The 248,671-nt window shown below is 36.4% G+C and overlaps 52 protein-coding genes and 2 pseudogenes across 72 annotated transcripts; 24 read left to right on the forward strand and 30 right to left on the reverse strand.

Moving 5' to 3' along the window:
- Positions 1–4,663: 4,663 nt before the first annotated feature.
- LOC18023274 (protein NETWORKED 1A) lies at positions 4,664–11,341 on the forward strand. Of its 5 annotated transcripts, none has more exons than XM_024159742.1 (5): positions 4,664–4,744; positions 5,376–5,435; positions 5,552–5,814; positions 5,904–9,931; positions 10,085–11,341. In XM_024159742.1, exons 3-5 carry the CDS (start codon positions 5,715–5,717, stop codon positions 11,150–11,152), a joined length of 5,196 nt encoding a protein of 1,731 aa, XP_024015510.1. In that variant the 5' UTR covers positions 4,664–4,744; positions 5,376–5,435; positions 5,552–5,714; the 3' UTR covers positions 11,153–11,341. The 5 variants fall into 5 exon arrangements, with proteins under 5 accessions (XP_024015510.1, XP_024015514.1, XP_024015513.1 ...); XM_024159746.1 differs by having other exon boundaries at positions 10,013–10,146; XM_024159745.1 differs by having other exon boundaries at positions 10,004–10,131.
- A 24-nt stretch (positions 11,342–11,365) lies between these two features.
- LOC18023275 (CRC domain-containing protein TSO1) lies at positions 11,366–14,719 on the reverse strand. The gene is made up of 10 exons (XM_006406066.2): positions 14,540–14,719; positions 14,057–14,217; positions 13,413–13,959; positions 12,903–13,303; positions 12,746–12,820; positions 12,476–12,656; positions 12,303–12,398; positions 12,145–12,211; positions 11,910–12,066; positions 11,366–11,833 (listed from the first exon to the last, which is right to left on the reverse strand). The coding sequence occupies exons 1-10, from the start codon at positions 14,603–14,605 to the stop codon at positions 11,482–11,484; spliced, it is 2,103 nt and encodes a 700-aa protein (XP_006406129.1). The 5' UTR covers positions 14,606–14,719; the 3' UTR covers positions 11,366–11,481.
- Positions 14,720–15,670: 951 nt separating this feature from the next.
- Positions 15,671–19,087, reverse strand: LOC18023276 (protein tesmin/TSO1-like CXC 3). Its single transcript, XM_024159437.1, has 9 exons — positions 18,824–19,087; positions 18,228–18,385; positions 17,730–18,138; positions 17,295–17,635; positions 17,131–17,208; positions 16,765–17,041; positions 16,594–16,660; positions 16,388–16,502; positions 15,671–16,296 (listed from the first exon to the last, which is right to left on the reverse strand). The coding sequence occupies exons 1-9, from the start codon at positions 18,884–18,886 to the stop codon at positions 15,951–15,953; spliced, it is 1,854 nt and encodes a 617-aa protein (XP_024015205.1). The 5' UTR covers positions 18,887–19,087; the 3' UTR covers positions 15,671–15,950.
- Positions 19,088–28,101: 9,014 nt separating this feature from the next.
- Positions 28,102–31,381, forward strand: LOC18023277 (serine/threonine-protein kinase STY13). Its single transcript, XM_006406069.2, has 6 exons — positions 28,102–29,305; positions 29,396–29,517; positions 29,600–29,799; positions 29,893–30,067; positions 30,158–30,292; positions 30,963–31,381. The coding sequence occupies exons 1-6, from the start codon at positions 29,008–29,010 to the stop codon at positions 31,167–31,169; spliced, it is 1,137 nt and encodes a 378-aa protein (XP_006406132.1). The 5' UTR covers positions 28,102–29,007; the 3' UTR covers positions 31,170–31,381.
- Positions 31,382–32,371: 990 nt separating this feature from the next.
- On the forward strand, positions 32,372–35,368 carry LOC18023278 (homocysteine S-methyltransferase 3). Its single transcript, XM_006406070.2, has 7 exons — positions 32,372–32,730; positions 33,476–33,532; positions 33,637–33,863; positions 34,011–34,140; positions 34,426–34,629; positions 34,718–34,789; positions 34,876–35,368. The coding sequence occupies exons 1-7, from the start codon at positions 32,548–32,550 to the stop codon at positions 35,047–35,049; spliced, it is 1,047 nt and encodes a 348-aa protein (XP_006406133.1). The 5' UTR covers positions 32,372–32,547; the 3' UTR covers positions 35,050–35,368.
- A 465-nt stretch (positions 35,369–35,833) lies between these two features.
- On the forward strand, positions 35,834–36,973 carry LOC18023279 (F-box protein At3g22700). Its single transcript, XM_024159182.1, is given in 1 exon segment — positions 35,834–36,973. A coding segment is annotated over 1 exon segment (1,137 nt). The 5' UTR covers positions 35,834–35,836.
- A 4,850-nt stretch (positions 36,974–41,823) lies between these two features.
- Positions 41,824–42,796, forward strand: LOC18023280 (annotated as a pseudogene).
- Positions 42,797–43,676: 880 nt separating this feature from the next.
- On the forward strand, positions 43,677–46,216 carry LOC18023281 (pentatricopeptide repeat-containing protein At3g22690). Its single transcript, XM_006406073.2, has one exon. The coding sequence runs from the start codon at positions 43,688–43,690 to the stop codon at positions 46,196–46,198; it is 2,511 nt and encodes an 836-aa protein (XP_006406136.1). The 5' UTR covers positions 43,677–43,687; the 3' UTR covers positions 46,199–46,216.
- Positions 46,134–46,994, reverse strand: LOC18023282 (protein RDM1). The gene is made up of 2 exons (XM_006406074.2): positions 46,814–46,994; positions 46,134–46,719 (listed from the first exon to the last, which is right to left on the reverse strand). The coding sequence occupies exons 1-2, from the start codon at positions 46,911–46,913 to the stop codon at positions 46,340–46,342; spliced, it is 480 nt and encodes a 159-aa protein (XP_006406137.1). The 5' UTR covers positions 46,914–46,994; the 3' UTR covers positions 46,134–46,339.
- A 249-nt stretch (positions 46,995–47,243) lies between these two features.
- LOC18023283 (pentatricopeptide repeat-containing protein At3g22670, mitochondrial) lies at positions 47,244–49,097 on the forward strand. The gene has a single exon (XM_006406075.2). It carries the CDS (start codon positions 47,259–47,261, stop codon positions 48,936–48,938), a length of 1,680 nt encoding a protein of 559 aa, XP_006406138.1. The 5' UTR covers positions 47,244–47,258; the 3' UTR covers positions 48,939–49,097.
- A 240-nt stretch (positions 49,098–49,337) lies between these two features.
- Positions 49,338–50,944, forward strand: LOC18023284 (probable rRNA-processing protein EBP2 homolog). The gene is made up of 2 exons (XM_006406076.2): positions 49,338–49,446; positions 49,798–50,944. The coding sequence occupies exon 2, from the start codon at positions 49,798–49,800 to the stop codon at positions 50,680–50,682; it is 885 nt and encodes a 294-aa protein (XP_006406139.1). The 5' UTR covers positions 49,338–49,446; the 3' UTR covers positions 50,683–50,944.
- Positions 50,945–55,478: 4,534 nt separating this feature from the next.
- Positions 55,479–57,936, forward strand: LOC112088859 (putative F-box protein At4g10190). The gene is given in 5 exon segments (XM_024159183.1): positions 55,479–55,780; positions 55,834–56,355; positions 56,690–57,568; positions 57,570–57,795; positions 57,916–57,936. Coding segments are annotated over 5 exon segments (1,950 nt in total).
- A 257-nt stretch (positions 57,937–58,193) lies between these two features.
- Positions 58,194–59,345, reverse strand: LOC18023285 (putative F-box protein At3g22650). The gene has a single exon (XM_006406077.1). The coding sequence runs from the start codon at positions 59,343–59,345 to the stop codon at positions 58,194–58,196; it is 1,152 nt and encodes a 383-aa protein (XP_006406140.1).
- A 1,254-nt stretch (positions 59,346–60,599) lies between these two features.
- Positions 60,600–62,404, forward strand: LOC18023286 (vicilin-like seed storage protein At3g22640). The gene is made up of 5 exons (XM_024159184.1): positions 60,600–61,002; positions 61,130–61,143; positions 61,246–61,563; positions 61,655–61,988; positions 62,077–62,404. Exons 1-5 carry the CDS (start codon positions 60,618–60,620, stop codon positions 62,265–62,267), a joined length of 1,242 nt encoding a protein of 413 aa, XP_024014952.1. The 5' UTR covers positions 60,600–60,617; the 3' UTR covers positions 62,268–62,404.
- A 1,811-nt stretch (positions 62,405–64,215) lies between these two features.
- LOC18023287 (vicilin-like seed storage protein At3g22640) lies at positions 64,216–66,799 on the forward strand. The gene is made up of 6 exons (XM_006406079.2): positions 64,216–64,632; positions 64,722–64,897; positions 65,059–65,139; positions 65,591–65,896; positions 65,985–66,321; positions 66,416–66,799. Exons 1-6 carry the CDS (start codon positions 64,236–64,238, stop codon positions 66,604–66,606), a joined length of 1,488 nt encoding a protein of 495 aa, XP_006406142.1. The 5' UTR covers positions 64,216–64,235; the 3' UTR covers positions 66,607–66,799.
- Positions 66,800–68,108: 1,309 nt separating this feature from the next.
- LOC18023288 (proteasome subunit beta type-2-A) lies at positions 68,109–70,079 on the forward strand. Its single transcript, XM_006406080.2, has 3 exons — positions 68,109–68,435; positions 68,527–68,650; positions 69,600–70,079. Exons 1-3 carry the CDS (start codon positions 68,278–68,280, stop codon positions 69,930–69,932), a joined length of 615 nt encoding a protein of 204 aa, XP_006406143.1. The 5' UTR covers positions 68,109–68,277; the 3' UTR covers positions 69,933–70,079.
- Positions 70,080–70,112: 33 nt separating this feature from the next.
- On the reverse strand, positions 70,113–71,052 carry LOC18023289 (non-specific lipid-transfer protein-like protein At2g13820). The gene is made up of 3 exons (XM_006406081.2): positions 70,662–71,052; positions 70,545–70,571; positions 70,113–70,460 (listed from the first exon to the last, which is right to left on the reverse strand). Exons 1-3 carry the CDS (start codon positions 70,993–70,995, stop codon positions 70,210–70,212), a joined length of 612 nt encoding a protein of 203 aa, XP_006406144.1. The 5' UTR covers positions 70,996–71,052; the 3' UTR covers positions 70,113–70,209.
- Positions 71,053–72,265: 1,213 nt separating this feature from the next.
- LOC18023290 (non-specific lipid transfer protein GPI-anchored 2) lies at positions 72,266–73,171 on the forward strand. The gene is made up of 3 exons (XM_006406082.2): positions 72,266–72,652; positions 72,737–72,787; positions 72,884–73,171. Exons 1-3 carry the CDS (start codon positions 72,328–72,330, stop codon positions 73,012–73,014), a joined length of 507 nt encoding a protein of 168 aa, XP_006406145.1. The 5' UTR covers positions 72,266–72,327; the 3' UTR covers positions 73,015–73,171.
- A 529-nt stretch (positions 73,172–73,700) lies between these two features.
- On the reverse strand, positions 73,701–75,449 carry LOC18023291 (protein CDC73 homolog). The gene is made up of 3 exons (XM_006406083.2): positions 74,312–75,449; positions 74,038–74,120; positions 73,701–73,949 (listed from the first exon to the last, which is right to left on the reverse strand). Exons 1-3 carry the CDS (start codon positions 75,378–75,380, stop codon positions 73,857–73,859), a joined length of 1,245 nt encoding a protein of 414 aa, XP_006406146.1. The 5' UTR covers positions 75,381–75,449; the 3' UTR covers positions 73,701–73,856.
- Positions 75,450–75,517: 68 nt separating this feature from the next.
- On the forward strand, positions 75,518–76,202 carry LOC18023292 (uncharacterized N-acetyltransferase p20). The gene has a single exon (XM_006406084.2). The coding sequence runs from the start codon at positions 75,664–75,666 to the stop codon at positions 76,180–76,182; it is 519 nt and encodes a 172-aa protein (XP_006406147.1). The 5' UTR covers positions 75,518–75,663; the 3' UTR covers positions 76,183–76,202.
- Positions 76,203–81,352: 5,150 nt separating this feature from the next.
- On the forward strand, positions 81,353–83,284 carry LOC18023293 (protein MARD1). Of its 2 annotated transcripts, XM_006406086.2 has the most exons (4): positions 81,353–81,736; positions 81,892–81,962; positions 82,051–82,790; positions 82,946–83,284. In XM_006406086.2, the coding sequence occupies exons 3-4, from the start codon at positions 82,057–82,059 to the stop codon at positions 83,013–83,015; spliced, it is 804 nt and encodes a 267-aa protein (XP_006406149.1). In that variant the 5' UTR covers positions 81,353–81,736; positions 81,892–81,962; positions 82,051–82,056; the 3' UTR covers positions 83,016–83,284. The 2 variants fall into 2 exon arrangements, with proteins under 2 accessions (XP_006406149.1, XP_006406148.1); XM_006406085.2 differs by having other exon boundaries at positions 81,354–81,962.
- A 946-nt stretch (positions 83,285–84,230) lies between these two features.
- Positions 84,231–85,358, reverse strand: LOC18023294 (putative F-box protein At4g10190). Its single transcript, XM_024159185.1, has 2 exons — positions 84,604–85,358; positions 84,231–84,507 (listed from the first exon to the last, which is right to left on the reverse strand). The coding sequence occupies exons 1-2, from the start codon at positions 85,356–85,358 to the stop codon at positions 84,231–84,233; spliced, it is 1,032 nt and encodes a 343-aa protein (XP_024014953.1).
- An 8,876-nt stretch (positions 85,359–94,234) lies between these two features.
- LOC18023178 lies at positions 94,235–94,781 on the forward strand. Its single transcript, XM_006406088.2, has one exon. It carries the CDS (start codon positions 94,328–94,330, stop codon positions 94,652–94,654), a length of 327 nt encoding a protein of 108 aa, XP_006406151.1. The 5' UTR covers positions 94,235–94,327; the 3' UTR covers positions 94,655–94,781.
- A 3,168-nt stretch (positions 94,782–97,949) lies between these two features.
- Positions 97,950–99,066, forward strand: LOC18023179. The gene has a single exon (XM_006406089.2). It carries the CDS (start codon positions 98,180–98,182, stop codon positions 98,819–98,821), a length of 642 nt encoding a protein of 213 aa, XP_006406152.1. The 5' UTR covers positions 97,950–98,179; the 3' UTR covers positions 98,822–99,066.
- Positions 99,067–99,357: 291 nt separating this feature from the next.
- Positions 99,358–102,520, reverse strand: LOC18023180. The gene is made up of 4 exons (XM_006406091.2): positions 102,422–102,520; positions 102,224–102,308; positions 101,083–101,627; positions 99,358–100,821 (listed from the first exon to the last, which is right to left on the reverse strand). Exons 2-4 carry the CDS (start codon positions 102,283–102,285, stop codon positions 99,620–99,622), a joined length of 1,809 nt encoding a protein of 602 aa, XP_006406154.1. The 5' UTR covers positions 102,286–102,308; positions 102,422–102,520; the 3' UTR covers positions 99,358–99,619.
- An 845-nt stretch (positions 102,521–103,365) lies between these two features.
- LOC18023181 (pre-rRNA-processing protein TSR2 homolog) lies at positions 103,366–103,962 on the reverse strand. The gene is made up of 3 exons (XM_006406093.2): positions 103,731–103,962; positions 103,546–103,634; positions 103,366–103,458 (listed from the first exon to the last, which is right to left on the reverse strand). The coding sequence occupies exons 1-3, from the start codon at positions 103,960–103,962 to the stop codon at positions 103,402–103,404; spliced, it is 378 nt and encodes a 125-aa protein (XP_006406156.1). The 3' UTR covers positions 103,366–103,401.
- Positions 103,963–104,563: 601 nt separating this feature from the next.
- Positions 104,564–105,684, forward strand: LOC18023182 (late embryogenesis abundant protein 31). Its single transcript, XM_006406094.2, has 3 exons — positions 104,564–104,913; positions 104,988–105,293; positions 105,384–105,684. The coding sequence occupies exons 1-3, from the start codon at positions 104,596–104,598 to the stop codon at positions 105,546–105,548; spliced, it is 789 nt and encodes a 262-aa protein (XP_006406157.1). The 5' UTR covers positions 104,564–104,595; the 3' UTR covers positions 105,549–105,684.
- Positions 105,662–107,153, reverse strand: LOC18023183 (probable prefoldin subunit 2). 2 transcript variants are annotated; one of them, XM_024159386.1, is made up of 2 exons: positions 107,031–107,153; positions 105,662–106,277 (listed from the first exon to the last, which is right to left on the reverse strand). In XM_024159386.1, the coding sequence occupies exon 2, from the start codon at positions 106,270–106,272 to the stop codon at positions 105,826–105,828; it is 447 nt and encodes a 148-aa protein (XP_024015154.1). In that variant the 5' UTR covers positions 106,273–106,277; positions 107,031–107,153; the 3' UTR covers positions 105,662–105,825. The 2 variants fall into 2 exon arrangements, with proteins under 2 accessions (XP_024015154.1, XP_006406158.1); XM_006406095.2 differs by having other exon boundaries at positions 105,662–106,282; positions 107,031–107,146.
- A 178-nt stretch (positions 107,154–107,331) lies between these two features.
- LOC18023184 (pentatricopeptide repeat-containing protein At3g22470, mitochondrial) lies at positions 107,332–109,307 on the forward strand. Of its 2 annotated transcripts, XM_024159385.1 has the most exons (2): positions 107,486–107,899; positions 107,991–109,307. In XM_024159385.1, exon 2 carries the CDS (start codon positions 107,992–107,994, stop codon positions 109,192–109,194), a length of 1,203 nt encoding a protein of 400 aa, XP_024015153.1. In that variant the 5' UTR covers positions 107,486–107,899; position 107,991; the 3' UTR covers positions 109,195–109,307. The 2 variants fall into 2 exon arrangements, with proteins under 2 accessions (XP_006406159.2, XP_024015153.1); XM_006406096.2 differs by having other exon boundaries at positions 107,332–109,307.
- Positions 109,308–109,967: 660 nt separating this feature from the next.
- LOC18023185 (putative F-box only protein 9) lies at positions 109,968–111,065 on the reverse strand. The gene has a single exon (XM_006406097.1). It carries the CDS (start codon positions 111,063–111,065, stop codon positions 109,968–109,970), a length of 1,098 nt encoding a protein of 365 aa, XP_006406160.1.
- Positions 111,066–116,964: 5,899 nt separating this feature from the next.
- LOC18023187 lies at positions 116,965–118,150 on the reverse strand. The gene is made up of 2 exons (XM_006406099.2): positions 118,094–118,150; positions 116,965–118,002 (listed from the first exon to the last, which is right to left on the reverse strand). The coding sequence occupies exon 2, from the start codon at positions 117,980–117,982 to the stop codon at positions 117,038–117,040; it is 945 nt and encodes a 314-aa protein (XP_006406162.1). The 5' UTR covers positions 117,983–118,002; positions 118,094–118,150; the 3' UTR covers positions 116,965–117,037.
- A 196-nt stretch (positions 118,151–118,346) lies between these two features.
- On the reverse strand, positions 118,347–120,719 carry LOC18023188 (FRIGIDA-like protein 4a). The gene is given in 4 exon segments (XM_006406100.2): positions 118,347–118,936; positions 118,939–119,140; positions 119,226–119,401; positions 119,646–120,719. Coding segments are annotated over 4 exon segments (1,602 nt in total). The 5' UTR covers positions 120,562–120,719; the 3' UTR covers positions 118,347–118,628.
- A 2,423-nt stretch (positions 120,720–123,142) lies between these two features.
- Positions 123,143–127,437, reverse strand: LOC18023189. Of its 2 annotated transcripts, none has more exons than XM_006406102.2 (3): positions 126,311–127,437; positions 124,414–124,721; positions 123,143–123,640 (listed from the first exon to the last, which is right to left on the reverse strand). In XM_006406102.2, exons 1-3 carry the CDS (start codon positions 127,291–127,293, stop codon positions 123,285–123,287), a joined length of 1,647 nt encoding a protein of 548 aa, XP_006406165.1. In that variant the 5' UTR covers positions 127,294–127,437; the 3' UTR covers positions 123,143–123,284. The 2 variants fall into 2 exon arrangements, with proteins under 2 accessions (XP_006406165.1, XP_006406164.1); XM_006406101.2 differs by having other exon boundaries at positions 126,320–127,435.
- Positions 127,438–127,521: 84 nt separating this feature from the next.
- Positions 127,522–129,732, reverse strand: LOC18023190 (imidazoleglycerol-phosphate dehydratase 1, chloroplastic). The gene is made up of 8 exons (XM_006406103.2): positions 129,391–129,732; positions 129,165–129,286; positions 128,868–128,972; positions 128,671–128,763; positions 128,483–128,557; positions 128,332–128,394; positions 128,134–128,243; positions 127,522–127,861 (listed from the first exon to the last, which is right to left on the reverse strand). The coding sequence occupies exons 1-8, from the start codon at positions 129,620–129,622 to the stop codon at positions 127,834–127,836; spliced, it is 828 nt and encodes a 275-aa protein (XP_006406166.1). The 5' UTR covers positions 129,623–129,732; the 3' UTR covers positions 127,522–127,833.
- A 5,389-nt stretch (positions 129,733–135,121) lies between these two features.
- LOC18023191 (serine/threonine-protein kinase WNK2) lies at positions 135,122–137,962 on the reverse strand. The gene is made up of 7 exons (XM_006406104.2): positions 137,790–137,962; positions 137,655–137,692; positions 137,236–137,463; positions 136,874–137,094; positions 136,600–136,757; positions 136,140–136,509; positions 135,122–136,035 (listed from the first exon to the last, which is right to left on the reverse strand). The coding sequence occupies exons 1-7, from the start codon at positions 137,862–137,864 to the stop codon at positions 135,278–135,280; spliced, it is 1,848 nt and encodes a 615-aa protein (XP_006406167.1). The 5' UTR covers positions 137,865–137,962; the 3' UTR covers positions 135,122–135,277.
- Positions 137,963–143,027: 5,065 nt separating this feature from the next.
- On the reverse strand, positions 143,028–143,292 carry LOC112089026. The gene is given in 2 exon segments (XM_024159990.1): positions 143,028–143,171; positions 143,174–143,292. Coding segments are annotated over 2 exon segments (210 nt in total). The 5' UTR covers positions 143,261–143,292; the 3' UTR covers positions 143,028–143,048.
- Positions 143,293–148,612: 5,320 nt separating this feature from the next.
- LOC18023192 lies at positions 148,613–151,368 on the forward strand. The gene is made up of 7 exons (XM_006406105.2): positions 148,613–148,849; positions 148,949–149,066; positions 149,179–149,267; positions 149,353–149,399; positions 149,476–149,567; positions 150,407–150,540; positions 150,638–151,368. The coding sequence occupies exons 1-7, from the start codon at positions 148,775–148,777 to the stop codon at positions 151,289–151,291; spliced, it is 1,209 nt and encodes a 402-aa protein (XP_006406168.1). The 5' UTR covers positions 148,613–148,774; the 3' UTR covers positions 151,292–151,368.
- Positions 151,369–152,614: 1,246 nt separating this feature from the next.
- Positions 152,615–157,291, reverse strand: LOC18023193 (linoleate 9S-lipoxygenase 5). Its single transcript, XM_006406106.2, has 9 exons — positions 156,909–157,291; positions 156,264–156,562; positions 155,220–155,463; positions 154,806–155,144; positions 154,634–154,719; positions 154,428–154,535; positions 154,015–154,319; positions 153,661–153,924; positions 152,615–153,558 (listed from the first exon to the last, which is right to left on the reverse strand). The coding sequence occupies exons 1-9, from the start codon at positions 157,159–157,161 to the stop codon at positions 152,790–152,792; spliced, it is 2,667 nt and encodes an 888-aa protein (XP_006406169.1). The 5' UTR covers positions 157,162–157,291; the 3' UTR covers positions 152,615–152,789.
- A 9,253-nt stretch (positions 157,292–166,544) lies between these two features.
- Positions 166,545–168,614, forward strand: LOC18023194 (glutamyl-tRNA reductase-binding protein, chloroplastic). The gene is made up of 5 exons (XM_006406107.2): positions 166,545–166,966; positions 167,106–167,186; positions 167,664–167,768; positions 167,863–168,012; positions 168,180–168,614. The coding sequence occupies exons 1-5, from the start codon at positions 166,583–166,585 to the stop codon at positions 168,426–168,428; spliced, it is 969 nt and encodes a 322-aa protein (XP_006406170.1). The 5' UTR covers positions 166,545–166,582; the 3' UTR covers positions 168,429–168,614.
- Positions 168,615–168,639: 25 nt separating this feature from the next.
- On the reverse strand, positions 168,640–170,108 carry LOC112089017. Its single transcript, XM_024159869.1, has 2 exons — positions 170,087–170,108; positions 168,640–169,689 (listed from the first exon to the last, which is right to left on the reverse strand). Exon 2 carries the CDS (start codon positions 169,526–169,528, stop codon positions 168,677–168,679), a length of 852 nt encoding a protein of 283 aa, XP_024015637.1. The 5' UTR covers positions 169,529–169,689; positions 170,087–170,108; the 3' UTR covers positions 168,640–168,676.
- Positions 170,109–174,794: 4,686 nt separating this feature from the next.
- On the reverse strand, positions 174,795–175,394 carry LOC112088860 (uncharacterized protein At4g04775-like). The gene is made up of 2 exons (XM_024159192.1): positions 175,209–175,394; positions 174,795–175,115 (listed from the first exon to the last, which is right to left on the reverse strand). The coding sequence occupies exons 1-2, from the start codon at positions 175,392–175,394 to the stop codon at positions 174,795–174,797; spliced, it is 507 nt and encodes a 168-aa protein (XP_024014960.1).
- A 1,232-nt stretch (positions 175,395–176,626) lies between these two features.
- LOC112088861 lies at positions 176,627–177,597 on the reverse strand. The gene is made up of 2 exons (XM_024159194.1): positions 177,566–177,597; positions 176,627–177,455 (listed from the first exon to the last, which is right to left on the reverse strand). Exons 1-2 carry the CDS (start codon positions 177,595–177,597, stop codon positions 176,627–176,629), a joined length of 861 nt encoding a protein of 286 aa, XP_024014962.1.
- Positions 177,598–180,324: 2,727 nt separating this feature from the next.
- LOC18023196 lies at positions 180,325–181,466 on the forward strand (annotated as a pseudogene).
- A 6,305-nt stretch (positions 181,467–187,771) lies between these two features.
- LOC18023197 (protein TIME FOR COFFEE) lies at positions 187,772–194,198 on the reverse strand. 6 transcript variants are annotated; one of them, XM_024159189.1, is made up of 13 exons: positions 193,939–194,198; positions 193,327–193,857; positions 193,030–193,226; positions 192,621–192,921; positions 192,174–192,525; positions 192,053–192,089; positions 191,863–191,955; positions 191,472–191,694; positions 191,314–191,380; positions 191,155–191,221; positions 190,739–191,068; positions 188,175–190,623; positions 187,772–188,087 (listed from the first exon to the last, which is right to left on the reverse strand). In XM_024159189.1, the coding sequence occupies exons 1-13, from the start codon at positions 194,036–194,038 to the stop codon at positions 188,008–188,010; spliced, it is 4,827 nt and encodes a 1,608-aa protein (XP_024014957.1). In that variant the 5' UTR covers positions 194,039–194,198; the 3' UTR covers positions 187,772–188,007. The 6 variants fall into 6 exon arrangements, with proteins under 6 accessions (XP_024014957.1, XP_024014956.1, XP_024014955.1 ...); XM_024159188.1 differs by having other exon boundaries at positions 191,472–191,697; XM_024159187.1 differs by having other exon boundaries at positions 192,053–192,092.
- A 5,067-nt stretch (positions 194,199–199,265) lies between these two features.
- Positions 199,266–201,349, reverse strand: LOC18023198 (ubiquinol oxidase 1a, mitochondrial). Its single transcript, XM_006406116.2, has 4 exons — positions 200,813–201,349; positions 200,586–200,714; positions 199,763–200,251; positions 199,266–199,681 (listed from the first exon to the last, which is right to left on the reverse strand). Exons 1-4 carry the CDS (start codon positions 201,206–201,208, stop codon positions 199,622–199,624), a joined length of 1,074 nt encoding a protein of 357 aa, XP_006406179.1. The 5' UTR covers positions 201,209–201,349; the 3' UTR covers positions 199,266–199,621.
- Positions 201,350–202,425: 1,076 nt separating this feature from the next.
- LOC18023643 (ubiquinol oxidase 1b, mitochondrial) lies at positions 202,426–212,782 on the reverse strand. 3 transcript variants are annotated; one of them, XM_024159331.1, is made up of 8 exons: positions 212,595–212,782; positions 210,696–210,697; positions 209,362–209,578; positions 209,210–209,248; positions 203,741–203,830; positions 203,216–203,236; positions 202,578–203,066; positions 202,426–202,485 (listed from the first exon to the last, which is right to left on the reverse strand). In XM_024159331.1, exons 1-8 carry the CDS (start codon positions 212,700–212,702, stop codon positions 202,426–202,428), a joined length of 1,026 nt encoding a protein of 341 aa, XP_024015099.1. In that variant the 5' UTR covers positions 212,703–212,782. The 3 variants fall into 3 exon arrangements, with proteins under 3 accessions (XP_024015099.1, XP_006406180.2, XP_006406182.1); XM_006406119.2 differs by lacking the exons at positions 202,426–202,485; positions 202,578–203,066; positions 203,216–203,236; ... (1 more) ...; positions 209,210–209,248; positions 209,362–209,578 and adding exons at positions 209,936–210,574; positions 210,926–211,150; positions 211,295–211,393; positions 211,544–211,955; positions 212,068–212,195 and having other exon boundaries at positions 210,675–210,836; positions 212,277–212,779; XM_006406117.2 differs by lacking the exons at positions 210,696–210,697; positions 212,595–212,782 and having other exon boundaries at positions 209,362–209,774.
- A 197-nt stretch (positions 212,783–212,979) lies between these two features.
- LOC18023644 (DNA-directed RNA polymerases II and IV subunit 5A) lies at positions 212,980–214,522 on the forward strand. Its single transcript, XM_006406120.2, has 5 exons — positions 212,980–213,120; positions 213,342–213,560; positions 213,819–213,998; positions 214,083–214,196; positions 214,283–214,522. The coding sequence occupies exons 2-5, from the start codon at positions 213,360–213,362 to the stop codon at positions 214,406–214,408; spliced, it is 621 nt and encodes a 206-aa protein (XP_006406183.1). The 5' UTR covers positions 212,980–213,120; positions 213,342–213,359; the 3' UTR covers positions 214,409–214,522.
- Positions 214,523–214,659: 137 nt separating this feature from the next.
- Positions 214,660–217,468, reverse strand: LOC18023645 (DEAD-box ATP-dependent RNA helicase 9, mitochondrial). Its single transcript, XM_006406121.2, has 7 exons — positions 216,945–217,468; positions 216,705–216,832; positions 216,203–216,614; positions 215,994–216,092; positions 215,692–215,916; positions 215,442–215,603; positions 214,660–215,358 (listed from the first exon to the last, which is right to left on the reverse strand). The coding sequence occupies exons 1-7, from the start codon at positions 217,392–217,394 to the stop codon at positions 214,948–214,950; spliced, it is 1,887 nt and encodes a 628-aa protein (XP_006406184.1). The 5' UTR covers positions 217,395–217,468; the 3' UTR covers positions 214,660–214,947.
- A 305-nt stretch (positions 217,469–217,773) lies between these two features.
- Positions 217,774–219,039, reverse strand: LOC18023646 (40S ribosomal protein S10, mitochondrial). Of its 2 annotated transcripts, none has more exons than XM_024159573.1 (2): positions 218,552–219,039; positions 217,774–218,431 (listed from the first exon to the last, which is right to left on the reverse strand). In XM_024159573.1, exons 1-2 carry the CDS (start codon positions 218,939–218,941, stop codon positions 218,054–218,056), a joined length of 768 nt encoding a protein of 255 aa, XP_024015341.1. In that variant the 5' UTR covers positions 218,942–219,039; the 3' UTR covers positions 217,774–218,053. The 2 variants fall into 2 exon arrangements, with proteins under 2 accessions (XP_024015341.1, XP_006406185.1); XM_006406122.2 differs by having other exon boundaries at positions 217,774–218,434; positions 218,552–219,034.
- A 154-nt stretch (positions 219,040–219,193) lies between these two features.
- On the reverse strand, positions 219,194–223,438 carry LOC18023647 (endoplasmic reticulum-Golgi intermediate compartment protein 3). Its single transcript, XM_006406124.2, has 12 exons — positions 223,342–223,438; positions 222,734–222,874; positions 222,550–222,640; positions 221,929–222,004; positions 221,755–221,822; positions 221,400–221,490; positions 220,857–220,966; positions 220,677–220,760; positions 220,183–220,329; positions 219,891–219,999; positions 219,671–219,790; positions 219,194–219,587 (listed from the first exon to the last, which is right to left on the reverse strand). Exons 2-12 carry the CDS (start codon positions 222,808–222,810, stop codon positions 219,511–219,513), a joined length of 1,050 nt encoding a protein of 349 aa, XP_006406187.2. The 5' UTR covers positions 222,811–222,874; positions 223,342–223,438; the 3' UTR covers positions 219,194–219,510.
- A 3,690-nt stretch (positions 223,439–227,128) lies between these two features.
- On the forward strand, positions 227,129–227,834 carry LOC18023648 (protein JAZ13). The gene is made up of 3 exons (XM_006406125.2): positions 227,129–227,235; positions 227,332–227,419; positions 227,532–227,834. The coding sequence occupies exons 1-3, from the start codon at positions 227,162–227,164 to the stop codon at positions 227,745–227,747; spliced, it is 378 nt and encodes a 125-aa protein (XP_006406188.1). The 5' UTR covers positions 227,129–227,161; the 3' UTR covers positions 227,748–227,834.
- A 689-nt stretch (positions 227,835–228,523) lies between these two features.
- LOC18023649 (protein PAT1 homolog 1) lies at positions 228,524–232,736 on the reverse strand. Its single transcript, XM_006406126.2, has 5 exons — positions 232,307–232,736; positions 231,650–231,804; positions 231,492–231,548; positions 231,207–231,285; positions 228,524–230,847 (listed from the first exon to the last, which is right to left on the reverse strand). The coding sequence occupies exons 1-5, from the start codon at positions 232,356–232,358 to the stop codon at positions 228,836–228,838; spliced, it is 2,355 nt and encodes a 784-aa protein (XP_006406189.1). The 5' UTR covers positions 232,359–232,736; the 3' UTR covers positions 228,524–228,835.
- Positions 232,737–233,528: 792 nt separating this feature from the next.
- Positions 233,529–236,296, reverse strand: LOC18023650 (OTU domain-containing protein DDB_G0284757). Of its 5 annotated transcripts, none has more exons than XM_006406129.2 (10): positions 236,055–236,296; positions 235,404–235,647; positions 235,240–235,313; positions 234,987–235,041; positions 234,830–234,904; positions 234,432–234,505; positions 234,285–234,333; positions 234,003–234,087; positions 233,863–233,919; positions 233,529–233,725 (listed from the first exon to the last, which is right to left on the reverse strand). In XM_006406129.2, exons 2-10 carry the CDS (start codon positions 235,617–235,619, stop codon positions 233,682–233,684), a joined length of 729 nt encoding a protein of 242 aa, XP_006406192.1. In that variant the 5' UTR covers positions 235,620–235,647; positions 236,055–236,296; the 3' UTR covers positions 233,529–233,681. The 5 variants fall into 5 exon arrangements, 4 of the variants coding, with proteins under 4 accessions (XP_006406192.1, XP_006406190.1, XP_024014824.1 ...); XM_006406127.2 differs by having other exon boundaries at positions 233,533–233,740; XM_024159056.1 differs by having other exon boundaries at positions 233,533–233,740; positions 235,404–235,670.
- Positions 236,297–238,021: 1,725 nt separating this feature from the next.
- Positions 238,022–240,900, reverse strand: LOC18023651 (UDP-glycosyltransferase 82A1). The gene is made up of 3 exons (XM_006406130.2): positions 240,401–240,900; positions 238,641–239,278; positions 238,022–238,479 (listed from the first exon to the last, which is right to left on the reverse strand). Exons 1-3 carry the CDS (start codon positions 240,867–240,869, stop codon positions 238,225–238,227), a joined length of 1,362 nt encoding a protein of 453 aa, XP_006406193.1. The 5' UTR covers positions 240,870–240,900; the 3' UTR covers positions 238,022–238,224.
- Positions 240,901–248,671: the final 7,771 nt, after the last annotated feature.

Genomic DNA, 248,671 nt, shown 5'->3' on the forward strand with positions numbered 1-248,671 from the left:
AAGGAACATCACCTTTTTATTTTTTCAGGTGACTCCTTTTTCTTTTTTCCTTTTGTTTTTGGAGATCTTCATGACCCCTTAGTTATCCCTTTTGTGATTTTGAAGATATTGCTACTGATGTTCGTTGGTGGGCTTGTAATGTGCGTGCAAAAGAAAATCCGATTTTAGAGAGTTAGGTTAATGGGGTAGGTTTGGTCCACAAGTGAAGATAGAAGAAAACCCTACAATGTATTTTAAATTTTAGAACATCTTTTATGAATGGAAAAAGAATGATTGATCTTCAACTGAATTTCGTATATGTGATTTTTTTTTGGATTGTTAATCCCTATATGTGTATATGGATCTATACAAATTCTACTAGCTATTGTAATTTTCATTTTCACAGATGATACATCATACATGTAATGTAATTTTTGTTTTCAACCATTTATCTAAAGGATTTTTTTTTTTCACTAATTCTACGTATTTAGAACACACGACGACGATATATTTATCATGCATCAAGTGTGTGGATTGGCTTCTAAGAATGAATGGCATGGCATGGCATTAGTCTTAGTGTCTTACTAAAATGGCATGTTTAGCATTTTGTGGTCATAAAACAATGATCTATCATTATTTTAAGCATACGACGATTTATTTGTATTTTAGATATTATAGTTCAGCAATGTTGTTGAAAATGAAAATTCTGGCTTTGTTATTAAGAAGAAGAAGCAATATAAAAAAATTTTAAATCCTTATATAATTTTGCAAATAATTTTCCGAAACTCAGTATGTTTACTTATGCTAAACAATATCATGCGTCCCCGAGGTCATTTGATAACAAAAAAAAAACATCATGTTAAAATTATTTAGGAAAATTATTCAATTTAATCTTACAATGTATATATGCATTAGTGTATATGCCTTTGTTGTATTTTCTGGTTCATGTATGAGACCAGTGAAAATAATTTCTTAAGAAACTGTTTTGCATCATTGATTAGCGCACATATAAACGCAGCAAAACATGATGGACCGTTATCATTACGCGATGGAAGTTCACGTTGTAGTTGTAGTTAAAGTAATCGAAAAATTAGATAAACCTTTGCTTATTTGATAGGTTACTCCTTCGCTAATTGACTAATACATATGATTAATTAAGAAAGGATCAAAAGCTCATAATACACGTGAACAACACGTACTATATAGAGTTCTTCAACGTGTCTCTTTTTATAAAGGGGCGTGATTTTAATTATTAATTACTTATAAACATAGTACGTTATATATATTTGATTTAGATAAAGAGATATTATACATTCAAAAGGACCATCGACATGTTAATATATATAGAGATGTCGGTTTGAATTCTTCTAATTTATTTTAACAAAAAAATTCCTCTAATTTATTTCTTGTATGCATTAATTTTAGTTATGATATTTGAGAACACATGTCATAATGGGTCACAAGCTTGTGGAATGATGATAAAGTAAAAGTAAGTAACAGAAGAAATAAAAAAGGAATAGCCAATAATATTTTAGTAGAAATTTTTTTCATAAATCCATTTGGGTTTTTGGACTAAATAGTAAATCAAATATTTGGGAAACTTTACTAATCAATTTGAGATTTACCCTGACCCATAATCTCTGTAAACTTGTCCCGTTCTAGTAATAATGACGTGTGAAATAAATCTAGGAATCTATCTTAGAGCATTTTTAACGCGGTATTTAGAGGGTATTTAACAGAAACTTATTAATTTTTTAATGATGCTTCGTTTCTTATTTGGCAAAGACGTCTTCTAATTGGGGAAGTTTTTACGCGTTTTTTGCCACACGTGTCATATGTTCATTTGTTTTCAAAGTTGGAGAGAATTTTTTTTTTGCTAAAGCATTTCATTTTCCCCGGATTGTTTTCATTTCTATACTCTTCTCTCATTTCTCCGTCGGATCGGGGTTCTCAGACGGGGGCATCAGGGTTCGAATATTTGTCTGCGAAAGAGAAGGCGAAAGAGATAAGCTCTTAAACCCTAATCTCCTCTCTTTATTGGTTATATTTTTGTTTGGTAATCCGGGGTTATCGCGTTCTGTGTATACCGTTATCGAAGATTGTGTGTAAAACCCTAATCTCGTTCTGTGTGAGACGCAATCAGAAAGAAACACTTTTTTGGGGAATTACCTTCACTCGACGCAGCTTATGTCGATGCAGCTTATTTCGATCTGTGATATTATTTCTGGGGAAATTACCTTCACTCGACGCAGCTTATGTCTTTCAATGTTGAATTGAATGGGTCTAATTGTTGAATTTTTGCGAGCAAGCTTTAGTTGCCTTTCATTGAACAGATTACGTTGTTCTGCGAGCAAGCTTTAGCTATATTTCAGTGTTCACCAAATGTTTTGTTGAGTTAGTTACAGTGTAATGCCAATTAGCAACACCAACAGTTCATCTTCCATGTTTGTTATTGTAATGATAATGACTCTTAGTAACCGGTGTTTGTAGGTTTATGGAGCTTCATGGTTTGTGATCTTATTCATTATACTCATTATGAAGGTATGAATCTTTTATTTGCATTTGGTTTTCTTAGAACATTCTAAACACTGTGTTGATTTCTTCTGTGTAACGATCATTACAGGGTTTGGGCATGTAAGCCTCTGATCCAACCGCTTGGGATATGGTCATCTGTTAGAACGCTAGCTAGCAGCTAAGTTTCACAAATCTTACACCTAACGCATATGCAGATTTTCTTTTCCAGGCTGCTGTTCCAAAGGTCAGGTCCCAAACTTGTTCTTCTGCCTATGTTATAACTTATAAGCCTTGCGCTTCATAGTTTATACCTCACGCTTCATGTTTTAGTGAAATTGTTACTTATTAAATCATAACATGGACCTTTTTTGGATAAAGAGTTGTATCTGTCTTAGGTTTTTGTAATAAATATGCTTTGTTTGATCAGATATAAAACAAGGATCAGAGATTCAGTAATGATCTGCTTTAAAACGTTTGTTGACGATATACATAAGATGATTGGGAGTCTTTTTATCGACATTTTTAGGTCTTTTCATGTCGTTTTCTTGATATACATTTGAGACCACAGCTGTTGTTTTACATTTTTACTCCACAAATATTTGACATAGTGTAATGCCTCTCCTATATATATATATATATATATAGATAGATAGTATACCAATGGAAAATGCAATAAACTAACGTTTCAGCAAAGCTTTTTCTTTACATATTTCTTCTCCCCTTCTCCTACATTCAAATGTCGTTTCATCTTTGACACAACAACAATCGTTTTAGTATATCATATTCTCTCCTTATCCTTCTCCTTTAGTTTACTTAACAACAGCGAAAGAATATCCAATATATGGCTTCTTCTTCAAATTACTCCTTTGATGGATATAATGAAGAAATTTTAGATCAACAATTTCAGAATATGTTCATTGAATTTGAGCATTGAGCATTTATGGATAACAATTGAGCATTTATGGATAACAATTGAGCATTGAGCTTTTTTAATACTAACTTATTTCTTAATTTTGTAATAAATTTTTGTTAACAATTAAGTATTTATGTTAAATTGTATGTTTAGTTTGTTGAAATTTAAATGCATATTTGGGAAAGCTTTAATCAAATAATTTTTATTTATAATCAAATCTTTTATTTTACTTTGTAAAAAACATTTTTTTTTTAGAAGTCATATAGATCTCTTCCATTGCACAGCCCAAAAAGAAGTCTCTAAAATCAGTTTCTAATTTCACTTTTTGCTCAAAAACTATTAAAATATAGGTTTAGAGACTCATATGGGTCTCTCCCATTGAGATTGCTCTTATACCTTCCTAAAAACAAACTTTTTTAAACGAAGATTCTATGTTTAGGTAAACAACTTAAATGAATAACTTTAGGTAAAATTCTATGTTTAAAAAGTGTTAGGCATTAGATGAGCGGTCGAGGTTCACTTAGACAAAAAATCAAAAATTAATTTTAAATATTAATTTTAATTACTTTTTAATTTTAATTATTTTTAAATTAATTTTCTTATATTTACATATATAAACTAAAATTTGTATAAACATATGCATAATGATAGACATAGAACACATATTGGTGTGTTGAGGACCCAAATTGTCATTTCATTCATGCTTCATATCTAACTGTTAACCTAGGTAAATGTCACCTAATATTTGTACAAATTACCAGGCACAAACTAATCTGTTTTTATGAGTCAGTACTCATTAGAGGAAACAAAAGCAAAAAAAATCCGAATCTGTATATTAAAAAAAAAAATCATATGTAGATTAGTTATTCTAAACTTTGAAATTTGAATTAAAAAACAACAATAACAATCTTTTGACACAATCTACGATGATTAAGATCAAGAAATGATTTTAAAAACTATAAAAATTCAAAAATATACGAGTTTTACGAGGGATAGCTAACAACAACCGTATCATTTTTTCCTTTAATTGCATTGATTACACCAAATTATAAAAACTTCCACCTGTTGAAGTCAGTTTCTGACCCTAATTAATTCTCGTTAACATATTACTCAATAAATATATTCAACGTTCCATTTTCCAAAATAAAAGGCAATAAAGCAAAAAGAAGAAATTACTGTGTGCGTCAAATCATTCTCATCTTTTATTTTTGTCGCACAAAGACTTCCAAATCTGAAAGAAACATAATTGTAGAGAGAGAGAGAAAAAGAACTGTTTTTGAGTGTGAAATAGAGAAGACAATGGGATGACTTTCACCATTATTTCGCTGCTCTTGCTTGGTATGTTCTTCATATTGATCTCTCTGGTTTGGTTTTACATTGCTCTCATGAGAAATCTTTCTTCTTCCTATCAATTTTTTTTTTGGTTTTCTGACACTTCACTTGCAAAGATACTCGAGTTTTCTTCGTTGTTTGCTCTCATCTTCGATTTGTACATTTGGATCCAATCTACTCGATAGTCATTTCGTTTCTGGCTCTGGTTTCTCTTGAATAAAAAAATCCATTTCTAAAGGTTATGTAAGTACTCATTTCTACCTTCTGGTAATTTGATCTGAAAAAAGTTGACAAGTTTATAACTTTTTTGTTGGTGACTCCTTCGGTGAGACATTCTTGTTAAATCTGAAGTTTTCAGCTTCTGACAAACATTTTGTTTGGAGAGTTTTTTCTCTAATCCTAACTTTTGTTTTTACTTTAAAAAAACTAGTTTTTCCCCCTTTTGATTTCTCAGGGTTTACTTGGATTGATATTTGTGTGCTTCGTTTATAACTACATTGTTATTATTAAGTAATCTCTTGATTTATTACTGGACTAAACACTCTCAGTAGAGAGTTTCTTTGTCTCTGTTGTGTTGGAAAGTAATTTTGGTCTGCTTTTAGTCTGAAGATTTCTCTTCCTTTTTTTCTTTTTCCAGGAGGATTCAGCTTTTCTCGTTCATAGGACCAGGAAAAGTTAGAGATCCAGCAATCCACAGGTTTGTTTTGGTTCTGCTAATTATTCAACAGCATTTGTTCTAATGATTCCTTTATATTGAGTAGATAATATTGCTTTAAGTCTAAACAATTTTGATATAGTGTGGCATTGTTTCAGTTTTGTAGTTGAAGTGACACTGAAAGATCAACGAACTCTTCAAGTTTGAAGAATAATTAGTAGAAGTTAAGCTTGGCTGATTCTGGCTTGGAATCCTTACCTCGGACTTGACCACCCTTGGGTGAAGTCTAGACCACTCTTTGTGCTTCTTGCAGCCGGTGTGATGGCTACCGTGTTGCACTCCGAGTCGAGGCGCCTATACTCCTGGTGGTGGGATAGTCACATTCCCAAAAACTCTAAATGGATTCAGCAGAATCTTGCAGGTACCTCTCTTTAAGCAAAGGTGCTGTGTTCCCTTCTATAGTTTTATGGTTAATTTAACAGGAAAAACGAATTGTATGTTATGATGCAGATATGGATTCCAAAGTCAAGGCCATGATTAAACTCATTGAAGAAGATGCAGACTCATTTGCGAGAAGGGCAGAGATGTACTACAAGAAACGTCCTGAGCTGATGAAACTCGTGGAAGAATTCTACAGAGCTTATCGTGCGTTAGCAGAGAGGTACGATCATGCGACTGTGGAGCTTCGTCACGCGCATAAAACCATGGCTGAAGCCTTTCCTAACCAAGTGCCTTTCGACATGGTTGAGGATTCTGCTTCTTCGTCTTGCTCTGAGCCACGCACGCCTGAGAAAATGCCACCAGGAAACCAGCGATTTTACGACTCAGAAGACCTGCTAAAGGACAGTGCCACGAGTAAAAGAGGGTTAAGTCAGCTGAATGAGTGCGTTGGCAGTTTTGATTCAGAAGTTGAAAGCTTAAAGAGAACATTGGTTGAGCTTGGTGCTGAGAAGGAGGCATTGAATCTTCAGTATCAGCTGAGCTTGAACAAATTATCCACACTAGAGAAAGACCTTAAAGATGCTCAAGAGGATGCTAAAGGGCTTGATGAACGTGCTAGCAAAGCTGAGATTGAGAGTAAGATACTTGCAGAAGCCTTAGCAAAGCTTGAAGCCGAGAGGGATGCTGCGCTTCTTCGGTATAATCAATCCGTTGAGAAGATAGTGGATCTGGAGGAATCATTTGCTCATGCACAAGAGGGTATTAAGGGGCTAACCAATCGAGCAATTGAAGCAGAGGCAGAAGCGGAGAGTCTCAAGCAAGAGCAAAGTAGATTGCATACTGAGAAAGAGGCTGGCTTAGCTCAATACAAGCGGTGCCTTGAGATGATATCTACTCTAGAGAAGAAGATTAGAGAGGCGGAGGAGAATGCTCAAATGTTTAGTAATCAGTCTGCAAAAGCCGAAGATGAAATTAGAGCATTGAGACATGAACTTCTGAAGGTAAATGAAGTGAAGGAAGGATTGAGTCTTCGGTACCAGCAGTGTTTGGAAACGATATCTAAGCTAGAGAGAGAAGTTTTTCATGCTCAAGCAAATGTCAAAAGACTGAGTAGTGAAGTTCTGTCTGGAGCTGCGAAATTGAAGACTGTAGAGGACCAGTGTACTCTTTTGGAGAGCTCAAATGAAACGTTAAAGTTAGAAGCAGGTGGTCTAACGCAAAAAGTATCAGCTAAGGATCAAGAACTTTTCAAGAAGCAAAACGAGATTGAGAAGTTTCAAGCTTTAATCCAAGATGAGCACTCTCGATTTTTAGAAATCGAAAACAGCCTTAGAAGCTTGCAACGTTTGCATTCTCAGTCCCAAGAGGAACAAAAAATTCTCACTTCTGAGCTTCAAAGCAGGGTTGACATGTTGAGGGACCTGGAGACTCTTAATCATAAATTGGAAGGCGAGATCAGCTTAGTTAAAGAAGAAAACCGAAACTTAAGCAAATTAAGTGACTCTTCGACGATCTCTCTAGAGACTCAAAAATGCGAGATTTCTAGCTTGAAGGAGGTGAAAGGAAATCTTGAGGAAGAAGTTGCTAGACACATTAACCAAAGCAGTGCTCTTCAAGAAGAGATCCGGAGTCTGAAGGATGAAATCGACAGCTTGAATAAGAGGTATCAAACAATAATGGAGCAAGTGAAACTCGCGGGATTGGATCCCGAGTCCCTTGCCTGCGCTGTGAGGAAATTACAAGACGAGAACTCAAAGCTGACTGAGTTGTGCAATCACCAAAGAGATGATAAAGATGCTCTTACTGAGAAGCTGCGTGAAATGGATAACATTCTAAGGAAGAATGTTGGTCTAGAGAAATTGCTTCTGGAATCAAACACCAAACTAGATGGTTCTAGGGAGAAGACAAGGGATCTGCAAGAAAGATGCGAATCTTTACGAGGAGAGAAATCTGAGTTTATATCTGAGAGAGCTAACCTTCTTTCTCAGTTGCAAATCATGACTGAGAATATGCAGAAGCTCTTGGAAAAGAACTCGTTGTTGGAGACATCCCTTTCTGGTGCCAACATTGAGCTTCAAGGTGTAAGGGAGAAATCAAAATGCTTTGAAGAGTTCTTCCAGTTGCTCAAAAACGATAAGGCCGAGCTTACAAAGGAAAGAGAATCTCTCATCTCTCAATTAGATAGAGTCAAGGAGAAGCTAGGAATTTCGGAGAAGAAATTCACTGAATTGGAAGGAAAATATGCTGATTTACAAAAGGATAAACAGTTCAAAAATCTTCAAGTGGAAGAGTTAAGAGTCTCACTTGCCACTGAGAAGCAAGAGCGTGCTAGTTACGAAAGATCGACTGACACCAGATTGACGGATCTTCAGAGTAACGTGAGCTTTCTTCGAGAAGAGTGTCGCTCAAGGAAAAAGGAGTTTGAGGAAGAGCTTGACAGAGCTGTAAATGCGCAAGTAGAGATCTTCATCTTGCAAAAGTTTATAGAAGACTTGGAGCAGAAGAACTTTTCTCTCCTAGTTGAGTGCCAAAATTACGCCGAGGCATCAACGTTTTCAGAGAAACTCATTTCGGAGCTGGAAAGCGAGAATCTTGAGCAGCAGATGGAAACAGAGTTCTTGTTGCATGAGATTGATAACTGCAGGGGTGCAATCTATCAAGTGTTTAAAGCACTTCAACCCGAAGCAGATTGTAAGACAGCTGATCCTAAGATTACAAAAGAGAGAGTTCAAGTTTCACGCATCTTGGGTGAAATTAATGAACTAAAACGTTCACTTTCCGGAGCTGAATATGAGAAGCAACGACTTGTAATTGAGAACTCTGTGCTCTTATCTCTACTTGGACAATTTCAAGCAGACGGCATGAAGGTGGATTCAGAGAAAAGAAATGCAGAGAAAGATCTGGAGACGATAATACATCGCTATGGAATGCTGAAAAAGGACAGGCTCGAGCTATTGGAAATGAACCAGCAGTTGAAATCAGAACTGGTCGACAAAGAGCAGCGGGAGCTAGAGCTTAGAGCTGAACTACAAACTGAACGTTTTAAGTTTGAAAGTTTGCATGAGTCATTCATGGCTTTGCATCAAGATTACTCAAATGCTCTCAACAAAAACAAATCTTTGGACCTGAAATTCTCAGAACTGAAAGGTGAATTGTGTGTATTTGAGGAAGAAAACGATACAATTCTTCAGGAAGCTGTTGCCTTGAGCAACATGTCTGTTGTTTACCAGTCCTTTGGTTCTGAGAAGGTTGAGCAGGCTGAAGCTTTTGCTGAAAATCTGGCTAGTTTACAAGATATTAATAGGGGCTTGAAGCAGAGGGTTGAGACACTTGAGGAGAAGTTAAAAGGGAAAGAGGCCGATAGTCAAGAGCTTAACAGCAAGCTAGAAAAATTACAAGAAAGCCTCGAAGAAACCAATGAGCTGAGTGATCTCTTAGAACATCAAATTTCAGATAAAGAGGAGATCTTGAGACAGAAGGCGATGGAGCTCCAAGAAGCCGAAGAGATGCTCAAGGCTACACACAATGCAAATGCGGAACTGTGCGAAGCAGTTGAAGAGCTGAGGAAAGACTGTAAAGAATCAAGGCAATTGAGGGGAAATTTAGAGGTGCGAATTTCTGAATTGTTTGACCTTAGTGGGAGACAGGATGAAGATATAAAAAAGCTTAGCAATTTGAAGGAGAATTTGGAGTCGGAGGTAGAGTTGCTACACAAAGAAATCCAAGAACAGCGAGTTCGAGAGGAGTTCCTGAGTTCGGAGCTGCAGGAGAAAAGCAATGAGTTTGGACTTTGGGATGCGGAAGCAACATCTTTCTACTTTGATCTACAGATCTCAGCTGTCCGTGAAGTCCTGCTTGAGAACAAAGTTAAGGAACTCACCGGAGTTTGTGAAAATCTCAAAGATGAAGCTGCCACTAAGACAAAAGAGATAAAGCAGATAGAAGAAACAGTTCGATTCTTGGAATATGAAGTGACTGAGCTGAAGACTCAATTGTCTGCCTATGATCCTGTTGTAGAATCTCTTGCAAAAGATGTAAAATCCCTTGAGAAAAATGCGTTTTTGTTGATGAAACTCCCGGCGCCAGCTGATAGAGAGGTAAACTTATTCTTGTTCCTTCTATTTTACATGTTACTTCAAGTTATTGACCAATTTTGCTAACCTTATTAGTGGTCCCAGTGGGTGAAACCTGTGCCTTTTGCGATTGTGCTTCTTCATTCCTCATGAATTAAACTCTTCCAATTTCCTCAGGGCGTCCAGAATGATGAGCATCCAGAAGCAGTAGTCTCTCAAGAACCTGTAGGACATAGCAGTATCAACCAAGACAATGGAATAGTGCTTTTGCAGGACATGAAAACAAGAATTAAAATTATCCAGCAAGCAGTCGTTGAGGAAAAGAAGAGGCTTGGAAAGCAGAGAAGACGAAGCTCGTCGCACAGAAGCAGAGACCGCAGGCTCTTTGAAGAGATTGAACTTGAGGACAAATTCTCTGGTGAAATCAGACAGCCTAGATCACCTGCAGTGACTGAGGTGAGAACCAGTTCACTGATGAAAGACATTCCCCTTGATCATGTTGCAGACTCTCCTTTCTATGGAAGAAGCCGGAGAACTAGTCATGGCTCCAATGACCAAATGCTCGAGTTGTGGGAAGAATCTGCTGAACCAGAATCAAGCATCAAGTCTCTGATAAACAATAAAACTTCAAAGAAGCCTATCATTCCCCGTCTTCATCGCAGAAGCAGGAACCCCTCTATTGAATCGCAGTCTGAGAAAGTGGTTGGAGTTGTTGACAAGGTAGAGTTATCTAGAATCATTGAGGACAATACAAAGATACTGGAGAGACTTTTGTCTGATTCCCGAAGATTGGCAAGCCTTAGAATCAGCCTAAGAGATCTGAAAAGCAAGCTGGAGATGATCGAGAAACAAAGCAAGTTCACTAACCCCGATTTTGCTAAGGTGAGGAAACAGCTGAAAGAAATCGAAGAAGCCATCTTTCAGCTTACAAATACAAACGAGATTCTCTCCAAGGAAATTGAGGAGACAGGAGACGCCAGAGATATCTACAGAAAGGTGGTTATGGAGAAGTCAAGAATTGGATCAGAGAAGATAGAGCAGATGCAGCAAGAAATGCAGAACATTGAGCGAACAGTGCTGAAGCTTGAAGATGGGGCAGCAAAAAGTAAAGGAAAGACAAAGTTCTCTGAGAGTAGGACAGTGCTACTCTTGAGAGACATCATTCACAAGGGTGGGAAAAGGACAGCAAGAAAGAAGAAAAACCGTTTCTGCGGCTGCATGAGATCTTCAGCTAAGGAAGAGTAGGGTGGGATAATAACGTAACAGCATCTAGTTTACTTTCTATTTTTTTCTCTTTCTGGAGGTATTTTTTTACTCGCAGGTTTAGTTTCGAAAGAGATTTCCATCTTTGTCAGACCGATGTCTTACTCTCCGTTGTATGTTATTTTAATGAAAATTCAGATGACCAAAAAACAAAAAAAGTACTTTGTGGCATGGTTTCTGAAATATTAGAGCATATTTAGTAACCAAAATGTGGATCCTTATAACGTAACAGCATCTGGAATTACATCATCTGAAACCTTACAAAGATACAAATAATTGGTTTTCTTAGCTTAACCAGAATGGCTTTTATTTCACTGATTTGGGTTAAGAGAAGGAAAAGCTGGAATAGACCGTAATATCAGCTTCCGGCCATTACTTCTCTTCCCTAGGATTGAGCCAGATTCCGAGGAGCCAATCTGAGGAGGAGAGACTCTCTTGCTGTTGGGAGAGATGGCCTTGATGGTAGTTATAGGGGAACTAGTGAGAATCTCAGGCATAGTCTCTGTTTTGTCTTCGATGACGGTTTCAAGAGGCTTCTTCTCATTCCGTGGCTGCGTTAAGTCATTGTCTGGTTTTCTTAAAGAGGAAGAACCAGCCCCAAGGAAAAACTGTGTCGGAGGCAGCCTATTCTTAGACAAAAATGGCTGATGAACCACCAAATGTCTGCCAAAAACATAAGTAACAGATAATCAGAAGCTAAGCTTGTTTGCATATTGTTTACAAATTTTGATATAAGTACCTGTACGTCGGCAACGGTGTCGAAGGTTGATCAGACCTTGGGTTCTGCTCCTCGACTTCTTTCGACAAGTCCGAATTGTGTTGGATTTTAGCCGTTCTTTTCTCATATGTCTGGCGATCCTCCTCTTGTTTGCTCTCCATGATAGCAAGTAAAGAATCTGAGTTTGTAATCATGTCAAATCACAAGACTTTGGGATAATAAATTGTAATGGAGAATCTGAGCTAAAAGAGCTAACCTTCTTTTCTGCCGAATGCATTCTTACATCCTTCACATCTACAGTTTATGGAACAGCCGACTCCACCCTATAAGATCATCAAAAACAGAGTATCTGAATAAGACCATCGAAGATAACATACACAGATGAATATGCGAGTATAATGATGAAAGAAAAACCTGATAGCATTCACAGTATTTCTTCAGACAGTTTGATTTCTTGCAGTTGCAGCCTCGTTTGTGTCGCGCTGAAGCTGGAGTTTTACTTGCATCATCCTGTACAAGATTGCACGTTCAGAGAGAGAGAGAGAGAGAGACATAGAGAGAGAGACAGAGAGAGAGAGAGCTCTTACACTAGCATCCATGATGGAATCAGAGTTTCTGATGACTTTAGGAGCAAATGCAAGCGGATTTCGGGATTCAATCTGTTTGCGAGTAGCTAAGACAGTATCTTCATGGATAGGTTTGTTGAAGCAATCTATACATGAACATGGCTCAATGCAATAAACTCCAGCAGCAAAGCATTCACAGTAACTGCAGAGATAAAAGAGACTCAAACGAAAGTCTAACTACTTCAAGCCAATTTCAAATTTTGAACATGCAAAGATTAAAGAGGAGCTTACAGCTTCAAACACTTCGACTTTTTGCAGTTGCATCGCTTACACGACTCGCCCTCTCCAGCTTGTTCAGACATACGCCTGCACATTTTTTTTGCCAACAGATAAGAAAGAAGAACAATACACAAATCAGTTATGGAGCTTTTCGTAGGGAAAAACTTGCCTCTTTTTCTTAAGGCTGCTCGGATTCAACTGTTCGAACAAAACCAAAGCGTTGGGAGCTTCTTCTAGAGCTTGACCTTCCCCAGGCTCACTTTCTGCTTGGTCCAAAGTTTCTAGCACGGTGTCTTGGGAGTGAATCGGAGTGGTAGAGCCTGTTAAACTCATTTGAATCTCTTCAGATGTTGAATACTCATGCATGACGTTGATCTTACGGTCCCTTAAGGACATTGCTATGGCGTTTAGATGAAGACCAATACCGGGTACAACACATTTCGAGGAAGATTCCGCCTTATTTTCACACACAGTTTGCTGATCATCAGCTATATCCTTCTTCCGCTTCCCAGGCACCTCAAAGTCTAGACAGCGTCTTCTCATGCTACCACGATGCAAGTGAGAGACAGACTACCACAAACAAACACAACAATTAATCAAGAGCCTAAAAGATAAACTAATATGCACAGTCATGAGGGCAAAAAACAAGTTCACTTTAAAAATGCATTCCTGAATTCACCTCGTTGGGAAGCACAGCCAAAGGCTCGTTATCATCGCTGGATCCATTGACTGGAATATCTTTGGAGATATCTTGCTCTTTCGTAGACTTGACACCAGCGCAGAAACGTCTTTCTGAGCTAGATATTTTATCAACGAGGCATCTAAAAGCCTCTGAATCATTCGGAGATCGAAACACCAACAGTTCACTTGCATCTGCCATCAAACGTCCACAACCAGGAGTGTTATCCTCTTCCCGAGCATCAACCACCTTCTGGAGACTCATTTTGACATCCTCAGAAGATGAAGCATTGTCTCCCCGAGGAGTATCAGATGGATCTACCAGTACTTCCTCGACAACATCACCGGCGCAAGGAGAATCACCTCGATCAGGAGTTTGGCTGTCGGACTTCAGGACTTGTGGCAGCTCACAAGACGCTTCAATGGAAGCTTTTTCTTCTTCGTTTTCTTCTTCTTCCAAAGTAGCATCTTTGTTTAGATCTACATCAGCTGATGCTACAACTTCTTCTTTCGAATCCAAGGCCTTTGAACGATCAGCAGAGTAATGACTGCAACGAGAAAAAAACACCAATTACACAAAACCATTCTCTGTAGAAACAACAATATTCAGGGGAAAATGTTTGTAGAAAGAAACATTCTATTTACCATCTGAAGAATCTGGATTCTCGGTGGAAACTGGCGTGAGGAGAGGTGAAAACAGGAGGAGGAGATGTGAAACTGAGAGAGCTAAACGTCTGAGCAGTGGAGATGGATTTGACCGGCTCAATGGGAGAGAGATTGTTAATATAGTTGAACACTGGAGAATCCTACATTACACAATTACAATTAAAACTCACTACTTTCAAATCAAAGCTAAAACATAAAGGAGACAGATTTGCAGACCACAACAACAAATAAATGTTTGTCAAAAAGACAAAAACTCTAAACGAGTAAATTTGGTCAGTTCACACAGAGCTTGAAAATGAAATTGACCTCGTCGACAAAAACCCAACAATAAATGGGGAAAAACCCTGAAGCGAAAACCTAATTAGCTCGGTGGAAATTAAGGAGCTAAACCCAGAAAACATCTTAGACGAAGAAAGGAGTGACCTTTGAGGTAAATAAGAGATGGGTGGTGAAGAAAAAAACCTCAAATTTGGATTTTGGAGTTGGGGTTTCCATCTGAGAGGAAGACTTCTTCTGGGGATTGTCCATTTTACCAGGAGAATCACAACTACATTGCCTCTATGCAGACAAGTGATTTAGGGTTGATGGATTTTCGAACCAAAAAAAAAAATTTGTCCGCGCTGGTGCGAAACAGTGCGAAGACCACACACACAGTGGAAAAAGGAAAGGTAAAAGATTAAAAGTCCAAATCATATATTCTCACATCAGTCCACTAAACGACAGCATTCTTTTATATTGACTTGGATCTATACACCTCAGGCCCAACCCTTGCACCATTTTTTTTTTTGTTGATATTGTTGTTTAATTAGAGGAACCCTTAATTACACCAATTTTTGTTTTGTTTTGTAGATTGTTTTTTTCTTTTTAAAAAAACTTTTTTCAAAAAATGCAAAAAATACTTTTAGGTGGAATAAGAAAGAAAAATATGTGTTATAATGATAATAATATTAAAATAATTACAAAAACGGTTACATTTTAAACGTTAAATTTTAATCAAAAATAAAAAAAAATTCCAAATTTTGGATTACAAATAAACAGTATAGAGAGCGAGTAAGAGCATCTCCATCAACTATTTTCAAAAGGTATCTCAGATTCTCAATATTAAAATAATTAAAATGTTGGAAAAAGAATTAAGAATCGAGTTTGTTTTCAAATTTTTTGAGATATTCATAAAAATCCCTCTTAATATTTGTATCTGTTTATTGGTTTATTTAAAATTAAATGAAATTATATAAATAATTTTGATATAATATTAATATCTTAATTGTTAAGATAGCCAAATAAAGTTTTAAACTATTTGAGATGCTCTAAATCAAGACAACCTGCGCATTCTGTTCACCTGATAAAAATATTTTTAAGCTTTTGTCAAGACAGCCTAATTCTTCAAAATTTCAGTTTCTAAATATTATTGTTGTGGTCCTTGTGGATTTAGGACATTATAACAAATATAATTTAAATAGAGGAAAGAGTATGATACATATTATAAAACCAAAATACGAAGCGAGTTTTCTATTATGAATACATAAACCGTATAAAATTGATTAAATCCTAAACAGACGTTATTTTAACCGGTAGAGATTAGATTGACGCCTACTTAATGCTTTAAAGCTTTCTTATTACACTAACTTGTGGACAAACGCTAGTTGTTTTGTAAAAAAACATTAGACAAATTTATGTCAGTTAAAAGCTTTTACCATCCACATCTTGACTATGATAAATGACTAAACTTTTTTTATTACACAACCATTCGCAAAACAAACGCAACTATGCTACTACTAAACTAATAAAAACGTATGTTTTGCGTATGCTGTTGTGTAAGTTAAACTACCAACTAGAAGTTGACTTCATCACAGTTCAAAGATTCAAAGAATTTTTAGTGGTGTGGAGTGAGAGAAGGAAAAGTTGGAATTGACAGTAACAGCTTCCTTCCACTATTTCTTCTCCATGGACTCGACTCTGATGAATCGAGATGAGACACAGAAACCCTTTTGCTGTTGGGAGATACGGCATTTATATTTGTAGTTATTGGAGACTGGATTAGATTCTCAGTATCCTCTGCTCTCTCCTCTGTGATTGTCTCAATCCTTGAATGAGACAACAAACTCATGTCTTGCTTCCAGAAAGATTGGTACTTGTATAAGGAAGCTCCATGAAAATGTTGAGACTGTTGAGTAAGCAGAACGTTGTTGGATGAGATGGGAAGTTGAGCCAATGGTTGCCTAAATTAGAATAAAAAAAGGTTAAAGCAAAATCAGGAGCTTTCTTGATTGGTTTACCACACATTGATTTGTTTGAGAGATTGTTTCTTACCTTAATGGCATTGGTGTTGAAGGTGGAATTGGAACAGAATTGAACAACTCGGCGTGATGTTGTGGTTTCGCTGTTTCGTCATCATGTTCAATATCCATGGCGACAAATGAAGACCCTGCAGAGATTGTAAGTTTTGTAACAATGTCAAATCTAAAGACCTTGAGATATACATTAGAGGTTATGAAAGATGGAACAAAAAGACTAACCATCTTTTCTGCCAAATGCATTCTTACATCCTTCACATCTACAGTTTATGGAACAACCGACTCCGCTCTATAGGATCCTCAGAGAGACCAAATGTATCAAAATCAATCAAAAAGAAGAGAATCTTTACACAGATGTGTCATGGAGTTCAATGATAATGTTAGAAAACAAACCTGATAGCATTCACAGTATTTCTTCAGACAGTTTGATTTCTTGCAGTTACAGCCTCGTTTGTGTCTCGCTGAAGCTGGAGTTTTGGTCGCATCATCACCAACTTCCATGATGGAATCAGAGTTTCTGATGACTTTAGGAGCAAATGCAAGCGGATTTCTTGATTCAATCTGTTTGCGAGTAGCTAAGACAGTGTCTTCATGGATTGGTTTGTTGAAGCAATCTATACATGAACATGGCTCAATGCAATAAACTCCAGCAGCAAAGCATTCACAGTAACTGCAGAGAGAAACATCAAAACAGACTCAACACGAGCTACTTTTAAGCAAGCCAAAAGATTAAAGAGGATTTGAGGTATAAAAGTTTACAGCTTCAAACACTTGGATTTCTTGCAGTTGCACCGTTTACAAGATGACTCGCCATCTCCTGCTTGTTCAGACTTGCGCCTGCGAGTTTTCATGCCAACAGATTGTTAAGATATGACATAAGATTCACCATTGATCTATTTAAGCAAGTTTCAAGATTAACTTACCTTTTCTTCTTTGGGCTGCTTTGATTCAATTCTACTAAAGCTGAAGACTTTTGAACCTCTTCTATACCTTGAGCTGTTGCATCTTCCCGGGTTTCATTTTCTCTAACAATGTCGTGTGAGTGAAAAACTGGAGTAGTAGAACTTTGCAAACCGACTTTTATGTTTCCAGAAAACGAGTACTCATTAGCAACATTGCTATCCTTGGAGGACATTGCAATGGCGTTTAGATGAAGACCAATGTTACGTACTACACATCTCGATGAAGATTCGCCTGACGTTTGCTTATTCTTCCCAGGAATCTCAAAGTCTAGGCAGCGTCTTCTCACACCACGATGCAGAGCCTATCACACACACACACAAGGAGAGAATCATTTCAGAGACAATGATCAATCAAGAACCAAAACTAAGTAATAATATTCACAAAACTTTACTTACATCTGAGGACTCAGGTTCATTGCTATTCGAAACAGGTTCCAATGTAAGCTTTTTACCACCACTTAAACGTGTTTCCGAGTTTGATTGTCTCTGCAAGAAGCATCTATAAGCCTCTGAATCATTCGGTGAGCCATAAATCAAAAGTTCGGAATCCGAAAACAGAGAACCCCAATCTGGAGTTTTGCTTTTCGGCTTAACATTGTGGTCACACATCTTCTGCAGATCCATTTCACCATCTTTACAAGAACCATCATTGACAACTTTAGGAGTAGTAGCAGTAATACAGTCATTCTTGATGATTTGTGTGCTCGGTTCGATTTCGATTGAAGCTTCTTCTACTTCTACTTCTTCTCCAATGGAAGCAAGTTCTGCGTTAGAAGCAGATTCATCTTTGGAAGAGTTATTATGACTGCAAACGAAAAACATTCCAATTAAAGAAGAAATTTATCTTTGACACGAAATTTAAGGAAGAGAAAAAAGAGGAGACTTTGATTTAACCTTTTGAAACGAGATCCTTTGTGAGAAGCCGCGTGAGGAGAAGTGAAAACAGAAGGAGGAGATGAGAAACTGAGAGAGCCAAAAGTTTGAGCAATTGGTATGGATTTGACAGGTTTGATTGGTGACAAACTGTTTATGAAGTTGAACACTGGAGAATTCTGCATTCGACCAAAACTTTGTTGTCAAAAACACAAAACTTTTTGATCTCAAAACCCCAAAATTCAACTCAATTCTACGAAATCGGTTAGAGATAGAAAGTACAAATTTTTGTAAACGGTTAAGTCCCATCAAACCCTTAAAAATCGTAAAATGAAAACCGTATTACCATTGTTGAACCTCTCGAATTCCAAAAAGACACAAATCCAAAATGGGAAAGTTGAGGTTTTTTATTTCCCGTTAAGTGGGAATTGAATCGATCTCTAGAAACTGAATCTTTGACTGGAACTTAACCAATTTGAAGATGGTATTGCATAGATTCCGTAATAAACACAAAAAAAAACATACACTTTTCTCTAATGCATCACAGAATCAGAAACAGAGGAACAACGAAACAAAACAAAAAGCAGGAAACTTTAACGGAGTTGAAGATAAAAAACCTCGACTTTGAGTTTAGAAATTGGAGTCCCGATCTGGGTTACAGTTTTTGGCGGCGTATCCATTTTCTAACACTCAATCTCAATCAGATCAATATGTGTATCTCTTCGATTCTCTCACCGCTCTCTCTCTCTCTATCTCTCTGTCTCCTTAGGGTTGAAGAAGAAGAAGGAGGAGATTCAAAGAGAGAGAGAGGCGGGAAGATGAGGATTCTCTCGCGAGGATAGTCCAAACCAAATCCAACAGAGGCCAACCACAACAACAAAAGTCGCTAATTTGACCCCAACACTTGTCTCTCTTTCTCTTTCTATATGTGTCTTCTATATATAAACACCTCTACGTGTATGTATCCCTCTCTCTGTCTCTATTCAATTACTCGAGAGAATTCACTTTGTCTGTAAAACCTACGTTATGAATATCGTAATCGATTAATTACTTTTTAGTAAAGTAACGGACATCACCTTGATCTTTGCTTGATTTTTCTTTTTCTTTCTTTGTTTTTGAGAAGAAAAAAAAAAAGAGAGAGAATAAACTAAGCATAACTGCAAGTAATAACTACAGTTCACTTCCTTCGCTGCTTCTATTTTGTTTGCATACAAAAAGATGAAAGGAAAAAAAATATTCCTCTTCTTTCTTTAATTCGTTCGTTTTCTGTTTATAAATGTGGTCTACTGACTCCGTTGACTACTTGTCACCGTTGATATACCAATTTTTTCTTCTTCTTTTCTCTTTTTAATACCTTTTTTTTTTAATAAAAATCTTCTAAATAAGAGGTTGATAAATTAACTTTGACCGTATCAACAGTAATTTGTTAAGATACCTAACCGAATTTATTACAAAATAAGAGGTTGATAAATTAACTTTGTCACTTTTATGTTTTTAAAAAAATTTCCAAAAGAAATCATGTAACGATGTTAACGTCTCCGTTTTTTGTGTGAACAATCAACATCTTAAGTGATTATCTCAAGTGATGAAATTAAATGTATCGAAGAAATCAATGATTTGAGGTCAATAATGGATGAAAAAACAAAGAGAATATATTATGATCTCGTAAAAATACATAATCAACTGGAATCCATGTACTACAATTAAAAAAATGGTACTACTATGCTAGTATAGAATTAATAGTATTTTGAACAGATTGGAAAGGAACACGTTACAAATTACAACTTACAATGCTTTTTAACCTGGAGATTTGTAATCAGTAAAAGATATTGCCGCTAAATCTGCTAATCACGAGAAAGCACTTATGAGTAATCATGACACTTAAATTGAAATTAATTGGTCAATTATTTGGAGTAATAGTGATAATCATGTACTATGATTTAGTAGTAATTTCTTATGTAACGTTCGGAGAATATCATACTTTTAAGCGGCATGGAATAATAATAATACAACAATCTCTACCGTTTTTTAACATATAATTTCTCTCTTATTCATTTTTGTAGGGGTTTTATAATCGATTAGTGTCGATCCAAACCCATAAATTCCAACAGAAGTCCCAAGAGTATACGTGTTTTCACTTGGTGACTTGCATTTTAGCTCAAACAATTCTAATGTCATATATATATATATATATTAAATAAATTTGCTGTCGAATATGATCTGGCAATGTGTTTCGCATAGTAAATTAATATTTCGTTCATCTTTTTAATGGAAATCTAAAAGTAAAAAAAAAAAAAAAATAATATTTCGAAGCTAGGTTAAATATGAATAGAAATGGAATTTTATTCAAAATGGAGTAATAATTATTAATGTTCTTGTGTATCGACATTATCAAAGCATTCAGCTATTGTTATACATAAATAAAATAAAATAATTAAGTCATTCAGAAAATACAGTGAAAATCAGAAAATACACAAATTCTATTTATTTCTCTATGAAAAATAACTAAAAATGAACTAATATCAAAGCAAAATATCCCACTACAAAGAAAATATTCATTTAAGTACCCTATTATATTTATCTCTCTCTCATCAATATACTATTAAAAAAAGCATTTTTGTGTTTAGATTTATTTAATTTTTTATTATTTTGTTTTTGGACAACTTGTCAAATATATTTGAAATTTTTCTTTAAAAATAATTTCAAAAAAATTCAAATTTTAATTCAGTTAATTTAGATTTTCTTAAATATAGGTTAGATTAATTCTTAAAATTACAAAAATTATTTTTTATTATCTTTATAAAAATAAGAAATAGAATATTAATATATATTATATTTGAATATTCAAATTTAAATAAAATTCTCATAATGATAAAATGATAAATGATATATTATTATATACTTTTCATAATCAATTTTATCTTTAAAAATAATTTCAAAAAAATGAAATTTAAATTTAATTAGTTTAAATTTTCTTAGATATAAGTTAGTTTAGATATTTAGATTTTTAAAATTAAATTTTTATATTATATGTAATATGAATGAATTGGGTAGAATTATGTTTTTATATTTATGATTCTTTTCAATTTAATCGAATAGATGGGTTAAAATTATTGTTTATATTCTAATTAAATTATCAAAAAAAAATAAAAAAAAATTTATCTTAACATAAAAATAAATTTGTGTTATTTTTTAAAAATATTATATTTGTAAAAAAACATAAATTATATTATAAAATTAGTTTAAAAATATAAATTTTCTGTGCGTCTTTACAGAGTAGAATCTAGTTCAATTTTATCACATATTTCGTTTATTCCTTTTGTATTTGGAATTTTAGCATTTGGAGCCATTATATTTATATGTTTTTTTCGAATGGCATTCAAATTATATTTATTCAGTAAACTTTGCAGCTAATAATTTCAACGTACAAGTATATATGTTGTAAGTTGTAACTAACAACTTGCAACTAAATTATTTCGCGTACGTCTACGAGTAAAGTAAGAGTAGTTGAAATCTTAAAGCATGTCACATTCAGTAATAACTATACACATGATGAATCGTGAATACAGTTATTACACACCTATTGTGAACTGTGAACGAGTGCGTACATGATAAAATATTTTGTTTTCCATATGATGTTTTAGCTATTTTCTGAAAAAAATATACTAGCTATTTACTTCTCCTAGCCAAAAAATGTCTTACCCGTGACGCCATAAAGCGAATGGTCCAAATGTTCGCTGCAGGGGGTTCCATTCGTTGGTAATACGTTAACGTGATATATCGAAAGGGAAAATGTGAAAGACAATTGATTTTTTTTTTCCATTTATATCCCAAAACCGATCATCAGAGAGAAAAACGATATACAAAAGTGATCGGTTTCTATTAGTGAGTCTTTTTTTTTTTTTTTTTTTTGTCAACCAAGACATATATTCTAATGATAATTTGTATCAGTATCCGCTGCTTCTTTAACAAAGAAAAAACTTAAGTATCCATACATTTCATCAGCTTGTTGATAACAAAATAAAAAGAACAAATATTTCCAAGTATAGTTCTTATTAGTGTTCTTCAGTATTTTTGTAAATATAAATTGTAGATCTATTTTTTTTTCAAATAATACACTTTTGACTGTATACTACCTGTATTCCACTACAAATTAATTTTATTTATTTTAAATCTGATTGTTCTAATCTGTTAAAATTGAGGTTACAATTTTCATATATGCTCCACTGTGTGCTTGTTAATTAGTTTTTTAACCACATATTAAATCAAAAATAAAATTATTAGCCCATTCTATTAGGTTAGAATATTGAAATTAATTATGTATTTCCTGGATTGGCACTAAAAGAGTTTTAAAGAAGAAATTAATTAATGGTTGACAAGAACAAATTAAGATGTAACCGACTGTTGTTTTACATATATAAACTGATTACTTGTAAAGATCATAAATAATTTTCAGCTGCAACTTAACTACAAGCAGTCGATTTATTATAAGTTTAATTATAACCAAAAACAGATGTATTCACACAAAACCAAAAGAACAAAAGTTATTTTAACCCCAAAAAGCCAACATATTAAAGTATATAATAGTATATAGTTTCCGAGAATTGATATGGATATAACCAAAAGCACTTCTTCTGGCAAAAGGTGCCCCCATGCGAAAATCATAATGTCGACCATTCTACATTCATGCTGCTGCCCCTGCTTCTCAGTCACGTGCCACATGACACATCACGTGACATAAAAATCATAAAATTATGCATCTTTCATGATATAGGCCACAACATTAATTATGATTTAATTTTGTTACTTGTGTATCTATTTTTGTCAGTCTTTTAATATATTTTCAAGTATACAGTAGTACTAAATCAGGTCTAGTTAAGGAATTGGGATATTGAAAAGTTGTTCCACGAACTGTTTGTGCATGTCAGGTTGTTTATTAACGGAATATTCATAAATTAATTGAGAAAATAACTGTTAAATATATTTAATCAGTTAAGTAAAGATCCTCTTGCTTACTACAAATGGTCACAAGAAAAGCCAACGTACCAAAGTCATCGTTTAGCCTTTGCTTTTGTACCATCGAATCTCCATCCCTTTTGTTATCTGTCATCCATTTTTACATATAATTCATTTATGTCCAAGCTTTATTTATTTTAAAAATTAAGATGTTATAATCCAATGTACGATTCAATCACATCTATTTTCACGCAATATTTACATCTCAATAATCCACTGTTGTTTTTCTAATATAAATCAAGTCTAACTTAGTCTTGATGTAAATGTGTAGTGATCAAATTCACGACGTCGAGATCATTCCACCTACAATGTGCAACTCACCAAATCTGCAAGACTACAATGCTACAGTGCATAGCGGTGTGTGTTAATGTTGTTGCGTCACTAACCTAATATAAACAAACATAATACTTAACCCAAGAAAACACAAAAACACACTAACTACATATATTTGAAAAATATGTTTCTACGATATTTTCCCATAATATTTTCTATATATATCACTGATGTTCGAATCTAAGCGTTTTGTAGGATGTCAACAACGAATATTTCAAGAAGAAAGTGCACAATTCAGAACAAACGTTTAAAACAAATTTTCTATTAAATAAAGGAAACTCAGAACAAACGTTGTTTGGATTTTCAAAACGAATTTGCGCTCTTGTTGTTTGGCTTTTCTTGCACCATAGTAATCGGACTTTGGACAAGTATGAAACGACAAATGCATTTCTTTCATCTTCTTGTATATATGTTATTCTTTGTCCATATCTCTTCACATTTATATGCTGTTTTTTCTTTTTATATGTTTCATTTAAGTTATTAATTATTATTGACTATTCTGATTGACCTTGAACTTTGCAACTCTCCCTCCTGTCTGCTTTTCTTTATTAAGCTAAGTAAACAGTAAACAAATGAAATGGAGGTCTAACATCTTTTGACTTATGTACTTATCAAGTATACTTAACAACTAAAGCTTTAGTTTCATCTTTACCTATTTTTCATATCATGGTTTCTCGTATCTTTTTCTCCTGCAAGTCGCGGCACGCCATTATATAATATTGTTTTCTTTGTATCTAAGCTTTAGCATTAGAATCTGAGCTTAAAACCTTTAACAACAAAAACTGAGCTTTGTGAATAATTATCTAATACACGAGTAACACCGAAAAATATTATAACATTGTCAAATGTAATCCAGAAAATTCAAACGTACCTAAATATTATTATCCAATTTCAAACTAGTTGACTTGTATTATCTTGGATAAAATTGAACATTATCAAATTTTCCAGATAAAATACCACTCATTTTCCACAATGTAAAAAAGAAGAACATGCATGGATGATATTTATGTTCTTTTACTACATATTTTTGAATACCCATTTATTATGTTACATTGCTAAGCAAATTCTGGAAGGTACAAGAGAAAAAAAATGATCTAATTCTGAGTTATTAACAGTTGGTTTTAAAATTACTAAAGTAGTATATTGACAAAAAAAACAAAAATTACTAAAGTAATTACCTAAATTTAAAGGATACAGTTTTTTTTTATAGAGAAAAGGATGGAGTTTTGATATTCTACAATAAGGTAGGCCCATTTCATAATTTGGGCTTTGAATGAAAGTTACATGGGGTAACACAAAGTTGGGAATCAAAATTTATGGGCCTCTAGATTCTCAACGTCCAAACTCAGACATCAAACCAGCTTAATTAGTATAAAGTACTTATGGACAGTGGACACACATGTCTGATGTGTATTAACACAGATAAACCATCATCACATTATGTTTTTATCGTGTATCCAATTGTATTTCATAATGAAATGCTCAAAAGTCAAAACCAAATTTATCTTTTCATATGTAATACTTTTTCAGAAAAGTTTCGCAGTCCATTATGTTTCATGTGCAAGATGGTTAACAGCGTCTCAAATTATTGATGAGCTAGGCCTATTTTTACTTTGAGACCAAATCAATTTTTCGATAAGTATTCCATCAAATTCTTTTATATTCCAAGATATGGAAGAAATAATTCTTTAAGTTGTAAATTCATGTACCTGATCAGTACATCCGACATAACTATATTAATTATTGGTGATCATCATCGTGATTGCGAATAAACATTTGAAAAGAGAATCCATTGAGTGTTATTGTTGTTTTAAATTGAAATCTTATCTGTAAAGCACAATAAAATGGAAGAGACGACAAAGTCGTAAATTCGTAAATAGATACAGAAGGATGTCAACCTTATCTCTTCGCTTTCACGACAAAAACACAACGAATTTTAGATGGTACCTAACCTTGTACGTATCGTACTATTTTACTTCTTCTTTATACATTCTTTTCATTATTCTTTATTAAAAGTATCATGCAAGAGGCAAATACGTACATACGTAATGGTTCAATCACGCTTTCTACAAATGTTAATGACATGGTTTTTGTTAGTTATATAGTTCTACGGATTTACTCAAAACTACTTGATATATATTTTTTTTTTGGAATTTTTTTTTACTTGTCAAAGAAACTGAACAATATTAATTATTTCAGCGTCTTGCAAGGTAAGAAACTCATATATGTTTTCCTTCAGCCCATTAGATAATAAATTAATAACAACAAAAAATGTATAGGATAGTAATGAAAAATACATCAATTGCGACTTAAAAAAATAAAAATAAGGAAAATACATCAAATGCGCTGTATCACTGGGGGAGTCATGACCAGTCACACAGACAATGGGATAGACCATGTTGACGAAAATAAATTAAATTTTTTTTTTTGAATTCACTATATATATATATATTAAACTAGAGAAACTAATGCCTAATGGTTTCAGGAAAAAATGAAAGATAGTAATATGTAGTAAGTACAGTACCACAGCATTACTTTTGTAACACGTGTATTATATTCAGTTTCGAATCTAAGAATCCTAAAAACCTGAAAACATTCGGTTCGGTACGGCGAAAGTACATCGACACAGGTTATACAGTCTCACTGGCTAACTCTAACATTCTGGTCTTTATTATTTAAATAGTTTTTTTTTCACATGTAAAATTAGAAGAGAAGATCCATTGTTTTTGGTTCTCTTGATTAGATTCTGTTTAGAAGTCAATTTCCTTTCATTAGATCCCCTCAAATATTTAACTGGATTCCATATAAATCAAAATATAAAACATGTAGTAATGTGTTTTTTAAATTGGTTTACCAATTATAGGTGCACATTTAGAGAAAAAAAATACGATCGTTCAAAAGCTTTTAATTTTGTGGTTGTAATTGTATATACAGATGTCAAAATTAGGAAGTATATATTAAACAAAAAAAAAATTGTGACACCACAGTGCCCATACTAATCAATTTAAATGCCATAGTCTATAATTTAAAGTATATATATTTTTTTAATATTTTTCAAAATAAAAAATAATACAAAAATAAGAAAAAATAAATTAAAAATTTATAAAATAATTCAACTCCATAAATAGTTTTTAAAAATACAAAAATCACAATAAAACTAATATTTTATTGTTGAAATATGATCTTTTTGTATTTTTTTCCTACAAAACTGTTTATTAAATTTACATAATCGAGTTTTTTAACAATAATTGTCTCAATAGATAACAAGCTAGTCCATTTAATTGTTTTTGGTATATCGCAAATAATTATTTATCAGATTTAACTTCGAAAAACTTCTTTCAGCAATAGCAACCGATACCAGAACTGTCAATAATATGCGATATGAAACTTTTGTGTTTTGATAACAATCCTCCATTTGTTTCAAAAAATCAAACATTTCATTAAGCTTCCCAACTTTATTTGGTATTAATTTTCGGAGAATTTTCAATTCCATAAACAGACCATCACCAACAATGTATGCATACCATTCGTTAAGGAAATCTTCAAGTTTGCAAACCTATTTTTTTTTAAATATAATTTGTTACTATTAATCAATATTTTTTTAGAGAAAAGTCCATAAACATTACAAAAAAACTTTCAAATATTATTATTTTATAAGAAATTTTTTAAATTTTGTTTATTTATATATACTCTTTATATATAAAAATTAATCAAAATATACCCATATAAATTGGATGCCCTAATCTATCGTCTACCTTACCTATGCTCTGAGCCGACCCTACACCAAATTGTTGTTGTAATTTCTAAATTTTGTTTTATACAAAGAATACAGCTTACAAATATTAATAATGTAGATAGAACATTAAAATGTTGTCAAAAAAGATAGAACATTAAAAAATGAGGATTGCAAATCTAATTTTGAGACTTACCTACTGTATTAAATATAAAACGATGTAAAATAGTTGTCTTTTCTCTTCAAAAAAAAATTGTTGTCTTTTTCAGTTAAAAATAGCTATTAAAACGTTGTATATGACACTCAATATTCTGTACTTTATCACAAAGGATTTTAAATTTTTATTCTAGTGGAAATGGCTCACTCCGTATGAACCGTTCAAAATTTCATTTAGAAAAAACAAAGAGATTTGTTATCTTTTTGAAAAAGAGTTTTAAAAAGGTTTTGTTTAACGAATATCTTAGCAAGACTGATAATTAATATAAGATATATATTTCTTCCGAAGGAAGTTTTTTTTTTCATTTCATATTTTAATAACATATAGTATACCTTCCACTACCGGACTTAATTGGACTAAAAAAATTAATAGAATGCCATTTTTTATTTCCTACGGCTTTTATAATTTCCCGTTATAAAAAAACGAATACTAGAAATATATATATATATATGTATATATTTCCATAAAGTTGTCTTGTATATTTTCCAAGGAAAGGTATATTTTTGGCCTTATGGGGACAATTTCTTTCTCTCAGTAGAAACAAATTAGCAAAAATACGTATCCTTAAAACCAGCTTGAATCAAATCAAAGCCCATTCTTTCCTTCCGTCTTTTACTCTCCTCCTCTCCTTCATCGTTTCCGCAACCCAATTTTTTCTCTTCTCATCTCTTTCTTAGATTCCTTTTTTTTTTCTTTCTCAGATCTCTTCTTCTTCAGAACGATCCTCTGTTTCTTTTTCTTTTTTGGTTCCTCTCTCTCTGGGGTTGTTTTTTTTCGGAGGAAGAATCTCCTTTAAATTTTCCTTCTTCTACTGATCTCGTCGAATTTTTCAGATTTTTATTTATATTATGCATGGTCTAGTGGATGATGATTGATAACGTCTGATTTCTGGAATTTAGTGACGTTTCTGGGTATTATGATATTGTAGAAAATTTTGTGTTTTTTTTATTTTGTTTTTAATAATTTGGGTCAATGATAATAGTAGCCGGCGAGTCGGTTTCTTAGGGTTTACTTTTTCTAATTGTCTTTGTTGAATTATTGGATTTTTCTATTTTGGTAATCGATTTTCTCTGCATTTTTGATTTTTAATTGGAATTTCAACGCTATTATTGCAGAGAATTTCAGCTTGAGGAATTTGTTATTGGTGGAAAAAAACTAGAATTTTTTTTTCTATAAATATATTCATGTCATATTAGAATCGAATCTGGATGTCAGAAGAACGTGTGCATAAACTTGGGGTTGGTGTAATAGTTTAAACCAATTCTTACAACAACAAAAATTCAGGTTCTCTGCACAATTTTTTTTTTAACCTCCTTTTATCCCAAATTTACATATTTGCTATAAAAAAAAAACAATTTGATAATGATGAAAATTTTGATTAGTTCTGAAAATTTTTGAGTCTAATCTCGTTTGGTGATTTGTTTCTGCTAATTCTGATTGAAATTAGGGTTCTTTTCGTTGTGTGTGAGATTTGTTATAGAAGAAAGAAAACGAAAAAAAAAATGGAAAAAACAAATGAGACAAAAGCTTCACCGGAAAACAACCTCAGAAGCAGAGGAGCTGTTGGTAACAACAGCAAGAAAGACATGATTTTTCGAGCTGATAAAATCGATTTGAAGAGTTTAGACATTCAGCTTGAGAAACATCTGAGTAGGGTTTGGTCAAGAAGCATTGAGAAGAATCCAAAGCCAAAGGAAGAATGGGAAATCGAATTAGCTAAATTGGAGATGAGGAATGTCATTGCTCGTGGTGCTTATGGTATTGTCTACAAAGGCATCTATGATGGTCAAGATGTTGCAGGTCCAAAAACAACAACAAAAAAAAACTCATTTCTCTTTATGCTTCAGGTGTTCTTCTGTTTAAATTTGGTTTGGTTTTGAGTAATGGCAGTGAAGGTTCTTGATTGGGGAGAAGATGGCTACGCCACAGCAGCTGAGACATCAGCTCTTCGTGCTTCATTTCGACAAGAAGTTGCGGTTTGGCACAAACTTGACCATCCTAATGTCACAAAGGTTTAAACTTTTTTAAATCGTTATTAGTGATCTCTCTTTGGTGTATGTATATATGTGTATGAATCTCTGTGAATAAAAACAGTTTGTTGGAGCATCAATGGGAACAACGAATCTGAAGATACCTTCATCAGCTGAGACACAGAACTCGTTGCCTCAACGAGCTTGTTGTGTTGTTGTGGAGTATCTTCCTGGTGGTACTCTTAAGCAGTATTTGTTCCGTAACAGGCGAAAGAAACTCGCTTTTAAAGTCGTTGTTCAACTCGCTCTTGATCTCTCTCGAGGGTAATTTACAAAAAACAGAACACTTTTTTTCATTCTATATGAATCGTCAAGAATGCAAGATTTGTGATACACAATCATGATGATCTTATGCAGGCTAAGTTATTTGCATTCAGAGAGAATTGTTCATCGAGATGTGAAAACAGAGAACATGCTTTTGGATTATCAGAGGAATCTAAAGATTGCTGATTTTGGGGTAGCTAGAGTTGAAGCTCAGAATCCAAAGGACATGACTGGAGAAACTGGTACTCTTGGTTACATGGCTCCAGAGGTAACAAGAAACAGAAACTACATTTTTTTTCTTATAAAAGAAATGCGTCTTTGGGTTTCAAAATCTGATTTTAAGTTAACTCTGATTTAGGTTCTTGATGGTAAGCCATACAACAGAAGATGCGATGTTTACAGCTTTGGGATATGCTTGTGGGAGATTTACTGTTGTGATATGCCTTATCCTGATCTCAGCTTTGCTGATGTTTCTTCAGCCGTTGTTCGTCAGGTTAGTGGAACTTAATATATGAATCTTGATTCTTCTGAAACTTGCAAGACTTTTAAACATGTTTTTCTCCTGGCTTTCAAAATTCAATTGGGGGTGGATAACCAGAAATTGTTATTTGGTTTGGTTCCCTTTCCATTTGATGTAATCTTGGTTTAATTCGGTTTATTTTGGTTTGACTCGTTTTTTAGTTGGAAAATAACTGTTTATGGTATAATTTTTCTCAGAACGTTAACCGTTATGGACTAATTTTTCTCAGAACGTTAACTGTTATGGTATAATTTTTCTCAGAACGTTAACTGTTATGGACTTATGGTATAGTATTTCTCAGAACGTTAACTGTTATGGTATAATTTTTCTCAGAACGTTAAAATATAAATCTAAAATGATTTCTTGGATATCAGCTATCACATCTATTTTGTAAAGTACTGTATATAGCTATATAAAAAAAATCTGAATAGATGTTGGTTTATTTGATTCGATTTATTTTGGTTACACTAAAACCGTTATTTTCGGGTTTAAATAAAACAGAGCTAATGGGTTCATTATAACAGATTTTGGTTCAAATTCTTGTTTCAGTTAAGTCCTGTTCTAGTTTGGCTTGGTTATTAGTCAATGAGAATATGAGATTAATGTTTCTGTTTATTTTTTTGAACCGAATATAAACAAACAGAACCTGAGACCGGAGATACCGAGATGTTGTCCGACATCATTATCGAGCATAATGAAGAAATGTTGGGAAGCGAATCCGGAGAAACGACCGGAAATGGAGGAAGTTGTGAAGATGCTTGAAGGAGTCGACACCTCCAAAGGCGGCGGAATGATCCCGGAAGATCAGAGATCTGGCTGTTTCTGCTTTGTCTCCGGCCGTGGTCCCTGAATTTACTATTCTACCCCCTCTCGACCCATCTTTTCCTTTCTGCTTCTTCTTCTTATACCTTTCCACATTGAATTTTGGAGCAATGCTCTGTTTTTTTCTTCTTTATTCTGTCGAGATCAAAAAAAGATTTTTCATTACTATAAAAGAATATATTATTATTTTATATATGTCATTGTGAATTTGTGAATATGAATATTGGCGTTTTGCTTCAATATACAGCAGAAATATCAAATAGCAAAAAAAATATTGTTATAAGACGTGATCACTTTTCTTAGCTCCAATGTAGTACATCCGATTAATAAAAGGTTGATGCTTTAATTATTTGTTTTTTTTTATTTGTCGAAGAATCATCATTTAGCAAGATATCACAAACTTAGGAAAAAAATCAAGAAAACATCAAACGTTTTGTAAAACAACAAAAAATAGTTAAGCTCTTGTGTTAAATGGACGAAACTAGAGTTTTGTAGAAGATCAATTCTGCAGAAGGTAGCTAGGCCAAGGCCAGTTCATCACATTTTAGTTATTTATTGTAATTCTTTATAATAATCGAGAGAAATCTTAGACCCAAAAACAGATTACACTAGTTGCCCATATAGTCATATATATTTGTTAAAATTTAAGTTTTTTTTAATCACTTAAAACATTCACAATGGCCAACCATGATTTAGGCAGGATGATTCGAATCCTGATCTCAACTAAAAAAGTGAATCCCACCCACTAGATTACGAATTACGATGAATTAGTTTGAAGTTTTGCGTATTATTTTCATTATGACAAAGAATGTATTGTCCATTGCATGTTGGTTCACGGAAAGCTCCATACATTTACGCAATATATTTTAACAGCGAAATGAGTTTAATTACATTTCTACGCAATATAAAGTCAGAGTGGAAGGAAAAGAATTATAACATAAATATTTGTAAAACTATATATAAAAAAACATATAACGTGGATGGCCATCAAGAAAAGAAGAGAAAAACGTATAACGTGGTGCATGATTGGGTGGGTGATTTCCCACACGGCAGGCAAAGGAGTCTGTTTGCTGTCTGATCCAAAGTTTGCTGATAAATATCCACTTTCTTTTTGTTTACACAAATTATCCACTTTTAGTTAAAATTATTTTAATGTCTATTCAAAGATATTTCACTCGTTTTCCTCATTAGAAAAACTCATAAGTCGGTCCACAACCATATACCAACATTACCAAATGGGTTTATTTGTAATTTTCACATTTCCCATAACTTCGGCCTATAAAGCTCATGCGTCTTAGGATCAATCAATTCCAATCTAATATAATCTTCTATATATCTACCTAGTTCGTCTAGATCCAGTTTGTTCTTAATATATATTGAAAATTTATAGATAGAGAGGCATATATATGGGATCATTAGTGAAAGAGGAAACTTCGCCATCGTTGATGACGGAGTTTTTGGAGAAGTGCGGCGGTTATGCGGTGGTGGATGGAGGCTTTGCCACGGAGCTAGAACGCCATGGGGCAGACATCAATGATCCACTTTGGAGCGCCAAGTGTCTCATTACTTCTCCACACCTCGTCACAAAGGTCACACACACACATATATATACAGTCTATGTGGAATTGACTTACTCTTCTTAATTAAGATGCTTAGTCGTCAAAATGATGTTTACTTCTTGTAGGAATTTTTTTTTGTCATCTATATATTAACGATCCTAAATGTTTATTCCTATATAGTATTTACATCAAAATAACTAAAGTTCAACAAAGAAAAAAATTGAATAGAGATGCGGATAAATGTTTATTCCTACTACGGAAAATTAAAAGATAAATAAAAAAGCTCTACTAATATTTAGGTCTTGTGTCCTTCTCTTTTAATTTCTTTTAGATTGTTTTTTTTTTTTTGGTTTGTAGCAAATTCAAAAGAACGTTAATGAGATTTTGGCTTCATATCCTTTTTCTTTTTCCTTTCTAGAAAACAGACTACATAGAATCATATCAAATTATTATTTTTTTTTTCCAAATTTTTGTGAGATTTATATTATTGATCTCATTTAAAACTGCTTTTATTTATCTTTTATCCAAAGCTAATAATTCTTGTATGTTAAATCATTTTGAATTATATGAAAGATTAATTAAAGATATGTATTGGTATAAGTAACGTGTCTTTTCATCTCATTCCAACTATTGGCCGTCATCCCACGCCTTTTACTAGATTGGGACTCGATTTTTTCTCGTAACATACAGTTTGCAATCACTATATTTATTACCATAGCCCAAAAACGTCAGAAATTATTTTTCTGTATATAATATTAGTCCCGTGTATGTATAGGTGCACTTGGATTACCTAGAGTCTGGAGCAAACATCATCATAACCGCATCATACCAGGTAACTTGGCCTTTAATTAATTTCTAACAAAACATAATACTGTAATATTAAGTATGTGTGAACATTGAAAATCTAAGTTAAAAACAAATCAACCTCCTTTACAGGCGACGGTCCAAGGGTTTGTGGCTAAGGGTTTATCGGTGGGAGAAGCAGAGAGTTTGCTGAGGAGGAGCGTAGAAATAACGTGTGAGGCACGTGAGATTTTCTACAACAGATGTACCAAGGGTTCTTGGGATTTCGACCACGCCGGAAAAGATTCCCGGCGACCAGTTCTTGTCGCAGCTTCCGTTGGTAGCTATGGAGCTTATCTCGCCGATGGCTCTGAATACAGGTTATTTTTGTTTTATTTTTGTTATATTTAGGTATTATATTTTAAAAATTAAGTTTTAAATGGTCAAATCCAAAATAACTTAGTTACCCAAAAAAAAGTCTTGGCCATAGAAAACTAAATTTCATCCCTCTCATTATGGTTCTGAAGCGGAATATATGAGGATTCTGTGAGCAAAGAGACGTTGAAGGACTTCCATAGAAGAAGAGTACAAATCCTAACAAAATCTGGAGCCGATCTAATCGCATTCGAGACCATTCCAAATAAGCTCGAAGCGGAGGTATATATAGTTTTTCCTTAACTTTGACTATTTTCGTGATTCCTAATTAGGGTATTGGAATCCTCGTACTTATTAGCCAATAAAAACGCTTAAAATTTCAAAAGTATTTTGCACAGGCTTTGGAGATTGGTTTAAGTTTCACTGTTTCAGTCCACGATCACCGGTTTTAGTCTTGTGGCTGCGTTTTCGCGTCGTGATCATAGTTTATGTGCATAGTTACGTACTACTCGTCTAAATTTATTTTTAATAATATCAATGATATACGCTTTGGCATATATATAATAGGCTTATGCGGATCTTCTTGAGGAGAAAGACATTGACATTCCAGCATGGTTCTCGTTCACATCAAAGGACGGAGTCACTGTGCCACATGGAGAGTCAATTATAGAATGTGCGAAAGTGGCAGATTCTTGCAAGCATGTGGTGGCCATAGGAATCAATTGTACTTCACCAAGATACATTCACGATTTGATTATCTCTTTACGCAAGGTAATACACATACATATTAAAAAAATGATGGAATAAGGGTTTCTTGATTGTGCCTTGCGGCTGAAGAAACTGGCTTTTTTCTTTCCAGGTGACTCGCAAACCGATCGTTATCTACCCAAATAGTGGGGAAGTCTACGACGGTCTAAACAAGAAATGGATTGTGAGTGTTTCCATGTGTCAAACTACCTGATAATATATAGCAACTTACATATCTGATTTCTTATGGGAATTTTGTTGTTTATGCAGAAATCAGAGGGAGAAACGGAGGAGGATTTTGTGTCGTATGTGAGTAGATGGAGAGATGAAGGAGCATCGTTGTTTGGAGGATGTTGCCGGACTACTCCAAACACCATCAGAGCCATTGCTAATGTTCTCTCCTGTGACTCTCCGGCACCATCCAAACTCAAGTTCCGACAGTAGACTTGTCAACGATGAGTTTTCTACACTTGTGGTGTCAGGTTGGAGTTGGACATGTAGATTAACGCAGGTGTTATAATTGTGCAATCATATATACGTAACTTATGGTGTTTAATCTGTTTTTTTTTTTTCCTTTTGGTTATATATATAGCCTTTAAAAAAATGGTAGCTACGTTAGAGACAAGTGTGTGTATGGTCTCATGATGGGAGTATAAGTGATGTATTGATGTTGATGTGGAAGAAACATATTTCTACAAACGTGCTGTAAAAAAAAACGATTAGCGGATAGATTGTGTTTTATTGAAATGAATGGTATTAAACTTCTACTTGTCTTGTGTGTATATATGGGCAATGCTTGATGTATGCAGAACTCGATATTTGCGTTTAAGAGGAAATCAGTAACTCCTGAGCTGTAAAATAATACAATCAAGTGATATAGAGTTGTTTTGACATAGCACATGTCTAGAAAACAAAATTGATTTTATACATCTGCTGCTTCTTTTCCTTTTCAAAAATTAATTTGGAAAGAAATAGAGGAAAAAATATATATGAATAAATAGAATCCACAAAAAAAACAGTAAATGAAGGGAAAATCGTTTTTTTTTGTTTTTGTTTTTCTTTTTGGTCGAAAAAAATTGTTTCTTTTAATTATTTATATAAAAGATACGATTGATTCAGGAAACGTCAAAAACTCAAAACCCTTTTTTTTTACTCAGAGACAGAGAGTCCCATCGAGCCGTTTCTCTTCTTCCTAGGGAGACCAGATATCACAAAGAGAGAAATAACGAAGATGTCGGATCTTCCGTCTGATTTGGTAGAGGAAATACTTTGTAGGGTTCCCACAACATCTCTGAAACGATTAAGATCTACATGCAAACGATGGAATGTTCTTTTCTAAGAGCCAGGATTCTCAGAGAAGCACTTTCGTAAAGCTCCAAAGCAGTCTAGTGTTCTCATGTTGAAGGCATACAAGCTTTGTCCAATAAGCGTCGATCTCAACGTTGTTCCACCATCTGTAGAGTTTAAAGATGCACTTGACCTAAAGTTTTCCCATTCTAATTCAGGACAAGTAGATATAGCTCACGTTTTTCACTGCGACGGTTTATTGTTATGCATCACCGAGGATAATAAACCCGTGGTTTGGAATCCGTGTTTAGGGGAAAGCAGGTGGATCCAACACGAAATTGGTTACGATAGATACTGTGAGTTTGCTCTAGGATACGACAACAACCAATCTTGCCGCAGCTACAAAATCTTGATGTTTTGGAACAGTTTGTACTGGGAAAATTGTCAAACAAACAAGCCAGTTGGTAGATTTGAAATCTATGAGCTTAGCTCTAATTCATGGAGAATTGTCAATCCTCGCAGCTGCCCTAGAATAGGCATAAGATACCGAGGCGTGACTCTAAAGGGAAATACTTACTGGATTTCTAAAGATGATAATGAAGATAACTACTTACTCACTTTTGATTTTACAGGTGAGAGATTTAAACGTCTTTGTCTTCCGACAATTCAGAATCGTGGTTCTTATATGGCTTTATCTTCTGTTAGAGAAGAAGAACTCTCAGTGTTATGTTTAAACAGCATTGATTCACATGAGTTGGAGATGTGGGTGACTAAGAAAATTGATACTGAAGCAGAGTTTTCATGGAGCAAATCTTTTGTAGTGGATTTAAGAATTCCTCGCGATAATTCGTTGTTTGCGTTCACGAGTCTTTTAATTGACGAGGAGAAGAAAGTGGCATTGTCTTGTAATTCATTATTTGGGTACGGCAGGAACGTGGTATATACTATTGGAGAAGACAATGAATACTACACCGAAATCCGTGTTATGCTACATAACAACCATATTGATAGATCGTGGAAGCCATTCATTTTCAATTATGTTCCAAGTTTGGTTCAAATCCCGACCAAGGTAGAGACATAATTTATGTGGTGGTAATCTCTTGCAGCTCCTTGTTTGTGTTTTGGGATAGACAATGTCCTTTTGATTATTTATAACTGAACTGATCTAATATATTTTTTAGTTCTTTTTTTTTTGTTACAACACCTGTTACTTTATGATTCCTTTCTTCTTTGCATTATATATTACATTCAAATTTTTGATTAAAACAACAACCAGTTTGTTACATTCCGAAGTAACATATGTGCCTACGTGTTTTGGCAAGGCGGGGATCTTGCCAAAGATGCTGTTGATTTGTTATTCCAGATGACGATGTAATACCCAATTCGAGTGTTCAACCTTTTCCTCATATGTATATATAATAAGACTTACTTATCAAATTGGACAAATCAAGTTTTAAGTGCTCGAATCCAAGAAAAAAAACTACAAAAGTCTTGGCCTGTTGAAGAAAGATACAGTCACAACATTTGATTATTTCCTTTAGTAAGGTAGTTAGCAGACATGTATAAACAATGATGGTAAAATGGCCTTTTTGTCATATGTATTGTGCCTTGCAGCTGAAGTAACTTGCTTTTTTTTTTTCTTTCTATGCGACTCCCAACCCGATAATTGTCTACCCATGGCGAGGAAGTCTACGACGGTCTAAACAAGAAATATATTGTGATTGTTTCTGTGTCAAACCTGATAACTATATAACAAATTCTATAAATCTGGTTTAAACCTGATAACTATATAACCAGATTTTAACACGAAATTGGTTACGACGTTGTCAGTTTGCTCTAGGATACGACAATAACCAATCTTGCCGCAGCTACAAAATCTTAATGTTTTAGGAGTGTTACCAAGAATTTGAAATCTATGAGTTTAGCTCTAATTCATGGATAGTTGTTATTGCTCCCAACTGCTTCAGAATAAGCAATAGTTATCCTGGCGTGACTTTGAAGGGAAATACTTATTGGATATCTTCTGATGGTAACAAAGACAGCGACTACTTACTCAGTTTTGATTTTACAAGAGAAAGATTTAGACGTCTATATATGTCTTCCAACATTTCAGAATCGTTGTTTTTATATGGCTCTGTCAGTTGTTAAAGAATAGCTACTCTTTGTGTTATGTCTTAAAAGCAGCATTGATTCATCAGAGTTGGAGATGTGGGTGATTAAGAAAATTGTGACTGAAGCAGAGTTTTCATGATAGATCCCTTTTATGCTACATTACAACCCTAATGATAGATCGTGGAAGCCATTCAGTTTCAATTATGTTCCAAGTTTGGTTCAGATCGATAAAAATAAGTAATTTCTTGCAGCTCCTCGTTTTTTTTTTGTTGACTATCGTTTTGATTATTTTTGATTGAACTGAACTATTATTTTTTTAGTTTTTTGGTACATCACCTGGTACTTTATGATTTCTTTCTTCTTTGAATTACATTACATTCGAAGTAACATATATGCGCCTATGTGATTTCTTGGACCATCATGATCTCCGGTTACGAAAGGATCTTGCCAAAGATGCTGTTGATTTGTTTTTCCAGATGATGAGAAACGACGTTGTAATACCCAATTCGAGTGTTCAACCTTTTTGTTCTTCATAATAAGACCATAGGAATCAATTGTACTCCACCAAGATACATTCACGATTTGATCATCTCCTTGCGCAAGGTAATATACATACATATACACAATGATGCAACTAGGGTTTCTTCCCTTGACTGTGCCTTGCGGCTGAAGAAACTGGCTTTTTTTTCTTTCTAGGTGACTCGCAAACCGATCGTTGTCTTGTCTTAGTTGTCTACCCAAATAGTGAGGAAGTCTACGACGGTTAAACAAGAAATGGATTGTGAGTGTTTTCATGTGTCAAACTACCTGATAATATATAGCAAATTACATATCTGATTTCTTATATATGAGAATTTTTTATTTATGCAGAAATCAGAGGGAGAATCAGAGGAGGATTGTGTGTCGTATGTGAGTAGATGGAGAGATGAATGAGCATCGTTATGTTGTCGGGCTACTCCAAACACCATCAGAGCCATTGCTAATGTTCTCTCCTGCGACTCTCCGGCACCATCCAAACTCAAATTCTGACAGTAGACTTGTCAACGATGAGTTTTTTACACATGTCAGGTTGGAGTTTGACATATAGATTAACGCAAGTGTAACTGTGTAATCATATATACGTAACTTATGGTTGTTTAATCTGTTTTTTTTTCTCTTTTTCTTTTGGTTATATAACTTTTAAAAAATGGTAGCTACGTTAGAGACAAGTGTGTGTATCGTCTCATGATCATGGGAGTGTAAGTGATGGTTTGATGTTGATGTGTGTTAGGATTTGGCCTCTCAAAGGTTCTAGCTTTGAGTTGTCTTTGACGTGAAAACACCAGCCACAACGTAAAACAGAGCAAGAAACAAAACGAAGAAGATATAAGAACATAGCAGAAAAGAAAAGGGAGCACACACAACATTTAACGAGTTCACGCCCATAAACTCGGGTCGCTACATCTCGCCGGGATTTCTTCCCGGAATCCACTAGATGATAGAGTGTACAAAGAGATCCCCAAACCCCAAAAGCCCTCTTACAAAGGTTTCTCTCAGTTCTCACTCTTTCACTCTATATCCCAAGAACACTCACCAAGTTTACACTTTTAGTGATGTTCTCTCTCTCGATCTTTCTACATTGTGTTGTGCTATCTCTCTCAATTGTTTGACCGGCTCTATATATATACACGAATAGACCTCATGTTCTTTTTGAATCTTCCACCAAATTCCCTTGTCTTGGCTAGTAGCAATTAATGCTCGTCCTTATCTTGTAGTTTCATAGGAGACAAGACTACTTTTCCTTTTGCTTTATCAGACCTGCATCAACGGTTACTTCCTTGTGGTCCTGCAATTCTTTGGTCACGTGATTCTTGTATATTGAGCTCACAACTTCTTCTCCAAGTCTTTCTCTTTTGTATTTTGTCTTGATCTTCATAGCTAATTCCAACAAATCTCCACCTAGCAATGAGAGATCAAACAAATACCAACCACGAAATAGAAGAGCTTGAGATAGACATGATCATCTAGTTTTGTGGATTCCAATCCCGGTTCCTGAGTATGATTACTCAGACTTGCTCAATCCATACTGCATTTAACTTATGTTCCATGCCCTTCAGCTTTCAATGTTCACACTGCTGAACCTGAGCCACCAAAGCTTCTTGAGATCACCAGAGTTGTGAAAACCAGCTTCAATACCGACTTGTATTGAGCTCAACTCTCCACTGATCAATCCATGAGGCTTTCAAATCTTGAATGCCTGAAATAACTGCTCAGAAAAACACATTAACCAGTTTAAATTTCCATTAAACCAATTAACCACATCAGAACTCTCCATAAGCTCCACCGTTTTTATAAATTCTCCAAAAAAAGCTTTGTTTGCCTTTGTTTCTCTGCAACCTGATTCCCTCACTGGCCCTTTTTTTTTTTTGATTCTACTCATGTGCTTTAAGTCTTGAATCAAAATTCCTTGAGATTTATGTGCAGCAAACTCTGAATCATACATGTTTCAAACCTGAAACAATCCCTGATTCTTCTCTCTGCTTGAAACATACTAGCCTTGAGCACTTCTTGTACCGCCGTTATCTCTAACAGAACACGCCATCCAACTACCCTCAATGTTGAACAGACTTTCGACACAAGCTTGGTCCAAACACTGTGTTGAAACAAACCTGTTTGCAAAACACATTCTTCTTGAATCAAATACAAAGAACAAAGGCATTTTATCCTCCAATAAGAAGCCCTTTGGATCTCCTTGGAAACAACCCCAACAGCCTGTTTAGAAATACTGCATAATCTGAGATTGCCTTCACGTCAGCCTGTATGAACCAACAGCACTGAAACATCATCATTGTCAAAACCGTTCTGTTTAAACAGAACACCAGCCAGCAGACTTTAAGCACTACCAGCACCTTAAAACTTGTCTTATATCAACATAAACTTGTGATAATCCTGAGACGATCATGTACGGCTACTTCCACACCAAATATAGAACCTGCGATACCTCCTTTAGTCATAAGAAATGCCCTGTAATACTTCAACCAATATACAAGACTCCACCAAATGACTTGAATTCAGCTTCTGAAACATGTCTCACATCCACAACCATGGGAAACGCCTGAGACACCAATGTATAGCCCTTAGCACTTCACTCTAGAACCCTTGAAGTCACTATCTCGCTATACATATATACCCTGTATAGATGCTTTATCAGACCTGCATCAACGGTTACTTCCTTGTGGTCCTGCAATTCTTTGGTCACGTGATTCTTGTATATTGAGCTCACAACTTCTTCAGTCTTTCTCTTTTGTATTTTGTCTTGATCTTCATAACTAATTCCAACAATGTGGAAGAAACATATTTCTATAAACGTGCTGTAAAAAAAAAAAAGATGTAAAGCTGATAGATTGTGTTTTATTGAAATAAATGGAATAAACTTTGTCTTGTGTGTATGGGCAATGCTTGATGTGTAGTACTGGAAGTTTTGCGTTTAAGAAGAAATCAGTTACTGGAGCTGTAAAATAAATATAAAATTAAGTGATTTTTTTAGAGTTGTTTTGACATAGCACATTTTTTTTCCTTTTCAAAAAGTAATTTGGAAAGAAAAAGGAGGAAAAAAATATTTCCACAGAGGAAAAGGAAAGAGTAATTAACACAGATGAAGGGTAAAATCGTTTCTTTTGTTTTTTTTGGTCAGAAAAAAAAATTGTTTCTTTTTGTTTATCTATATATAAAAGACAGAAATGGTTCAGGTCAAAAATTCAAAACCCTAAACTCTACATAGAAGAGATCCATTTATCTTCTTCCTAAGGAGACCAGATCACAAAGAGAGAAATAATGAAGATGACATATGATCTTCCAAATCTTCCGGTGGATTTGGAAGAGGAAATACTCTCTAAGGTTCCGGCCACATCTCTGAACCGATTAAGAGCTACTTGCAAACGATGGAACACTCTATTCAATAAGCCAGGGTCCTCCGAGAAGCACTTTCGTAAATCTCCAAAGCAGCCTCGTGTTCTCATGTTGAAGGCATGTAGGATTTCTCCAATCAGCGTCGATCTCAACGTTGTTCCTCCATCTGTAGAGTTTGAAGATGCACTTAGCCTGAAGGATTCCCATTCTAATTCAGAGAAAGTGGATATAGCTCAAGTTTTTCACTGCGACGGTTTGTTGTTATGCATCACCAAAAACGAGAATAAACCCGTAATTTGGAATCCGTGTTTAGAGGAAAGCAGGTGGATCAAACACAAAAATGGTTACAATAGAAACTGTGAGTTTGCTCTAGGATACGCAAACAACCAATCTTGCCACAGCTACAAAATCTTAATGTTTTGGGAGTGTCGCCAAAGAAACAAGCAAGTTGGTGAATTTGAAATCTATGAGGTTAACTCTAATTCATGGAGAGTTGTTATTGCTCCCATCTGCCTCAGATTAGGCATAAGATATAGTGGCGTGAATTTGAAGGGAAATACTTACTGGATTTCTATAGATGGTAACAAAGCCAACTACTTACTCAGTTTTGATTTTACAAGAGAGCTTTACACGTCTACATCTTCCGACATCTTGTTATCATTATATGGCTCTATCAGTTGTTAGAGAAGAACAACTCTCAGTCTTATCTAAGGGATTTGATTCACCAGTGGTGGAGATGTGGGTGACCAAGAACATTGATCCCGAAGCTGAGTTGTCATGGAGAAAATCCTTTGCAGTGGACGTGTGCATCAATACGAGTTTTTATGTTCTCACGAGTCTTATAATCCACGAGGACAAGAAAGTGGCATTGTGTTGTAATGCTATAGGAATGTGGCCGGCATGAAAATAGACTACACAGTATTCTTTATTGGAGAGGATGATGAATATTACACAGAAACCAGCTGTTATCGAGAATCCACAAACAAAGTAGGTTTTGTTTGGCCATTTATGTTCAATTATGTTCCAAGTTTGGTTCATATATCCAATAAGGTAGAGGCAAAGGAAAAGAGTGAAAAGTGAAAACTAGTCAATAAAAATAAGCAAGTAGTTGGTTTCTTGCAGCTCTCCTTTCTTTTCTCTCTTTTTTTTTAATTCGTATTTATTTTGTAGATAAAGAGTCGTTTGAATAATTTAATGATTTGATCTTTTATGATTCCTTTCTTCTTAGTGTGTTTATAGTTTTGATTTTGTTTTAAACCCAAAAAACTTTAATAAAAAAATTTGATCCGATGATGATGTAAAACCTAAGAAGCTTTGATTATTCAAGTGGTACAGTGGATTCCTCAAAGGAGAATCTAAAGGAAACTAAAACGCAGAGAATGCTGCATGAACTGTTTCAAGGGCTTTATTAACTACAACAAGGTTAAATTTGTTGTGCATTTAACAGAATACAACAAGACTCATCTTGAAACCTGGTGTCTTCTCAGGAAACTTATCTCAAGGAATCTATAAGATGAATGTTCTTGGTATGTTCTTGTATTCTTATACCTGCAGGAAATTCAATCATTCGGAGGTGATTTGCAGATTTCGAACAAGATAGTGTTGAAGTATACTGTGATTCAAGAAGAAAAATTAGTTTGTTTAAGATCATGGTATATTCACCATGATTTCCGAAGTATGATAATTGAGGTTTTACTAAGGTTTTACCACTTACCCTGAGAAACTTTGATATAAAGTGGCAAACTTTTAAATTTGACGAGTGCTGGAATTAGTAAATTGCGAAGTGAGCTCAACAATGGCGATGTTGGGGAGTGTTCTTCTTCCCTCTCCAATGGTGTTAGCAAGCGAGGGTATCAAAAAAGTCACGACGACATCCTCATCTCCGATTAGGCCGTTAAAGAATTGCAAAACCGTGGATCAACTCAAGATGTTCCACCGTTCGCTCGCGAAGCAAGGCCTTGAGAACGATGTCTCCTCTATAACCAAGCTTGTTGCTCGAAGCTGCGAATTGGGTACTCGTGAAAGCTTGAGCTTTGCCAGAGAGTTGTTTGATTCGAAAGGAAATGGCGAATCTTATGGATCTCGTTTCATGTACAACTCTCTGATTCGTGGGTATGCATCTTCCGGGTTATGCGAAGAAGCTTTATCGCTCTTTCTTCGAATGATGGTCGACGGAATCTCTCCGGACAAGTACACGTTCCCGTTTGGATTGAGCGCGTGTGCGAAAAGCAGAGCGAATCGCGACGGGATTCAGATTCATGGGTTGATCGTTAAGATGGATTACGCCAAGGATATGTTCGTGCAGAACTCGCTGCTTCATTTCTATGCAGAGTGTGGAGAGCTTGACCTTGCACGGAAGGTGTTCGACGAAATGCCTCAGAGAAATGTGGTTTCTTGGACCAGCATGATTTGCGGCTACGCAAGGCGGGATCTTGCTAAAGACGCTGTTGATTTGTTTTTCGAGATGATCAGAAGCGAGGATGTTAGGCCTAATTCGTTCACAATGGTGTGCGTGGTATCGGCTTGCGCGAAGCTGGAGGATCTTGAAACGGGTGAGAAAGTTTATGCTTTTATCCGAGATTCTGGTATTGAAGTCAACGATCTTATGGTTAGTGCTCTGGTCGATATGTACATGAAATGCAGCGCAATTGATACAGCAAAACAGCTTTTTGAGCAATACGGTGCTAGAAACTTGGATTTGTGCAACGCGATGGCGTCTAACTACGTACGCAAAGGGTTAACGAAGGAGGCTCTAGGTGTCTTGAATCTAATGATGGAGTCTGGTGTTAGACCTGATCGGATATCGATGTTGAGTGCAATCTCTTCTTGTTCACAGATGAGGAACATTTTGTGGGGAAAGAGCTGTCACGGATTTGTACTGAGGAATGGGTTTCAGAATTGGGACAACATATGCAATGCCCTGATTGATATGTACATGAAGTGTAACAGGCAAGATACTGCATTTAAGATCTTTGATCGGATGTCGAACAAGACAGTGGTCACGTGGAACTCGATAGTCGCTGGCTATGTAGATAATGGTGAGGTGGAAGCAGCTTGGGAAACATTCAAAATCATGCCAGAGAAAAACATTGTTTCTTGGAACACGATCATCGGCGCACTGGTGCAAGAAAGCATGTTCGAGGAAGCGATTGAAGTTTTCAGGTCTATGCAAAGCCAAGAGGGTGTCAATGCAGATGGAGTGACAATGATGAGTATTGCATCTGCTTGTGGGCACTTGGGAGCTCTTGATCTCGCGAAGTGGATGTATTACTACATTGAGAAGAACGGAATTGAGCTTGATGTCAGACTCGGTACAACCTTGGTAGATATGTTTTCCAGGTGTGGGGATCCTGACAGCGCAATGTCGATCTTCGATAGTTTGACAAACAGAGATGTCTCGGCTTGGACAGCGGCTATAAGAGCAATGGCTATGTCAGGAAACGCTAAGCGAGCAATAGAGCTATTCAATGAGATGATTGAACAAGGGTTGCAACCAGATGGAGTAGTCTTTGTTGGAGCATTGACAGCTTGCAGTCATGGAGGATTGGTCCAACAAGGTAAGGAGATCTTCAATTCGATGGAGAAAGTTCACGGAGTTTCTCCACAAGATGTGCACTATGGATGCATGGTTGATCTGCTTGGTCGAGCAGGATTGCTAGAGGAAGCTCTGCAACTCATAAAGTCCATGCCTATGGAGCCAAACGATGTGATTTGGAATTCTCTTTTATCTGCTTGTCGTGGTCAGGGAAATGTGGAGATGGCTGCTTATGCAGCTGAGAGGATACAAGTCTTGGCTCCAGAGAGAACTGGGAGTTATGTTCTTCTGTCAAATGTCTACGCATCAGCTGGAAGATGGAACGATGTAGCAAAAGTGAGGCTAAGTATGAAGGAGAAAGGTTTACGTAAACCGCCAGGAACTAGTCTAGTAGAGATCCGAGGTAAGACCCATGAGTTCACATCAGGAGATGAGTCACACCCTGAAATGCCGAGAATAGAAGCAATGCTCGATGAGATTAGCCACTTAGGCCACGTACCTGATCTTGGTAATGTTCTGATGGACGTAGATGATCAAGAAAAGAGATTTATGCTTAGCCGGCACAGCGAGAAACTTGCAATGGCCTTTGGGCTCATCAGCTCAAAGAAAGGCACAACGATACGAATAGTCAAGAACCTGAGAGTATGCTCTGATTGTCATTCATTTGCAAAGTTAGCATCCAAAGTGTACAACCGAGAAATCGTTCTAAGAGACAATAACCGGTTTCATTTCATAAGTCAAGGAAAGTGTTCTTGCAATGACTTCTGGTGATTACATAAGTAAATAAGATGAAGCATTTCATTTCAATGTCTATAGTTAACTAACATAGAGACTTATATATAAACATCAATCCTTGAAAGGATGATTCCGAGAAAAACTAGATTCCAAAAAAAGGTGTTCAAGAAACTTGTTCTATGTTCGAGATGGCGGCTCAGGAATGATTGAGTCGATAAACGAGTGATACATAGGATCAGATCCCCAAAGACGAGCAATTTGATGATGAGAAGAAGTGAGTCTATGGATTTCTTCAACGAGCCAGATTGTAGCTTCAGCTTTCGAAGGATGAATGATTGAATCCAAACACTGGTCTTCAGAATCAGAGCCGATTCTTGATTGATCCCAACGTTGTAAGAGAACGTTCGTGAGGTAATGTAAAGGCTGACCATAAAGCTCTTTGATTGAGTTGCTTAATCCAACCCAGCTCCTGAACGGAATCACCGAACCGCGATTTGTCGGGATCGGAAGTCGCTTCATGTAATCTTGATACATCTCTGCTCTCATCAGCAATGAATCTGATGCAAAAAGAAAAAAAATCGAAACTTTATTCTTTGAGGTCGAAAATGGTATAAAAGGAAAGAAACAAGGGACGATTTTTAATCACATTACCTTCATCTTCGACGACTCTGTGAGATCTATCGACCGGTGAAAAGGCATCGCTGATCTCAGCTTCAGAAGAACCGGAATCATCTGGTGGTAGCGGATTCATCGTCACTACACTTTGGTCCTTGATTTGCCGTTAAATTCTTGACGGCAAAAATTAAAATGTACGACGGCTCCAGGAGGCCACCAAAATTAGGGTTTTTACTATTTAAGGGAAGAAGATGATGAGGATGGCTTGACACGTGTCAGTTAAAACGTCACTTTTCCGTTGTGTGAGCTAACCAAAAATCTAAAAAAGTGAAAATTGAACAAAATTAAACCCGCCCGAAATTGAACCTGGATCCGTATCCATTAACGACCCGACCCGGCGCAAAGCAGCAAGCTTTAGGTATTGTGCCTACTTTCAAACTTCATCGGAAAGACGAGTCAAATCGGAGACGAAATCTAAAAAATGCTCACGAAGTTCCGAATTAGTAAGCTTGGTTCGTATACTTTGCGTCGGAGAATCTACGAACGGCGATTTCTGGTGACGAACAATGCTTTCTCTGACGCTGAAGAGTCGCCGGTTGTTGCCGCTGAGTCGCCGGAGCTTCCGTCTTGGATCAAAGACTTTCTATCAAACAAGCCTTCTTCTGCAAATTCGTCCCTTGACGATGAAGATTTCGTTATCCCTTCTTTGGCGGGTTGGGTCGAGAGCCAGAAGTTTAGCCGTGAAGGAGTCTCAACGGGAAATGTCGCGAAGAAACCAGTGGAAGATATCGATAAAGTCTGCGAATTTCTGAATAAGAAGGACGCGTCTCACGGAGATATCGTCAACGAGTTGATTGGCTGCGATGTGGTGGTATCAGAGAGTCTGGTTCTACAAGTTCTGAGAAGGTTTAGCAATGGATGGAATCAAGCTTACGGGTTTTTCGTTTGGGCAAAATCACAAACAGGTTATAGGCATTCATCTCAGGCTTACAACGCAATGGTTGATGTGTTGGGGAAAAGCAGGAACTTCGAATTGATGTGGAGATTAGTCGATGAGATGAAGTGTGAATCACCCGAGCTTGTCACGCTCGATACAATGAGCAAGGTCATGAGGAGATTGGCGAAATCAGGAAAATACAGCGAAGCTGTTGATGCTTTCTTAGAAATGGAGAAGAGTTATGGTGTGAGAACAGATACTAATGCTATGAACAGTTTGATGGATGCACTTGTGAAGGAGAACAGTATAGAGCATGCTCATGAAGTTTTCCTGAAGCTTTTCGATTCGATCAAGCCGGATGCTAGGACATTCAACATTTTGATTCATGGGTTTTGTAAAGCTCGAAGATTTGATGATGCCAGGACGATGATGGATTTGATGAAGGTTGCTGAGTTTGCTCCTGATGTTGTGACTTACACAAGCTTTGTGGAGGCTTATTGTAGAGAAGGAGATTTCAGGAGAGTTGATGAGATCTTGAAAGAAATGAGAGAGAATGGGAGGAAACCTAATGTGGTGACTTACACGATTGTGATGCATTCTTTGGGGAAATCTAGACAAGTAGCTGAAGCTTTAGGAGTATATGAGAAGATGAAAGAAGACGGGTGTGTTCCTGATGCTAAGTTTTATAGCTCGTTGATACATATTCTGTCTAAGACGGGTAGGTTTAAGGACGCAGCTGAGATATTTGAGGACATGACGAATCAAGGAGTGGCTCGCGATGTTTTGGTCTACAATACAATGATTTCCGCTGCGGTTCATCACTCGCGAGATGAGATGGCTCTGCGTTTGCTTAAACGGATGGAAGAGGAATCGTGCAGTCCAAACGTTGAGACTTATGCTCCGTTGCTGAAGATGTGTTGCCAGAAGAAGAAGATGAAGCTGCTTGGGGTTCTGTTGCATCACATGGTGAAAAACGATGTTAGTATCGATGTGGCGACTTACATTCTTCTCATTAGAGGGTTGTGTATGAGCGGGAAGGTTGAAGAAGCTTGCTTGTTCTTTGAGGAGGCGGTGCATAAAGGAATGGTTCCTAGAGATAGCACTTGCAAATTGTTGGTGGAGGAGCTTGAGAAGAAAGGTATGGCAGAGGCAAAACTCAAGATTCAGAGTTTGGTTCAATTCAAAGCGATGCCCAAGTCACAAAGTCAGTTACGTGTTTCGTAGAGTTTGGAGTCCTCATGGCTCTCAAAGTTTTGTATCTGTGGAACGATAATCACTATACTAGTATACTCTGTTCGATCTCAAAGCAGGTTCTAACCTTTTTACTATAATGAAAATGAAATCACATGGTTTTGTAGTGCTTGATGAATCAAACAAATGTATGAGAAGTTTTGAATAATGTTCCAAGATGGAACCTTTACATTCTTTGACCATGTTGCCACCTACCAAAATTTTTGTAAAATTTCATGAACGAGACCCACACAAAAAAAAAGACTTGTATTTATACTTTTATACCGTATTTTATACTATTCAGTATTCACCGTATTTTATACATATATACCCGTATTTGAATAAATTATAAAATTGAAGTTTAGAATAAAGCAGGGAAGGGCTACGAAGCCAAAACCCTTTCCTCAACTTCTTCTCGCGCCGTCGTAAAATTTTTTTTTTTATCTTCGTCTCTCTAAAACCCTTCTCAAGCAATCTTCTTCCTGTGGATTCATCGTTAACCGTAAGTTTACTTCTAATTCCTTCGAAGCTTTGTGTCAATCTCAGAGTATATCTTCTTAGAGATTCTCAACTAAAATTGATTGATAAACCCTAAATTTATTTCTGATTCTACTGTAAAAAGTCCTTACCTTTGAGTCGAAAACAAAAAGTCCTTACCTTTGTTAGTGGAGCTATAACCCTAAGTCCTTAGATTGAGAATTCGTACTTTATCTTGAGAACCCATTTACGGAGACGACGCGTCGGTGACATAGGAACCCTAGTTTTTGTCTACCAGATGCTTAGGAGTCTTTACTATTTGGAGTGACTTATATTTTAATTCCTGTCTCGATATTGAAACCTGATTTTGAAGCAGATGTCATATGAAGATGATTTTGTGGAAGATGATGAGATGAATATGAGTGATGAGGAAGGAGCATCTGACTCTGAAGCAGAATCTCTTTCAGATTCCGATTCAGAGAACGAGATCACTGAGAAACTGGCTGAGCCCACGAAGACAGCTGTATACAACAGAGATGGATTGGCTGATAAACTTCAAGACATTAGCTGGCCAGAAGACGTTGATTGGACTCATAAGCTCACCGTCGAGATCGAGCAGGGACAAGCTGTTGATGTAAACGACGACCTCGCGAGGGAGATGGCTTTCTACACTCAAGCCCTGGAAGGGACGAAGCAGGCTTTTCAGAAGCTACAGGAAGAAGGATTGCCTTTCCTCAGGCCATCTGATTACTATGCGGAGATGGTGAAATCAGACACACACATGGAGAAAGTGAAGTCTAAGCTTCTGTACGAGAAGAAACAGATGGAGGAGTCTGAAGAGAGGAGGAAAGCTAGGGATAACAAGAAGATGGCCAAGGAAGTACAGTCTCAGAAGATGAAGGAGAGGCAGAAGCAGAAGAAGGATGATATTGAGTCTGTGAAGAAGTGGAGGAAACAGAGACAACAGAGCGGGTTTAGTGAGAAAGGTGCGGGTGAGATGGATCTTGAGTTTGGGAACGGGAAGAGTTTTCAGAGAGGAGGAGGTAAGAAAAGACCTGGTGTGTCTCCTGGTGATCGATCAGGAGGTAAAGGAAAGCCCACTTCGAGGATGAACAATAAGAAGAGGGAGTTTAGGGATTCCAAGTTTGGTCATGGTGGAAGGAAAGGGTTGAGCAAGCAGAACACTGCAGAGACGACGAATGATTTCAAAGGTGGGTTTCGTGGAGGAAAAGCTGCTGGAAACAAGAGACAGAAGAGATGAAAGAAAGGTTTGATCGTCGAAACCTATCTATAAACTATTTTTGTCATCTTGGATTATGTTTTGAGAGAATGTTTTTTTGTGTTTTTGTTTTGTAAAACCCTCTGGTTAAGGGTTTTAGGACCAGTATTCCTTAGTTACAATGTTGTGCCAATGATTTCTTGAATTAACAAAGTCTTATATGTTTTGAAGAACTTAGCTTCCAAGAAGTTTGGTCTTGGGATCAACCTCTTAAATTTATCATTGAACAATAAGAAGAATTCAAGTAGCATACAACTCTGCTTGTTGAAGGTTTTAAAGGTCACTCAAGACGTCTCTTTCTTAGAACTATCCTTCTTCCCGTTTCTCTCATTCACAGAGCATGAGAGATTCTGTTTTGGAGTTCGGTAACAAAGCAGCTTCCAATTCTCTTTTCATGTTATTTTTTGTGCAAAACATGAGTCCTTTTGGGCAAAGCCAAATGCCGGTTTGCAAACCCCCGGGCTGATATCGGAGGCAGCTTCCTTATTCAAACCTGGTGAGCAATCTGCGTTCATATCTTAGTGTATTATCTTATCCAAACATCCTGGATTGGAATATGAGAAGAGTGAAGACACCAGATGATTTTTCAGGAGAACTTGGAAGAGAAAGTAATCAATCTCTTTCAGTGTCGTTCGTCAAGGTAATGCAGCAAGGGCATTGGCATTTATTGAGTTTACATCGTGATGAGGATCTTGGAGTTTCATCGTAAGGATAACAACCAAATATGAAAATCGCATTAGAACGAATATGAGGAAAGAAAATACTAATATTAATGATATTGTGTTAACGAATAAAGCTTTTTAGATGGAAGCATCTTTGTTTAATCGTCCCTTAAAAACATTATTTATGCAATTGGTTGTATTTTGATGCTATACTATATACTTTCTGTGGACTGAAATCCAAATTTTAAAACCAACATTATTATCGAATAGGAACGAGAAAAGCATATAATAAGATTTTTATTGAGATTAGTCTGAAAATGATATGAACAAACATATGTTTTTTATTTACAAAGTGTAGAGATTATATAATCATTTTTTACGGCGATTATATAGTATTTGCGATATTTTTCCTATTGCTCGGGTGTATTCTCTTATTTCTTTCAAAAGCCCTATGGCTATGTATATTGAGATCTTCAGAAGATTTCTAAAAACAGTTATGATGAAGATGAGTTCAATTTTCTTGAACAGGAAAAATAGAGTTATGATGAGGAAGACAAGAAACATGTTGAATAAGCTTGATTTCCTAAAAGGTTTAGGAAAGAGTTTAGGAAAAGAAAGTTTCTATCTAAGAGTTATCTAGAAAGTTCTTAAGAGTTATCTAAGAATGCTAAGTGTTTATCCATTAGGATTAGGATTGTGTTTATCTCCTCTCTATATAAGAGATACTAAAGCTGTGGTAATCCTTAAGAGTTTAGTGAGAGAGATTAAGAAGCTTTAGTTTTGAGTTATTTTCTAAAGCTAATAAAGAAGTTGCTTTATTATTTCTTGATCTAAGTTCTAAATTCTATATTTGGTATCAGAGCAAAATAAATTTCTTCAAACTACCGATCAAAACAAAGTATGGGAGATCTTGTTGCAGCATCAGACACGAACCGATTTAAGGACGGAGGTACTGCTTCCATACAATACCCGATGCTGACTACTACGAACTATACCATCTGGGCTATGAGAATTAAGGTCGCTCTTAAAGTTCATAAGGTCTGGGAAGTTATCGATCCCGGCTCAAACAACGAAGAGAAGAATGACCTAGCTCGAGCTCTCTTGTTTCAATCTATACCGGAGACACTAATTCTTCGACTTGGAGAACTCGATACTGCCAAAGCCGTCTGGGAAGCAATCAAGACAAGACATGTCGGGGCTGACAGGGTCAAAGAAGCTCGCTTACAGACATTAATGGCCGAATTCGACAAATTAAAGATGAAGGAAACTGATACAATTGACGAATTCTCTGGAAAACTCTCGGAGATTTCTACCAAATCGATGGCCTTAGGAGAAAACATCGAAGAGTCAAAGATTGTAAAGAAATTTCTTAAAAGTTTACCAAGGAAGAAATACATACATATTGTCGCATCTCTGGAACAAGTTCTCGATCTTAACACAACCACTTTTGAAGATATTGTGGGAAGATTAAAGGCATATGAAGAAAGAACCTGCGAAGAAGAAGAATCACAGAATGAACAGGGCAAGCTTATGTATGCGAATACGGATACACAGAACCCACAACAGAATTCGCAAAACTCCCAAAACTACCAAGGAACTCAAGGAGGAGGAAGAGGAAGAGGAGGAGGACGTTTTGGTCGAGGAAGAGGACGAGGAAGGTCCGGTAATCAGCAGAGAGATATATCCAAAGTTGTCTGTTACTGCTGTGATAAGACAGGGCACTACGCGTCGGTCTGCCCTGATCGACTACTCAAACTTCAAGAAACAGAGGAAACAGAAGATGACGACTCACAAGAAGCAGAGAAACTCATGATGCACGAAGTCATCTTTCTTAATGAAGGAAAGGTGAAACCAGAGAAACTCGATATATGCTCAGACAATATTTGGTACCTGGACAATGGGGCCAGCAACCATATGACAGGAAACAAAAACTGCTTTGTCAAAATAGATAAAACGGTCACAGGAAAAGTCAGATTCGGCGACGATTCGCGCATCGACATAAGAGGCAAAGGATCGATTTGTTTCTTAACCAAGACTGGTGAAAGAAAACTCTTAACCAATGTCTATTTCATACCAGAATTGAAAAGCAATATCCTAAGTCTCGGTCAGGCAACAGAACACGGGTGTGAAGTAAGGATGAAGGAAGATTATTTGACTTTATACGACAAAGAGGGTCAGCTTTTGGTGAAAGCAAAGCGATCAAGGAACCGACTATATAAAGTCAAATTAGAGGTCGATATCACTCGGTGTTTACAGCTCAGAACAGCAAGTGATTGCAAGTGGCACTCACGTCTCGGACATATCAGCACCGATACCATAAAACTGATGGCGAAAAAGGAGATGGTTACCGGCATTACTAGCCTCGAAACCGGAAAGGAGACTTGTGCCTCATGCTTATTCGGAAAGCAAGTGCGACGAGCCTTTCCTCAAACAACCGCATATCGAGCTACAAAACCATTGGAATTGATACACGGAGATCTCTGTGGTCCCATCACACCCCCCACTGCGGCACGAAACAGATACATATTCGTACTAATTGACGACCACTCACGATATATGTGGACTATTCTGCTGAAGGAGAAAGGGGATGCGTTTGAAAAATTCAAAGGTTTCAAGGCTGTTGTCGAGCAAGAGACAGGAGAAAGCATCAAGACATTCCAAACTGATAGAGGCGGCGAGTTCGTATCTCAGGAATTCCAGGATTTTTGCAAAGAAACAGGCATCAACATGCATCTAACAGCTCCATACACACCCCAGCAAAACGGTGTGGTTGAAAGAAGAAATAGAACTTTAATGGAGATGACCAGAAGCATTTTAAAACACATGGAGGTACCAAACTACCTGTGGGGAGAAGCTGTTAGACATTCCACATATCTGATTAACAGAGTCGCAACACGAGCATTGGAAAACCAGGTTCTGTACGAAGTACTAAAGGGAAGAAAACCAAATATTGAACACGTACGAATATTCGGATGTGTAGCCTATGCGAAGATAGAAACTTCACATCTAAAGAAGCTTGACGACAGATCAAGAATGCTTGTTCACTTAGGTACAAAACCTGGAACTAAAGCATATCGACTTCTAGATCCAACAAATCGAAGAATTGTGGTGAGCAGGGATGTTTTTTTTGCTGAAGATAAAATCTGGAAGTGGGATCAGACAAGGAGAGAGAACGAAATTGGACCAGGAATGTTTTCCCTCAGAATCGGTGAATTTGGTAATCACGGCATTAGAGAGGAAGTGTCTAGTAACAAAACAGGGGAAAACAGAGGAGGGGACGAAAGAAGCGAAGAGGAAGAAATCGAAGAAACAAATGATTCCCCGTATACCGAAACTGAAAACGATGAAGAGAATCAACCTCAAGAACCTCTCAGAAAATCGAGTAGGCAAGTCAAAAGACCAGGATACTTAGATGATTTCGTGTGCTTAGCCGAGATTGATGTTGAGCATCTTCTCCTTGTCATTAATGAAGAACCATGGGACTATACAGAAGCGGTCAAAACTAAGGCATGGAGGAAGGCTTGTGAGGACGAGATATCATCTATAGTAAAGAACAAAACCTGGAGTCTTGTTGACCTGCCCAAAGGAGCTAAAGCAATCGGACTCAAGTGGGTGTTTAAGCTGAAAAGGAATTCTGATGGCAGCATAAATAAACACAAAGCGAGATTGGTGGCAAAAGGATATGTACAGAGACATGGGATCGATTTCGACGAAGTGTTCGCACCTGTAGCCCGCATCGAAACCGTAAGACTCATCATCTCGATATCGGCTTCCAATGGATGGGAAATCCACCATCTCGATGTCAAAACCGCATTCCTTCATGGAGAATTGAAGGAAGAGGTCTTCGTCACTTAGCCAGAAGGATTTGTTTCAAAAGGAAGCGAGAACAAAGTGTACAAACTACACAAAGCACTTTATGGACTAAGACAAGCCCCAAGAGCTTGGAACAATAAGCTCAACAAGATACTTCGAGAGTTAAACTTCTCCAAATGTTCTAAAGAACCATCGCTATATCGAAAAGAAGACAAAGAGGGATTACTACTTGTAGCCGTGTATGTGGACGATCTACTTGTTATAGGATCCTGTCAGAAACAAATACTTGAATTCAAGAAAGGGATGTCTACAAAGTTTGAGATGAGCGATCTCGGCAAACTCAGTTACTACCTTGGAATCGAAGTGTTACAGCATGAGAAAGGCATCATGATAAAACAGGAGAGATATGCGTTGAAAATCTTAGAAGAGGCTAAGATGCTCGACTGCAACGCTGCGTTAACACCGATGGATCCTGGAGCAAACTTATCCAAATCACAAGAAGAGAAGGGCATTAATGAGACAGAATATAGGAGAAATATCGGATGCCTCCGTTACCTTCTACATTCTCGGCCAGACCTTTCTTATAGCGTTGGTATCTTAAGCAGGTATATGCAGGAACCTAAGGAGTCTCATGGAACAGCATTAAACGTGTTTTAAGGTACCTAAAGGGAACACTGGCTCATGGTCTTGCGTTTAAAAGAGGAATGAAGTCAGGTCTGGTGGGCTACAGCGACAGCAGCCACAACGTAGACTTAGACGACGGGAGAAGCACAGCAGGACATATATTTTACCTCAATGAATGTCCAATAACTTGGAGCTCACATAAGCAAGAAACCGTTGCTCTTTCTTCTTGCGAGGCAGAATTTATGGCAGCTACCGAGGCTGCTAAACAGGCGATTTGGTTACAAGATTTGCTTGAAGAAGTTGCAGTAACAAAGAGTGAAAAGGTGACCATACGGATAGACAACAAATCTGCAATAGCCCTTACAAAAAATCCAGTCTTCCATGGAAGGAGTAAGCACATCCATCGAAGATATCACTTTATACGGGAATGCATAGAGAATGAGCAAGTCGAGGTGGAACATGTTCCTGGAACGGAACAGAAAGCAGATGTTCTAACTAAAGCACTTGGAAGAATCAAATTCAAGGAAATGAGAGATCTCTTAGGAGTTCAAGACTTGTCAAAAGTGGAGTTCAAGCTTAAGGGGGAGAATGTTGAATAAGCTTGATTTCCTAAAAGGTTTAGGAAAGAGTTTAGGAAAAGAAAGTTTCTATCTAGGAGTTATCTAGAAAGTTCTTAGGAGTTATCTAAGAATGCTAAGTGTTTATCCATTAGGATTAGGATTGTGTTTATCTCCTCTCTATATAAGAGATACCAAAGCTGTGGTAATCCTTAAGAGTTTAGTGAGAGAGATTAAGAAGCTTTAGTTTTGAGTTATTTTCTAAAGCTAATAAAGAAGTTGCTTTATTATTTTTTGATCTAAGTTCTAAATTCTATAAAACACACAACTCAGAAAAAGGAGTAAGAAGAAGAAGAAGAGAAACACGGTATATCTTCCGGGGGATTTGCTAGTGGAGATACTCTCTAGGGTTCCGACGACTTCTTTGGCAAGATTACGATTAATATCTAAAGGATGGAACGCTCTTATCAAAGATGGAAAATTTGTTAAGAAGTCTCTTGTTATCATGTTGGTTGAATTTAGGGTTTATTTAGTGAGCGTTGATCTCCATGGAATCCACAACAACGTTGCTCCATCTGTAAAGGTTACAAGTCAATTTAGTTTAAAAGATCCACTTTCTAATTCGTCAGAAGAAGTGGATGTATGCAGAATCTTTCACTGCGGCGGCTTATTGCTATGTAGCACAGAGGACAAAAGACTGGTGGTTTGGAATCCATGTTCAGGTGAAACCAAGTGGATAAAACCTAGAAAACAGTACAAGAAATTCGATTTCTATGCTCTAGGTAAATCCTCTTGCAACAAGTACAAAATCTTGAGGGTGGATCAGTTTGGTTATCTGAACCCATGCTTTCTTGAATACGAAGTCTATGACTTTACCTCTAGTTCGTGGAGGCGTGTTGGTGAGACTAGAGACTGGTTCATACCACGGTTTAGGGGTCTTGGCGTGACAGTGAATGGAAATACTTACTGGCTTGCTTATACTCAACACAGGCCAATAGAAGATTTCTTACTTTGTTTTGATTTTTCAGAAGAGAGGTTTGGGAATGTGTCTTTGCCGGGTGATCATCTTTCTTATTATGTATTTGCTTTATCAGTGAGTAGAGAAGATCTACAACTTTGTCTGTTGGCTACTCGGAGCAGGCATGTATTCGATATCGATGTATGGAAGGCCACTAATATTCAGAGTACCCGAGCCGCTTCATGGAGTAAGTTACCCCTTGCGTTTTTGCTTTTGTAATGGGATGAATTTCTTGGTTGACCAGGAAAACAAAGTTATAGTGTGTCGCGGTTTACATGGGGTCTCTAAAGACTTTTTGAACATTATGGGAGAGGATAAATGCATCAAAGTGGATCAACACAATGTAGGATCTAAATGCTCACTTCTTGTTAGTTATATTCCAACTTTGGTTCAATTCCAACAAGGTTCAAATCCAATTAAGGTACGTGCAAGGAAAGCGCCAAGCACGAGATTTGTAATTGTCACACTAGTTTTTGCATTATCTATCCAATTCTTGATATGTTGATAAGATGTATGTCTTGCTACTTATATCCTTTGCAAGTGGAATGTTTTTGGCAAATGAGAATGTATAACATTCTTCATATCATAAAAAATACTTCCAGTGTTTGAGAATGATATAAAGACAAGTGTGTCACCTTAGCTTCTTTTTTTTTTTTGTTTCATGAGTATATGGTTATAGATTTGTGTTGCATAGTGAGACACCTAGACTTCAGGATGAACGTGATACATATACAAATAGAAGAAGAAAAAACAACAATACAAAGCTTATAGAACATACAAAATATCCTGAAACAAGACAACAAGCAACCCTCACAAGTTTTATTCTGGAACCGGAACAAGACTTGGAACGTATACAAAGCCGCAGATAAAAGGCTTACCATCACTACGCAAATCACAACGTCCTCCCTCAAATTTTTTAATAACAATCCCATCTTTACTAATCTCGTAAACACTTACGCGAACATAATCATCTGCTTCATCTTTCATCACTTTTTCGCACCATACCATGATACTACCGTTCTTGTCAATAAAGTAACTTGGATGAGCCAAATCTTGATCGGTATGTAATGCCGGGAGATCAGGATTAACCACGTTCAAGTATTTGGTCCACGAGACAACCTCATCGTTTAGTTTGTTTGTGATCCAAACTTCAATCTTCGTTGTTTCTCCACGTTGATGTAACAAAGAAAGACTATCTCCTCCAAAACTCGATAAAGCTGCTGTATCCAAGACACCGCATTCGAATGGGAGATTGCATACGAGTTTGAATGTTTCTGTCGAGAAATCAAAGCTTTGGATGAAAATTTCGGGTTTCTTGATCCAATGTGCAACCCAATACATGTTTCCTTTCACAGACACACCTTTGCAAGGTGGATCTATACACCAATCCAAAGTAGCATCATTATCAAGAACTCTCCAAGAATCAGATTTTAAATCATATATCTGAATCACTGGCTCACAAGAACCGATCATTTCTCTCTCATCGTCTTCAAGCTCTCCTTCGAAAATCCGTAAGATTTTGTATCCATCACGAGATACATTGTCGTATCCTATACCGTAGAAATCATTGGTCAAGTAAAAATCCATAGGTTTGATCCATTTGATTCCATTCAAGAACGGATTCCAAAATGCGAGTTTGGAGTCTCTTGATCGTGTGTCATTGCATCTACACAACAATAATCCATCGCAATGACCAACGGTCGAAATCTCAGATATATTGTGAAACTCGTCTGGTATTGGTGAAGATGAGCGAGCTCCTCTCACTGGATCGATTATTTGAACCGTTTGATCGATTCTTATGAATCTTTCTTGAACAAGATCCAAGTATTTGTAAATGAATCTTTTGTCTTTCAAAAGATCGTGCCATTGTTTGCACGTTAACTTGAATTGTGTCAGATATTCGATTGGAATCCTACAGAATATTTCTTCTATTATATCAATAGGAAGCAATGAACGCTCTGAAGAAGCCATGCAAATAAGAAAAAAAAGATTGTGACTAAAAAAAAAACGTAGTCTCGCTTCTGATTCTACTTAATGGATTGATAACAAACAATTAAACCTTACCTCTAGTTTTGTTGTTTTTCATTAAATTATGTGACGTGAGGATGCCTCGAAAATGGCTTTTCCGTATATAGCATTTTCAAGAAATCGAGAAATTGTTTCCCCTTTCTTTTCTCGAGTTTGAGGTTTATATTGAAGAATGAATAATACATATTTGGGTAAAAATTATAAACTCAGGGAAAATTAGATTTCAATCTGTAAATATTTATAGAATTCGACAGATTTAAGATTAAATTATATAACTGTTTTTGATCTATTCTCTCCTACAAATCCTCTGTTCTGAGTCTTCTGACTAGTGACCAAAATCCCCTGTTTTAGAGAAGTCGTTATAAACTTATAATGGCCAAGGTAGCTAATTACCAAACCGCCCTCAATGTAACCAACAGTATAGCAATATACCTAGTAGCCAATTTGCCATGTCGTGTGCCTAACCATCGATTTGTTCGCCTGGCAGAAAGGAATGTAAATCATAATGCTATACCTGCACGTGATGCTTGAAATAAACCACGAGACGTGGAAGAAATAAATAAAAATGCAAGTGTCTTAGTCATGCCATTCGAAGTGTAACAAAACCTGGTGATGAGACACGTAACATAGGAGAAAACAAGATCCACTTTTGGTACTTATCTTCCGTACCAATGTCCACCACAAGTGTGATCCATATCTTCTATGTTTGTATTCTTAGTAACATTGAATTGTATTATATTAACTTGTGGACACATTTTTATCATACTAAAAAACAAAACTTGTGGATACTGGATACATAATAGTTAGAAGCAAAATGTGAATTCAATTTGATATCTTAAATGTTAAAACATATATGTTTCGGACCATCCAAACCAAGTCTAGAAGATTCGTTTAAATTAAACTACACAAGAACGAAATCCATTTAGGTACCTATTTGAGGTTTTTTTTTTTTGTATAAAGAGTATCTAGAAATGTTTTAGGTATCTCTATACTAATTAACTTCTTGCATCGCTTTACAAACTTCTAAATTTATCGAGTGTTTTCTCCATTTTTTTGTGTGTGTTTGGATAAACGTTTGATTGTGCCCAATCATGATCTTGGTGTGGTGTATAGGAACACTCGTCACCATGCATGTCAATCTCTCTTTTCCTATATAAACTAAAACCATCCATCATATTTTCATCAAAAATAAAAACATCAGCATACAACAAAAAGATGGCGATGACAAACAAATTAACAATAACACTTCTCCTTCTAATCTCCATAGCCTTTTTCCACTGCTTGGCCTTCCATTTGGAGTTCGAAGAGTTCGAGCCACGGCAACAGCAAGAGGAACAAGAAGGTCCTGGTGGCAGCTCCGGAAGAGGATGGGAAGAAGAGGAGACGAACAATCCGTACCACTTCAAGGAGAGGAGTTTCAAGAGCTGGTTTCGGTCAAAGGAAGTAGGTTTTATGAAAATGTTACCTAAGTTCACTAAACGCTCATCCACTCTCTTCCGTGGAATCGAAAACCACCGGTTCATGTTCATGGAGATGGAGCCTAACACTTTTCTTGTGCCTCACCATTTGGATGCCGATTTCGTCCTTATAGTCCTACAAGGTTAATCCATTTTCTTTCTCTTTCTTTCTTGCAACACTTGTGTTCTTTAGATATATGGTAATTGGTAAGGTTCGAATTCGAGTTTTAATATTTAAGTTGTTTTTTCCGGCAGGATATATTTAAGTAGTTAAATACTTAACAGTCAAAGAATTGCGGGAAATTTTTGAATACTTCTAATAATCCGGACAAGAAGAGATGGAATCTTGTGATAACCAAGTTTTATATTATTGAATCTATATATAGATACCGGAAGAATTGGTAGGAAGTTTGATTAGGGGATCACAACAAATGGGACAAGGGCTTATACGAAGAGTTTCTCCCGAACAAATCAAGGAACTTGCGGAACACGCTACCTCTCCTTCGAACAAACACAAAGAAAAAGGCAAGGGCAAGGGCAAGGGAAAAGACAAAGACACGAGTACGATGTGGAACCCTTTCAATCTCCTTACACAAGATCCAATCTACTCCAATGACTTTGGCCATTTCCACGAAGCACATCCTAAGAAATTTAGTCAACTTCAAGACCTTGATATCGCCGTCTCTTGGGTTAACATGACACAGGTCCAACAATGAAAAAAACCATTTAATTCCTATATATGGTTTTGACTGATCAATTTACTAATCATAAAACCGGATTGTGTCAAATATGCAGGGATCTGTGTTCCTTCCTCAGTTTAACTCAAAGGCAACCTTTGTAACGTTCGTGGAGAATGGTTGTGCCCGATATGAGATGGCTAGTCCTTACACATTCCAAGGAGAGCAACAACAACAGCAACAAAAACCGTGGTTTGAACAAGGAGAAGAACAAGAACAAGAAGAAGAAGAAATGAGTGGACAAGTACACAAGTTTGTGTCACGCGTGTGCAAAGGCGAAGTTTTTATCATTCCGGCAGGTCATCCAACAGCTGTACTCGCACAAGATCAAAACTTTGTCGCGGTTGGTTTTGGTATTCATGCGTTCAACAGCAAAAGAACGTTTCTTGCAGGTAAAGAAAATGGGTTTTAATCGATGGTTTCTAAGCAACTCTTCTCTTTTTGAGCTGTCTCTCACTATCAAATGTGATTGGGTTTTAGGGCAAGAGAATATGCTGAAAAACCTCGACAAGGTGGCGACGAAATTGAGCTTTGGTGTGGGAAGTAAAATGGCGGAGAAACTGTTCACGAGCCAAAACTATTCCTACTTTGCACCTACGGATCGTAGCCATCAGTTTCCAGAGAAACGCAAGCCATCGTTCCAATCAATCTTCAACATAGCCGGTTTTTGAGAATGCATCTACAGTTTTAAGAAAGAAAGAAGAAACAAAAGGTTTAAACTAAGGGACTAATGTGAATGTCTTGAAGATGTAATAATACGGTGATGTTCTGAAACTTCAGATACATTATAGCATATAGCAAATAGCCAATTTGCCATGTTTTGTTTTTTTTTGTTTTCCTTTAAATCTATTGCATTCAGTTTCCTCGACATCACTTTATTGGGATATCATTTGGAGCATACAAATAATTTGATTACAATGCCAATATAGTAAGATAGGCAAGGAGGATTAAACAAGTTACAAGAGAGCATATAGCAAAATCAAACACGTGTGAGCAGCAAAAGAGTAACCGATGTTAAGGTGGGTAAAGTGAGCATCCCAAATCGCTGAAGCATAAGGGCAATCGAAAAAGAGGTGATCCTTGCATTCGTCAGAGGCATTACCTAGGAGACATCTGAGGGGACATTAATTCCCCAACTCAAAAGTCTGTCTCTAGTAACCAATCTGTTCCTCGCAACAATCCACAACAAGAAAGCATGTTTGGGAATTCTTTGAGAAAACCAAACAGATTTGAACCAATTGACGGAAGGATTTGGAGGGTGCAAAGAATTCCAGGTCATCGAGGTGGAGAACAGACCAGGAGAAGCAGAGGAGCTATTCCTCCAAAGAAAGGAGTCTTCAACATCAGAGTGAACATCTGGTGGCTCCATAGTGATACATTGACTTAAGAGAGAGACATAATTGGGTTTCTTCCTCGAGGGAGGATCCACACACCATTAGCCACTACTTGAGAACAGAGGCCATGCGGAAAATACCTGAGATCTGAGGACCATTAGTACCAGTGAGATCAATTAAAGGACCCAGACCCGTTCAGTTATCATGCCAGAACAACGCCGTCGATCTGCATTCAAGATTGCAAACTAGAAAAGGTCAAGCTACAGATCTGAGCTTAAGTAGACTGTCTCCAAATCCAACTTCCTTCCTCCATTTGAGATTTCAGAGTCCCAGAAAAGACGACCGCGAACCAGATTACTCTTAACCCAAGAAACCCAAAGAGAATCAACTTTGGTGAAAAGTAGCCAGATGAGCTTGAACCCAAAGACTTTATTCTAAGAGACCAGTCTGCGCAACCTAAGCCCTCCTTCATTTTTGGGAGTACACACCGAAGTCCATGAAACTTTGGCTCTATTAGTAGAATTGGGCTAATGGAGCCAATGTTGTGGTTAACCATCGATTTGTTCGCCTGACAGAAAAGAATGTAAATCGTAAAGCTGTACCACGTGATGCTTGAAATAAACCACGAGACGTGGAAGAAATAAATCAAAATGCAAGTGTCTTAGTCATGCCATTCGAAGTGTAACAAAACCTGGTGATAAGACACGTAACATAGGAGAAAACAAGATCCACTTTTGGTACTTATCTTCCGTACCAATGTCCACCACAAGTGTAATCCATATCTTCTATGTTTGTATTCTTAGTAACATTGAATTATATTATATTAACTTGTGGACACATTTTTACCTTACAAAAAAAACAAAACTTGTGGATACATAATATAGTTAGAAGCAAATTGTGAATTTAATTTGATTAATATCGTAAATGTTAAAAAATAAAAACATACATGTTTCGGACCATCCAAACTAAGTCTAGAAGATTCGTTTAAATTAAATTACACAAGAAAAAAAATCAATTTAAGTACCTATTTGGGTTTCTTTTTTGTATAAAGGGTATTTAGAAATGTTTTAGGTATCTCTATACCAATTAACTTCTTGCATCGCTCTACAAACTTCAAGAATTATCGAATGTTTTCTACATTTTTTGTATATGTTTTGGATAAATGTTTGAATGTGCCCAATCATGGTCTTGGTGTGGTGTATAGGAACACTCGTCACCATGCATGTCAATCTCTCTTTCCTATATAACCTAAAACCATCAATCATTTTCCTCAGTACTAAACACATCAGCATACAACAACAAAAAATGGCGATGACAAACAAATTAACCATAACACTTGTCCTTCTAATCTCCATAGCTTTTTTCCACTGCTTAGCCTTCCGTTTGGAGTTCGAAGAATTCGAGCCACGGCAACAGCAAGAGGAACAAGAAGGTCCTGGTGCCGGTCATGGTGGCAGCTCTGGCAGAGGATGGGAAGAAGAGGCGACGAACAATCCGTACCACTTCAAGGAGAGGAGTTTCAAGAGCTGGTTTCAGTCAAAGGAAGTAGGTTATATGAAAATGTTACCTAAGTTCACTAAACGCTCATCCACTCTCTTCCGTGGAATCGAAAACCACCGGTTCATGTTCATGGAGATGGAGCCTAACACTTTTCTTGTGCCTCACCATGTGGATGCCGATTTCGTCTTTATAGTCCTACAAGGTTAATCCATTTTCTTTTCTTTTTTTCTTTCTTGCAACACTTGTGTTCCTTAGATAGTTATTACATTAGCTTACACTTCAAAATCATAGGGAAGGGAATGATTGGTTTCGTGACGGACAAGACAAAGGAATCGTTTGAAATAAAGAAAGGTGATGTGGTGAGAGTCCCTTCAGGCGTCACACACTTTTTCACAAACACTAACGAGACTGTTCCTCTCCGCCTAGCCAAGATCGCCGTCCCAGTCAACACTCCTGGCCACTTCCAGGTCCTTCACTTAAAATCTTTTTTTTTTTTTTTTCTGACTTTATCTTATGGTCTTTTCCCGAGAAGGGTAATATTTTTTTTTTAATCTTTTTCACATGTTTATCACTTCAATTAATGTTAATTTGCTATTTATTAACGTCGTTTGACCTTGATTTGTCCCAGGCTAACTTCCCTAGTCGATCCAAATTTCAGCAATCCTACTTCAGTGGGTTTAGCAATGATGTACTCTCTGCCAGTTTCAACGTATGCTTCCTAACTTTCTTCTTTCAATGTTAAATCATATTATTTATATATATAGATATTTATTTATATATATGTATATATATATATATGTTGAGATTTTAGCAAAATAATATAAAAACTTTAGAAAATATGTATTTAGACGAATATCGATTTTTTGGATTTTTTTATTTATATTCCTAAAGCGGTGTCTTATAAAATCATAGCAATCTATATCAGATTTTAAGTCACTTTATTTATAAACAACAACAATATAGTATATGCTAGTGTTTTTTTTTTTAAATTTCTCACTAGATTAGGATATGTATGATAAGGGTAGAATTCGAGCTTGAATATTTTCTTAGTTAAATTCAAAGAAATTCCGGGGAAACTTTGAATACTTCTAATAATCCGTACGAGAGAAGAGATGGAATATTGTGATAACCAAGTTTTATATTAATGAATCTATATATAGATACCGGAAGAATTGGTAGGAAGTTTGATTAGGGGATCACAACAAATGGGACAAGGGATTATACGAAGAGTTTCTCCCGAACAAATCAAGGAACTTACAGAACACGCTACCTCTCCTTCAAACAAACACAAAGAGAAAGGCAAAGGCAAAGAAAAAGACACGAGCACGATGTGGAACCCTTTCAATATCTTTAAGGAAGATCCAATTTACTCCAACGACTTTGGCCATTTACACGAAGCACATCCTAAGAAGTTTAGTCAACTCCAAGACCTTGATATCTCCGTTTCTTGGATCAACATGACACAGGTTTAACAATGGAAAAACCCCTTAATTATTCCTATGGTTTGATTTGATCAATTGCTAATTCTGTAAACCGGATTGTGTAAATATACAGGGATCTTTGTTCCTTCCTCACTACAACTCTAAGACAACCTTTGTAGTGTTCGTGGAGAATGGTTGCGCCCGATTCGAGATGGCTAGTCCATATACATTCCAAGGAGAGCAACAACAACAGCAAAAACCGTGGTTTGAACAAGAACAAGGAGAAGAACAAGAACAAGAAGAAGAAGAAATGAGTGGACAAGTACACAAGTTTGTGTCACGCGTGTGCAAAGGCGAAGTTTTTATCATTCCGGCAGGTCATCCATTCGCTGTTCTCGCACAAGATCAAAACTATGTCGCGGTAGGTTTTGGTATCAATGCGTTCAACAGCAAAAGAACGTTCCTTGCAGGTAAAGAAAAAATGGGTTTTAATTGATAGTTAGTTTTCTAAGAAAATGGGTCTCTCTCACTCCTGGAATGTGATTGTGTGTGGTTGGGTTTTAGGGCAAGAGAATATGCTGAACAACCTCGACAAGGTGGCGACGAGGCTGAGCTTTGGTGTGGGAAGTAAAATGGCGGAGAAGTTGTTCACGAGCCAAAACTATTCCTACTTTGCTCCTACGGATCGTAGCCGTCAGTTTCCAGAGAAACGCAAGCCATCGTTCCAATCAATCTTCAACATAGCCGGTTTTTGAGAATGCATCTACACTCTTTAAGAAAGAAAGAAGAAACAAAAGGTTTTAATCAATGTGAATGTCTTGAAGATGTAATAATACGGTGACGTTCTGTAACTTCTTCTGTTTACCGAGTTTCTTGAGTTTGTACATCGTTGTAACTTGTAACGGATTTCCTCTGTTTTATAAATAATAAAACCTCCGTCTTTGGTTATTGTGGTAATGTGGACTTTTGTGAAAAAAAAAAAAAAAACAGGTTAGGTCTATATGTGTGAATTTTGAATTCTTAATTCAAGAGTCTGTCAAAAATAATCATACTATATACACAATATGACTAATTTGGAGATAGTTTTTATCAGTAATCATACTATACAGTATGACTAGTTTGGAGATAGTTTTGTCAGTAATATAACAACTTTGCAATCTTGAAACATGGGGGTCTTTAAAGGGTTCTTACCAATTAAAATAAAGAAATAGAATAAAAAGCAAAAGAGAGAGTTAACTCTTCTTTAAAAATTTCATTGTATGAAGGTTCTACATATGTCACTTTATATTGGGTAGTGTTTAATTTTAAAACTAAATTTTAATTATTAAGTAGTTTTTAATTTTAAAACTAAAATTTAATTATATAAATATATTATATTAAAATATTAATATTTATTTGTTTAAATATCTAAAATGAATTCGAAACGATTCGAGACGTTCTAAAATCAGCTCCAACACTGGGTAATATGGGGTTCATCGAGGGGTTTATTGGGCATTTTTGGCTTTTAAAAAAGAATAAAAGCCCAAAATTGAAAATAGTGGTGCTTTGTGATGGACCTGAAGCAGCGGTTTAGGAAGGGGTAAATTGGCCACATGTTTTGTTTTTATTGGTTGAAACAGAAAAGAAAGAGAAAGTAAAGTTTAGGAGTATCATGTTTTTTTTTCTGGAAAACTCATTTGCTCGTTCTCTTTTTTTTTTTACGACCAAAGATCTCTCCTTGGGCGATTCAGTTCGTTTTCGCGATTCTGGCGACCAAAGATCTCTCTTTTCTCTTGGGTATATATATATAATAATGATGAGGTTCCTTTCTTTCTTCTTCGATTGATTTTTTTTCTGTGCTTTCTCATCGTTTTCTCTGTTTCTTCTCCTGATTTTTTTGTTTTCAATTGATTTTGGTGTTTTTTTGTGTTTCTGTTTTAAGGATTTTTTTGGTCGAAGGGTTCATCAGCTTAAGAGGTTCAGAGTTGGGAGGGGGAAAAATTAAGGGAGTCTACACTATTCACAAATCAAAGAAATATTCATTAAAAACTCCAAAGAACCCCATGCGGTTTAGCGTTGGAGTTGCTCTAACAAGTTAAAGAAATTAAAGAAATAACCATAGAACAAAAAAGAAACTGAAAATCTAAAATGATATCGCTGGGCCTTATCACGAAGCCCATTTTAGACAAGAGTTCTTCTTTCAAGATGATATGACTATAGTACCCCTGGCGATCTCGTTGAATTACTCAATTAGCTTTCTTCCACGAGTAAAAAAGCCAACACACACGCGCACAAAGAAGGCTTGTTGGCCAAGACGCTTTTAATTTCTCAAGTCACTCAACTTCGATCCGATTCTTTCTCTGACGCCGGAGAAAAAAGCAAATAGGAATCGACGAGAGAGGAATCGGAGTCTGAGGTAAATAGATCTGAAAGCAGAGAGCGGAAAGATGGAGTGCGTATTTGGTCTAGTCGGTAATGGATTCGCCATCGTTGCGGCGGATACATCGGCGGTTCACAGTATCCTTCTCCACAAAAACAATGAGGACAAGATCATGGTCCTTGACCCCCACAAGCTTGTCGCTGCAAGCGGCGAGCCAGGAGACCGGTAATTTCTTCTTCCCGTTACTCATTTTTCTGTGTGTGTCTCTCTACATGTGTAATTCCAGAAGAATTTAAATCGAATTGGGGCTTGATAGGGTTCAGTTCACGGAATACGTTCAGAAGAATGTGTCGTTGTACAAGTTCCGTAATGGAATCCCTTTGACTACCGCCGCCGCCGCGAACTTCACTCGCGGAGAGCTAGCCACAGCTTTGAGGAAGGTGAGCTCTTCTTCTAGCTCTGCTATTAGGGTTTTTTATTTGGGGATTTTCTTTGTTTTTCCTATTTCTGTTTTTCTTTTAGCTGACAATTTGGATTATTTGGTTGAGGTCATGATTTTAGTGTGCCTAAGGCAGGTTTCTCTTGGGGGTTTATTGTCTTCTTTTGATTCATTTTAAATCGAGATCGTTTGATTGAAGAGTTTTGTGTATTGAATTGAAGTTTTTTCTCTGCATTACTGTGGTTTTGATAATGTTAAGGCTGCTAATAGCCAATGCGTCTCTCAGGTTTTGCTTACTTTTCTATGTGGCAATGTTAAGTATTGTTGTGATTCAAGTAGTTTTGAGATGAGAGTATGAGTTTGAATTTTTTTAGTTTTAAGTTGGTCTTATTAGGGCATCAATATAGTTAGGAGATCTGATTTGAGAAGATGCCTGTGTTTCCATTGTTGGGATTGTACTGTGACTATCCCAAACTTCTAGGAATTTACTATCCCGTTCTGTTCTTGAATGTCATATAAAGCATGGTAGATGGTCCTTTATAGCCAAATGATCACTTCAAGAGTTGCAGAAGTTTCCTTATCGTCTAAAAATAATGATGCATCCTTTTTTTGTGTGGAGAAGATGGAAACTCAGGTTGACACCGATAGTTTATTTTGTCCAAGCTTCTTTGTGTTAGACTTTACTCGACTTAGATGAATGTACTGTCTTTCAAGGCTTCTTTGGTTTATATGACTTTGATTATGTAATATGTAATACTCTATGCTAATTTAATCATTTTCACATTGAGATCCGCAAGCATTATACAGTCTTGAGGGCCTATACATGATAATAAACTCATATGTTTTTTTCTCTGGGTTTCCATGTTCCTGTTTTGGTTTGGCCTCTTATCATTGATGTCAACAAATTTGAGATAAGTCATTGCTTATACTGTTCTGCTCTGTTTGATCAGAATCCGTATTCAGTGAATATCCTGATGGCTGGCTACGACAATGAGAGCGGCGCATCCCTTTACTACATCGACTACATCGCAACCCTTCACAAAGTTGACAAGGGAGCTTTCGGTTACGGCTCCTACTTCTCCCTCTCCACGATGGACAGGCACTACCGCAGCGACATGTCCGTAGAAGAAGCCATTGAACTGGTCGACAAATGCATACTTGAGATCCGGTCAAGACTTGTTGTCGCGCCACCGAACTTTGTGATCAAGATTGTTGACAAAGACGGAGCTCGCACTTACGCTCAGCGCCAGTCCGTACAGGACGTCACAACTGCTGCTGTTTGAGTTTAGGGTTTGTGTTTGGTTCCAGAAGTTTAACGTTAACTCAGCTTTTGTGACGTTTGCTTTTATTTGGAGTTTGTGTTCTTGACAATTTTCTTAGTTTGAGCAATGAGCATCAAGCAGATGGTATATTACTTCAGACAATGCAAAGTAAGTCTCACTCAAAACAATGACAATTCCACAAAGCAAATGGCCAAACAAATGGTTCTTTCTTTCTATATAAATCGAAAATGCATAAATCAAATAACACGAGGAATACAAAGGAAGGTGAACAATGAGATCAATAGAATTTGAGGGCTACGAGGGTGACACCAAAGAAGAGAAGAGATGGTGAGAGAGCGTAGGAGGATGAAGGAGTGACAGAAGATGGACTGGTGCTTCCTCCGTCGTCAGCCGTAGGAGCTGCACCGGTTGGTGTAAAAGGTCGAGTTGCATCAGACTGTGGTGTCTGAGCTGCCGGAGTCGGCTCTGGAACAATTGGAGTCGTCGCTGGACCTGGAGACATCGCTGGTCCAAATGCACCAGCTGGTCCTGCTCATCCCAAAAAAAAATCATTTTACAAACAAACAAGATTTGTGATCAAATGAGATGATTATGATGTGATTATTTGCTTACCAGGAGCAGCAGCTGGAGAAATATTAGCTGTTGAAAACAAACACAAAAACATCAAAACACAAAGTAGATATAAATTGATAATGTAATGTAAATATATAGGGGAGAAATGTTATTTGCCTTTGCATTGAAGAGGGACTCTAGGCATGTTACAAGCACGAGGAAGAGAAACGGCGGTTGTGCGGTTAATCGGAATATTAAAAGGAACAGTTCCGGTGACAATAAGACAAAGACATCCCATTCCTCCGGTAGTCAAAGACCTAAGCGAGTTACAACAATCAGACGACGGTGAAGTTCCGTTGCTTGTGCTGTTTGTTAAGAAACCCATACAAGGACCAACGGTGGTCATCATAGTCGGAGTACATTGGCTTAGCGGCGGTTGTTGGCTGCGAACCGGAAAAGCTAGCACCGCGATTAAGGCCACCACGAACGTTATAACCGGAATCTTCGACATTGTTGATCGATTTAAGCTTTTTGTTTGTTGTTCAAAGTGTGTTGTGTGTGTTTTTGTGATGAGAATGAAGAATTTGTGTGGGAATGGTTTTATAGGTAGGCAAAAAATGGAGGGAAGAAAGAAAATTGTGTATAGGTCAACTACTATAACTAATTATGTTCTCTTTTTTCGTTAATTTGTTCGTTGGTGGTAGTGAGCTAGCCAATGGGATTCGTACACGTGTATAGAGGAGTGTGGTAGATAGCTGTCTAATTCGTCTCGGATTGTGTATTAGATGAACCACTCTTCCACGGTTGTTCTGTTTTGGTGATTAAACAAAGAGATACGATTTTAACTTGAAGCCCATTATTACTATCTTGCATGTTGGGTTAAGACAAAATGTTCAGCTTACAAATGTTAAGCACATATACAAATGTTCTCAACAATGGCAAAAGCTTACAAATGTTAGCTTAACATATTCTCACTGGTACAATAACATATCAGGTATAGGAGAAAGTATAACTTTCTTCTTTTTCTAATTATTAAAAGTAAAAAATATACCCAAATTTCAAAAATTTCCAAAAGTTTTTGTAGATGACCTGAAATACATGATCTTCATTAGTAATAATACTTCATGTAGTGATTTAAAATACCTAAACTCTTCAAAAATCCGACTCTGTTTTGAACATTTACCAGCTAATTACCCATCCCTATATTTCCGATATAACCACTTGTCATTCATGCATGGATACTTATTTTTTTTAATTGTCTCTAAGTCTCTAGGGTAGATAATTGAACTTTTCTTTATTTTGAAAAACACGGAAAGCATATGACTAAAATGACTAACCATTGAATCAAACTTTGATACTTATTCAATTATCTAGAACGTCAAATGACTTGTAAAAGACGATGTCCTAACTCAGATTTTTCGACACCTATTAAGCCAAGTCAAGAAACGGGTCAATCTCAAAAAAAGAAAAGAATAAAGAATACAAAACAATAATATCATATAGTAATTAGCAAAACTCCGAAAACCTTTAATCAAATAATCAGGAAGTAGTTCAACAACCAACCCTAGGCCGTCACATAGACCACCGACCCTAAATCAGTCCTGTTCACAACACAGCACTTCGTGTCCGAACAGTTCAAAAGACACAATACTTAAACAGAAGCTGTTAAAAAAGTAGGAAAAAGTTGGCCACCCAAATTAAGCCACCTTCCTTTTGTCGTCATTTTAAACTCCCTCTGTTCCTTATTTATATCCCTCGTTTATATTCTCATAACTCCACAAATCCAATCAAACAACACAAACACAAACTCAAAGAAAATCTTTCAAACACATCGCAAGAAAACATGAAAATGGGAATGGGTTTAGTGTTGCTTACAGTTTTCATGACTGTGATGTCTTCTACAAGGGTCTCTGCTCAATCTTCGAGTTGCACAACCGCGTTGATCAGCATGTCACCGTGTCTCAACTACATAACCGGAAACTCTACCTCTCCTTCTCAGCAATGCTGTAGACAGTTGGCTAATGTAGTCCAGTCTTCTCCTGAATGTTTGTGTCAAGTCCTCAACGGTGGAGGCTCTCAGCTTGGGATCAATGTTAACCAAACACAGGCTCTTGAATTGCCAAAGGCCTGTAATGTTCAGACTCCTCCTGTCAGTCGCTGTAACAACGGTAAGAATCTTCAAAACAATCTGTTAATTTATGAAGACTGTTCCAACCCAAAAATCTTGTGAAACTAAGTATTACAATTTGCAGGTGGTGGTGGCTCTACTGCTGACTCTCCTGCAGATTCACCAAACTCTTCAGGTAAGTGACTTTAAACAGATGTGAGGAGGAAGAAACACCAATCTCAATATATTCTTTTGTTTATCTAATGCATTCCATGTTGGAAATTTATTTTAGGACCAGGAAATGGATCCAAAACCGTACCAGTAGGAGAAGGAGAAGGACCATCGTCTGATGGAAGCTCTATCAAATTCTCTTTTCCTCTTCTTGCCTTCCTTTCCACGGCTTCCTACATCGCACTCTTTTAGAAATACTGATTTTCTTTATCCATGTTTCTCCTGAAACCGATGAATCTCTTGTTTCCACTCAGATTGCATTCTTTATTGTTCTCTATTTATTTACATTTCGATGTGATTTTGTGTGATGTATTTTTATGCTCTATGAATCCTTACCTTTTATAATAAACATTATTTTCCAAAACACAAATTGAAAAACAGAACATTTGCTCTCTCAATAAAGTATCGCTTTAGATGGTAGCAAGTTCAAAACTCAAGAGCCAGAGATAGTAGATAGGAAAAGATATCCCAAAGGAACGAAGAACTTGTTTAAACTTAAAGCTAAACGGAAGTTTAGAAATTTCCTCACCACAGTTAGAGCTGAAAGAACTTAATTAAAAATTACTAGTCTTCTTGAAACATCATCTGTAGAACTTTTTCAACCTGTAACAGCAACAAGATGAGAAGAAGATGACCACGAGGCTTCTGTTTCTCCACATAGTACGCCCATTTACAATTCTTTGTAAACGTATGCCATATTTAATAACAATAAAGTTTCCAAGTCTCTGAATGTTGTGAATGCTTTGAAAAGTTTATGCATTGCAGGGGCTCTGCCATTCGCTAAGCATTGAATGTTTGTAAATGAATGAAGAAGATGCAAATCTTAGCAATAAGTTCATCTTCATTCAAAACAACCAAGAGCCGTGAAGCAAAGCTAATGAACAATTTATAACTTCTTATTAAAAAGGAAAACAACCATATTGCACAACAACCAAGTTCACTATGTTATCTTGCTAATGTTACAGAAAGTATAAAGGTTATCATAAAAAGAAGGAAAGTTGATACATAAAATAATTTTCTACAACTATTAGATACTAAGAATGTGACCGAGATCGCACAAACTCCTCCAGTTTTTCCCAGACTTCTAATGCAGCAGCCCGGTCTTGATGCCGCTTGTTCTTACTAATCTGAGAAGTTCAGAACACACAACAGAAGTTCATAGATTCAGTAATCTTAACATAACAGCAGATCAAAGAAATGTGTTAGATTTCTCACCGAGATGATCTTTACATTCCACTGCTTCACCGTCTTGGCTGATTCAATACTATCATCTTCAAACCGCAAAAAGAACCCAATGACTGCAAACAATAGGGACAAAAAAAAAAATACAAATTTCAGCTCCAACTACAAAACCAAACCAAACGAGATAAAACCCAAGTACTGTAGCAGATTCTTCAACTCATTCAAATTCTAATCACAAGTAGACCAAAAGATTTGAAGAATCATTTTTGCTTCTCTATAACAAAAAAAAGGAACCATTTTTGCTTACTCTTATTGAATATCTCAACATGGTCCTTGAAAGGCCAATCCTTGAACTGCCAATCCTTCCCCAATACAAAAACCGCAACAACACGGTCCCAATCATCAGGCTTCAAAGCAGATGGCTTGTCCCTAACTTCATAAGCAGTCACAACTCTCTCTCTGTCTCTACTAAACTTCTTCTGAACCGTAATACAATCTGGCTTTAGCCCTTTCATCTGCTTCGCCTTAACATCATTCGGTATATAAACTCCATCTTCCAAAAACTCCTTGACATTGTATATAGTGATCAGTGTTTGAAACGCACTCGGCACAAGAATTATCGGCACGCCTTCTCCAATCTTCCCTGCCTTAAAATGAAGCTTAGATTTAGGGTTTGCGTCATACCCAGAATCATCTCCGCCTCCACTAAACCCTACAATGCCTCTCTCTTCTGCACCCATTAACCTACTCTTTGCAACCAATCCGTCTTTCCTCTGATGAGACTCAATCCTCTGTCTCTCCTCTTCCCTCTTCGTCGAATTCACCAACACGCTGTAGAAATCCCTGTTCTTGCACTGAAGAATCGCGTCTCGGCTCTTCAATGGCCTCTCGTTGGATCGAATCAGCATAATGTAGTCAACATCCTCGCCGGATTTACCGAAATCCTCGACCTCCATGTCATCGATCGCGCTTTCTCTGGAAACAAACGTGGAGTTATCCTGGTCGGGCCGATACTCTTCGTTCTGCTTCTGGCTCTGCGCGTTCTGCTGCTGGAGCAAGAGGAAATCAATCGAATCGGAAGAAGCTACTCTTCCGGTGAGGTAATCGAGGAGAGGTTTCCGATCCGGTAAAGTCACCGCCGGAACAGCGTTTTTGACGGTGGATTGCATATACTCTCCGGGTTTCAGGTGCTGATTCTTCACATAGTGAACTAACGCCTCCAGAGTGTAGAGAGTTCCACCTTTCGACCTGTAAGCCGTCTCCGTCGCGCACGGGAACGAATACTCCGACCCGAATCGGTAATTAGCTCCGACCCGCTCGATTTTATCCAGGTCTCCCCTCGTCGTGAAATTCTTCAGCACCGATAACGGATCCATAGTTTCAGAGAGAGAGATTCTGATTTCGATCTTAGGGTTTATGCCAGAAACTCACACAGATTGTAAAAGAAGAAGAAGAGAGTAAGAGAGGAGAGTGAAACAAAAATGGGTAAATTTGTAATTTTAAATAAGTTGCAAGGATCTGAATCCGACAAGAAAGGCCCAAACAACTAATGGGCCTTATAAGCCGAATAGAATCATCTCTTTTAAATTTTCTGGTATATATCAAATTCATACAAGATTATATTGGTTATTACAAAACAGTTTAGGACATTTTGGAACCATGGAGGAATCACCAAAAATCTTCCTCCGGCCGTTTAATCTCTCAGACGCCGGAGATGTTCTTAAATGGGCCGGTGACGATGACGTCACGCGTTACCTACGTTGGGACTCCATTAAAACCGTGGAAGAAGCCCAACAACACATACTCCAAAAGGCCATACCACATCCATGGCGCCGTTCCATCTCTCTCCTCGACGACGGTCGTTCTATAGGTTGCGTCTCCGTCAGGCCCGATTCCGGCGATGGTATGTGCCGGGCCAACCTCGGATACGCCGTCGCAAAAGAGTTTTGGGGCCGGGGGATAGCCACGGCGGCCGTGAGGATGGCCGTGGAAGAAGCTTTGGAGGTTTTTCCGACGGTGGTGAGGATACAAGCGGTGGTGGAAGTGGAGAACAAAGCGTCTCAGAAGGTTTTGGAGAAAGCTGGGTTTCAGAAAGAGGGTTTGCTAAAAAAGTATGGTCTTTGCAAAGGAGTGGTTAGAGACATGTTTTTGTATAGTTTTGTTAAGGATGATTGTTGATTCTAATATAATATTAAGGGATAAATGGGGTGGTAATTTAATAATTATCGGTTGATATTTACCGAAATGATACAAAAGCAAAATGTTTGGTTTGCAAAGAAAAAGATGTTTACGGCAACGAGTGATGGTGTATTTTGTCTCCATGTTCTTATCATGTCATAAGTTGTTTTAAGTCGTGCCATCTGAATTATGATGTATAGTGACTTTTCCTCCGTGAAAAGACTGAAGAAACTATGGTTTTGTCCATAATTCACCACATAATATATTAAGTTAAATTTTTACGGTAGCTAGTACCAATCAATCAAAGCCAATTAATGTGTATACAAAGAATAATAATATAGATCGAGTTCTATTTATGCCGAGCAATAACACATTTTTTGTCAATATGCATAATTTTAGAAAAGGGATTATTATGACACATAAAAATCTAGTTTGAATTGTTCGTATACAATAAGAATTCTAGCATATTGTCATCGGATGTGTTAATATGTTGTTTCAAGTTTCAACCAATATATCTTAACAGTGTAACTGACCAAAAAATTATTTTTACAGTTCTAAGTTTTTTTTTATTTAAAGTTCTAAGTTTTTTGTTTCCTTGGATCTACAAAAATACGTCACTGGCATGGTGGCATCTATTACAGAATAGAAGATATTCGGCATTTTACATTAATTTCGGATGGATTTTATAGTTTTACATCTAGAACGTCATAGTCGCTCCATATGTTTGATTAAATTTTTAAGAGGAACTGCAAAAGCAACAAAAAAAAAAGAGTGAAAGTCTTTGAGGAGTATCAAGGAGCACGCATGCGTCTTGAACAGAAGTCATGCATAGTGTCGTCAAACTGATATGTTTTACATTTCTTGTCCTATCAATCTTAAATGTGTCAACTTCATATTCAACTACTTTCATATATAGTTATTAATATATACAAATTTCGTCTGCCTATACCATCCTTAAACTTTTGCATGAACTCAAATTGTTTTTGACATGTCCCGATGTGTGCTTGCTAAACAATTGTTGACACTAGTTTTAAATTAAGCAGCTATCAACCGGTGGTAGTTTTCATAGTTTTAGCCCTTTAGGATATTAATATTTGTATACTTACTCTTGTTTTGTTTAATTTTAATAATTTTACTCATGATTATTAAAGCTGTAAGTCAATTCTAACGATACCAGAATTTTGTTTCCTACTCCAACCAACTTTTACTCTTAAACAAGAGCAACTTGCAAATAATATGTACAAGAATCCGTTCTTTTTTATATCAATATTGCATGAAGTAGGATTCAATAATATAATTGGAAATGGTAGAATGGTAGCCAATAGTTTTATGTTTTTCTTTCAGATTTTCTGTCCGATTATATATTAGTCGATTTCCTTGATTCCTGCTTGTCATTTCAAAACAAATTCCCATGTTGATTTGAATAAAATATAAGGAGACATCAGAACACCGATACTGAATTGCTGATAGACACATGCAAACACATCACAACTAAATTTGTGTTACAAACACACTTGTTTTAGTTTGAATTTTACCAACCAACAACTTTCAATTTTCAATAACATTGCCTATTGGCGTAATTTCATACATCAACTAGGGTGGGCACGGAGCGGATATTGATTTTAGGGATATTCGTGATCCGTTCCGCTCCGTCCGGATAATCATGTTTCCGATCTGTATTCGCTCCGTAATTATCCAGATATCCATTTTCCGGATATCCGCCAAAAATCTGAATATTTACCGGATATTCGATCCGCTCCACAAAAATATTTAAATAATAATATATATAAAATAAATATTAAAAAATTCAAAATTTAGTTAAAAATAACAATATTTTCTTTTAAAAAAATATTTTTTCTTAACTTTTTAAGTTTTAATATTTATAATAATCAAATTTATAAACAAAAACTTACAAAAGTTACATTTATATATAATAATTATACATTTTATATGATTTATTATATATTTATATATACATATATATTTATACCGGAGCGGAGCGGATATCCGTCTTAATTTTTTTTAATATTTGTGATTTGTTTCGTTTTTAACGGATATTAAATTTTAATATTTACTTTGCTCCATAAAATTATGGATATCCGGATTTTTCGAATCGAATCGAGACGAATAACGGAGCGAAGCAAATATAACGGATATTTTGCCAAACCCTAACATCAACAAATGAGAGTAATATAATCTACGAGCAATTCCAAAAACTTAATTGCAAATTGTATTCGTCGTGTGGTCACGCCTCTTCTATAACCATTATTACCTCTCTTATTGTTATTTTTAAAAAAAAACTTATTTTACTTTGTGTGTTACTTAAAAGATAGATGATGCGACAGGAAGCAGTGAATGCTGATGTGAGCTTATGTGGTCCCTCCCCATTTAGTCCACGTGGAGGCAACTCTTAGTGCTTTCAGAGGGTTATTGTTGGGGACCCACCGATAATTCTTAAAAGAGTGGGCTCCTTTTTACTGACAGCAACAGAAAGATTTAGATTCTGATCTCACGGACGGTCACGATGATATGATGGATTGTGTTTCACGAGCCATGACACGACTCATGATGCTTCATTAGTTCTCTACTGTGACTTCACACTATTTTTGTCAAATTGATGATTATCAAGCTTTGCAAAAAAAAAAAAAAAAAAACACTGCTTAAAGCCATTCATGATTTCTTGTCCCTGAATTTTGATTGGTAATTCAATTATTTTATTAATTTTTTTCCATTAAGTTATATAATGGAGAACATAACATGTATACAAGTAGCAGTAATCAATTTATCAAAAAAAAAAAGTTATCAAATCCGTAAAGATAATGGAAACATTTAGGCAGATGCGGGCCATGCGGCAATGTTTTTACTTGATAATTTTTTTTAAGTTGTTGTCATCTCTAATTACATGGTTTCAAAAAAAGTTGATGGAATCACTAAACGTGTTCAAGAAATTAGATTACAGATATGATTGGAAACATAAGGACGTTAGAAGTTGTTCTTCAAAAAAAAAACATAAGGTAATTAGAAGCTTAAGAGATGACTAAAGTGTTTAAGAAAAATGAATTGGTTAGAATGAAGCGTTAATTAGATAATTAAAAAAAATACTACAATGGAACAAAACGTGAAAACGGCAAAAAAAAATAAAACGGTAAAAGGGACAAAACGGTTGAAAAATGCGGCTAAAAGATGAAACGTAAAAACAAGCACCTATTTCACATAAGATAATGGAGGCCTGTCAGCGTTTATAAACGGGTAGTTGTAATTTTATGATTTTCATAATATTTTATATTGAAAATGTATATATCTTTTTTAAGTTACGTTTCTCGAAAGTGAGCTAGATATATAAAATATAAATATAGATATCCATGCAGTATATATGTAAAGGTAGATAATTTGTCCATTTAATATATAGCAAGTGTGTGGTAAACTGAATTATTTATTATCAGTGTGTGCAATCTCCACCCAAAGAGACTAGCCAGCGATGAAAGCAAAAGAGATCAGTTAAGATTGTGAAATATATTCGTACGTATGATCGTATCTCATTCCATTCCGATGCGGAGTAACCAAGTCCACCCACACTCCCATGCTCCTAACAATATTATCATCATCACAAAAACGTACCATAAATCATTACACACCAGAAAAAATATCGTGATCATAGACTATTTTCATAGAGAGAAGCAAAAGTTCTCTTAATCATCGTCTCAATTTGTCTCCCGTTGAGAAAACTACTTGAGTGTTTCCGTATATGAGTTACTTAGCTCACTATTTCTGGTTACAGTTTGGAATTTAATCTTGCTAAAATTTCGTAAATCTACTTAGATTATAAAGATCATATTTTATATTAATGAAAACTACTGAAATACATTGTAGAAAGAAAATTGGTTTTAAAGTCAAATAAAGGTTTGAATTGATCATCACAATGAGAAATTGTGAAAAGAACCGATCGAGGTATGCAATGGAATGGTACAATCAATATAAGTGAAAAAAACTTGGTTTAAATGAAATCCCGCATCATAATGGAATTCCCTTGATTATGGTCTTCAAAATTGAGAAATTGTGGAAAAACTTCAACATAAATCGTCATTACGCATACTTTTAAGTTTGGTAAAACCTAGAAGTAACTAATCAAATTCCAAGTTTGTTTCACTTAATTTAAAGATTCCATCACATTCCATTATGCATTTTTGTATGAAAAAATTATACTATATGCATTGGGTTGGATAGACCCTTTCCATCCCAATCACGTTCTAGAATTCTCGTCTTATAAGGATATGCATTTTTAGTCTTTACAAGGTTTGTTAAATCTCATTTGGAAAGGGGAGGACACAAAGTTCTGATTTACCATCTAGATAACATTATTAAATTGAATTAGCAGATAGTCATGAGTTTCATGATTGATAAGAAAATTGTAAGATAAACCCATCTCAAATGCCTTAAAACGAAATAGAACTTTCTTGTAATTTCTGATTCTTTTTCATTTTATTTTAATTAAATTTCGGGAGATGTTGACATGATTTTAGTAGCAAAAATTGTTGTTCCTAAGGTTTAAAAAAAAAAAAAAAAATTGTTGTTCCTATCGCATCCCTGATTTTATATGAAAATGAAATAGACACTTTTTTTCTTTTTTGTTAAAATTTATTTCAACATTTCCGATTCTGAAAAACGTCAACCTGAATTTCTTTTTTTTCTGTTCCACTTTTTATTAGCCTATCAGTTATAGACAATTACCTAGCTAATCAACAAATAATATGAAAGACGTAAAGTATTAACTTATCATTATGTTATATAATCGCTTGAACGATTTGTAAGTCGTAAGTCGTAACACGTACGATATGCAACACGAGAATTTTCGACTTCTTTTTATTAAATTTTTAAAGTTCCTTTCTCTACAATAAACAGAAAAGAATATGGAAAGAAAACTAAAAGAAAAATCCAAAAGAAAATGAAAAAAGAAAATCATAAAGACGAGAGGGTCAGTAGAAAACGACGTGAGTGGTTCCTTGGCACACCGAAAAGCAAAATCAAAATATATAAATAAAAAGAATAAAAGACAAATAAATAAAAATAAAATAATTTTAAACAAATGAAACGAATTTTGGAAGTTCCACTGCTGAAGTTTAAGCTTTGAGTGGTTTTTTTTATAAGTTTCTTCACCCACTGATTTCCATTGTACCTGATCTCATTCTCTTCCTCTCTCTCTACCTATTATATATTCGTATACAGAGACTTAATTATACAAATTAAAGACATATATATGAATATACTAGTAAGTGGGTGAGTGTCTGTGTGTCTTTACTCTTTAGTGCTCTGTTTTCTGCTATGCAACTTCATGGCGATTTTTGAGGGTTTTTAAGATATGGAAGAGAATCAGTGGGGCTGTTTCAGGTCATCGAAACTATAACCCACTAACCCCCAAAACATTAAAAAGCAAAAGCAAACAAAAACAAACGGATCCATTTCTCTCTTTTATTTTCATTTTTCAATTTCCTGTTTTTGTTTGTTACTTCTTTCTCCATTCTCTAGCAGAACGTTTTATGTTACATTGAGGAAGAAGGTGCGAGAAAGTCGGGAGTAAAAAAATCTCCTTTTTATTTTTCGTTTTAAAAGTAAAGCTCTCGTCTTTTCAGTTACTTTCATTTCTTTTCTGATTTGTTTGGTTTTGCTCTACTTTTCTCTTTGTGGACACTTCAATTTTCTCAAATCATGGAGGCAACAGAATTGCATCAATCTTATTCTCTTTGAAAAGTTTTCACAATCCTGAAACTTTTCTGATCGTTGAGGTTAGTTCATCAGAATATATTTTCACTTTCTAATTCCCAATTTTGCGATTTGAGTTTAAAAGTTGTGATTTTTTGCGTAATTGAGCAGTGAATTATGCTGAAGAAGAGATCGAGAAGCAAGCAAGCTTTAATGGCGGATACGAACCAGAAACAGAGCAAACCGACGCCGTTTCCACGGCTATTCACAGCTTTCAGTAGCTTCAAAAGCTTCACCGATAACGACGCCGTCGCGAGCCCAACCTCGATTCTCGACACAAAACCTTTCTCTGTTTTGAAAAACCCTTTCGGATCCGATAACCCGAAAACTCACGAACCCGAGACCCGGCTCAAGCCCGAGCCCAAAAGAATCGGACTCGCCATTGTCGATTCTCTCGTCCAAGAAGAAAATCAAGAACCCGGATTCTCCAGACCAAGATCCGGGACAATTCTATTCGGGTCACAGCTTCGGATCCGGGTTCCGGACTCTCCACGTTCCTCATCGGATTTTGGGATCAAAACGAGGAATTCTCCGATTTCCCCTTCGCCGGAAGAGACGATGAAAATGGTTTCCGGGTCGGGTCTTGGGTCGCCCCGAATCTTCACGGGCTATTTCTCGACCAGCGATATGGAGTTATCGGAGGAGTACACGTGCGTGACGTGTCACGGACCCAACCCGAGAACGATCCATATATTCGATAACTGTATCGTTGAGAGCCAACCCGGCGTCGTTTTCTTCCGGAGCTCCGACCCGGTAAACGAATCGGATTATTTGCCACCCGAAAGCTTTCTCAGCACCTGTTGTAACTGTAAGAAGAATCTTGGACCTCGTGATGACATTTTCATGTACAGGTAATTAATATTTAAACTTCGATTATTAGATAATAACGAATTTAAACTATATGATGTACTTGTAAATGAATTTTGAATCGCTAATTAACTAGTATGATATTTGGAAATGAATTTTGAATCGCTAATTAACAATTTTGTGGTGACTAAATTTGCAGGGGAGATAGAGCCTTTTGTAGCAGCGAATGCAGGTCTTTGGAGATGATGTCGGAAGAAAATGACATTTAATGAAGAGAAATAAGCTTATTGGGATTTAAAAAAAAATTATGATAATGACTAAAATAAATAAGAAATTGTAGTACTAAGTAAATGAGAATGTTAGAAATCATTTTTGTTTAGTTGCTTTTTTGCTCGGGGCAGAGTTGGTATCTGTGTCTATGTGTATTTTGTGGCTAAATGCATAAATCATATACATGATCATCTTTTGCTTTAATCGTTACTTTGAATCTGTAATAATAGAGAACGCAATAATTAATGTAGCAACCGTTTCAAAAAAATGAATAATTAATTAATGCAGCAATTCCATTTACGATGTTCAAGACAGAAATGTAAACATCTCTCCTTAGAACTATGTAAAGATCTTTTTAAGCTCAACACAAATATTTGATCATTGTTGTGGCAAATACATAGCTCACGAAACGTTAGATCATCTCTTCCAAATATAGAACTACAGATTCATTTGTAGCTGTTTGTACGTATGAGTTTTTTACTGTTTCCTTTGTTGACAAACGACAAAATATCTATTTTTACTTCAATTGTTAGGGTTGATAATATACTAGAAATCAAAATTCATGTTAAAAACAATAAAAAAATGTGCTAATTGATTTTCTTGTCTTTCACAGTGTCTGCTTTTCTGATAATTAGATATCATCATCTAGTCTAAAAAATTCTATGTCTCACTCACTATGCAACAGCTAAGTTACGCGTACGTGCTCAAGTATATAAAATGCTTCATTCAGATTTTTAATCTTCTTCTGTGAGCCCTAGATCCTTAATAACCGATCCCAAACGCTGATATATATATATATATATATATAAAACTTTGGCTTTAGATGGGACATGACCCATATGTCTCACTTCGCAACACAACGCTATGACCATATCAAACAAATGACAAAGCTCAACTTAAGAAAGAAAAAAAAAAGCTCAGGTGACACATTCATTCCTCCAAGACTTTAGCTCGTTCACAAACATCGTGTACTCACTGATCTTGGTGTTCACATAAACGAAACCGTAAGTATATTGGTATGGCCAAGAATTTAATATAGTCTCGTTTGACAAAACCAGCATTGTTCGACATAACCAGAGGGAGGACGTGCATTATAAACTATATAAAAGTAGCAAAACTTGGATAGATAAATGCATAAGCTAGCTAGTGTGACAATTACAAGTCACGTGATTGATGCTTTCCCTGCGCCTGCCCCCAAAGAACCTTGTTGAATTTCAAAGTTGGAACATATAGCTATCGAGAAGTGTGCATTGAGATCCTGCATCATGATGATCCAGTTGTATGTATTTATCATCTTCCACAATGTGTAAGAAGCTGTTTGAGTTCCCATGTCTACCAGGACAGAACAAAAGTTTATTCTCCTGGTCGACCAAGAAATTCATCCCATTACATACCGTAAAGAACTGGCGGCGATGGGCTCGTTCCACAGTTAAGAACTTGCTCCATGACATGGCTCCGGTACTCTCAATCTTAGTTGCCATCCATACATCTATATTGCATTCGTATACACGAGTAGCAAACAGACAAAGCTGTTGCTCTTCTTTAGTCACTGATAAAGCAAAAACAGTATCAGAAGTATGATCAACTGGAAGAGACACAATTCCAAATCTCTCTGTTGAAAAATCAAAACTCAGTATGATTTCCTTAATCCACTCTGCGGGGTCTCCACCATAACTATAAGCAAGCCAGTAAGTCTTTCCATTCACAGACATGCCATGCCTCTTTAACCCTGGAATGGACCAGTCTCTAGTCTTACCAACAGATCTCCACGAGTTAGAGGTAAAGTCATAGATTTCGTACTTAACTAGGCATGGTTCCAAACCATGTCCATATTGATCCACCCTCAAGATTTTGCACTTGTCGCAGGAGGATTTACCAAGAGAATAGTTATCGAATTTCCCGTAAGAAGATTTGGGTTTGATCATCCACCTGGTTTCACCTGAACATGGATTCCAAAACACCAGTCTATTGTCTTTGGTGGTGCATAGCAATAAACCCTCGCAGTGAAAGACGTTACATATATCGACTTCTTTGGAGGAATCAGAAATAGGGTCTTTGAGGGTTAATTGTCTTGTTACCTTCACAACGTTGTTGTGGGTTGCATGGATATCAACGCTCGCTAGATAAACCCTATAGCCAATCAACATAATCACAGACTTCTTAGCAAGTCTTGTATCATTTTTGATTAGATCGTTCCATCTTTTCGATGTAGATCGGAATCGTGCCAGAGATGCCTCCGGAACCTTAGAGAATATCTCTACTACCAAATCCTCAGGAATATATAATACTGTGTTTCTCTTCTTATTTCTTTTCATCACTGATCTTCTCCTCCTCTTCCTCATCTTTAAGCAAGATTTAATTCAGATAACTTGGCTTTCAAAGAAACTAGGGTTTATGAGTAATTAGGAAACAAGGGAGATGAGACCGTGCCGAAACCTTGCGTATAGGTTACGGCTCAGATATAAACCTTTTGTAACATAGCCGCTGTCTCTGTGAGTGACTCACCGATTCACATGCTTCTATATTGTGGGCTTCTTCGTCCTAGATTCAGCTGGAAGTTGGGCTTGTGAGCCTGCGATAATATTAGGAGAGTTACTACGAGTTAAAAAGTTTTCTGATTCGTAATTTGGTCTTTTGATAAGAAACAGAGTTTTGCTACATGTCGTCTTTTAAAGTTTGTAATTGCAAATTGAAACTTACACTAAGACAGACTTTTTTAGAAGAGATAATGTTGTGGGGGATAGGGGAACCAGAGAAACAGAATACAACTGCGAGATGAAAGCACACAAAAGATGTGTTGAAAATTTTGAACTTATCTACATAAACTTGTGCTTTTAGTTTACAATTATACAAATTCAGCATCAACATAGAAGATAGATACATCAATTGTTTTGTGTAATGGGATAAGTTGAGATCAAAGAATATAAACTTTAAAAAAAATTGTTGTGACTTTGGGAATTACCAAAAGGGAGATTAATTTAATGCGTTTGTTAATAATGTTCAATAGTGTATAAATTAGTGTATATTATTGATGGCACGGATCAAATTGGCTGCGTGGTTCACTAACAACTTTGATAGCTCACCACTTTTTTTTGGGTTTTATGTATCAGTCATCGTTATCCTAACTTGGAACATTAACTCTCTCTTTTTGAATTTTATTTTGATTGATATGAAATATTATATGTTGTTTGGATTCCATTAATGATGAATTATATTAATCTACTTCTATTTTATTAATTATATAAAGTATAGTAGTTTGTTATCGGTTTAAACTTTTGGTGTAAAATTTAGCATTAAAACCAAAAACAATTAAAACCAGTTACACAATAAAAAATAGCACTTGATACTTGAATGTTAAGAATTCAAGACTTCTTGTTACAAAAAAAAAAAAAAAAAAGTTCTCAAGACTTGAGAAGACTCTGCCACTCATAACAGTAGGACCCATTAGTCTCACAAAATCCAACTTGAGTAGTCAGCATATGGTCCTACCTGTGGCACTTTGATTGGTTAATACACGTGGGGTCCAGACTCTATTTAATTTAATTTATTTTATCTTGGGTTTAGAAGTTGTAACTTGTAACGATTACTGTGTAAGTCAAAGTTTTCTATACGATATAGGTTATTAACTCGGAATCTCGGATAGATATTAAATACAAAACAAAAAAAGACGGATATAAATCGCCTGATTTGGTAGTTATTTGATTAAAGCTTCTCTTTCTACGATTTCTATCATTTTATGGTTAAAGTCTCCAAAACACAAGGCTTGAACAATTCATACATCTAACTTTGTCAAGTGTTTTAGGTGAAGCTGTTTTTGTTGTTTCAATTTTCCTCATTCAGCCACTGTATATAATGTATATATATAACATATTACTTTCAAAATAGAATTACAGTTATGTTTGCATATGAACAAATAACGTTGAATACATGATCAATCCTAATCCAACATCGCTAATTTTAAGTGCAATCTTGCATAATTTTTTGAATGGACACCATATTTTTTAAATATATATCGAATATAATATAAAGAATAAAACTCCAGGGTTTACGCACATAGACATACACACAAAGACAAACCCACATGCATACACGTACACGTGAATTTAATTTTTGGTTATTACTTGACATGCGATTTAATTAATCTTCTACTTCATATAAGAACAAATTAAAGCTACTTTAATCAGAGAAAATGAACATTAGCTCAATTAGTAAGGCTACTATACTCCGCTAATTTTTGTCAAAATCCAATCAAAGCGTCATTGTATTTATCAAATCACATGCATGACTGAACAGTTTGATGTTAATCATTTCTACACAATTATTCAACCTAACTGAAACATATAACTCGTGGAGGAGAATAGTAAGCGATGTTCGTTTTGTATCGTATTTTCCTTTTATTGTAATAGAAAATACTGGTTAATTTCAAATTCTTCTGCCTCTCAGTCAATGAGTATTGAGATATACTTTTAATTAATCATGCATGAAAAAATTTATAATAGGAGCATTCAGTCTATTCATTCCTGATTAATCATATATATATATATATATTATATTGACATTGTTATATAGAATCTATCAATGCATAAAATATTGTAAACACTACAAGAAAACATGCTATATTTCTACGAAAATTCTTACGAAAACATTTGGTAAAAATATTTTTAACCAATTTCTTACGCAATTATGACAAAAAATAAAAGTGATAAAAAATAGGTAAGAAATTTTTTACGAAAATAAATTATCAAAAAGTGGTAGGATATATCCACCCAATAACCTACCAAATTTATATTCGTAGAAAATACGGTCAAAATTTGGTAGGAAAATGGTATGACCTAATGACGCTGGTGAAAATTTCATAGGAAATTGTTCTACGGATTTTCTACGAAATATTGTTTGTTGCAAAAACGTAGGAATTCTGTAGGAAAATATGTCTTTTGGTTTGTTCCACATCGAAAAGCTAAGATAATTTAGATAAAGAAACTGTACTATAAATAGAGCAAAATTAAAAATTTCTACTGATTTCCTATGAAATATTGTTTGTAGAAAAATTGTAGAAATTTTGTAAAAAAATATGTCTTTTGGTTTGTCCCACATCGACAATCTAACATAATTTACTTGAAGAAGCTGCACTATAAATGACAGTCTTCACCTTCTCTTTCTTTCTGATTAATAATACTTAATTAAGTTATAGATTTATAGTAATTAATGAATTTATTTTGTTTTATATATATTTTATTAATCAAATTTATAATTATATTTTAATTTAAATTAAATTTCTGATATTAATTTTATTTTGATTTTACAAAATCATTATTATTTTATTGGTAATAAATTGGTAAAAAATATTAGTAAAAAATTCGTAGGAAATATGTAGTTAATATTTCGTAAAAAATTGGAAAGAACATAAATCAAGAAAAAATGGTAATAATTTGATAGGAAATTGTCTACCAACATTTTCGTAGGAAATTTTTCTACTAACATTTTCGTAGAAATTTTTTTATCATTTTTCTACCTTTTACAATTTTCGACGGCCGATTTCTTTTCAAAAAATTTTGTAGGAATTTGGTAAGAAAATGTTGTTTCCTACGATTTTCCAACGATATTTTTTGTAGGTTTTTGGCATGTTTTTTTGTAGTGTAAAATCAATTTCCTGTTTAAATTTTCAGGTCGCGTAATACATTTATCTGCTATATATAATAATATAACCCTTGTAATTAAAATATCGTTTAGTATTAAGTTATTAACTAATATAAAATTATCCTTCTAATTGCATTGAAAAACGTAATTCATTTTTTTTTATACAGAACAATATATTTTCATTAGATGGCTTTCTCTCTCAATAACTAAGAGCACTTCCATTGATGAAAGATCTATGAAAATTATCTCAAAGAAAATACTAATATTTTTAATATAATTTAATTTGTAGATTTCTCAAAAGATCTCAATTGCAAATCCTTTATATTTTAAAACTAAGACTCGTTCTTTTTCTATAAAAATGTGAGATTCCATTGAGATACCATGGATGGAAGTGCTTCAACGTGTTGGTTTTGAATAAAAATGCTAAACACTGGTTGGCTGGTATATCAAATTTTTTTTTTCCCGTAGCTTTTATGGTTTCGATGAGTACTGAGGAATAATGAGTGAGAGCCATGGGCTGACCTTGCATGTGCGTGTGGTGATGGAAAACAAAATAGTATATATGTTACTATACCATTTTCATAAAGAGATCCCACAATTATATTATTATCATTTTGTGACACACATGAGTGAGACATGTGATGAATGGGTAGGACAAGCATTCCCACTTCGTTGCAATGGGAGCGAGGTTAAACCCAACAAACATGAATTGGACATATAAAACTTGTTCTTGTATCCACCAATCATTTTTTCTACTTATACCGTTTTTTGTTTTTATGTCTCAAGATTTTTTTTAGTCACACGCAAAAATAACTTATATGAGTTTATAATTCCCCCTAGCAGTTCTTTGTTGATCTTTTTCTATTTTAAATATTTTGTTGGATTTACTAAATAGGCATCCCCACATGCAAATAGGTATGGCCCCTTACTACAACGTCGTTGGTCTCATATGCACACATGACACATGGCAAATTGGCAACTATTGCTGACTCTTGTTTCATTCACAAGGCGTATTATTGGTTGTGATTCATGGTATCATCATTTTCATATTTTACATTTTTCTTGTAATTGTATAAAGTGGAGAATATATAGTATACTGTATATCTAATCCATAACAAATTCGGTATGAATTATATCAACCTACGTTCACTTCTGATAGTTGTGTATAGATATATCTAATCTCGAACTTATACTTCGATCCCTTTCCGTTATGTTTTCCTTCTCTTTGTTTTGAGAATATATTAGCTACACTGTTTGGTTATCTTCTATTAAATATATCAATAACGTTTGAATTTTGATCTAGTAAATCATCAAATTTGGGCGAGGAGAAAATTGATGGACCTACTGAGCCGCACCTAAATTCGATTTTCTACAAGAAAATGGCATGTAACCTCCTATTGAGAACTGATTTTGACTTTTGTTTGATGTAATTATTAATATGACTTTACTAGACCATCATTTCCTATATTGGCCAAAGCTATCATCATTTGCAACATTTTCATTTCCTTTTTCTTCAATAATTGAGATTTCGTTTATTTTAGGAAAATATTTGTAAAAAACACAACTAGGCAAGAGGCAGGCTAGGCTATCAACTATATAGTGGATGAGAATTATTACGTGACTCACGTTGAGTGGTTGATTGAATGCGTCGAGTTTGAATTAGGTTTAATTAGTCCAATAAACACTAATGATATTCCTAATTATGAACTCAATGAAAAACTGGGGCCATTTGGGAAAGAAAAAAAATAGAGAATCTTATGGCAGATACTTTAAATCCAACCAAGTTGATTCCTGTTGCCACCACAACCAATCCCATTATAGATTGCTTTGATTATCTATCCAACTCTTCTCATTATGAAATTATTATATGCATTTGACTGACTTATTCTATTCTTTTTTTATCTGTGACTTATTATTATTATTCGACTACAACTTGTTTTATAGTTTACACCACTATAGTATATAATATATATACGTCTATGGCGAGCATATTCAAAAGCCGGATATACCCACACTTTAATTTAACTTCTTACGTACATCTTAACGAAGAAGTAATATATGTAAAGCAGAAGTAAAACAATGAATCAACAAATGTTAAAAAAAAAAATGAACCAACTTTTTATTGAGACAATTTTGGATAATTCTTGAGACCTTAGCTAGCTATTATAAACAAAATTGTAAATCAATATTCTTATAATTTTTACGCGTGTGTATTAAGACTAGGCCGATATTATTAGGTAAACTGAAACTAAATCAGTAACAGAATTCTTGGAAATAAATCGAAACTAAACCCATACGAGCATGGCTACAAATATGTAAGATATATTCATCCTCAATTCCTCATAATACCATTGGTGGCATACTTTTCTTCAAGTGATGTAAGACCACATCATTGACAAAAAGGAAAAAAAAAGGAAAAATAAAAAGCGAAAAGTCCAAGCATGGGGAAAAAAATGATTATATGGTGCAACATGCATGTGCAAAATCTTATCTTATAAAATTTCTAATTTTCCGCTCAAGAATCATTTGCGTTAAAACCTTACATTAATATTAGGGATTGAGTCGCCGTAATAAAAAAAACTAAAAAAGGGGATTGAGTTGCTATGCAAAAAAAAAAAAGGGGATTGAGTCGCCATGCAAATTTATAACGTACAAGTTTGTGCATGCAAAAGAAAGTCTATCACCGATTTTTGACTAATAAAACGCATTTGATTTGTTGAAAAAACACACACACACACACTCACGCATTTTATTTTGTTTTGTTCTTTTATCATCGTGTTTCATTATAAGGTGTTTACAGGATTACAAATTAAATGAAGATTTATACGGTTATACCCTGAACTGAAACCAGACTTTCATCTTCATCATCTTATCTGAAGAGTAGAGACATAACGGTTTGAACGCAAATCTTTGATGGAAGAGGTTCTGCGTGTACTATACTCAACTTGTTTACTTTTTTTTCTGGGACTGTAGCATGAACATGTCTAGTAAAACGATGTCCCATTTGGGAAGCAAAAGAGAAATAAAGTATTTTATTAAAAAAAAAAAATCATGTTTAGTAACAGAGACTGGTGAAATATTTTCTTTTATTTACATGTGTTTATCCGAGCAAAGCTAACAAAATTTTAGATCGGGAACAAGTCTCTTCACAACAATTGCCTTATCTTGTATTACCCTCTGTTTCATTTTAATGAATATTTACATGCTTAGCAACAAAAAAAAAAAAAATTGCCTTAACAACAAGAAGATTCCTTATGGAAGGTTAATTTTTGATTCGAAATATGTTAAACCTGGTTCCGGAGGTTAAGGGTCAAAGGCACAGAACTTCTACAATTTTTTTTATTTTTTTATTTATTAACCAATTGGTTCAGGATCAGTCAAACGAGCTAAGGCTTCCATCATATGCTTAATGCTTCAAAGGAGATTCGGCTTTCAAAACTCATAATTTATGCTATATGGTTGTTCAACATATGCAAGTGGTTTACCAAAAAAAAAAGACACACATATATATATGCAAGTGTTGTTGTAATGAACTTTTACTTCATTTTCTAATGTTGGCTCTGTAATCAAACAAGGGTGCGTTCTGAAGAAATAAAATTAACCATAACAAAAAAAAAAAAGTAATGTACGATGATTTGGCAAATATAGACTAAATTTATGGCTGAGACTCTAAATGATAATCACAAGCGAAGTCTAGTAACTGTCGAGGAGAGAAGACATGACAAATAGGGTAACTGAAATTAACTAACCCTACATTGCATTTAATTTCTCTTTTTCTTTTTCTATATTTAGTCTATTTTATAGATTTATTTATTACAACAAAAACTGTATATAACTGCCCACAGAGTTTATGCCTCGAGAGTAAGACACTGAATAAATTTTCTATTCTTCATATTTTATTGATACCACGACAAAACTTAACTGCAGACCATCTTCTGTATTTTTTTCCAACTATCATATAGTCTAGTTTAAAATGATGAATTATCTAACCCCAAAGATATTATAAACTAGGTTCGTACTTTTTAGGCCTTGAATAATGATAGATTCGGAAAAGTGTGAGGAAAATAGGCAGATTAAATTTATCTAATTTTCTTTGATATATATAGTAATGATACTACTACATTATTAGCTTTTAGCAGCACTTCTTTTTTTTGTGTGTGTGTGGCTAGAATACTCATAGACCTTAATTATTGTTCATTGACGAGTGTGTTTGGCTCTTCAACTCGATTATCTTTTAAAAGTTAGAAGAATAACTTCAATTAAAATATGTATTTTAAAGACTAATTAAACTTAGATTACGAAGCAACCCTCTATTTCATATAATTTCTTTCTTGAGTAATAGACGATGAGACAAAGGTAAGTAATGCATCTATGCTAATTTTCATGTATTGTGTTGTTTATCTACAAATAGACAAATGTATAAGATTCATATATGTATGTGGATATAACAATTTTGGGGGAGATTGAGAGAAGTGTGGTATAATTGGGTAGGTGAGGGACCCTTCTAAACCCAACCACCTTTGTCTCTATTTCTACCTTCCCATAATCCCATGTCCCTTAGAACATGGAGCAAATTATGGCAACTCCTCTCTACCCTCCCTCTTATTTTACTCTGAATTCTTTCTAATCTTCCTTATATTTATAATTTTTTTGGTAATGACTACTTTTAGTTTTAACCAAAAATAATACTCATTAACAAAGAAAAATATAAAATATAAAAATACAGTTTATTAAAAAGTATATAAAATTTTAGTACTGAAGGACTTAATTATTACAGAACTGATCAAAACATGGATGTTCAAACATAAATGTTTCTTTCTATTTTTTATTTATAAATATAGAATGAATATTTTCTTAAAGGAATTATGATTCGTTAGTAAGTGTCTCTAATTTAATTTTAACCAATAATTTGAATTAAAAGAGAAAAAACATTATATTTAATTTTTGTGTTGAAACTTCAAAGTATCAAACATACTTTTTCGTAACAGAAACAAGATCTAAACCCTAGAAAAATAGAAAATGATTGTTAGAATAAAAAGTAAATTGTCGTTTCTGTTTTAAAACAATGTAGCATTAGAGTAGATTAATCTGCCAAACCAAATAAGATGTTACAAACACAATTCTACCAAACACGAAATATTTTTATTTTTCTGGTCTGCCACAGTAGCAATCTATATTTTTATTAAGAGAGAAATAAAACGCTGGTCGGCTACTTTGAACTCTTGAACAAAAAGAAAACGCCCATAGATTTGTCAAATAGCTTATCCTCTAATGTCAAAACATGGCTATGTAATTGGTTACTGAACCCACGATTAATTTCTCTGACAAGAACGGTGGCAAATAAGAAATCTACAGAGAGATTCAATGATTCATAAAGTTTTTAAGACTATATCAATACATATGCATTAACTAATAAAAATCCAATGTAACCGAAAGACTACTATTACTATATTTGCCCAATTATAGACAGCGCTCTAGTATATTAAAATAGTATATTATTGATTGTTGAAAGTGTTTGAGAGCCGGCCAAAAAATGCAACATATAAAGCAATTAACTTTGGTGCTTTCAATAGACACAACACAAAACCCATTTTCCATCAACAAAAAAAATTGTTGTTTTTTTTTGTTATATTGAAGCTATACACTTTTTTATTTTATTTTTTGGTAGTGGAATATGGAGATTGAATCTGTGAGATGTGAGTGTTGTGGTTTAATGGAAGATTGCACACAAGACTACATTAGTGAGGTCAAGTCTAACTTCGACAACAAATGGCTTTGTGGTCTCTGCTCCGAGGCCGTGAGGGACGAAGTGAGTCGCCGGAAGATGACGACCGTTGATGAAGCTGTTAGAGCACACGTGTCGTTTTGTGGAAAGTTTAAAGATAATCCGGCGGTTCTTGTTGCCGACGGTATGAGGCAGATGTTACGGAGGAGATCCGGCGACTTGACTTCCTCTGCGTCCAAGAAATTCGGCAGATCTAACTCCACCAAGCTATATTAATCATCTCTTTTTTTCTTGCTAATTAATTAAATGTATAATATTTGATGCTTTTGTGTTTTGTATTATGTTTTGTTTAATGTCATAAATGATGGTTAGTAATGCTAAAACTAATCAATTGATTATATATACAGACTTATCAATTTATTTCATCTATAGTTTGATCTCTATAAACAATGATTAACTCTTTTAAGCTATTACCATAATGCGTTATCTTGAATGCATTGCAAATATAACTTTTTTTTTAAGGTTCTCTTTAACTAATGTATTGAGCTCAACATTTTCGTGAGAATGCAGAAGTTTTGTTTTTGGTTACTAAGAAGTTCCGAGTCTAAGGTTCATAATCACTCGCACACATTTTCACTTCACTTTGGTCATATTGTACCATCTAAAAGACCATATTTGACAGTAACTGCAAAAAGACAAAAGAGTTTTAACTAGAACTATAATGATAATTGTAACGTCGATTGTTACTAAAAATCAATTCCGGTTTATTTAAATTAAACCATCATTCTTAATTAATCCCAATTCTAATCTCTTTTTAATCTCTTTTTAACTTTCTGCAAGCCCATTAATCTAATCTATTAAGCCCAGTCTAGATTAATCTTACCTAATATAAATACCTCTGATCCTTCATCAATTTCTAAAACCTTAGTCTCTTCATCTTCTCTCTTTTTCGTCACTTTTTCTCTTAAACCGCCGTTCACTTCTGAGACGATTTCCCGGCGATCCGTGAAGCTCCACGCGACGTATAACATATCAAATCGAAGCCCCGGAGGTAAGCTTTCTAATGAGACCGGTTTCGCCCTGATCCGGGATTGTACACGAGAGTTATCGTGAACCGCGTATCGGGTGTCCAGATCTGTTCTCTCTCTCTTCCTCTTTCTCATCTTGCCCTAATCTCTTCTTTCTCTCCTCTCAGTCGAGCCTCTCCCTCTCCATTGCAAGATGTGTGCGCCTCTAACTCCTCCTCCTCTTGAAACCGAATCCAGTGATGGTGGATCTCCACTTCGTCATCCTTCTCCTATGCCATCACCTCCTTCTATTGCTCGCCCTTCTGTGCCAAGGTGAGGACCCTGTGCTTCACCCTCTCTTTCATTCCTGTTCATAGTAGTTAGTCTTCTCTTAGGTTAAGTACTAGATCTGTGTGCTAGGGTTAGATTACTAGAACCTGGTTCCTTGTTGATTGACTGTTGATGATTGCTGGTTGTTGGAGGAACCTTGATGACTAAACCTGAACTTGGAACTAATCTATGAAACCCTAAAATATGGATTGATTGTGTGTGATCTGGATTACCTTGTTTGAGATAGTTTAGATTGTGTGATATAGAACTGTTAGGTCCCCGACCCCTTTCTGTGGTGATTGGGCGGTGTTTCTTGTTGGGCTAGTGGCTGGATTGGGCTAGTCCAACGGTGAGCGGGAGGTACGCCGATCCTCCCGGAGCCTGTATGGCTGGAGGCCTGTCTGTGTGACCGCCTTGTGACCCTTTCTGTGTGATTGGGGGTGTGTCCCTTTCTGTAGTGATTGAGGACGACTGAGTGACTTTTACTTGTTGAGATCCCTTTCTGTGGTGAATGGGTGACCCCTTTCTGTGGTGATTGGGTGGGCAGAGTGACACAGTTGATAAGACGGTGATGCTCTCCTCAATGGGATAAGGTTACTTTGTTACTTGGTAGTTGCTTGTAGGGTTACCCTTGTTTGCTAGCTTGACTTAGGATTAGTCTATCTGCTGTGTCCATGATTGTTAGATGGTGTTGTGGGCCTCCTTAAGGTCCATCCTCGCTGAGTAATCCCAATTACTCACCCCTCCTCTTTCCTTGTTTTCATTTTCAGGTAGATCAGTTCTGTCTATATTGTTGATTGCTATCTGGGCGTTTTCGATCCTGGCAGACGTGAGGCTCACCAACTGGACCAAACCAGGCGTCTGACCGAATGCGGTTAGATGGCCAACTTAACATGTCCTATTTCTCCGGTTTTCTTAGGAAGTTTGGGATAGGAATGTTACAATAATATTATGCTTAATAATGGTCGACATTTTTAACCTCTGGATCATTATATACCACGTAATAACATCTCTTGTGGTCATTAGTCTCTCCACAAACGGATTAGATAGAGCTACGTGGTTAACCGCAACGCTGTGAATTTCCGAACTTCCGCTAACGTCGGAGAGAGAGGAGGAGGTTGCTGGGCCTGCCGGCGCCGGAATGGGCTCGGAACTCAAACCATCTCGAGTAAATATAATCTTGACGGATTAACTAACTTTTAGCTGGGCTGATAATGGGCTTTGTCCTCAACTGAACTAATGTCTGTTATAAATAATCACAATTGCTACTGAACTCATCAATTAGAAACCCAAGAACTCTGCCTAAATAGAACACTTCAAATGATCGATTCACCAAGATTTAGAAATCATAAATCGAATAATGGCACAATTTGACCCCCTAAAAGAAAAAGTGATTTTGCTTAGATTTACAAATTAATCAGAATGCACAATCCAGTCCAATAAAAACTCTCCAAATTTATAACCAAGTATTTGAGAAATTGGGTGGGATAAAACCAAAACCAAATTTATGTGGCCAAACAGAGAATCGAATGGGTACAACAATACATGAAAAGAAAAGAGAATCACTTTGGTTCACAAAAAGCAAAAATTATTCTTTCAAATCTTCTTCTCATTAGGAAAGACCAAATAAGTTTTGATGCGTGTCATTTCCCCCAAATTATTGCTACCAAACATTTTTAGTGTCTCTATCTTCCGTACGTCTGCATTACATTAGATTCACCATATTAATTTGCTAATTCACGTTCTACTCTCTAACTTAGAAATTTTGCACGGCCCTTATTGAAGTAGAATGGAACACATTCTTTTTTTTTTGTCAACTACTGAAACACATTCGTGGGGTAATTTTTTTCAATAGGAAGCATTTATTTACTTGAAGGGAATAAAATTACCATTAATTTAACAGATATTTATAAATAACCGATGTTTTGTAATCACTTGTACTAAATTAACTATAAACCTTCAAATAACATCTGATTAACTACACTTCTATATTTTTGAAACAAATTAGAATGAATGACTCAAGGAATACAACTTTCGTAGTCATAAGCCTTACTTTTTTTGTCATAAGCCTTGCTAATAAAAGGTTACGTGCTACTCGTTTAAAAAATGAACCGCATCATGTTAATAAAACGCTGAAGATAATGAAAATGACGAAGCTAAAATACGAATAAAAGAGGGGGTATTTCGGTAAAATTCAGTAATGCCCTTATCTCATTCTCGATCCTCTTTCTTGCTGCCGCCTTCGCACCCATTCATAAAAACAAACAAAAAAAAGGGAAGACGCAATCTTTTCTTGTCTCTTCCATTCTTCAAATCTTACAGGTTCCTCTTTCTCTTCTTTTATTCTCTCTAAAACTCTTTTACTCTGTTCAATTCAATCTCAAAAATTCGATCTTTTTATAAAATAATCCAGATTCCGATTATAAAAACGAACATTTCTTCATAAAGCCTGCTGATTTTGTTTATGGTTGTGATTCCCTTAAACCGATCGGTAATCTCGTATCTTCTATTCTTGAATTTGATCCAATCGTTCTTTATCACTCTAACGATCGAGAAACCCGACCCGGAACCAGCCATGAGAGTCCACCCAATCCCCAGAGGTCTTAACAACAACACCTTGATCCATCACCACCATCGTCGTCATCATAACCCGACCCGAGAACCCGGAAAGAATCTCCGTCGTTTGCCACACATCTTCAACCGCGTTCTTGAGCTTCCATTGAGGTCCGAAGCCGACGTGGCGGTGGAGGAAAAACCCGATTTTTTCAGGTTCGTGGCGGAGACGGACGGTCTCTGCGGCGGAGGCGGAGGAGGAGAAATGAGGGCTTACATGGTGGAGATTTATCCGGGTATTACCAAAATCGTTGTGAGGACAAATGAGTCTACGTCTTTGGGTTTGTCTTTGGACGAGTTAGAGCTTGACGTGTGGCGTTTTAGGCTCCCGGAATCGACTAGGCCTGAGCTTGTTACGGTGGATTGTGTTGATGGAGCTTTGATTGTGACGGTGCCTAAGTTGGTTTCAGAGGAAGAGGAAGAAGATGATGATGATGGTGGTGGAGGTTTTGGACAAGGTATGGGTAGTGGGAGGCTAGTTCTTGTTCAGTGAAGTAATGTTGGTTTGGAAAAATACAATTTGTGTAATGATGTTTTTTTTTTAAGTATGAACATTGCTTTCTTCAGTTATGATTCAAAGAGGAAAGAACGAATCTCTAATCTTCCTCGTTGATGTTGTAGCCTTCTTCCCTTTTGTTGTTGGCAACTTTTAGAAGTAAATAAAAGAAAGGTTGAGACTTTGATCTCACAGTTTGTAAAATCCAGAATGTATATGTTTGAGAAAACGGTACAAGTGTTCTTGAATACAAAGCAGCTAAGCTGAGTCTAATCATAAACCAAACCATAACCAAAAGAATCTAGTACACACTTTCAGGGACAATACCTCAGACCAAACTTTTCTTTCTTTCAAAGAATACTTCCAATGAATTTCCAACAATGTGGCTTTTCAAAGAAATGTGCATCATTATTCTGTTACTTTGTTGTGTATCCACAATGTAACCTCCAGCTAAAGAGAAGCTCAATATTGTAGACTTTGGAAACTTATAGTCAGGGCAGATATTAGTGAAAGCAGAACTGAGAGAGACTTGATGAAACGTTTTATGTTATTGTTACAGAAATGCAGAACATCAATACATTAAACCGGACTTAACTGAGACCTCAAACCAACTCAATAACGAAACAGAGGTCACCAAACAGAGCAGGACAGGAGAAGAAGTTGTCTAAGTCTTTATCGACTAACAGAAAGTTTCCACAAAAGAGGTTTCAAGAGCCTGCAACATATTAAACCCAAAAAAAAAACGCTACTGGCTAAAGGTCAGATAATTATAAATATTACACGACAAGGCCAGATTTAGAGGAAGAAGCCTTTGAGAGGAGTGAATTTAGAGAGGATCTCTGCTTCACGCTTAAGAGCATTATCTTTCTTACATTCCCATTCTGGCTTCTTCGAGTTAGCTGATTGAACTTCCTGTACCACTTTAGGGATCGAGTTCGCCACCATTTTCTGACCGTAGCTCAGATCAACCTTCTCTTTCTCCTTGTTCCCGATGTACTTCTTCAACTCAGTCCTTCTAGCTTGAAGCTGTGCGATCTGGTCATCGATCCGGCGGATTTCCTCAGAGTTCTCGTCTACTTCCATCTGGATGCTCCCTAGCTTGTGCTTCAGATCGCTGTATTCGTATTTGAGAGATGCTACTTTAGCCTTGTTAAGCTCCAGCGCAGAGAAGAACCTATCTGCTTCTTCAATCACACTTTTGTTCTCCTGGAACACTTCGCTGAACGTTGGAATCTCTTCAATAAGCTTCAGCCTCACAATCTCTTCAGCGGAAAGGTTTGGATCTTTCCTCAGTTTTGTTGCTAACGCTGCTATCTCTGCAGCCTCCTGGGAGACGAACAGAGCAGGGAAATCCTTCTCCAGAAGAGATGAAATCTTCATCCGAGCTTCAGCCCATTCGTACTCTCTCATTGGAGAGCTTGCACTCACAAGCACAGACGAGTCTCCCCCACCATCTTCTGGAGCCTGATGAAGAAGGTTCTCAAGAGAGTTCAGGTAGCTGTCAAACTCCACCGGGTCGACATCGACAGGCGAGTGCGAGACGGCAAGGACACCGTTCATGGGAGAGACATAGATATGAGGAATCGAAACATCTTCGTCTTCAAAGTTAACTCTGCGTTTCTTTTTCCTGCCACTAGTGTTTGGTGCAGTAGCAGGTTCACCCTCCTCCTCGTTAAGGAAGTTCAAGTCCACAGCACCACCGCTCTGCTGGTTTGAAGAGCGTCTTGCAGATTGCCGAGATGACTTGGGTCTGGTCGAGGATTGTGGTCCAATGGCAGGAGTTGTGGCTCCTTTCTTCTTCTTGTTGCTGTTACCTCGGGGAGTTGCTTTGGTTTTCTCTACAACAGGTTCATATGTCTGTGTCTGCATTGGTTTTCTCTGCCGCTGGCTGTATCGGGAGTTTCCTTCTTTTTTCACATCCTGAGTATTCTCACCATTAAGGCTAGCCTCGGCCTGTACTTCTTTTGGTGTCTCCTCAAAAAGAGAAGCAGCATCAACTACAAAAGAAAACGAAAACATGTTTAGATTGGATCATTTAAACTACTTAACTTACTAGAAAATCAACCCTGCAAAAACACAAATCTATAAACATCAGCAAATATAGTTTTAACTAGCTGTGCCTAAACCAAACACCAGAGTCACAAAAAGCATGACCTTTATTTGCTATTTCATATCAAGAAGAACAATGTCTGTAAAAAACAAGAAAAGGAACAATGTCTGTAAATCTTTAACCTCTTTCAAAGCTAAATATATCTTACCTTTGTTTGCAGGCTGGAATAAAGCTGGAATCTTCCAGCTAAACGATGCAAAGAATGCATCAACATCCATGTCTGGGAAAGTCGACTGGACATAGCGAGTAAGAGTGTTTTTGCTGGCGAAAGACTTTGGAGCATTCTTTTGCTGAAGCCTTTGAGGGAGAATCAGAAACCTATCCTGATGAAACCCAAGAGCAGTCACTCTCCTACCGACTCTCCAAGTCCAAACATCACCGGGGCTTGGCCAATCAACAGGAGCATAGGGCAGACCTTGACCAGTTGAAACAGGAGGAATCCCTGGAAGTTGGTTGAGATCGGTTTCCCCATGAGTGAACGAGCTGTTGTCTACGCTTCTCTTTCCATTTTCATTAGCTTGAATGGGCTCTGGATTTTCAATGGCCTCTTCCCTGTTGAAACCATTGTCCCAGAAGTCGTCCTTCTCTTGCTGAGTGGTGTGGAGTGGGTCTGAGTCATTTTCTCGATATGTTGAGAGCGGTACAGGTTCAGTATCTTGGTAAGTACTGATTGGAACTGGTTCGGTTTCAAACCTGCATGTAAATTAGCAGTTTAGCACTAGAGGAGCTGAAGAGAAGTATGGTAAAACAACAAACCAAACAAAATCTACATTTAGGCCTCAATACCACAAATCATTTCCCTTCTCAATAAATCCAATAAACATGTAGACAAATTGATATACAGCTAATTATAACCGTGAAAAAAACATACTCAGAAACGTATGAGTATATAGTAAATCGACCACAGACCCACACAACCCTAAAAGCACAGCCTCTCTTGTAGCAGCAATTAGTACAAAAAGTAAGAACACTAACATTTGCTCACTCCCCACACACATGTCTTTTCACACTAAGCGAAAAGACAAACACAATTGAGCTCGTCTACTTTAATCTCAAGAATTGTTAGTTCTTAGGTCAGAATTTTGAAAGATGTTTGCTTCACATTACAATCGAATTCAGACAGAGGTAAACTGGTCTCAGTTTGTCACATAATTCAATATTATAAATCTAATTTTGTTCAAGGAATCAGAGCAAAGATTCACATACAGGATAACCCAAAAACAAGATCAAAGCAGAACACAAAGTAATGTTTTTCAGAGTTATAACAGTGTTATTAAGAATACAATTACCCAGGAAGAGTTTGACCAATCTCTTGCTGCATATCTTCCGGAGAATAAAACGGAGCAGACATGCCACTCAAAACCCTAATTTTTCCTGCAGAGGAGAAACACCAACCAAGGAAAGCAAAATTCAGAAATTAAATTCAATGGTTAAAATATGAAAAGATATGAACTTTGTCAGATTCAGAAGCAGAACGAGCGGATTACAAAAGGCAGATCTAAAGCTTTTCAATCTCTCTTCTCCCCTTTTCCTCTGATTTTATTATTTTTAACTCTCTGGAGATGTGGTTAGTCTTCAAGCTTAAGTGCAACGAATAAACGAAATGACCATTAAACCCTTGTAGTGGGTCTGTTCATTTTTAAGGAAATGAAACTTTTTCTTTTTCTTTCAATGTAATAATATTGGGACTGGTCAATTTTTCAACTTTTTAACCGATTTACCGTAGTCTCTCTGACTCAGATCTCACGCGAATCAGTCTTTCAGTTTGTACCATTTGTAATGCAATGACAAAACTCTTTTTTTTTTTTTTTTTCTTGGTCGAAAAAAAGAGACGAAATAGTAAACGAAAGTTAGAGATTCTTTCAAAACTTTACAGCTTTATAGAAAGAATAAACAGAAACCATTTCTTACTGGCTATGGATCAGTACGAATGTGTGAGTGGTTGATCAGTAAGAAGTACATGAATATGCCATTTCTTTGAAAGGAAAAAAAAAAAGATACCATACCATAAGTAACATCCAAAATTCAAGACTCCTATTGTTTTTTTCCAAAATAAACCAAAGAAAAAAGATTTAAAAGTTGATTTAGACTTTAAAATTGAAAATAATTGTAGTCAAGACATCTTCAGTCGCTACATTTTAAATAATCAAATTGCCACAAAAAAAAACCTTTAAGCAAAAATCATGATGGAGTATCTGACCGTATAATATGAAAAACTACATATATTTTTTGGTCAACTATGAAAATTACATTAATATGCGAAACTGTTCATCAGTCATCACAATTACAATTACAGATGCTTACATCAAATAAACATAATTTTGTAACACATCTTGTTGTCCGCCAAATTTTCATATTTCTCTGCATCTTATAACTATAGTTCATAACTTCTAATGGACGATCAAATTGTCCACGAAAAATGATCTAGACCGTTCAAGCTAATTTCGCTTCCTTGTACATCCTGTGCTTAATGACTCCCACGCAAATAATGTTCTTCATGGAGGATCATCAATTGTTCAGCTACCTAACCAACCACACGATGATCAAAGTTTAATTTACAAGTAAACCGTTACGTCTTAAGTATAATCAAAAATGGAATAATAGTAAGCACCTCTTCAATGCTGCCATCTTCGATCTCTGTGTTAAAAGAAAGAAGCAAGCTTTCATGTAGAAAACTCTCAATCTCTTCAACCGTAATCACTGCTCAGATCATATATCATTGATAATCAACATCTCTAGATTTTATTTTTCTTAAGGTTATTCGAAAGGTTGGAAAATCAAAATAAAATGTCGAACCGTTTGATTGAGAGAAGAGATGTAAAAGATGGTTAGCAAGCTCATGAGATTTTTTGAGAGAATCATGACCTCCCCACTGATTCTTCACGGCCATCTGAAGCCCACCCCACCGCGAAAGAAGCTCTCCGATGTCTCTCCGGAGATTAGAGTCGTCGACCATAGGATGCACGTGCTTGTGTTGCCACGTGGAGGAGATCACGTGTGCGTTGGACGTTTTCCCACCGGTTCCCATTTCTTTGGCCGGTAAAAAAAGGAGGGAAAGAGAAAAGTTTCGATCTTTCCGGCCGCAGACAACGGTTCTTCCGCCTTGTAACTCCGTTAAAGAAAACGGAGAACAAAAAAGCTGGAAGATTTTTGCCTATGGGGAACACAGAGAGAATAAAAGAAACTTGCAGCGAAAGTTATTTTTCTTATGTATCCTCTGTTTTCCTAAAATGGAAAAAAAAAAAACAAAGGAGACAGATCCGAAGAGTTAGGGGAAGTTTATGAGTTTGCCAGACCGACAAATATGTGTTCTTTGACTTCAGACATATCATCGATGACTTCTGTTCCAACCTTTTTCTTCTTGTTATGCTGTTCTGTAATTATAAACGTGTCCAATGTTATACGATACACTTGGTGATATGGGGGAATATTAAAAAAATCACAAATCCTATCTCAATCTCGGTCTCTCTGATTCATTTATGCTTTATCTTCATGCTCTTTAATCTTTGAAAACAAGACACGTGTGTCATAGACACGTCACTGACAAGTGTCAAACTCTCATAAAGTTGGTCCTACTTCGTGTACCTCTCTTTATACTCAAATCTCTCTCTAGGAGTTGTTGTAAACCAGTAAACGCAAAACAGAACATATTAACAAAGACATGAGCCAACAAGAGCAACCAAGTAGGCCACAAGAGCCGGTCAAATACGGAGATGTTTTCCAAGTCTCCGGCGAACTCGCCGATAAGACCATAGCTCCTGAGGATGCTAGCATGATGCAAGCCGCGGAGACACGTGTCTTCGGACACACTCAAAAAGGCGGTGTAGCCGCGGTCATGCAGTCTGCGGCCACCGCTAACAAACAAGGTGGCTTCGTCCACTCAGGTGACACAACCGACCTTGCCGCCGAAAAAAGCGTCACGGTGGCACAAACTGACGTCCCTGGTGCACGTGTCACAACGGAATTCGTCGGCGGACAGGTCACACAATTCGTTCCCAAAACAATTTTTTTTATGATCATGTCTTTGTAAACGGTGAAGATTGTTTATTGTAGGTCGTTGGACAATACATTGAGCCAAAGCCTGTGACGGCTGTGGCGGCCATGGACGCAGAAGCGTTAGGATTGAATTTGCAAAGTGCGATAACGATTGGTGAAGCATTGGAAGCAGCTGTGCAAACCGCTGGAAACAAACCGGTGGATCAGAGCGACGCAGCAGCGATTCAAGCGGCCGAGGTTAGAGCTTCAGGCACCAACGTCATTGCTCCTGGTGGTATCGCCGCTTCAGCTCAATCCGCAGCGAATCACAACGCTACTATTGATCGTGACGAGGATAAAATCAAGCTCGTTGATGTTTTGGCGGTTGAAACACCAATTTCAAAAACATTAGTTTTCAAGTGACTGATAGTTTGTTTAAACAGTGTCTGAAATGTGTTTTGAACCTGATTTTAGGGTGCGACGGGGAAGTTACCGGCGGATAAAGTCGTGACAAGGCAGGACGCGGAGGGAGTGTTGAGCGCTGAGCGGAGGAACAACCTCAGCTTGTCTATTCACCCAGGTGGTGTAGCGGCTTCTGTTATCGCCGCCGCTAATCTTAACGAGAAATCGGAAATATGACTAATACGGCGAGACTAAGACGAACTTGTAATGTAAAAATAAGTATAGTTTCTGTTTCTCTTTTGGTCTTGTTGTTCAAAAAAGTTTAAAGTTTAAGCCTTTCTTTAGCTCTGAGTACTTCAAGAATGATAGTTCATACTCCATAGATCTATCAAATGGAAAATCTCTCCAGTCTACTGATTTTGCAACATTCAAAAACATTTTAGAGTTTTCCAGAAAAAAAGATCACAATAACCAAAAAAAAAAGAGATGCAACACTTGTAAAATAAGAAGAGTTTTACTGGCTTGAACTGGCAGCTCCAACAAGAACACCTTGAGCATTACCTTCCTTTTTGTTACCCTCTTCCTTGGAATCTTCCTGTTTCCTTAGCCTGATCTTATACTTGGCTTCGAACTCTGTAAGATCTTTCTTTTTCTTCTCCAACGTCTCGTACAGCTTCTTCACGACCTCTTCGAGCCCTTCCTTGTTGCGTAGGACAGCTGGGAGTACCTCTCTGATGGTTCTCTCCACGAGAACGCCTCCTATCATGCGAAAGCATTTCCTTGATTGGTCGAGAGGCTGAATGGCGTTGATGACCAGAGAGTGTTCGCTCACTTGCATCTCGAGCTCGGTTATGTTGGAGTAGACTTGGCTTAGCTCTGATCTCATTGCTTCATACATGTTTAGAACAGCTTGCTCATTCGGCGGCTCTCTTATGCCACCGGTTCCAGGTTTGCTCGCCATTGCTTCTGTCCTAAAATGGTTGGGTCCAGGGAATCAGGAATTGCATAGTAATATCACAAGTTGAAGAATATTCAGCAGAGAACAAATCATTCGAAACACAGATGTAAGAACTCAACCAAAACTAAGAGAAACATTTGAAATAGAAAGAATGTTGTTACAAAACATTTTCAAGCACATAGGAAATAGTAAGAACGACCAAAACAACGGAAAAACAGTAGTACCCCGAAACTATATCAACAAGGATGATCCATATCCAATTCAATACTCTTTTTCAGAAGTTTCTAAATGCATAAAGCTTTATTAAATCACCATCTTTCATCCAATTAAATACAAGAAAAATCCTGTCATCTGTGGATCCATTAGCAAACTTACATCAACTCAAAAATTCCTTAAAATGGATCAAAATACATCTGCAATCCAACCAAAACTATGGCTCAGAGCTTTAAACACAGAAAAAATTTCAACGATGACATTTGTGCAAACTATTCGACTGCACAGAGCACCCAAAATTAGGGTTTCGATGTAACTGACATCAATTCAACAACAACGATTCACTGACTAGGCTCGGTTCCCTCGACTAATCTATTAAATCTACAAAACAGAACCGGGAACATCGAAGAAGCTTGGTTGAGATCGAAGAAGCTTCACTGGAACATTCCAAAATTCCAGAACTAGATTCTATTTTACTTATTTTATCTTCGACATCGACACAAAAACTTTTCGCCACTTGAAAGAAAAAACAGAAATAAAAAACTTACTTTTACAAACGAAACCGCACGAGGGAAGATCTAAGAAGCTTTAGTTAGGAAGGAAGCGATCTAGACGAAGATTGAGTCTGCGAGAACGAGAGAGAGAGCGAGAACGCGGCGTAGAGAGTGAGGAAGAAGAAGCCAGGGTTGGGTTTACAACATAAATTGAACCGGTTTCATGAAAACAAAAAAATTAAACCGGTTTAGATACATGAATATCGAACCGGGTTTTCTTTCTTCTCTTCCCCAAAGCACAAATCTTCCATTTTCGTACCCTAAGAAAGGGAACGATTCATCCTCTGAAGAAGAAATGAGATTGATGATACAAAGATGGATTCCTCTTCGTGTTATTAAGAAAGGTACTCTGAGATTACTGTATCTATGCGAACGACACTACTCTGCTTTACGCGATGGGAAAGCTTCTTATAGAGTGAGATTGAGGAGTGAGATTATTGATATAAAAGCTAATGATGCTTTAGATCTCTTCCAATCCATGATTCGATCTCGTCCTTTACCTTCTCTAATCGAATTCAGTAAACTGTTTGGCGCCATAGCTAGAACAAAACAGTATGACCTCGTGTTAGCTCTCTGCAGCCAAATGGAATCGAAAGGGATTCTCCATAACATCTACACACTCAACATCATGATCAACTGCTTTTGTCGGAAGACTAAACTTGGTTCTGCGTTTTCGGTTCTTGGGAAAGCTCTGAAACTTGGGCATGAGCCTAACACGATCACGTTTTCGACTCTGATCAACGGGTTCTGTCTCCAAGGTAGAGTTTCCGAAGCTGTGTCGCTTGTTGATCGAATGGTGGCAATGAAACATAGTCCGAATCTCATAACACTCAACACACTGATCAATGGACTTTGTCTCAAAGGTAAAGTATCCGAAGCAATGGATTTAATCGATCGAATGTTTGAGAAACGATGTAAACCTACTGCAGTTACTTATGGACCGATTTTGAACAGAATGTGTAAGTCAGGGAACACTGGATTGGCCTTGGATTTGCTAGGGAAGATGGAGAAAAGAAATGTCAAGGCCGGTGTTGTTCAGTATAGTATCGTCATCGATGGTCTTTGCAAAGACAAGAACTTTGACGATGCACTCAAACTTTTCAATGAGATGGAGAGGAAAGGGATCAAAGCAGATGTTATCACTTATAACTCTCTCGTAGGAGGACTTTGTAACGACGGTAGGTGGAGTGATGGTGCGCAGATGTTGAAGGATATGGTTAGAAAGAACATCACCCCAAACATCATCACGTTCAGTGCTTTGATTGATGTTTTTGTGAAAGAAGGGAAGCTTACAGAGGCTAAAGAGATGTACAATGAGATGATCACAAGAGGTATAGAGCCTGATACCATTACTTATAATTCCTTGATAGATGGGTTTTGCAAAGAGAATCGTTTAGATGAGGCGAATCATATGCTGGATTTGATGGTTAGCAAGGGTTGTGATCCTGATATTGTTACTTATAGCATACTAATAAATAGCTACTGTAAGGCTAAGCGGGTTGATGATGGTATGAAACTTTTCCGTGAGATTTCTAGGAAGGGACTTGTTGCAGATACAGTCACTTACAACACTCTTGTCCAAGGGTTTTGTCACTCGGGAAATGTTAAAGCTGCACAAGAACTCTTCCAGGAAATGGTATCTCGTGGCGTGCCACCCAGTGTTATAACCTACGGTATATTATTGGATGGATTGTGTAACTATGGGAAACTAGAAAAAGCATTGGAAGTATTTGAATTAATGCAGAAGAGTAAGATCACTCTTGGTATTTGTATTTATAACATCATCATTCACGGGATGTGCAATGCTAGTAAGGTCGATGATGCTTGGGGTTTATTCTGCAGTCTCCCTCTCAAAGAAGTGAAACCTGATGGCATAACATACAATGTGATGATTGGGGGACTATGCAAGAAAGGCTCGCTGTCTGAAGCGGACATGTTGTTTAGGAAAATGAAGGAGGATGGGCTTGCTCCAGATCATTGTACATACAATATACTCATCAGGGCACATCTCGGAGGTAGTTGCATAATCTCTTCAGTTGAAATCATCGAAGAAATGAAGAGGTGTAAGCTCTCCGCAGATACTTCCACCATGAGGATGGTTATGGATATGTTATCAGATGGTAGATTGGACAAAAGCTTTTTGGATATGCTTTCTTGAATTTCTGGTTAGTGCTTCTTGATCCGGTTGTTCATTTTGATACAAATTGTCAGTTGCATCGAAATGATATGAATGTTCTTGTGTTGCTATGACTATTTTTGTACATGAAATAAGATCCATACGATTCACCATTTTCCACTGAAGTAATCAAACACCTCTGGCAAAGCTCATCAAGTTTTCACTGAGTACCCAATACATAGCTTGGGGCCACAAGCTTAGTTATTATAACAGAGACATTTATCAAGTTCGTCAATGATTTTGCAATTCTTCAACGACATACTCGGAGATGATGACGCGTTGGCTTTGAGACGCTCGCTCTGGTCGTGAAGAAACAGCCTCGCCATTGTTGGAATGCTTACATATTCAGTATCGTCTGATATAAAGTTTGACACTTAATAAATAAGCTCAGACCAAACCAAACCAAAACTATACAGCAGAAAGAAGGAAGGAATCCATAAAGTATGAGGTGATTTGATGTACCAACAAAATATTATTCAAACGATAATGTCTTGAAATACAGAAACAACGAAGAAATAAAAATTAAGAATCAATGTAAGTTTTCCAAGTGATACAACTTGGTAGAGTATGAGAGATATAGGACTTTAGCTAACTTTCAAGAAACAATTTTTAACTTAAAGAGAGAGAGAGAGGGAAGAGTGAGGTAAGAACTAACTCACACTTAAACTTATAAATTTATTTTATTTGGCCTCAAAGATGGTCAGCGTTTCTGAAACTATTAGGGCAGCATGTGATGAGGCTACAAGTGTTTTTCTTTATTGGATTTGAACCAAATTTGGAACATAGTTGAAAATAAATGGCCTCCAATAGAGTCCACTAGGCAAGAACCGTATTTCTTTTTCATAAAGGACTTTTGCGTATTCATCGTCCTCTCCAAGAGTGAATACCACGGTCCTTCTGATCGCAAAACTTGAACTACAACATAAGGCGACTTTCTTCTCCTCGTCGATTAAAAAACTTATCATGAAAACAGAAGACAACACATTACGGGGAGTATTGCGTAAGTCCACTGCAAAGGATTTGCTCCATGAAAACTCTGCTTCAGTATCAATTTTCTTGGTCACCCAAATCTCCAACTCATATGAACCAATGCTCTCAATTAACACCGAGAGTTCTTCTTGTCTAACAACTGATAGAGCCATATAATAATCACGCGATGTCGAAAGATGTAGACGTCTAAATATCTCTCTTGTAAAATCAAAACTGAGTAAGTAGTCACTGTCTTTGTCACCATCATAAAAAAGCCAGTAAGTACTTCCCTTCAAAGTCACGCCACGATACTTTTTGCATATTCTGAGGCAGTTGGGAGCATTAACAACTCTCCATGAATTAGAGTTAAATTCATAGATTTCTGGCCCGGCAACTACTAGGTCGTCTGTTTGGTAAAACCTCAAGACTCTGTAGCTGCGGCAAGATTGGTTGTTTGCGTATCCTAGAGCAAACTCACAGTTTCTATCGTAGCCATTTTCGTGTTTGATCCACCTGCTTTCCCCTAAACACGGATTCCAAATCACAGGTTTATTATCGATCTTGGTTATGCATAACAACAAACCGTCGCAATGAAAAACTTGAGCTATATCCACTTGTCCTGAATTAGAATGGGCATTCTTTAGGCTTAGTGCATCTTTAAACCCTATAGATGGAGGAACAACGTTGAGATCGACACTCATTGGACAAAGCCTATAATATTCCTTAAACATGAGAACGTGAGACTGCTTTGGAGCTTTACAAAGGTGCTTCTCGGAGAATCGTAGAGCGTTCCATCGTTTGCATGTAGATCTTAATCGTTTCAGAGATGTGGTTGGAACCCTAGAGAGTATTTCCTCTTCCAAATCCACAGGAAGATCTGACATTCTTTTTTAGTTTAACTGAGATCTGAACATGATTTCTCTCAACCACTCGTTGGAGCTCTATAGGTAGATATTAGGGCTTTTGAGTTTAGGGTTTTTGAGTTTTTCTTGTTTACCCCTGAAGCAAGTTTAGTTTATATACACCTTCTTATGTACTCTTTCCTTTTCCTCTATGGATTCTGTTTATTATTTTTTACTTTAGTTTTGTTTTAATTCTCCTTTTTTTTTCCAATGTACTTTTTTAAAAAGGAAAAAAAAAGCAACTTCATTCGTTCTGGTTTCGAAAACTGCTCCTTTGATCTGGAAAACGTAGAAATCGAACTCTTCTGCATCATGGTCACATTATCCTCTGTCATTTTTGAGATGGACCACAGTATACTTAAACAAACTGGGTTTTTCTTCTTGAATCATAGTATATATACTTCAACACTATCTTATTAAAATTTGCAAACAACTTTCTAACTGATTGTATACCGGTATACGTACGTCAATGGTTTTGCAGTTCTTTAACGAGTTACTCGGAGATGACGATGTGGCGTGCTTTGTAAATAAGCTCAAACTAAACAAAAACTATACAACACGAAGAAGAATGAAATCCATAAAGTATTAATTTAAACGACATTGTCTTGAAAAACATAAAACAACGAAAAAAAAAAAGAGCTGGAAAAAATCACTTGCTTATTTTGAGTTGATTTTGTTTTTGCTTATTTTGATTGGATTTTGTTTTTTCTTCTAAAGGATATTCTATCAAAATGCATGAAACAAAACTACAAGCTATCACTTTTCCAAATCATACAGTTTGGTAGAGTATGATCAGAGATAGAGGTTTAAGTTTACACTTTAGCTAAACTTGAAGAAACAATTTTTAAGTTAAAGAGCAGTGAGGTAAGAACTAACTCACTAAAACCTAAAAATCTATTTGGCTACGACCACCTCGGCCTCTTCCACCACCGTTCCCGCGTCCTCGAGATGTAGTCCAAAGCACGTCTTGAACTATAGTCCTCCATCTGCTCATTTGTGAAGATGAATCTTCAAAGATGGTCGCCGTTTCTGAAACTATCGGAGCAGCCTGTGGTGAGGATACAACTACTTTTGGTTGGATATGAACCAAACTTGGAACATAATTGAAAATAAATGGCCACCACCATTCTTCATAACCCCCCAATAACCATGGTTCTTTTTCATCACCTCCACCACTGATGAACCAGTGCTCCTAATTAACACCGAGAGTTCTTCTTCTCTAACAGCTGATAGAGCCATATGGTCACCACTATAAGGAACTTGAGATAGACACATACGTACAAATCTTTCTCTTGTAAAATCAAAACTGAGTAAGTAGTTATCATATTTGTTATTATCTTTAGAAATCCAGTAAGTGTTTCCCTTGAAAGTCACGCCACGATATCTTATGCATATTGTGAAGCAGTTGGGAGCGTTAACAACTCTCCATGAGTTAGAGCTAAACTCGTAGATATCACATACACCAACTTGCTTGTTTGGTTGAAAACGTTTCCAGTACAAACTGTCCCAAAACATCAAGATTTTGTAGCTGCGGCAAGATTTGTTGTTTTCATATCCTAGAGCAAACTCACAGTGTCTCTCGTAAACTATATACCTGGTTATCTGGTTTGTTCATCCTCAGTTGCATCGAAATGAAAGTTCTTGTGTGGCTATGATTGTTTTGTACATGAAACAAGATCCATACGATTCACCATTTTCCAGTGAAGTAATCAAACACCTCTCTCTGGCAAAGCTCATCAAGTTTTCACTGAGTACATAAATACGCAGCTTGGGGCCACAAGCTTGGTTATTATAACAGAGACAACGTTATCAAGGCCTTGCTACGCGAGCCAACGATGAAGTATCCTGAGTTCGTCAATGGTGACGATGTGGTGGCTTTGTGACGCTCGCTCTGGTCGTGAAGAAACGGCCTCGGCCATTGTTGGACTTCACTTAGATATTGCTTACTGATTCAGTATCGTCAGATATAAAGTTTGTCACTTTATAAATAAGCTCAGACCAAACCAAACTAAACCAAAACTATACAGCAAAAGAAGAAAGGAATCCATAAAGTATGAGGTGATTTGATGTACCAACAAAATATTATTCAAACGATAATGTCTTGAACTACAGAAACAACGAAGAAATAAAAATTAAGAAGCAATGTAAGTTTTCCAAGTGATACAACTTGGTAGAGTATGAGAGATATAGGACTTTCGCTAACTTTGAAGAAACAATTTTTAACTTAAAGAGAGAGGGAAGAGTGAGGTAAGAATAACTAACTCACACTTAAACTTATAAATTTATATGGCCACGACCACCTCGGCCTCAAAGATGGTCGACGTTTCTGAAACTATTGGAGCAGCTTGTAAATGAGGCTACAAGTGTTTTTCTTTATTGAATTTGAACCAAACTTGGAACATAGTTGAAAATAAATGGCCTCCAATATAGTCCACTAGGCAAGAACCATATTTTTTTGTTCATAAAGGACTTTTGCGTATTCATCGTCCTCTCCAAGAGTGAATACCACGGTCCAACTTGAATTACAACACAAGGTCATTTTCTTCTCCTCGTCGATTAAAAGACGGGGAGTACTGCGCAAGTCCACTGCAAAGGATTTGCTCCAAGAAAACTCTGCTTCAATATCAATTTTCTTGGTCACCCACATCTCCAACTCATATGAACTAATGCTCCCAGTTAACACCAAGAGTTCTTCTTCTCTAACAACTGATAGAGCCATATAATAATGATAACGAGATGTCGGAAGATGTAGACGTCTAAATATCTTTTTTGTAAAATCAAAACTGAGTAAATAGTTGTCTTTGTCACCATCATAAGAAAGCCAGTAAGTGTTTCCCTTCAAAGTCACGCCACGATAATTTATGCATATTTTGAGGCAGTTGGGATTGGGACCGTTAACAACTCTCCATGAATAGAGCGTTCCATCGTTTGCAAGTAGTTCTAAATCGATTCAGAGATGTGGCCGGAACCCTAAATAGTATTTCCTCTTCCAAATCCGACGGAAGATCCGACAACTTCATTGTTTTTCTCAACGACTCGATGGGGCTCTCTAGGTATAAATTAGGGTTTTTCATGCTTACCCCTGAACCAATCTTATGTTATATATAAAGGAAACGATTTACCCTTACTCTTTCATATGGATAATTTTACATACTTCAATTTTTTTTTCTCTTTCCAATTTACTACTGTTTACTTTTTTACAAAGGAAAATAAGCAACTTCTCTTTTGATCTTGAACCGTTGAAATCCAACTCTACTACCTGAGAAGATGGAAAATCGATTATGTTTTCTTGAACTATCAAATCATGTAAAAATCATCCTAGACTGGATCCTTACTTCTTCTCAGACTAGGAACACTTTTTGAGAAGCTCCAATGCTGCTTGAAAATTTGCTCACTGGTACATTTGATTAAGAGTTCAGCTTGATGATAAAGCTGTTCCACTCTTTAAAACCTCGATTACCATACTTCTTCTCATTTGTCCTTTTTGAGATGAACCATGGTGAGAAACCATGATCTTAAACAAACTGGTTTTTCTTCTTGAATAACATTATACTTTCAACCCTAATCCCCACTAGTAGTTGTCTAAAAATGCAGTTAGAAAAGCTTGGTTAAAGGCTTAAAGCAGAAACATCGTTATCAAGGCCTTGCTTCGTGAGAGAAAGATGAACTAATGAAGTTTTTTGGAATTTTATGAAGTTTGTTTTTTCAATTGGTCGCACAAGATTCAGGCAAATAGAACAAAATCTCAAAACCAGAAACTATTTAGAAATGGATTGTACAGAAGTAAACTATTCTTGGGTTCACACAAAATAACAATAATTTATTTGCATCACCAAGACCAAAGGGGAAAAGAAAGGTCATCGTCTCAAAGAGAGGCAAACTTGTCAAGACATAGTTGAAAGCAAAGTCTTGGTTTGGAAGAAAAGAGAAACGGTCTCTCGAACTCGAAGTCAAGATGGCTAGAAAGATGAAAAACAAAATATCAAAATTGTTGGTATAGAGTTCCCACTCGAAGACTTAAGCTTGATACTGATTCACCACACAACTGATCTAAGAATGCTGCAAAAAACAGATTGAATGTAGAAGATAGAGATGATGAAGAGAAGAAATAAAGCCCTTTGTTACAGCCTTTGTCTCTCACCGTCAGCGGCAAGAACAAGCTCTGTTTTCCCCTGTTTTCTCTCCTCACTCCTCCGTTTATAGGAAAAGACTTGTGCTCCTGAAACTTGCTCACAAAGCATCCTTGAGAAGCTCCAATGCTACTTGAAGCTTTCTCACTGGTAACACCTTAGTAAAGACCTCAGCTTGAAGATTAAAGCTGTTCAACTCTTTTACAACTTAATCAGACCAAGAAACTTCATCTTATAGTTTCCTTTAGATTCTCCTTTTAAGGAATCCATTGAACCACTTGAATAATTCTCAATATCAAGCTCACACTTAAGTGTCTTATTCGAAAATTTTCGGAAACCTACAACTCCTTTTTGAATGAACTTACCAACAGCTTTACTTGGCTTTCTTTCTTCTTGACCTCATCTTTATCAGTGAGCTATATCTCTTTAACCGTGAATCTTTGAACTAACAAAAAAATAGTTCTCTTTATAATTTAGTTTGAGATCACTGATTTTTTTAATATCATTAAATGAATAACCTTGTTACTTTATAATCAAAGGTTATCAGGTTCACATCATCATCGGAACAATTTTTATTTGTTGTAGTTGATTTAACACAAACTCAAACAAAGCAAAAACTATAAAACACAAAGAAGAAAGGAATCATAAAGCTCCAATCATTAAAATTATTTAAACCACCTTGTCTACAAAACAAAAACCAAGAAAAAAAAAAGGAAAAGAAGAGCTGCAAGAAAACCACTTGCTTAATGGATTTTAACCAAACTTGGAACATAATTGAAAATAAATGGGCAACGAGAACGTGGCTCGTTCGTAGATTTTTGATCAGAGGTTTGTGTGTAATATTTACCATCCTCTCCAATAACGTATACTCTGTATCAATATACTCCGTAGCCATAATAAACCATAGAACACAAGACCACTTTCTTCTCCTCGTCGGTTGAGAGACTCGCGGAAACAGAATAACAATCTTCTTGCAAGTCCACTGCAAAGGATTTGCTCCATGAAAACTCTGCTTCAGTATGAATTTTCTTGGTCACCCACATCTCCAATGTACCATTGCTCGTAATAAACAATGAGAGTTCTTCCCTAACAACTAATAGAATCAAATAATAACCTTCCTTCTGAAATGTCGGAAGACGTAGACTTCTAAATCTCTCTCTGGTGAAATCAAAGCTGAGTAAGAAGATATCATTCTCTCTTAATCTCAAGAAAAACCTATCCTCGTTAACAAAAGAATTAAAATGGGAACACTTTAGGTCAAGTGCACCTTTCAACACTACAGATGGTGGAACAACGTTGAGATGGATGCTCATTGGACAAAGCCTATTTGCGTTCAACATGAGAACACGAGACTGCTTTGGAGGTTCACGAAGGTGCTTGTTGGTGAATCTTCCGTCTTTGAATAGAGCGTTCCATCGTTTGCATGTAGATCGTAATCGTTTGAGAGATGTGGCCGGAACCCTAGACAGTATTTCCTCTATCAAACCCGCCGGAAGATCATATGTCATCATTTGTTTTTCTCTTTGTGATCTCAGATCTCCCAAGGACGAAGAGAGCGACTCCATGGAGCTCTCTTAAGTTATTAGGGTTTTGATTCTTCTTTTTGAGTGTGTCTTTTTTTCACGTTTGCACTAAACCAATCTTTGTCTTAAATATATAGTAGACAAACAATTTGATTTACTTTAGTTTGGTTTGATTAAGTTTGGTTTGACTGAACCTGCAAAATTTAAGTTCTTTTCAAACAACAATTGTCTAAATGAATTTTTTAAAGAAAAGCAACATGCTTCTGTCTTGGAAAAATAGCAAATACTTAACCTCTAGCCTCTAGGCCATTGTTAGGTAATTAGGCGTCTTCTTCTTGAGTTTCCTCTGCTTAAGCTTCACTTTAACATTAACACCATTATCAATGATAGCTTGAAGCACAACCTGAAGCTTACCTTCCACTTTATCTCCTTTCCTAGGAGTGTATATAACGTCATGTATATCATCCTCCAAACTTCTTTGAGCAAGAACCGTCCCAACCGCAGCGCAAGCCACTGCGTTCCTAGTCGAACCGAGATCGAACTTCATGTCTTTTGATATGGAATGAGCCACAGAGACAACCTTACTAGTCACCCTATGAATCACACATGCTCGAACCGAGGCCTTTGAGATGTAAATGTCTAAGCAAAACGGGTAGTGATAAGGAGCCGTGAGCTGGTTAAACGTAAGCGTCCTTTCTCTCTTCTTCACAGCTGCATCAAGATTATCCAATTCACCAGTGAAAGCGTTAATCTTTGGCTCGTCTCTCTTCTTGTATTCCTCACGGACTTGTTTATCACTCTTTGCTGTTTCTTTCTTGTTCTTCGTCTTTGTCTCTTCTTGGTTCTGCTTTTGCCTCTGGTGATTGTTCTTGCGGTGGAAATCGTAGTTGTATTCCTCGAACTCTTTTGACCCTCGATCAAGCTTGTAGAAAAGATCACCGCGAATTCTCATGTTATCGATCTCATCATTATCAAGATCAGGATCGATTGTTTCTCCTCCTTGCCTCGTAAAGGAAGAATCTTTTGCAGTGTCTTGTTGGAATTCTCTCCAGGCTTGGGATATAGATGATGAGACACTCCATGCGTCATCATCAACAGTCTCTATAGCAAAACCGGTCGAACCAACTGTATCTTTTCCAGTTTCACTGCTGGAAAACCTCGAGGACAAACAATGTGATGCTAGTCGAAATCGGGAGGTGAAATCCGGAAAACGGAGACAACTTCTTCTCAGAACCGTCAAAGACATTGAAGGGATAGAGAAGAATTCTGAATGTAGGTGAAAACAAACAGGTAAGGTTTCACAGAGACAAATCGTCGAACATCTTCTGTGCAAATGTTGGTAAAGAGAAAATCTCACCACTTGTTTTGTTATGCGTCTTGTATCGTAATAGAGCCTTAAACTTAAAAAGACTGTTGGGTCTTGATGCTCTGTAAAAAGAGAGATATCAACTTGTTTGATCAGATTCAAAGCAGATAACTTTCCAGAACAGAAACAGTGCTGTATCGATCTGTATGATCAGAGACGGATCTGAGTAAAGAAAGGTAGACGAAGAGACGATAAAGATTGGAGAATTTTGTGACAAAAGAGAAATTTTGTCTTTTTAATTAACAGAAAGATAAGTTGTTGACTGAATATTAGACATTACAAAAGAAACAGAGACGAGGAAAAGAAGTGAGTTTTTAAATATGTAACTAAATAAACACACAACAAGAGAACAAGCTAAACTTACTACTACTAAGAGTGAAAGAGAAATGTTAAGGCTCCGAAAATATTACAGACAAAACGACGACGTAGAGAGACACAAGATGCAGAGAGAGAGGCGTTGTCACAGTAGTATCAGTGGTTTTGTTGGGTTACCATCTTCCTTCTTGATTGAGTCATACTGTCTAATTCAGTAGTAAGCTTGCTGATGGTGAGGGTGTTGATGGTGGTGCTGATAATGCGGGTGGTAAACCGGAGGAGCCGGAGCAGGAACCGGACCGTTGCAATAACCGTTGTAAGCTGGATAACCGATAGGAGAGCCTTGGTACGAGCCAGGGATAAGCTCAGGCGAGTAAGGATAAGGCGGGCTCCTGTTGCTGTAAACAGTTGTAGGTGGAGATGGGTAAGCTGCTGGTGAAGCGTACTGAGGAGAGTGAGACGGTGATCTGATGAACGGGAAAGAAGAGACGTATGCGTTTGTGATACGTCCGGCTTTGCTGGTGGCATTGGACCGTTGTAGCTGGCTCGGGTTCTCTTGTTGGCCGGTACAGCTGCTGGTTTTCTCTTCTCAGTTTTGGTCTTCTCTAGCTGATCCAACCGCTTCTTGAGGTTCTCCGGAGGGAAGTCTTCCTCGAGTTTGTACTCTTCTATGCATTTCAAGACCGCTCTTAGCGCTGATTGCTCCTTGCGGGCCACGAGATGCTTAGGAAGAAAACAAGTCAAGGCGTTTAGTTTAGACACTGTTAACACAAGTATGTTTGGGTTGCAACATGAATGAGTTAGATACCGTAGCTCGGCCAGTATTGCTGGAGTCTTCCATGATAGAAGCTGCTGTCTTCTTTGCGTCTCTTAGATAGGCTTTGAGTAAAGGAACAGGAGGGAACTTATCCACAAGACCAACTTCATAAGTAAAATGAACTGCATCAAGCTGTTGTCCTCTGGTGATTAACTCCTCAATCATGTCTGTGGAAAGCATAACAACAACTCGAGCCATCATTCATAAGCTCAGATATATTCTTAAAAGGCTTAAACTTTACACAACCTATGGTCAATTCTAATCTGGTAATGAAAGAGCATTCTTTATCAGTACCATCCACAGGGGAAGCCAAATTCAATGGGAGAGAGTCTCAATGTCCAATGGAACTAAGCTAAACATTAACCATGGCAAGATCATAAGAAAAGGGAAAAGTACGAGTTTAGTGCTTACCAGGCATTTGATCACCTAAACCAACTGAAACAGCAAGCTTTGGCATCTGTTTGCGCCACGCGGATCCAACGACAAGCTTTCTGTACAGAGCAAGATCTTCTCTTTTAACAATCCCAAACGTCACAAGATGTTGCAGAAACGTGTGCACATCAGGAGTCTTCACGTTCTCTATCCTTCCTCTCTCCTCCAAACTCGCCTTCCACGTCTCTGCGATCTCTTTAGCCTTCTCCTTGACGCTCGGAGTAACAAGCAGCCTCGATTTCCCGATCACTGGATCGACCATTACAGGTGCTAAACTCTCCAGAATCACCACACAAGCCCATCCGAAATCGTTGGTCACTTTCTCCCCTGATGCTCTTTTATCCACCGGAAAAACCTCAGATATCGCCTCGAGCACTAACATCGCCGGATCCACACAATCCACAAGCGCTGCCGGAATCTGTGACCGGAGATTCTCAAGTTCCTTTTTCCTCGCCGTCACGAAGTCCCAGAATCCTCTAGCGTCCATCTTCAAACAAAGTGATTTCAGCGCGGAGAGAAGCCCTTCGTCATCGTCGACCTCGCCGGAGGAGTCATCTACATTAGAACCACAATCTCTAGCTTTCTCAAGCGATTCCAGAGCAGCTCTGGCTCGTTCCCCGACTTTTCCAGCGACGATCTCGACGCTGTGATCGATTGTAACCTCCCTGCGCTTGAGCGACTCAAGCGAGGTCTGCGTCTGGTTATCTAAGGTCTCAATCATCTGTTTAAGCGCCTCAGATTTCTTCATCAGATTCTGCTCCAGCGAAGTGAAGTGATCGGAGAGCTCCTTCCAGAGAAGAGTGCAGCTCGTCATCAACGACGTCTGTCTCTGAAACTCCTCGAAACTCGGCTGAGTTAACTCGGTCAACTCGCCTGGATCGGGGACCGACCCCATCGTCGGCGTAAAACGGAAGCTAACGAGCTCAAACTCAGCCGATTCGATAACAGCGAGTTAGCGAGAGAGAGAGAAATAAATAAAACAATCTCGAAACAGTAGAGAGAAGGTAACGAAAGTGTTTTTGGAGTGAAAAATTGCAGAAAACCTAGAAATGGCAAAAAGTTTAGGGACGAAGATAAGAGAGACAAGAACAGTGACGTGGACAAGTCAAAAGAGCGACACGTCTCGGTGGAGTCTGATTAAAGGCGCGATAAATGAGTGCCCTTCTAGATTGCGCCAGGAGATGCGCAGGTTAACAACACTGTGCTTGCTATCGTGAACGGGAAGATGCGTATGATAACAGTGTTGGGTGGTGACGTGGGATAAGGGCGTGTTTGGGATGGTGGCAATAAGTATACTAAGCTTTGCTTTATCGCATACCGAAGTTAGATCGCTTAAAGAACAAAAAAAAAAGGTGAAAGAGATAAGTGGGCCAGGCCCACTGACCACCACATGCGTTGAGTCGGAAACCAGTGAAGCATTTGCCGGTTAAAATATAAATATAAAATTGATAAAACTATAAAGTAAAGGAAAAAAAAATGTTGGCCTAATTAATACTACTATTAATTAGGAAAACACATGTGTATGTATGAAGATCTTTTTAAAGGCTGTAAATGAATCAGTCACGCGTGACAATATTTGGACCGAATTTTTGTGTGTTCTAAAAACGTGATTATTAAGCAAGCCACAAAGAGACTCATTACACATTTACACTTAATATTTTATTAGTTTTGCTAATCTTCGTACTATGTTTTAATAATATATTGTGGTATCAAACAGAAGCATAAGATAACAACAATTTTGAATTTTGAATTATTAAAGCTATTACGTTTTGTTTTTTCCATCATTAGAATTGACATATCCTACAAACTTTTTTCTGTGGATATGTACAAAATGTAAAACGAGACAATGACATATAACCCATTATTGAAACATCCTTACTCTTTTCGTCTTATTGGTAATATATAACTCATTTTTCATTATAAAAGTAATTAGAGAGAGAGAGAGAGAGAGAGAAAACAAAATAAGAATGAGACGAATTATGGAATTGTCGACTAACAATTATCTAATTAAACGGGTCCGCAATGGACGGCTACAAATTAACCGCCGTTTACTGTTTACGCTTTACAGAAAAGGTAAGGGGAGAAATTTGAATGTGGTTAGGGAGATATCGAATCCAAAAGGGATAATGATCTATAATTCATGCACTGATTTGACATTAGTCTAGCTAGTCTTATAGTAAATTATTAAGACATTGCACAATAGTCTTTTTCATATATGTTTTTGTTAATATTGATTATATGCATTTAACCCTTATCAACTACAAAAAGTACTTTGTCCTATATATAATATCGTACATTTCAAAATTCAATCCTCATTGTTATGATGGTAGTTGGTGGCCACACTATGATCCTATGCATGTTAATAACAATTATTACATGCAAGTATGCAACCTTATCATACCAAATAAAAAGTATGCAATCTTAAATTAAATCAATCAAATGGTTGAAGAATGTATATGAATTTTGATAATAATAATGAATACATATCTTACTTCTTTGTCAATCTATATGACACAGATTAAGAAAATTAAACACTCATCTCATATACAAGGCAAAAATGTAAAATTTGTGGTAGATGTTAGAGATGTCATTCTAATTACGAGTGATGATGTAATCGGTCAACAAAATGTAAATTCTAATCCAGAACTGAGTCGTGTTTGATTAAAGAAACCCGACTTTTTAAAAAGCCGGAGTTGATAAAACTCCTTAGAGAAAAGGTTAGGTAAGCCAGAGAGAACCAAATATCAGATGAAGTTATTAACACACAAAAGTAGAATGAAAATCAATAAACCCTTTATACCTAACATGTCATTTAAACGAGTTGAATAGAGTAAGAATCATTAATCCCTTTATACCTAACATGTTAATTAAACAGAGTCGTAAATAGATATAGAGAAACAAATTTTATATAGTGGTTGCCAAAAGCCCCCACAAGATACAATGCTTCGTATCTGAAACTTAGTTTTATCCAAATTCATTAAAATCAAACAATAAGAAGTTACTCCCTTGCTAGACATTGTCACCAATCTATGGTACCAAAAAATATAAAGCAGACAACACTGACCCAATGTCCTACATATCAAATACATATACTAAAGGCACTAAGATAACACTGTTCCGTTCCATACTCCACATTTGATAGGTGATTCTTATCTTTTCTTTCTCCATTTAAGCAAAATAAAAACGTATACAACCATAGGACATGAAAACTTCTAGGTAATGTGAGTGAGTAAGAGAGAGATAAGAACCAGTTACTTTTATTAGCTGGCTAAAGCCTAAAAACAACATGAAGATATGAGAAAAAGGGAAAGAAGAAAGAAAATAAAAGCATCAAAAGCACCAAGCACTATATCACAATGTCTTTCCAACTTCCAAGGATGTTTTGTTAAACAAAAGCTTGTATATATCAGCCCACTGGGGTTTGACGATATTACTAGTCTATATGCAACGTGATCACTGAATCAAGGAGATCAAGGAAACCAAGAAATTCATCCATCTAAAAAAACAACAAACTTTGCTTTCTCCTTTCGAGTTTTTGGGCTTATAACTAAGAATCCAGATTCAATAGGTAATAAATACCTTTAAAGTAAAGTGTACCTTTTGTGGGAGAACTATAATTTACTTTGATCCTGGGAGTTCTCTAAGGCTCTCGATTGTGGTTTTCTTCTTTGTTTCCATATCGACTTTATCCAAGTCTGCTATGGTCGCAAGATAACCATAAAGGACTCTCTTTTTCTCACCCGTCCTAGCATCAACCTCGACAAGACTATGGTTTTTCTCATCATCTTTGCCTGGAGTGAATGGTGGTAATCCGAACCAACTCTTACGTCCACGGTTCATCTTCTCAAAGTATTCGGCCATTCTCATAGCTTGCCTGAGCCCTGAATCGTCTCCTGCAAATCTGAAGAGGGTAATTCCCAAATGACCGTCTCTTCCATACAGTGACTTTGATTTCCCACCGGTGAGTTTTAGTTCTGTAAATACAGATAGACATCAAAACGAAGGAAGGCAATATGTTTCATCGAATAGGCCAATAACTAGATACTAGTATGTGCACACAATTCATTAGCTTATTCACATTGCACACTTTGGAACCTACTGTGACACAGCAGAAGTTCTGAAACTGGAAGCATTCCTAAAGAAAAGGGCAGGGAAAATGGTAACCCAACAAAGTTCTGTTGAAGAAGCTTGTATACTTCTTAGACCACCATTTACTAGATTCTGATATTGGGAGGAAGTGAAAGAAAATTCACACCAGAGTTGGACATTATTCTACGGCAAGTAATAACATTTTCCAATTCATAGAACCACAGAGAAACATAGGAGAGAAATGGGCAGGGATCTAAGGAAAGTGAAGGATGTACCTGAGAAGGAATGTCAAATGATACTAAAATTTTGTTAGGTGCATGACTCTTACTTAAGAAAACCTATCCGGGAATCCTTCTAGTGTTGTCAAAACACAGAGAGGGATTTGGATCTTCTGAAAGATCAAGGAAATGATTATTGTGGCACAGAGTTAGGATAACAAAGAGATGCCACATCATTAAGACTACGGCAGTCATCTCTAAGGCTCTGAATCTAAGTCTAATTGAGGGAGATAAACTACTTTTACGTAAAATAAGGGGGGAAAAAAGTGAAGAGAATCCTAAGGTGCGGATTAACCAATGCAAGATTCATGAACTTTGCCAGATGGTGCTGCTCCGGTATGTAAACGCAAGAAATAGGAATGAAAGGCCGCATGTTATACCTCTGATTCTGTTATCCATTCTTTTGCTTCCAAGACCTTCCATGCGCCCATCTTTACCCTTCCCTGTACTGGTATTGTGAACAATTATATGAGGTGGCCAAATAATCAACTGGTCTTGATTGATTGCTGCCACTTCGGCTGGTAGATTCTGGTATGCCTTTGAATTATCAGGAGCCTTTGAGAAATTCCATCCCATTAAAACACAGAGAGCTTTGTGAAGGCCTAAGTGATGCACGCGTGAGCTGGCATCATCATAATAGTATGTATGCATAACCAAACCATGTGTATCCTGGACGTCTTTAGGAGACCTGTGTTTTAGCATAAGTCGAATTGGAAACACTCATTCAGATTCACCGCAAAAAGTACAGTAGTCTGAGGTTTAAAACTCAGAAAAATCAGAACCATGCAGTTAATACCCTTCAATGTGGAATAAGATAATAATAAACGTAAGCTACAAACTAGGGTCATAATTGATGCTAGGAAAACATATAACATAGGAATAACACATAAACCTCCGCGCAATTATGAGGAGTACATTATAACATAGTAGAAGGTTGAAGAACGTTAAGGTTACAATTAAAGGATTTAGAGAACTTTACAGTAAGCTTTTACATCCAAAGAAGCGTATTCAGTTAAAACGAAAGAGCATTCAAAATAGGTGATTTGCTACTAAAAAGTCTACTAATCTAGCACCCTTGACACTGATTGGAATGACCATCTAAGCGACCATTCATTCATCATTTCAAACTAATTGACAACCTCCATCTAGTTATCAAGCTAGAAAAAAATTAGATGGAAGTGTGTACAATTACAAAGAAATGTTGAAACTTATGTTAAGAATATGAACTCGGTCAACTTGAGATGCTGGATTCATGGAGAAATCTCCAAGAATCACAAGCAAGGGCAATAAGGAAGAGTAAAAAATGCCCAGCAGACGCTGAATACCAGATACATGGAGCAAAGACTTTGTTATGTGACCATGAGTAAGCAAATTAAAACGCAACTGAAAATTGCTCAACTCAGATTCCAAGTTGGCTTACTACTGATAAAAGGACGCTGATTTAAGGGTCATTACCACTAATAAGAAAGAACTGTATCATGATTACAAAAACTCAAAAGCAACTATATATCTGATTTCAAAATATAAATAATCCTGAGTAGAAAAAACAGTAATGCGGGTGACCAATAAAAAAAATAGCATAGACATCAGCACCCTTTTAAACAGCTGCAAAAAAAGTACCATTATACTGTACTATGTATTAAAAAATAAGGCTCCAAAAGGCGAGGACTAATAACTTGAGTCGATAAATATCCAAAAAAAAATGAATATGAACAAAGATTAAAACAAATGAGATGCAACATTAGTTCCAGAAAAAAGAATCAACTAGAACAAAATAGAATTTAAGCCTAGTGCCTACAGGCTGCAGTAAGAAAACCCGCAACCTTTTTCTGCTTTAAAGCGAGTAAAAGAGCAGTAGGTACAAAGAAGATGAGAACTAAGTTAAGCAGTCAAAGTAAAATAGCTAACTTAAATCATCTACGAGGCTTTTCGGTAGGGAATGAACCCAAAATCAACGTGTTGTTAAATACATCTTAAACAAGGAACAAGATTGGGAAGCAAACAACGATAAGCTAATGTACACATTTTGCTAACATCACAACTACTAATGCATGTCAAGATAAGTGCAATATCGTGAACAAATTAACATACTAAACAAACAGAAGTAACAAAAGTATTCCAGGTTTTTAGTGTTCTCTCTTACTTTCTTCATGTTCATTTAGCCATCTAAGACACAGTTGACCAATTAAAGCAACCATCAAGAACAAGGTAATAAGAGTCTCCAACACAAGAAAACCGCACCTAATCAAAAAACAAAGACAGGAAACAGATTGAAACCTATCAAACCTGCCGCAGACGAGACACTGAAGCGGCCCTGTACTCCCGTTCTCCAAGTAGTTCTTCTTCTCTGAAGGGTCCTCATAAATCCGCTTAACATAACCCAAAAAAGATTTCTTTAGCGCAACCTGATCAACCTGGAGATAGTTAAGCGCCTGACCTCCATTCTCATGTCTACTTGACCCTATCCGCATATGCTTAGCTGCTCTGGCATCTTCTCCAACATCCCTCGTGAACGGACTACTCGTCCTCGCCATTAGTGATTGATCATTAGGATTCCCATAATGCATAAACTGATGTCTTTGTCTCAGCATTTCACCTCTTTCGTCCCTCTCCCTCCTGTCAATTTCTTCTTCACCTGGAAATTTCCGTTTCATCGACCCCTCCGGCCGATCCCATAGCTGCCGCTGATCTCTGAACTCTTCCGGATGAAAAGGAGGGAATCGGCTAAATTCCGGTCCCATAAATCTATTAGCAGCCGGATCAGCAAGTCGGCTTTGGGAAGGAGGAAAATCACGGTAATTAGGCGGAAGCGCGAAGTAGGATCGGACACTGCCGTCAACGAGAACGATGGTACGCCGCTCCAGCATGTGGAACCCATAAGTCGGCGCAGGAGGAGCACCGAGCGCCGCCGACGAATCTGGGAAAGCAAATTGCGACGCGGGGAAAGCGGAGCCAGGAGCGGGACGTGAAGATGGTCCTGCTGGATTTGGGTGATTCGGATAGGATTGGCTCGGCGTCGGAGCTAGCTTAGGAGAAGGATTCGGCTTCGGAAGTTTATTATCGGCGACTTTCTGGCCACCAGTCATCGGCTTGTTACTGTTATTGTTGTTGTTGATGTTATTTTTGCTGCTTCCGCCATCGTTGTTGCTCGATGCCCAACGAGATTTACGGTCATGCGAAGAAGACGCAGCAGCAGCGGTGGGAGTGGAGGATGCCGGAGGCTTGTTCGTCGACGACTTGGCGTTGTTGCCTCCGACCATCCTTAATGGCCGTGAAGAGGTTTCGATCTTCGTAATTCAACGATTCGCTTAGGATGAAATCTGATCTTCGATGGAAGAATCGTAAAGCTAAAGGTTTCAAAAATTCGAGGATTTATTTAGGGTTGTGTTTCTGTGAATTTCTGAAACCGTGATTGGCTCAATCATTAGAGCGCGAGGAAGACGGAACTATCCTTTAGAGTCACGAAACGGCGTCGTTATATCAATAGGAAAAAAAAACGTTGTCGTTTAAATAAAAACAGTACATTGACTTTTCTCTACCAAATTACAGAGTCCCCTTCAAGTTGCAGCTAAGTTTCTGAGTTGATACATGATTTTCAAACGCAGAGATACAAAACGCTCTTCATTGACAGATGGATCCATCGACTATCCAAAATGTGTGATCTTCACTCTATTCACTTTTTGCTCTTCACGCTTCTGCAAACGAACAGAGTCAATATCCAACAGGACATTTGGCAACATAAGCTAGTTGATGATGGCTCGTGAACGAGTGAATCCGTGAGCTGTCTTGCTGCTCAGCTCTCAGGACCGTGACAAGACTCCTTTTGAACTGCAAAATCGACGCAAAACAATCACACTTCAAATGCGTTTTCTTATAATAATACATTATTCACATCAAACAATAATCTCTCAGCAAGACAACAAAGATGCATCCACAGGATCCACAAAGTGTATATGCTTTTAAACTGAAATATGAATTGATAACTCGTCTTCTATTGACATAAAAATATTTTCTCATTTTCTGTGGTAGAATCATATTCTAAATAATTATTATCCTTTGCTTAGTCTATGTCTAAAAATGTGGAGGAGGATAAGTCAAACCTTGGTATCGACCCTCCACGGCGAGGATCATTCTCTGTTGCTTGTCGTAGAGCCCTGGCAAAGGCCTTGAAGGTCGCCTCTATTATGTGATGAGAGTTTTCACCAGCAAGCTATTGTAACAAAAGATTGTCAAGAGAATGTTGCCAAGCAGATTGTAGAAATTTTCTTTTTGGTTTCAGAAGATTGAGATCACAATACCTGCCGGATGTGAAGTGTCATACCGGAAGTATTCACCAACGACTGGAAAAAGTGCTCCACCAACTACAATTAGCAGAAGTACGATGATTAGCACATAAACAACGAATAGCACATATAAACTAAAAAGAGGAAAACTCGAGGAAAGAAGAACCTGAGTGTCGTAAGTTCCAACTCTCTGGGTTGGAATCTCCAAGTTGTAACCAAGATATGGTCTACCAGACAAGTCCTGCATGCAATAGGTTTTTGTTTCATTATAAGCAGTAAGCAAATTTGGGGAACTATACAGTAATGAGAGAAAAAAACACAGATTCAACCAAAAGTTTCACACTTTTTTTTTACCAGGGAAACATGTATAAGCGCTTCATCTAGAGGAGCTGTGAAGTCACCAAACCGGTTAATCCCTTTACGCTCACCAAGGGCCTTTAACAGAGCCTAGAGAAGAAACAAATACCCAGAGATTACTTTACAGCACAGCTTCCCTAGGAGAAAACAACATACCATTTGCTCAAAGGCGTAAGACGGTAAGTAACACTTACTGTTCCAATGGCAAGAGCTATATCTTCATTCGTGTGATGGTCATCGATGTGAACATCACCAGTAGCTCTTACGTGCACATCAAACAAGCCATGTGAAGCAAGTTGCTAACCAAGGAAAGACAAGAAAATGAAACACAAACATTACTCAACATTTCTAATAATGAATCGAACAAGTTCCTTTCATTGAAACGGCCGTGCTAAGCTATCTTTCAAGGGGATTTTATATCAGAAAAAGCAGAAAGTTTAACAAATCAAAACCGCAATAAATCCAAGGAAAAACGGGCAAAAAACACGTACATCTAACATATGGTCAAGGAAAGGAATTCCAGTAGAACTATCAGCAACTCCATTGCCATCCAAATTTATCTTCACTGACACATTCGTCTCCTTTGTTACTCTCTTCACTTCTCCAATTCGAGCTAAAGAGACGATTTTGAGTGAGAAAAAACAAAACTTGACCAATAGGAGTATCAATGAAGAAACGAGCTTTTCATCTCAAGCCATATCTAGTCCCGAAACTGACCTGATTCGATAGAGGAATTAGAAGAATTAACCCGAGAAACATTCTCGCTGGGAGCAGAAGCGCAGGAGAGAGATTTGCGAGGCTGAGATTGAGATTCCATCCGCAAAAACCGGGGGAGCGAAGAAGAAACGATCGACGTTCTCCGAGGAAGCAGACCCATAAACCCGATATTGGGTTTCACAAGCTGAGCGGAGGATTGACCAAACATGGCGGACGCAGAAGACAGCTCCATTTATCGGCAGCGGAAGGAAGAAGAAGGAGAAGGAAGACCCACAGGGAAAACCGAACAAGAGAGAGCAGACAACTGTGTGTATGCTAAACGACGACGCTTCCGCTCTCCTTGAGCCAAATCAGAAGAAAATCAGAGTCTATATTAATTAATGGAACCGGTACATTAGAACCGATAATTCGTGTGGCGCGTAGAACAGCACAATTACAAAAACTTATAAAACAATTGAAACCAATTCGGTTTAACAACTGAAAAAAAAAAGTTGAAAACTTTGTATAACCCAATCCAGAAGTTAAACCAGACTAACTAGGTGAATATCCACACATATTTGCAGATTTTTTTCTTCAACTATTTTAAATTTATATTTTTTTTTTCTTTGAATAACCAATGCTATTGGAGATAGTTTCTCAACATGTATTATTATTCCAAACAGTATATTTAATGCTGCCTAAAGTAAAAAATTTCAACTCTTTAATAAGAATTTCAGGGTGTTTTGCTCCAATGGTAAAATCTCAAATCCACTCTTAAAAAAACTTATAAATTACATTATAGTTTTCAATACAAATAATAATTAAAAACAATGATAAAAATTTCATATATACATAGAAAATATACATTAAACAAATATTACATGAAATACTAAGTAAAAGATTTAAAAATACATATAAATAATCTCATAGTAGATAATAGAGTTTTAATTATTAATCAGTATCCGCTCTGATTGGATATCCAATCCGGTAAATTCTGAAACAAATATCGGTGTAGTTTGGATACACATGATAATAGAAAATTTTGAAAACAAATATCCAATATCCTTTTGTTAAGTGTTTACTTATTTTTGATAATATTTATTTATTTTTTAAAATTAACTTTATAAACTTTTTGAATGATTTTTAATTGCTATTTTTTATCTTTTGCTATGATGATTATATATTTTAGTTATTTGTGGTATTTTTTTAGAATCTATATATTTATTTGTATAGTGATTTGCTTACGTGTCGTGCTCACAGCGAGTTTCACCGTTTTTTTGCTTACGTGTCAGCTCCACAATCAGTTTCGGCCGCAAAAAGATCGTTTAGCCCTATTTTCCAATGACGTGTTATTTTTTTATTTTGTTTTTTATCTGATGACGTGTCCAAAAAAAAACTTAAAACAAACCGGTCTAAATTATTATGGTTAATGATTAATTTCGTACTCAATCAAACCGCTTTTAAAATTAGTTTAATTAGAGAAAAAAACCCAAAAACGTTTTTTTAAAAAAATTAGAAATTTACCATTTAATGTCTTCGAAATAAACAAGAAATCTAACTTAAAATAAACTTGTCTAAATTATTATGGTTTAATGCATAATTCTGTAGTCAATCAAACCGTTTTTAAAATTTTATAAACCGAAATTTAGAAACAATATTAACAAAAACGTTTTAAAAAAAAACACAACAAAACGTTTAAAAAACACAAAAAATGGAATATATATCTCTTAGTAATTACCATTTTTTTGTTTCCAAAATTTAGAAAAAATCTAATAAAAATGTTTTAAAAAAAACAAAAAATGAAATCTATTTAAAAAATAATAGAATGTCATTTAAAAAAAACTAAAATTTAACAAAAAATCTAACAAAAAAGTTAATATATATATATATATATAGTTCTAACTAATAGAATGTCGTTTAAAAAAAATCATCTCTAACTAATGGAATATCGCTAATGTTTATAGGGTTTTCGATTTCTTATGATTTAGTATAAATATCAACTAATTTCTCTAATTGTCCCACAACTTTTTAAATTGTCTAATCTCTTCTTTCTTCTTCATTTTTACTAAAAACTCATGGAGTCATCAGGTAAACATGTACTAATGTTTTTCTAAACAAGTATTAACATATACTATAACCTATATAAATAATGTACATATCGTTCTATTTTTGTAGCTGTTAACAATCACTTTTCAAATTTAATAAAACAGAAAATTTAATAAAATATTAAAATGTAAAGAAATCTAACAAATAAAATAAATGAATCCAAACTAATATTAATTTTTTAAACATATACTATATAACCTTATATAAGTCATATACATATCGTTCTATTTTTGTAGTTGTTAACAACCATTTTTCAAATTTAATAAAACGGAAAATTTAATAAAATATTAAAATGTAAGGAAATTTAATAAATAGAACAAATAAATCCAAACTAATATTAAATTTTTAAACAATCAAATTGATAAATATATTAATCCGCGCAAGGCGGGGGAATATTCACTAGTTTTCAAAAATTTAAGATGTTTTTTTAAATCAACAAAACTGGATATCAGAATTCGATATCCGTAAATATTCAGAGTTTATAAAATTACTTATTAGCGTTTATAAAATCTTTTATAAAAATTTATAAGATTACATATAAAAATTTAAAAAATTACATATAATTGTATATATGAGAACCACTCTTAAGATTATAAAAAAAAGAAACTTATTCATGACTGAGGCACTCTTTTTACCACATTATTAATATTATAATAAAAATTTGAAATTTTGTACACTTTATGTCTTCATTTAATTTCATTTTCATGTTTATTGTTGTGTAACTTTAAATTTGTGTTTAAGTTTTTCAATGTAATGTTATTTTTATGTGAAATTAATTTTGAATACTGTATAATATTTGTTCTATATTAATAATTTAATTTTAATTTTAGTCAATTTAGAATTTTAGATGATATAGTTGATAGATAATTATATATATATGAAATATTTGGTTATATAGACTAAAAAGAAAGTAGAAAAAAAATAATAAAACTATTTTTATGAAGTACAAAACTACAAGGATTAAAAAGATATGAAAAAATGTGTTTTTGAAGTTTTGAATAGTAAAACCTCAAATTTCAGATGTCACTATACAAAACTCCAAATTTAAGGGTATATAAAACTACAAGATTGTTTAAGATATTTATAAGAATAAATATAAAGGTTTATGGGATTAGTTATTTATAAGATTACTTATAAGCGTTTATAACATTTTATTTATAAGATGCACCAAAACACTAATTTGATCAATTCATCTCCAACCATGCACCAAAACACCAAATTTGGTGTTGATTCTTCTCCATTAATGCACCAAATCTAACATCAAAATTTTTTTTATTTGGTGTTTTGTGAATAGTGTTGCAAAAAATTTGGTGTAACACTATTCGCAACACCAAACATTAAAATATATTTTTTTTATTTTCTCATATAATTATATTATTATTTATTAGTTAATTAAATTATATTGGTTTAGGAGTGTAGGATCCATTCTTGTAATTTATATTTGCACAAAATATCGTTATTAATATATAAATAGATTAAGATTAAAAATACATAGTAAAGTTTAATTAAATATGTCAACATAAAATTACTGAATTAAAATAAATAAAAAACATTAAAAAAAAACAAAATACAACAAGATAATTTTAAAGACATAATATAACCTTAAACAATATTCTAATAGTCTGGATTACTATTTCCGCTAAGATAATAATAGCATGGGTACAATCTTGTAGGTCACTTGGTGATATGTGGTCTTCTCTTTGATTTTGTTCTCTTGGATATGGTGTCTCCTTAAATTTGTTCTCTTTGAATTGGATCTCCTTGATATTGGAATTCTCAATATTGAGATTCACGATATTGGCTTCGAGAACTTTCTCCATGCTCTCTATATTGGTTAGATGGCAGTCCTCTACTCAGAATTTCCGCTCTTTGACTTTTAATATGTGCACGCTCATTGAATTTCTGCTCTTTGATGTTCAAAATAATTATTATCTTATAATGGTTTAGAAGATTAATTATAAGGGTTTATAAAAATAATATGTGTATATATGTATATATCACTGATTCCAGCTTCTTTACTTATATTTTTAATATCTTTTATAGATTTATTACTTGTTATATTATTTTTCTTTTCTGTTTTGTATTTTCTATATTTTTATAATTTGTTATCTTTTCAATTGTTTGTTGATTGTTGTTTTTGGTATTGTGGTTTTTTTCTTTTTATTTTCTATTCTTTAGGTACTTGAAACTTGCTTAACCTATTGTTTCCATTTTTATCTCATATTTTTTTTTATTTTTTTGCATTGAGAATAAATTACATTTATTAGTTCGAAAATGAAGAATAAATCACAAAAAATTAAATGGTAAGATGAACTTAAAATCTGAAAATTTTTTTTATTCATATGTTTATGATGTTTTAAATTAAATTAAAATTTAATTTACGTTATACTTATAATATTTTAAATTAAAAATTAAATTTGATTTAAGCTATGCTCATGATTTAATGTTTGTAACATGTTAAAGTTAAATTAAATAGTTTATAGAAATTAATCATTGGGACAGATTTTAATTAGAGTTTACTTATATTTTAAATTTTTAAGTTCAACTTTCTATATCTCTTATCATTTCTTTTATATTTTTTTTTGATGATTCTAGCTATATAATAATCTTTTCTATTTTTTTTACTATTTTTATTGAAATCTCGATGAAACTATCATTTTTTCACTTTTTGCAATTTACTATTTTCATGTTTTGTTATCACATATTTTTCATTGATTATATCTATGTTATTCATGCTTCCATAAAATTTATATTTATTTGGTACTTTATTTTTTTTATGTCATGTTTTTTTTTTAATTTTGATAATTTATTATTTTTTAATTATTTTTGAATGTACTTTTGTGTCTAGTGATTTTCTAGCTCATATGTTTTTTTTTTTAAAAAAGAATATGTTCTTCAGTTTTTATAAATATTTTTAAGCTATTATTTTTATTGTTAGTTTTATTACTTATTTTTTGTGAATATAAATTATTTTTGTTAGTTTAAAAATGATAAGTATATCACATGGTAAAAAAATATTATTTTTTATTTATACATATATGACGTTTAAATTAAATTTGAATTTAATTTATATTAGTTTTATAATTTATTTTTTTACCATGATAAAAATAGATTAAATGGTTGTTTATATATATATAATATTTTAAAAATGCGTTAATAATAAGAATAAATGTTAATTTTTTGTTAGCTTTTAAATGTTGAGTTGTAGAGAGCCTTTTTTTATTTTTTATATATTAGATTAGATTGATATCCTGCAGTTTGTAGACACCTATTTCTTTACAAAGTTTGGTGGATCTCCATAGATCCTAAACCCACATAATTAGTTTTTAGCTTTGATACAGTTTATAATTGTCACAATCTAAATTTAGTTTCTGGTTAATCAGGTAACAAGTCGACTGAAGTTAGAGCACCTCCATCAGAGGTTTATGGCACAAAAACATATAAATTTGAATTAAAAAATAAATAAAAAATGGCTCAAAAGTTAACAACCGATTGTTAGCTAACATACCCAAGTGTAGAGTTGTTAGGCGACGTGGTCACTTCTGATTGGCCAGATTTTATTTTATTTTAATTTTTTTTATTTAAATCAAAACTCTAATTTAAAAAAAAAACATTCTTAAAATATTCTTAACAACCCAAATGAGGAGTTTAGTGCTGGAGATGCTCTTATATAACAAAAGTTAACAATGTTGCAAGTTTAATTGTTGACCAAATAAAGAAGAAAAAGTTTTTTATCTTTCTAAAGAAAATTTTTAAAATGCTGCAAAGTAAAAATAACTATATAATTAGACATTTACAAATTTCATATATCAACGGCGTCGACGGGAAGCGAGATCGCCCTACAAAGAAGAGGCGGCGAAGCTGAAGTTCCGATCTCAAATCTCTCCCCAAACGCCGTCGTAACAGAGATCTCCGTCGGTTTCTCAAAGATCGTTTGATCTCTAACTCTCGTAAGCTGAATCCTATGCCTTGCCTTAAGCCATCTCAACTCTCTCCTGATCTCATTCTCCGACCACCATTCACCTTTCACCTTCCTCCTCCTCCTCGGATTCAAACTCAAACTCACCTGTTCTTCTCCGTCGTCAGAACGAGAATCTCTCAGACCCCAAATATCCGCGTAATGAATCCCATTACCACCTTCTCCAGAGACAACAACATCGCCTCCGTGTTGCTCTTGTCCTTCCACTTGGTAACTAATCTCCTCGAACCTACCGTGAACTGAAGAACAGCTCCTGTCTTCAGAACAATCGAACTGATGATGAGATTTGTCTCCGGAGATTTCACTGTTCGATGATACAGTCTCTTGTATGTAACCATTCGAAGCACAATCCCCACAGAATCCTCCATTGTTGTTATTGTTGTTCACGTTTGAGTCACTTTCTGTAACGTTGTGATCAATTTTCCAATCAGGGACCAATGCAGCAATCTCCGCATCGATCATCTCTGCGATTTTCGTTACATCTTGATTCGTTATGTCGAGCTCAGAGACCATCTCAGAGGCTACACTCCACGCTGTATCGATCGCGGTTTCAAACGGGAAGTAAATGTTCCTTATCCGTCCTGTATACACATCAAAGTCGAAAGCTTTCTCTGTTTTGATCTTGGAACTATCAAAAAGAATGAAACTTTTTTTCTCGAAACAGAGGAATAGTAGAAGAATTTACCTTCTGCATCAGAGATTCTGAGCCTCAAGAATATCCCATCATTGCCGCTTCTCTTCCCTTTGATCGAAATGTCGACATGGTCTAACTCTTCATCACCAGCATCTTTAGCGAAAAGATCGATCTCGCATATCTGTGGCTCAAACTGATCATGAGGGTCAATCAGAGGTTGTCTAAGGAACACACCAGTTTCATCATAACCATTGTAGTAATCAGTTGGTCTCATATCAAATCCATCGACATCAACTTCCAAGAAAGGGTCTTGTAGAAGCTCCAAAGCCGTGAGCCTACACGTTACAGTAGCTAAACACTTCCCAACAAACTCTCGAACCTCAGGGTCCTTCACTAAGTAGAAAGCTTCAGGCTTTTTCCCCTGAGAATGTTCAAAAAATCAAAGACATGACTTTCAAGTTTGGCTTCAAAACAGCATACAAATGTCGATATACAAAGATCTCATTTTTACCGAGGTAACTTTCTTGTAGATTTGTGCAGGGTGAGTACACTCGCTATAAGGATAATCAAATGTGACGATCTCCAACACACACATTCCAAAAGCATACACATCAACCAACTCGTTGTATTCCTCATCATACACTTCTGGAGCCATGAACTCAGGGGTCCCTTTAAACACACAAAACATAAGGAGGTAGGTCCACAAAGTGTTTCAAGACATTCATTATTAAGCCAAATAAAGTTTAAAAAGTTTCAAAATTTAATCATGTGAAGCGTTGAATTACCAACACAACGAACTGCATGTGATTTGCGAAGAATCGCAGCGAGTCCAAGGTCCCCGATCTTGACTTCACCTTGGTTTCCATTGATGAAGATGTTGTCACATTTGAGATCTCTATGGATTATTGGAGGAGAACAGCTATGAAGATAGATAAGCCCTTTCAGAATCTGTTTACACCATTGCTTCACTGCTTTAATATTCACTCTTCTATGTCTCAACCTGTACCTACAAAGTTACAAAATCAAAAAAGTCAAAAAAAAAAAAAAAACTGAACTTTGAAGTACACATTTCAGATTTTGGATAAAGAACTAACAAAGACATAATTTTTGAGGGAAAAGAGTAAAGGGAGGAGAGAGGATTGCTTACTGTCTGAGAGTACCGGAGGTGAAGAGCTCAGTGACAAAATTGATTGCCAAATTGTTAGTATCAACCCAAGAAGTGTAGAATTTCATAATGTTTTGATGATTCAAGGTCTTAAGCAGATGAATCTCTCTGAAGAATTTCTCCAGTTCCTCAGGGTTCCTCGTGAAATTCCGAAGCTTTACTTGGTTCCATGCCACTTCTATCCCTTCGTACTCATCAAACGCTCTGTACCTGAAAATTGTTTTTAGCCAAAACCGAAGAACAGTGTTTCAGTAACCAAATCGTCCGTTAAATATATTATTAATTAGACAATAAAAAAAATGATTTGTTTTCTAAGTTGTGACTTTACAAGAGAACGTTTTCGGACGAAAAGAAAAAGTGTATTCGAAAGAAAGACAAAGAGAGAAGATGAATGTGATTACACTGTCTTCGAAGCACCTTTGCCAAGTATTTCATCGTACTGCCCAAACCAAACCAAATCAAAAACAAACAAAAAATCTTAAAAATCGAATCTTTACTATCAAAGGACGAACATTTTAAATTCATAAGAATCATACTCTTCCATATCTTCCAGAAGGATCAATTTCAACAAACTCAGAGCAATCTTCTACGAAGCTTTCTTCTCCGTTCATGGCTCTCTCTCTTCTTTTTTTTGTTCTTTCTTCTGCAACTTAATTTGGTTTTTTTTTTCTGGGTAATATCTATTCTTTGAACGAGAGAGATATTGGAATTTGTGGAGAAGGTAGAAGACGAAAAAGATTAAATTTTTAAAGGAGAATATAAGGAAACAAGTGGTTTTTTCTTTAGATGCCCACCTAGTGACAATAGCAGAGACAACAGATTAGGCTTCTCACCCAATCACCCTTTTACCAACACCATGTGTCGGGTTTAGATTTTACAAAACCGGTTTCAATTTTCGGTTTAACCAACCTATAAGTACTAAAATCGTACTGTTTTAGAATTAGATGAAAACGGCATTCAACTAACATTAGTACGCAACCATACAAAAATCGTCAACTCCAAATATTCGGACCAATTTTGTTTTTTCTTGGTTAACTAATATTTGTGGAATTTAAAGGCTTGTTTGACAAATTGACAATGGACAGATTTATACAGCTTGTGGAGGTGTGAACAAAGAATTTTAGACCACATACATTGATACATAAGCATTTGCGTTTTCATAAAGCTGGTGACTGGTTGGATAAGCTAAATTCCAAGAACCGGGTTATTGCAAAAGTAAAGAACCGGTACAGAGATAACCGAAGGAAATGCCAAAACCAACAACAACAAAATCGTTGGTTTATCGACACTTGGGTTTGTGTAAAGGTTTTTGTCGTATAGTGAAGCAAGTTCATGTCACGGGTTTGTGAGAAAGGGAAAGAGAAGCACATGGGAGTAAGTCACGGCAACACAGAGAAGTGAGTCTCTTTTTTGGTGATGGTGTTGTTGTTAAGACATTAACACACATTTGGACCAATTATAATCCATACTTTTTGTATTATCTTTAATTTACACATTCACGTAAAAATTATCTTTTTCTATGTGTTAAGGTTAATATGAAAACGAATACCAACAGATAACACGTAGTGTCAATCAAGAAAGATATAAACATTTTCTTTAGCTGAGAAAAAGACAAGAAACATTGCGAGTTTTAAAATTTGTAATCATTTAAGATATGAAAACCAGATGGATTAAAAGCTTACCAAGTATATATACATATGAATTATTAATTGTTGCTTGTACATTGTTTTAGGTTTTAAGACGACGATGTCGTAGTCTTCATAATTATTGATAGTTGAATTGTCTTTTATATATTTGTTAATATACCAGTTGTAGTCAAGATTAGGTACGGGTACATCTCTAGCGGAGAAAACACATGTATACTAGTAAGTCAAGTAAAATGTTATATAGACAGATTCTGGACGATTTCCACCTAATAAGACGCGTGATTTTTTTTTTTTTTTGCATAAAAAAATTTCGTTGTTCTTATATCTCTGTTGGGATCATTGCATTTTTGAAGGCTAAGACAAATGGTGTTCTCTTGTTGAACATCTTTGGTATTTCTTGATTGGACAAACCGAAATATCATTGTCTGTTACGAGTAATAAGCCAACGTTGCGGATACTTGTTTCTCCACAAGAAGTGTAAGAGTATTATTCTCTCGGTTTTGGCTGTAAGACTTTCCCTCCACCATTTTTGATGATGTACTCAGTGTCCACTAACACGAAAGGATAATTGCCTTCTTGTTGCATGGCCTTGCCAACAATGTCAGGTCACCATTTTAGGCCTATTCATTTTGGAAATTGGAATGGGAATCGCAAGAAAGAAATAACAACAGATAATTCAGATATTAAAAAATGTTACTGAAAGTATTTATTGATATTAAAAAAAAAAAACTAAAATGAAAATTTGGGTAACAGAATTGGTTCGAGAAATTCGGATAGTTTACCTCTTAAACTTTCAATACTTCGAATCAACTTTGAGACAAGTATTTAGATAGTTAGAGAAATTTTGAATTAATTTTTGATATTTTTATTCTTTTTTGAAGTTTTAATTTTTTAAAAATAATAATTGGGGAATCTCATCTTATTTCCGTTTCCATTCTGTATCTACTTGAATAAAATAAATAGTCTCCAAAAGAAAATTATTTGAACAGGATCATAAATGGGATGGAAAATTTAGAATGTGTGTGGGTCGGGATGAGAACACATTGCGAAATGGACAGGCCTACTCCATTTTATGAAGGTACACTTCAAACTGATTTGATTTCACCTTTTCGAGTGGCACGAGATGTCAGCAAAAGCGTTGGCATATATCGCATTGTTGTACGAAGTATAATGCATATCTGAGCTGAGTGAATGGATTTTTTAAAAATATATATATATATCAGAAACTATGTGAAATTAATATATGGTTAAGCATTGTATATTTTGGAAGTTTTTTATGTTTCGGGATATATGGTTAATTCTCGATTTTGAGGTCGACTAACATCTAAATAATTTTATAATTTCCAAGAATTGTAACTTGACGGTTTAAGACATGGTTAACGCTATAGTTACTGGTTTTGAAATTTATTAAATTTTTTTTTAGAATTTGTTGGCTATCGCTTGTAAACTAAAGTTTAGAAATGTTTAACTACGGACATTAGGACTCTAATTGATTATTTGTGGCTGGCGATAGAATAACTAGGACAAAATCAACTATCAAGGGCTAGGATTAAGCATGCATGGGAGTGGATTAGGTGCCTAATTGTATGTTAGTGTTATTGTTAGTCAATTGTTAATGCACTTAGAACCTAAGTTAAACCAAAACACACACCTTTCTTGTTCTCCTCATTACCGTAAACTCCCTTCTCTCTCTGAACTCGGGTATACTTACTCTCCTCCTTGTCTCTTCTTGTCGAAATAACCTTCAACAATTTGCACCGTGCGCAGTCGCCTTATAACTCATGTAGATGAATTCATGACTCTCTGATCATATGGGAGGAAGAAGATGGGGCCAAGAACTCTCGGACTTTCTTTGAAGTTTACCAAAAATCGCCATTTCCATTTTTTTTGTTTTGAATAAAATCCAGCTGAATTAAGGTACTGTCGGCGGCGTAGCTATGCAAATCTTAACTGTAAATTAGCGCATCATCCCCAACACCGACTAATTATGGAGGTCCGGAAAGACTATATGAATATCCTAGTGGTCAAATATATTAAATATTATAATTCTGCTTCCATGGAAAGTTGATCTCTGGCCTAGATCAATAGGGCAATTCTCACCAAAGAAGGGAATCACTCCACTCCTACCATTTAGTTGCTATTTCCAATTTACTATCAAATAAAATTTATTAATGAAGTCATCTTCTTAAGTTCCTCTCCCCTTCTAGATAATTAATCTGAAGTTGTTAACATGCATGCATAGAGATCTGATTTTAGGTGAAAAATGGTTTGATGCTCTCAGAATCTTCAAATCCTTCGGTCTACGGCCAGTCAACTCCGTTGACTATTTTCAAGTGAGTCTTCGATCAACCAAACTCCCGTGATTACAAGTTCCTAACTATAATGTTTGTAGTGCTTCATCTTTTAGCTTTCCGTCAAATGTTTACTATTTACCATTAAATATTAATTCATTTTTTTTTATATTGCATTAGTTTTTTTTTAAATTTCTTAAATAAGTCTGGAAGAAAATTGTTTTTATGGGTGTGTATAAATGAATTTTTGGTCATCAACAATATTGTATATAATATATTTCAAACAGATTTTTTTTTAGACAAACTCTGAATAAAAAAGAAGAAAATATCTACAATAGTGTGTTAGGAAAAAAAAGACCTATCTGATTTTCTAAATTGTTTTAGAAAAGAATAGGGATTGAACCTAAGTTGTTGACTATCTAAATTAAGAACAACCAACTTTTACCGACAATGATAATATAAAAAAAAAGTGAAAATTTCAAACTGTTTATAGTTCTAAACTTTTTTGTAGATGTCGAAACATATCTATTTCCTATTTTATAACTGCATATTCATTTCATATTGAATTTAAAAAGTTTATCTTTATTTTTCTATGGACTCATATCTTCTCGCATTTTCCTTTTTGAAGATCTAGCCAGATCTTGGTCTACATTTAGGAAGAAGATCAACTAGCTGTCGACAGTTTAATCGACTTAATTTTACTTTCTATATATAAAAGAGGTTTTCTAATTGTAGATATTAATTAGGAAATTTTTTAAAACACGTTTTAGAGAAGATAAATAATATTTAAAATGTTCCACTGGCAACTTAAATTTCAATCTCTTCTAACGACTATCTTGGTGTTACTGTTATACTACCTTTTTTTTTGTCGGCAACGCACCTCAATATAATATTGACTGTACTGTTATAACTTTGGGAACTTTCTTTTATTCAATGACAGTTCTTATTTAGAAACCATTCATTATAAAGAAACAAATTTTCACTTGCTGAGGCTTTATTTTGTACATTATGTTTTCAAATTTCCATAACATGTTTGGTATTATTTTTTTCAAAGTTTTTGTAGAATCGCATTATGTTAACTAATCCTCATCGATCTAAAATACATGGAAACCTGAAATCTGCCAACCAAAGCATGCCCGTTTATATATAGTGCTCACCATAAGTAAGTCTCACTTAAATTTAATCGTTATTGTCACATAATTAGTTACATAGACATATTCAATTTTTATCTCTTATATAAAACAATCTCTCTTCAGTCGATTTTTTTCCGTTGCGTTGTTTTTAATAAAAGATAAAAACTGATCTTAGCTCAAACCGTAGAAACATTTTGGTCTTTAGAATGAATGTTTTGATGTAATCCACACCTTGGACATTTAATGCGGCGGCCTTGTACCAGAAGATTTGTCTGATTTCATTTGGTTATACACTAAACAAACAAAACAAAATCGAATGTCGAAATCATCCCATTCTTTTTTTTTGGGTCCTAGTTCAGCTGATGAATAAATGACTAAGAATCGCAAAATGTTTGCCAACAAAAAAAAAACACAAAATGTAATCAAATACAATTTTCCAAATTCCAACTAACATCAAACCCAACCCAACCGACACAAGCCAAGACAATTCACCTTCTATTCACTCTCCTTTCCCCATCAACCTTTATCTTTTTATGTCTACCAATTATAGTAAACATATGGTACATCCTTACTTGCTTTTTTGCTACGCAGACATATCATATATATCATATTTTCATATACACATTCATGTTCATATCTAATTATTTTTCCTAATAATGCAATCTACATACCGATATTTACGTATATACGAATTTTATGGGAAAGAAAAGCTCAGTGTATTCATATTATCTATGTACAAGTGAGAAGAGAACATATATATGAATCATGTCCTTAACAAGTTTCTTCTTCGTTTCTGTCCTTGGGCATGAACATTTGATATTGAACCCTCCGAACCAAAAAGAGAGTAATGCAACAATAATGAAATGGAGTTTTTACTGTTTTTGTTGCAAAGTGTGTGGATGAGACTCCACGAGTATAGACCACAAAACATGCACATCTTCGTATGGACATGACTTCACGTCCTCGTATAATATGTATATTCCTCTTCCTGCGCATTTTCAATTTATTCTAATTAACATAATGAAAAGTGCACTCACACAGATATAGAAATATGATCATATTCCAAACAAAACTCATTTTCATAGTAAAGATCATATGACTCATAAAACCAAGAAAAAAAAAGGAAAACTATATGATACAGTCGGTCATCATATATATAGACACATGCATATAGATGTGGATATATACATAATGCTGGAAAACAGATATAGAATGTGTAGAGAGAGAGAGATATATAGAGAGAGAGCATACTCTTCTTTTGAGCAGAATTGACGCGAAACCATAGCTTTTTCAAGGGAGAGAAGAAGGAATTGAGCCACCCCATTTCTCTCATACAGTGCCTGAGGCTCTTGCAAATATGACAAATTAATTACACTATCTTTATATAGAGATATAAATAGATATATGTATATAGAAACATATATGGACCCAAATCAAGAAACCAACCAATCACAGTGCTCCACCTTGGATAATGAAGAATGAAGGTAGCCACATCAACGTGTTTGATATGTTCCTTTTTTAAGTATGGCCCAAGCCACCATCTCCATCTTTCTTTCCTTTCTTTTTTTTCTTTTTTCTTTTTCTTTTTATTTCACCATACAAGGTTTATTATTATTAAATAAGTTTTCACAATACTTTTAACCGTGACACATGGATCCCATCTTGATAAAATGTAGTAGTTTATTAGATTTCCGTCTCATGAGTTTTGATCAAGTATAACGCAATATCGAGGAAGAATGATGAAACTGTGACTTAATGTTTTATTGTGATGGGGTCTCTCTTGGTATTAGGTGTTTGTCAAACATCTTTCTCTCTCTATCTTTTCTGAAGCTCACTTGTGCCTCAAACAATTCCATTTCACCTATCATATTTTCTCTTCACACTTCTTCTTATTTACAAGATTATTATGTACCTAGAAATTAACTTGATTGATATGCAAGTACTCTCGTTAGTAATTGTGTTAACTTGCATATATGTTGTTCAAGACATGGAAACTTGTTGTATTTGATGTGTGGTTGCCTATATATTTAAATGTAGCTAACTGATAACTTTTTTTGTAACGTTGTAGTTACTAAAAAATCACATATTTATATTCATCTAGGTACGACTTTAACTCTACTGGTGTACTAACAGAACTTTCTATATAGAAAGCGCGCTTCAAAATTACAAGTTCGAGTTTCGATGGTGAAAAAAAAAAGAAAGACTAAATTAATCTGTTTTAGTATCTACTAAATTGTCTGTCTTTTTTTCTGCACTTATCGTGTTTTAAGTTTGATGATTTTCGAAAAGATTTTAAAATTAATGATTTTTAGGACATATTAAATTCGTAAATAATGGTCAATGAAGCTATAATATAATCAAATGTTATTAATCTAATTTAATATGGTCTTAGACCCCACAAAAGAAGTGCGTGGGGCCAATCTCAGTAAACTATAAAATTGTAGATTCATGTTAAAGATACACCAATATGGACCAAACATCTAAAGATGATTTCACTTAGGATTTGATATAAAAAAAGAAGAAAGAGTAAATATGGAAACAAATGACAAAATGTGGAGAGACAGCTATTGTAATCTTAGGGTGCCTTAGAAGTCGTCGATTTCCTTTTCCTTTCCTTCTTTCTAAATCAATCTCACCAATACCACCATTTCTAATATATACACACATACATACACGAATATAGGTTATTTACTTGTACTATTTTTATACAAATTTTTTTTTTAAGGAATGGGTGCATTTGAGTAAACAGCTAAAAAGAAAGATGCATTTAAATTTCTTCTCCTTTTGAACGAGTGACTGTAATTAAACAACTAGATTTGGCAAGATAAAGTCTGTGTCTAACAATAACACGCTTTTTACGTAATCATTCGTTTCAGTATTCTTCCTCTTCTTAATTTTAATTTAGGGGGTCACTTGATCTAGAATAATTTGATGTGTTTAGAAGACTAATACGTGCCTTGTTGGTTTTTTAACATTGCGAGAGACTTTGGAAGATTTAATATATGCTTTTTTGTTGACTAGTTGTATTCTACCTTAAATTTTCATCAAAATTACTTTGAATGTATTAGAAATCTCATTACAAACTAGTTTAAATCCTAAAGTGTAACATGTGTTTTATAGTTGTATTAATGTACTCTGTGTTATATGTACGATGAGATATCCGACAATCAGGCCCATTAAAGGCCTAACTAAGTATTGGTAACTGCGAGGTATTGGTAAACTGATGTCTTGTACCAACCAGTTGGGCTGCCTGAGCTTTTATAGAATCGGACTATACCTTTACCTTTCATTAACCCACCGGATTAAGTCGTAAAATTATAAAGTACTCATAAGTTTGCAACTAAATAATGTGAAACTAAGCGATTCATCCAAATCCGTTAATTTTTGTGAAAACGTAATTTATATGTATAATTTTAATATGATATTTTTTTAATTACTTAGGTAAATTCAGCATACGGACCTTTGGAACGGAATTATTTCCAGTGAAAATCATATTAAGTAGAAAGTGGATTTACATATTGAAACCAATTATTACAAAATCGCTAATTCTGAATGTTATTTTAATATTTCTGATTTACTTTCTTCCAAACAAATTTTTAAATTTTATGATTTTTTTTGCTTTTAAATTTGCAATTATCCAAATTTACAATTAGATTTATGGATAACTTGTCACCTTACCAAAAAAAATGAGAAAACAACAACATTTTGGCAATTATATTTTAATTTTTTTTATTTTCTTTTTCCGGGATTAAATACAACACTTTAAACTATCAAAATTATATGTAAATTCAGAAAATGAGTTTTTTTTTCTAAACTGTCATTTCAGATTGTATATTGAAATAGTAAAACCCATCAACAAATAGTGTTTCTATTTTTCCATAAAGTTTCTCACCTTGATGAGTTCTTAAAACGAACCAGCCACCCAAATTCTCCTTAATGATTAAGCATCATAATTTCATAATCACTTTGCCTTATCCCCACCACTTCCTCATTGTATATGGAATAGTGAGGACCATCGATGCAATGAAATTAGATATTTAGATTTCAAATTTTGAAAAGTGGGTAAAATTACAATATTATTAAATAGACTTTGTAAAATGTAATTTCCAAATATATATGCAGTGGAGTTTTATGTCGAATCTCAATTTCTAACGAATTTTGAGTTTTAAAAATTAAAACTCATAGCAAGTATTATAAAGTATAAATGGATATATCCTAACAATAAAAGTCGGTAATTTATCTATCAACATGTATAATGACTTGAGAATAGTCAGTCACTCATTTTTATTCTAAGTGCTAATTTACTAGAGACTTTTCACAGGTACTATAAACTCAAATTTCGGATATTAAAGTTGCACTGACAATTATTATTATGTTTTGCTAGAAGCCTATAACTCACAAAATTAATATTCTGCTAGATACTCACTCATATACTGGAGAAGACAAGGAATATTAAATATTTTTTGTTCAGAAGCTAAACTAAAGCTATCAATCTTATATAGTCGCGTCTTTGATCATTATAACTAATCTAGCTGTTGAAGAACTACATTTATTTTATTTGTCACATTCTTTAACGATTTTCTTATGCATTCCCTGTGACATTTGTAGTTAATACAGGATAGATCATCAATTAACTTTTTGACTTTATTTGTCGGTATGTGGACATTAGACATAGAGCATTTTAAACGAGCACGTGAACTCGCTTTTGTGTGATCTTTGCTTACACGTGGATTTTCCTGGATATTTCTGCAACTTTTTTTACCACTAAACCACATAACATACGAGCAAGTCGCCGCCGTGACGACAACGGTCTCTTTCTTCAAGAATATTTATTCATAAATCATAATATTGTCTTTGGGATTTGACCCATTAAAACTAGAGTTTAACGTAAATAAGGATTAAAAAACTAAACAACCTAGTTAAATCAACAATAAGGTTTTTAAACGCAACTGTTGTTATACAAATAAGATAATAAATTAAGAAGTTGCTTGTTTGAACAGGGAAAGAGAATAATGGTTCAGTAATTGATATGCAAACATGTGTTTTATTCTCTGTGATCACGAGTGTTTCTGTTCTTTTAAACCCCAAAAGTAATTAACACCTTTTTTTGAAAATCAATCTGATTAATTGTTGGTATAGAAGAAGAACAAAATGTCTTTAGTTTTATTGATTATTTTACGGACTATATAACTGCAACTATACACTGCACCTAGGTTCGAAATTTGAAGTAAGGTAGAAACAATAGTAACAATTAGTCACATCAACTATTTCAATAAAAATATCAAAATAAATAAAGGGGATTCTAGATTTTCAATTGATGTTTAGTTTACGCCTTCACGGTGCTGAATTTGTTTGTTCGAGTTTCATTATATTTTTAGGTAGTTTTTAATATTTATCGACGAAGAAATAATCAAAGGAAGAGTGTATGGTGTTTCATATTTGTATGGAGTAGTTACATCTTGTCACTTCAAATTATCTAATTAATTTTACTTAATCGGAAACACTTTTATTAACAAAATCATAATTGAAAATATATCTCTACACATTGTTAAAAAAAAAAACTGAAAAAAAAGAAGGTCTCTACACGATGTTAAAACACGCTAACCTTGAAGCGGAAAAAACAATTGGAACTGGTTATGCTGTTCTTAACAACTTACAAAAAAAAATAACGGTCCATTTTTAGAATATTGAACATAGTTCTTATTGCGGCAAAATAAAATTTACTGGCTCACGTTACCATCGATTATTGTAAGTACGTGAGCTAGGTAATATAGACGTTGACTATATATGAACTAGGTGTTACATACATACGAATAAAAACCAAGATGAGTATATCTACAAGTCCCATCCCTATATCGAGCCATCGAGGAGACTAATTCATGTAACTTATAACTCGATTAAATTGGTTAGTAGTACTCAGCTTGCTGCAAGAGCAATTAACATTGCGAGTGACTTCGAAAGATTAACTTATTATCTTTTACCATTCATAAACAAACATTTGACTCGCCGAGCAATTAATTAATGAATCACTTTTTTTTTGGTTTAAGAATCAAGAAGTTAAAAAGGTTAATTTATACAAGCGGTGCCATTTAACGGCGTTAGGCACCGTCACTGGCGGCCAACGGTTTTTAACATCAACGTCCCAGAAAACGACATAACGGCGTCATCAGCCAATAACTCCTCCGACAAATGTAAGTTTTTGGCAGAAACCGTTTTCATAACACATTAACACTCTCTCTGTTTTTCTCTCTAGACTCCATATTAGTTAATAGTAAGAGAGAGAGAGAGAGAGAAAGACACAAAGGTTTTCTGCTCCAAGAAAGAAACTTGCGGTACACACACATAAACAATCATTGTCAGCTTCTTCTTTCTCTCCCAAAAAATCCAATCTTTTTTGTTTTTCTTCATCAAATCCTCTGTTCACAAAAAAAAAAAAAAATAGAACTAAGAGATGGGCAAAAAAGATGAGAATATCGAAGCTGTTCTTCATTTGCTCAGGAAACAATCTCCACTCACTCTTAAACAAGTATTCATCAAATTAATATACCTGCATGTTTTTTTTATTGTATATCCATATGAATAAAGCTTCGATCTTTATATGAGATTTTTTTCTTCTCATGAGCAGGAGAAGTTCTGTAACAGAGACTGCGTGGAGAGGTTCTTGAAAGGGAAAGGAGAAAATGTGAAAAAAGCTGCGAAGCAACTAACTTCATGCCTTTCTTGGAGACAAAGCATTGAGATTGGTATAGTTTCTATTCACTTTCAAGTTTCAATCAAATTCATCAGATAGTTTTGTTAACTCAAACACTTTTCTCAAGGGTTTTAATTATTTTGATTTTGTTTGTATGTTTTAAGAGCGTTTACGGGCAGAGGAATTCTCGACGGAGCTCGCTGACGGTTTAGCTTACGTCGCCGGCCATGACGGAGAATCTAGACCCGTTATCGTAATTTCTTCATAATCCTTTATTATCCTCTTGTTTTTATCTAAAATATTAATTAGTACTAACAAAAACGGAGAATGATTTACAGATTTTCCGTTTCAAGCATGATTATCAGAAGTTGCATACTCAGAACCAGTAAGCTCGGATAATAAATTAAACTAGTGTATAAAAATGTTGATTATTTTTTATAAAAAAACAACTCCTTTTGAAGGTTTACGCGTTTGGTGGCGTTCACGATGGAGACTGCGATCTCGAGCATGTCCAGAAACGCAGAACAGAGCGTTGTTCTTCTCTTCGATGCAAGTAAGTAAAGCCTTAAGGACACTCTTTGTGTAATTATGTTTTTAACCATAGTAAACTTCCAAATCTCCGTGAGTGGAGACTGTACTAATTCGTAATTTCGTATCCGTATATTGGGGTTTGTTTGGTTGTTGGTTTTCTTATTTTTGATTAAGGCGTGTCGGGGACCGTATTTTCGGACATGAATGCATTTAATTTGTTGTCCGAATTGTCTCCTTTATGTGTCAACGTCAACTTCTTTTGTACATTACCCACAAAACGTGTGCGATCTTTGGCTAGTCTGAAGTTTATCCATCATAGATTTTTTTTTTTTGAAAAAACAAATTATTTTGAAGCAAAAGAGATTTGAAACACTAAATTACTGGGTTGGAGTTTTATTTTTAAATCTTTATATATTTTCTTTATATATAGGGTTTATCACATTACAAAATTACTGCATATAACTTAAAAATCTCAATCTGATCATAAAATATTATCTAACTTATGTTATGGTATATTATTTATTTTTATCGATGACCTTACTTTTCTTGGAAATTAATGTAGATCTTAGTTTACAAAGACCAATATTTTATATCAAATAATAATTAATCATTCTTTTTAAGAAAAAAGGAAATATTTTTCGTATCACGCTTTGAAAGATTCATGCTTTTATCTGCACATAAGTTTTTTTTAAAGAAAAAATTCACCTTTTCGATTTTCATTCTGTTGAAAGAAAATGAAGTACAATTATTCTCTGCAAAAATACATCTTTAAATTTTGTTCAAACCCGATTAAACAATTAATTATGACTCCCACTTGATTAATATTCTCTTTGTTTTTTCTTAATGCCATAAAAAAAACAGACTTTTTCAGATCATCCTCTGCCTTTGCAAATTTGCTTTTGGCGACCCTAAAAATCATCGCAGATTATTACCCATGCCGACTTTACAAAGCCTTTATCATCGACCCTCCCTCCTTTTTCTCCTACATTTGGAAGGTAAATGATCATATTTTAACTTAAAGTTCATTAAGTTTAATAATCATTACTAATTGTAATTAGCTGGATAAACTCGTTTCGTATACTGAATTAACAGGGCGTTCGTCCGTTCGTGGAGCTATCAACGGTCAGTATGTTAGTCTCGTCACTAGACTTCGACGAACAGCTCGATGTTAGCCACGTGTCATCCTCATCTGCTAGATCTTCCTCCCTACGATTCGACGCATCGTCCATTAAATCAACGGCCACGATTGGTTCAGCTTCTTCAAGATTCGCCTTCACCGTATCTCACAACTCCTTGAAGCCGTGGTACCTTTCCTTCACCGACACGTCTCCTTATAACGCCGCCGTCGCCTCCTCCGCCTCTAAAGTTTCTCCGATCAGCGCACGGTCACTATCTTTCGCGTCTCCGGCGGCGCGTGGCTTAAGAGACGCGAGACCAGCCGCCTGCAGAAAGAGTCTTTTCCCATCGACGCCGTTGTCGGAGAAGACGAAAACTGTGCCGTACCGGAAAACTCCGCGTCCGTCGTTCTTTCAATCGCCGGCGATGTTTTTTCGCGGAGAGAAAAATGTCGGCGGAGGAGGCGAGAAGTCACGTGAAGCGTTCGTACCGTATCTCAAGTTTTACCGGAGACCGTACGATGAGATGGCCTATCGGTCTAAGCTGCGGGGTCCACGTGGATTTGTGTCAGTCGTGTCTTCGCACAGAAGATGTCGCCACGTGTCTTTATCTCAACGGTTCTTGCTATGACGTTAAAATGATGAGATTGGGGAACAAACAAGTATATAATTCAGAATCTCAGATATACATTAAATCTTTTCCGAATACTCTTTTAGTCTTTTTTAGACTGGTACAGTCATATTATTACTCAATGAGTTTTTTTTCTCTTAAGTATTATTTTCCTTAAATTCATCCAAATAAGTATCTTTTAAGTTTTAACTGAGGTTAAGTCAAACTTAATTATTTACTAGATCGTAAACTATCACTTTAACAAAGAATCTCATCTTGATCATTAATATAATTTTCCCTATCTCAATAATTTTAAATTTTATATTAAAACTACGAAACAAAGATCTACTTCAGATCTACCGATTAAGAGACACATGAAAGCTATATATCACCAAAACGATTTTTGAGCAAAGAGGAAAAACAAACGAAAAGGGACACTTAAGAAGAGATCAAATAAATCTGGTCCCAAGGATCATTAACTTCATGTAGAATCTCAACTTGAAAACAAAACAAAACCCAAAAATGCACGTGCGACGTTTGTAGGAATTCGAAGTCAATTTGTATTTGTTTGATTTAAGACAGCGTGGTCGTGACGTTGAACAATTTATCAAACATTGTTAATGTGGTCTATTGTGAAAATTTAAATAGAAACATGTTTTGCTCAAAAAAAGAAAAGAAAAAGGAAAATATGCATATTAAAAGGGCCTAACAATAGTCTGGCTGAATGATTTTCCACCACTCATGCTTTTAATTGAAAACCCCTTGTTACAAAAAAAAAATGCATATTTAAAATTCTGAATGTCATTCTTGAGTTGTACCTTGCATCTTGTTCTATGTCGTCATTAAAGGCTTTTCAAGGGCCGTAAATACAAACCCACCTTCGGTCGATAATTGTTATTGAATTGTACAGTTTGTCATGTCAGATTTCAAATGCGATTAAAATGATTACTAAGAACCAACCTTTTTTTTTTGGTCCTCTTCGTTTGATGTTCTTTCCTCGAAATTAAAAACTTTATCAAACTTTAATAAAGATTCGTGAATATAGCTTTATACTTATGACATTTTAGTTTTATTTTATTTTATCTTCTAAATGATCTTATGCGATTTTATTCACAGATGATACTACATGTAAACACTTTTGACTTTTTTCCTAAATAGATTTTTTATATTATACTCTGACATTATAAAGTTGTTATATGTCTACGAATCCTGCACAACACTCTACCACAAGCACACAAACACATATGGAAATCGACATATACATTGTTCGAGAAAAACCTATAGGTTAATTAATATGCAACAAATACTTTGTAATTAGTGACCAAATGGAAAGTAAGGAAATATAAGGAGTAAATATATTTACTTTGAGCTACCACGTATATGACATAGAATTAGAAACAATGGTTAACAGTAACATAAAATCAGGACAAATACACGCAAATCCACAAAAAAATGATGTAAAGAGAGACATAATTGTGGATTGAAGGAAAAAAAATATAATAAAGAATAGTTTATCTGTCTAGATTGAGACACTGTTAGGGATCCCTTTCCCAGTAAGCCCACCTTCTCTCGTGTAATCCGTAGTATTCGGGTACAACAAAGTATACGGTATGTTAACCGGTCCGGTTCGGTTCTTGAACCTCTTATCACCATTTCTCCGTATGATATTGTTCTCTATCATCTCCAGCGTCTTCCCAAACCGTTTAAACGCCTCTAAAGCCTCATCATCCGCCGTCCAATTCGGCGAATCTCTCTGTCCCAAATAAATCTCGTCCGTTGAATGCATCGACAAGATCTCTATGATTGAGATCCCAAGAAGCGTCTGTAACTGCGGCGTGATCGTCTTCAAGAACGCCACGTCCTCGTCTTCCGCCAGCTCAGTATACTCTGCCGTACCCGGTTCAGGCATAAACCGTCGACTGACCGTAGGCCGGTTAGGTAAAAAACCAGCGTAAGGGTATTGTCCGAAATTGACCGCTGCGTGAAGAGCAGAAGCGATCCAGATGATGATGGTGCATGTTTCGATGAGTTCGTCGAGGGTTTGCATCGATGGCCACCATGACTCGTGCTGTATGTCTCCGTGACCTTCGGTTCGGAGCTCGGTCCACCACGATTGGATCTCTGTATCGGTTTGGACGGTTTTGTCGTTCTTGTAGTAGAATGAACAGTAATCTGTAACCCACGTTTTGATCGCTGACCAAATCTCTAAACCGTCGACTGCGAACGGGTAATCCTCTATCAAAAGCTTAACTCCGTTATCTCTGCTCGGATCTTCAACGGCAACTCCTCTGCGAAAACAGAGGATTTTGAGATAACTTGTTCCACACGGAGTTAAGAAGGTTACTTGTGTCTCAAGAAATAAAAAAAGAGACTAGTTTCTATGTATATACCGTTTGAGGAGATCTTTGGGGAGAGCCTGGTCGGTGAAAACCCAACTCTTGTAAATCGAAGAAGACATTTCCATGGCGTATCGACTCGGGAAGACTGTTCTCTCCAAAACTCCATCTGCGTTTATGAGGATATGACGCGCCAATGCGTTGATGTTCATCGTGTCGCGGAAATGAGGATGAAGAAGCTTATAGATCGGATGGATCACACTAAGTTGTCTATTCGATGCGATTATAAACGGTTCAATCACCGCATGCGTCTGCAACCTACATAAAACCGGAAAATTATACCGAATTCAAGACTCGGTTCTTAAACAAGACGCTATAGCTGATTCACAGTTTTCACAATTTATTTACCAGTGGCTTATAAGCTGATGATAACCGGAATCATTAACCGCGGCATAAGCCTTAGCGAGCTGCCAAACCGATCCCTCCACGCCTTTCTCTGCTGGTGTGAAGACTTTGCTAACCGATCCGTGTGATTCGCCTTGTGCGTGTGGAAGACTCAGCTCTATGGCTAGAGGCTTTAATGTGCCGTCTTCTTGAAGCAAGAGAAGGGTTCGGGTCGCATAGGTTTTAGTGTTTGTTGAGTTTATCCGTGTCAAGTAAGGCATCAATGCGTCGTGGTGATCCAATATGTATAGCTTGTTTTGTTCCAACGCCTTTTTATATGTAACAGAGAACAAAAAACAATACAGTTTAACATTCAACCAAAAAAAAAAACAATACAGTTATGATAATGACAACCAAGAAAACTATATTATACTTACTTCTTGGACATTAAGACCGTTCATGTTTTGTTCTATGTGCTCTTCTCGTATGGAACTGTGTTGGTTTCCATATTTTGAAAAATCCAGATTGCTTTTGGGAGGAAATTCCTGCAATTTTTTTCATATATTCAAATTACAAATCATAGAGAGAGAGAGAGAGAGAGACAGTTTCGAAAATTTGAATGGTTAGATGAAGATTAACAAACCTGGAGACGACTAATCACCACAGGATTGAGTCCAGCAAGCATTTCTCTAGCAAACTCTTCGTCGGTCCTCCAAGCAGATCTACTCTCTGTAACAATACACGATCTATCTAAGTCAAAATGTATATGAATTTTTGGTCTGAATCGAAATTTTAGTTTAGACTGTTTAGGTTACCTTTGAGGACGTCAGGTAAAGGAAACTTCAAGAAACGTTCACCATCGTTGCGAACAAGCTCACGAAACATCTCCCATGGGATCACATCACGGAGCTTAGAAATGGTTTGACCATTGGCGAGTTTAATACTACCGTCGTAGAGATGGAAAACGTCTTCGAACGAGTCAAACTCGTTGATGGTCTTGTCGCAAACAGAGGCTATCTCAGGGACAAGCACTTGAGTCACCGATTTGAGTGCGTAAGCCAGGAAGTCAGAGAACTTCACATGGCTAAACCGCTCGTCTCTTGGCACGTATATGTTAAGGTTTAGTAATGCCAGCCTGCTCTCGGACTTAGGGTCTGTTCAAAACGGTGACGTACATGTCAAGTAAAGTAACCATGTAGTATAAGAGTTTGAATGTTGAGTTTACTAACCGGTTTTGGTGGGTTTACGTCCGGTTTTTCCACGGCGGGGATAAGGTAGCTCAGGTGAACCGCCTAGAACCGGACGGGCTGAGTCAAGACACTTGTCGGGAGCACCTAAGTCGTTGTAATAAGCGTAGTCGTAAACTCTGTCCCATTCTTTGAGCTCTCCTCCTTTCTCATTGCCTCTTAGATTCTTCAGCTCTTCTTCTCTTAGCTCTTTGACTAGCTCCGGTGTTTCACTTGGAAGATATGCCTTTTAATTTACATAAACGAAAAGAGATATAAAAAGTTAGTAATTATCACCGTTTATACACTAATCAATGGTTGTAATCTGGATTTAAGTACTAAAAAGTTTTAATCTGCAAGGCCGTATGCCTTTTTGAGTTTTGACTCCAATAGACGGTCCTACCTAAATGTATAGTGTAATTAAGTAAGGTTGATGTAAAAATAAATAGAAAAGAGTTAACATAATAGAGAATGTCAAATAAGCTTTTAGTAGTTAGTTGTCTATGTCAAGTTAAAAAAGATTCTCTTAACTAAAAAAATAATAGGAAGAAAGGAAGAGATGACTTGTAAAGATAGACCGTAAGGTCAGGTTTCATTCTTTGGTACAATAATGTTACACACGTACACGAATATTCCAAAACTCTATTTTCAATCAAAATAAATAACTCTAAAAGATTATAACATATGGATTACGATTGTGTTTTGTATACTTTATAATAATAACCTACATTTAACCACTAACTAATACCACTAAATTACATGAAATCATTAATTAATCCCCTCTACATATCCAGACGATTAATGAAAACAAAACAATTAGATTCTCAAAATCTATATATTATTTTTGTAAGATTAAGAATGACCGGGTCAAAGAATATTTTTGACAACTTTTGCACATGGACAATCTGAGCAATCTGGCGATTAGCTTAGAAATAATATATAAAATGCCAAGTAATGATATAAAATATATTAGTTAGTATCACCGGTCAAATAAAGCGTTACATGCATTGTGACACACTTTTCCGAATTCGTTTATAGTGGTTTTACCTTGTTAGAGAAGAAAACGCGGTCAGAGCGGTATCGATGGTTGGGATAGATCCAAGAATTGCAAACGAAATGTATCGGACCGCTTTCACCGCCGGGAAAGTTCCGAAGAGTGAGGGACTTAAGATAGAATTGGCTATGGTGGTGGTTCTTGATCACAAACGCAGCCGGTGGTCCCATTGACTCGTCCCAATCAAACGTCACTCCAAACGCGGTTTCCTCTGCGGTTACTGATGTTTTTATTTTGGTCACCCATTTTTCCAGATACGCTGCTTTTCCAAGTCGTCCTCTCTTCTCATTGGCTGATTCGTATTATTAAAAAATTATTATTTTGGTTTTAAAACTGAACATAATCGCTAAGGAAAAATGGATTTTTTTTTAGTGTCTGCGAAGCTACTAGAGTGACTTTCAATCTTGTTTTCCATCTCTAATTTCATTGAAATAACTCGAAGCGATATGATTCAAATTCAATTATTTACCGATTAATAAAGAATCCTAAAAGAGGAACAAAAACAGAGCAATTCTCTGTTTCATGAATTCAAAAGATGCAAACTTTAGTGATGAAATCGATTTTCAGTTAAAACAAAAGAGGTACTAAAAGATGAATCTGATGTAAATGTAAAACGGGTCGGGTTAAAGAATGAATACCCGGGTCGGGTTGGAGAGAGCTGATGAGGTGGAGAGAGACGCGACGACCGAGAAGCTCATGGATTCGATCGAGAAGAGAAGCCATGGCGTCTTTGAAATCAAGAAGGTTCTTCTTCATGACAACCAATTCTCCTTCTATCTTCATCATCTTTGTCTTCTTCTTCTTCTTTACATCTTCTTCCTCCATCTTCTTTGTCTTCTTCTTCGTCTTGGGCTTGAGGCAGAGGATCTCTGAGATGTCGGTGTGGATCATGGCGATATATATTGCAGGATTTTCTCTGAGTGAGAAAGAAGAAAAGTGGGAGAGAGAGAGAGAGAGAGATTCTATGCTTGGAGAATGAAGAGAGAGAGAGAGATGTGTGATTATAGAATGTTCTTTTTCATCTCCTATACGTATTACACAAATCTGATGTGAATCTGGTATTATATTTATAATTGGATCTAAACAAGGAGCAGAATTATTGTCAACATAAGTTTAATTTTAGAAAGCAAAAAAAACCATAAACATTCTTCATTGATATATTATTTTATATAGTTCCAAAATTACGACAAGTAAATAGTATAGTGAATGTTTGGATTATACCATAGTTAACCGACGTTATAATTTGGGAAATAAAAGAGTTGAAATTGAAATTTTTATGTTACTCATCATTTTCTAGTAACAACCATTTTTTTTTTTAATTTTGAGTTTTCTTCTAAATTTAAAGATGATAAACCCTCATTTATAGCTGTCTATATATTTAACGCGGTTAAGAGTATATTAATGATTTTACATCGTTTTATCATTACGGTATATTACTGAATTCAATGTAGCTTTAAGTTAGCCATAGTAATTCACTAATTTGTCTTAAATATATGTCTGTATCAATTATAGTAAATTCGGTCGAAGACGAGTAATATAACTGAAATTATAAAATTTAGTTAAGGTTACGTGATTATTGTTTCAACGTCTATATATTTTTGGGAACGTGTACACGCAGGTACACATAACACAGGCACACACACACACCATTTAAAAGGAATTCATCCGTAAGGTGCGAAATAACTAAGCAATTTCCTCTGCTTCTTCGTATCGATAACAAATTAATATTAGACGAAAATATAGCCTTTTTATATTAGTATTAGCCAGTTACCTACTTACCTGTGAAGATTGTATATCTTTTTTCATAAGTCAAGGTCTTTTACAAAAAGTATGTTCGTTTTCATATTGACTTCTCTACCTACTTGCCTCATTATATATTGTGTGTATTGAAAATATTTCATATTACAGTAAAATCTCTATAAATTAATACTCGATAAATTAATAATCACTATAAATTAATAAATTTTGTTGGTACCAAGTCGGGCCAATGTAAAAATCCATCAAATTCGATAAGATAATAAGATAATAATAATTTTTGAAACTCTTATGTAAATATATGGTCCCAACAAAAACATAAATTAATAATTATATAAATTTATGCAAATATATGTATATATAATATTTTAAAATACGACTAATGTGTTTGTTTTTACTTAAAGTTGAAATCTCATTGATTCACATCTCTCTAATTATTATATCAGTAGCTCTTATTGTTGTTTACCAAATATACATTCAAAATTTATGATGATTTTTAGATGTAATAATTGATTTTCTTACCTGTAAATATTTTTAAATGTATTGTAGTGTTATTTTCAATTTTATCATCAATAATATTGATAGTAGCCATGATTTTTTAATAAATTTTAAACTTATGAACATGTATATTTTACATGGACAATCTAATATGGTGTTAAAACTATTTTATTACGATAGTTTTGATTGTTAATCATAATTATAATTATAAGATTTGTTAAAAAATTTAAAATATAATATTATTCTAAATAAAATTTTTAAAAATTATATGCGGAAATCAGGTTTTCTCTATAAATTAATAATTATTAATTTATAAATAAATTAATATCACGATAAATTAATAAAATATCATGGTCCCAACACTATTAATTTATAGAGGTTTTACTGTATATATGTGACATCCCGACCCGCTCTTCCTTTGGGGACCAGGCGCGGACCGGCGATATCAATCCTAACTCCCCCCAACCGCCCCTCCCAGTGAGCCCAACGCCCTCTCTAGGCATGTGGGGCCAACGTCCTCTCTCTAGACCCGTTGGCCCAACGCCCTCTCTAGGCTCGTTGGCCCACTACTGTCCGACGGTCGGGAGTCGTTAGTCCGGAAGGCTTGTAAGATTGTCTACTGTCCCTGCAATCACCACATAATCACCACATGATCTTTCCCCGTGCTTTGTCCTCACTCGCACAGTACCGCAGAGTACTTCCCGGTAGGTCACCCATCATGAGACTACTCCAGCATCAGCACGCTTAACTCTAGAGTTCTCTCAGCACACTTGACCGAAAAAGATAAGTGCACTTTGTTGACATAGGTAGCCAAATCAATTCTTATAAGCCTTTCCATATACCGGAAATCAGGATGTTACAATTCTCCCCGACTTCCAAGGAATTCGTCCCCGAATTCTCCCTTTACCCCCACAGTGCTTGCACTAGGATCGTTCACCCTGTTACGGTGTGAGGCCATATGACGAACCCACACACGAGGTTGGGTGTCGGCTCTGATACCACTTGTGACATCTCAACCCGCCCTTCCTTTGGGGACCAGACGCGGACCGGCGATATCAATCCTAACTCCCCCCAACCGCCCCTCCCAGTGAGCCCAACGCCCTCTCTAGGCATGTGGGCCCAACGTCCTCTCTCTAGAACCGTTGGCCCAACGCCCTCTCTAGGCCCGTTGGCCCACTACTGTCCGACGGTCGGGAGTCGTTAGTCCGGAAGGCTTGTAAGATTGTCTATTGTCCATGCAATCACCACATGATCACCACATGATCTTTTCCCGTGTTTTGTCCTCACTCGCACAGTACCGCACAGTACTTCCCGGTAAGTTACCCATCCTGAGACTACTCCAGCATCAGCACACTTAACTCTGGAGTTCTCTCAGCACACTTGACCGGAAAAGATAAGTGCACTTTATTGACATAGGTAACCAAATCAATTCTTATAAGCTTTTCCATATATCGGAAATTGGGATGTTACAATATATATATTGCTAGTAACTTGGAGTTATGAAATTGACACCTGAATAGTTGATCTCATCCTACTTGTAGCCGCCATAATGAATCGACTATGATCTTGCTAGCCTTCTATTTTTGTTTCACTAGATGATTATACATAGTTACTTTTTCATTATATAAACGTACGTAATTACGTGTACTAAAAAAATAGGTATAGACCATATTTATTTCTTTGTTTCTTTTGCTTTTACGTTTACGTTTGTTTTATTTTCATCTAATAATTGTTGGATAGCTTCTTATATCTCGTAATGAAGTGTGGAAAAAAAAATTTCGTAAATGAAGAAAACAATGACCGAAGAAAACGATTTTTTTATAAATATATATATATATATATATATATAATTAGAAAATGAAACAAACGTATTACATGACCAAAACACTAATTTTGAAGGAAAGCGAATCCAACATCAATAAATTCGCTTGTTCAAAAAAAACAAAAATCAATAAATTCATGAAAAAGTTAGTAAAAATAGAAGAAGAAGAAAACAAATTGTACGCTGCTGACAAAATCCCATGTCTGTAAAAGCATAAGAAGAATACAAGAAAAAAAAACAATTGAGAATTACAATAGAAGATTTTAATTTATTTTCTGTTTATATTAATAAATCAATATATTGAAATCTCTTTCAAACATATATATATTGAAAATTTCCCTGAATTTTATCCATAAAAATTAATCTTTGTCGATCTCCATAATCTTCCAGAAGATATCGATAATAATATTAAACCACGTATTGTAAGATAATCCTACAATTAAAGTAGTAATTATGATTTAATTTTAAAAACAACTTTTTGATATCTTAAAAAAGAAAAATCATATTTGATAGTCTGAACTAGTCCTTGAGATGATAACATGCAAGTGTCAATAAGCCAGAATTAACAGATCCCTAATTTTGTTTAATCAATAGATAAACCGACGGATAGACCACTAATCAAACCATTGAAATACCATCATTATACCGAACAAGATTACCCATTGAAATACCACTGTAAAGAAACATCATTAGATATAATGAACCCTGTTATCAAAATTACAAAGAAAATGCTTGAAAGATAAAATAAAACTACATAGAACAAGCTATTCGTTATTTTATCGAATATAATAAGTTGGAAAATTAGTAGAAGAGGAATATGTGTTTTTTTTTCTAAAATGTAAAACCAGGAGGTTATGTACCACCGTGCAAAACATGTGTTTAACTTAGGTTCTTAATGGGAGATGCTCTTCTTTTACTTGTTAACCGTGTTTGGAATAAAGACGCATACAACACGTTTGGAAATTCCAATATATAAATCAAAAAAATCCATAAAGAATTAAGCTGATACTAGTATTTCTTCCGAGAGGTGTTATCATTGCTCGCAAGTATAGAAAGCTTATAGTAATGGTCCTAATGGATTACAACATTGAAAAGACACGAAAGGAATATATTCGCTTTAATTATTGTGCAACTTTTAGGTACTCGCTCTTTCATTGCATAGAAATTCAAATGAAAATTCAAGTAAAATGTGAATCACATGCGTCTTGATATGGACTGGTGGTTTGGAATTAGTTCTCTGCATTATTACTTTTTTTTTTATCATAGTTTTGTGTGGTAAGAGTACAATAATACCATTTGTTTGTCGCCCCGTCGGTAAATTGTTATGAATTAATGGCTGTAAATGAGAAAAAGATAATCTGATGTGCCATAAACAAGTCCGTATGCTATAATATATATGTAATTTCTATTTTATCTTTAATAAAATGTTTTATGGCATTTTTGAATTTAATAAAAAAAAGTGATTGATTTTATTTAAATTAAAATTAATAATTTAAAACGAAATTAATTAAAAAATAATAATTCTTTTAATTATTTTTTTTCTCATTCTTCTTCTTCGTCAACGAACATTGATGGATTCTGAAACTACCAAATCTCATTCTCGCCGTCAAACCTCGTTTCTCATCCTCCTCTTCATCCTCTGTAATCAGTTTATTGTTTTTATCTCCTCTCTCCACCACCATTGTTGAAGTTTCAAATTCAGTTAGGTTTTTGTTTGGAGATTTGGGGATTTTACAATTTAGGGATTGAATTTGTCAAAATTGCTTATTTGGTATGTAAATCGGGTTGGTAACCCAGTTTATGTAATGATTAGGTCTTTGCATAGATAATTTATCAAATATAATTGTTGAATCGTAGTGATTCTTAGGTAGAAAATTCGAGTTCATCACCAAATCTGCAAAAGAGGACAACTGATACGAATGGTACAACTAAGAGATAAGAGGACAACTAGTACAACTGGTACAACTATGAGATAGAGGACAACTGGTACAAATAGGTCTAACTAAGATAACTTAAATAATTGCTGATTGAAATTTTTTTTTATTATAATTGCAAATTGGGTTGGTAACCCAGTTTTATATGATGATTAGGTATTTGCACGAATAATTTCTTAAATATAGTCGTTGAATCGTAGTGATTCTTAGGTAAATTATAATTATACATGAGTTCATTACCAAATCTGCAGAGGACAACTGGTACGAAAGGTACAACTAATAGATAAGAGGACAACTAGTACAACTGGTACAACTAGAACAACTACGAGGAGGACAGCTAGTACAATTAGGTACAATTGTGTACAAAAATTAACGGTGCACATAAGTGCACATGTTATTTTGACAGATAACTGGACACTTAGGTAAGTCAATCTAATATAGGGGATTTCATTTTTGGCCGAGAATGCTTTCTGGATGGAAATAAACAAGGTACAACTGGATGCATATGTACAACTATATGCAATTCTTTCATTAGAAAATAATAATGATAAACTATAAATATAGAAAGCAAACATTCACTTAAAAAATGTAAAAAATTCGTAAACTATAAGGAATAAAATTAAAAAGATAGATAACATGAAATTTATCATTTTTCTAATACATATTATTGGTTTCACATCCAACACCCCTTATTATACAAAGAAGACTTTGATAATGTTAACAATCTTATGATGAAAAAGAGCCAAAATTATGATTTTGCATAAATTGTAGTATGAAAATGTTGTAAATAGACTACAATAGTAAAAAATCATGTGGACAACTATAAAATAATAATTTAGATCAAAGGACAACTGAAAAAAAAAACTAAAATTGCCAAAGGACAACTATGAATAATTTTGGACAACTGGACAACTGAGTACAACTATGTATAAAATTGACGGAGCACGTGGTACTTTGACTGCACGTGTCCCTTTTTGTCGGCGCACGTGTATATTTTTAATTGATTTTTAATTGATTTTAATTATAATTTAAATTTTTTATTCTCAGCCGTCATTTCACACGTTCCTCTACAACTGACAACATAGTTGTACCTAGTTGTCCAGTTGTCCAAAATTTGTAATAATTGCCCTTTGATCGATTTTGTAGTTTTTTCAGTTGTCCTTTGACATAAATTATTATGTACTAGTTGTCCACAAGAATTTCGAACATTATATAGCAGCCCCAAGTATTTTGCGTTATTATTTTTCTATTTCCTATATTTTTGCATAAATACTTGTATAAGATGGATACTATTGTCAAAGACTTCCTTATAACATAAGGGCTATTTGTGAAACCAAAAATATTTGGTTCTTTGAACAAAACAAAGTTTTATTTTCTTCTTTCTAGTATAGATGTGAAAAGATACAGTTTTTAGGGTATGTGTTGTATTGGTTTTTATGTAAATAATTTTAGAAATTTTTTTCTTTTAACACTACAATTAAAATATAGTTGTCCCAAGTTGCACCTAGTTGTCTTGGAGAAATTCATAACATAATTGTGCCTAGTTGCACCTAATTGCCTGGGAGAGATTAATTAGTAATTGCACCGAGTTTCATCTAGTTGCCCTGGAGAAATTGAAAATAGTAATGGAAGAAATCAAAGAAATCCAAAAAATTCAAAATACAAATAACTCCAAAATCAATAGAAATGCAAGAAATTAAAGAAATCTAAAAAATCCAAAATACAAATAAATCCAAAATAATTAGTAATGCAAGAAATCAAAATTCCCAGAAACTGAAAATACAAATAACTTTAAAATACACATGTACACTCTAAGGCTGAAATAAGTTGAATTTTTCATTCAGCTGTACTTTTTTTTTTAAAATTAAGGAGTTACAGATAATTGTATATATGTGTCTAACTGTACCTTGTTTATCCCCATTTAGGAAAGATTTTCTCTGCTAAAATGAATAATGTGGCTATCCCGAATGAAAATTCTTCTGCTTAAATGTAATCTTTTTAGCTAAAATAAATTTTTTTCAGATAAAATAAATCCAAAAACATACACAAATTAAGTTTCTATGCTACTTTTGCTCTGAGACCACTTATCTAATTTATTATCCGTTTTTTGTCTTTCGGCGATGTTTTTTGGAGAATAGAAACCATTTTTTCTATTTTTTTTTGGGTTCTAATTCGGAAGTAAAACAAATAATTTTTGTATATTATCAGAAATACTCCACTTAGTTTCATTTATATGTGCAATTCATTCTCCACATAAATTATCTACTCCAAAGCTGTTTAGTTTCATATATCGCAATTTTCTTACATACACTATCTTATCTACTAATACCAAATAAGTTATCTGCTCCAAATATGAGGTATTAAATGATATAAAATCTATTGAATTGCTTGTGTGGTTGATGCTCATTATCTCTTGAAAATATAATAAAAAAAATTCTCAATTAACAATTATTCAAGTTGTCTTAGGTATATCTATTTGTACTATTTGTACTCTATCTCGTAGTTGTTTTAGTTGTACCAGTTGTACTAGTTGTCCTCTTATCTCTTAGTTGTACCTTTCGTACCAGTTGTCCTCTGCAAATTTGGTGATGAACTCAGGTATAACTATAATTTACCTAAGAATCACTACGATTCAACGACTATATTTAAGAAATTATTCATGCAAATACCTAATCGTCATATAAAACTGGGTTACCAATTCGATTTGCTATTATAATAAAAGAATTTTCAATCAGCAATTATTTAAGTTGTCTTAGTTATACTTATTTGTACCAGTTGTCCTCTATCTCATAGTTGTACCAGTTGTACTAGTTGTCCTCTTATCTCTTAGTTGTACCATTCGTACCAGTTGTCCTCTTCTGCAGATTTGGTGATGAACTCGAATTTTCTACCTAAGAATCACTACGATTCAACAATTATATTTGATAAATTATCTATGCAAAGACCTAATCATCACATAAACTGGATTACCAACCCGATTTACATACCAATTAAGCAATTTTGACAAATCCAATCTAAATTGTAAAATCCCCAAATCTCCAAACAAAAATCTAGTTGGGTTTTGAAACTTCAACAATGGTGATGGAGAGAGGAGATAAAAACAGGAAACTGATTGCAAAGGATGAGTAAGCAAGGGTTGGATGATGAAGATGAGATTTTGGTGGTTTTCAAAATCTGTCGATGTATTAACGACGAAGGAGAATAAAAAAAGAAATATAAGGAGAATTAAAGAAAACTAATTAAAAGAAAAAAAATTGTTAGAGAAAAGAAAAAGAATTTAAATAATTAATAAATGAAAAATTATCGGATGGGTTGAATTCGGGTGAATATTACCCTGGTTTTTTTTTGTTAATATCTGGATATATAAGGAAAAAAGAAGAATTTCCAGAGTTAATCTTATTAAAAAAAATCAAAAAAAAATAATTATTAGAACGATGGTATTTTAGCCTTTTTTTAGCGATTTATGACTTTTTAGCTGCGCGCTCAATTGTTATTAATCGATTCATGTAATAAGCGAATATGGTTTCATCAGTTAGTTACAGTTTGTGTAACTTACAAAACATATGCTAAATGTCGCTAAACATTTCTGAAGAATTGCACACATATATGCAATCTATATATGGACTCGAATGAAAGCAATTGTTTTTCTATTCATATTTATTTTAGGTTAGATTGTTAATTGACACCACTTCAAAACTTTTAATGTAGCTAATTTTTCTTTTCCCTCTGCTCATTAATAATATCTACGTAAGCACTCAGATACCGTTACATGATTTTGGAAACACCTCTAAGCAACTCAAAATGACAAAAAAACTTTGCCAACAAAAAAAAAAAAATGAACAAAACCCTATTTTCAAGCTACATAGTCTAAAACCGCTTTTCCTTATAACCAACGTTACAATTTTTTTCTTTGTTTTCTAAGAATTATTAATTATTGTCCTTGGCACCATTTTTACGGTTGTTTGGCATTGTGAGAAGTTTTTATCCCGACCCAAATTATGTCTCATCCTATATCCGTGACATTGTTGCGTTAGAGCAATTTGCAACAGAAAAAGATAGATGTTAAATGAAACACAGCACAATGTCTCGTCAGATTTGACTGAGTTCCTAATTTTCTTCTAATTCAGACTTCAGAGCTCGAAAACACACAAACCGGAGGAAAAATTCGTAACGTGATTCGGTTATTTATCGGTACGGATCCGGTTTGTTTTCTTTAATTTTCTTTGGAAGTTTTATCTTGTTTTCGTCAAACGCTTGCTATAGTCCATTGTCTCTTTCTCTCTTTCTCTGAGCAATCAAAAAAATGAAGCTCCAAACCCAATCCTTCGCTCTCAATCTTCTCCCATCTCCAACTTTCGTGAAACCCATCGAGAAACGCGACTTCATCACTCTGAAACGAGACCCATCTCGTCCAATTTCCCTCCGATGCTCCGTTTCCACGGCTTCGGATACGCCGTCGACGGCGACCCATCATCATCATCTCTCCGCTTCGACCCACAAGCCCTATCCGGCGGAAGTTTCGAGGAGTATCATGGAGCTATCCTCCGTCGGAACTCTCTCCACCTTGACACACGACGGCTGGCCGCTCGGCGTCGGCGTTCGCTTCGCCGTTGACCAAGACGGCACTCCTGTTCTTAGCCTCAATCGCACATTGTCTCCTGACAAGAGGTCTGCTCTTCATGTTCAGGTCATCATTTTGCTAATTTCTCCACTCGATTTCTTCTCGAGAAGTTGCAAAAATGGATCTTTGTTTAGAGAGATTTTTGAAATTGTATTTTGGTTAAATTCTTCTTCTGATCCTATCCTGCTTTGATATTTGGAATCAGTTAGAGCAATGTGGGTTGAGGACTCCTCAGTGTACGATTCAAGGTAGCATTGGTCGACCAGAAGACGATAATGTTCGAAAGGTATGATTTTGTTCTGAATCACTCACTCCAAAGAATCAAATCATCACTCTTGTAGTCAACTCAAAATACATTGTGTATGATCATTTGTGTGGACAATAGGATTTCGAAATTGACATGTTAATGTTTTTCTCCTTGCTACCATTCTGTAGAAACCCAAGTTCTTAGTGTAAGGAAGACTTGCATTTATATCCATTTTCTGTGTGTATGTGTCTGCATTGGCTGGTTGTAATTGTAATCAAAGTATACAGTACTCTTTAGACATTTTCACTGTTCTTGGAGAGCTTCTCTTGGTTTTTAAAGGAGCTATTGCTTGTGTAGTTGAACATAGTGGTGTTGGGTTTCCTTAAACCTCTAGGAGATGTTTGTGGAAAATATATATGTTATCTCTCATGACATTGATTTTAAGAAGCTAGACTTATCTGCCCATTTCATGTGCTTTTACTTGTATTGAATCGAAGTCCTTATTGTTTTGTGTAGCGTCTTAGTGCTAGATGGAGGAAAAAGTTTGGCGAAGAAGTTGAGGAAGACAGTTTATATGTTGTTGCAGTTGACCGTGTACTCCAAATGGAAGACTTCATGGAGGTAGAAATCCGCAAGCTCTTTCAGTTTCTTATGACACTTGAACTCCTCCAAATGATTTTGTAAGTAAGAAACGATGTTTTAAAAACTTTTACAGGACGGAATCTGGGTGGCGTCATCAGATTATAAAATTGCAAGTCCTGATCCTCTTCGAGATGTTGCAGAAAACATTGTCAACCAAATCAACGCTAACAACATGGAAGACATTTTCCGTTTTTGCAATGTATACGTGGATCTAGACTTTGTGGTTAGTATATTCAACTTATACTTTAAATAAGAATGTTCCATCTCGATAAAAAAATGTTCAGTCTTTTACCAATCTCAGGAGCAAAACTACTAGTTTCATTTTAGATTAGTTACATCTAGAAGAATACATGTTTATACAGAACTATACTTTTCTCTGTCCAATACCAGGTTTCAGAAACAAAGATGATATGGATGGATAGGCTTGGGTTTGACCTTCGGGTATGGTCTCCACAAGGTGCATATGATGTGAGGATTCCATTTCCAATGGAAGTAACAGATGAAAAGGGAGCTAAATCATCCTTCAATGGAATGTCTCAGCTCGCTTGGGAAGTAGAGAAAAGCTATTGCCCTGCAGATTTTAACAAGGTCAAACTACTCAAGCAAGTAGTGAGATACTCACAAAAGGGACTACAATAACGATACTATTGACTCTTTTTTTTTTTTGTGTTTTGTCTCCATTATTCTTTGTTTACCTGGTGATGCTTAAATTAGGCATTAGCTCTGTTGTATCTCTTGGAAAAATATTTGTTCTGAGTAATATGTATGGCTTGTATCTCGAAGTATGGTTCTGAGTAATTTGAACTCTGGTTAGAGGATGCAAAAGAGGGCATTTAAAACCAAATGTGCTACTATAGTTTTATTAAATACAAATTTAATATATGATATTAAAACCAATTGTACATAAGTTCAGCTAGGCACCCAAAAGAGCACAATACTTCTCTATCAGATATTTTGTATACTAAAAGTTTTGTACAACGGTATTTGCAACGGCTACATATGTTACGAGTAAGATGATTATTGGAAAGAATATTGATATTTGTTGTTATATTTTCATCATCATATTTGATTCTACCGGGCAGCATGTACATCTCTTCATAATCTCCAAGTAAACATGTAATATGCAGTGTGGTGCTGCAAACACTGCACCTATAAATTCCCATTCTTGGATCTGCATGTTCTTCACAGACATCACACAAATATCGACAATATGCATCTCCATCATACGAAAAGATAAGATAATGTTCATCATGCTTGTACCTCACTTTATCGGGTAAAGTGGCACATTTAAAACATAAAACAAAATCACCTTCTCCACAGTTTAGACGACGATTTTGAGACATTCCGCAAACCGAACATTTATCCGTAGTAGTATTAGGGTCAGATGTAAGAAACATGGGATGTGGATGACAGCAATGATCCAACGGCTCTGCTATGGAAGCACAACGTACGTCTAATCTGAAACGACAATCTTTTTCACAACACGCGTACATAAAACCATTGCTTCTACGGTCACAAGTTGTACACTCGAATACAGGACGATCCAGTACTTGCAGAGTAAGGAGATGAGAATGTGTGGCATGTTGTTTCTTTCTAGGAAGATGAGCACATGTTTGATGGAGAATAAAATCATCACATTGCATGCAACTATAGATGATTTCGTCACATATAACAAGTGTGCATGCTTGACAACGTTTGTTCTCGTCAAATTCTCTATTGGTCTCCTCGTCTAGTCTCATATGATGACTTTGGTGACTGAAATGTTGTATAACTCCATCACTTATCTCATTGAACGATTTAAGATCTTCTTCGTATACCTCTTCTGGTATTCCCTCGAGTTCTTTTCCATCCCACACATCACCTCGTGTTGCACATTTAGAATGAACACCATAACTGCAACCTTTCACGCAAATATATCTTCCATAATTAGTGTCTATCTTTTCACGACACATTCCACACAACCATTTTTCAGGAGTAAGTAATGAACAGAAAGAGAGGCGGTGTTGATGACGTGAGATTCTTATGATCCATGGAAAGTTGAGACAATACTTGTGCGCTAAAAAATCACATTGAGTACAAGAATACATCAACAAACTATGATCATTCAATGCACAAACATCACAGATTAATGAGCCTTTTCTAGGAAAAACTGAGAGGGTATGCTCATGCCTTTTTGGGTGGAATATTTCAAGAAGTGGTGGCTTTCTCGCACAATCTTGACACATTGTAAAATCGCATATAGAGCAACTGTAATCCCAACTACTTATAAATGAACAACATGAGCATCTATTTCTTACGTAAAAATTAGATCGAGGTCGGAGAGAATGTTTAGGATGATATGGATGCTTTGATATGGGCTCTAGACACTTGTGATGGTAGCCAAAAGTGCCAATTAGATATGGCGCACGACATTCTTTGCATGAATGAAAAGTAGCACCCACTAACGACTCCTTGCAAAGTGAACAGTGGTTATAGGAAAAGATTCGAGATGATGATGATGATGATGATGATGATGATGAAAACTTGGGTTTCCGAATTGGTGGCTCTCCAAAGTTTATCCAGCGAAACTCTTCTTCATGGTTTTCAAATATTGCATATGGGCAAAATATAAGTGGATCAAGAGCTTGTTGCTGCTTTGACTCAAGATACATGGTTGATGATGACAAAGAGGAGGAGGATATGAAATCTTTTATTATTTATGGTTGATAAAAATGATTTGAGAGGGAAAGAAAAAAAGTAGATGATCCTAGAGTGTTGGCACATCTACGTGCTTATATAATACAGTATATGGTTTGGTACAAACGTTAATTCTTGCTTGTAGTGATAAACATTCTAAAACTCCTTACGCAAAGAATTTATGCGTTTCCCTTTGCATATTTTCATCTTTTATCAAAGCTATCTTCCTAGTGTTACTTATCGGGAAGGCAAAGGTTACAAATACCATTCTTTATATTCTTTTCAATATTATTACACTATCTCTTAAATTTGAGCGGATGGCTAAAATGCCATAATGTAGAAAAAAAAGGCCAAAATGCCATAATTGTAATAAATAATTTAATTTTAATTTTTGTTTAAATTCAAAACCCTGGAAAAACCTACCTTCTTTTTGAGATTTCGATTTATTTACAGTAAAACCAGGGTCAAACCCATCTAGTTTCGGTTAATCCGTTAACCCGACCCATTCAAAATTATTTTAATTATTTGAATTAAATATTTATGAAATCCGTTTTTTCTTTTCATTTTCTAGGTTTTCCTCTTTTCTCTTCTTTTTCTTTTCATTTATTCCGAACGAAACCGTCTTCTTCATTCTCACTTCTTCATTCACACTTCTTCGAGAAACCGATTCGCGAAAACACAGCAAAACCGTTAAAGCACTAGGGCTTTATAAACTTGTAGAATCGTTTTCTTCTGGCGAAAATCGCGAAAAGGGTGAATCCCGAATCTCCGATTTATGGCGAAGGTGAGAAACAAAGGTCAAGTGTATGAGTCTTCTTCTTCAGCGGCGGAAGTCCAAAACCCGCCGGAAAACGAAAAAGAGAGACCTGAAAGTCGACCGGAAGGAAATGCGGCTGAAATTGAAGACCCAGAAAACGGGAACCCTAACAATCCGGCGGAAGGGAACCCGACTCCGACGGAAATTGAAGAACCCCGGCGGGAAGGAAGGGCTGCAGAGGAAATCGCAGACCCACAAATCGAAAATCATCCTGAAATTGAGAACGCCGAAGTGAGCATGGCCACACCAACGGCAAACGATGGTGACGGGGAATTAGCAGGAGAAGATGTAGCAGAGGAGAAAGAAAATGATAAGGAAAACGAAGAGGAAGTGGAAGAGAACCAAGAGGAAAAGGAAGAGAACAATGAGGAAGAGGAAGAGAACATGAGGAAGAGAACAATGAGGAAGAGAAAGAGGAAGAGAACGATGAGGAAGAGGAAGAGAAAGAGGAAGAGAACGAAGAGGAACCCAACCAAGAGGAAGAGGCGATAGGAGGTGAAGAGGAAGATGGTACTGCGCCTGCGCAAGAGGAAGAGGAAGCGGAAGAGAACCAAGAAGAGAAGGATGAAGCGCCAGCCAATGTCAACGAAGAGGAAGGAGAAATGCTAGAGGAGGAAGGAGGAATGCAAGAGGTATGTTTTAGACTCCCATCCTTGGTAATCTTGTAGATTATTGTCTGTTTGGTATGTAGACAACTAGGACAACTATGTAGTAACATGTATGTTTGGGCTGCGGACAAATAAGACAATTTTGTGGCTTAAGATTTTTTTGGTATTAGGACAACTGGGACAACATATAGTTATAGTGTATAGGACAACTGGGACAACTTAGAATTATTGAACATGTGTGGACAACTGGGACAATTACTCGTTTACAGTATTTATTGGACAACTGAGACAACTTGTCGGACTAATATATATAGGTTACTATGGACAATTGGGACAACAAGTTTAACTAATTTATATTACTCTTCTGAAATTCAGGATGCCGATGATGAAATGATGCCAATGGGGCCTGAGAAGCTTTATTTCGGTCCAAGCGAATATAGCAAGGCGTGTAAGATAATTACAAGATGTGCAGTTAAGAGTGTACTTGATGTGATCGGGGAGCTACCTGAAGAGATGGTGTGGTTCAAATCGCATCCGCAATTCAAGCACCTGTTTCATATGTATAAGGAGCCAAATCATATGAATCAAGGGTTGTGGATGCTTCTTCTTCACACAGCTTATACTGAGAAGCAAAATGAGGCGTGGTTTGTGGTAAATGGAGCGCCTATTCGATACTCTTTGAGGGAGCATGCACTCCTATGTGGTCTTGACTGCCATGACTACCCTGCGAATTATAAGAAGTTGGGTAAGCTGAACTTTGTAAAAAAGCATTTTGGCAGGGATGACAAAATCAAGATCGGAGAAGTGGAAGCAAAGCTAGCAGAAATGAAGGAACCCTCTTTGGACAGGAAGAAGATGGCACTACTTTTGTTTCTATGCAAAGTATTGAAGGCGAAGTCAAAGCTTGACGGAAACATTGACCAATTCTTTCTCGCAGCAGCCGGAGATCTGAAGCTGTGCAAAACGTTTCTTTGGGGGCGTTACACGTTTGACGAGACTATAAGGGAGATCCAGTGTGTGGTTACCAAGTTCAATGACAGCGTAAAGCCTAAAGGAGCTGAATGCACAATCGGTGGTTTCATTCTTCCTCTACAGGTATGTCTTTGTTAATAGATTATCTGTTTGGTATGTGGACGACTAGGACAACTTTTTAGATTAATATATGTTAGGTCGATGGACAACTATTTAGTTAGTAATTTAATTTCAGGTATGTGGACAACTCGGACAAATGGGACAACTATTTAGTTGTTATTTAATTTGGTATGTGGACAACTAGGACAACTGGGACAAATATTCAGATTGATTTATGTTTTGACTTTGTGGATTCTTGCGTTTGAGTGCATTCCAAGTCTGGGAAAGAGGTTTCGTGTAGCTGTCCATGCTGAGCCTAACTGTCCAAGGATTTGCAAGCATAGGTTCACTGATGTAGCCATGAGAGGTATTCCTTTGGATTACATCAACCAAGCTATTGGCACTAGTGCTGAGGTCAGTGATTTTTTGATTATTGCTATTAGCTTGATATTAAACATGGTTGGTGATGAAATGTAATAAGTGGTATTTGTTGATATTATCAGGACATTAGTAGCATTTTGGAGGCTGACTCGGATGAAGAAGAGCTTTTGGCTGAGATCGCAGATCCTGGATTCGATGATGGTATCGGATATATTGACATAACCGTTGAGGGCTGGATGGATTACTTAACCAAGAAGAAGAAAAAGATTGTTTGGAGAGAGCTGTATGAGGCTGATATTGCTTCTCGGGTTCAAGTCCCTGCTATGGAACCAAGGGAAGATGAGCCCATATCAGTGGCTCAGCTGAATGTGTCATTGGTGGAGCTGAAGGCGTCATTGGTGGAGCTGAAGGCATCAATGGAGAAGAAGCAAGAGGAGATTGTAGAGAAGGTAGAAGGAATGGATAGAAGATTGAAAACTCTTGAGGGGATGGTACATCCATCAGGATGCGTCTCCGATACATCACGGCCATGCTCACCAGTCCACTCGCCGAGTCCAACACGATCACCAGCACCACCAGCGCCACCAGCGCCACCAGCGCCACCAGCCTCAGAGCACTCTCCACTTGTACCCGATCCTCCAGCTGTTGCCACCACACCTCTTGCACCAGCGCCACCAGCCTCAGAGCACTCGCCACCAGCCTTATTCGAAGCACGTTTACCGACAGTGGAAGAAGAGAGAGAGGCAATGAGACTCCTGGTATACGAACCGGGCAAAGGACCATTTAAGAGGACGAAGAAAGGATATAGGAAGAAACCTCAACCAAGCGAGGGCCCAAGTGAGGTCCCACAACGCCCTAAGAGAACCCAAGCTAAATCCAGACATGTGTCATCCCCATTTACTGAAGACAGACCGGCTAAGAAGAAGAAGAACTGATAACTTATTTGATAAGTTATGGTTTTAGGATAACTTATGCTCTTACGAACTTATGTTTATTTGATATCTTATACTTTTGGATATGGCTTATTTGATAACTTATGCTTTTGATAACTTATGCTTTTGGATATTTATGGGTTTAGGTTGGACAACTAATAGTTATAATTTAATTTTGGTATGTGGACAACTCGGACAAATAGGACAAGTAATAGTTGGAATTTAATTTTGGTCTGTGGACAACTCGGACAAATAGGACAACTAATAGTTGTAATTTAATTTTGGTCTGTGGACAACTAGGACAACAGAGTTAATTATTAAACATAATGATTACATTGGACAACAAGGACAACATGGACAATTATTAAACATAATGATAACATTGGACAACAAGGACAATTATTAATGTTTGGACAACTGGAACAACAATAACGACACTGTTATATAACTGGAACTACAATAAGCATAGATAGACATAGTAGGGGGAATCCAAATCCAAACCCCTGAACAATACAAAATTCTACTTGAAAAGATATGAAAACACAGCAAACAGCATGAAAAAAGCGATTATCACATATCCATCACCTCGGTTGGCAATCAATTCCTTCATCCTTCCAATCTCTCTTTCCATCCCAGATAGTTGCTCTCTGAGTTGCCTAATTTCGGATTGATGTGTCTCAAACGAGATAGTCTCAGGAAGGCAGTTTCGGACAACTCCCATGTTATGCAAACTTTTTATCCCAGATGTGGCATTATCAACTCGAATTTTCAGAGTTGATAGCTCTTCTGTAACCGCGTCCTCCCACCATTTCCATATGTGGTTATGATTCGGGCAAGGCCTCTAATAATAGTGAAGCGAAAATCAGTAAATTCACCATATTCTAAACCCTAAATCTAAAATTGTAGAAATAACCTAAAATCCAAAAGTTTTTACCTCAAATGTCCAATCTGGGCAAGTGTACATTTTTCTTCCTCGGGTGGCTTCTGACTTCGAATCCCTGATAACCATCAGGAGACCACACCAACACAATTCTCTCATACCACCTTCTCCATCAGCTCGGTAATATGAACTGTCCCACGAGTGCCTGGAAGAAAAAGAACCCGAACTGTAGCTTGGCATCTTGTTGTCCAGCGGCGGCCGCTAAACCCTAGATTTCGATTTGGGGGAAATTCTGTTTTTTCTTCTCTAAGAATTTCCTGATAAAGGAGCCTACTGATCAAAACGCTGAGTTTCATTCTAATATTTGGCGGCGCCGCAAATATTAATTTAACATGTGCTTATGTGTTTAATATCAAAAATAACACATAGTTGTACCGATACGTCCTGTTGTCCAAAATTGGTCATAGTTGTCCATTTTGATTATTCTACTTGTCCGGTAACATAAATCTGTATTTAATAGTTGTCCAGGGGACGATAGACTCATGGTTACTATTTACTATTACATTGCAAGGAAATTTGATCAAAATCATATAAATTTCGTTTTGCCCTTTGTAAGATGCTCCATTGTCAAAGAGTTACATGTATCATATGAGGATGTTGATGTGAAACCCATACATTGTTTCAACAAACCGATAATATCAAAGAGTTACATGTATCATTTGGTTTAATTTGTTAGGTTAACAAGAAACCTTACGTAGTTGTACCAACTTGTCCAGAAATCCAGTACATATAAGAAATACAAAAAAACATAACGTAGTTGTACCAACTTGTCCGGTTGTCCCAAAAAATGCAAATTCAAAATAAACTCTAAACATAACGTAGTTGTACCAACTTGTCCGGTTGTCCCAAAAAATGCAAAATCCAAATAAACTCTAAACATAACGTAGTTGTACCAACTTGTCCGGTTGTCCCAAAAAATGCAAAATCCAAATAAACTCTAAACATAACGTAGTTGTACCAACTTGTCCGGTTGTCCCCAAAAATGCAAAATCCAAATAAACTCTAAACATAACTTAGTTGTACCAACTTGTCCGGTTGTCCCAAAAAATGCAAAATCCAAATAAACTCTAAACATAACTTAGTTGTACCAACTTGTTCGGTTGCACCTGAGATTTAAACTACATCAAAATACAAAAAAACATAACGTAGTTGTACCAACTTGTCTAGTTGTCCCAAAAAATGCAAAATCCAAATAAACTCTAAACATAACTTAGTTGTACCAACTTGTCCGGTTGCACCTGAGATTTAAACTACATCAAAATACAAAAAAACATAACGTAGTTGTACCAACTTGTCCAGTTGTCCCAAAAAATGCACAATCCAAATAAACTCTAAACATAACTTAGTTGTACCAACTTGTCCGGTTGCACCTGAGATTTAAACTACATCAAAATACAAAGACCACAAACAAACTAAATTGGGTTGCCACTTTCATTTCCACTTTGGTTCCCACTTTCATTTCCACTTTGGTTCCCACTTTGATTTTGGCGAGGGTTTAATGGCTGAAACCAACGTCCGAGATGTATTCCCGGTTGTGACGTGTTATATCCTTTACGGCGAGCTTCTCCGGTAGAGGGATAGCGCTTATCTCGCTTTCTTCCACGTTTCTTAGTGTAGTCCGGTGGTAAAACGACTAACTTCTGGATTTCATCAGGTATAATCCATGTAGACTGATGTGGCACCATATAAATAGTCCTGTAATAAGCCAGGGCCCAAGTATCAATGTGGTAATATTTTGAGCACAACTCATGTAAGTGGATTCCCTCAGCCGAACGCATCATTGCAATGTCAGCGGCTATTGCATGAACACAGGGAATCTTGTCTATATCAAAACGCCTACAGCTACAACATTTACTTAACAAATCGACCAGATAACTCTTCCCATCATCTCCAATCACACTGTATTCCAGATGAATAGCGTTAAGCTCAGTGACAAATAATCTTGTACCAATTGCACATAGAGTATGCAACTGGTTCTCAACATAGGGCACCAATGTCTTCGAATCTGATGCATATGCAGTGTCTTTCCTATGCTTGTTGAACCATTCAGAGATTTTTTCAACATATGCATCAATCAACGGTAATAAGGCATACTTCCTTGCCTTCTTGAAGACACTATTCATAGACTCACACGCATTGCTTGTGTCCAAGTTGTACTTGTCTCCTTTAAAGAAGCACCTTGCCCATTTATCAACCGCAACATGCTCATCTAAATACTCAGCAGCTTTTGGAAACCATATCCTAAAATCAGTGTACGCACATAGGAACTCACTTTCAATGTATTTGTGAGCGCATTCTCTGAATTTTACTGCACACAAATCTTTGCAGCCAATCCCAGCTTTCCCTCTCACGTTTTGTGACAAATGCCAAATGCAATATCCATGCTGAGACTGAGGGTACACCTCCCTTCACTGCTCCAATGATGCTCTTATGTCTGTCACTCATAAAAACCAGTTCCTTATCATCAGGTATAACAGTTTTGAGTGTTCAAAAACACTTCAACTAGCATCTTTCTCACTATCAATAACACCCATTGGATAATGGTGATGATTAGGATCCTGCGCTGTGGCAAATACTAGCATACCACCGTACACACTCTTAAGAAAGGTCGCATCCACAACTATGACTTTCCTCATTGCTCTAAAGCCTTCAATACTAGCGCCCAAAGCGACAAAGAGATACTTAAACTTATTTTTGGCATCCAGTTTCACACTGGTTATTGTCCCAGGATTAACAAGCTGTAACATGTAAAGATAACAATACAACTTTCGATAGCTTTCTTCTGGACTGCCCCTCACTTCACTAATAGCTAGTTTTTTCCCTCTCAAGGCTGTAGAGTATGAAACATTCACATGAGCTTCATTTTGAACAACTTTAATCAAAGCTTTGGGCGCAGGGGTGTCTACTTCTCCAGGATAGCACCCACGCAAAACATCTGCTACTACTTGTGGTGTGCCTTTCCTTTTATTCCGAATTGTGCTCGAAACAACCCGAGAGCAGGTATGGATATTCCTATACACCCTAATACTGAAATAAGTTGAATCCACAATTCGTACAGCGTGTAGATTCCATGTACAACCAAGTTCAGCTTGCCGGCATCTTAGTATGAGTCGCCCTTTATCTGACTTTACCGTTTTTACCTCAAAACACCCCTTATGTGAAGCTCTGTCGACCAAAACTCGCAAAGCCTCCTTAGATCGAAATTCTTGACCTTTTTCAAACCCAGCTCCATCCTACCATTCTAGAACAAACCGAGTTTGTTCCACAGGCCGTAGAGGCTCAACATGATCATGTTCATCTACATCTTCATGCATGCCACACTCCGCATTCTCCTCTGGTAACGTAATTTCACAGCTTACCCGTAAATCAACATTCTCCATCCTCTCAGTTTGTCCCTGTTGTCCCTCAATTTCACAGCTTACCCGTAAATCAACATTCTCCATCCTCTCCGGTTGTCCCTGTTGTCCCTCTGCTTCTTCCGGGTTGTAAACAATCAACTGGTCTCTTTGTTGTCCCTGTTGTCCCTCAATATCAGGGGCGTCTTCTGCTCTGGGAAGCTCTTCACACTCTATATCTTCCATTAGCTCCACATTCAAAATGGCTCTAAGTCCCTCTTTATCCATTGTCGTAAGATACACATAAACATCACCATCATCAACAATACATGACTCTCTAAAAGGCTTAGCTACCAACGGAATATAGCTCAATTTCAGATTCCTCATACTGTCATTCAACCCAATCTTCTTGCATATATCATCTACAAGCACCGAATAGGTTAACTTCTCCATAGATAAGTTTCTAAATGATATAGCATATATGGAATTTTTAGAATTCCATTTAAACTCTTCTCCTTTCGGTGAATAATATCCTCCATACTCAAAATATATGTTTGTGGGCCTACTCATTCTCTCCTGCAAATACAAAAAAAAACAAAATAAAAATATTGCCAATTGTCAGCTTTCTCTCAATTTGTACCTGTACCAGTTGTACCAGTTGTCCCACTTTCTAAAGTTCTACCAATTGTACCAGTTGTCCCAGTTTCTAAAGTTGTCCCATTTGTACCACTTGTCCAATCTATCTAAGTTGTACCAGTTGTACCAATTATCCTGACACTCTTAGTTATACCACTTGTCCCAATTCTCGCAAATCTGACGGATTCATCATTCACAACCTAGAAGACTACGATTCAGCTCGATTCACCAACAACCATCCACTAATCGACCCATATAGTTGTCTTAAATATCCAATGTGCATGCTAAAACTAACAAATTTCACAAATCGACCCACAAAATTATAAAACCCCAAAATCATACCTGATGCTTCGCAAGGAGCTCACTCGAGTTCAGAAAACAAAGTCGTGCTGTACAGGAGGACGACACAGTGGCTAATACGTCCCGGCGAGCTGGGTCACGAGTCCAGCGCAAGATTCAGCTCGGATCGGGCAAATCCAATTTCTCAGAAATGTGCAATTCGAAGAGAGAGAGAAATTTAATTTTTAAAACAATAATATTTTCTGTTTTGTTTTTTTTTTTTAATTAAACCAATAAACCAAAAACGAAAATTCAGCAATGCCAAAATTCAGCAATACCACAATTGCTTTTCATTAAGGGCATAATATGGTTTTCATCTCATTTATGGCACTGAGACTCTGTTATGGCACTGAAGATTTTTTCTCTTCATTTTATGGCATATTGGCCATTCTTTCCTTAAATTTTTACCAAAAAAAAAATATAATCCACATCTGAAAAACCGGTGTATCACCCATGTAATAAGTCGCTAACCTAAGACGACGCCTTAAAAAAAAAAAAACAGATATATGGTCTTGAAAAGTAACATGAACAATCATTAATCAAACTTTATCAGAGTGAAGAAAATTCAAGTTTATGAAAGATTTGAACCATCTTTAACCGTCTTTGTGTGAGACTAAATAAACCAGCTTCGAAAAGTTAAAAAACAAATCTAGTTATTTGGGCCAAATTAAAAAGGCCCAATGGACCGAATACCGAGTAGCGGGTTGACTTTAGGTCAGAGAAAATCACTTCCATTGTAGCGAATTTCTGAGATTTAGCTTCGAATCTTCTTTCTCAATCTCGACTCTCGATCGATCAAAAACCTTTTTTGCAAGCGAAGAGCAAAATCGGAGAATGGCATCGAACGCGGCGGTTCCGTTCTGGAGAGCGGCGGGGATGTTGTGAGGGATATATATCATACTCAAAGATCTGCGCGAATCTCGTGAGGAACTGTCTCAAGGAACCCTTCAAGGCTGAATCCATCAATCGCGAGAAGGTTCACTTCTCCCTCTCCAAATGGACTGATGGAAAGCCCCAGAAACCAGGTCATTCTTCAATCTCCCTACACTCGGTTGTTTGTTTCAATTTGACTTTTGTTTGTTTTTGTTTTTCGGTTTGATCGAGATCTAAGCTTCTTCTTCCTCCTCCTATCATTTCTGTGTTGTGATTCTCTCTGTTACTGCTTCTCTGATTTGCACTTTCTACGAGATAGAATAAGAGACGATGAAAAATTGTATTCACAATTAGGAAATGCAAGTGTCTGATAGGGAATTAGGAATTGTACTCATTCATGCCTCTTAGCCTGGTTTTATGCCTTAGTAAAATTATTAGATATTTAAATGAAATGTTGGATCTTGAGCTATGATATGCAACCTAAGGAGTGTTATTTATGAAAAAGAATTGGAAATTTAGCCTTTTGCACCACTTAGAAACTCTAAGTAGCTCAATCAGAACCATTGCTATCTTCCAATATCCCATTTCAGTTGTTTAGCAAAGTGATTGTCACTTGAAAAAACTGGGTCTTTTGTGCTCACATTTGATTGATGGTATTCTTCCCCTAGCTAACTTTGAAGAGAATTTCAGTCTCTTAATTTAGTTCGGTTTTAGACATTTTACTTGACCCATTTGCCTTATCACCAACTTTTTCTGTTTCTTGACAGTTCTGCGCTCGGACACATCTGCTGAAGTTTGAGGATTTTTCTTTAATCAAGATATGGTTTCCCTGAAGTTTGATGTATTGCTTCTCTGGATGGATAAAAAAGGGATGCAAAAAAACGTTTTTCTCTGCATGTTTTGTTTTCTTTGTTGTTTGCAATGAAAGCTTGATACTCTCCAATTAATAATAATGGAAAACATGGAGCTTCTGTTTCTTGTTTGAGACAATCATTCGTGGATTCATGAGTTATCTATGTTGTCCCATTAAGTATTAACAATGACTCGAATAAGTGAAGCCTATCTTAAATTCTGTTAAGTATCCAAGTTTAAAAAACGATATGACAATGGATCTAATATGAAAAGAAAAAATAAGGAAGTTCAGAAGAGGTTGCTAGAAATCAATCCAAGAGCATTCTTCACACCATGTGGTTGTCACAGTTTGAATCTTGTGCTATGTGATATAGCATCTTCTTCCTCAAAAGCTGTATCATTTTTTGGAATTATTCAAAGGATATACAACTTATTTTCTTCTTCAACCAATAGGTGGGACATATTGACAGAGATGGTTAAAGGTTTAACCCTTAAATCTTTGTCTCAAACACGTTGGAAAAGTCACGTTGAAAGTGTCAAAGCAATACGGTTTCAAGCCTCAGAAATCAGAGAAGTTTTACTTTACTTGGCTGAAAGTACTGACGACACAGGAACACGAAGTGATGCTGAATCCCTTGCTCTAAGTGAAATACATGGAATTGGAGGTTTTATTTCTTGTTTGGTATGGTTATTTGGTATGATCTTCTTTCTGTTGTCAATACAGTAAGTAAGATCTTGCAGTCCGAAAACATAGATATTGATGCTGCAATTCAACAATTGAAAGGGCTTGTGATATATTTTCAAAAATATCAGGAGACGGGTTTTGAGGAAGCGAAGGCGAAAGCTATGCAAATTGCATCTGATATGGAGATTGAAGCTGAATTTCCCGTTAGAAAAAAGCGTGTCATTAGAAGAAAGAAACATTTTGATGAAGACAATGAGATAACTAATGAAAACGTGTTATTATCGCCTGAAGAAAGCTTCAGGATTGATTACTTCAATACACTCATGGATCAAGCTCTAGTTTCTCTCGAATCCATGTTTGAACAATTTCAAAAGTATGAACAAACTTTTGGGTTTTTGTTTGATTTAAAAAAACTGACATCAGTAAGCGAGAATTCTTTGAAGAAATCATGTGCAAACTTGGAGGCTTCTTTAACGAATGGTATGCATTCAGACATAGTTGTTGATGATCTGTTTATGGAATTGAAATTTCTCCGAGTTTCAATACCAAATGAAGTTCGGAAGCCTATTGAAGTGCTTGATTTTTTGAAACAAATGGAGGATTGTTATCAAAACACAGAAGTTGCTTATCGCATATTGTTGACAGTTCCGGTATCGATTGCCACTGCTGAAAGAAGTTTTTCGAAGTTGAAGCTGATAAAAAATTATTTGCGATTTACCATGTCACAAGAGCGATTAAATGGGCTAGCTTTGTTATCTATTGAGACAACTATGGTTGAAAAACTCGACTATGAGAGGTTAATGAACGATTTTGCAGGAAAAAATGCAAGGAAGGCCGTATTTCAATAATAAAATATTAGTTTTATTTTATTTTTATATTTTTAATAAACTATTTATGGAGTTGAAATATTTTATGAAATTTTAATTTTTTTATTTTAAAAAAAAATATAGAAAAGAGCATAATTTAAATTTTAGATTAGGGCAGTCAAAATGATTAGTCCGGCACTGATTGTTATGACTCTTACAATTAGTAGGATACATATCTCGGTACGTAACCTTTTTGTTTGTTTTGTACATCGATTTAGATTTATTTGTTAACCGTTTCATGGTGATATTTGCTCAACGTATGATCCCTTAAAGACTCTGATTAAGGTTTCATCATCTCAATTGTTTATGACCTTCGATTTGTATGTTCACATATTCAATTAGGCTTGTGAATATATTCACAATTAGTTTGTTACACAATGTAGAGAAAAATCATAGCTCTAGAGTTACTTTCTATCTTACCATTCGCAATTAGGAACTGTTTATCCGTTGATCAAACACAAGCCAATAATCTTAGATAGATTACAGATTTTTTAATAGTTTTCCATAAGCTCTTAAACTTGAAATTAACGTCTCAACCACAACATAAGCTCTTTTGCAGCTCTGCGTGAGAACCTTGAAGCCGAGCTAGAGAATCTGAAGTTGACAAACACAATCTTTCACTACATCAATTGAATATCTTTCATCGAGTCAAGTACAGTAGAAACTTTATAAATTAATACTCGATAAATTAATAAATTCTATAAATTAATAAATTTTTCCGGTCCCAAGTTAGATCAGTTCAAAATTTACTACAAATCGATAAGATAATAAGATAATAATTTTAACAAAATTTTTATATAAATATATAGTCCTATTAATATCATAAATTAATAAAAATAAAATTTAATATAAATATATAAGTGAGATAATCTATTAAAATATGAGTTTAGTGAAATTTTTTATTTATTTTAAGTTTTAAATTTCTTGTAACTCATATTTAATTTTAGAAAAAAATGTTTTAAAAGTAAAATTTTTAAAAAATCTCTTTTAAAATTAATAAAAAAATAAAAAATATTTTTTATTAGAAATCTATAAATTAATAATTTTATAAGTTAATAAAATACCAAAATTCCAACATTATTAATTTATAGAGTTTTTACTGTATATTAAAGTATCTTACAGAGGTGGGTTCTTGCTTGTAAGTATTACGCTATTTGACTTCTTCATTTGTATTTCTTATATATATATATATATGCGTTGTGTTGATGTTATAACAAATTGTGATTACTTAACAGCATTATCAGATCTTTAAGATGTTTTATTTTAGTCGTTGGTGCTATGTTTGCTGGTCATTTGAAACTGATTTTTTTTTTTATCTGAGATTTCAAAACATAAACATTTTTTTTTCACAAAGCCAATTCATTTTTATGAATTGATTCACTTACTGTATAACAAAAACAGTTATCTTAGTAAAAGATAGTAAAACAAAATAAGATAAGAGACATGGCGTACTAATCTTACTACTTACTAATACTAACATGCACTGATGCACACAAAATGTATTCGATTAAGCAAAAAAAAAAATTCGCATTTTATTGAGATTTAGAATTGAAGAAATAAAGAAAAAGGTAAAGAAAAAGGGTAAACATAGCTGTCTCACGTTTGTTAATGGGCTTGGGCCTATATTTGATTATCTTAACAGGTCTTAATCGGGGTTACTTTTGAGTGGTTACCTGATGACTCATACTAGAACTAATAATGTCCTTTGCCTATGAACTGTTCCTCCTATTTCAAATATATAAGCTTTGGTTTCTCTAGTTGTGTTCTGGTTTTATTACCTGCAAAAATATTAGAAAAAGCATTTAATTATCTCAATATATAGTGTAATTTTTAACATATTTTGTTTTGTGGATCATTATGCCAGAACTAAGAGAGTCAATTTCAGTTAAAAAATTTGTGTTCGACCTACTCAGGAGTCAGGATCAGGGATTTCATTTTGAACCAAAAAAATGTTCCACTAGCTATAGTGTTCCATTTGTGCTCAAAAAAATAGCGTCATTGATTTGCAGAAAAGAATTTAAAATAGCTAGTGAGCTTTGTTCAATGTGTGCTTATCTTTTTTCATACGATTGTCTAACATTGTAAATTTATAAAAAGTACTAAAGATAAAAACTTATTTGATCTACTAAAACTCTAAAAGAAAATGTTTTACTAACATTTATTTTCTTTGTTAAAATGTGATTGAGCGATATGATGTCCAGAGTAAACCGACCCTTGATTATCAAATCATAAGACTGCTACTTGACTCTAGCTAATTCAATTGACTCTCTCTCTCTCTTCATCCGAAATTGAGCACTTTGAAATTTGACTTTGGTTGATCATAATCTGATTTCGATTAGTTCAAACCTGATTTTTGCAGTCTATTGCGTGAATCTACATCATGAATTCTTGGTGATCCTTGCTTTTTGGCTTATCAAAAGACATGGTTTCTCATGCAAGAGAAGTACTTCATTGTAACATTCACCATTCCCAAGTACAAAACAATTGGGTGAGGTATATCTTCAAAGATTGGTGTATGCGGTACTCACAAACTGCATAGCTTCTTCCAATATAGAGGATTTGCTTTGAAAAATTGAGTTCATTAAAGAGTTTGAGATGAAAGTAGTTTCTTCGATTTCGAACCTCTATCCTATACAAAAATAAAGGTTTTACTAGTTTTTATAAGGGTTGCCAAAAATGTTTTGGATTTGATTGTTTTTACTTCAATTTGTATAATTTGTAATATTTAAGTTGAGCAAAATGTACCTACACAAAGTAAAATTTGGATCAAACTGATAGAAAAATATTATTCTTTGTTAGACAAGGTAGATTATACTGGTGACTGTTTTTTTTTACAATCTTTTAAAAAAAATTGAGTAAGAGGTTGTTTAGATAATAAAATCATGTTCAACTTTTAAAATTTTTAGTGATATTGAATAATGTACAACAGAAATTAGGTATTCTACTCTTAAGAAAGCGTCTGTTTAAAAGTTATCCAATTGGTAAAATTTGGCTATGTTCCGGTTGATATCACAACTAATATTTACCATAGTTTCATGAGAAAAATGCTAAATACATTAGTTCAAATGCCATTATTATAATTGAAGTTAGGAAATTAACGCCAATGATGTTGTAATATGTAAAAGTAGCATATATAGACTAAAAGTTGGTGATGATCACAGACTCACAGTCAAAAAAAAAAAACAGCAGATTGATATTACACATAAATGTACCAAAAAAACGATAAATAATAAAAACAAAGCTAAAAGCTATAAACACAGCCAAACACAAGATTTGCGATTTGATGACTGCCTAAAGTCTTTACGTAAATTACATTTGAATTCAACCACCAAGGAAATAAATTGTCACAGAACTTAGATATTTGTTAATGAATACAAATCATTGTTTTTCTTTGGTAGTGGCAAAAAAAAACACAAATATTGCCTTATTGGAGGAAATGTTACTGCCCTCATATAAAGATTTTGTTTTTACTATTTTTTTGTCGTCATATAAAGATTTTTATAATCGGAGATTTTCTGTGATATACACACATTAAAATAAAAAGGTATATTCGGTATACTGTAACTGGGCCAGAAACCACGAGACAAATATTAATTAAGTCTGAGCCCACAAAGTTTAACAGTGGACCGCTGGCTCATTTGGAGTTTGCCATGTGGGTCCCTTACATTTTTCGAGATTTTGAAGTTGAACCCCATACGTTTTAATTATTAGCTCACGGGACCCACACTTTTGATTTTGTGGCTCTCGGTCATAGTGTCCAAACAAAATAGTAAATTAAAAGAGAAAACAGCAAGAATCAAAAGAAAAGAAAAAGAGAACGAGTAAAGAAGAAAAAAAAAGTTGTAAAGTTGTAAAGTTTGACAATAGGAGTATATAGAGAGCAGATAATCCAAAATCTTGAGATGGTTAAGGAAAAAAAGTAATGATTGGTTCCGTTAGACATTTCTAATAATTATATCTAGATTTAACTTCATGATTCACGATATAGATACATTCCTTATTAGAAAAAAGAAAGAAATCGTTTATTATATTCATTCATTTTCATTCATTAGTTGTAAAACCAAATATATTTTGTAGAAACTGACATTTATGTCAATATAAAATTAGATAAAATCCGCACATGACGCAGAAAATACGTTAATTTTTGTCGGTGCCTTTACAACGTTTACATGCATTTTATATTCGATTTTACTTGTCACTTATATGAGATACAATCATATAAATCATCGTACGGCACAGTAAGAAATCAAATCCCCCAAATGGCTTTCTCTATTGCTTTGACCAAAATTCTGACGCTTCTTCATCAAACTTTGCCTAATTCTAATACCACTTCCTCAAAACTCCAAAATCCTTCATTATGAGTGGTAGATTTTGATCAAAGAAACGGACAAAGAAAAAATTGCATTAAAAATATATATATTAAAAAAAACTGCAAAAGGAACAAAGGAAATAGGGAAAATGTAAAAAATAAAACCTAGAGGTGCTAATTTGGCAAAAGGTTGTATACAGATTTTAGAAAGTTTGCACGCGTGGGGCCTTTACCATCTCCATCTGTTTGAAGATCATTTCAATTTCCACAATTTGTCAATTTTCTGACCGCAAACAGGCTCTCATTTGGTAACTGTAGAATGGTGGAATTGCGTTTTTAAACACAATTTCGCAGATTTTTTTCCAATAAACAAAAATCCACATAATAAAAAAATATACACAAAAACGCAGACTTAACAAAAATACAAAGAAAAAGTCATTTTTTGCAGAAAAGCGACTTATAAATCGCTTAATCTATTCCGCAAAATTTTTTCCGCAATTCCGCAATCCCGCAAAGTTACCAATCAAAGCCAAGAAAGCCAAAAAATAGAAGGAACAATAAATTCATCATACTGTTTCATGCTCTCCATTATAAACTCCACTAAAAACACTAACTACGTAATCCATCAACTAATGATCCCACGGAATAGGCCAACACATACGTTTGCTAGCTCATGTTAAGTTCCTGACTAAATTGACTACCAAAGACACTCAAACCTCGTCAAGAAGAATGAATAATATTTTTTAAAAAAAAAGTTAGAACTAAGAACTTCAGTGGTTTCCGGTTCTTTTTGGTTTTTTTTTTCTTGGAATTGAAACCGTTGGTTCCTGTCAGAATAATATAAACACTAATTGTACACAATGCTTTAAAAAGCACTTCCCAACTCCAAAAAAATTTGTCATCCCTTGTGAGTGTTTTGTTCCGTTGGCTTATTTCTTCCGACTCCAAAGTCTTTCTCTTTCATCTCGCCAGCACAAGCTATAAACCGGAACTTGCCAAACCATTCAGAGTGTTTTTTTTTATAAGTTAAACAAAAAATGGCCTTAGGAGTGTCTTTTCACTCACCCGCTTGTTGCTTCTGATCTACAGGCTTAACTTGAACCGCAGAGGGAACCGCGTGAACATACGGGAACCCTGGAGGCACCAGCTGATGTTGCTGCGTCTTTCCCATACCACCACCACCACCACCACCTCCTCCTTTCATGTTACTGGCTGCTGCTGCAGCGATGGCTTTCGCTGGATCTGAAGTGGCAGTGATTGTTCCCGTGGTGCAGCCGGAGAGCGTGACTGGAGCACTAGCAGCTGCGGAGCCTGACTGTTGCTGATGTCTTTGAATGTAATAGCCACCAGAAGGAGAGATGGTCATCTGCTGCTGTGGATGTTGATGTTGAGATTGCATGTAGGGATTAGAAAAGAATAGCTGGGCTTGCGGCTGCAACCCATGCTTTGGCAACTGTTGCTGTTGTTGTTGTGACTTGGAACCAGAGCTCGTGGTTGGGTTTCCGAGAACAGAAGGACCGTTGTTCCTTCCACCAGCGGAAGAAGCTGCTGATGCAGACTGCAAGTTCTTGGACGGCTGAGATGATGAGTGAGTAGCAGAGCAAGCTTGTCCAGCTTTGTTCACCGCTGATGAAGCCGAAGCAGTTGTTCTTGGGCTTCCGCTCGCGTTTTTGGAGACTGAAGACGTAGAAGGAGACCCAACTAACCTCGGTGGAGACGGAGCCTGGTTATTGTTACCTCCTTGCACCTGCTGCATTGGTGAACCAGAAGCCATAGGTTTTGAGTTCGCTGCAAAAGATATCTGCGATTGCTGAGGACGGCCTTGCTGTTTATGCGACACGTTTCTTAGCGACGATGCAGCAGCAACGGATGAAGATTGCGACAGCATGGAAGGAGACTGAGCTTGGGAAGTGTTTGTCGTCCTGGGTGAATTGTTTTTCCACTGAGGAGACTGCACCTGACTGCTGCTTGACTGGACAAGGTTCTGAGGAAACCCTGAATTGGAATTTGAAAACTTAGCGGTTCCAGCGGGAGAGACGGTGATATTGTGATCAGGGAAACCACTCCCGTTATTAGCCACGGGACCTTTGGTTCTAGCAGCAGAAGCAGCGACTGAAGTTGCATACCGTTGTTGCTTCTGGAGATACATGGTGGTGTAAGGTTGCTGCGATTGACTCCGTTGCATGTGTTGCTGCTGTTGCAAATGCTGCTGCTGCTGTTGTTGTTGTTGATGATGGTGATGAGAAGTCGTCATTGAACTGGAACTCTGTGGCAGAGCAGATCCAAGGTTGAGCAAACGGGATGTATCAACGATGCTACCACTCGTTACCGCAGAAACAGATGCATCAGCTAAGTCATGTTTGTTAGAGAAAGCAATAGACTGTCCACCATTCACACCACTCGTTTTCCCTGTTGCTCCTCCACCTGTCTTCCTTTGTTCCTCCATCGCATTGGCAGTAGCATTAGACCCAGATTTTCCATCATCTGAAGGAGCACTGTAAGTCATCTTCTGTTGGGCTGCTTGAGCAGCAACGTTCGCTGCCATCATTTGATAACCTTGCCTTGCTGCTTCTGGCATGCTGTGGAACATAGCGTGATTCTGAGCAATTGATGACATGTTCAGGGAAGGAGCACTATTAGCCCCGTTGAATGTCGCAAAGGTCATAGCATAACCCTGAGACGGAAACGATTCCACACCAGCCTTTGAAACCTGCTGCTGTGATTTCTTTTCACCATGATTGCTTGGAGATGCGACCACCCCACCACCTGAGGCTGCTGAGCTCATCAAACCCAAGTTGGTTGGTTGCATCTGCATACCATAATTCTGACCATAGGCAACATTGGAACGAGGAGCCCGGCTATCAGCGGTTGATGGGCTTTCTTCTCCTACAGTCTCGCTATGTTGAGTCGCATTTTCTCTAGGTTGCTGCCTCTGCTGGAAACTCAAAGGCTGAGATTGAACTTTGTGAGCTGGAAAGCCTTGGGAATTCCCGTGACTGATCGGTGGCCTCAGCTGTTGGTTCTGCAGATGCTTCTGTGCTGCCGAGGAACCAGTGGAAACACTTCCATTCTGATTGCTTGGAGCATGGCCCTGGAGCATTTGAGCGGCATGCTGCTGCTGCTGTTGCTGCTGTTGCTGCTTTTGTGGCTGAAGATGTGGTGGCTGGATCATTTGGGAGGAATAGAAGGAACCATTAAAAAATGGTATTGGCTGCCCAGGAGCTCCTCTATAAGCAGGTGGTGCACCAACATGTGCCGGGACTGGAAATGGATAGCCATTATTCTGCAAGATGGCCAGGTATTGCGTTTCATTGCCTGGCATGCCCGGATAACTGAAGGTCATTGTTGGGGCACCAGCTGGAGTAGCTGTTGCAGAACCATTCACCGAGTTAGAAGAAGCTGTCGCACCAGAAGAAGCTGTGTTGCCACTATTAGGAGGCCTGACAGATGCGGCAGCTATTGTAGCAGCTGCGTGAGGCTGTTGGCCCACGGGGAAAATGAATGTCGGAGCATGCTACAATGAAAGAAACAAAGAAAAAAAATATATAAGAACAATCAGCACGCAATAAGGACGACAAAAGCTTGATATGAGAAGCATGTTTAGAGATGACAAAAAAAAAAAAACTAACCATGATGTTGTTAGCTGCTCCTGGAGGCAGAGCTTGTTGGAGCAATATTTGATTTCTCTGAGCGGTATCTGAGCTTTTGGAAGTAGATTGAGAGTTCTTATCTGGAATAGGGTTGGAGCTTCTTCCCAAAACTGTCCCTTGCAATTCTGTGGGAGGCATGAGGCTAAGATTACAGGCCTTGGCCCCATACAATGGAGCCGATCCTGCTGCAGCAGGCCAGAAAGGATTCATCTTTGTGAATTGCTGATGAGATTGAATATTCCGAGCGATATAGCAGTGTGTTGCACATCTCTTTGGCCTCGGTTGATTAAAAAGTAAATGCGGAGGAGGCTGCACAAGATCAAAATTAAGATCAGTAAAAAAAAAAGGTAGAGAGGATTCTTTGAAACGCACAACACTAATTAAATCAAAATTACCTGCATTGCCGCAGATGATAAGGAACTACTATCCGTAGGGACAACACCTTGTGTAGATGGCATGTATCTGTTTCATCACAGAGTTTCCAATTAGTCCAAGCGGGGGAAAAAAGAACAGACTTCACAAAGTTTCACTTGCTAAAATAACCAAAAGCATACCCCATTGTAGTTAGGCCACCAGGCCACCCAGGCATTGACATATGTAGCGGCAAAGGGCCAGGTTGAGCTGGAAAAATTCAGAAAAATTTAAAATTAAAAAAGACCGAAACTAGTAAAAAGAAGGAAACTCAAGAAAGATGAAAAGGCTTATTAATTACCTGTTTTCTCGGGAACAGATAGTTGTTGTTGCGGTGGCTGTTTCTGAACATGATGCTTGTTAATTACAGCCACATGATCAGATTTATCCAAGTCGAGTTTGAGTTCACAATTCCTCTCTGACTTTTGAGTTTCAGCTTCTGCCACCGATCTAGGTCTCTTCTTCTCTTCAGACTCAAGAATCTTCGCATCACCTCCATCTTCCATTTGCAGAGGCTTTGCTTCCTGCTTCAACATGCATAAGTGACACGGGGAGAGAATTTTTAAAAAAGGGACCAAATAAAAAAAAAGGAACAAGATAAGAAAAGAGAGCCAAAAAAGAAGAAAATGAAAAGTAATGATGAATATCACCAATTATCACAATGTAACCAAACAAAAGTAGGCCCCACTCACCGTTTCCACTTCCGTGACTTTAGGTTTAGCTTCTGCTGCCACACATTCCATCTCACCGCCTCTCTCCGACGACGATCTAACCGGCGGTGGCGCCTAACCGATTATTATAAGAAAAAAAATTTAGGATAAGATTTTAAAAATGACCAAAAAAATATTAGAATTAAAAACAAGAAGAAAAAATGTGACTTACCATCAGATCTATCTCAAACTTCTCCTTCTCCGGCGAACTTCTGCATGATTAAAAAAAAAAAATTCTTCTGAGTACCAATATTAGGAAAATATCCAAAAAAATGTATAAAATGTATGCTTACGATTTAGCTCCTAAAATGGTAGCTCCGTCACCATCGGATCTAAATCCTGAAGAAGGTTCCACTTTCGGCAATTTTGTTTCCTCTTTCGAAAGATTACTTTCTTTCTTGTCAGACGATCTCGAATCTAACGAAGCGTTGCTATCTCTCGGCTGTGGATTGGTCGATTCCAATACGGAGCTGTTCTCTTCGCCGGAGCCTGATCTCTTCAGCTGATCACCGAACGGAGCTTGACTTTTCGAAGGAGCTTCGGCTTCGGATTTGACGTTTGACGAAATTGCAGCGACGCGTGACGGTAAACTAGAACTGTTCTCGTCGTCGTATTTGACATGCCTCGGCTTCTTTCTTTTAGGAGCTGGAAAAAGGGAAGATAAAAGATAAAGTGAGCATTCAAAAAAAAAACAAAGGAAGCAAATCAAAACAGATCGTTGTTAATGGAGAGTGACTTACCGATGGCAGAGACATTAGAAGAGCTCGAATTCGCAGCTAGAGTGATGGAAGAGTGAAGAACAGTCTGGGAATTGGAGATCGGTGAAGATACTCTGGATTTGACTTCTACCGTCGGTTTCGAGCCTGCTTCGACCAAATCGTTACCGGCGGATTCTTGTTTCGATGTAGCCAGAGGCATCCTCATCATGCCGTATAACACTTCTGCAATCTCGATCTCGATCTCGTCTTGAACAGCCACCGGAGATGATAGCTTGCACGACGATGACTTCGGCGGGAGCGGCTTGTGTTTTGTCCCCGACGGCTTCAGATCAGAAACAAAAATTTCTTTGGTCAAAAAAAACAAAAGAGATGGAGATTGGAGAGGAAGAAGAAGAAGAGGGAGATTTGAGTGAATTCTGAGGAAACTGACCATCTTTTTCCTGACTGAAACGCTAGATGAAGATGGAGATGTAGGAGCTGGAGGAGACGGAGACGCTAAAATGGAAGCCGGACTAACTCTAGCTGGTGACGTCGATGATACTTGCCGGTGGATTTGCTCTCCGGAAACAAAAACGCCGCCGCCGGTTGCACTTGAAGCCCATGATTCATGCGGTCTCTTTGTACAAGCTGTGAAAACAGAAAATGAAGAAGAAGAAATTAGAAGACCTGTGAAAAGATATTTTGATCCGCGAGAAATACGTTCATACTGTAATTTCCACCTCTCTACCTGACCGAGCTTTTCTAGGAACCGATACACCGATCATCTCATCCGCGGCCTTCCAAGAGGAAACGAGAGGTGATACCGGCGCCGGAGAAGGAGGCGATCTGAAAACTTTTGATGCTGGAGGGAAGTTCTTCCTCTGGTGGTGGTTATGGTGGTGGTGGTGGAGATTACCGCTAGCGTTGTGATGATTTGAGAGGGACGATGAAAAGGAAGCGGCGGAGATATTGCTCGTCGGTGGAAGCATCTTCAACGAAGACGGTGGTCCTACGCCTCCTCCGTCGTCAAATTCTTCATCGTCGTTGACACTCTCCTCGGAGCTGTCGTCACCACCGTCGTCTAAATTACCGTGAACCATCATTAACCGTTCTCCTCTTCTCCTTTTGCTCCGGCTATTTAGCCGATCTCTCTCCCTTATATCCCTTTCTCTTTCCCTCTCCCTGTCTCTATCACGTTCCCGATCTCGATCCTTCTTCGTACTCCCTCCTCGATCTCTCAGCCTCGCCGACTCCGGTAGCTCCACCGGACCGTCGTCCTCTGAAACAGAAAAAAAACAATCAAAATCAAACGAGTTTCTCCCAGATCTGAAGGAAAATGAATAAATCAAGAGATAAAAACCTGGAGAATCTCTGAAACTTCCGGCTCTATGCCTCCGCCGTGACAAGCCATTTCCGGCAGCCGCCATAGGTACTCTTCTAGCTTCTCTATTTCTATCCATCTTCTCTATTTGCTTCCGCTTCCTTCTCTTTTTCCTCCTAATCGCACCTCTCTCCTCTCCTTCTCTCTCTCTCTCTCTTTTTTTCTATCTCTCTACTTGCTTCCCATTATCTCCTTTATTTGTGCTCCTCATAAAAGCAGTAGCGAATAAATCCACGGCTCATATCTCCTGCCGTAAAACCTTTTCCTAATCTTCACCGTCGGTGTGTATGCATCCAACGGTCCCGATGCTCTATATACCAGCGTGACAAGATCTTGGCCCTCCATTATTGAGATCTCACATCAATAACCGATATTTCCTCTTTTATTGTTTATTTTACCACCGAAAAATTTTATTAGCAAAAACGTATTCTTTTATTATTTTAATAATAATAGTCAGCATCCTATGTGGGACTCACACCAAAAACTATTTATTTTTTAATTTGTTTGTTAAACATTTAATTTCAATTTTATTAATACGATTTCCGAGTCGGATTCATGTGAAAAAATTATTTGTGCTGTTACCAGTTATTAAACATTAAGTTGCCACGTGTCAAAATTTTGACATCACACGCTTCCGTGCATATTATCGCTACCAATATTATATTGACTTTGTTATGTCTATAAGTTTTTGATAAAAAAACTTATAAAGAAACAATAATATATATATATATATTGAAAGTCTCAAACAAAAGATAATAATATTTAATTTAAAATAATTAAATATATAATGCATTAAATATTTGTTAAAAGGCTCCTGGGGTAGTGTACTGTTGTCCACTAATCGCGATGACTCGTGTGAAAAGAAAACAAAATACTGACATATACACGCACAAAGATGATATTATTTTAATTATTTTAATTTCAAAATGTGTCCTGATAAGATGTATGACCGGCTACTACCGGTAAACAAAGACCTTGGTAAAGGTAATCTGACGATCAGAATGGAATCTTTGTGACCACCAACACACACCGAGCCAACCGGTAAAATTAATTTATATCAGGTTCCACTTCTCACCCTCTCTTCTTTGCCCCATTTGATTTTTGTTTTAACAAATAAATCAAATGGCTAATAGTTTATTCGGCAGTACTTATTTTTTATACTTTACGATTAATTTAAAATTATTTTGTGCTACTTAGTTTATTGATTTATATACTGTTTACCTATTTTCCCTCCGAATATAGATGCTAAAGAAGTGTTTGAAAAAGTTACGACTTTAAGTTTTTATCTTTCCAACTTTAAAATTCTTGGAATCTGATAATAAAAGGAAAATAATTCCAACTTATTATCAGATATACTCAAATCTAGTTGAGAAGAAACATATACATCATACACAATTCCTAGGTTAGATGGACAGCTTAGTCAAATGGTAATTACTGTAAATATCTAGAAATAATAAATACATAGTTATTTATGGATATAACAAGATTTTTTTTAACTCTATTAGAGAAGAGGAGCAAAACAATTAAAGTAAGGAAGCAGGGCCCACAGCAATCTAAAATATAATTCAACTCATTAATTACGAATCGACGGCTGATAGCATTTGCTGCTAATAGCGAAATGCTCACTCAGCCGTTAGATATTTTCTGATTTATTATTTCCTCTATGACTTGGCAGAAAGCGTCATCCCGTAAAAAAACTAAAAAGGTGATGAGTTGGCACCCGACCGGTTGATCTGAACCGTTCATTTTAGAAACACTCGACGGTTCAGATGAGAAGTGAGGGAAATGCATGTGGGGCCTTCTTCACTCAAGTCGCGGTCACGGAACTTCCGAGAAGTGTGGGCCCCTTATTTAGCTGCCAATGTGGAATTGCTCCTCTTCACTTGTATAGGAGTATTTTTTTTATTTTATTTGTCACCGCTCGTTTCACATTTTAATTTCTTTCACTGTTTTAAATCATTTTCTCTAGAATTTTAAAAATAAAATGTAACTAATTACGAGTTGGCATGTTACCAAAAGAAAATACCCAAGTGTTGGCTTGTTTCTCTATTTTTTTTATTTTATTTGTCACCGCTCGTTTCACATTTTAATTTCTTTCACTGTTTTAAATCATTTTCTCTAGAATTTTAAAAATAAAATGTAACTAATTACGAGTTGGCATGTTACCAAAAGAAAATACCCAAGTGTTGGCTTGTTTCTCTATTTTCATTTTGGTATGTAGAATATATTATATTTTGGTATTTTACCTTTTTGCGCCTGGTATTTTACTATTTGAGATTTCGTATTTAGCATACTAAACAAAAAGGTGTATTATATAGCTGCTTCCACTATTTTCATATTCTGACATGGTCCAAAACGTCATCTCCTAAAATATACGAGTACAGCAAATCGTCCGTGGGGGATAAAAAGGAAACTAGAAAATACGGTAGGATTTCTACTTTTAACTTCACAATCCAATAACGTGATTTTCAAATGTTTTTAATCGATGTTTAATCATTATTAAATCTTAGCTTTTTAGGTTTTTAAATATGCGATGTGTGACATTGACGTGGACTGGGGCCCACGGAAATATTAGATTTTGTAATTGAAACACCAACAAGTTTTCGGTCAATGGTCAGGATTCATAACTCGTAATTAACAACAGTGAAAAAAAAGAGTTAATAACAGTGGAGTAACTAGACTAAAACAGTAGATTCACATATTTAATAACAAAACATTTACGCGCTACGAAGCGCGTGCAGAATCAATTCCGACGAAATCCACGTAGTTTCAGACAGATTCCACGTGGTTGTTTTCAATCGCGACACGTGGAGAAACGCTCTCTCTTAATTCGTTGCCCTCGATCTTCTCTCTTACTTAAATATCTCAATAGATACAATCAAGGAAAGAGTTAAAAGAGAAAAGCTAATATCACGGCCTTTCATAGATGGTATATGTAACAGCCGCGTTTACAGATTACGTGTCAGGTTGAGAGTGGTGAGATTACGTTATCTCGTCGATGAGCGGTCACCTAGATTCCTTTACAGTTGAAAAATATTAAATTAATATAAAGCACTGAAAATGCCACGTCGGAGTGTTGAGTCCCGCCAAATGAATTTGTCGGGTTTCTTTCGATTTCTTTTCTCTTAATAATATTCACAAACTCATGAATATTCAAAAAGAAAAAAATTAACTCGTCGATGAAGGAACCGAAAATGTTTTTTTTTCTTAAAATAACTCACTGATGACTACTAATATATAAAAATATCAGGTAGAAAATACTTACTATTAAGTCTAATAATGACAAGTTAAATTGACACGTGGTGTTTTTGGAGTTATTGTTATTTGCCAACGTGGCAACTGTTTTGATCGTTCGTTTAACCCTAGCCGTCAGAGGAAAATTTTTCTCCAGACAATATACATTACATAAAGCGATTATTTTCTTTAGGCTAAAATTTCGGAAGGTTACTTAATTGTTTTTAACAACTAAACCTATTTAATAGTTTTAATATTTAAAAAAAACAATACTAAATTGTGCTTGTATTTTTTATTTTAACAACTAAACCTATTTAATAGTTTTAATATTTAAAAAAAACAATACTAAATTATGCTTGTATTTTTTATGCCTTGTCGTATGCGAAGATACTTGGATATATTTAAAAAAATCCCTTCATTAACGCACTAAGACATATCGAAAATTGCGAGCTCTTTGTATTCAATTATTTTTATAATAAACTATATAATATTGTTAATTGAATCGTATCATAGTTTTAATATATTATTGGATATCATAGAGGCATTTAAAATAATATTCAGCGAACATGGCACCATGACTGTTTCTTCTTTATTAAAATCGTATCATTCAAATCTAGAAAATGCAGGAAAGTACACAATGCCGCAAAATAGTAATATTTTATACTGTGGGACTAGATTAATCGTTGAAGTATAAAACATTACTTTATATTAGAAACAGTTGATGGATAGAGGCTAGGCAACTGATTAGGACGTATTTGTTATTTATCTATACATATAATTCGCGCTATTTAGACATAGAAAAGTCAAAATATTCAAAATATTTTATACCAATATTTACTATTATATATAATTTATTGTTGTGTTTTGATAATTGACGAGGGAAGAGGTATGTGGCAGCCCTTTGCTATTGCTCCTACCATTTTGCTGTTGGAGAAAAAAAAGTTTATTGGTAATTACGATTGCTATTATTTTGACCTAAACTCGCCATGATAGATAGTATTAGATGGAAAAGAATGGCCATGATAGGTACCATTATTTTAGTGGACACATCTATATATAAATAATTAAAATGTGGCATTAGAGAGAGTCTCTGATACGTTTGAAAGAAAGTGGTTAAGTACACATAATCACCCCAATTATAATATTTATTTGATTAAAGTTCTCGATTATATAATTGACTGTTTTCTTCTTGTTATTTTAATTTTATTTGAATAATGTTTTTTTTTTTACTTCTTTTTTTACTTTATATTTGAAAGGGTTGGGGGCCCGGAAAGAAAATAAAGACCCATGCCATAAATAAAGGATCCACTGGGTTCTCTCTTTTTATTGTGTTTTCATGCGTAAAGAGAGAAAGAAAAAAAGTTCTAGTAGCAGCAATCTAAACGTCCTAAGAATGTCGATCATATATTTAATTAGAATTTTTAATTATTAATTATAACCTTTAGATTGAAAGTCAAATTTTATGTTGAGTGTTTTAAAGATGGAGATTAGGAATTAGGATTATGACAAGAAGGCCATCATGTTACATGGTATGGGAAAGTAAGAGCATCATTATCGCAATAACTCACTTGATTTTTTAAACAATTAAAAAAACAAAAAAATAAGAAAATGAGTATAAAGGGATCCTTATTTGGGAACAAATAAAAGTGTTTCTTATTGCAACATGACATAAAAGTATTGGTTTAACAAATAAAAATAAATAAAAGTTTTATTTGTCAATTCTCTCTCTTTGTTTTACACAGTTTCATCGATACATCCGATGTTTTTCTCCTCGACGAAGAACCAAATTTCATCGACGCATCCTCCTCTCATCTACATCAGGAATATTCAATCCACACTAAATTTCTTCTTTTTCTTAATGTTATGAATGTTGTTATCAAATAATTATATTTGTCATAAATAAAACATATTTATTCAAAAAGTTTTTTTTTATAAGAAACCCAATACGGTTTTAGCAATGCACCATTAAAACCATTAATTTTCTTAAGAATGTTTCTTAATCCATGTTTAGTAATAAAATATTATTAAGAAACTCATTTGGGGTATCAAGGATAATGATGCCCTAAGTATAGTAGTAACAGAATTTTCTTCAATAAATTATCATCCTCTTTCTATAACGTTACAAACGAATAAACTAAATTGCAGGCCGAAAAATTATAAATCGAAAACAAAAAAGCCCAAAAGCCCATAAACAGAAAAAATAAGGGAAAGTACACATTGCTTTCAAGGAAAAAACAGAATATTAGTAGCAAATATAACATTCAAGGAACCAGTTTTCAAAGTATGGCTCGAGTAGAGATATGATCTATATATACAAGCGAAGAAGAAGAGACATAGACTTCATTTTTTTTTTCTCAAATTTCTTTAGAAAAGAGTTTAAAACTTCAGCAAATAAGCTCTCTTCTTATTCAACGAGATACAATCGAAATCAATGATACCCAATTGGAGCTGGAGCTTCCTTTAGTTCACGACCTTGATAATGAATATCCTGCAGAGTAAACAATGTTCATCAGTAAAAGAAAAGTTAGTTTTTTTTTTCATTTAACAAAGAAGAGAACAACACACTTACGGATGCAAAATGGTTAACGTCACGGTGATGAGCCTCGTCGGCACGAACAACCATGACGACATCACGAAGTGTTGCATCGGCAGGGAGCCTCCAGTAATCAATGGCAATGGCGGGAGCAGGAACGTTCTCGATGTTACCTTTGTCGAGTTCCTTGAGGAACTCAGTGTACGAATGGATTGCTTCTTCTTCAAGGTAACCAACCATACGGTGAGCGAATTTCGGGGAGATTAGGTATCCGAGGAAATAAGCGTTGAAGAAAACGCCTTGAACAGTGATCACGAGAGCTCTCTCGTACCATTTGGGTTTCGCTACCTCCATGAATGTCATGAGATGCATCCTCTCGTTCTCTGCTTCCTCGAGAAGAGCTTTGATCCATCCTCCGCTTTGCTCAAACCTCCGGAGAGATTTGCAGTGAAGCAACATTCCTCCGACCATTCCGGGCACTGCTGCTACAGTTTCCAGCATCATAGCTCTGCATCCATATCGCCTCTGCGTTGACAATGGCACAATCAGTACAGAGCATTTCTTATTGGCTTTAACGAGTCATTGATCGCATGATGATCAAAACTCTTTGCATATTTTGAGCAACAAGTGGACATAACAGATTGCAATAATTATGAGCACGAACAGAGTGGGCAATAAGAAATACAAATTGACAAGTTGCCAAATAAAGAGAATTAAATAAAATATTTAAGGTTACACGCAATCAATGACGACATCAGATTTGGAAGTTTCCATTTCCGAAAATGGAAATGCAATTTAGTGAAATGGAAAGGGATAATTCCATGGAAGATGTGGTCAGGGGAAGAAGAAGAAGCTGTACCTGGAAGAAGATATCGGTAGGCCATCGGAGAGATTTGACAGTCCAATAAGCTAATCTGTCAAGAAACGTCGTTGGTACATGATGCTTTGACAGATCTATCGTCAGATCAGCTTTATACGTCTCCCATGGCTGAGATTATACGAAGAAAATTCCAATTAAACACACGATTACACGAATACACTCACAGATTAACGAAGAGTTAACGAAACTCTGTATAAGAACATTACCCTGAAACAGTTCCACTTCCATTCAGTGCCGTCTTCTTTAGTAATCTTATTCGGTTCAACACCCCAATAGCTATCGATTCCTTTCTCTCCCTTGTTACCTCCAGCGTCTCCGCCGACGGATTCGTTCTCCGTCTTTTTCGGATTCGCCTCCGTCTCCTGTTTTTCTCCGAGAGTAACCGTGCTAGCGAATCGCACGCCTCCGAAACCCGGAGCTCTGCTCCAGATCCAAGCACTCCCGCTCACGCCGGAATCAACCGGAGGTTTCAAAAGACGGCTCGCCGATAAAGCTTCGAGAGACGAAACCGGACGGATCGCAGTGCCGGTCGAGAACAACCGTGGTCCAGCGGCTTTCATTAGCGACGAGGCCACCTTGGCTCCACCGCGACTCATCATCATGATGCAGAAGCAAAGATGAACAGAATGAAAAGCGAAATTATCAAAATAATAATCCAAGAATTTAGGAAGATTGTAGGAGAAATCTTTTTCTTTTTTGGTTAACTTTGTCGTCTTATGCGTTTCACACGCTGGTTTATGAAAGGTCTCGAGCAGGGCTTATATATATACCAGGAAAAACGAACGGTCTGCGATCGAAATCCTTTACGTATTGCTAAGGAGATAGCGCCACGTGGTAATCAGGGTATAACAGTTTTCTGCCTTTCTGGTGTTGGGTATATTTAGAATGACGGTATTGCCCTTGAGGACATGAGAGAGACTTTGGGTACTACTTTGCTTTGACTGAGGGTATATCTGTAAATTTAGAAAGGCGGTGTAGATTTCTCGTGGAGACCAAGCAGTTATGGGAAGCTGGAAGATTCTTGCGTGGTGGCCAAGAGCTAAAATCTTATTGGTCGAATTTAATGTTTATCGTGTGGGTATTATTAGGCGTTTAGGTGGTTTTTATCACTTTGTCCAAAAGATAGAAGAAGAAAAGGTTGTTTTTATCATTTTCTCACGGGGGAAAATAAAATAAACGGAAAATTAGCATTCTTTCAAAAATTTAAATTGGACATATTGAAAACAAAAATAGTAGATGAGCTTTTTCTTAAAAAGTAGAAGTAATTTGTTAAAAATCAATATTTATTCAATTTTTTGTAATATTAAGTTCTTTTGAACAGATTTATTTGAAATTACCTTATCACAGAAACAGAAAAATCTTTCCAGTTTTAGATCATGTAAATGATAGTTCAAATATTAAATTTTACTAGACTGAAAAAACTGAATTTTTAAGGGTGGCAAGTTATTGTGTCATGAGCAAATAAACCTTTTTTGTATGTAAACTGGAAAAGTCAATGTACAAACTAATTTTGTCAAATAATGATTTGTGATTGTAAAGTTTTACAACCTGTCTATGTGTAAGGCCAATGTACAAACACTTGTTTATTAATAGCATCAAATAAAATGAAATAAAAACATTTTTTTATGACTCCCACAAAAAGAGCATAATTTATCAAGCTACAAGCACAAATAAAGCTTACTTTCTGGTCCAATTAGGGTTAAAATTAAAGCCATTAAGCCCATTTAGGAACCAATAAAACAAAAACTGGACCGTATTGATCTGAGCGCCAAATGTAAAACTAGAAAGCTCTTGTGATTCAAAATGAGAGTGAATCACATCAGTAATACCCAATTAGAGCTGGAGCTTCTTTCACCTCACAACCTTGATAGTGAATATCCTGTTTCAACCATCTATTAGGGTTTTAAATTCTTCATCTCTATATAAATATATATAACTTCACATAATCAAAATATAACCAAAAACACTTACGGAAGCATAATGGTTAACGTCACGGTGGTGAGCTTCATCAGCACGAACCACCATGACAACATCACGAAGCGTCGCGTCTGCTTCGAGCCTCCAGTAATCGATAGCTATGGCCGGAGCAGGAACGTTCTCGATGTTACCGTTATCGAGTTTCTTGAGGAACTCAGAGTAAGAGTGGATTGCTTCTTCCTCAAGGTATCCAACCATACGGTGTGCGAACTTCGGCGAGATTAGGTATCCGAGGAAATAAGCGTTGAAGAAAACGCCTTGCACGGCGATCACGAGGGCACGTTCGTACCAATTTGGTTTAGCGACTTCCATGAATGTCATCAAGTGCATCCTCTCGTTCTCTGCTTCTTCTAAAAGGGCTTTGATCCAACCGCCGCTTTGTTCGAATCGCCGGAGAGATTTGCAGTGTACCAACATTCCACCGACCATTCCTGGAACCGCTGCTACCGTTTCTAGCATCATCGCTTGGCATCCGTACCGCCTCTGCGTTAGACAATCGTTTGGCAAAAATTAGTCTACAACAATATTTGATAATTTTTCAGGATTCTTGTATCATGGTGAATATGGGAACTAATGTAGATGGAGAAATGGTAAATGACGAGTTTTTGTTTGTATTTCTGTTTACTTGTTACTATAAAATATAAATCCAGAAACTTTTTTGTGTTTTACAAAATAAAAAAACAAATTTGTTGATTCTGAACACAAAACCGCTGCACTTAAAGGGAAAATTTTGGGTTCAAGTGGTTGTATTTTTAGAGGAATAAACAAGCGAATTTGATTTAGCTGAAATTTTACCATTTTCAATATAAGACTATAAGTAGTTGAAAAAGAATTCCACTTTTCTGCTAAAAAAGAGTTAAATATATATATATATATATATATATATAAAAGGAAAATGTTCATCTACTAAAATTGCAGAGGAATGAGTGGAATAATCTTCTTCTCTAATCTCCATAATCCATTCATCAATTTTTCAGCAATCTTAATGAAAGTGTGAATGTTTCCCTTGCTTAAAATTCCATTTGGCCATTTTGTTTGTATAATTAGCGCTTAAGTTTATGTTGAGCAAAATGTTACTTGAAAACTGAAAATTTTAAATTTGAATGGGACTTTTTTCGTGTAAAAGGAAAAACAAACGCAAAATTAACATTTGAAACGGTAGGCCAACGAAGAGCCTTAACCGTCCAATAAGCTAATTTATCCGGTAAAGTCGATGGAACATGGTGCTTTTTCAAATCTGTTGGAACCTAATATTAATAAGCATTTGGACTTGTAATATTGAGTTTGTGTGTGAATAAGAAATGAAGTTTAATAAGCAAATGAGCCTTATAAATTCATTTGAGATTTGGGTTTGAGCCTATGGAAATGAAATGTTCCTATTGGCTATAACTAAAAGTGGAAGTTTAGTGGAAGTGTATCTGTCCCACATTGCTCACAAAGGAGAAAAATCTCTTGTATAAATATGATCTTCTCACAATAAGGGTCAACAGCATTGTGGAAGTAAAAGGGCATTATGCAAAACACCTACGCGCGCCGCCGCCGCCGTCGCCGTCGCTGGTGCCGGTGCCGGTGCCGGTGCCGGTGCTGGTGCCGGTGCCGGGCTCGGGCTCGGGCTCGGGCTCGGGCTCGGGCTCGTTGCTCGTTGCATTTTTTAATTGGCTCTTAGGGCTCTTGGGCTCTATATAGCTGGGTGTGGGTCGTGGGCTTCTTAGTTCCTGCGAAATATTTTTTGCATATTGAAAGAATAAATCTTAGGAAATAAAAGATTGCGTCCAGATAATAACGGAAGATTTCCGAATCCTTTTACTCGCGGAAATAAAAGGATATCTCGTAATATTCCTTTTCGCAAAAGCTTATTCCTTGCGGATCAAGCTGAACCTTCCAGTATAAATAGACGCCCTCTTCTCTCATTCTAGATCATCGAATTAAGAATCGAATTTTCAAATAATCCAAACACACAGCAAATCCCTCTCGTCTTAATATCGTAAGTGTCTCGAGAGTTATAGCGTAGTATTTTAGTTCGCAGATTCTATTACGAGTGTTGCGTAATAGTCTCATCACGGTTGTATCCTGGGATTCAAAAATCGCAACAAACTGTCACACATTACATGCGATTTATTGAGTTAAGAAAAGAGATCATATCTCGACTCCGTGTTTTCGTCTGTTTTCAATCGGTTTTCAAACTCTCGTTTTAATCTCTTACCTTAACGTATCGTTTGTAATATTGCTATTTTATATTCGTGATTTCAATTGGATTTTCGCGGTCTTACAATCTTAACTCAATAAATCCGCTTCCTGCTTATCGCTTGAATCGGATTGAATTTTGCGAAACAGTTCTTATAAACGGTTTTTGAGAAAACGAGTTTTTAAAATCGATCTACAAAGTGTCTGCGTAAGTTTCTTAGCTATTTCGTAGAACTTTTGATCTGTTAAAGACGAATCTTCTGAAACGGTTTATGCGGCAGTCTTAGACAGGCCCGCAAAACGTGTTAGGATTTAAGAACGTCATCAAAAGACGATTCTGGGAACACCTATTTTCGAGTTCTAAGAATACCTATTGGTAATATCTGTGCGATTTAAAATATCTACCATCAAGAGGTGGTAAAAAGTATTTTGTGACTTTCATTGATGATTGTACAAGGTACTGTTACGTGTATTTGCTGCGTAGTAAAGATGAAGTCTTGGACAAATTCAAAGAGTACAAACTCGAAGTTGAAAAGCAACTGGCAAAGACCATCAAAATGGTCAGAAGTGATAGGGGTGGAGAATATGATGGACCTTTCAAGGAGTTTTGCCAGATAAACGGAATCATCCATCAAACTACAGCCCCCTATTCACCTGAATCCAATGGAGTTACGGAAAGAAAGAACCGAACTCTGAAGGAGATGATGAATGCAATGTTGCAGGAATCCGGGACACCCCAGAATCTGTGGGGGGAAGCACTGCTCACCACAAATTATATCCTCAACAAAATACCTCATAAGGTAACTGGGAAAACACCGTATGAACTTTGGAAAGGTAATGTACCTTCGTACAAATACCTGAAAGTGTGGGGGTGCTTAGCAAAAGTCGCAGTGCCACCTCCAAAGAAGGTCACAATTGGACCTAAGACTGTGGATTGTATCTTTATCGGATATGTTCACAATAGTAGTGCTTATCGATTTCTGGTACATAAGTCAGATGTATCAGACGTCCAAGTGAATACTATCATGGAATCAAAGAATGCTTTTTTCTTTGAACACATATTTCCATATAGGGATAAGCAAACTACTAAACGCACTCGTGAAGAAAGAGATGTGACTACTTCTGTAAATGAGATGGAAGTAGAACAGGTTGAAGATGAACCTAGACGAAGCAAAAGAGCTCGTAAGGAAAAAACTTTTGGTGAAGATTTCATGATGGTATTTCTTGTCGAGAATGAACCGAGATCTTACACAGAAGCCATGTCTACACCAGAAGCTCCTTATTGGAAGGATGCTGTCAATAGTGATATGAGTTCTATAATGCAGAATCATACCTATGAGATAACTGACTTACCTCAAGGGCTCAAAGCACTAGGGTGTAAATGGATCTTCAAGACCAAGCTGAAAGCTGATGGTTCTATAGATAAGTACAAGGCACGCCTTGTGGTGCAAGGATTCAGACAAAAAGAAGGTCTAGATTTCTTTGACACATATTCTCCAGTTACGAGAATAACTTCGATCAGAATATTGATTGGTGTAGCAGCCTTGCGAGGCTTGGAAATCCATCAGATAAATGTTAAAACTGCCTTTCTAAATGGTGATTTAGAAGAAGAAATATACATGAAACAACCCGAAGGTTTTGAGGTTAAGGGTCAAGAGCACAAAGTGTGTAGACTCGTGAAATCATTGTATGGACTGAAACAAGCTCCAAAACAATGGCACGGAAAGTTTGACAATGTGATGATGTCAAATGGTTTCAGCATTAACGAATGTGCTAAATGCATCTACTACAAATGTACTCCAAACGGATACATCTTACTATGTTTGTATGTAGATGACATGCTGATTATTGGCAGTAACAAAGCTATCATTCAACAAACCAAGAACATGCTCAATGGAAAATTTGACATGAAAGACATGGGACTTGCAGATGTCATTCTTGGGATTAAGATCATTCGAACTTCAGATGGAATTACTCTGTCTCAAGATCACTATGAAGAAAAGATCCTAGAGAGGTTTAAGACCTACTCGAATGGAACCGCAAAAACTCCAATGGATATGCAAGTTCACCTAACCAAGAACACAGGTGAACCAGTATCACAGGTGGAGTATGCACGGGTAATTAGAAGTCTGATGTACTTGACCAATTGTACAAGACCCGATCTAGCGCATGCGGTAAACGTGTTAAGTCGCTACACAAGTAATCCAGGTCATACTCATTGGAAAGCAATAACTAGAGTGTTGAACTATTTGCGATACACTAAGAGTTATGGGCTACACTTTGGTAAAGAACCAGAAGTGTTAGAAGGGTATAGTGATGCCAATTGGATTTCAGATTCTAGAAATTCCAAATCCACAAGTGGATATGTCTTCACACTCGCTGGAGCAGCAGTATCCTGGAAATCTTCCAAACAGACACTCCTGGCCCGATCAACCATGGAGTCAGAGTTCATAGCTTTAGACAAAGCAGCCGAAGAAGCAGAGTGGCTTCGGAACTTCCTGGAAGATATCCCGATGTGGGAAAAACCAGTGCCAGCATTACGTGTACACTGTGATAGTCAGTCGGTTATTTCTCGGGCACTGAATAATCTGTATAATGGCAAGTCTCGTCACATACGAAGACGACATAAGACCATTAGGCATCTGATCTTAAGTGGTGTACTCACGGTTGATTACATCAAGTCAGCGGAAAATTTAGCGGATCCGTTCACCAAAAGCTTGCCGCGAGATCAAATCATTAAATCATCTAAGGGAATGGGCTTATTGCCTATCACGAAAGAGGATGTTTGATGGAAACCCCACCTACGCGATTGGAGATCCCAAGAGGTTGGTTCAAAGGGACAACTAAATCAAACAGAATCTGAGAAAAGCACTGAAAAATGCTCAATTTCCATGATGATAAACAGTGCTTCTTGTAATTATGTAAGGTTAAACTTTATGGCTTTTAATGAGATAAGACCATAGCCTTCATATACATGTATATAGAGTATAACAGGATACTTTCTGTGTATGTGACAGGTACTTGGCAATCACCTAGTGAGTGTGAAATGAGGCCGTTTCTAGGAGAACGAAGACAAGGCTATACTCTCCAAGTTCACTCATGATAAACCAGGCACGTTCAAGGCCACAATGAACACAATAAAGAACTGAATGCTATGAGAAGACAAAGCTGGGTTGTATCTGTTGATTTGGTTTACACCAAAATCCGGGTGGTTCAAGACATCATGTTCACTTCCTGGAGAGTAAATCCGACAGATATTAACAATGAGTAGTTCAAGGCTGAAAAACGCTACTTCCTCAGACACAGTTAGTTTTCGCTTATACTCTCGAAAAATCCGTCTGTCGAGTCAGTAGTCTAATTTGAGTCTAATCTGCATAGTCTATCGAGTCTGCATATGTATAAAGTCATTTCTATTCATGTGGGGGATTGTTGGAACCCAATATTAATAAGCATTTGGACTTGTAATATTGAGTTTGTGTGTGAATAAGAAATGAAGTTTAATAAGCAAATGAGCCTTATAAATTCATTTGAGATTTGGGTTTGAGCCTATGGAAATGAAATGTTCTTATTGGCTATAACTAAAAGTAGAAGTTTAGTGGAAGTGTATTTGTCCCACATTGCTCACAAATGAGAAAAATCTCTTGTATAAATATGACCTTGTCACAATAAGGGTCAACAACATTGTGGAAGTAAAAGGGCATTATGCAAAAACACCTACGCGCGCTGCCGCCGCCGCCGCCGCCGCCGCCGTCGCCGTCGCCGGTGCCGGTGCCGGTGCCGGGCTCAGGCTCGGGCTCGGGCTCGTTGCTCGTTGCATTTTTTAATTGGCTCTTAGGGCTCTTGGGCTCTATATAGCTGGGTGTGGGTCGTGGGCTTCTTAGTTCCTGCGAAATATTTTTTGCATATTGAAATAAAAGATTGCGTCCAGATAATAACGGAAGATTTCCGAAAATAACGGAAGATTTCCGAATCCTTTTACTCGCGGAAATAGAAGAATATCTCGTAATATTCTTTTTCGCAAAAGCTTATTCCTTGGGGATCAAGCTGAACCTTCCAGTATAAATAGACGCTCTCTTCTCTCATTCTAGATCATCGAATTAAGAATCGAATTTTCGAATACTCCAAACACACAGCAAATCCCTCTCGTCTTAATATCGTAAGTGTCTCGAGAGTTATAGCGTAGTATTTTAGTTCACAGATTCTATTACGGGTGTTGCGTAATAGTCTCATCACGGTTGTATCCTGGGATTCAAAAATTGCAACAAACCGTCACACATTACATGTGATTTATTGAGTTAAGGAAAGAGATCATATCTCGACTCCGTGTTTTCGTCTGTTTTCAATCGGTTTTCAAACTCTCGTTTTAATCTCTTACCTTAACGTATCGTTTATAGTATTGCTATTTTTTATTCGTGATTTCAATCGAATTTTCGCGGTCTTACAAAATCTATACTCAGATCTGCTTTATACGTCTCCCATGGCTACCATTATTCCACACACACAAAAAAAAAAAAAATCAAATCACACACACAATTGTACATATAAAATGGAGCAAGAGTAACAATACAAACCAATTATAAAAAATGCCATATACCCGAAAGCAACTCCATTTCCATTCAGTTCCATCATCTTTGGTGATTTTCATAGGCTTCACGCCCCAATAACTAACGATTAACTGCTCTCCTTTGTTGCCTTGATCAGCCTCTCCACCTTTTGTTCCTTTCTCCGATTGATTCTCCGTCGTTTTCTTCTTCTCAAATGTCATCTTGCTGAAATCTCTCACGCCTCCGATCGCCGGAATCCTTACATTTCTCGCCGTCGGAGCAATGCTAGGCTGAAGAATATGGATGTGAGACACGGCACGACGGACTAGGGCGCTGCTAGAGAAGAGCTTTGGTCCAGCCATTGCCATTACCACCTTGGCTCCACAGCGACTCATCATCATTGTGTAGATTCAAAGATCGATGTAAACAATGGAAATACTTTCACAAAGTGTTTTTCTTTTTAGCTGGCATTTTATAACTTCTCTCAAGTGCTATCTATTTATAGCAATTACGGAAGTGTAGCATCATTTTTTTATACAAAACGAAAAAATCGTCTACGATTTGACTAAAAGACTTGTAGCACACGAAATGGAGACTTTTTACAAACCAAATCCGCAACAGACGTTATTTTGCAGTTTTCCTTGATTTATTCGCATAAACAGAAACGGAGTCGCAGATACTCAAACTCGTATGAAACAATGATGATACTTAAAAAAGAAAGTATGTTTGATTTTCATTACATAACTACAGATTTCATTTATATATATATAGCTCGTCTCCCTTCGTATCCCTTAATAATCTACTAGCTCAACTTTCTTAGTAAGACCTTTTACCATCGTTTGAGCCAAAGCCACCAAAGCTGCTCCTTCCTCCTGACTGACTAGAGCGATCCGAACCACCAAATCCTCCAAATCCTGAAGAACGGTCTGAACCACCGGAATATCGGTTGCTTGATCCGCCTGAACGGCCACCGCTGCTACCATAATCGTCTGAACGACCACCAAAGCCGCTCCTTCCGCTTGACTGAGAAGAACGATCCGAACCAAAGCCCCCGAAACCAGAAGAACGGTCTGAACCGAAGCTCCCCCAACCAGATGACCGGTCTGAACCACCAGAATAACGGCCACTACCCCCACCACTACCTGAACGACCACCAAAGCTTGAACCACGATCTCTCCTGCCTCCCCCAAAGGATTCACCAGATCGAGCACCTATTCCTTCAAACAAGCTTCCACCTTCACGTTCCACAGCAATTCTAGGGAGCTGAATTCAAAAACCATTACGAATTTAAAAAAAAAAACTGTTACTCCAAGCATTCAACAAAAAGAAACATAGTAGTTGAAGATTCACAGCTCATATTAACCTCAGTGAACCGGAGCCCGACTTCTCTCTCAATTATTTTTACAGCCCTGGATTGTTCTGGACCATGGATGAGAATAGCACTTCCTTTCTTTCCAGCTCGGCCTGTTCGACCCGTTCGGTGAACAAATGTCTCTGTGTTGTTCGGAAGCTCATAATGAATTATCTATTCAAACCCACAAGATGAAAAAGATGAGTTTTCATAAGACGAGAACAAAACTTGTTTAGAGATATACTAGCGTAGTTTTGACTCACCAAATCGACATTAGGTACATCAAGTCCACGAGCAGCAACATCAGTCGCAACAAGAATATTGAAATGTCCATCCCGGAAACCAGCTAGTGTTCTTTCCCTCTGACTCTGGGATATGTCACCGTGTAAAGCTTCGCATTTGAAGCTTCTCGCCAATCCATATGCAAGACGATCAGCATCCCGTTTTGTTTGGGTAAAAACAATGCATTTTCCTCCTTTAGCATGCTCCTGCAGAAGAAACGATATTATAAACTCTTGCCACACACTGATACACAACTGACAACTAAAAAAAAAAACACAAATAAACTACTCTGTTACTGAATAATACTTATCTCTCTCATATCAATTACAAGTGAAGTAAAGAAAGCATACCGTTACAAGAGGACCAATAATGGATGCTCTTCCATACGATTCTGCCATGATAGAATACGTCGTAATTCCATCTGCTAGCTTCTGATCAGAATCTCCAACCTATACGACACATCACAGTTAGGCAAAGATAACATATAATTACATCATTCACTAAAGAAAATGTAACCTCATTCACAACTCTGCTAAACCCAAGATCAATCTTGTGAGCAGTTTCAGAAACAAACAAAAGCATGTATGAGATTTACTCACAAGATCAATTGTCAAAGGATCATTCAGGTACTTTTTCGTGAGTGATCTAATCCAACTCGGCATTGTTGCAGAAAACATCATACTCTGACGCTTCTCAGGCAACCTTTCCAATATAACTTCGACATCCTCAGCAAATCCAACTTGAAGCATCTGATCAGCTTCATCCAGAACAACGAACTGAACCTCTGATAGATTTAGAGCTCCTCGCTTAATCAGATCAATGATACGACCTGGAGTTCCAACGGCCACATCAACACCATAGTCAAGCTGCCTCATTTGCTGTCCAATCGGTGTACCTCCATAAACACATATAGTATCCAAGCTTGGAGCAGATTCCCTAAACTCTTTCTCAACCTGGCGAGCAAGCTCCCTTGTCGGGGCCAAAACCAAGCAGAGAGGATTCCTCCCACGTCTATCACATCATAAGAAGTACAAGAAAATCAGTAAACTAACCAGAAATGTAGACCTCAGATGATCGTTAGAGACTGTATACACAAAGTAGAAAATCCAGGAAGTTAACAAACCCGTGTTTAGCATTGAATTTGATGATTTTGTCAATGATCGGAATCCCAAAAGCAAGCGTCTTTCCTGTTCCAGTCCTTGCACGACCGATCATATCCCGACCTTGCATAGCTGGCTCCAGCACAGCTTTCTATTCAACCACAAACACAAATCAAAATTCAAGAACATGAATACGGAAGCTGTATAAAATCAATTTGATCTCACAACATACCTGAATAGGAAAGAGTTTCTCAATACCCTTACTCTTCAAAGCTTTAACAATCTCCGGAGATATTCCAAGCTCAGATATAGCGAGCCCGTCAGCGCTGCTGCTACCAACACTCTCCGAATCTCCAATTCCTCTGTCACTACTCTCAGATATCGCAAACCCGGCAGGAGAAACCATCGACGATCTGAACTCCGACGGTCCAGAATGAAAGTGAAATTCCCTCGCTTTAACACCAAACGTACTCGTCGGAGGAGGAGGGAAGGCGAAGCCAGGCTTGACATCGGAGGAGCCAATCGCGGATTGATCGGAGACTCTCGCGGCGGCCGGAGTAAGATGGTGAAATAGAGCCGCATTAATTGAGGTCAGAGAGGCGGCGAGAGTCCGCCTTGAAGAATCAAGGCAAGATCGGCGAAGTACTGTAGTGATCATTTCGAGTTCAGAGAGAGTGAGACTTTTTCAGATAAGGAAATGTAAAACCCCAAAATTGAGGAGTTAGGGATTTAGAGAGAAAAAGCAAAGGGTTTAGATCTTCAACAAGAACAGTGCCGGTTTAGAGGGTTTAAGTTGGTGTGACGGGTCGGGTCGCCCAAATTATAGCCCGCATAGGCCCATATTGGGCCTTTAGAGTTATAAGCTCCAGAATTAAGTTTAGGGGCGAAAACAGAAATTCGGTATAAGTTGGGGCTTCGTATCCTATAAACCTTTTGATTTAATAAGAATTGAGAAAGGGTTTGGAGCTTAAAAGGAAAGCTTGAACGCCGCTTCTTCTTCGTCTTCTTCCTCGCGCTCCTCTCTTTCTCTGTTAATTGCTTCTTCAATCCTCTTCCCGCGGGTTTTGTCCCTAGACGTAAGTTTTATTCATTTAATATTATTATCCTTTCTCGCTTTCCATTGAGATTGAGAAAACCTTAATTGTTTCGGTCAATTTGAAAATTATGACCTAGGTTAGTCAAGGGATTGAAACCTTGTTTATGGAATCGTTGCGCCGAGCTGATTCCGGTGACGTGAATACCCTGATTTGGGGAATCGCTTCTAATCAGTGTGATGTGTGTGTTATTATATCTGCAGGTTTATCGGTGAAAAAAGATGACTTTAACGGAAGAAGAAATCAAAAGACTGTACAGAATCCAGAAGACGTTGATGCAGATGCTTAAGGATCGTGGCTACTTTATCGCGGATTCGGAAATTACGATGACCCTTGGACAGTTTATTAGGAAACATGGCGATAACATGAAAAGGGAGGATCTTGTTACTCTCAAAGCTAAGAGAAATGATAACAATGATCAGGTATGTCTCTTAATGTAATATATGCACTCTCCCTTTACTTTTGCTATCTGCTCTTCTTTAGGTGATTCGTTTTTCCAGAATCATTGTTTAAACGAAAGCTTACTTAGTAGAGAAACTTTTCATTTAGTAAGTAGACAATGAAGTATTAAAGAAAACTAGAATTTGATGAAGATACTCTTTTGTTGGCAGCTAAGAGCATGATTGTTTCGTGCGTTTGATTTCTTCGTATTAAGTCTCCGATTCATGCTTTTGTTGTAGCTCTATATATTCTTCCCTGATGAGGCGAAAGTTGGAGTTAAGACGATGAAGATGTACACGAACCGGATGAAATCAGAGAATGTTTTCAGAGCAATTTTGGTGGTGCAACAGAACTTGACTCCTTTTGCTCGAACTTGCATAAGTGAGATCTCCTCAAAATTTCACTTGGAAGTTTTTCAGGTAAAAATACGCTTTGGTTTTTGCTCTCTTGATGATGTATCCACATCACAATCCTAAAAAACCGTGCTTGGGTGGTGGTTGCAGGAGGCGGAAATGCTAGTGAACATCAAAGAACATGTTCTTGTTCCTGAGCATCAAGTTCTTACCACTGAAGAGAAGAAAACTTTGCTGGAGAGATACACCGTGAAGGAGACGCAGGTTAGTAGCTTTTCTAGATAGAAAGAAGCATTGTTTCTTATGGTTTTGTGTAACTGAAGTTTGGGAACTTTTGTGGTTGTTGTTAGCTTCCAAGGATCCAAGTGACTGATCCGATCGCAAGATACTTTGGACTAAAACGTGGGCAAGTCGTGAAGATCATACGTCCGAGTGAAACCGCGGGTCGTTATGTTACCTATCGTTATGTTGTATAAGGCAAAGCCTGTCTGTATTTGCGAATGGAACGCTTAGAATTATGAAACATATGAGAAATGCTTTTGTACCAAACAGTTGACAATGTGATTCAATCTTACGACAACCTTTCAGTATTTCTATGAACTGTTTATTGTATAATGGCCAAGTTCTCGTGGGCACAAATAAGAGTATTTCAAGTTTTAGTTCAACAGTTTTATGATTCAGAAGATATCAAACTACCATTCACAAGCATCATTGAGAAGACTTGAAAAAAACCAAATTATATAAAATCTAGAGTTGCTTTGGATCATACATTTTTTCTGATGGCCAAATGGTTTACGTTTACGACAGTGACAGAATAAATAAAAAGAATAAATTAGAGGATATGACATTAAACTTAAAAAAAAAATACTATGTTTGTTTATGAGGCAAGAAGGCAGAGATACAAAGTTATACTATATAACTTTGACTCCTTGTAAACTAACTCTACTCGAGTCACGGAGTACTCATAGGCCAACTCCATTATTGCCGGGTCGGATCAAAACTCGCCCAACACTTCTCAGTAAGATTTGTTAGGATCCTTTAATCCAAACCCACCAAAGCTGCTCCTTCCACTTGACTGAGAAGAGCGGTCTGGACCAAATCCCCCAAAACCTGAAGAACGGTCTGAACCTCCTGAACCAAAGCCCCCGTAACCAGAAGAACGGTCTGAACCGCCTGAATAACGGCTGCTTGATCCACCTGAACGGCCACTACTGCTACCATAACCACCACCACCACCACCGTAACCACCACCACCACCGTAACCACCACCTCCACCGTAACCACCACCTCCATAACCACCACCACCTGAACGACCACCAAAGCTTGAACCGCGATCCCTCAGGCCTCCTCCATAGGACCCACCAGATCGACCACCTATTCCTTCAAACATGCTTGCGCTTCCACGTTCCACAGCAATGCTAGGAAGCTGCATTAAACACAAATACCAACTTAAAATCCAGGCATTCAAACAAAAGAAACAAAGAGAGTACAGAAGTACAGATTTATAACCTCATTGAATCGGCTTCCGACTTCTCTCTCAATCATTTTCACAGCCCTGGATTGTTCTGGACCGTGGATGAGAATCGCGTTTCCTTTCTTTCCAGCACGGCCTGTTCTCCCCGTTCGGTGAACAAACGTCTCGGTGTTATTAGGAAGCTCATAATGAATTACCTATTCACACAATCAAAAAGATGGGTTTAAATAAGATGAGAAACAGAACTCGTTAAGAACAAAAGAAAAGTGTAGTTTTTTAACTTACCAAATCGACGTTAGGTACATCTAGTCCACGGGCAGCAACATCAGTTGCTACAAGAATATTGAAATTCCCATCCCTGAAACCAGCAAGTGTTCTTTCCCTCTGACTCTGCGATATGTCACCGTGTAAAGCTTCACATTTGAAGCTTTTTGCCAAACCATATGCAAGACGATCAGCATCCCGTTTAGTTTGAGTAAAGACAATGCATTTCCCTCCTTTACCGTGTTCCTGTTTAAAAAAAGGTGTTATAAATTCTTGCCATACATCACAGATGATGGTTTAAAAGCAAAGCAAAGAAAGCATACCTGTACAAGAGGACCAATAATGGATGCTTTGCCATAAGAATCTGCTGAGATAGAGTACATCGTGATTCCATCTGCGAGTTTCTGACTAGAATCTCCAACCTAAATAACACATCACAGTTAGTCAAAATGTCAACTAAAAATATTTGCAGTAAATGATAGCAATTTCAGCAATTTCAGATATAAACACAAGCACGTATAAGATTACTCACAAGATCAACTGTCAAAGGATTATTCAGGTACTTTTTGGTGAGTGATCTGATCCAACTCGGCATTGTTGCAGAAAACATCATGCTCTGACGCTTCTCAGGCAACTTCTCCAATATTACTTCGACATCCTCAGCAAATCCAACCTGAAGCATCTGATCAGCTTCATCCAGAACCACGAACTGAACCTCTGATAGATTCAGAGCTCCTCTTTTCATCAGATCAATGATACGACCTGGTGTGCCAACCGCTACATCAACACCATAGTTAAGCTCCCTCATTTGCTGTCCGATGGGTGTACCTCCATAGAGACATATGGTATCCAAGCTTGGAGCAGACTCCCTAAATTCCTTCTCAACTTGGCGAGCAAGCTCTCTTGTCGGAGCCAAAACCAAGCAAAGCGGATTCTTCCCACGTCTGTCACACACACAAAACCAAAGGAAATGTGAATCTATGAAACCTCGGATGATCGTTAGAGACTGTAAAATCTAGGAATTTAAAACAAACCCGTGTTTAGCGTTGAATTTGATGATTTTGTCAATGATGGGAATCCCAAAAGCAAGAGTCTTTCCTGTTCCAGTCCTTGCACGACCGATCATGTCACGACCTTGCATCGCTGGCTCGAGCACAGCTTTCTATTCAACCCAACAAACATCAAAAACTCAGTTAAAAACAGAGAAATTAAACTGCTCCGATGCAGCGATGTTGATGATCTCTACAAACAAAAACGGAGCAAGAAGAGCATACCTGAATAGGAAAGAGTTTATCGATTCCTCTACCACTCAAAGCTTTGACAATCTCCGGCGATATACCAAGCTCAGATATCGCTAGCCCGTCGCCGCCGCTGCTGCTGGTGCTACCAACACTCTCCGAGTCTCCTCCGTCGCTGCTTTCATACGAAGCGGCGTAATCTTGAGCAGCGAATCCCGCAGGAGAAACAATCGACGATCTGAACTCCGACGGTCCAGATTGAAAATGAAAGTCCCTAGCTTTAACACCAAACGGGTTCGAAGTCGGAGGGAGAGCGACGCTAGGCTTGACATTTCCAGGTCCATTAACGGGTAGATCGGTGACTGTAGCGGCGGCTGGAGAAAGATGATGAAACAGAGCCGCGTTAATGGAGGTCAGAGAGGCGGAGAGAGCCCGAGTCCGAGTCGACGCACCAAGGCAAGATCGGCGGAGTATTGTGCTGATCATTTTCAGATCCAGAAGAGAATGAGAGGGATTTTTGGTGAGAATGAAGCAAAATGCTGAGAAAGAGAAAACCCAAATGTGAGAATTAGGGTTTTAGAGAAGACGGCAAAAGGGTTTAGGGAGATTTAAAGAAAGAAGGAAGGTTGAAGAAAACATGAAAGAATCTACTAAAGGGCATAAAAGTATTTTATTTTAATCACCTGCGGGTGAGTGTATGGTATACTCCTGCACTTTGCGAGAGAGCCTGTTAATGGAAAGAGAGTGGCTTGTCCCCAAAGGTGTACTTGGATGTGAAGGAAACACCGATTTTAAATGAAACCGTTAATGATTTTATAATGATGTTAAAAAACTCAACTGAATCAAGAAAGCAAAGCATTCTGGTTAAGCTGATCGGTAATGAATCTGACTCTGGTTTAGATACATCAAACGTCTCCGACTGTCTAGACTATGATGAAACCCATACAATGAATCAAATGGCCTAAATTTGAAGCTTTTTGCCACTAGAACTCAATCTAAAACCATGTCTTTGAGAGTCGTCCCAAAAAAACAAACATGTTTACTACATAAGAACAAAAAAAAGCTACAAGTTGCTGAATTCTTGAATCATTATTGCAGGATCGGGTAAAAAAAAAAACCAACACTGTAGCTTTCCTGTTAAATTCTCATTGACCAATACTGGAGCCATTGATGTTGCCTAACACAGGAGCCATGTCCAAACGTGTCTTGCAATGGAACTGGAGTTCGTATTGAGCTCCGAGAATACGGTAACGTTTTAACCAGAAGAGCTTCTTGCTCAGCTCGTGGCTCTGAGCTCTGATGACAAGAAACCGTTTCTTGAACCTCATCTCGAACTGCTCTCTCGACTTCTTGTCGACGTGAGGCGATCGTAGCACGGTGTACAAGACTCTCGTGTCTGGCATTGCGACTTTACGAGAGTGAGGAGGAAGACACCAAGCTTGCTTTTCAGGGTTATCGAAAGACCGAATCGCTATGCAGATCCTGGTTCCTTTGATCTTTGATGTGCTTTCTTCTCCTTCTTTCTTCTATTTAAAACCACAAACACAGCAACAACAACAATAGTTCTCAAATCGTTTTCAACAACATTAACACCAAAAATTGTATCTGAATATGATGAAGCAAAATGAGAAACAAAAACATACCTGAGGAGCAATCACCTTCTTACTCGACTGTTTGGCATTTTTTGGAGAAATTCTGATCTTAGAAACACTCTTTGAATCTCCGACGCTACTCTCACGCTCCGTGGCGTAGCCTTGAAACGCGATTCTCGCGGGGAAAACCATCGCCGGCTCAGATCTAATGTGAAAGTCCCTCGCTCTAATACCAATCGAGTTCGGAGACGATGCGGGAGCAAATCCAGAGATGAAGTCGCCGGAGACATTAGATCCAATTCCGATCAGATTACGCTCCACGGAGATTCCGGTGGCGGCTGAAGTGAAAGAGTGGGAAAGACACGAATCAATGGAGGTTAGTGCGGCGGAGAGAGTCCGTCTCGACGGCAGCGAAGATCTGCGGAGTATTCCGGTGATCATTATTTCAGATGCAACGGCTGTGAAGCTTTCCGATAAGAGAAATGTAGAAACCCTTTGTTCCCAATTAGGGTTTCAGTCAAAGAGTAATCACTTTCAGAGAACTAAGCGAAAACACAGAGGATTATGAGGTAGAATCACCTGTGACGAGTGTATTTATCCGCCTGCACGTGCAGCACGTGTTCAAGTACGAGAGGCTTCTTTTTATTTTTGGTTACCTTGAAGAAACTGTAATCAATTCAATGGAGCTAGAGATGTGAGTTTCGATATTTCTTTTATTAATAGTTAAAAATGCTAAAATCTCGGGAATCAAAGTTAAATAAAATTACAAATTACTCTACTAGTTAACCAGAGAAAATCAGAGTATTACATAAGAGTGAAAGAAGACTTGAGGACAAGCAAAAAAAACTATATATTTATCCATGGATTCTACAGTTCTGAGGTTGGATCTTGCAAATGTATCAATCCTCGAGTTTCTGTAATCTCTGGAGGGTTTCCTCAGAAGGCTGATACATGTTTAGGACTTGAGAGATTCTTCTTTCTTCTTAGGTTTCTCAGTGTCTTTCTCTGTTTCACTTGTGTATGCTTCTGGTACTCGGTTTCTTGGTGAAAGACTCAATGAAGCGGAACATCCAACGATCTAGCATTCCTGTTTTAATACCATGACATAAGCAATTAGGCGAAGATTTTTGAACGATGATTATTGAGAGTAAGACCGACAATGCGACGAACCTGTCAAAGCAAAAGTACCGCCTAATACAGCGCAAAGCCGAGTGATCAAATGGAGAAAACTGCGTCGTTCTTCCTTGATGGTCACAGTGATAGGTGAGAGATCATATAAGAAGTAGACGGCTGAAAATGAAAAAAAGCATTGTAAAAAGATGTCATCAAGAAACAGAAACAGAGTAATAAGAACCAGGTAAATACTGGAAATGAAGTTTGCTCGACCAACCTGGCCATGTTCGGTCGAATTCGTTCATCGGCGTGTAATATTCCGTTACAGAGTACTGATTTGTTGACAACACGTCTTTTGAAAGATATCTGTATTCTGTGGGAACGACCTGCACCATGCCAGAAAGAAATCAGTGACCTAAGCTACAAATATTATTCATATCTAAAGAAATGGATTATAAAGCTGGCCATACCGGTAAGTGACTTGGAGATACCAAATAATGAAGTATAACAAAATATACAGCCAAAAGAGAGACATGAGTGAAAAAATAGTGATGGAATTAGATAAACACCTTAATATAGTATTTGAAAGTTCCACTGGTGTCACGCAGAATTCGGTTTGTGTCATCAAGTGGGTTGTGAATTCCGGGGTATTTCGGCCCAAAGGATAGATCATGAATCATATGGCTCACGTTTACGTTTTTGGAGCTGCCAAATATCTGGTTAGAGGGTAAAGAGATTAGTTAGATACTAAGGATGATCTAGGTAAAACAAAATAGGCAATACGAGCATGAGATATCATATAGAAAGTCAGTGAATGAGGTGCAAAATGCAAATGATGAGAGTAATTTAGCGATTATCAATCTTTCTATGTAGAAGTCTGGCTTTATACTTTTCATATTGACATATCAATGGAATCGAACTTCTAAAATGGTCACATGGTACTTAATCAAACTAAATTAACTAATCTTAAGTTTAAAGTATGTTCTTGGTTAGTGTTTTCAGAAACTTTTGGACTTAAATTCTGTTAAGAGGATGGTTTATAAAGCGAGATAATGATACCAACCATCTGGGCAACATAGATATTCAATCCATGAACTGAAACATGGAAGTTTCCAGCAACCCGCTGTACATCTAGGACACCATAAACCTGGAAAACAGCCAAAAAAGATTAGTCTCTGTTTTCCTAAACGCCAACAGGGCAACATTTCGAGTTTGTCTATTTGACAAGAGCAGAGCTTAATACCCGACATCCTTCTCCATCTGCCAATGCTTGTTTCACCTTTTTAATCATCGTCTCAGCAGCTTGATCAAATCCAAGAACATTTAATGCTTCGGTTTCATTCTTGTGTTCTTCTTTGCCATGTTCAGCAAGCACAAAAGATATCAGATTAAAGTGTGTACATGATTCGGTCTCTAATCTTCAACTAAAACAAACTTAGCTACGATGACAACTATCACTGAGACTTTTTTATGATTCACCATACTAATAAGTCTCAATTCAGCTTGTAAAATTCCCATTAGTATTCGATGGAAGCACAACATTTGTGTAAATTCAGTTCTCCAGATACAACTTCGTACTTGAAAAAGGTGTACACATGTCCTATTATTAGGTTACATAGCCACTAGTGTTAATACAAGTTTGACATCTATGCCTAACCAACATGTACACGACTATTTGTTCTTCCAAAAGGCTCAAGACAATGACATTGAAACGATAGTTAAGGGAAATGAAGCTCTTCAGAGAAGGTACAAACTTGGAGAAGGCTCATAAAGTTTAGAATGTTACCATGCTTGTGAGTCGAGTGATCATGCTCTTTTTCAACAAGATCAGATATATATTCTGTGCCAATGATATGACCATGACTGTTGAGACGGAGCTGCAGAATGATACTCAAAATAAGTGAGTAAATAACTCGACCTTAAACCAGTACAACTACATAAAATGCCATAAGAAGTGAGACATAAAGATGCCAAAGAAACATTCTAATAGTTCCCTTCAGGTAGAATGTTTAACTTAGATATGAACAGTATGAGCTCTATAATGTTTCAGGCGCAAAATAAGTTTCAGTAATTTTATTAAGGTGGAAGAGAAAACATGTGAAAAGACTTGTGATTTGAATTAGCATCTGAATTCAATTTACCTTCCAAATGTTCGTATCGAGATCCACTTCATGCTTCCCTGACATGTCGATAGCGTCCATACTCAATACTACAAAACAAATAAGATCAAATTATGGAGTCTACAACGACAAGTATCCCAGAAGGTATGGAGGAAAGAATGTAATAATAGTATGTGATCAATGGATTTCACTTACCATCACAAGGCAAAGACGGAAACGTCATATTTACATGAATGGGAAGAGTTTCTCCACGCTTTAAGTCTACTGACATCTAGAAAAAAAATGATACAAATTCCATTTTGATTACGATAATTAGATATAGAAAATGAGAAAGCCACCTACGAGCCAATCACATGGACAGAGAACGCCTACGGTAACAATGAATTTGACTTAACAGAATGACTTCAAATCCCCCTACTTTGAATTTTCTTTTTTGTTGTTTGCTGTAGTGTATTTCGCTAATGATATGGATCACTGCAAATTCAACTAGGACGTTCAAATCATTTTGCATTACCTCGGATCACTGCAAATTCAACTAGGAATTTCAAATCATTTTGCAATACCTCACTAAAGTTAAGTTTACCTAGAGAAGAAATACATAGTTCACGACAATAACAAGGTCAATGGGGCAATGGCAGGCTTTCAGTTAATCTCGACTAATTAACTAAAGAGTGGCATCCATCTACGGAGTTTCATAATACACATGAAACGGAAGATCATTCACTGCAAATTATATGACTATGCGTAGCAGTTTGAAGGATAGAGTCAGCGCAATAAACAGAAAAACACCAGATTCAGCTCGAACTAAATACGTACCTGATGCACTGTAAGCGTGTTAAGATAGTAACTCAGCTCGTGCAAGAACAAAGTAGCCATTATAATGAGTCCAACGATCGATACTGCAACAACAAATAAATTCAAGATGTTAAATAAGCGAACACAAACACATACACCAAGCATTCAAAAAAAAAGGATCTCAAAGAGCGAAAAGAAAAGCCATGACTGCGTCTTCTGCAACAAGTGATCCTCTGCTCTGGGAAAAGCATCGATGCTCTTTAGGGCCTGCTTCACACCCATCCTAGCAGCTTCCCTCCAAATTAATACTTTAAAAAATCTAAACGAATCGAATTCGGAGGACCTACTAAACCACAAACCAACATCAGATATACAAATTATTATCCTAGTTTTTCCCGTGAAGAACAATATTGCCAAATTCATGCAATTCCATTCCATAATTTGGCACTAAATAAACCAATTCAACCATCAATTACTTTTCCTTTCGAACCGAATTATCTTCCTTTGTTTTCCTATATTTTTCGATCTAGAGAAGCAGATAGCTCCCAAGGCAGTTTATCAAAATAGCCTAGCTAAAAATCAATACATAACCAACCAAGCAGATGCAGCGTGAAAATCAAGAGGATATTTTTCTTTTTTCTGAAAACTAAGCTCGAATAGCCACAACTACAGCTTCGAAATTCAGATTTCCAGTATGATCTTCACCGGCCCTAGATGTGAAAAATCCCCATCTTTTGAAGCGAAAACTATGCTGATGAATCTAAGATATTCGAAAGGAAGATAATTGGGAAAACCCAGTTTTGGAGATCGTACTTGAATCGAGGTCAATGAGGATGAGCGCGCGCCGAGAGAGAAAGGATGTGGAAGAAGAGAGATCTCCGTGTCCGGAGAGACAAACAAAAGGACTCTTCTTCTCGATTGTTTGAACGGCGTCTCTTCTTCCGTCTCCAATTTTATAAATTGCACCCTGAACATATTACCAAATATTAATTTCACCACTTATAATCTTATTATTTACGTAAAGACCCACATACTCTCAAAAGTTGTAATTTAACTACTTTATCTCAACTTGTTTCGATAAATTTCTTTACTATCCGTTTGGTGATTTGTTTTTAGGTAAGAGTCATCATCAATGTCATTATTTATGGAGATGAAGATTAGCTACAAGGTTTTGTATATTTTTATAAGAAAACAAAAAAAAAGATTAATATTCCATATAAAGTATTAGTGATCTAGTTTTACTTGGTTTAAGTCTTAGATAAATATATGTGCTACTAATGGAAACTAGACCAGCTTTAACCAACACGTTAATATGTTGCTCCTGCTAAGTGCTAACATAGTAAGTTAGTAACATTAATCACGTATGATATGTAATTTCCATATGGATATTTGCTGTTGTTGCTGAGAAAAGGCTGATAAAAACAAAAAACAAACTGAAAACTTATTGGGCCATCTTGTTAACGTCAGTTGATTTGAGCGATAGGGACCCATAAGCCCAAACGCAGACTTCCCGCCATAAACTAAGGTGTTGATTGGTTTACCCGCTATCACCCGCAAACACAGTGTTTGCGGTTGGTAGCGGTTAGTGGCGTTTTATCACAATCATAGAAATCGCTGTAAACCGCTCCATATTGTTTTATACCGCTGAAATCCAAAAGCTGTTTCTCGCCAGAGTTTGTGGTTGCGGGCGGTAGCGGTTGGATAAAAAAAATTAAAAGAAAAAAATCACGCTAGAAAAAAAATAGAAGATCACGTTAAAAATAATTATAAAACCCTAACCCTACTAATCTTCTCCTATATATATAAACCCTAAACCTCTCACTTTTTCTATCAAGTTCTAGTCTCTAATCATGACTTTCATATCAGTTGAAAAAAATTAAGATACATGTAAATGCCATAATACTTTGGTTTAATTCATTTATATTAATTTTTTGTTTCCACTTTTAAAGTAAGAATTATAAATATGTATCTTATTAATTACAAAATTAGTTTGTTATAATTCTTTTTTTTTGTTCTTCAGAAAGTTACATGATCAAACGAGATGGCATGTACGTTAATTCAACGAATCATTGTGGAAAAATAATTTCAAGATAAATATTCTAAATTTTTGAATACACTCCAGAAAAAACGTATTTTGAATACTAATGAGCAATTTGGAGTTGATTTGAGTTAGGGTCGTGCAAAAAAATCGATTAGATCAATTGAAGAAATTTTACATCATACATAAGATAATCCAAAAGATCCACGTATTTAGACAAATTTTTTCCAGTCTATTACATTATTAGACACAATTTTCGGTGATATTCCCAATAATTGAAATAAAATATATTATTATAAAATTTATTAGTTTTTAAAATAATTATTTAGTATTTATTTATAATTTTTATTAATTATTTTGAAATAGTGATTTTGATATTTATCATAATAATATAATTTTTTTGTTTTTTTTATAATTATATATGATGTTTATTTTGGTAATTTTATGTTTAACCGCTAAAACAACCGCTGGTTTGCTAGTCAAAAATATCTTGCAAACAGATCCGCTTTAAAAAGTTTAAGCAGTCGTGCAAACCGCTGAATAACGCTCAAAACCGCAATCGTCCACTTTCGCAAACTCCCGCACTCGCAACCGCAACCGCTGCGGTTAAACGCCCTTAAAACCCCAAATGATACTCTGTTATACAAAGCAACTTCACGTTTTACATATGACTTTCAGACAACAAAACAAATAGATTGGTGGAATTGTTTTATTCGCATTTGATCATCCCCAAAAGCAGGTATACTCAACTCTACTAATATTAATTAATCTTAGCTCAGAGTAAGCGTATTAAGCATATTAATAAAATACAATAAACTCTTGCTAATCACCAGTCGTGTTTACAACACTCCAGTCAAAATTCTTGAGTACCCTTTGGATAATTGTAATTTTTTTTGGAAAGGCCTAATTGTAATTTTGGATAAATAACAAGAGAAAATATGTTCAAACCATCCACTCAGAATACATGAAATTAGTGTTGTGGGCCAAATGGTCAGTGTCGTAAATACTAACATTAAACTAGACATCAAAACCCTTCGCACATCTTTACAATTAACTATTTCGATCAAAGTCACATTAATTTCCCATGTGTCCACTACAAGTTCATAATTATGTTCATGTCTTTTATCTTTTATTTTTTTGTTCTTAATTAAAATAAGTAAAATAAAAAGGAGAACACGTGACTTTTCAACAGTTGCAAAACATGCTTCACGTGTCTTATTTCATCCACTAATGTCAACTTCTCTATACCCACCTTTTAACTTTAATCTGGCTTTCCACTTCAATCTCACTTTGCATTCAGTTATGACATGTTTTCTCTTTAATTTCGATTATTTCTTATTACATTTTGCGACAAATTATGTTAATTTTATTCAACCATATTCTAAGATAAATTTGTGTATACATACAATAGTTTTATTTTCAACTAATTTTACTCAAACTTGATGCGTCAATTTATAATTTGATTTTCGTAATCAGACAATTTTTTTAAGTAGAAGGTGATTTGAAAGTTTACAATACAACTAATCTTTTAGAGTGATTGTATATATAGAACATTCACAGAATCTTCTAATAAGTTTAAAAATGACATCATTTTAACTAATTAATCAAATAAAAGTGATTAGATCATTCATACACAGCATAAATCAACATAACAATTCCTCAACAAGTGGGAATTAACTACTAACTCGCTAGCATTTGGTTCGTAACATGATTAACTAGCTACTGAGATATGGTTAATTGAGTTCGTTAATTAATAAACATAAATTAGTCTACAATTTCAAACCAAGAAGACAATTTAAGTCTAGAATTTTCCGGTTCTCAGACTAAAATAAATGACAGATAAAAAAAGAAATGAATTCCGTAATGCAATAAACACAACATAAAAATCAGGGAACTCACCACCCTCATTTAGGAATCGACTTTCTATTTATGGCAAATATTTAAACCAAACGGCTTCAAACCCCACATGGCACAAACACTGCATGTGGCCAATCTTTTCACAAACCTAAAAATCAAGTTCCTAATTTTTTATATCTTAATATTTTTTTTAGATAAATATTGATAGTTTCAAATGTACTTTGATAAACAGAAGTACACAACACGGAATATAAAAGAAACAAGAATACATATATACATTTAACAAGCCTAACTAACAATCAACAAATGAAAATTTGAGTTCACAATATACACAGCATTACGTAAGATTCAACGCTGAATTTATAGTTAAAATTTACATTCTACAAGAAATTGTATACAATAGGTCTAAATTTGATGCGTACAAAATCTATAAACACACCACTTACAATCAAATTACAAATTTATTACACTTACGTTACTCAAGATACTTCCTCAGACACTTTGATTGATATATGTATTCTTAACGATTTTTTTTAAACCTTCATAAAACCTACCATTTTCCTTAAAAATACTTTTTCTCTCGTGTTGAAAACATGAAGCATGTGACCAAATTTGCAGATATTTATTTTTTTCCCGGAAAAAAAAAAAAGCTTACGGCACGTTCTTATTTATAGTTTATATTTCTATCTTGACTTCCATAAACTTGACCAAAGAAAGAATCTTAACGAAGAGAGGAACATGAAGAATTGCAGCTTAGATCTCTGCCTATCTCCGATGACCTCTTCGCTTCAGTCTTGTCGTAGAGACTCTACGTGAGTTTTCTTTTTAGACCCAACCTCATTATTCACCTTTTTTATTCACATTCAAAATTAAAACCTTTTAATTCTTTTTTGCAAAAATGGCTATAGGATTAATGAATCTTCAGCGACAAGATCTAAGGAGATGAATGCATTCTATAATGGTAAACTACGAGAGTATGATCACGTAGAGATCCAGGTAAAATCTCTATTTGCTTGTATATACATATGTTTGTTGAGTTTTTTGTTTTGTTTTTGTCTTCTTAATTAGTGACTGATAAATACAATAATGAATGTGTATATATACGAAGATAAGGGCAATAATAGAGATGGCGAGCAAGGAGCGGGAAGTAACGGCGTTAGAGTTAGCGCCGGTGAGCTTGGGATCGCCGTTAAGGTCTTCGTTGAAGAGATCGGTGAAGAGGTTTTTGGAGAAGAGGAAGAACAAGAGAAGCAAATTTGTTACACCTCACATTTACACTTCCACATCCACCTCTTCCTCTTCTTCCCACAGTTTCTACACCTGATTTTAATCTATTTTTTGTTGGATCGTTTTTTTCCCTTTAATTATCTACCAAAAACCAAAAAGTGAATGTTTTTTTTTTTTTTAATATGGGCTAAAGAAAATATCTAGCTCGTATTTGTCACTTGTCATTTTTCCGAACACTCGACGATGAGGTTCGAGTTTTTTCTTTTTCTTTTTTAATCAAAGATGTTGTGATACAACTGGATTGGAGTCTGTACAAATTCGAATCATTTGAATGGCTTGTATCAGATGTCTTGTATCTAATTTATAGTAGTTACAACTTATAAATATTTTTAGCTCTTCTACTTTTTCTTTCTCTGCGAAAATAGTGTAGACTTTATTATTTTACAAAATATGAAATGCAACACATGAAATTCGCTGGATCCAACAAAGATTAGTGAACGACGTATAATATCACTAGCTTAGTCAAGTCGTAGATTAGTCATTCACCAATACAGAAAATTTGTAGTATTATATAAAAGATATATTAAAAAAACGAGAAAATCAATTCTGACATTTAAACGAGCTAGAAATTTCAAGAATCTTTCCAAAAAGATTCTACTAGGAACTATTAAACGAGCTTGATTAATATATGGTGTTACACCCATATAGAAGATTCACAAATGTTTTCTAACTATCTATATTTAATTCAAAAGAGATATCATAAAAAAGGAATGTTTTAAATATGTTGAATAGGATTTATGTCAAATAGTTTATTATTATACCTAAATTTCAATTTTAAAATATACCTCAAAATATTATATTCACAAAGGGTTATAGGCGAATGTTTCCATTTCCTTAACATGGACACGGCACTGATCATAATAATAAGAAAAAAGAGTTCAAAGTAAAAAAAAAAAAAAAAAAAAAAGGAAAGAAGAAAAGCAGAGAATCTAACAGCACTTATCACCTGAAAGCCTTGTGAAAAGATTCCTACACCACCAAGTTACTTACAAGTTTGGCTCCTGATCGAGTCCACACACACACCCTTTTGACTGTTTTTTATCCACAGCCAAGAAAACCAAGAACTGGAATCTTCCAAGCCCTTTGATATCAAACTTCTCTCTCTCTCTCGCTCTCTCCTTTCGTTTAACCCCTCACAGATTCGGAGTTGATCTGACCACCCCTTGCATGAGACGCCGACTCACTAACAGCCGACGGTTTACGACCAAAGTTTAATAAATAGTTCCTCTGGTCGTCACTGGTGTGACAGAGACTCGCACGTAAAAGCTCAGCAGGCATCTCCCTCTTTATCGCCAGCTCCAATACATCCGCTGCACTCCCTTGGTTCTGACTTCGGATCGTCTCATACTTGCTCCTACAGTACTTGGTAAGAAGGTTGAAGAATTCATCAAACGAGGCTCTCCAGAGACCATCATTAGGATTATTACCATGGCTCACTCGAGGAACCACCACTACTACTTCAGCAGCTCTCTCAAGAAGAGATATCAAGACAACTGAAGCACCGTCCCCAGCAGAACTTCCAATAGGACGCAGAGGTGGCTGCTCTGAAGAACAAACTACAGCTGCAAGGCAAGCACTCAATGCTCGGAGGTCCATGGCTTGAACGCAAACCGTGACTGCTTTGGCAAGATCAGCTATCGTCTCTGCTGCTAGAGTATCTGAAGGCAGGCCACCGAATAGAAACCTCAAGTGGCGGAATACAGCCATACAGACAACTCGAGCAATCTCAGTACCAGGAACTAGAAGTTGTATGTACTTTGTGAGCATTTTCCTACCCTTGGGAAGAGTTGCTATACGTAGAAAGACAACGTCGTCCTTAGAAGTCAACCCGGATTTCTGACCCGTTTTGCTGAACGGATCAGCAAGTTGAAGTGCTGTCGCTAATCCTTCTAGCAGTATCTGCCGCTTTCTCTTGACCTGAGCACCTCCGTCTTGAGGTCTAGTTGATTGGAGAGTCCTGTCAATGTCAACTATGTCAATAAGAACTCCAAGAGCATCTTCAATCGTGACCCTCGCTGCAACAAGAGGTTCCTGCTCCAAATGTTTTCCTGAGCCCTTATGATCCGCGCTTCCATCGTTGAAAACAGCAGAAGAGTCAACCTCGAGCAACGCACGTGGCCTGCGAATAGAAGGAAGTGTAATCTTTCCAAGGGCATCTACATGAACTAGTGGATGCTGTTCAGAACTATTACGAGACCGAGGCTGGTGGTCTTTCAACTGAGAAGGATAGAACTGAGAGACTGCTTTAGATCCGGCAGACTTCTTGGCAAGCTGAGCTTGGTGGTAATAATCATTGACATAAGGATCATTGCTGTGTGAATTAGAATGCTGCATCTTGAGTATACTCTCTATTTCTTCTGAAGTCATGTACTTTGATCTAAACTGCAACCCACTTTCACTTTTCTGACTAGCTGCATCTGATGCCTGTTGGGAGATGCCTCTGTTTTTCCGACTTCTATGAGATGACTTATGTTTGTGTTCCCTAACTTCACCAACTCCAAAAGAGACTTTACGTGATGGTGAAGGATAGGAACTATACATCTGGGACTGTAGCGCCGCAAGTTGTGCATACGACTGTCTCTGCTGAAGGGCGATCAATTGTTGCGACATAAGACCATTTCGAGGAGGCAACTGTTGATGCTGTTGCTGCACCAGGCTATGTAATAAACCAGAATGATCACCGTGCAAAAGACCAGGATCAGTGACCCAATGAGGTTGAACCATGTTACCAAGCGTAGGACCGCACGAGGCATATCTAGCCAAATTACCACCATAGTGGGGCCTGTGCGACATTCCTGAAAGATGAAAACTAGAATTTGACAGCGGCGAAGGTGGATTATAGGTGAGCTGGGTACCACCAGGAAGAGAAGGAGCGCGGTGGAGATTTCCCGGTGAAGCCTGCGGAGATCTGCTACCAGGTGGGGGAAAGGAGGTAAAAGCTGATTCTGGTACAATTATTGGTTCACTATTGTAGTGCTGCAGCTGTGGTTGCTGCTGAGGATAGGAGGATGTCCTGTACAAAGGTTTTGAATGAGCTGATGATTGTGGCTGTGAGGACCATCTATTAGCCTCTTGATCTTGTTCGTCCAACCAGCTTGTGAGCTCTGTGTCGTGTGTCCAATCGGTAGCAGAAGAGCCTAGAGATAAAGTACAGTCAGAAAAGTTAATCTGATGTTTCAGACGAACGAATACTGAATTGGAACTTAAAATAACCACAACACCAGGAAAAAAAACCACAGGATTTCTTCAGCTAACACGACTTATCTCTACAATCCAACCTTTCACACCAAAAAGAGACCAGGTCATACTATCTGGACTCGAAAAGGATATAACAATAAGTCTACTGAGTAAAAAAGCTAAAGATTATTCAAGCTCAGATGCCAGTTTTGGCAAAAAAGGGGCAGAGAAAAGGAAAACTGAAGAACAAGAAATATACCAGGCTTTGAAAAGAACCTTAAAGGTATACAGTAATAACCAAGTTAGGAATTTAACTCACTCTCTCTTGAAAAGGATCCTGATCCTCCTCTGTCACCAATAACTCCAGGGTGCTTGGGTCCGGTAACAACTCTGTTTAACTACACAAAATGAGAACAGGAAGAGTTAAATCACTGACAATAAGTCAAAACTAAAACAAGAAACTGAAAAAAAAGCAACAGGTATATGCATGACCCCTGACATGGTTTCACTAGCTTGCCAGGGGGAAAAGAAGTTAATTGTTACATGAGGGTCATGGAAATTAAGATATTGATATCATAGTGTCTGTGAATAAAAAGATGCTAACCTTTGCAAAAGTGGTCGCAAGATCATCCAAGTCAGACAGTGATCCTAAACCTGCACCCTGGAATTATCAACATGTATGCATTAGTAAAAAATCTTCAACCATTTCTCTACTGCATGTAGTATCAAGAAGTTAGCTTTCAACAGAGAAAGCACATTTACCTCTCCTTTATCAAACAAGTGATACTCATCATCATCAGCATGTCCAAGAACAGGAGCGATCATTTCATCATCGTCAATCCCTCCCAACGACATTTCGTCCAGATTTTGACCAAAAAACTCATATTGAGATGCATCAAAGAGTGAACTATTTTGATCTGCAGATACAAAAAACAAACAATGTTAGTAATGCATGGGTAAAGTTCTGGCCTTTGATAAAAGTAATTACAATCATATAGCAAAAAGCCTACCCATTTACAGGATTAACTAAAAATACAATTTTTGAAGATAAGTTTTTGAGTATTCGAATTGGTTTGGCATTCATGCATTGGAGCATAAGAACAACAAGTAAGCAAACCCGTAAGCCTTCAAGGTTAATCCAGTACAAGAAACATCAGATCCCGTATACAAATATTGTTTATAGAGAAATTCACATGACACAAATTCAATCAAAGACGATATAAGCTCAGTGACACAAATCATAGAACACACAATCACAGATGTTTAGCATAAATCACATCCCTTTCTACGATTTCCTCACTCGCAAACGAACCAAGCAATACACAAAACCGGATCCAAAACCAGCTTAAGCAGCTAAATCACAAAGAGGAGAAAGCAACATCCTTCGATGAGATTACAAAAATGAAGACGAGGAGTGACCTGAGGAAGCACGAACAAAGTTGTACAAATCCCTGGAATCGGATCTCTCCATGATCAACAATTAAACAAGAGGTTTCAATAAAGCGAAGCTCTCGAGAAGACAAAAGGGCATAAGAGAATCCTGTTCCCTCCCTTTTTGCGCCTAGGGTTTTCCTAATCTTCAGATGGGTGGCTTCTTAACGAAAGATACGAGAGAAAAACACAAAATTTAAGAGAAAAAGGGGTTGAGTTAAAAAAATCAGCTGAGATTGCTGCTAGGGTTTTCAATTTAAGGGAGATAAACACAAGTATAAAGTTGAAGGAAAATCTCTCTCCGCGATAAAAAAGAGAGAGAGAGAGAGAGATAGAGAAAGGAAGAGCGAATGAAGAAGAAGAAAGCAATGGCCTTTTTTTTGTTGTTGTTCTGTTTCCTTCGCCGTGTGTTACATTGACACATGACCTTGCCAAAGCAAATCCACACTCGGTTTAATCAATCTTTATGTCTCTTTTTATTTTTTGAGAAATCTTTTCTCTTTTAATCTGCTTCTCAATTTTCTCTTAATTAATAAATTAGTCCTAAATCAGTAAATGGTTGTTAAGAAAAAGCATGCAATGGTTAAAAAAACATACATAAATCTGAGTCATCTCTGACATATCTAATCGTTCATAAATCATATTTATTACGTAGGAAATTAAAGAGAATTTATGGGAATATAAATTTTAGATACACTTTCTATGAATTTTCAAATAAATTAAGGATACACTTTTTCAAAAAATATATTTTGTTGTGATTTTTTCGAAGTTTCTTTTTGTTAAATTGTAATTATAATCGTTTATTACATCATCATGGATGGTTTAATAGTTAGCAGACTAGAAACTTCACACAAACTTGTATCCGCATAATAGAACTGGAGAGCTAATATATAGAGCACTTATCACTTGGTTCTGTCTAAATGATGCTATGCTTTATCTGCCCGATCCCACCGATTCTTTTATTCTTGTGATTTAAGGGCCATTGCTTTACTTGTTCCAAACTCAACCAAACTATAAATTATAAAAACATTCAACACATAGACTTATTATTTATATATCAACTTATATAACTGTACGACACGTTACATTTAGTCCATGTGGATGTATTTCGTCCGGTCGGTTCAGATCGATCTCATTATGGTCCACTTCTTTAAACTATGAATATTGTTTGCCGTTGTCAGTTGTATTCTCGTTATGTTTCAGAATTACCAACTAAACTTGAGATTAATGATTATAAAAATATTAATGTTTACACGCTGTTTTACAATGGAAGTGTTGAGAGAGAGAAAACCAATTAGAAGCATATAACAAAGTGAGGTTATTGCAAAGTAAACACACAATCTGAGGAAGGTAGTATACAATCCTAAAACAGCCAATGCTTCTTTCTGGGTTTTCTTGTGGGAAGATCTGGAAGAGCAAGAACTAATAGTTCAGAAAAACATGGAGATTGAGATTCAGAAATGTCATGGAGATATAGTTAACTAAAGATGATGATAAATGACTTTTAAATAAAAGCAGAGTTGATGGAAGAGACTGACTCTTACCTCCACTAGAGTATAGCGAATTGTAATGTACTTCGCTCCAGAAGCTAAGCCAAGCCTCTGCAGAACAGAAGTTTAAAACGGTTAGGACCGAGTAAAGTTGGCTTACAGTAAGAAGGCAGAAAGAGAGGTTTTGTTTTTACCTCTAAGAGGGTTCTTGTTATGAGGAAGTATCTCGATGTAGGATTGTTCCCGAAAGGATGTGACTAAGCAGATCTTGGCTTCGAACTACAGTAATGCTGAGTCAGCAGTCAGTCATTCAGGTAAAAAGAGAACGAAAATGTGAGCGAACAAAAGGTGGAAGTTTGTGATGATTCCTCAAGATACAGTTGCTGAATAGATGATTTGATCTCTGAGGTGTATTTATAAACAGTTCTAGTCTTATAGTAAGCTCAAAAGATGATACTTTCTTTATAAGAACTTACACGATCTGCAGCAGCTTGAAGAGTAACGTGATCTCCCCATTCACCTGGTCTAGTTGCATCCAAAATTAATTAGCAAAAAGAATGATTCCGAGAATAGTTATTCACTTGCTGACACAAGAAAAATTAAGTAAATCAAAGACGTCTCACTTTTTCATCTTCCTGGTGTAGTGTCTGTATTTCATTGGCACATATCCTTCGTATAACTTACGTTGCTGTTTTAACTGAAAAAACGAACATGCTAAGTCAAAACATTTTCAGTACTAACTAATCAAGACAGGCAAATCATTCAAGAGAACCCAAGTCCAGAGGAGTTCATAACTGCTAAAGCTGAAAAAAATTTCCGGAGGCTGAATAACCAAGTCACCAGAGACAGGAAACACAGCCTAAGTGATGCTTCTAGATAATTTTCAGAAGAAGCAAGAGTAAAGTAATACAGCTAGTATCTAAACTAAACAGTCATCCGTAAAGACACTAACTACAGAGCTCGACATTCTTCCCAGAACAGATCTATTAGTTTAGGCACAAGAATGGTTCTCAGACAGTACCTGCTTTACAATATGCTTCCTAACATGTTTATGGTAATCTGGATTGCGGAAAAGCTGATCCGCTAAAGCTCGGAACTGGCAAACAAGTATGATAGATCAAATCAATACAAATTTTTTTTTGAAGAATCCTCACAAGGTCTGGATGTTTCAGACGTACCTGGCAATTTCCATCTCCCTCCATTTGTAGCTCAGCTAAACCATATGTGGCCAGCCTGAACAAAAACAAGAGACCATCAAGGATGATCCAGACTTACAAAAAACCGGTTTTTGAGTACTACGTATACAGATTTAAGGCAACTAGTTTTCCACCTTAGGCGTCTAACAAATAAATTATCTAATCAGGATCAAATCAAGAATGCAGTAAAGAATATGGAAGACACTAAAGGAACGTTTTGTAAGAAGATAAGAACCTTCCAGAGAGTAGCTCATGGTCTAATGTTGCATCATTTATATCAGGTATTTCCCTGTTAACCCGAGGAGTGTGCTGCCAATACGAAAATATGAAAATATCACCCAACACATTCAAGCTAATATATGAAGATTAGGTAAAAAGAAGTTTATCTATTTATCATACTGGGATAGAATCTAAATGAGATAGTCTCTTCCCAAGCTTTCCCTCTCTTCTCAAGGTCTCATCTTCTGCTAATATACGTGCAATGGTTTGATCATCCTCTGTATCCGCCACACTGCTACTAAAACTCGAATTCGAGCTCGCACTTGTACTGCCCCCTGCTCTTGCACTTGCACTTGCGCTTGCACTTGCAAATGGATTCCTTTTGTGTTCATCCATGGTATTTGGATTCTATACTAGATACAACCTAAGAAGCAAGACAAAGAGTATCTGTATCTCTGATCAGTTCGAATGGCTTAAGCTTCTCGAATTGCGCAACAAAAAAAAAAAAAAAAACATTTCAGTATGAGATCATAAACGCTTTCTTAGGATCTAAAGCCAAACCCACCAAGACGAATACTTAAAGATGAAACCTTGATCTGGAGAAACGTAACAAAAGACGATAACTTTCCATTTAATCGCACAAAATCAAAGAAACCCAAACCAAAGATCAAACTCATTCAATCACCCAAATTTCAAACTGAAACCAAAAAAAAAAACTCAATTTCCACCAGCGATTTTGAAATGTTCGACACTACCAGAAACGGAATTAAAACCCCTAAAATTGATCCGATGTTCGACCAAAATGGCAAACAAAAAATCTCAGATAATTACCCAAATTCAGAAACCGACAATCAATCCGTTCGCTTGACTCGGCAAAGCTCGATTTCCCAAAATTTGATCAAAATCGTGAAAAAAGAGAGAGAAACTTCAGGGAAGAAAGACTGCAAAGGAGAAGGTGAAAAAGGTTCTCTCCGACGCGAGATTACTGCAGACAAAAGAAAAAGAGAAGAAGGAATCGTTTGTCTCCTGCGAGAGATATTTCTTCTTCTTTTTCGTGATTTCTTCAAGACTCGTTTTCGTCTTCTTTGGCGGTCAAAGCAAACGTCAGCCATTTTTTCTTCTGCTCAGTTGTACCGCACGTGTGCCGCGTGCGTGTCTCTACGATTTTTTTTTGTCGTCTAATTATTTTTATTTGTTTCACATCGAATATTCACTTAAGCTGTGTATTATATTACATACATGTTGCAACTTGGTTGGTTGCCAACCTAATGAAAAATTTGTTTTGGTTCACAATTTTTTAAAAAAAATTTACATAAATATTTTGGTTTCCAAATTGTAAAACAAAAACAAAACTTAGTAATATGTTTTTAAAATTGTTTATAGTTCTCAAATTTTCAGATCCGACTTGATTATATATTTAATATAAAAAAAATAGTTTAATAATTAATAGAAATAGAGTATTATTAAAGCACACACATGACAAGTCCAACATAAATCCACAAATCTATATGTTATACAAGCCCATGTTTGTCTAGCTAATGTAATTAGGGTTCCAAGCAAGTAGTTTCATATATATATGCTCTTATGAAGAACATTATTCGTAACTTTGGAGAGTTGCCTCCCCTTCTCTCATTTTCAATATATCGATCAAATGTTATTGAGTTTTTGGTGACAATTTTAAAGCTTTTTCCCTCTTTTATTTTCTTGCACGATAAAACTCTATGAGTTACTTATTTTATAATCTTGATTTCTGTTTCAATGTTCTCTGAAGAGCTTAAATCTTTTTGGCTTGAACTCTCCTACATAGTATCAGAGCATGTAGGAAAAACCAAACCAAGTAAATTAAAGCTTTCACAGAGGTTGTCTACATGAAATAGCCAACTGGTTTTGTTGACAAAGAACACCCTAATCATGTATGGTTACTCTGTAAAGCTCTTTATGGTCTTAAACAAGCACCAAAAGCTTGGTTTGAAAAATTTAGCAACTACTTGCTTGAATTTCGATTTGTTTGCAGCAAAATCAAGATCGCTGTTCGTTTATGCACATGATCGTGATGTCATCATGTTACTACTCTATGTTGATGACATGGTAATTACAGGCAACAAATCTTCTGCTATGACCAAGTTTCTTATCGACATCAACAAATCTTCTGCTTGAACTTGTGTATAAATTTTAAGCTCAGTTGTAATGGAGTCTTCAAGCTTTTGAAAAATGAATTTCAGTTCAAAATCTCTTTGAGTTTCAAAATCCTTTCATTTGAACCAAGAATAGATTCATAGAAAATGGGAAATAGCTCTAAAGAGCTTTATTGAAATGCAAGGAAAATAGAAAGAACATAAAACTTAAATTGTCACCAAGATCAAAAGAATTTTAGATTGTTATCATAAAATGGAGAAGAAGGAGAGTTGTCGACCCAACTCTCAAAAATTGTTTACAAAGATGCATTTAACGAAATATATATATATAATCTAAATTAGTCTAGAAACCCTAGTTACATGGATTTGAGAATAACTATTGGGCTTTGCGTTTAGCTTTTCGTGTATGCTTCAATAAGTATTTCAAAGCCGATACTATTGAGTATTGACTTTTACTTCTTTTCAAGATCATTGAAGATGAAGAAATTCTTCTGAAATCAATCTCCATTATACAAATGCGTATAAGGAAAACGTTGTCCAATTGACATTACTTTTTGCTCACAAAGAGTCAAATATTTTCGTTTATGGGGTTAAAATGCGTCCACTAAAGCAGCTCCATACTAAAAACAATCAATATAGTTATTTAACATTAAACCCAAAAAACAACTAATATATATAGCACCAAATAAAAACTCCGATCAATGGTTGAATCAACACATCATTGATTCAATGATTTTTTCGAAAAAAAAAATTACATTCTCACGTGCTTATTCTTGATCATGCAACAGTTGAATCAAATCAATGATCATGTACTAATACTGGTATATAAAAATATAACAATTATGATGTATTATTCTCCCAATTATTCATATCTCATCCTTGAAAAGTGAATCCAAACACAAACGAGCTTCATAATTCCCCATTGCTCTATCTTTCAACTTCTTCAATCTCTCACCCATCTCTTTATCCTCCATTACTTTCCTCAGCCCATCTTCAACCTCTTTCTCTCCAAACCCGCTCATTCTCACCCCAATCTTCCACACATCCACAATGTATTTACAGTTCACAAACTGGTCTCCGGCCACCGGATAACACACTAGCCTCCGACAACTTGCCACCGCCTTTTGTACAAACAAATTTAAACACATTAATTGTTTATGTATATATGTTACGTATTAGAAATATGTTTATATGTAATAATGTAAAGTGAAATTTAACAATATTTATATAAAGACATTTCATGGAAACTTAGTTAGGTTTGAAATAGTGGGTTGGTATGTACCTCCATGGTCGAGTTCCAGCCACAATGAGTCACGTAACAACCCACTGAATCATTTTTAAGAACTTCGATCTGCGGGGACCACGGCACGATCCGTCCTTGGTTCTTGACTATGGTGACTCTATGCACAAACCCTTGTGGCAGTCCTTCCTGCCAAACCCGGTTTAGAGCCCAAAGGAACGGTCTTCCTGACGCTTCCAAAGCCAATGCCAATGTTCTGATATTCAATTCTCCTATAGGAGAAACCCAACTTCCAAATGAGATATAAATGACTGAGTTTGGCTTTTGTTCTTGGAGCCAACCAAGACAAGATCTGTCTTCTTCCCAGAAGCTAGGATTCTTAGTTAAGATTATATTATTTGCTGCTGCTTGGTTATGCAATGGACCGACATAAAGGATTTGAGGGTTTAGACGACCGTTGTTTTCTTTGTTGAATTCTTTAAAGAATTTATCCTCATATTCGTCTTTGAATGAGTTTACCAATATCCATCGGAGACTTTTTGCTCGTTCTAGAGTTCTTTGCCAAAACTTGAACCGTCCTTGTTGGGCTGCCGGAGTTCCGATCAGCCACAGTAGATCTCCGGCGGATAGGAGCGGTTGCTGTGGTAAGACTAATGGTTTTTCTGGTTGACGTGGACAGCCTACATAGCAATGTGCAATTATTTAGAAACCAAGTGAAAATAACAAAAGAAAGATATCGTGTTTGACGTTCATATTGTTTGAAAATTACTTGTGACTCATTCTTATTTCTTTGCTTAATTCTTCTCTAACGTGAATCAAAAGAAATAGACGTAAGCTTCGCGGAACCACCAAGATATTATTAACACGTAAGATGGATTAATCACACCGATTAATTAAATGCTATCTTGTCTTTAAACGGTCTACGTCTCTTAAGTTCTGTTCAACTGTTTTACACTCAAGATGTCTTTCAAAAAAGAAAGAAAAATAATCTTATACTCAACTTTCTAACTTCTTGGTTTTGTTAGAAAAAAAAAAAAACTTTCTAAATTCTTGGCAATATATTATGAAATTGACTAAAAAAAAAAAACATGCTCTATATATATATCCAAACTACGACACTGGACATATATATATATATCATATCTTATTTGAGTTCAATCAAGATGACAATGCCACTAGGCACTAGATAAACATTTAAAAGATGTTTCCGTCCACTTGGTTGGTATTATTAAATAAAAAAATACTAACTGTTAGAGATATTATTTTATTTCATCAACTATACATTTAAAATACATATGTTTGTACTTTATTTATTAAAAAAATTTAAAAACTATGCATGCTTTACGTAATCGATTTGTATACGGACGTAGTAATTTAGATAGGCTTTCTTTGGGTATATAAACTGCTTTTTATAGTATAAGCTATAGGAATATGAGGTAAACAGTGATACAACGTAACATGTGCGCATTTACATCCAAGTAATGTATTATTTTCTTCATTAGAAGTAAATGTTCTGCATATTCATTCCCTTGTGTATGTAGGTGGACATAATTATTCAATAACGCTGCGTCTTAGGCGCTCGAACTCATGTGGATATCATTGGTTATTCAATTATAACACCTTGTATGTTAAATCTGATAGTGTGCGTGTGTCATTTGAATACAACTATGTTAAAAAAAAATCTGTCAACTAAAAGTAGATATAATGTATATATTTATATAAGTGAATACTATTTAATTGGCATTTTTCTCAAAATGGAAGTATATGTAAATTAACCATTGTGTCAAAATAATGCAACTTACCTTTTTGGGAAACTACGCCTGTCCGAACGAGCTCCGGTATGGCCTCGATCATACGGTAAGCAGCAAACATCGCCGGCCAGAAACCCGCGACCGAAACACCACACCGATCAGCCACTCTTATGGCCCAAGAAGCCAACAAATCAACCACCACACAAGCCACGGCCACGTCTTCTTCAAGAAGAAGCCGTTCGAGCTGAGAAGGCATGATGTTCTCCATCGACTTCTCTATCGAGAAGAAGTCCGAGGGAGGTGCATCCGGACGTTCTTGACCGTCGGATAAGGCCAAGAACGTGATTCCAAGATCCTGGTTACTTGTCGAGATCCGACGGTGGATAGACTCGGGAGTCATAACGACAGGGGAGAATCCACGGCTTAGGAAGCTGGCTGACGCGAGGTGGAGCATCGGTGTAACGTGGCCTTGCGCCGGGTAAGGGATAAATATTATCTTCGGCTTTTGTGTTACTCTCATATCTTTCTCTTTTCCTCAAACTATGAGTTTGTGTTTTGATAATGTATATGTTATTAGTTATATGATAGTGAATTCGGGTTATATAAGGAAGAATGGAAGATGAAAGCTAGATAAATTATTAATTCAATTTTATTGCACACCAGGCATGTGCTATATTGACTCAACCAATCTGTAACTGATATATATATATATATATATATATATATCAGTCGACTTCCCCTATAATGAATGTGTGTTCTCATAGTTCTAGTATAATAATATGTAATCATTAGAAAAGGCGTCCAAACAAATGTACTCATTAGAAAAGATGAAACTCGAAGACAAAAAAATTTCTAAGAAAAAATTTCTATTCCAGTTGTTAAGCCGTTACTTGTGCATTGGTCACTTGAAATAAAATATATGATTATATCTTTATCGACATATATGTTTCCGGTATGGACCACCGTTTTGGTCATATATATATCTTCATCTACTATATATTAATATTACAAACGCACATACAATGTGAATTGGAAGTTGAAAAAATAATGTGAATTGGTAATCTTACAGAGGCTGCATTAGAAGAAATATTCTTATATGAAATGAAAATCATGTTTTAAATCGAATATTAAATATTAAATAAGGTTAATTGTAATTAAAAGGTGGTGATTCAGATGTTAAATTTTTTTAAGTGGCAAGGAAATTTTTTTTTTTTAAATGGATTTTGCAAGATATGATATGATAAAAGACAGTCGTGTATGGAGATGTGAATTCGTACGTAGGACTTGTATTAGTATACGATATACCATGACTGAAAAGGCAGATGTTTGGTCAGTAAGCAACACTATTTAATATTCTGCATATTAAATGAATAATAGTTATTTTAATGATTTGGATTACAAAGATTAGGCTGTCAAAAAAAAAAAAAAAAAGAGAGTACAAAGATTAGTAGTCGATTAGCTGGATTGAGAGATCAAAAGCCGTTGAAGAAGGAGATCCATGATCAAGACTTGCCACTTTGGCACTATTGAGTCCCTGGTTTCTGGAATCTTTAAAGATCTCACGCGGTGGATTTTACAGACTCATCCATGTCGTTATTTATTTTCTAAATTGTAATTATTTCATTCAAAATAAAAATAATCAAGTGTTACAAATTAAAACGCGTTAACAAATTGTTCGACTTAAACAATTGGTCCATAGCAAAAAAGAATGAAAAATATGGAAGTAAAACTAATCAGTATTAGAATCAATGCCAGTCATTGGCGTCAATCCAGTAGCGATAAGAAACTTGAAAACTTGAAAGAGAGTGAAGTTGAGAAATGATTAGAGCAAAGCAAAAGGAAGGGCTGAAGAAGCGTCTACAATACAAACGGAAGCTATTTCATCCGGCGGTTTGAAGAGAGAACTTTTCCTCAAAGGAGATAAAGGAGACCCGAACAATGTGCTTCGTATATATATTCGATGAATAAAAAATCATCATCATGTGAAAAGTGGTATGTTTGGCCACAAATCAAAAAAAAGGTTTCCAGTGTTAGTTTTACAAAAATTATTATTGTACTAGTTTTTAAAAAATACTATTGTATCTTGCATGCATAGATATAATATGAACGAATCAAAGGGTGTTAGGTAACACGAAACAAAGATGTTTTGAAAGACAGTCCGAGAATGGAACGCTAGCTACGGGCACATATAGTTCGTGTCTGTCCGTACAAAATATATACCACCAATATGACAATATCTGGTGTGATCAAATTCCTGCATGTATCTTAATAAAAAATTAAAAATCTACATTATCTCATTTATGTAAAAGATCTGAATTTCGTCCATTCAAACTGCGCGCCATAATACTCTATTCTCTCTTTTTATTTTCTTCGTAATTACATCCACAAACAACTTGTATGGCAAACTCTTCCTTTTGAACATTTTGCAGGCTTTCGATCTTCCTCAAATCTTTGTTGGTTGGATTAAGGAATGTATTTCCTCTCCTTGCTATTCGGTTGCTTTAAATGGAGAATTGGTTGGATTCTTTCCAGGGAAGAAGGTTTACGGCAGGGCGATCCTATATCTTCGTCGCTCTTTGTCTTAGTGATGGATATATTGGCAAAGGATCTCGATATTGCTATTCGTTCCAATCTTATTACTCCTCATCCGCAATGCCTTGATCCTTTGGTATCGCACCTCAGTTTTGCCGACGATGTGCTCATATTTTTTGATGGAACTGATCGTTCTCTGGAAGGCATTCTATCTGTGTGCCGTGGGTTTCAGGAGGCTTTCGGTCTTGCTCTTAATTTGAATAAATCCTTCTTATTCTTGGATGGAAACAATCTTCCCTTGTCTCGAGTGTTGGCGGAACGGTTTGGTTTACAGCTGGGTGCTTTACCTGTTCGCTATTTGGGTCTTCCCCTTATACCCCACAAACTTAAACCTCAGGACTTTCAACCCCTATTAGACCGAGTCATTTCGAAAATCTCTGCTTGGCCTGTTAAGAGGTTGTCTTTCGCTGGGAGACTTCAACTACTTCAATCTGTCTAGTGTGGGATCATCAATTTTTGGGCAGCAGTTTTCCCTTTACCTAAGCGTGGTCTTGATGCGCTGGAGAAGATATGTAATTCTTTTTTGTGGAACGGTGTTCCATCCTCCGCTCGTGGTGCCAAGGTTTCATGGGCTTCAGTTTGTACTCCAAAAGTATCTGGAGGTCTTGGATTAAGGAGTTTGCAGGATGTAAATCAAGTGTACGGCCTTAAGTTGATCTGGCTTCTTTTTGCTTCAAATGGATCGCTTTGGGTTGCCTGGGTTAGGAAAGTCATCATTCGAGGAAGATTGTTTTGGTCAACCGATTTTCAGCATTCCGGAAGCTGGATCTGGAAGCAACTTATGAAGCTGCGGGAGTTGGCCAGACCATTTCTATTTTGTCATGTTTCAAATGGGAACCATGCTTCGTTTTGGCATGATGATTGGAACTTGTTGATACCGAGTATCACACAAATAGTTTTTATTGATGTTATAGCTGAACTCAAGATGAGCTGCCTACGTACCCTTGAGAAGGGATCAAGCCATTCGTAGTTCATATTACAGAGCGAAAAAGAGGATGTATTCTAGGGTTTTCTGCGGAGTTCTGAATGAATCCCCCCTTGAATGAACGAGGAGCTCTTTATTTATAGAGGTTGAAGCCGGTCGATTTTCCTTTTCCTTCTTGACTTGATAATGCAGATTTCCTTATTTCTTAGAGCAGATAAGAACAACTTCCTTTTTCCTCGAGGAATTATCTTCTGAGAATATTTCCTTTTTCCGGATAAGATCAGGAAATATTCCGCGGGTGAACCATCATAAATCGGGATTACTTGGGCCAATCTTGGTTCATACCGGGCTAAACCGAGGGTGCGGAGTACACCACCAACAGTAAGCCCCCCCCTCAGTCCGGCGAAAGAGTATATGTAAGAGTTCGGCGGATTTCGTAAGTACTTTTAGTCTGGTGTGAATTGAGATTGGTGGATTCTTGCGAAGCTGTTAGCTCGGCTTATATGAGTTTCGACTTAGTCTATTGCGAATTGCGATAATTCGGCTTACATTTGCGAGTGTTGTGAACTCGGCTTACGGTGAATCTGAGATGTTCGGCTTAATTTGTGCGAGTTAAATGAACTCGGCCTGGGGGACCCAAGTGAGCTTTCTCGTGCTGGAAGAGTGAAGTTCGAACTCTTGTAAACACACGATACGGACTCAAGGTTTCCTAAGTCGAACCAGAGTGTGCGAGATGGGCTCGGCTTATTGTTCTCGGTGACTTTAGGAATAAGTAATGCGGGACTGGCCCCGGCTTTAAAAATTGTGGATTCTTTCACCACGGCGCCATGTGGACGCTTGCGAGACGGATCTCGGCTTTTTGATGTTGCATTGTTGAGAAATGCTATCGAACAACTGGTCAGGTAGTCGATGTAATACCGATGAGTTCGGTTGGGACTGCGAACATGTCAGTTCGGCTTGGAGGGACGGACCCTGAATTTCAAAGGAGCTCGGTTGATGAGCTAGAAGAGGTTTGAGCGTGGTATAGCTCGGGAGAAGAGTGTATTCTGAGATGGCGGACTCAAGTCGATGAACTGAACTTGTCTGACTAACTGAGCTGTTGTACCGAACTGAAACTCGAAATTCTGAACAAAAACTGATCTGATCTGAAATGAACTGAATATGATATGCTGAAATTCTGAGCCGAACTAAAAATCTGAATCAAAACTGAAATTCTGAAATTCTGAATTTGACGAACTCAAGTTGATGACCCTAAATTCTGAATCCAGACGAACTGAATCTAAAGCCCAAAATCGATGAACCGAACTCAACTTCTAGAACAACTGTCGAACAGCAGCTGTATTGAAGTTCCGTAATTCTGAATACTGAGCCGAACTGATGGGTGATGAAGCAGACAGAGAAACAAGCAGAATTGAGGCTAAAGAGACGTGTTAATAGCATCTTAGTTCGGTAGGGGTGATGAAGCATGAGCTTAAGTGGGAGCTCGGAGCTCGTTTTTAGAAACAACTTTGGAGAAGCATAAGTTTTCGTGGGAGCTCGGAGCTCATCTATGGAGAGCTTTAGAGAAGCGTTCTCTTTTTCTTTCTTTTTTGCGAACAGTAGTTCGGCTTGAGGGACGGACCCTGTAACTTAACAGAATTGAGAATATTTTTGAACAATAGATAGTACCTGAATTTTAGCAGAGCTCGGTTTGACAAGCTAATGGAACTGGGAAGCTTGGTTTGACGAGCTAAGAGTAGCTTCCAGATCGGTGGATACCCCGAGCTTCTTTTTTGTCTTTTTAAGCCCGAGCTCAATATATTCATGTTGCATCGCTGCTTCCAAACTCTTATCCAGAATGAAATATCGAGGTGAGATCTTGTTTGTTTGTCGCAGCTTTTTATATTGGTGAATCATATTTAGCCGGAGCTATAAATTTTATAAGTCCTGCAATATTTGAATGAAATAGTGAAGATATCCATCTCTTAGAGATTTTGGATTATAGTACTTAGTAAAGAAGATGAAACTTAGCTTTTTGTTGGAGGTGCTTTAATGTTGAGCTCGGTGGAGACGATGTCAATTGCGAGGCCTTATGATTTTCACAGGTCCCACGCAAGGTACAGTACTGTGAAGTTGATGAGCTCGACAAGATAATGTCAAAAGCTGAAGTTTTTGACGACGTTCCCAAACTTGAACATATCCGCTAGAATTGTTCCATTGAAGATATTATTGTTGAGATCGAGCCAGATTAAGCATATGTAGAAGTCCAGCTCAGCTGTAAGGAATCTCCGTTGAGAAGGCATCATGAGGATATCATCCAAAGTGAAGATGGTGTGGGAGATGGATTTGGGAAATCCGAGAGGGAAAGCTGCGCCTGCCTTTCTCGCCATGGTTACTGAAGCAAGGAAGCGGAGAAGGTCGTGGAGAATGGTGAGGAATGGGCCAAAGTCTTCACATCATCTTGGGCCATAGAATGGGCCTTAACTCTCATGAATTCTCATGGGCCAGAAACCTAATTAAGCCCAATAGGAATGAGATCTGATTTCTCTGCAACACGATTTGGTTTTGGTGCAGGTGCGGCGGTGAGTAGCAGTGGCGAAGCCGGAGCTCCTGGAAGCTCGAGCGGTGGTGGCGACGAATGATGGGAGAGCTTTGGGAAGCTCGAAGCGATGGTCGTGATATGATCAGAAAGCAGAGAAAACGTCGAAGCTCGGAGTGAAATTCTCGGTGATTGGTTTTGCTATGGAGATTTCTCCTTGGAAAACGGAGATGGCGTCAAGCTCACTTTTTTTATATATATCTCGTCGTTGATGATGTAAGCAGTTGGAGGGGATGATAAGTGAGACGAGCTTTTGCAGGTCGGCTTTGAGACGTTTTAATAAAGACTCGTATCTTTGGGCGGTGCTTTGGATTAAATGGAGATCGGTTTCGGTCACCTTGGTTTGGTTCTTCATTGACTACTGGTGAAGTCACAAATCTCGACGAATTCCGTAATCATTTACTTCGTGATGTAACATTTACCGTCATAGAAACTTGTCTCTTTGCGAACTTGGGCTTCTTAGAAGTAGATTTTGTCAACTAGCAGATGTAGAGTTGACAAAGTTAATCTCCAATTTTGAGGTTTCTTTGCTTGTAATATGCCGATAGATGCAATTTCTTTGCTGGTCTTAACACGAAGTCTTCAATTCTTTCTTCTGGATAATAGCAAACGAGGTCAGCAGATGTTGAGCCGGGCTTGATGATGTGACGACGACGAACGATGGAACTCAGAGTCTCGGAGTGAGGTGTCTCCTAGTCCCTACTCCCTCCTATATATATTTTTTTTTTTTTGGAAAACAAACGAGCTTGGCTGCTTCCTTCTTATTTATGTTGAGCTTGATGTCTTGTTGAGGCATTGATGTCTGATGAGTTCAAAATGAGTTCGTGAAATGCCCTTTAAAGATTGGAGTCAGGATCTGTGAAACCGTTCTCCATATGGGTTTGAGCTTGCTCTTGAATAGAACTTGTTCATGGGCGAACATGTTAAAACGTAGGCTGGGGTACTTCATTTTTTGGTCTTTTTATCATCTCCAGGGCATAACAACACTTGTCTTTAGGTGATCATGGCGGTGGAATGACTTTCCTCTGTTTCTTGAATCGGTGAATTGGTGGAGGTGTTGAAGATGACTTTTCCTTTTTTTTTTAACAAACGAGCTTTGTCTTTGAATGAAAAGCGCATTGGCGATAGGAGAGATGCAGACATCGTCGGCTCGAGTCAAAAACAGAGAAAAGTCAGATCATAAGTTAGTCAATTTCCAATCAAGAAGCGTGAGAGATAATGACATAATCTTAAGCCAAGATGATTAACGTATTGATTCAACTAACGATATCAATTCAAACAAATAAATTAATGAAAATATGTGACTATGTATTCTTATTCACGATGTCGTTTTTTATAAGGGCTAAAATATGACGGGAGTTAGAGATATTAGAAATCCACTTAATTATAGTTATACTCGTTATGCAGCCGTATTTTTTGACCAAACAAACCAGGATGAACCGAACTAGCAAAAGATTCTTTTATCAATTATTAACTAATGATTCTGAGTCCATGTATTCAATAAGCGTGAAAAAGTATGAGAGGATAAGTATAATTCTAAACACTTATCTTTGATTGATAACGGATGACGGAGATCGGCTATTTGAAGAAGACGTTGTCGGCGTCAAAGATCCATGTTGGTCATAAGGAATCATAATCGATGGTCTTAGTTGATAGAGAGAACGAGAGAAGAGATTGGAGATACTGTTATTGTATCGTTTTTTTTTTTTTTAGGTTTTGAAAAATCTTCGTTCCCCCTTCCTGGCGCGCCAATTGTTGATACCGAGTATCACACAAATAGTTTTTATTGATGTTATAGCTGAATTCAAGATGAGCTGCCTACGTACCCTTGAGAAGGGATCAAGCCATTCGTAGTTCATATTACAGAGCGAAAAAGAGGATGTATTCTAGGGTTTTCTGCGGAGTTCTGAATGAATCCCCCTTAAATGAACGAGGAGCTCTTTATTTATAGAGGTTGAAGCCGGTCGATTTTCCTTTTCCTTCTTGACTTGATAATGCAGATTTCCTTATTTCTTAGAGCTGATAAGAACAACTTCCTTTTTCCTCGAGGAATTATCTTCTGAGAATATTTCCTTTTTCCGGATAAGATCAGAAAATATTCCGCGGGTGAACCATCATAAATCGGGATTAATTGGGCCAATCTTGGTTCATACCGGATTAAACCGGGGGTGCGGAGTACACCACCAACAACAGACCTCTTTAGGTCTTTTAATCCATCTTACTGGAG

This window comes from Eutrema salsugineum, unplaced genomic scaffold (genome assembly GCF_000478725.1).
Source record: "Eutrema salsugineum unplaced genomic scaffold, Eutsalg1_0 scaffold_13, whole genome shotgun sequence".
Classification (NCBI taxonomy): Eukaryota; Viridiplantae; Streptophyta; class Magnoliopsida; order Brassicales; family Brassicaceae; genus Eutrema; species Eutrema salsugineum.

Coding starts and splice junctions, on each gene's coding strand:
- LOC18023193 (XM_006406106.2), bottom strand. CDS start 157,161: ATGATCCACACCGACATCTCAGAGATCCTCTGCCTCAAGCCCAAGACG. Junction 156,563..156,908: donor CTCTCTCCAACCCGACCCGG/GTATTCATTCTT, acceptor AATACGAATCAG/CCAATGAGAAGAGAGGACGA. Junction 154,320..154,427: donor ACGGTCTTAATGTCCAAGAA/GTAAGTATAATA, acceptor ACATATAAAAAG/GCGTTGGAACAAAACAAGCT.
- LOC18023281 (XM_006406073.2), top strand. CDS start 43,688: ATGGCGATGTTGGGGAGTGTTCTTCTTCCCTCTCCAATGGTGTTAGCA.
- LOC18023283 (XM_006406075.2), top strand. CDS start 47,259: ATGCTCACGAAGTTCCGAATTAGTAAGCTTGGTTCGTATACTTTGCGT.
- LOC18023187 (XM_006406099.2), bottom strand. CDS start 117,982: ATGTCTTTGACGGTTCTGAGAAGAAGTTGTCTCCGTTTTCCGGATTTC.
- LOC18023180 (XM_006406091.2), bottom strand. CDS start 102,285: ATGTCTGCTCCGTTTTATTCTCCGGAAGATATGCAGCAAGAGATTGGT. Junction 101,628..102,223: donor ATTGGTCAAACTCTTCCTGG/GTAATTGTATTC, acceptor ATTTACATGCAG/GTTTGAAACCGAACCAGTTC. Junction 100,822..101,082: donor ATTCCAGCCTGCAAACAAAG/GTAAGATATATT, acceptor TTTCTTTTGTAG/TTGATGCTGCTTCTCTTTTT.
- LOC18023651 (XM_006406130.2), bottom strand. CDS start 240,869: ATGAGAGTAACACAAAAGCCGAAGATAATATTTATCCCTTACCCGGCG. Junction 239,279..240,400: donor AGGCGTAGTTTCCCAAAAAG/GTAAGTTGCATT, acceptor ATTGCTATGTAG/GCTGTCCACGTCAACCAGAA. Junction 238,480..238,640: donor GCTGGAACTCGACCATGGAG/GTACATACCAAC, acceptor TTTGTACAAAAG/GCGGTGGCAAGTTGTCGGAG.
- LOC18023290 (XM_006406082.2), top strand. CDS start 72,328: ATGAAAATGGGAATGGGTTTAGTGTTGCTTACAGTTTTCATGACTGTG. Junction 72,653..72,736: donor TGTCAGTCGCTGTAACAACG/GTAAGAATCTTC, acceptor TACAATTTGCAG/GTGGTGGTGGCTCTACTGCT. Junction 72,788..72,883: donor AGATTCACCAAACTCTTCAG/GTAAGTGACTTT, acceptor AATTTATTTTAG/GACCAGGAAATGGATCCAAA.
- LOC18023184 (XM_006406096.2), top strand. CDS start 107,332: ATGAGATTGATGATACAAAGATGGATTCCTCTTCGTGTTATTAAGAAA.
- LOC18023284 (XM_006406076.2), top strand. CDS start 49,798: ATGTCATATGAAGATGATTTTGTGGAAGATGATGAGATGAATATGAGT.
- LOC18023191 (XM_006406104.2), bottom strand. CDS start 137,864: ATGAACGGAGAAGAAAGCTTCGTAGAAGATTGCTCTGAGTTTGTTGAA. Junction 137,464..137,654: donor AAAGGTGCTTCGAAGACAGT/GTAATCACATTC, acceptor AACAATTTTCAG/GTACAGAGCGTTTGATGAGT. Junction 136,758..136,873: donor ACATGCAGTTCGTTGTGTTG/GTAATTCAACGC, acceptor GTGTGTTTAAAG/GGACCCCTGAGTTCATGGCT.
- LOC18023286 (XM_024159184.1), top strand. CDS start 60,618: ATGGCGATGACAAACAAATTAACAATAACACTTCTCCTTCTAATCTCC. Junction 61,564..61,654: donor CTTGGGTTAACATGACACAG/GTCCAACAATGA, acceptor TCAAATATGCAG/GGATCTGTGTTCCTTCCTCA. Junction 61,989..62,076: donor CAAAAGAACGTTTCTTGCAG/GTAAAGAAAATG, acceptor ATTGGGTTTTAG/GGCAAGAGAATATGCTGAAA.
- LOC18023647 (XM_006406124.2), bottom strand. CDS start 222,810: ATGGGTGTGAAGCAGGCCCTAAAGAGCATCGATGCTTTTCCCAGAGCA. Junction 221,823..221,928: donor TCCGTCTTTGCCTTGTGATG/GTAAGTGAAATC, acceptor TTTGTTTTGTAG/TATTGAGTATGGACGCTATC. Junction 220,967..221,399: donor TCACTCGACTCACAAGCATG/GTAACATTCTAA, acceptor AACATGGCAAAG/AAGAACACAAGAATGAAACC.
- LOC18023646 (XM_006406122.2), bottom strand. CDS start 218,941: ATGATCACCGGAATACTCCGCAGATCTTCGCTGCCGTCGAGACGGACT. Junction 218,435..218,551: donor AGAAGGTGATTGCTCCTCAG/GTATGTTTTTGT, acceptor GGTTTTAAATAG/AAGAAAGAAGGAGAAGAAAG.
- LOC18023648 (XM_006406125.2), top strand. CDS start 227,162: ATGAAGAATTGCAGCTTAGATCTCTGCCTATCTCCGATGACCTCTTCG. Junction 227,236..227,331: donor TCTTGTCGTAGAGACTCTAC/GTGAGTTTTCTT, acceptor AAATGGCTATAG/GATTAATGAATCTTCAGCGA. Junction 227,420..227,531: donor ATGATCACGTAGAGATCCAG/GTAAAATCTCTA, acceptor ATATATACGAAG/ATAAGGGCAATAATAGAGAT.
- LOC18023277 (XM_006406069.2), top strand. CDS start 29,008: ATGGAAAAAACAAATGAGACAAAAGCTTCACCGGAAAACAACCTCAGA. Junction 29,306..29,395: donor TGATGGTCAAGATGTTGCAG/GTCCAAAAACAA, acceptor GAGTAATGGCAG/TGAAGGTTCTTGATTGGGGA. Junction 29,518..29,599: donor ACCATCCTAATGTCACAAAG/GTTTAAACTTTT, acceptor GAATAAAAACAG/TTTGTTGGAGCATCAATGGG.
- LOC18023649 (XM_006406126.2), bottom strand. CDS start 232,358: ATGGAGAGATCCGATTCCAGGGATTTGTACAACTTTGTTCGTGCTTCC. Junction 231,549..231,649: donor ACTTGTTTGATAAAGGAGAG/GTAAATGTGCTT, acceptor TGATAATTCCAG/GGTGCAGGTTTAGGATCACT. Junction 231,286..231,491: donor TTGCGACCACTTTTGCAAAG/GTTAGCATCTTT, acceptor CATTTTGTGTAG/TTAAACAGAGTTGTTACCGG.
- LOC18023292 (XM_006406084.2), top strand. CDS start 75,664: ATGGAGGAATCACCAAAAATCTTCCTCCGGCCGTTTAATCTCTCAGAC.
- LOC18023183 (XM_024159386.1), bottom strand. CDS start 106,272: ATGGCGAGCAAACCTGGAACCGGTGGCATAAGAGAGCCGCCGAATGAG.
- LOC18023197 (XM_024159186.1), bottom strand. CDS start 194,038: ATGGATAGAAATAGAGAAGCTAGAAGAGTACCTATGGCGGCTGCCGGA. Junction 192,093..192,173: donor ACCATTTTAGGAGCTAAATC/GTAAGCATACAT, acceptor TTAATCATGCAG/AAGTTCGCCGGAGAAGGAGA. Junction 188,088..188,174: donor AGATCAGAAGCAACAAGCGG/GTGAGTGAAAAG, acceptor TCCGGTTTATAG/CTTGTGCTGGCGAGATGAAA.
- LOC18023190 (XM_006406103.2), bottom strand. CDS start 129,622: ATGGAGCTGTCTTCTGCGTCCGCCATGTTTGGTCAATCCTCCGCTCAG. Junction 128,395..128,482: donor TTGGAACTTACGACACTCAG/GTTCTTCTTTCC, acceptor TGCTAATTGTAG/TTGGTGGAGCACTTTTTCCA. Junction 127,862..128,133: donor CGTGGAGGGTCGATACCAAG/GTTTGACTTATC, acceptor TCGATTTTGCAG/TTCAAAAGGAGTCTTGTCAC.
- LOC18023291 (XM_006406083.2), bottom strand. CDS start 75,380: ATGGATCCGTTATCGGTGCTGAAGAATTTCACGACGAGGGGAGACCTG. Junction 74,121..74,311: donor TGTTGAGATATTCAATAAGA/GTAAGCAAAAAT, acceptor TATTGTTTGCAG/TCATTGGGTTCTTTTTGCGG. Junction 73,950..74,037: donor GGAATGTAAAGATCATCTCG/GTGAGAAATCTA, acceptor TGAACTTCTCAG/ATTAGTAAGAACAAGCGGCA.
- LOC112089017 (XM_024159869.1), bottom strand. CDS start 169,528: ATGAGACTAGACGAGGAGACCAATAGAGAATTTGACGAGAACAAACGT.
- LOC18023287 (XM_006406079.2), top strand. CDS start 64,236: ATGGCGATGACAAACAAATTAACCATAACACTTGTCCTTCTAATCTCC. Junction 64,898..65,058: donor ACACTCCTGGCCACTTCCAG/GTCCTTCACTTA, acceptor GATTTGTCCCAG/GCTAACTTCCCTAGTCGATC. Junction 65,140..65,590: donor TACTCTCTGCCAGTTTCAAC/GTATGCTTCCTA, acceptor ATCTATATATAG/ATACCGGAAGAATTGGTAGG.
- LOC18023179 (XM_006406089.2), top strand. CDS start 98,180: ATGGTTGTGATTCCCTTAAACCGATCGGTAATCTCGTATCTTCTATTC.
- LOC18023278 (XM_006406070.2), top strand. CDS start 32,548: ATGGGATCATTAGTGAAAGAGGAAACTTCGCCATCGTTGATGACGGAG. Junction 32,731..33,475: donor CTCCACACCTCGTCACAAAG/GTCACACACACA, acceptor GTGTATGTATAG/GTGCACTTGGATTACCTAGA. Junction 34,790..34,875: donor GTCTAAACAAGAAATGGATT/GTGAGTGTTTCC, acceptor TTGTTTATGCAG/AAATCAGAGGGAGAAACGGA.
- LOC18023178 (XM_006406088.2), top strand. CDS start 94,328: ATGGAGATTGAATCTGTGAGATGTGAGTGTTGTGGTTTAATGGAAGAT.
- LOC18023644 (XM_006406120.2), top strand. CDS start 213,360: ATGACTTTAACGGAAGAAGAAATCAAAAGACTGTACAGAATCCAGAAG. Junction 213,561..213,818: donor GAAATGATAACAATGATCAG/GTATGTCTCTTA, acceptor CTTTTGTTGTAG/CTCTATATATTCTTCCCTGA. Junction 213,999..214,082: donor TTCACTTGGAAGTTTTTCAG/GTAAAAATACGC, acceptor TGGTGGTTGCAG/GAGGCGGAAATGCTAGTGAA.
- LOC18023194 (XM_006406107.2), top strand. CDS start 166,583: ATGAAGCTCCAAACCCAATCCTTCGCTCTCAATCTTCTCCCATCTCCA. Junction 167,187..167,663: donor AAGACGATAATGTTCGAAAG/GTATGATTTTGT, acceptor TGTTTTGTGTAG/CGTCTTAGTGCTAGATGGAG. Junction 168,013..168,179: donor ACGTGGATCTAGACTTTGTG/GTTAGTATATTC, acceptor GTCCAATACCAG/GTTTCAGAAACAAAGATGAT.
- LOC18023274 (XM_024159742.1), top strand. CDS start 5,715: ATGGCTACCGTGTTGCACTCCGAGTCGAGGCGCCTATACTCCTGGTGG. Junction 5,815..5,903: donor GATTCAGCAGAATCTTGCAG/GTACCTCTCTTT, acceptor GTTATGATGCAG/ATATGGATTCCAAAGTCAAG. Junction 9,932..10,084: donor CGGCGCCAGCTGATAGAGAG/GTAAACTTATTC, acceptor CAATTTCCTCAG/GGCGTCCAGAATGATGAGCA.
- LOC112088860 (XM_024159192.1), bottom strand. CDS start 175,394: ATGCCAAGCTACAGTTCGGGTTCTTTTTCTTCCAGGCACTCGTGGGAC. Junction 175,116..175,208: donor GCCCAGATTGGACATTTGAG/GTAAAAACTTTT, acceptor CACTATTATTAG/AGGCCTTGCCCGAATCATAA.
- LOC18023275 (XM_006406066.2), bottom strand. CDS start 14,605: ATGGACAATCCCCAGAAGAAGTCTTCCTCTCAGATGGAAACCCCAACT. Junction 13,304..13,412: donor TGGCTGTGCTTCCCAACGAG/GTGAATTCAGGA, acceptor TGTTTGTGGTAG/TCTGTCTCTCACTTGCATCG. Junction 12,212..12,302: donor AATACTGTGAATGCTATCAG/GTTTTTCTTTCA, acceptor ATGATCTTATAG/GGTGGAGTCGGCTGTTCCAT.
- LOC18023189 (XM_006406102.2), bottom strand. CDS start 127,293: ATGGTCGGAGGCAACAACGCCAAGTCGTCGACGAACAAGCCTCCGGCA. Junction 124,722..126,310: donor GTCTGCGGCAGGTTTGATAG/GTTTCAATCTGT, acceptor GCTAAAACACAG/GTCTCCTAAAGACGTCCAGG. Junction 123,641..124,413: donor AATGGATAACAGAATCAGAG/GTATAACATGCG, acceptor CTGTATTTACAG/AACTAAAACTCACCGGTGGG.
- LOC18023294 (XM_024159185.1), bottom strand. CDS start 85,358: ATGAGGAAGAGGAGGAGAAGATCAGTGATGAAAAGAAATAAGAAGAGA. Junction 84,508..84,603: donor TTTGGAATTGTGTCTCTTCC/AGTTGATCATAC, acceptor CGAATGCAATAT/AGATGTATGGATGGCAACTA.
- LOC18023192 (XM_006406105.2), top strand. CDS start 148,775: ATGGGCAAAAAAGATGAGAATATCGAAGCTGTTCTTCATTTGCTCAGG. Junction 148,850..148,948: donor CTCCACTCACTCTTAAACAA/GTATTCATCAAA, acceptor TCTCATGAGCAG/GAGAAGTTCTGTAACAGAGA. Junction 150,541..150,637: donor TTTTCTCCTACATTTGGAAG/GTAAATGATCAT, acceptor CTGAATTAACAG/GGCGTTCGTCCGTTCGTGGA.
- LOC112088861 (XM_024159194.1), bottom strand. CDS start 177,597: ATGGATATTGCATTTGGCATTTGTCACAAAAC. Junction 177,456..177,565: donor TTTGGCATTTGTCACAAAAC/GTGAGAGGGAAA, acceptor CACTGATTTTAG/GATATGGTTTCCAAAAGCTG.
- LOC18023182 (XM_006406094.2), top strand. CDS start 104,596: ATGAGCCAACAAGAGCAACCAAGTAGGCCACAAGAGCCGGTCAAATAC. Junction 104,914..104,987: donor CGGAATTCGTCGGCGGACAG/GTCACACAATTC, acceptor TGTTTATTGTAG/GTCGTTGGACAATACATTGA. Junction 105,294..105,383: donor AGCTCGTTGATGTTTTGGCG/GTTGAAACACCA, acceptor ACCTGATTTTAG/GGTGCGACGGGGAAGTTACC.
- LOC18023289 (XM_006406081.2), bottom strand. CDS start 70,995: ATGTCGAAGATTCCGGTTATAACGTTCGTGGTGGCCTTAATCGCGGTG. Junction 70,572..70,661: donor AGTCCCTCTTCAATGCAAAG/GCAAATAACATT, acceptor TGTTTTCAACAG/CTAATATTTCTCCAGCTGCT. Junction 70,461..70,544: donor TTCTCCAGCTGCTGCTCCTG/GTAAGCAAATAA, acceptor TGGGATGAGCAG/GACCAGCTGGTGCATTTGGA.
- LOC18023293 (XM_006406086.2), top strand. CDS start 82,057: ATGCTGAAGAAGAGATCGAGAAGCAAGCAAGCTTTAATGGCGGATACG. Junction 82,791..82,945: donor GATGACATTTTCATGTACAG/GTAATTAATATT, acceptor CTAAATTTGCAG/GGGAGATAGAGCCTTTTGTA.
- LOC18023185 (XM_006406097.1), bottom strand. CDS start 111,065: ATGTCAGATCTTCCTGTGGATTTGGAAGAGGAAATACTCTCTAGGGTT.
- LOC18023288 (XM_006406080.2), top strand. CDS start 68,278: ATGGAGTGCGTATTTGGTCTAGTCGGTAATGGATTCGCCATCGTTGCG. Junction 68,436..68,526: donor AGCGGCGAGCCAGGAGACCG/GTAATTTCTTCT, acceptor GGGGCTTGATAG/GGTTCAGTTCACGGAATACG. Junction 68,651..69,599: donor TAGCCACAGCTTTGAGGAAG/GTGAGCTCTTCT, acceptor CTGTTTGATCAG/AATCCGTATTCAGTGAATAT.
- LOC18023181 (XM_006406093.2), bottom strand. CDS start 103,962: ATGGGAACCGGTGGGAAAACGTCCAACGCACACGTGATCTCCTCCACG. Junction 103,635..103,730: donor TCTCTTCTCTCAATCAAACG/GTTCGACATTTT, acceptor TGATCTGAGCAG/TGATTACGGTTGAAGAGATT. Junction 103,459..103,545: donor AAGATGGCAGCATTGAAGAG/GTGCTTACTATT, acceptor GTGGTTGGTTAG/GTAGCTGAACAATTGATGAT.
- LOC18023645 (XM_006406121.2), bottom strand. CDS start 217,394: ATGATCAGCACAATACTCCGCCGATCTTGCCTTGGTGCGTCGACTCGG. Junction 216,833..216,944: donor ATAAACTCTTTCCTATTCAG/GTATGCTCTTCT, acceptor TGGGTTGAATAG/AAAGCTGTGCTCGAGCCAGC. Junction 215,359..215,441: donor TCGGAAGCCGATTCAATGAG/GTTATAAATCTG, acceptor TGTTTAATGCAG/CTTCCTAGCATTGCTGTGGA.
- LOC18023285 (XM_006406077.1), bottom strand. CDS start 59,345: ATGGCTTCTTCAGAGCGTTCATTGCTTCCTATTGATATAATAGAAGAA.
- LOC18023643 (XM_006406119.2), bottom strand. CDS start 212,702: ATGATCACTACAGTACTTCGCCGATCTTGCCTTGATTCTTCAAGGCGG. Junction 211,394..211,543: donor ATCCTTTGACAATTGATCTT/GTGAGTAAATCT, acceptor TGTGTCGTATAG/GTTGGAGATTCTGATCAGAA. Junction 211,151..211,294: donor TTATTGGTCCTCTTGTAACG/GTATGCTTTCTT, acceptor TTTCTTCTGCAG/GAGCATGCTAAAGGAGGAAA.
- LOC18023282 (XM_006406074.2), bottom strand. CDS start 46,913: ATGAATCCGCTACCACCAGATGATTCCGGTTCTTCTGAAGCTGAGATC. Junction 46,720..46,813: donor CAGAGTCGTCGAAGATGAAG/GTAATGTGATTA, acceptor TTTTTGCATCAG/ATTCATTGCTGATGAGAGCA.
- LOC18023198 (XM_006406116.2), bottom strand. CDS start 201,208: ATGATGATGAGTCGCGGTGGAGCCAAGGTGGCCTCGTCGCTAATGAAA. Junction 200,252..200,585: donor CTACCGATATCTTCTTCCAG/GTACAGCTTCTT, acceptor TTGTCAACGCAG/AGGCGATATGGATGCAGAGC. Junction 199,682..199,762: donor ACGTTAACCATTTTGCATCC/GTAAGTGTGTTG, acceptor TTTACTCTGCAG/GATATTCATTATCAAGGTCG.
- LOC18023276 (XM_024159437.1), bottom strand. CDS start 18,886: ATGGATACGCCGCCAAAAACTGTAACCCAGATCGGGACTCCAATTTCT. Junction 16,661..16,764: donor AATACTGTGAATGCTATCAG/GTTTGTTTTCTA, acceptor AGGATCCTATAG/AGCGGAGTCGGTTGTTCCAT. Junction 16,297..16,387: donor TCAACACCAATGCCATTAAG/GTAAGAAACAAT, acceptor ATTCTAATTTAG/GCAACCATTGGCTCAACTTC.
- LOC18023650 (XM_006406127.2), bottom strand. CDS start 235,619: ATGGATGAACACAAAAGGAATCCATTTGCAAGTGCAAGCGCAAGTGCA. Junction 234,506..234,829: donor GGAAGCATATTGTAAAGCAG/GTACTGTCTGAG, acceptor TCGTTTTTTCAG/TTAAAACAGCAACGTAAGTT. Junction 234,088..234,284: donor TTCAAGCTGCTGCAGATCGT/GTAAGTTCTTAT, acceptor GCATTACTGTAG/TTCGAAGCCAAGATCTGCTT.